We start from the raw sequence: 220,062 nt of genomic DNA on the forward strand, positions 1-220,062 counted from the left end.
GTTTTGTGCACCACATGCACCCATAGTGTCAAACGTCTCAACGAGGAAGCGGAATCTTTTTCTTTGTGCATCGCAGTGTGGACTCTGTATCATAAAAAATAAGGTTTTTTTTCTATAATTAAGGGAGTACACTCGAACAAATGTGTTAATAATGAACTCTGACAAGTCCTCGTGTTTAAGTGGAGGGCTAAATGTCACAAAATAATGAATGTCCTGTAACAATTGACTAATAGGATTAATGAATGATTAGTGCACCTGTAAACTGACTCTTTAAATACCTTCATAGCTGACGATATTTTAATTTTGTACTGTTATCAAACTGATTCTTTCACACGAAAATATTCACTTCATTTGCCAATTTTTGTAAACTGTTGAGATTTTAACAGGGTGGATTGTTCCTTTAACCAGGATGAAGATTATGAGCATGTAAACGCTGAGTGACGCAGTATTCAGTAGACTTTAGTACGAGCTATAACGATAGCACAAGCAGCTCCAGGCTTCTGTAGCAAATATATGCAACACTTTGTACGTTTCATTTTTCTCACTGCTTCTTTTCATCGTTGGATTTAATGAATGATCCACGTCAAGTCTTAGCTAAGAGGATTTTTGGAAACGTAATTGAAATGCTGAATTACACTGACTGACTGCCAATTCTTGCTCTGAGCATGTGCACAGCTGGAGCGCCAGTTTCTATATCACATCGATGTGTCTGCCATCTAAATTTTGCACTAATTATTCTGCCATTCACAAATCTGAGCAGGGCTTTCCCCCCAGAAGTAGCTTTACGTTTGTTTTAACATCCAGAGTGAGAATTATAATCATGGAAACGTTTTAGGTCTGTTTAGCTCAGGTTAGCTCGGTTTGGTTTGGATGTTTGCGGGTTAGAAACATGTGACCCTGAACATGCAAACGGGAAAGATAACGTAACGCTGGTGTCCAAATGTACCTTTGCACTAAATCGAGTACTTTTTAAACTGAAATTGAGCAATTGTAAGGTCAGAGAAGTCGGGCTGCAACATCATTATTGATTAATCTGACCATCGTGTCTGATTTGGGTGTTTGTATTAGGGATTATTTTCATTATCGATTAATCTGCCGAGTATTTTCTAGATTAATCTATTGTTTGGTCTATAAAATGTCATTCTTTTTAATTAATCTGTGAATTCATTGATTGACAGTCGTGTAGATTCACACGACTAATTCTGGAAACAGGAAATGTCTTGATTATAAAGATTATAAAGGAAGATTATTATCATTATTCTGTGTTTGTTATCGTCAACAAATCCCATGAAAAGACCAAAAACCAACAAACCACCTCTCAATACTTTAAAGAACGTTAACAGAATACTCTGAGCTCTTTGATTTCCCTTGTAGCATTTTTGTTTTCCAGCTTTTGTCTTCGGACACCAACAGTGACAAACATCTTAGTGCGAAACAAAACGACTTTAGGATTGTCAAAGCCATGTTTTTATTTTTTTTATTTTATTATTTCATGTGTTTTATGGAATAAATAATTGTTCACCCTGACTGCCTCTTTGCTCTTTTTAAGCTGGGTGATGAAATGTACTGCAGCAAAGAAGAAGACCCTCTGTATCACTACGGGGGGTGCAAAGTGGCCCTCTGGCAGTGAAGACACACTTTTTAGTCTGTTACATCTACTCCAGGGATGCCCCGTGAAATTCAAGTTGTTGTTTTTTTTTTCTTGCCCGGAGCATTCACATTCCCTCCTCCCCTCTGTTTCTCACACACACACACACACACAGAGGGTATTATTCATGCATGGATTATTACAATTATTTAAAATTCCATTTTGCTCGTTATTCTTTTTGTGATTTGATGTCATTTAATAAAGTCACTTCTAATATATATTAGGGCTGTCAAGCCGTTAAAATAATTAATCTAATTGATTACAAGCGTTGTGATTAATTAATCTAAAGCTGGCCGTGCCGGGAGAGGCTGTAGGTGGAGGTGCTCGCCAGACACGGCTGACATTCCTCTGCGGCAGCTGCTCCTCTTCCCAGATGGGTACATTTGTTTAAATAATTCTGTCACACTCTGCCACACTCTGTCACACTCTGCCACACTCTGTACACTCTGTCACACTCTGCCACACTCTGCCACACTCTGCCACACTCTGTACACTCTGTACACTCTGTCACACTCTGTACACTCTGCCACACTCTGTACACTCTGTCACACTCTGCCACACTCTGCCACACTCTGCCACACTCTGTACACTCTGTACACTCTGTCACACTCTGTACACTCTGCCACACTCTGTACACTCTGTACACTCTGTACACTCTGCCACACTCTGTCACACTCTGTACACTCTGTCACACTCTGTACACTCTGCCACACTCTGTCACACTCTGTCACACTCTGTACACTCTGTCACACTCTGTACACTCTGTCACACTCTGCCACACTCTGCCACACTCTGTACACTCTGCCACACTCTGTCACACTCTATACACTCTGTCACACTCTGTACACTCTGCCACACTCTGTACACTCTGTCACACTCTGTACACTCTGCCACACTCTGTACACTCTGTCACACTCTGTACACTCTGCCACTCTGTACACTCTGTCACACTCTACCACACTCTGCCACACTCTGCCACACTCTGTCACACTCTGTCACACTCTGTACACTCTGTCACACTCTGTCACACTCTGCCACACTCTGCCACACTCTGTCACACTCTGTCACACTCTGCCACACTCTGCCACACTCTGTACACTCTGTCACACTCTGTCACACTCTGTCACACTCTGCCACACTCTGTACACTCTGTCACACTCTGCCACACTCTGCCACACTCTGTACACTCTGTCACACTCTGTCACACTCTGCCACACTCTGCCACACTCTGTCACACTCTGCCACACTCTGCCACACTCTGTCACACTCTGTCACACTCTGTACACTCTGTCACACTCTGTACACTCTGCCACACTCTGTCACACTCTGCCACACTCTGTACACTCTGTCACACTCTGTCACACTCTGCCACACTCTGTACACTCTGTCACACTCTGTCACACTCTGCCACACTCTGCCACACTCTGCCACACTCTGTCACACTCTGTACACTGCCACACTCTGTCACACTCTGTACACTGCCACACTCTGTACACTCTGCCACACTCTGTACACTCTGTCACACTGTGTCACACTCTGCCACACTCTGTACACTCTGTCACACTCTGCCACACTCTGCCACACTCTGTCACACTCTGTACACTCTGTACACTCTGTCACACAGAAGTCACACAGAAGTCACACAGATACGATCGAAGGTGCACACCAGCTCGTCTGCAGTGATACACTGAAGAAGAATTCTCGCACACACTCAGAGACTGTGTGCGAGAATTCTTTTTATGACATCAGTTAACATTCTGGATCCATAGAATTCCATACAAGGCAATATACTTTAAAACTACTGTATATACTCCAGCTCTACACGCTTTGTAGTCATTGTGTGTCTCTTTGTGCTGTTTTGCTCCTTTTTTTGTTATTTTGTGTCTTTTTGCAGTTGCTCTGCGTGTCTTTGTAGTTGTTTTATATTTCTTTAGTCGTTTGTAAGTTACTTACTGACTTTGGTGAACCCATCAATTTACCCCTAGTGCCACCACGAGGTTCTTTGGGTTTTAATCAAATGTCGTGACAACTATTGGATGGATTGCTATGAAAATGAACACAGTGATCGGTCATGTAATCGATATATGGGTATCCCGTATACACTCTGGAGACCACCCCAGATGATGCCCACCATCAGAAGACACCAGGGTATTATGGTAGCCCATCCAAGTCCAGCAGCACCACCACGGACTCCCTACTCAGCCAAACTGTATCTGTATATAGTGCAGTGTTTCCCCTACCATTGTTTCACAGAGCCCCGCGCCCCCCCTGAAATCCCCCAGTCGGAGCTGGCGGATGTGGCCCGGAGAAGGGAAGTTTGGGGATCCTTACTGGAGCTGCTGCCCCCGCGACAGGACCCCGGATAAGCGGTAGACAATGGATGGATGGATACATCTGTAAACAGTAATAAATGTCAAATAAATCTAATGAAGTAAAAAGTACAATATTGATTTCTAAAATGTAGGAGTAAAAGTAGAAAGTAGCATAAAATGGAAGTACCTCAAAGTTGTAATTAAGTACAGTACTTTCCACCACTGTTAGTATCTAATAACTATGTAACTTCTATTTAAAAAAATATTAGGTTTTATGTCATGAGTATCTTTTAAAATGAAAACTCTAGTTTGTCTTGTTTCAAGATCAAATTGAAAGGTGAGGATTTCAAAAGGTTAAATGTACAAAATATTGACATTGAAAAACCATCAGGTTTTATAAAAGATCAAATGTTCAGCTCATTTACTGACGCAGACCTAAACACATGCATATTATCATACAATTGTCTGCACTTTGTCAAAAATACAAAAGTTCCCCCGATGATGGCATTAAATACAATATTACAATTGCACTCTCGCAGTGTGGTCATCATACCTGTCAACATTGGAATTTCAAAATAAGGGAAATATTCTGGCGGACTCCGCCCATAAATAAGGGAAGGTCTCCTCCCATTTGTCTAGTTACCTGCATAAAGCTTTAACTTGTTTGGCAGGTACAACTGCGTCTCCATCTGTCTCCCGTTCACTGTGACTCTCATCCATATGTTCTCGTCTTCTTCTTCTTCTTCTTCTTCTTCTTCTTCTTCTTCTTCTTCTGTGTGTTTACTGGCGGATAACGTTTTTCAGCTAAAGTTAAACATAATACTGCCACCTGCTCTACCGGAGGACACTTTACCACTGTACACTTTTAAAAAAAATGTTTATTTATTGTTGGAGTTTCACAGTATTTCACAGTGTTAATCATGTCAGAGTGAGACCAACTCTGCAGAGACGTAATTATGCTCTGACCCTGTATTTCACTGCTTTGGGTGGAGATGAGACCATGATGAATTGTCTCTCCTCATGCAGTTGACAGGGTAAGTACAATTAGATTAAACTCACTGAAACAATTATAAAGTGTTGCTATGAACTGCATTATTTACTGTGAAACATCTACAGGGAATGTATGCCTTGCGAAGCCTTGTTTAGCAGTCTGTGGTAGCTACCATAGCTAGCTAGCTAACATTTGGTGGTAGCTAGCTAACATTTGACGGTAGCTAGCTAACGTTTGGTGGTAGCTAGCTAACATTTGACGGTAGCTAGCTAACGTTTGGTGGTAGCTAGCTAACATTTGGCGGTAGCTACTAACATTTGGCGGTAGCTAGCTAACATTTGGCGGTAGCTACTAACATTTGGCGGTAGCTAGCTAACATTTGGCGGTAGCTAGCTAACATTTCCTTACTAAAACCATCTCTTGACAGTTAACATGAAAATTCATAGCTGCAATAAAATCCTCTTGGTCCTAAATGGTGTTTTTTTTACATTTAGGGCGGCTTAACATCAGCGAGACCCCAAACAACTTGTCTCAACATGCATACAGTGGCTCACTTGTCGAACTTGTCTAGTTGTCCGTAAGACTGGGCCTTCACTGTATTAAGTTATTTTGTGTTTTACTGTTCTATTTACATTTCATTTTCTTTTGTCAAACTTTCTTGCATGTTTCAGTAAAAATGTTGGTCCAGGTGAAGTACAGACAACAGCAGAAGTATGTGAAGTTGGATGCAGTTGAAGGACAGTTTGATTTTCTACAATTCAATGAAAAAGGTGTGTCATTCTACTTCAGCTTGGCTTACTGTCAGTGTGTGTGTGTCTGTGTCTGGAAAAGTAATTTGCTTTGTGGAAAGAAACTGCTTACTTCACAGCACATTCAGTCTGACCTGTCTTTTCCAGTCGTTGAGAGATTTTGCCATCTGATGCAAAAGTTGTACACAAGGATGCAACGAAGACAGAAGTTAATACAGAAATATTCAGAGACCTCATTGGACGAGGCGACGAGGTGCTGACAGTATAATCAAACACCTCACTGAACAGAATAACATGATCAATATCTCCGAATGGTCCTTTTCCCTCTGCTTCTGATAAGTCCGATTCAAGCTTCAGCTCGAGCGCATCACGAATGTCGATGAGGTTTCCGAGCAAGAGACAAAGAATGGAGGATACACTTGATGCAGCGTCTGCTAAACAGGTCATAACAAAGCTTGTTTCTCAGTAGTCTCTTAACACTCTCTCTAGGAAAGCTGTTTGTCATTATGTTTTGCGTTATCATGTTTTCTTTATTAGTTGATTGAAGCTGTGCTGAGGTGGTGAAGAAGTACTACAGGAATACCAAACAATAGAAACATTAAAAGATGCCACAAGAAGACAAATGGTTAACATACTGGTAGCTCGCATGACTGAAAATCACAAGTGTGTTTTTTATATTGTTTAATTTGTGCCAAATAACTGCATGCCCATTGTGCAACTTTTGATGAGGAATTTAAAATCTTCTCTCAGACACATCCACACTAAAGCTATAAGAGAAGAGTATGCTCTTGGGATAGTGACGCCGTTCCCTTCCCTCAAGGATCCACATACCAAGAAAGGCTCTGTAATATTCCTTATTATTGTTTGCATGAAAGTTGCATATCAAACGTGCATATTATGACACAACGGCGTTTGTATGACATTTGAGTTCTTTAAAGTATGACCAAAATCATCTTTAGTTTTATTTCAGGAACACTTCCATGATGCTGCAAGCAGCACAGGATACATTTCTTGGCGTCTGAAAGCAATCCAACGAAAGATTTGTCGAGGATCTGCACCATTACTTATTTAAAACGTATCAGAGCGTCTGGCCAACGGAGCTGGAAAAGTGCCATCTGGTTCACGTCATGCTGATGCTGGAGAACGGCTAACATGCTGAACGCTAGCTGTCCTGTAGAAACACGTTTAAGTTACTCCGTCGTCAGGCATAATGTTAACATAGGGTAGTCAGTCATGATGATTGGCAAGAGCTTTTGTCACATTCTATTCCTGAAACTAAAGACAGTGCAGACGAGTCTGCTGTGCATGCTCAGTTTAGTCAACTATTTTACTACGAGGGGTCCTCCAGCTGTTTGGTTAGTAAGAAATGTGCTCGAGTGAAGCAAAAGGTAGGTTCACAGATCAGAGTCCACACAGGTGTGAAACCATTTGGTTGTGATGTTTGAGGTAAAATATTTACACAACAGGGACATCTGAAGTTACAGATCAGAGTCCACACAGGTGAGAAACCATTTGGTTGTGATGTTTGTGGGAAAAGATTTAGATGTCACAGATGAGAGTCCACACAGGATAGCAATAGAAACAAAAAATAAACTAAAGACACCGTATGTATCAGCATGGACAATGAATGTCCTTAATCTGGCAGGAATGCTAACAGACTGTAAACTGGGAATACTGTACTGCACAGTTTTAACCAGACGAGGCCACTGTGCACCAGTGTTGCCTCCCAAAGTGTAACTGCTTCGGACATGACCGTTTCTCTGGATCAGTGCAAGGCACGTTTATTTATAGAGCACATTTCAACAAGGCATTTGAGACAAAGTGCAAAAGAAACTTATTATCTAACGACCTGATTTAAAACCGTCATTTAAGAGCCAAGAGAATAAATAATGAAAATAAGCTCAAACAGAATAAGACGGGTACAGTGTTTGATAACTAAGTTCATTAAACTAGTTTATCAAGTCACCGTTTGTTAATGATGTTATTCGTGTTGCCTATTTACATCAGTAACCAGTTGCATTGAGTGTTACTGTATCTCTCTATTTGTTCATCTTGGCTCATGTTAAACAGCAAAGGGCGTGGCTATTTATAGCGCTCATCATTTGTTGCTTTCTTCGCTGATGGACACAGTTGTCTCTTGTCGTGCCTTGATGAAACTGGAACCACCTGCTGTTCTCATGCAGTGCACAGGCATGTGTAGTGGAGCTCAGTCCACTCTGGGATAAGACAGCCATGGGACATGGGCATTGAAATGTGTTTTTGGTCCTCTGAGGCCACAATGATCTTCACTCCGAGCTCCAGAAGACTTGTATAAAGACTGAAATTGAACCCACTGGAGATGATGTGTTTTCTATCACAAACGTTGCACAACAGAATGGCAGAAACTTTATCCTAAGGAGGCGCATGTAACAGTTTAATTGGGATTCTCAGACTCTTCAGAGCACCTGTCTCTCCCTGTCAGTTATCTCACCCTCGACAAACTGTGTTTCCACTGATAACTCAAGACTTGGGAACGTAAGTGTTCAGCGTGGGAGCAATTACACTTTAATCCACACAGCGCTGAAGGCTGAAAGCCTTTAATAGCAAGAATGTTTTAATTACATTCCACAGTGGAGACATGGCCGGAGCAGTAAAGCTCATCTTGCACGTCGTTGTTCTTACTGAGGGTCTTTTTTTGGTGTTTGTCTCTACATGTATACAAATATCAATATTCCATAACTGCTATAACAATGATAAAGTGTTTTACAGATATAAAGAATGTGAATGTCGCTCTTATAGTTAAGTTTGTTGTAATGGCTCATTTTAGAAAATGTGACAGCTGTAACTTCCCGTCATTAAAATCCTCCCCAGCTCTGACGTACTTAAGAGATTGCATTATGCTTCGTTAATGGAACTTCTTAAACACCACCGTGGCTTTTAAACTATCATGATGGATTAGCAAGTTCCCCAATTTGCAGACCCTGTAGGGTCGACTTCGGCTAAAGGACTTCTATTGGTTAATTCAAGCGACAGTTCTGTAAAACTGACTTTCTCCACAAAGAATCCTGCAAAAGCAGCGCTTTAAATCGTGTTTCCCAGAGATGTGCTCACGCATTTCTTAGAAAAATAAGTCATGAAATAAGCAAAGAATGTGAAATATCTATTGAGTTGCAGTACATTGTTCTCTCTCTACATTTCTTCTTCCACATCTCTGGCTCTCGTCAGCGGCAGAGGCTCGGTAAGTAAAAGTATGGAGGTTATTGGTTCTTGATGATACTATGTGTTGCTTTGTGGGCCTGGAAAGCGTGCATGGCGTATGTGTGCGCATCTGTTGTATATCTGAAATAGTCTCTCATCTTGTCCTTACAAAGGAATGAGGAGGCGCTGTAGGGTCACCGTAGGGAGGTGGGGGGGGCTGAAGTTTGGTGAGGAGAAAATAGACTATTCCATCTGTCTCAAAATCCGCCCTGCTGCTGACCTACACTCGGGAGACTTTGGTCTGCTTAAGGTCACATGGTGAAGGCAAAGCCTTAAAAACCCCCCACGCTGCACGCCCGAGACCCCAGTCATCTCTTGCGTGCGAAACACCAACTGGTCTTGGTGTTCATCCTGCTTTCTCTTCCCTAGAAAGCCTCCAAGGTACCATCATGTCAGACACTGAGGAGATTGTGGAGGAGTACGAGCTGGAGGAAGAGGAGGAGGAGGAAGAAGAACAAGTTGAGAAGCAGGAGGATGATGAAGCAGAGAAGAAAGCAAAGCATGCACAGGAGACTGAGCACGAGGAGGACTCCAAATGGCGACCTAAGACAATTTATGTGCCAAATATTGCTCCTCCAAAGCTCCCTGACGGTGAGAAGGTGGATTTTGATGACCTGCACCGCAAGAGAGTAGAAAAGGACTTCAACGACCTCCAGACCCTGATCGAGTCGCACTTCTCCACCCGCCAGAAGGAGGAGGAAGAGCTGCTCACGCTGCGTAGCCGCATTGAAGATCGTCGGTCAGACAGAGCGGAACAGCAACGCGTCCGCACCGAGCAGGATCGCGAACGGCAAACGCGCCTGGCTGAGGAGAGGGCGCGGCGTGAGGTGGAGGCAGCCAAACTGCGCGCTGACGAGGAGGCAAAGAAGAAGAAGATCTTCACCAACAAGTCCTTTGGTGGCTACCTGCAGAAAGTGGACCAGAAGAAGGGCAAGAAGCTGACAGCGCGGGAGGAGAAGAAGAAGGCCCTGATGGAGCGCCGGAAGCCGCTCAACATCGACCACCTGAACCAGGAGAAGCTGGTGGAAAAGGCGCAGGACCTGTGGCAGTGGCTCCACCAGCTGCACGCAGAGAAGTTTGAGCTGGCTGAGAAGCTCAAGAGGCAGAAGTACGACATCCACGTGCTCCGAAACCGAGTCAGCGACCACCAGAGGGGCTCCAAAGCATCCAAGACCTCCCGCGGGGCAAAGGGCAAGTCTGGCTCGTGGAAGTAAAGGCCACGCCATCGCAACTGGACTGTTTCTGGACTATTTGTCTCCCGTGTCCCACTTGTATCACAAAAGCTTTTGTTTGTGTGGGTTTGAGGGGGAACTCAGACTGAAGTACATAAAGTTAAGCCAGCTTTGATGTATACATATCTGATGCAACGTGTGGTGCTGATGTCCCCGCTCCACTGCAGTTTACTGTGGTTGTTTATCTTCACCTGTGCAGTTGAGAAGGATTAATATTCAAATACATTAAAGCACATTTTAATCTTTGCATTGAATGTTATTTCCTAAAGTGTGAAATGATCCGTTCTAAAATAAATGTATTCTTACTCGACTCTAACTAAAACACACGAGGCAGAATTGTTAACTTTTTTGTTGTGCTACTTAATTGTGTGTGTGTGTGTGTTGTGTGTTTGTGTGTGCTAACAGGTGTTGCACAGCTGACTTTTTAAGGAGCTAATTTAGTCTGAGGCTCAGGACTCCCGGTGTAGTGCTGCATGTTTTGTTTTTTTTACAAAACCCAACTGTTGACTGACGGGTCAAGCACACGACCCCAAGAGAAGAAGAAGCTTCACAGAGGAATGTTTGATGTCGTAAAGGTATTTAACTTCATGTACACATTCTTTTTTTGTCTCTTTGCAATGAGAAATTTGAGAAATCTGGTTGATTTTAAGTCAGGTTAGTTCTGATCCGTGACCAACTTGACATCCGTGGGATAATTGTGACATAGAAACTAAATGCACTCGTCTGCAACACACATATTAAAAACAAATGTCCTACTTCTGTTTACTCTCTTGATTAAAAGCAGTCAGGATTCTGTAGCACCACAGATGCTTTAACACAATTATTTTGTTTTGATTTTGATTCTTTGTCCGTTTCTAGTCCTTAAAATACCTGCACTGACATGTTATTTCCACTAGGTGTCACTAGAGCACCAGACACTGGATATACTGGAAAACTTGCATTACACAACTAAATGTCATGAGGTTATAAAATAAGCTCAGGCAGCCAGGTTTCTATACATGTGTGCATGGAACTATTTGATTTTAAACTCATTTGAAAGCCTTTAATCCAGATTTATTGAAGCTGATGTAGATGATTAGTACAGATGTCTGAGTACACGCTGTTTGAGACGCTTTCAGTGTAAGAGCAGGAGAACATCAACAGTTACAGTGAACATGTCAGACCAAGGTATGGGGGACATTTCTCTCACCTGGGGTCTTTGTCACTCAGACTTGGACTGTAGATGCCTTACCGCAGCTTTCCTCTCAAGGCAGTGACAATCTATTAAAGCCTTCTGGGCACATCCCAGCAGTATGCCAACAGGTTACCATAGAGACTGGGAGAGGCCATGTATGTGATCAGATCTACACTAACACGCCTGCAGCCTCAACACGCTCGCCGTACTGATGATTATGAGAAAAATGCCTGATCTTCTTGACATAGCGGTGCATGAATCGAACAAGTTCCCAAAAACTCTGAAGTTAATTTGAACTGCTGCTGGATGTTGACTGATTTTATCTACATCTGCTGCTGTGATGGATCCCGTTTAGGTTTGAAGTACGCATTATGGCGATTCTCATGGAGTTAGAACATGTCCACCAAGAACAGCAGCTGCAGACTCACCAGGGGGGGGGCATGTCTGATCATTAGCACCCAGCAGAGACTAGAGGATAATGTAAGCACTGCAGGGCTTACTGTGTCCGGAACACACTTTCAACTCTTGCGTGACATTTGTACTTGTAGAATGATGCAGATAACAATAATGATGAGAATCATAACTTAATGTGTAAAGCACTTTCCTAAATATAACTACATGCAATAAAACCCAAAAGCGGCAACACAAATATTTAAATAATAATAGCAATGCATGAGGTAAACAGATACAACTACACCAAGTGCAGACACAATTATTAATAATAAAGTGTATTAGAGCCAGGTTAATAATACTTCTTCTGCTGTTCAACAGGTGGCTAAAGCATGGGAACATCAGCTGTGACCTTTCTCTGTCTAATTTCTTATTACAGAAGAAACAACCAATGATTTCTCACTTATTAGGTTTCTTTTTTAGTTCTTTTCTCACCCAATGGAGACATCATTTCAAAAAGGCTTCATGTAAATGACATATAAGACTCTAACCAGAATGTAAACATCTGCAAGTCACTGTAGCAACGGAGGAACAAACCAACGAACAGACTAATGTGTCTGTGTCCACACGATCCGGCTGAGATGTCGTCGCTCAGGGTTCCTAATATTTTCTTTAATGAGAATTAAATGACATTATGCCTGTTAAAGATTAAAAACACATTTCCACTCTGCTTTGTGATGCAGCAAACTGTGCGTCAGGGTTTTTCCACTTTTATTCGATTTCTAAACTTATGTTTTATGTTTTTTTTTGGTGCAGTTATTATGTTTTTAGGAACAACAATAGCACATTATCCCAGTTTGCATGTCAGGAATTCAGGCGGGCAGTGGATGGCACTTTTATTTTCAAATATAAATATAAAATGTCCAAAACATCATTTTGCTTTATGATCTGAATACATCTTCCTCCACTGGCTGGACTTACACATTAACCACTTAATATAGTACTTATTCTATTATTAATTAGGCGGAGAAGTCGGTACTCAAGTCATAATCATGATTTAACACAGGAGGTGAGTCACAAATCACACATTCCCAGAATTAAAACAATAAACCTCATATGTGAGGTGTTTTTATGTGTTCCCTTTCTGGCAGGTAGTTCAATGTCTTGTCTCTTATGAACACACACAAACAGAATAGTGTGTGTTCAGCTCTCTGGATGCCTTTAGCCTGTGGATAAATTATCCTGCCCTGGAGGCGGTGCCGTTTGAGCTTATCTCCAACCTTCTCCAAATTGAGGAGGGAGTTGGTGGCAGACAGAGGTATAAAGGAGATTTAGCCTTTCCGACAGGGCATTAATCTCCGCACCTCCTCGGCATCCTGCAAGTCGCGATCCCTCTGGCCGTATAAAGATTTGATGTCGCCGTGCATCCTATCAGCACTTCTTACCTCTAACTGCAGCACTTATTGAAATTAGAACGGCAAACATGCAGTTCATAAATGCATAACGTACAGTATGCACAAGCAGAACAACACAATTATAGTTCCATATTTCCTTCAGTGTATGTTCAACCTGAGCTTGTGGCTGGGGAGGGTCCCAGTTCTCTGGAAGACTTCATGTCTCATCCCTGTCCCCAAAAAGAAACCAGATGACTTCCGGCCGGTTGCACTGACATCACACATGATGAAGACCATGGAGCGGCTGTTGCTCCATCACCTCAGACCCCAGGTCCGCCAAGCACAAGATCCTCTGCAGTTCTCAAACCACAAGGACGAGGGGAGTGGCGCGGTGAGAATGATGTTCTTTGATTTCTCCAGCGCCTTTAACACCATCCAGCCCCCGCTCCTGAGAGATAAGCTGACAGAGATGAGGGTGGACTCACATCTGGTGAGATGGATCACGGACTACCTCACAGAGAGACCACAGTACGTCAGGCTGCACGTCCGACACTGTGGTCAGCAGCACTGGAGCGCCACAGGGCACGGTACTCTCCCCTGTCTTGTTCACCTCTCTACACCTCTGACTTCCAGCACGACTCTGAGCTCTGCCACGTGCAGAAATACTCAGATGACTCTGTGATCGTCGGCTGTGTCAGGAATGGACAAGAGGGGGAGTACAGGAGCCTGGTGGAGGACTTTGTGAGGTGGTCCAAGTCGAACCATCTGCAGCTGAACACCTCCAGGTGGTGGACTTCTGAAGGATCAGGCCACACCTGCAACCTGTGTCCATGGAGGGGGTCGACGTGGAGGTGGTCAATTGTTGTATGTCATCTCTACTGGATACCTGTATTTCCCTCGGGATAAATAAAGTGTCTGTCTGTCTGTCTGTATCTCTCTGTCTGTCTGTCTCTCTCTCTGTCTGTCTGTCTGTCTGTCTCTCTCTGTCTGTCTGTCTGTCTGTCTGTCTGTCTGTCTGTCTGTCTGTCTGTCTCTCTCTCTGTCTGTCTGTCTCTCTCTCTGTCTGTCTGTCTGTCTCTCTCTGTCTCTCTGTCTGTCTGTCTGTCTCTCTCTCTGTTTATCTCTCTCTGTCTCTCTGTCTGTCTGTCTGTCTGTCTCTCTCTCTGTCTGTCTGTCTGTCTCTCTGTCTCTCTGTCTGTCTGTCTATCTCTCTCTGTCTGTCTCTCTCTCTGTCTCTCTCTGTCTCTCTCTCTGTCTCTCTGTTTGTCTCTCTGTCTGTCTCTCTCTCTCTCTCTGTCTCTCTCTCTCTCTGTCTCTCTGTCTGTCTGTCTGTCTGTCTGTCTATCTCTCTCTCTCTGTCTGTCTGTCTGTCTGTCTCTCTGTCTGTCTGTCTGTCTCTCTCTCTGTCTCTCTCTCTCTCTGTCTCTCTCTCTCTCTCTGTCTCTCTCTCTCTCTGTCTCTCTCTCTCTCTGTCTCTCTGTCTCTCTGTCTGTCTGTCTGTCTCTCTCTGTCTGTCTCTCTGTCTCTCTCTCTGTCTCTCTCTCTGTCTGTCTGTCTATCTCTCTCTGTCTGTCTGTCTATCTCTCTCTGTCTCTCTCTGTCTGTCTCTCTCTCTGTCTGTCTGTCTCTAATAATCTGCAGATTAATCCATAATGAAAGTGCTCAGTAGTTGCAGCCATATTAATGTTTATTATTAGCACTCGTGCTCATTAAAAGTGTTGAATGCAGATGTATTGAACTCCTACAGAATACACAGGGCCTGTGAGTGAGTCATTCGAGTGTGTGTGTGTGTCTGTGTGTGACACACTATAAATACCAAGCCATGCACACACGGCTTCCTGTTGGCAGCACCCACGCACGCGTTGTAAGGACACAGGTCTGAACGGTGACTCACCACTGAGGTGTAGGAACTTTTCATTCATGCAAAAACATTTCAAGTACAAGGCTGACGTCACACACCTTCTAGCAGCTGTCAGCACAGACACGGATGTGAAGATGATAGTCTGCCAATTCTTTTCCAGATGAATCAATTAATCGTTTCTGTTTCTGTTGATGGACTAATCGATTTGTCGACTAACTGTGCAGCCACGTGCCGTTTCAAGCTCACGGCTGCGAGAGGACAAGAGGAAGGTGGTAGTCTGTGGAGGTCATACGGCTCTAACGTGTGACTGCGGAGCATTAGAATATAATGTTGATTTCTAACTTCTGATCATGCAACGTGGTTAATCTCTCATCACAGTGTGGGTGCAGCATTGCTCTATTGATAACACATGTCGGTCCGCTTGGATGAGCTGCAAACTTGATGTAACAATGACTTTTTAATACTATTATTCTACATTGTGAGGCTTCGTGAGTGAGGGAACATGTCTGCGATGTCTTTACAAGATGCTAAGCTTGCGGAATAGTACATGCACCTGAATGCAATACTTCTGTGTGTTTAGTTGTTTAGTTTAGTGCGGGGGTCTTCAACGTTTTTCAGGCCAAGGAGAAAGTGTCATACATCTTTGCTAATAATTAATGTCCCTTTCAGATGTTTTTGAATAACGATAATGCCCATTGTATCGATGGAAGCTGGTGTATCATGCAGTCTAATAGTTTGTCAGCGGAAGAGCTCTGACATCTGCATTCATGCGTCCAGCTGGCAAATGTTCCCCATTCTCTCCCAGCCCACCTGTTTCATTAGGACGTTGGATGTGTCTCCGGTTATGAGTCAGGTACTGCAGGATGAGTTATACCTGTGACGGCATCAGAGGCATCTGATAAACGGCTGCATTTAGATTCAAGCTCACATCTTCCGCGGTGTCCTCTCCCCGTCTCTCGGGTGATTCACGCCGACTCCTCCACCTCTGCTCAGCATCATGTAAATCAGCAGAGCAGCTGAAGTGTCCTGTTTGCACACACAGCCTGTTATCACCACGACTTCCCGCCACTGTGACAGCGCTCACACCTGCTGGATGAAGCCTCTTGTTTCCCATCTCGGCGACTCTCACAATGTCTTAATTACCAGCTCATTTTAAACCTGGGCTTAACAAGAGTCTGATTCAGAGGCAAACAGAGCAGCGGGGAGGATTTCACAGCAGAGAACATCTCCAAGAGGCCTTAGAAAGCTTTCGTCTTTATCTCTGGCAGTGTGAGGATGACACATTTGGATGGTGAAGCTGCTCTTCAACAGTAGCCTGTATGTGTAATGCTTTTAAAGGTCATATAAATGGAATATATTCTGCTGGTCCTCCCTATCTGTGAAGAAATAGCCTCTTAGGTCTCTGAGGTATATTTTCTTTGTTGACCCTCCCGCCTCCTGCAGTTAATAATGACAGTCTTTTTGAAGTGACAGTATTTTTTTTATCATCTCTGCCAGGTCTAAGGGGTGTTGTGTTGTGTCTGTCTGCAGCTCCCATACTACTGGATTTAAAACTGTATGCTCAAGGACCTCTCGTGGTTGCGGTGATTCACAGTAGCAAAAACAAGCCGTACCTGGTCTGCTGCAGGCCATATTCTGTCCGTTCTAATGGCTCGGAAACATCCAAAGGAAAGTGTGCTCTCACTTTGATCCACTGAAGTTACCCTTGCCGCAATCATGACTGTGAGGAGGGACGGTTGAGTGAGATTCAACTGCACGACTGCACTTTTCCCCTTTAGTGACTAATTAGCCTGTTATCACCAAAGCTAAGAACCAACACTAGCTAACGTCAGACATCTCCCGTCCCCTCTCACACTTCTTCCTCTATCAAGAAACAAAGACTACATTAGGTGACAATCTAAGACCTAAAACTTCTACTTGTATAGTAATTACAACGCTTGTGCTTCATTCTCAATGCCACAATTAAAACATCCACACTTTTAGCTTCTCCTGCTGATTGAATCCACGCCGTGGTTGTTAACGGACTGGACGCTTCTGTCAAGACAAATCAGTTGAAGGAGGATTCCTGTGCTCTTACCCATGGGGTGAAACGTCTATTTATAGTTCCTATCGATACGTCTTCTGCTTCATAAAGCAAGCTTCGCTGCTTCCCTCTCCTCTGCCAGTGATGGTGTTAGCAGCTTTTAGTTTTGCTCTCTTGATTTTGTTTTAACCGCTTCAACAGGTTATACTCACAACTATTTTAAGTTCCCATAAAATCAAAATGGGTGTTTAAGTTCTCCCATATGTACTGCTCTGGCGGTCACCTGTCCGCCAGCATCTATCCCAACAGTGACATTTAATTTAATATTAAACGGTATTTTAGAGTTTGTCATTTCCTGGAAAGCGATGAGCCTGCGTCTCGGCTCGTACATGCATAGCCTCAATCTAAAAAAGACTTCTTCACGGTCGTCTTCTTCTTCCATTTCATCCGACAAGTCCGTCCATAGCTTATTATTTCTACAGGAAACGTGTAAATATGCGAAATCAAATATCTCCCTGCTCTCTGTTTCATGGGAACTTTAAACAAGATGATTGCTCGGTGTTTTATTTTGAAAATTACAAATAATTGAATGAAGATGATATTACAGATTCATCTCTCTTGGGAATTTAATTCATAATTATATTATATATATTATAGTTTGTATTCAATGACTGCGATGGAACAATATCTAATAATGATTTATAATTAGCATACCTTTTAACTTGTTATCCAACTCCTACCAGATGCACTCTGATGCGCCTGAGAGCCATGATTCTTTTGTAATGGAGACATAAAAAACGGCTGTAATGGGTGGTGGCATCTGTCCATAACCTCCTTAACTGTAATAGGTCTTACAATAGAACCAGCCTTCGCTACCTCGGTAATAATGAGTTGACTTTCGACCCTCTGTATCCAACACGGCGTGGAAAATTAAGCTATAATAAAGCAGAGCTGTCTGTGAATACAGATATCTTTAGCTTTTGTCTGGGAAATACAAGCCTATACGACACGGATATGATAAAACGACTTTACATAAAGGTCCTATCATATTGGCATTACTGAGGCTCTTTGATAAAGCTGCCATTGTTCAAAACAAGACGTGTCTACAAAGAGTAGGATTTGAAAGAAGCTTTATTTTACATCCTCTGTGTTGACCATTTGAAACTAGGATGCACAATATACCCCCAAATTAAGAGCAATCCTGCATGTGCATCACGAGGTCGGTCCAATCTTGAGCCTTCGTGAAGCAGTTGTGTAAAATACCCGGCTCAAACAAGCATTCAGGAAATGACAAAGCTTTAATTACATGCATCACCACGTAAGGCTATTAGCCCTCGCTAACTAAAATACAACTCCATTCTAAATATAGGTTTAGTGTTTGGAGAGTGAGCCGCTTTCATTGCCAGGGAAACTAATGCAACAGAACCCTTTTGTCTGTTTCAGTCCAATATCAAGATCAAAAGAAGTTGTTCTGCACGTCGCTGCTGCACGAGGGCTCAAAATGTTCTCTTCATGTTCCCCCCATCAAACGGATGCAAGAAGACGGTACCATCTAATAATGACGAGCTTTTAAAAGCATTTCACAAACTCGGTTTCTCAAAGGAGTGGGGCACATTTCTTAATTGCTTTTTAACTTGAGTGTTAGCGGTGGTTGAAGGAGGCGGCACGCTGCCAGCCGACCACATACGTGATACCTGAGACCAGTGTTTGGAGAAAGAGCTGCTTTAATTACTACGAGTGCTGGAGAGCACACATTACACTTAATCTAAAGGCTTCTCTGGTTATCTCTTCTCATTGAGTTGGTTCATAAGGCACTACGTGGCCGTGCACCAGATTACCTCTCAGAAAGGCTTTTGGTTTATGAACTAAGAAGGCTCCTCTGATCTTCTCGTTTAGCTTTTCCACAGAGCAGAACAAAAACATCTGCCGACTTTCAGCCACTATGCTCCAAGCCGCTGGGACGGCCTGCCAGAGAATCTGAGAGGAGGAACGTTAAGTCCAGTGTTTTATAATTCTATGGTTAATGGTTACTTTCCTGTGAATTGCTTGTAAAGCACTTTGAAGTGAAACTAATCCGTTCGAAAGGTGTAATATAAATAAAGATTGATTGATAATTAGACATTATTCCACTTGTAAGTGCTGTAATGACTATAACTAGAAACACTCTGCATTTGTAGGACAAGATAACAAGATAAATTCTCTTTCTATTTTTTAATTTCACGCTCTGAAACTAGTCGAGCAATTTTGCCATTTCAAAAGCCAACACTCATTGCACTCCAGTGAAAGGGGAAAGATTATTGTAATTGTTGTATTGACAGCATGCTGAGAAGCCACTTACAATAGGCTGAATCATACAACATGAAGAGTAAAAAGGCACAATCAAACATGTGGGAACTGTAGTTAAACTGTATTTATCGACTTCAGTCCACTATTTAGGAGACGGGCGTGACGAGTTCAGGTGCCACATTGTTATCGCAGACTAAAAGCCTTATCGTTAAACACACTTCATTCAAAACCTGACAGAAACTCAAACCAGAGGAAGGATTAAAGGTAGTCTTGGTAGTCTTTCCACCGCTCCAACATTTACCAACTCTGGTTTGGTGGAAATAACCCTTTAATTCATCAAGTTAGATGTGAAAATATGACAACATTTAATAAAACACACCCCAGTAGTAGTTAAACCGGGATGACATTGGCAAACTCGTTAGGACACACCACTATCCAATCAACTGTGTAGAAAAGCATCACCTTGAACCCCTCCAGTCCTAATGTAACTATGACACAATGCTAATGGTGTGTTTTGCTCGTAGGGTTCATGTGATAAGATGTTTAAGTAAAGTTTGTCAATACGACAGATGAAGTTACCTAAAGTTAGAGAAGCTAAAGGAACAAACGTTAGCAGTGGTGTATGCTGTTACTAAAACATTAGTTCCTTCCCAGACAAAGAGACCCATGGTGTGTCTTCCATCTTTTTATTTATCTTGTTAAAATACATATGAAACAGATACAATAAATCATATTTAAAATGTTTACTTTGAAGTGTTACAAAAGTTATCACAAACTGTACACATCATGACAGCAGTTGCAGATGTTCTTGCTCAATATAGATTCAATATGCAAACAATTACAGCTCAAAGCTCTAAACTCCTAAACATGGAATAACTTGATAAGATGGAGTTGGCTTCACTGGGTCTCCAGTTGGACGTATTGTTCACAACTATTACAGAACATGTAGAAATGTCACTCAATTACAAGTCTGTGATGTTCAAATGATCACCAAACAATACAAATACATTGTGATGTCTATCTCCATGAGTTCACGACAACTTCTTGAATTTCACTTTTGAATATATACAAACAGTGCCATTGATATATACAAATGTAAACACAAAGTTTTGAATTTGAAATACTTATTTTCCCTCCAATAGGTGTGTTTTTAAAGAGGTGAGAGGCATGCTACAAGTAAAAATATTTATTTTTGATATTAATGGCAGCGCAGGGTCATTGTATGCATGTGCAAGTAAGCTAACAGTACATAGCCGTTTTCTATTTGCTATGTTGGTTTCTTATTACTCACATATAATGAGAAGCTGAGCTGTGTTTGATGCATTGAACTTAAATTCATATGGCTTAATGTAAAAAAACATACATAACATTTGCAAATGTTTGATGGATTATCATTCCCTGAATTCGTAACTGGTGAAGAAAAGTTGTGCAATAAAGTTTGGCTTCTTTTTCTTCCTAGTTTTTAAAATAGAAATTCGATTACTATGTATTTGGTGTTTGGCTAATTGAGTGTTTGCTGAGCCATTTCCACAGGGCTCATCGTGCAGTTTGTGAGGTCCTTTTTATTTCCACAGTTGTCAAAAGCAGCCTCGTTTCAGGCTGTTCCTGTCACTAGCAGATTTGATAAGCTAGCTAGCTAATTACGCTAACGTTAGCTTCACGAGTTTGTTGAAAAGGCTGGCTGCGGTCAGTGACCTCGACGAAAAAAGTCATGAGGTCAAGGGTATATGTGAAGATTAGTACATAAAGACAACAGCAGTGCTCAGAGAATCCCACTGCACTTACACTAGATGTTATTGACATGCGTCGCTTTAAATGTGACACGTCATTATCTGTCCTTTATGCTAAAGGAGGTAAGAAAAGAAGCGTTGAAGCACATCTCCTTTCTTAGAAATCGACCAGATCTTAGACGCTATGACCGCAGCCGCTGTTGACGTTGTCATGTGTCAAGCTGATTTGTTTCAAACCAAGAACCTGATGGTTACATACGGTAGGCTACTTGATATCATGCTAAAGGGCGGAGGCTAAAGAAGCACGTCCCAGGCAAAGTCAGCATCCACACCAGTTGATCCGTTTAAATCATATTGTTCTCGTATTTCATTGTAGAGCCAGCAAGTAAGAGTAGGAACAATGTAAGATCTAACATAACTATGTTTAGCTATTCAGCTCATATACCTGTAGGCTACTTGGATTAGCAAAACAGAGAAGTTGTTTTAGGATGAGGACTAACCAATGGTGCTCGATTACCTGAATCAAGACTCACTGGATTAATTGACTTTATTTTATCAAGCAAAGGTTTTCATGGCATTGAGCAGCGTAGCCCTTTGTGCCATTTTCAAAGCAAAATGCTAACTCGCTACAGAGCTCTAGGGGCAGAAAGAAAGGTTCTTGCAAAGGTTGATACAGCCTTGTGAATGACCGAGGACCTCTTGCAGTGAGGCCTACCATTCATGTGGTCTGTGTGAATGTTTGGCAAATAAAGCATTGATGAGAATTTCAAAGCAGGTGCATGAAAAACAATCTCTTGAATTTAATGACAGTGAGTGCTGTGCATAGCCAGCTCTGTAGAGCACGTTAAGGACCCGAGTTATGTTTCAATACTACTTTTTTTTTTTATATAAACATATAAGAAACGGAATGAATTGTCGTACAACATGCTCACAAGAGACTCATAGGCAACACAACTTCTCAGCAACTGTAAACAGACGCCTGCTTCCTCACAGGGCTGGTGTTCCCACTCTACCTGCGGTCATCAGGGCGTCTGCGGAGGTTTGGGGGAAGGACACGAACCTTGACTCTCAAAGCTTGCTGGTCTTCCAGGCCACTGCAAGGTAAAACATCACAAAACGCAACACATTATATACGCTTTGTCCTCGACGTGTGGTAACGGAATTGGTTATTTCTCTAGTCCTCAGGATGCACTGTGATCATATGCAAAGAGAGAAAGATTGTATTGACCCAGTTGGGTCAGGTCACAGATTGTGGTGAAAAAGCGATAGCATTTTAAATAAAAACTAGTCCATGTGTAATATATCTCCTTTACTCTTAAGTTTGGCATCTATTTGCATCCACATCGGTTGTTAACTTCACACTTGCAGTGTTGACAATGTCCTCTATTGTGCATTTGTGTATCTACTATTTATCTGATTTAGGAATTGTCAATGTACTTTGTTCTTATACGGAGGTATGCAGCAACTGTGCTGCACTTCAGTACAATTTTGACATACTTGTACTTTACTTGAGTATTTCCAATTTATGCAACTTTATACTCCAGCACATTTTACACTCAAATATTGTACTTTTTTTTTATTCCACTACATTTAACTGTCAGCTTTAGTTACTCATCAGATTAAGATTTTTGCATTTTGCCATTTTTCTGCAGAACGAGTACTTTTTGTACATTTTGCTGGTAATACTTCATCTATTTTGACATGAATGTATTCGTACTTTTCTTAAGTAAAGAACCTGAACGCTTCTTCCAACACTGGCAACAACTTTGACCTCAGCAGAGACAAGTTACAGTATTTTCTCGAATGTTGACAATGAGACAATTTGCGAAGGAAAGAGTTTTAATTGATTGAATTAAATGCCACCACAGAATATGTGGTCTTCAATTGTGATCCCACCCCCCTGTGTGTAAAAGACTTCTCAGAGCACTGTGGCTGTTTTGAGTTTGGATTCAAGGCATTCACGTATTTTGCACAGTGGGGGAGCAAAGATAAAGAAAGGACGAGACTGCATTGATCCACTAGTGAGATTTTCTGAGACATCTGTGAAACTACAGCAAAATCATCTTCTCTGTATGCTTGTTTTATAAGTTTCAAACACTTCTTTACATGTTTAGCTATTATAACATATAGCTAAACATACCGTTTCCATTTGAAGCCTTACAGAGTACCATATTGAGCAGGTGTTAAAGCCCCAATATATAAATAATGAATCTAAATTTACTTTAATCCCGTCTCCTTGTGAGTGTTTATTACAGAACAATGTTTTGAGCTACAGAGGAAATATGTTTTGCTTATGATCACAGTTTTTTTAAAGCTTATAAAGTAGATTTACCGCTGAAAACGGGTAATCACCTGTATTTTCCTATTCGTCAGTGGGTGTGGCAAAAGAGGAAAAGACATTGACAACATGTAAAATATGAAATTACATTTGAAGGGGGGCACAGTTAGTCTTCCTGTAACTGTTATAGTATTTACACATGCCACTGTTGTTCCAGAAAAAGCTCCATTTTGCTCGTTAAACCACTATATGTATATCTACCCTTCATTTCTACATGAGTGAAACACACACATGAGGCGTGTGAGTAAGACAGTTGGAAAGCACAGAGATTAAATTAATGTCTATTCGGTTAATAAATGAAAGTAGATTGGACTAAAATCATTTTAATCCAGGTTTTTGTATTTGTGGTCAAGAGATCAGCAAGGGGCCCTTAAAATGAAGAACTATTTAAAGAAAAACGAAATGTTACTGTGAACGAATGTTTGCACAGAAAATGGTATTTTTGCTATTTAATTTTCTGCTAAATCTTTGCATTGTTTATGTATCTTTTTTCTTGTTTTTAATATTACAAAGGAAAACCAAAGAAGAAGAAGAATATAATCTCCATAAAGGGAATGAAGAAGGATGCTCGACAAATCGACTACATCATCTGCTCTGGTCAGTGTCACATTCAGGAGCTTCTAGAAAGCTCTGTAAATATGAGTTCTTTGCTAAAAAGAAGTGTCTGTACCTCTCCCAGCGCGTGCCAGTGTGTGATGGGCTTCCGCGGGTAAGCCAACATTTCGTTCCAGTGATCTCGTCCAAGGCCTTCTGCGTCTGGCCCGGCGTGACACACACCAATCACCTCATTGTGTCCAACCCTGTTAGTAGTAAAACACACACATTAACACACATTTGGGTGCACATTGTAAAGCTTCTAGAGGTCCTGAAACGGACACAAGTTGGATGTAAGTGTTTACATTTGACATGTTATTGCTTGGATTGTTTTGTTTTCTGTGTTGACCTGTAGCTACGTTAGCATGTGGGTGACATACAGCGTCTAGTGACCGCTTGACTCACCGATCATAATCCATCACCATGATGGACAGGCTGACTTGCTCCACGTTCTCCGGGGGAATGTCGAAGATGATGGCCTCGTTGTACACTGGATTGAGCGTGCTTTTCTTTGTGGTGGTTTTTCGCTTCTTTAACCTCCGTCCATCACATATCAGGTAGACCTTCACATAAGGGTCTGGGAGACATGTTTACTGTCATATGATGATGATATCAAAAGCTAACAATACAAATGTGAAGGGAATTCATCTTCCATGCACCTTTCTTCGAACATGCAGGTGTTCAGAACATCTACAAAATACAAATCTATTCACCATTAAAAGAACAGCGATGACACGTATTGCCCTATTCTGACAGATTGTAATACTTTTCAATTATTAAACACTTTTCCTCATTTCAATTCTAAGTGGCCATCTGCGGTCTCGATTTAGCAAAGTTTGATTTATGTGTGTGCTTTTGATGCGAGGCACATCTTATTCGCTGTCTGGTTACCTGAAGAGCCTGTGATGTCCATGGCTTTGAGGTTTCTGCATTTGATGACTGTTAGGGTCATTCTCCCCGCTGTGGGGAGGTAGCACAGCGAGTACATGATCTCTCCCAGGTCAACACTCTCCTGGAGGACAAAAACAAAAAGACATTTTAAAGGCTTTGACCCCATTCTGTGAATCAACATGCCAAAGCAGAGCACACGGGTCAGGAAGGAGGTCGTATTTTGAGTGCTGGTACTTAACATTTCAGCTGCGTGGCACAGCAGGCCATGATATTTGTGTGCTGTTAAACACTAGTTTCTTTATAGTTGTAATGAATTATTTGGGTGTTAGCTATGCTAGCGGCAGGCTCCAGGGATGGCCATGTTGGCTGGCTCACTACTTTGGTCCAAACAGAAATATCTCAACAAATATTGGATGGTTTGCCATGAAGTTTTGTACGGACAGTCGCGGCCACAAGAGGATGAATCCTGAACTTTCCTCTAGCACCACAATGGATGCCATTTCTGTTGGGTCACCATGACATTTGGACCTCCTCGGGATGAATTGTAATCGTTTTCGTGATCTCCTGACTTTTCATTTAGCACCATTATCAGGTCAACATTTTAATCTGTGCAAAACCTTTGCTTTATGACCAAATACCTGCATTGTCATTGTTAGCATGTTAGCATGTAGCTCAAAGCAACACTGGGCCTGCCTCAGTCCAGCTTGTTTTAATAATAATTGTTAGATTAATGGATAATGAAAAGAATCGTTAGTTGCGGCCAAAGCATGTTTTTTTTTAATCGATTCAGATCAACATTATCCACTGTATATGCAGATAATATAGCATGCTAATGCTAACGCTATCAGCTAATGCTACAGCCCCCGCCATCATTTTGATGAATGTTTTATCGAAACAAAACCCATTTAGTTATTTTCGTTTTCACTAGCATACACGTCCATCAAATAAATAAATAAAAACTCTTATTTGTACAACACTAAGCATATTCTCGGATAACGGACGCTACATTTATATCATTTATATCATTTATAATATGAATAAACACTGTGAGGAAAAAAAGAATCATCTCATCACAATGAAAACATTCATAAATAAAGCAGAGGCTCTTGAGTAAACATGTTTATGTAGGAGTGAAATGCATTCTGGGCTAAATTACCAGCTCATATGAGGAGATACTATCTATAGTACGCTGTTTGTATAAATACTTTAAAGCTTGACAACATACTGCTGGAGTTCATATATCCTGTGATAATTTTACCCCCTGGTGCTATAATTATATCCGTGGAATACCCAGCATTTCTCTGAAAATGTGTGCGTGTGGGTGTTTGGCTGATAAAATGCATTTCCCAAAGCTTTTGAATTATGCAGTGTGTTCCACCTGCCACTTTAGTGGAACGTTGTTGATGAATTTGGGCTATTAGAAGTGAATCGGTGCCATATTTCATGTTTAGATGTTTCTAATACCGCTGTAAGTTTGCATTTACAATGTACGTGAAGGCCAACTCACCGTAGTTGCTGCATGAATATCCTTCCACACCACAGCCTCCCTGGAAAGATCAGAGAGTTCAAAGAGGTTGTCCACCACCACCTCGCCAATCATATCGTGGCTGGTGAAGCGGTCAAAGTCGTAGACGCTGAAGTGCAGCTTTCGGTTGCAAATCTCATCATAGACGACGGGGAAACAGAAGCTCTCGTCAAACATGGGGTTCAGGTTCTTGCGGTGGACGCGCGTCTGGAACTTCTTCTTCCTCTCCGGCAGCAGGTAGATCTTCACGTACGGGTCGGAGGTGCCCGTGAAGTCTTTGGCAGGCAGGTCCAAAGCCTTGAGGATTGTAACCACCAACGCTTGCTCCTCATAGTCGTAACGCAGCGAGAAGCTGAGCTTTCCGCAGGTCTCCACGGGCTCTTTGTTCCCATCCTCTGAGTCCACAGATTTCTGCTTGTAGAGTTCGGGTTTTATTCTTCCAATGCTCACTGTAGAAGACTGACGGAGAAGCACTGTGTCCATGCTGAAGTCCACGCTGGTGACATTCATCTGACGAGGCAGGTGGCGCCGGAATGAATTGTGCCTGTTGAAAAGGGTAAAGAGCATGTGGTAAATGTCTAAATTGCCGGTGTTACGCATGAGTGGCATTGTTATGATTGGTAATAATGGTTTGTCAGGAGAGAAGTACATCTGAAAAGCCTCATGCATAATAATGTGGTGCACACATTGGGAGAATCGCTAAAACAATGATTTTTGGTGAAAAAGTAGCTGAAAAGCATAAAATGAAACAACCACCTGATGTTCTGTAGTCCCAACACTTAGCAGTAAGGACTCTTTGAGGCATATCTTTCAATATGCTTAAAGCACATGGAGGTAATATCCTAAAATGCTCACCTAGCCAATCATATGATGTTCACATATTGTCCATGGACTATAAAGAGAACTGTGCACTGTTCCCTAAACTCTGCCTCCTTCCTCTCGGCTTATTGACATGAACGGAGGATGGAAAATAACTCTGGATTCGGCTATTAGAGCATTTTACAACTTTTAGGATTTAAATAAGAGCTTTTTCAAGTATTCAAAATAAATTTGCCCAATGTAAGTCAATGGGAAAAATGTGTTTTTGGGCCCCATGGCGTCACGTCATGGTTTGCGCTCATCCTGCGGGCTTGGTTTTGTCCCTTGAGTCTGCTAAGGTGTCGTAAATTTGACTACACCACCTTGATTTATTAGACACCCTAAGAACACTGTGACATACTTCAAAGTAAATGCAACATCCTCGCTCCATCTTGCTGAACACATTCAGGCCACAAGACAATAAAATCACTGGACAAACTGAAGGATGTTCTCCATCTTTGTTACTGACTTTGGGTTACTGACATCTCAAGCATTCAGATTTGAGCTTTTATACAAATTACCCATATGCTGCACATTTCTGTGAAAAACAAAACAAAACAAGGCTGTGTTTGACTCGCCAATCTTGTCACCTAGCAACTGGCCCTCCTCCTTTCAGTAAGACGATCACGCCGTTCTGACAGACCACGGCACAAATGGTACAGGAAGCACAGCGGACATTTTTATACTACATTCAAATAATGTTTAAGAACCAGTACAAACCTTGAGCTTAACATACAACCTACACGCACCACATACAGACTGGACCGTGCACAGCCGTGTGTTTTTGACATTTAAGTGACATTTCCTTTCTTTCTTCTCCTCATTAATACAATTCATAATTGCACGGATGCTCCTTGATCACACCCATCGTTCGGTGGATACGATTAAGAGCAGGTCACTTGTGCATTTCTTTTGATTTATGGATTATGCTACGATGCTCCCATCACGTCAGTCATGTCAATAAAAAGACAATTGTTTCTTTCAAACTGATTCCATGATGATTTCATTAAGCATCAGGGCTTCGAGGCGTTCCTCTTGAACTAAGATTGTCTCTAAACAGTATTTGGGATAAAGCTAAGAGCATATTGTAAGTGACTTTGTCATTCAAGAAGGAATTATGTTCAAAGTAGCTGGAAGGATTAAGACGGTAGCCGTTGCAATCTTTAACCTGACCTTTCTGCATCCCTGGTGGGTGTGTAACCCGTAAGCTCTCAATATAATTGAATCGAAAATGTTTATGACAAGCCGACGCAATTGTTAATAATGGCTTCCTCTGAGAAAGTGAGCGCAGCTGCCTGATGCGTCTCACCAGAAACCAACCTTTCCACCATGACAGCTCCCACCCCACAGCACAGCTAATTATGGGCGTTCTAGTTTAAACACAGTGCTGGAAAACAAAGAGAAGCAAGAGCTGGTTGTTTAATTACTGTGGTTGCTCCTCGCCTTCACCACATCAGCTTGACTCGCACACGCAGAGGAGATTATAGGGTTCGAACTGAAGCGAGGAGATATACCACGGAGTCCGGCTCATGAGCCTTTGGGAGGTTTTTTATCTTCCGGTGACACAGTGCATGAGACACACAATGCAACATGTGCCAGCGTTTCAAGGTCATTAGATAGCCCCTGCTGCTCTACATGACACGTGCCAAACCACCTCAAGGACAGAAGCTGCGCTGTCACGAACTGTCAGGGCAGTTTCTGCATTGTGCAGACATGAGTTCTGCGTGTACTGTTGTACAAGGCTAGAGGAAGCCAATGTGCTGTAATTGTAAGAACCAGATACATAAATAGCGTGTCATTGTTATATCCTCAATGCAGGGGCAGATGGGGAGGGGTTGTGACTGCAGGGGGTTCATGTAAGATACCTGGAGGAGGAGGTGGGCTCGGTGGTCTGCCTCTGGATCTTAGCCTGCTGGCTGAGCTTCTCCCTCAGGGCGGTCTGCACCTCGGCGGGGATGTCCGGAGACGTCTGGCTGATCTTCATGGCCGCCTCCAGGAGCTTCACCGTGCTCCGTCCATTCACCTTCACTTCCAGCGGGTACTTCTTCTCCTCCTCCACCGCTTTGCACTCGCTGACCGGCGGGGAGTTGGGTGGAGGTGCCTCGGGGAAACCAACATGGAGGCCATTTTCGGCGTGAGCTGACAGAGCCTTGCTCCTCCAAATGGGCCAGCACAGCTTCCAAAAGACAAAGAGAGAGACTACCAACAGGGCGAGGCCACAGAAACCCACGACCACAGCAAGGAGACTAATAGAGATGTCTACATGTAACCATGGAGAGACCCAAGGAGGAAGACAGAGACACATAAAAAGGAAAGGAGAAGCAAGCCAGGGACAAAATATGACGGACAAACATGCAAGGGAGAAAGAGAAAAAGAGAGAGAAAGCCAGCTGTAAGAAAGAGGGGGCAGCATATGCTCCTGTTTGATAAAGCATGACAATATAAAGTGATATAAAAGCTCAGTCAAGGAGCCACAGCATCAAGAGAATCACAGTTCAGGGACCAAAGTGGAGAACATCTCTCATCTGCTCCTGACATTTCCTGTGCTTATTTATATTTCAATGCAAAGTTTGCAGCCTAAACATGCAGCTTTTTTAAAAACGTGTTAATCAAAATGACACTGAGTAAACCCCCCCCCCCTCCCCCCCAGATTGCAAAGTGAAAGATTGAAAGAAAGACGGGAGAAAGGCAGATGACCACCTCAGTCTATTTCCCACCTGTTGCTATTACATCAGTCTGGACTGAGCTGCAGCAAGATGCGTAACAGGTAGAGAAACACTTTCGCAACAGTTCAAATATACACAGCTAATAAAGTTTTAACAAGTGAGAGCAGATGTTTGGTTTCTCCTTTGTTCCAAACGCTGCAACAACTCCATTTCTTTCTTAAAAAGAACAAACTAAAGTGATTAATTAAGGAAAAACAATGACTTTATTGCATTTACCTGCGTTTCCTTTACCTTGTATGTTGCTCTCCAGGGGAAATATATCCGAGCATTTCTCCCGGTCAACGTGTCCCGTGAGACAAAGTTCCGTAACGATTTGGAGAGCCCTTTGGCACAAGGTGATGCTGTCCTCCGTCCGGGCACTCATGTCTCTCCTGTTAAGCCATTGCACGCCGGAGGAGCCAGGAGGGGGGTGATTCATTTGGGCACCTTTTTATGCGCCGCAGAGTGCAGCCCGTCCGCGGGAGACAGCTGGGAGGCACACTGTGTCCTGATCCATATCCAGAGCTCAACGACGAGCAACTGGCCAGACGCGCTCCCTGCGTAACAGGCGGCGGGGTGCTGGAGTCCAACCCTGACTGCTGCGTCCAATAGCGATGCGCATCAGTTTGCTGTGAGTCCTGTTGGGTGGCGGTAACGGGATTACTTTTCTAGTAACAACTAGAGAGTTCTCCGCGAAGGACTGGCGACCTGTGTGTGTGTGTGTGTGTGTGTGTGTGTGTGTCTTTCGTCCAACACGTGCTGGTTTATAGACTCCAGCCCTCCCAACCCCCAACAGGTCTTTGTCCCCTGTGACCCTAAGACTGAACAGATGATAGACGAGGGAGAATATGGATGAAGTATAATGTTTGTAGACTAACACCTATAAAGAGGTTATAAACCCGTATTTTTCTAATTCCCTCCTGTTTCATCAATCGTCGGATCCAAAGTGTGTATTTATATTTATTTAGCTTAAATGTGTACATAAACTGATGTGTAGTTCAGTCTAGCAGCTAAAATGTTATGATGATAAACAATGTTGAGTAATAAAAATCCTGATAGAGCTGAAACCTTTTCTTAGTCGAAGACAAAGAAAACATCATTCTGGTGATTAATTGATCGTTTTATGAAGAAAAAATTCAAACATTTAATATATATATATATATATATATATATATTACATTGACCAATATTACATATATATATATATATTAATATATACCAATATTTTATATATTAAATATACATATATATATATATATATATATATATATATATATATATATATATATATATATATATATATATATATATATATATATATGTATATATATATATATATATAATATTTGTAAATGTAAATATACAAATGATTATATATATTATATGTACATATATTATATATATTTATTTATTTATATATATATATATTTATTTATTTATTTTTATTTATTTATTTATTTATTTATTTATATATATATATATATATATTATGTATAAATAAATATATATATATATATATATATATATATATATATATATATTTATATATATATATATATATCTGCAACATTGTTTATCATTATACATTTTTTGCTCCTAGACTGATTTGGAACTACACAGCAGCATATGTACACATTTAAAGTCGTCTTTCCTGTCCACTCTATCTTGTGACTGATTAGAGGTCATTAACATCCTTAATGTTAGAAATCGTTCCCACTCTCCCATATTAGCGATGTATCACTTTTTTTAGCATCACACATCACAAAGGTAAAACCAGAGAGCTGTTTGGCAGACCACCAGAATTGCTAATTAACCAACAGAAGGGAAAAATAATCAACTGCTGTACTGAATTGGAGCTGGCTAAGCAGACACAATTAAATATTGTGCAATTGATAGGAGCCACATGTGCTTACAGGCAGCAGTTTGGCAGCCTGGGCTGTGCGGACTATAATGTAATCATTTAATTGGACGGTTCTCTTTAGGACACAGATGGACTTTTAAAACATCTGATTGGAAGCCACCTGTGGCATTCTGCAGCCATGGATAACTCCATATCCACTAGACTTCATGGGATCAACCTTTTCAGCAAAAGTGATTTCTATGGTGTATTGTTCTCGAATCCTCCGACACGAGAGCTGTGAATAAAGAAAGGTCTGTCTCCTAGACAACACTACATACAGTGTATTGTCTCAGAGATCGGCTTTGTGTCTGAGTTAATGTCCTCTGTTTATATCCAGAGTGGCGTTGTGGAGAGAAATAAACCGCATGTGCGCTGCGGTGGAGCCTGCTGGGACATTAGAGTACTGGTGGAAATTCAACTCCACTTTAATGGCAGTTATAGGTTCGTTATTGGAATGCTGAAAGTAGGGAGGGCCGGATGATGAAAGGTTAGTGCGTGATCATGTTGATGCTAACTTGTGTGCTGCCCACACTGTCTGTCCTGAGAGAAGGAAGCAGAACATTTAGAGCTATGTCTTCAGGACAGATTTACATTATAATCCTGCGTTGTGTTGGGATGTAAATGATGGGAAAATGTTACCGTTAAGTCTTCATACATTTATACAGCTCATAGGGCAGCGACCGGGGAAGGGGGATGTCCGGTGCCTTGCTCAAGGGCACCACGGCAGGGCATGAGGTGAACTGTGACCTCTCCAAGTAGCAGTCACACTTTTTTTTAGGTCTGGTCGATGACTTGAACCAGCGACCCTACTGCTCACAGGCCAAGCCCCTACTGTTTGAGTCAGCGGGGCCATATATATATGTCCATATTCCATATTTGGCATTTACTAAGAGTTAGTTTTGGCAAATTACTGCAATCCGCAGATAACTGGCGAGACAAGGATTAGGAAACGAAACAGTGGAAGTTTAAGGCGGAACTAAAAATCACCCTAACCCTAAACACATTGCACAATATTTTCCCACAGTGATGTAAAACTGTGGAAGAAAAGGTTATACCTCTATTTCTAAACGTTGGTTGTGTTTCTCTGTTGGGTTGGACAGAGAATGTCAAATGTCATAGTAAATGTCAGGAGAGTTGGCCTCCGAGGTGGAAGTGTGACGGAGAGTACATAATGTGGTGCTATCTATCAATCAGGGGGGGTCAAACTCATTTGAGTTCAGGGGTCACATGCAGCACAATTTGATCTCAAGTAGGCCGGACCAGTAACATCACAGCATGATAACCTGTAAATAACAACAACTCCACATGTTTCCCTTCGTTTTAGTGCGAAAAAGTACAAATACATTCTGAAAATGTTCAAATTTAAAAAGAAAAGGTGTAATTTCAACAATATTAAGCCTCCGTTTATCATTTACACATGTGTATCTACAAAGGCCCAACACATTTTGTCTCAGGTATCTGGAACATTATTTTACTTTATGATCAAAACAACTAATGTTTACATTCCGCGGGCCGGATTGGACCCTCTGGCGGGCCGGTTTTTGGCCCCCGGGCCGCATGTTTGACACCCCTGATCTAGACTGTTGGAGATATCAGACGTAGAGATGTCTGCCTTCTCTTGAATATGATAAAAAAAACACTTTTATAAACTCAACAACAACTTGTCTTTCCAGAAACCCTGACCCGGTTACTGAAGGTAATCCACAGACCTTGTTGAGAGCAGTTCCATGTAGGAACTATTTTAATTTCTTTAACTAAATAAACCTCCAACTGTATCAGCACGCAGCTTTGAGTACAGTCTACTTCCATCATGTTTGACAAAAAGGCAGACAACGGTGGATATACTCAAAACCTCCCACAAAACAATGTAGATAATAAATAGTGCGACATGTAAGAGGAACAATACAAACCTCTGTAAGTATTATAACCTAAAAGAAAGCTGTTTGTCATTTTAGTGTTATGATGATGTTGTGATATTTCAGTGAAGGCAGGCAGCCGAGGAGCCTCGTGGCGACAGACATGCTTTAAGAACCTGGCCTGTCACGTTGGCTGACATTAAGTGAGCCTGCGAGTGTGAAATGATTTAATCATTAACATTCATGAGCGGGAACATGGGAGGCTTACAGCACGCTGTGCAGAACCCAGCCAGCGCAACACTGAAGCTGCAGCCTTAACTGATTATTTTGGATACAGCGTGAACATCAGCAGAAAGAGAGCCCGTCCTGTGTGAGTGTCACGCACACTGACGTGTAAAACAGAAAGACAACGTACACAGTGTTCTGTGTAGGTTTGAAGACTCTCGTGGCTGCTTGGATGATTGTTTGTTTTCAGTGTTTCTCGTCTCCCCGCCCCCCCCCCCCCCTCCCCCTGCATCAACCATGTAAGGCTGGATCAATTTGTTACTTAACAGTTTAATGGCTCTCTGGCTTCCCAAAAAACACTGTTTTGTGTTGATTTTCTCGAAACACTTGAAGCCGCTGAGGCTGCGGTTTGTTGGCGGTGAGTGCTGTTTGGCAGATTTAAAAGCCTCAGGAACACGACAGGGATTATTTCTCTTATTTACTCCAGAGAGTGGTGCCTCTGCGCTCAATATACTTTCTGAAATGAGAATACACTGAGCTTTTTAAATACAAAAACACCTGAAGAAATTAAGTTCTTAGTCTTGACCAGTAGTGGGAAGCATGAATAGCTTTTATGTCTTTAAATACTTCATTACTACGAGCAAACATTTTGAATCTGGTCTGCACCTGTTTATATTAAAACATACATGATGAATCAGCACACACATTATGTTGCAAAAGAGAATGAAAAGAAGCTTTAACCTGCGGTTAACCTGTTAAAGAGACCTTTTTCATTCCCCTCATGGAGCAGGTCTGATTTAATCACGGATTACCTAATGGCTCTTTGGTTTAATTAGGCCATTTAAAGGTTAACTGCCAGGTCTGCGCCCACATCCACAACGTTCAGACATCGTTCACCGCCGTGCTCCCTGTGCACCAATCCTATCAGCTCCACACGTGACCCTGGAAACAGATCAGGTGCCCGTATCCCCCCCTGTATAGTTTATACAAATAATGAGTTATTCATTCATTCACTGCCTTACAGATCTTACTGATGCGTTTGTCACAGCAGGTCTTTTTGTTTAGAGATGTTTGTTATCCCACTTTGTTGCACACACACTCCTTTATTATTCTTTATCTGATCATCCATTGTCTATATCTATAACATAGGAGAAAGCACTATTCTATGTGATGTTGTTATACTATGATCTCCTTTATGTTTCTCTCCTTTCTGTTTTTACATGTACTTCTGTTAACACAAGAATAGCACAATAGGTAAAGTGAGGAATGAGATGCCTACCACACTTGGTCAGAGTAACTGCAGGGGGGGGGGGGGGGTCGCCAAATTATAGTTTGATCATAATTTGAACGTTTTTCTTTTCAGAAATTTAAATATGTCTGAAAATACACATTTCCATAAGAGGAATCCAACATATTAGCAAAGATAAATTGTCCTATTTGTTAAAAAAACATTTAAATTACACAACTTTGACGATAGTCCGACTGTTTCCCATGAATCCTTGCACAATCACGTGAGCTAACCTCTGCTAAATCACTATACATAACGGCAAAAACAGTTAGCTACGGCTACATATTATTATTTTAACAGCTTAGTCATGTATGCACCCTAAAAAGGTATGTTTAGGCCCAGTTAAATATGCAACTAAATGTTTTACTTATGTAGTAGGGTCATTTTAGCATGCAAGCAGTTAGCATTTAGCTCAAAGCTGTGCCTGAGGAGCCGCTGGCATGACTGAAGACTGCAGTCTTGTTGACATCTGGCTGCTGGCATTTGATGACAATTGCATGTTCTTCCATTGATGCATGTGTGCTGAATGTTGCTGTGCTCCTTCGTACTGTATGTTTTATACAGTGTGTTAATGCTATTCTGTCAGGGAGCCTTCAAGCATCCTGCTAGCCTAATGGCTAACGCACATGCTGCAAGTTGTTTCCTGTCTCTCGACACCGTTGACTATTAGGGACATTGTAGGTAGTAATTTCTCTTCTTGGCTCATTTACTATAGATATAAGATATACTTGGTGATGTAAATTATGTTCAAACTTATAATACCCCAGTATAAATTCATCAGGTGTCAATCTTTCCCTCCCTTTATCTCCGTTTCACACTGGAGTGCACACAGTCAGGTTGCTCTCGGAGTAAGCGATGACTGATCACGCTGAGAGCGCCTCACTGGGATGTTCGGAACAATTACCTCTGCCTCGCTGGCACTCAGGACCCCTCAGGTGAAGTTATTATCTTAACCAGAGGCTGCTCACTACAGTCACAATTAATTCACATTAACAATGGAGCTCGGGCCACCAAGGCCATGTGTATGCATCGCTCCAATTATACTCATTACTGGACACGGCAAGGTCCTCGAAATAGGGACTTTGGTTTTTAGAAGCTATAAAGCAAAAAGGGGGGGCTGCTTTACAAAAGGAAAGGTAGCGGTTGGTGAAGAGGTAGGTGTACAGCTGGATCTTCTTATTCATTTGGCTTCATCTTGTACTTTAAAACATTTATAAACAGATTAGTTTCAGTATTTTCTTCCATACAATGCTGAGTAACCGCTGCACTAAGCCTGTACAACACAACTTCCAGATAAGCAGCTTAGAGGAGACCTTTTTTGTCTTGCATCAAGGACATATATTTTGTATCCCTGTGGTTCTGACACCAACCACTGACTTTATTCGACAACATAGTCATTCATTTTCTCTTGTTCAATAATTGAAAGGCAGCACAGGAGATTGGGCACTGATGGACGGTCCTTCTCTGTCCCTTTCACTGTCATCTAATTCTTTCAGCATGAAGACGAACCCTGAACAATGAACCCTGTGACAGTAAAGCAAGCGGTCTGATCCATTGGTGCCGCAACTGAAAGCACAAATCTGAAGAAATGTTCAAAATTGGTCAAATCATTTATTCTTTAGGCACATGGGACAAGTGTTTTTCCATTATATTTAATTATATTTGAGGAAAAAGACTAAATATAGTATGATAACTGTATCTCAGAAACTTGCACAACTGTATATTTGGTATGTATGCACTCATAACAAGTTGAATATCAAATATATGCCGGTTTTGCCTCAGGTCGCTGTAATCCTGATAATAATCTGCAGCTCTGATTAAAGGCTCTGCAGCGGGGATGGTATCCGCGATGCTCAGGGAAGTCTTCAAGTGCTTTTGATTTATTCTGATTGTTGAAACAAAGAGCTGTGTGTCCTCTGCAGCTTCCTGACTCTGACTTCTTGCACTTTAGCTTGTTGCATCACTATATTTACCATCTGAACACATGTAAAACTGTATCATGACAAGAGAATACATGTGAATGTGTGGTCATTTATAATTAAACCATACATGCGCTCCCTCCCACGCCAAGACAGAAGTGCTTTGCATCTAATGTATTCTCTCTTTCAAATGAACTAATCGATAACTGCGTGTCCATGCTTTCACTCCTCTCAGGAGATGGGAATGAAATATGGTCCCGCTGCTCTTTCACCCTCCTCTGGTCTTTTTAAATATCACTCATGAGAAAACAAGCGCTGCATTCATGAATTATTAATTTACAGTGTATAGTAAAAAGGTGCAAAAGTAGATATTGCAAGTATCTCCCTCTAGTGTTGTTCTTCTACTTGCACTTTTGTGTTTTCCGTTTTTATGGCGGAGGAAATCACCGTGGCTGATCATTTTCCTCTGTCCAGACATGAATCCAGCGCAGACATCCACAATCAGCAGTGTTGGTCTTTGTGTGTGTGTGTGTGTGTGTGTGTGTGTGTGTGTGTGTGTGTGCGTGTTGTCATGGTTACCAGGATGTTGGATAAATACCGGGATGGACCTGAGAGACTGTCCCCCCCCCCCCCCACCTATAGAGCTATAATTACAAACACTTTACAGCAGGACCACGGCGTTAATCTCTCTCTCTCTCTCTCGGTGGCGCAATTGTGGATATCGCAGGGATGTGGAGAGCAGACTCCACAAGCTCTCATTGTGATCCTCTGGAGAATAAACCGGTTGCATGCTAACCTGCATGATAACCTCACAGCAGCCAACACAGATGCATTAATCGTTCCCCCTTGTTCTTTTTTCTGTTTAGAGGAGAGTTCACGTTGAAATGCATTGTTTTTGTTAACGCATTAAAATGTGATTTTAAGAGGCACGGTGACACAAATTAGTTTTTCTTTTAATTATGATGTTCAACACATAGCAGATATTTCAGAAGATAAACGAGTTGATCAGATAATCCCCTCGCCCCGAAATGTCAATAACTTGTTCATTTATCCGATGTGCTCCTTCCCCGAATAGCTGGAAACAAATCTCCTGAGAGCAGACGAGACAGGAACACATAATCCCCGATAAAGTCATAAGGCTTCTGCGACTTTATTAGAATCCTGAGGTACATTAGACAGAAATCAACAGCGCAGACACCCAAACAAACATGGCTGCAGAGCTGCTTCACTGTCTATGTGCACTGCATGACCTGCTGTTAAACCCTCGCCCACGCTGCAACACAGAACTGTGAATGAAGCTTACTTTGAAACACTCTTCTTCAGCATCAAAGCAAATGTTTTTCATCTTCACCAAGGTTATGAAAGGAGACATTGGCTAAGATGCATCATGGCACTTACATAAGAGTTGATACAGGCTACCTTACATCAAGTGCAGCACCTGCATGATGTGAAAATCATACACACACACACACACACACACACACACACACACACACACACACACACACACACACACACACGCTCTTCATAATAAAGATACAAAAATACAAATGTTATCTAAACGTATTGCTGCTTGAAATTATTGTTTGTTTCTCATTTTTTTTAGAGTTAAATACTGAAAAAGTCTATTTGTCTGGTAAACTCCATATCACTTTCTTGTCTCAAACACACACAGAGTCTGGCAAAGGGCACACTTGATTAAACTAACACCATGTCTTTTCTCTGGCTCGGGCCTCCTGCAGGTAGGAGATGATCCTATCTGGCTGTCAGCACCCTCTGTATGGGTGAGCTGCAGAGATAGCGTGCCTATGGGGAGAAGCAGCTCATCAGCACATCACCTGGGACAAAAGGCCAACGCAGGAGGAAGGGATAACGCTGTTGTGTAATCACAGCTAACAGAGACACACTTCAGTCTTGGTTTATCAAACTGGATTATCAGACTCAGGGAAATGGTTTCGGGGGATGGACGGGGCAGGGGTGTGAAAAACCAACGATCTGGGTTGTCAGCTTCTTTATCTCACTCTCAGGCTTTTAGGGAGACAGAGGTTTGAGAGGTGGAGAGACAGAAATAACAAGGATAGAAAGGAAAAGTACCAATGCTGCAAGAAGTGAGTTCTTCATGGATGACATGCATGAACGTTCAGCTCACAAGCCTTCACGTGTCTCCCTGTAAGAGCTCCACTATCCTGTTCAGCTACTCTACCTGCTCATTAGTGTGAACAGTGGATTACCTCATCTCTAAACATGAGCAAATGTCCACCTGTGGGGAAGAAACACCCACTTTATTTCACTTTCTCACACTCTGAAATCAATTGGGTTCACCCCAAATGTACACACGTCACATATAGAGTCAGACTGTAGTTGTTAACAAACGCAGATCTGCAGCTCGTTTGCTAATACGTTCACGAGTTCAGTAGTAACACTTGTAAATGAAGAGAGGCTTCACAGACTGAAGGTGAGACCCGGGAGACTTTATTGGAACAGAATACATCACGAGAAACGCTGCACCCTGCAGTGGATGAAGTAAGGTAATAAAATGATTGTATTCAACGTCCTTGTTTAACTCCACATGGCCATGAATCACTCTGTAAACATATTTCTGCGTCCTTCAAACTCTTTCGTATGCCTTCTAAATTGTGTTTTAAGTTCAAGTCTCTCCTCCAAACCCTTCTGTCTGTCCGGGTCTGAATACAGCTGTCGCCCTGCGCCTCACACTGAACGCCTTCATTTGAATTTTGCCTCAATTCAGCAAAGTGCTCCTCGCTCCGAAACCTCGTACGCATTTCTGTGTGGTATTGACAAAATGATGCATTCAAAATGTCATTTGAAGCCGCGCCTGCACGTGCTGAGAGATCATGCCTTTGTGTCAGATAGGTATGCAGAGATATCAATTTAATATCTCATTAAATTTTAAATAAGGCCTGGAGCGGGGATCCACAGAGGATCAAGACATTTACTCTCCGCATTAACCATTCAAAATGACTCCATACGTAGAAATAACCACAGTCGTTTTAACCCAAGTGTTTTTGGCTTTGTTGGATAGTACAGATAAGATATAGACACGTGTTGCTGGACACATGTCTCGTAAGATATATTTTGACGTGTGCGTGCTCTGCGAGTGTTTTCGTGTCTTTGCCACATTTGTGTTGGCGTGCTTGTTGTGTTTATCACTTACACGCTGACATGATTGAGTAGCTTTCCCTCAATTGTTCTGGATTAATGTTTTCATTGTCAGTAGCTGCTGGTTGTAGTTTTGACAGCGTGGGTGCAAACACTCCTGCGTGTTCTTACAGAGGATGTCAGCTGTTTGTTTACTTGAATGAATCGATAGGTGTGCATCATTTCTTCTTCTTCTTCGAGACACATATATTACATATATATATATATACATATACATAATATACATATATTCCAATAATAAATACATCCAACAATATTAAGTGCACGGTACAATGTTCCCAAAGTACAGAAGAAAGTGCCAAGTCAAGCTGAATAAATCCATACATTGTGCCTGACAATAAATGCATTTAAATACATTTGCATGGATTCGTAAGTGATCCAGGGATACAGGTGTTGAATAGACAAGGCGATGATTGCAGGGTGAAAGTAATCAGTAACCTCTGCACCTTCCAGACCGCCCTGGTTGTGCGTGGAAGCAGTGGAAGCTCAGCCTTGTGCACTACCTTCTCATGACTTCTGTTACCTCGCTAAGATTCAATAATAAAAACAGTCGCTTTTTCAAGCAACTCCAAATTTATCTGTTAAAGAAATAGAAGAAATCCTACTCATTAAATACGTGGCCTTTGCTGTGTGATGTAGCATGACTGCTCCTCTTCCCTGAAGCTTAAAATGCCCACTTTCATAAACATCTAATAATTCCTTCTGACCTTAGTGCTCTATATTTTTAGGCAAAGCAGTAACATGTGAAATAAGCACTTTAGACTCTGTGCGCACAAGTATGAGCCAATTATTCTGTCTCTCAATAACTAACAGCAGCATGTGTCACATCGTGTTTCACACAAAAGAAAAAGAAAAACAAGATAGACACCCTAATACATAATTAAATCTGTTTACAAGAATATTTACAGAAATTGCATATGCAATGAATGCAAACACAGCTTTCATAAATCATTTATATAATCACACTACTTATCTTACGTATCTTGAGAGTGCCATAAGTAGTCGTAGTTTATGTTCCTAGATATCCCAACGCCACCCAACCCCCCCCTTCCACTCGTGCTTTATTACTCCACATTACTCCTAACCATAACCTTTTAAATACAGAAGCATTTGCTGCCCTCCATGCTAGCCGGGTGCTTCTCCCGCTGCCTTAAAGGTTAATATATTTCCCGCCTCTCTCGTGCACTGGAATGGTCATGTTGCATGTGCATCTGTGTCCAATTGAGACACACAGTGAAACGCACGTTTGCATATGTTTGGAATTCACTTGTTAGATTGACCTGTAAATGTTTCTTTAATCTTAATCTTTACTGGACTACACATGGACGCACAACATTTGATTTAAAGCCACGAGCACCATCTGCTTCTGTGATGTCTCTGCGCGCAATGTTTCACAAAGAATAAGCTTCAGACTGTGTGTTTCAGGTTGGTGAGCAGAGTGGTAGCCTCACTGATTAGTAACGAGGACGGGGACTCCCGCTGTTCACCCATACAGGCAGGAGAACACACGCCACAGAGAGAAGAAAGGAAGTGGAACCAGCTATCGGAAAGGGCAAGCCGAGAACCGACGGGGCACATTGATTTCTCTCAGGGAACGAGCAGCACTGATGATTGTGCATCGTATGTAATGTTACATAAACACTTCGTCACAGCTGAAGGGAAAGTAAACAGCAACATAATTATGAATACGAACAATTGGTAGTGACAGGGTCGGAGACACTGGGGCGGGGGGGGAAATTCTGCATGGGAAAGTCTCACCAGGAAATCCAGTCGTTCTCCGTGGTGTGTTTGTGTCACATCACCGAGGGCTTGTTAGCCGTGAGATGCAACATGACAGACAAACTCAACTTAAGTCCACAACACTGGCTGGGCTTTCAAGTGGTTTTAAGCGGTGACAGGTGTATTCAGGGGTGGTTTTCCTTTTAGGCATAGTGCAGACTGCTGTATGAAACACGAAGATGTGAGATGAAAAAACGAAGAGAGACGAGAGAAAAGTGCCTGAACATTACTTTAATATATATTTGATGAAACCGAGAGACAAGATGATGGAGATCGTGTCCTCGCTGAGCGGATTTTCATCATCAAACCAACTTAGTGCGACAGAAGGGACATTGCATCCTGACAGGATGAGAGAAACAATCACTGTAATGATGATGATTACTTTGCGTGCGAGTCATGTAATAACAACACTAACAAACCGCCGCCATTGTTATGAATGAGTCTGTTTTATAACACTGTGGTGCTTTGGGCTAAATTATATTTAGCAATTACAATGTTTACCATCTTAGTTTTAGCATGTCAGCATGCTAATACTGGCTAATTAGCACTAAAAACTAAGTACACCTGAGCTGGACGGGTTTGTCATTAGTATTTGCTCATAACATTTTGACCTGATGATGCAGCCAGATGAAAGTTATTACAGTTCATGCTGAGGGAGACATCAATGTTTGTACCAAATTTCATGTCAATCCATCCAACAGTTCTTTCAATCTGAACCAAAGTGGGTGACCAAACCTTTTGTTGAACATATACACATGCAGCAGCTTACATATTTCATTCATAGTGACAATTACCACCAAGGCCTACATTTCTTAAATGTATGAATGAAAGCTTGTTTGGAATATCTTTGTACTATTCACAGAAAAGTGCAAAGATCCAATCAGTTATTTGTACCATCATTTGTCGATCTTCAGCAGAATGAGCATCGAGTCATGTGACGCTGCTCTGATGGGAATAATGCGTTGTTCATTAGCAGTGGCTGATTCACTTTCTTAACGTCATGTTCATGTTGGCTACTGTTGGGACTGGAGGGCGATGCAGGTCGGTTTGGTCTGTTGGTATAGCGAACCAAGCTAAAGCACGATGGTGTCCTTATTCTACAGCCACTACATCGTGAAACCAACATATGCTTCATAATAATAAGTTAAAGCAAAGAAACTTGGCTATTTTCAGTCGTCTCACCTTATTCACCTCTCACTGGGGACACAAAATGAGCACAAACCAAAACATAAATCTTTACCAGCAGTTACACAATGTAACTATATGCTGTGCCGCAGGTAGTGCTGGTGCAAAAAAGAATTTGCTATTTAGTTTTGGGAGTTAATAACCACTGTACTGTAAGAGCTGCTAAAAGGCCGATCAATGAATGCCTTGGTTGCCAGTGAACCAGAAAAGCATGCAGCGCTCACCTGAACTGCCCTCAGCTGAAACCACCAGGAAACACGAGAAGTGCTGGACTTGATTCTCACTTGTGAACACTTTTTTAACCAAGTATGTTACATAATCTAAAGCCCACATGCCGCTTGTGATCACAGAAGAGGACTTATCATCATGTCAGGATCACAGGTTCAAAGCTGTCGCTGAGCGATGAGTTAAAAGCCCTCCATGCATTTTTTATTGAACACTGACTCATGCACTTTAATGTTCTTACTCTTGTGTCAGGAACATTAACGTCACTGCTGCTGGAGTGAATGAAGCGCATGTCTGAGACTTTTCTCTGCTCATAATCTAAATTGCTCACTGGCTAGACAAGTCCTCGTTGTACCCGTGTGCAGTGTTCTCTGCTTGATGTCTTTTTGTTTACCAGCATATTTCACCTTTTCTCATAGCAGCACGATCAACCCTTAAAAAAAGAAGTCATTATATTACACATATTCATCAATCACTTACTGAACATGAGTGTGTATGTCTGCCGATCACAGTGATGAGAACACCTGTCGTTGTCGTTGTTTTGGGACTAGTTGGGTCCCGTCTCTGGCTCCATCTCTGACCTTTAATGCCATTTTGAGGATTAGTGCAGCCTGGAACAACTTGTACAAAATGTAGACAAAACAAAAAGATTTATTTGGATTTGGAGCAACTAAGCCTGCGGGAGGGGGGTGGCCAACTCTCTTCTGTATAACATCATCATTCTTCTTCTTCTCCATCACTAAAACTGTCATACTTAACTATAGGTTTAAATGGTAGAAGTGAGACATGCTAACACTGTATGTCAAATCAAAGTGTAAAGGAAAAGATTTGATATTGAGGATATTGTTTCTTTGCTTGCTTGTTTGTGTCTTTCATAATCACTTGATGTCGTTGTGATGTGTAAAGAAAATGATTTGTAATTGTCTCCTGTCACAAACCTTCCTTCTAAAACAAAAGGTGCTGCATCCTCTGCTTTGTTGCCTCCTGCCAGCTGGACTAAAACAAATCACTGCTGCCGACAGGTCTGAGCACACCGTCGATACAATTACTGGATGTCTGCTCACTTCCCCTTTTTGTCCTTCCCAAAATCCGTCAAGGCCTCCACCGCACCAACCTTTCATCGGACCTGAGAGCACATTTTGATGGACACGAAGCAAGTTGTCAAGCTAATGCAGGAGTCTGTGAGGCACGCTGCTCTCAGTGTGGTGCTGAAGGCGTGAGCGGAAATAATGAGCCAGGATCCCGTCTGTGACCCACAGCTAACGCTGCCTTTGCAGCCCCTGCCCTTCTTCACAAGCATCAATGTCAGCAAACAAGAACTCTCTCTTCTCACACTTTCTCCTTTATGTGTTATTGCTAATGAAGTAGATTAGAAGATTACTAATCGCCCGGAAGCCATTACGTTATTGAGGTTAGGGGGTAATTACAAGCCCGCTAAAATATGACGGAGTACACGCAGAATCCCATTAAGGGAAGCGAGGTGTACATATTTGCGATGTGTAGCTGAGATATGAAGCTATATGTATGTCCTGCAGTTTGCTGCACGCACAAGCAAATTAAGGAAATGAATGCATAAGCAGTGGAGGAGAAGAAAAGGAGTCTTTGCTTTGAAAAGCCCCTAAATGACACACCTTTTAAAGATGAAACTGTGACTTATACTCACACATTTCAAATGTTATCATCTGCGTTGTCAGTGGAAATCATGACATTCAAACTGGATGTTATGCTGCACTATAAATAAAGGTTTTTTTTATTAGAATTAGAACATTTTAATAAGAATTTGTTGCCTTTTTTGCAGCATCTGTTTGTTAAAATGTACATTTTCCTAACAAGTGTTCTCTTGTGTTGTGACGGGTCGTGGTGGATTGTTGGGCCTATAATGTCTTCCATGGCGATGGCTTTAAACCATAATTGTGATCTTTCGCTGACCTTTACCAAAAATGTTTAAGATGACAGAACACTTTCACCACTAAGTACATGTTGCAGCTGTTCTGGACCTTTGGAGCGCATCGCATGATCTTCCTCAGCAGATGGAGTTTGCTCAGCGGTAGACTTCTTGTCCATGCTTGGGTTTAAAGACTGAGTGATTGAAAGGTTACTCTGACCTTGGATCCACAAGATTAATTTGGTATTTGCTCCGGAGCTCTCAGCAGTAGTTTTGCCTTGTTTTGATAATGTCAGTCGAGCTGCCGACAGGTAAAGCAGCAAGAGAGAGGGAACATGCTGTTCTGCCAACACGTGCTGACGGATCAGAAATTGCTTGTGTCGTTTTTTGGAAAGAAATAAAAAAACAATTGTGTCGTTTTGCTGCTTTGAACAGGCAGCTGTATACGACGTACTGAAACCAAGAGTGGCACAGCATGGGGGGGGGGGGGAAGTCTGCAGATTGAATCTGGCTGTACGAGGCCTTTCTTCACTTCAGTGTGTGTGAAACTTACTGACGTCAGATGTCCGTGTGTGTGTGTGTGTGTGTGTGTGTGTGTGTGTGTGTGTGTGTGTGTGTGTGTGTGTGTGTGTGTGTGTGTGTGTGTGTGTGTGTGTGTGTGTGTGTGTGTGTGTGTGTGTGTGTGTGTGTGTGTGTGTCAGACAAAAGGAAATGGCGTACGAGAGCTGAACTTCAAAGGTGTCAGCTGAGTGTCCCTGGATTCAAAGTACAGGGTGTTTCATTCACTATTCATACACACACACACACACACACACCAAGATAGAGACGGGATACATGACGATATAACAACATAACATTTCTCTTGACATGTAGGCAATGTCCTCCGTTTTTATGTGTCTGTAACATCATGCGCACCAAGCTTACAGTAAATGTCAAAGTTAAACTTTAAAAGACAAGAAGAATCCCATATTTTCTCATCAAAATCACTTCTGGAACTTCTGGATGAGATGGTACGGGTTAAAGATTCTTCAAAATACCGCATGAGATGTCTTTTTCATATGAATCTCACCTTTGTGTAACTGCTGTCTCAGGAATAAAGCTGCTATCAAGGGAAAAGCCAAAGGATACTTCAGCAGGCATTGACAGGCTGCCACTGAACTGACTCCACCAAGCCTTTAACGCCTTACAGAGTGAAAGTGTCGCCGGCCTCCGGTCTGTGTGTCAGATGCTGCTACTGCTACCAGCTCTTTATATATAAAGGGAGGACGAGATGAATCAGTGGCTCCGGCTTCATCAATCAATACCGCTGCGATCGCAATGCACTTTTCACAGGTTACACTTTCTTTTATTCTGGTTTCTGTGTTGGAATTAAGATTATTGTCAATATTTATTTGATCAAATGTTAAATACTAATCAAATATGTCATTGAATAAGGATATATGAGTAGCAAACACGCAGCATACAGAGGGTCGCTGGGATGAGACTCCCCAGAGACCTGTCACACTGAACCTGTGGCCAGTTGTTAGTATTATATTCCAGTTCTGCTCATAGATCCCTCTAAATACTACGCACTGGTCCTTTAAGTTTACCAGAGTCTTCGCAGTATGGTAACCTTTGCGACATGCGACTTCGATATATATATATTAAATAGAGATTGTAAAACATTTCTCCTCAATAATAAGAGGCAGTAGTGCGAACCCGACCCGGTTCAAGCCCGGTGGCATTTTAAGAAATGACGTCCCGATCCAATTTGGGGAGAGAATCAAACCTCTACAACCTTAAGAGCAATTTTAAGCTTGACAGGTGGCCATTCAATATCTTGAAGAATAGCACATTTCACTTTACAGTCCTGTTTAAAAGGAATGTTTCAAAGCTCGACAGGACAAAAAGAAACCCCTCTTTTGAAAGAGAAGGGCTGTTACCTTATAAAAACCACACAGGCGAACACGAAGGAGGAATCATGCAGCATTTCTCTCAGCGCAGCAGTCAGGAGCAGGAGCGAGCTGTCTAGACAACAGCTGACCTTTCTGCAGCGGCCAGTGTTTGGCTGAATTTCAAAGCTTTAGTGTTTGTTTGTACATAATGTATTCTCGACTGGTTATAAACCTTGACCTTTTTTCTAAAAACAAAACATGCATATCATCTTCTTGTGTCTTAAAACCTAATTAATAATGTATATAACTATTATAGAGATATCCCCTCCTCACACACACATTTCTAACCCTTTGATACAACCCACCATCACGGTTCAGCAGCCGGAGCAAACGTTCTGGACTTACTGCTTCAGTGCACGACCGAGTTCGTCCAGTTGGGACTTTCGTACGTTTGTTTGTCTTGTGGTGTCAAACACCTCCAGCGCTGCCATTTGAAAAGCGCACAGTTGGCTCCAATCCAGCGCCACCTGTCGAGTTATCCTGAGGAGTTCTCGTCCTGTCATTATCAACGCCAAAAAAACATTTCACAATTTGAAGAAACGGGCCCGTCACATTTTGATTAGTCCCAGTGAGGAAATCCCAGCGCTGCAGGATACAGCAGGAAGAAAAGGTGACAGAAGAGCAGATGAAGGGCAGAAAACAAGCCAAAGTACAAAAGAGGTGCTTTGGTGACACTTTTGCTGTATTACAGATTATACCTCTAAAGTTATAATCCATCTTTATAGTAAACCGCACTATTTATAAGGGGTTCTTCCTCTCTGCTGTTATATTGTTGGTGTTAGTGACTAACAGAGGAGTCTGTTTAAGCAGAAACACATTGTACACTGTCAAAGCTAATATTAGCTCTTTACCCCCCCCCCTAGAAATGATGTAGTATCATCATAATGGAAGGCAGAGGTGGTGTTTACATGGGTTTATCCCGCAGTCATGAGCTGAGCCTGCAGGAGATTTAGAACAGAATTACCAAAGCGGGGACTCAGAGGAGCGCCCACGCCCAACGAATTGTTTAAATCTGGGGATTTCATAGACAACTATCAGCACTTCATATTCAAACTGAGCTCTTTTAGGTCAGTTCGATGTGTTCTCTCACTTAAAATAAATTAATAATGCTCCCGAAAGAGCCCGAGTGGTGTTCGTCTGCCTTCCAGCTGGACGATGTGTAACGGCCGAGATACTGATGCCTCTTATTAATGCTGCAAATTCACAGTCAGGACATTTGTCATAGATGGAATTCACCCCATTAAAGCTGCATATAATGAATTGTTTGTTCACATGGGCACAGAAACCTCCACAACAAGCCGTACCTTGGATTTATTACCTATTTACACATCCAGTAGACACGGGGCGACATTAGCATTCATTTGAATTTGTGTTTCTAACCCTCATGAATGCAAGTCTCACATTAACTCTCATCGTGGATCTGTTGTGGTTCCTTCCAGACCGTGAAAGGAATATGTGGCTCGAGATGCAGCTCGTGTACGGTGGGTCTGCCGCAGCTCTAAAACCAAAACAATTCACTGAAAGAGGCTAAAAAGCGAGAAACAGGTGATTGTGCAGGTGTGTCACAATGAGAGAACTCTTTCATAGACTCATAGACATTTCATCGTTAAAATAAAAATGTTGATTCAAGAAACTTTAAGCTGTCATATGCACTATATATAAATATTAATTTCAACCGTCAGCCCTGAAGGTGCTTTCTAAACGTTGTATAAAGAATATAATAGTTGCCATCAGGTGTAATGGCACAGTCAGGGTGTGAGAGACTCATCGATTTCTCCATCACAAGATGTGTAAACGCGGCATTCACCTTCGAGTACCCGTCCAAAGCACCTACACACAAGATATGAAGGGTCTCTTGATTGAAGAAGGACAATTCTTCCAGGATGAGGCAGTAATGTGATCTCCTATAGTCAGACAGACAGCGGAGTGGAGGCTCAATATGGACATAATTACATTTATGACAGAATCTTGCCACATCTCATCAGTCAGCGGCGGAGAGAGAGGACTCGCTGATCCGTTTTGCTGTGCGTCCAGAGAGTGAAGTGGGGCTATCACTTCATCCACTTTGAGCATATTAGGCGACTTCTAATTGAATACATTGGATAAGGTTTAAACAACACCAGTCTGCTCTCCACATCGCCCACTCACAGGCTCATCTGTAATTACATCCTTCACACATTTCAAGATTTTATAATTAAAATTAAGTGTTTTGTACTCTTTGATCACATCTTCATTCGTTTAATATTCTCTATTTAATTCAACAATTCTGGGTATTTAGCAGTGGTGCATTCACTCCAGTACTGTAATGTGAGGTGCTTTACTACAGCTGGGAAATGCACCGTCACAACGCTGAAAAGCTTAGAGACACATGGATCTCACAGGACAGCGACGCTACAAACATGTAGAATATGATGCATTTCTTTAGATTAAACTACCCGACCGCGCTTAAAGGAGTTCAAACGAGCACAACATTAAACATCTGCAGCAGTGATATTAATCCAAGAACATCTAAACACTGAATGCTTCAGGACTACTTTCACTTTTGATACTTTAAGCACATTTAGCTAATAATACTTACATACTTTTACTTCTTCCATCACTGGTTTTTAGCTTATTACAAACTTGTTTAAAGAACCAGATGAACACACTACTGCGGGAAAATAGAAGCAAACTGCAGAATTAAATCAACATCGTCGTCGTGATGGTGGATGATTAATAACGGCTGATTGAGGCCGCGTATGTGATGACTGTTCATACTTTACTAAATCCCACACCCTTCTGGCACAGACACTGACAACATCCGACGTCTTCATTCCTGATTCTCGTCCAAATCCATTATTCACACCGTGTGATGTGGGTGTCGGTTTACTGGTGCTCTTATACTGAATGCAAATAAGCAGAAATAGAACAGCGTGTGGGAAACGGCGGTGAGCAAACACCACATCTTTTATAAGTCAGGTTAGGACTTTTCTTTGGAACACGGTGATATGGTTATTGTATTTTGTATTTACAGGATTCTTCTTTGTGTTTTCTTCTAACTGTTGGAAATAAACTCCAAAATAAAATCAATAAATCAGATTTACTGTACCTCTGGATTGTACAACAGGGATTTATTCTTCTCTTGCGAGATAAGATCATTTAGCGCTTTAAAAATAAGTTTTCTAAATGCAAAATAGAAACGACAGACAAATAATGATCAAGGTTTTAACTCTCACATAGTAAATACATGTGTTTTAAGTGTGTTAAGGACAGATTAAAGTGTAATCTGTGTATTATAATTGATATAATTGTTCTTGCAGTGAATAAAAAGGGTTTAGTGTCGACAACAGATTGGAAACATCCGGCCTACAAGTTGTACAATATGTGCATTTCAGTTCATGTGATCCTCTGCGCTGTGCACGCCAAGAAGCAACAACCAAAGCAGCATCTTTTATCTGTCTCCGTCCAGGTTATGTTTTCCAACAAGGGACGGAAGTGATAAAAGCTTCAAACCATAAACAAAGAAAATGGCTTTGGATGGCGCATAATTAGTTCAAGCACAAAAGAACACAGAATCGTTTGCTTGTGTGCTTTTCTACATAAAACACGGTTGGCTCTGCCAGGCGCCTCTAACCCGCACAGCGTCGTAGAAAATGTGGTCAATTTAGAAACATTTGCGTTGCCAGAATATGCTAATCAGGGTTGTTTTGTATTGAAATGAGCAACAGGGTGGAATGTGCTCAGGTCAATGTGGTGTGTAATGTGCTTCCCATGGCACTCTGTGTCCTGTCCACCCAACTGAGAGCTGCAAGTGATGCTCATGAGTGTGCTCACGTGTGTGTGTGTGTGTGTGTGAGTGAGTGTGTCTGTGCCTTGATAATCTGAGAGCGGCAGAGACGAGCTCGCTCTGCTGCAGCCTGTTGCTAGGTTTCCCTGCGCTCCACCTGGCAGGAGATAAACCGAGCAGATGCTTTTTATCTCAGGAAAATATCCAATTAGTGAGCGACTGTATCAGGTGCACACATACACATGCTCTGAACGATGTGTTCAGGTAAAGGAAGAAGAAAGCATATGTATATAGTGTACATTAATAACCCACCAGTCATCAGGCCATTCAATGAAACCATTTAAGAAGCCAATGGGCTTAATTCTGAGGACCTCCATCCCGCCACGTCAAAGCTGTCGAGTCAACGTCAAGTGAAAGGCATCGACACTCAACTCAGTTGGGGTCCATCTCTCTCTTAGCTCGCCGTGTTGCCGTGGCTTCTCTCCACATCTGAGTGCAACATTTCAATTGGCTCTCAACAGGGCAGCAGCGACTGTATTATTAGCCTCCTGACAATCAGCGTAATTACGGGATGTCACGAGGCTCTCACTGGCTAATGGACACATCTATTTGTGTTGTGTTACTTTCTTTGTTAGTACAACTTTGAATTTAAGAGGTAAAAAAGACGCCATCAGCGTGACACGCAGGGCTGACTGACTCTTTTCAGCACCCTAGGAATAGAAATGCAGAGCTCGGCGCCTGCAGTCAGTGGAAACGGTTGCTAGTGTCTTGTCACAGAATGTAAATCAGTTGTCACATGAGATTAGCGATGTAAATCTTGCGCGTTCTCTGTGTAACTCCATATATGCAACATGTAATGCTCGCTGGGTGAATGCTCAGAGTGCAAAGTCATAAATAATCATAAAACAAAATCACTCAGTCGTTGAATTTGATAAGATTCATTCTCACGACCTGTGAGAAAGTGAGCATGATGATCTGAAGCGCCGCGATGAATACCAAGCGGGCGTACATTAGGTCATGGATTTGAACCTGTCATGGAGGGGGGGGATTCATGACCCTCGGGGACCCTGACACCTGAGCTCCTCTCTCATTAATTATCACCCTGTCAGGTATGTTGCATAAGAAACAAAGGAATGTGATCTCCCGGCCCTCGTCGGCAGTGAGCGTCCTCTAATGAAGGGATCACTCATCCTTTCACGAGGGTTAGACAACGGGGAGAGTTTGAGTCTGGTCACTTCAGCTGCTCTCTGCTTTCAGCGGGCTCTCTTCACACTGAAAGAAGCTCTGTTGGGGGGAGAGTCGGAGTTTATTGCTCTTCAGTCAGCACTCAGCGAGGGAGGCACCATGTATATAGGAAATATTATATATATATATATATATATATATATATATATATATATATATATATATATATATTATAAATTATAATGCATTATTCCAAGAATGAAATTAAAGTTTATAAGTAATAAATATGAAGGCACATTGTTTTCATTGACGTGACAAGTGCAGCATCCACTTACTCCGATACACCTTTAAAGTTGGTTTGAGAAGAAGAAGGAGGAGGAGGAGGTGGAGGAGAAGAAGGAGAAGGAGGAGGAGGAGAGAGAAGAAGGAGAAGGAGGAGGAGGAGAAAGTAGGAGGAGGAGGAGAAGGAGGAAGAGGGAGGAGGAGGAGAGGAGGGAGGGAAGACGAGAAGGCGAAGGAGAAGAAGAGGAGGAGGAGGGAGGGGGGAGGGAGGAGAAGAAAAGAGATGAGATGAAGAGAGGAGGAGAGAAGAAGGAGGAGGAGGAGGAGAAGAGAAGGAGGAGGAAGGAAGAGAAAAGAAGGAGGAGGAGAAGAGAGGAGGAGGAGGGGAGAGGAGAAGAAGAAGAAGAAGATGAGGAGGAGGAGAAGGAGGAAAGGAGATGAAGATGAAGAGAAGGGGGAGGAGGAGGAGGGGAGGAGGAAGGAGAAGGAGGGGGGAGGAGAGAAGAAGGAGGAGGAGAGGAGGAGGAGAGGAGCGAAGGAGGAGAGGGAGAAGGAGGAGGAGGAGGAGGAGGAGGATAAGAAGAAGAAGAAGAAGATGGAGGAGGATAAGAAGAAGAAGAAGAAGAAGAAGAGGAGGAGGAGGAGGAGGAGGAGGAGGAGGAGAAGAAGAAGATGATGGAGAAGAAGGAGGAGGAGGAGGAGGAGGATGAGAAGAAGAAGAAGAAGAAGAAGGAGGAGGAGGAGGAGGAGGATGAGGAGAAGAAGATGATGGAGAAGAAGAAGGAGGAGGAGGATGAGGAGGATGAGAAGAAGAAGAAGGAGGATGAGGAGGAGGATGAGGAGAAGAAGATGATGGAGAAGAAGAGCTCTTTGTTTTTGTTGTGTTAACAATGGGGATGCCATTTAGATTTGCTTAGATGTGAATATCAAGTCATCTTTTCTCATCTTCGCCTTTCTTGCATAAAGAGCAGGTTATGAACTTCTTTTGAAAATGCAAAAAATTTGAAATGGTATGTTATCTTATCCGTGTCGGCCATGACATATCCAGCATCCCCACGCCCAGCTGCATACGTTACGTCAACAATTTAAATGGCTGATGGGGGCTTTAAAGTCATTCGTGTGAACAGTCATGAGCCATTCAGAATGAATCGCTGGCATTCAAAGCTTCAGATTTAAAGGGATTTTAAAGTGCTTGTTGTCTGCAACAATATTTGACATGGTACAGAGTTTATTTCCAAGTAAAGAGACAGCTTCTGCATTAGAAATCAAATGTCAGGCGTCACATAAAAGGAGCGACAGCTGCAGCAGTAGCCGGCAACAAAGAGGAAAAAGCGGCAATTATGAAAAGAGTAGAATCTGGATTTACAGGCTCAATGCAGCCTTTTCAGGCTTTTGTAGTGTTTAGACTTCACAGTCCTGCTGACAACAGCAGCAGAGTGTAGAGTCACATACGGACTGGCTCTACGCAGTCTTGCCGTGTTCTGGATATCCTCTGTGGATTTGACATTTATCCAACAATATGTCAGTTGAAAAACGGCCGGAATTAATGATTGTTTCCAGTATTTTGATTCGCTATTGATCGTAGGCTCTGTGGATATTTTCCTACAGCTTCGCAACAGAAAAAAGAGCCCACTGTGAGATCTACTTCCGACACACAACTCACCATGTAGAGGATTCAATGCAGCTTTCAGGGCTAGCAAGTGACTCTAATATGATTTATGATTTCTCGTTGCTCTGCTGGATATTTCTGAGTGCATCCACATCCATCTCTGTGCACCAACAGCAGCACTTGACCTCACCCTGGACCCTCCCGCTGTGGCTTTAACCAGAACAACTTGACATCAATTCAGCCATGTTAGTTTTGAGTACACCCCCTCACCACGCAAAGACATTACAGAATTGTTACAGGGTTGTATAGGTACTTCAAAGCAACAAGGTTGCCATGGCCACTATAATCATTGTGCCGTATGATAGGATGCTCTGGGACGTCGTTGTGCTGGGCAGGCAAAACATTGTTATGAAGCCAGAATGACAGCTGCAGAATCATTTAGTTTCAAATGATCGGAGGAATATGTCAGAATTGCAATCAACTGCAGCAGTGCTTCAGGATTTCATCAGCATCAAGTGCTGTGCTCAAAGAAATTATAAAAGACTGGAGGAGGTTGTAAAAAAAAGTACTAATTGCTTCTACTGCTATGATTGCTATATGATGAGGTGCGGACTGCTCAGAGGAATATATCTTTACGAGTCATTTGTGAGATCAGTTAACATATATGGCACCAGACATACTGAAGCCGCCATTAGAGGAGAATATAATGTGTATTCTATCCTGATTGACAGGTCGCCCGGGTAGCAGCTTGGCAATCACAAGGTAGTCACGCCCTAAAGCATACACTGCTTTATCGTCTATTTTACTCTAAACTAAACCATACTTTACAAACCGATCATCATGATGTATTGAAGGACACTTCAAACTAGAGATGAAGACCAAAAACTCATGAGGAAAATGTTTAATTAGGTAATAAATCAAGTGAGAAGTCGGGTCATTTTTTCATAGATTTCTATACAATCCAACTTATTTTTGCAGCCAGAGGAGTCGCCCCCTGCTGGCCATTAAAAATTAAAGGCTACTTCTACTTCTTTTAAACAGTCTGTGTCAATATTACTATAACTTTCCAGTATCTCTACATTATTACCATACGAGTCATGTTTCTATACATACAAATGATCCCAATGAGTTCCACACAGGGAGGTATAAAGACACATTTTTAAAAATAGAGAACATCCCAAACGGGAATCGATATTAGTGGATACTTTGAATAAATATATCTGCATCTGGAGGATCATTGCATCCCTAATTAATGTTTTTCAAGGCTCATGGTGTTTTGAAAAGCTGTCATCCACCGGACTAATCCCCAAATCATGGTTTTCATTATGACGCTGATCTTCAGCTAAAGAATAAAACTTAAGCTGATAGTCATTTCTGTTCAACCTATATCAGTATGCAACATACTGATCCTCCAATGCAGCCAAGGAACTGACACATGAAAGAGAATTACATTTTAAAATGGAGTAAAAACATTTGCAGAATGAGTGTCAGACGCCATATGGAAAAAGCTGAGATGACACAGAAGTCTGTGTTCTGCTATACCATTATCACTTTATTTCTCAAACACCATCATGCAGTGTTTTCTCCAGGCTGCAGTCAGGGAGACAACATCCCTTTAGTTATTCTGCTACAAGGACAGTCTGTATCATTAGTAAGTACATCCATTTGTTGTATCATGAGACAAAGTCAAGTTCCTCTGTACTCCAGAGAGCATGAGAACACCTCTAACTCCACCTGCTGGTTGGACTGCCTGTGTTTCTATCTCAACCCCCCACAGCAACCTCTTACTGAAGGAGAGACTGTGTGACAAAGAAATACTTCTCAGGAGACATACTGTGATATAATAACAGGTAGTTATTTTAAAAGGACTGAAAATGACTATGACCTTTCTCGCTAAGAATAGGACTTTTAATTTGCACACTGTCTGATGGGATTTGCTATCAATTTGCTCCCACACACCCACACACTGGCCACTTTATCAGTAGCAGCTGTTCCTGATACTATACAATGTTAGCTTATTATATGTAGTTTGGACGGTCAATCTGTTGAGTTTCACAGGTTTCATTCCTAAAATAAGATAAAATAAGACTTTATTGACCCCCAGGAGAGAAATTAGGTTTTACAACAGCAAAAGAAACGGATACAAAATGTATTGCTTGCTCACATGTTTGCTTAACACTGTTAAATAAGTACATTTTCAATATTTACATTAGTTTAGCCTACATTAAACCTTTTTTTTTTTTAATTAAACGCATGTTCAGTGTAAAGCTGGAAGGTGGAATAACAAATATGGTTTCCAGTAGGAACTTTCAAAATACTGCAGATTTTAATACCAAACTATTAAACCATATTCCATTAACAATATTAAAAGTGAAATAAATATTCCTCACTTTTGTCCATATACTGTTAGCCAATCCTCTCTCTTTCACACCAGTCCCTTCAAAATCAAACAAATAAGAAAGCAAACAAAAGAAATGTAAAATGTAAAACTGCTGATTCAGATTGTATAAATAATTCAGTTTACTTTATTTGACAGGTCAGTGGTTTACAACCTATTTTGGCTTGTGACCCCTTAAAATTAAGCAATTGTTGTTTGTTTACAGACCTGAAACACATTCAAAATATTCAGTATTTCACAGGGAAAAAGCACAAATTATCAGATTTTATTTTTTTTTGAGTAAAAGGTGTTTAGCGTGTTTCACTTCCTCCTTCATCTGCTTGTAACCCTTCCAATTTATCATGTGACCACTTACCAGCAATTGCGAAATTTGCGCTTTTATTTTGAAGGCCTCGTTAACCGGAAGTGCTGTCGCTGTATGTTTAGCTTGATGCCGCTCGTGATGGATCTTCAGTTTGGATGAAAACTTCAGTTCCCAGAGAATTTCAATGGGAAGGTGAACGCTAACCATGAAGCTCCTGTGAAAAGTGCCCAAAGTGTTTGGAGTAAAGCCGCCGGAGACTGCAGGATCCATTCTTTTACCTTTCTTGGTCAGAAACTGTAAGTTAAACCGAAGTTTAAATGAAGTTTCGGACCGGAGTTAGTTTTAGCCGTTTGTTTGCCGGAGTTTTGTGCGCTAGCTTAATTGTGTTAAAACTCGGTTCGTTTTAATTGAACGTAACGTAACGCAGCTAGCTTGATACAAAATGTTTGCGTTAGCTAACGTAGCGTAACTTAACGGGCGTTTAGTTTAGCTAATTTTCACTTGTTAGACATATTTTGAGTATCTTATATCTAATTTGTTCATATAAGTAACTTTTAACGTTACTTACGATATTTACAGTGACGTTATTTGTGACTTAAAGTGGGCGAGTGTATAATTGTTGTGGTTTATTATTTAATATTCTGACTTTTAGTAGTTTTGTTTTTGTTTATGGCAGAATCACAAAGACAAACAGCTCCATCACTAGTGCTTTAATATTTAAACATACACGTATACACTTACTTATTCGTATCCTATAACATCCACAGAGAAGATCAAAGAAAAGTAATGCATTATAGTTTATACCAGTAATTTAAATAATGCTATTTTTGTATGTGAATTTTTTTAATTTATTTAACCAAAGCTAATTTATGCATCACATGTCCATTAATCTACAAGCCAAATCACTGCGGTTAACCTCCAGTTTGGCTCCCACACAGATTCACTGTATAAAGAGGCCAGTAGTTTAAACTTCTGGTCCAGGGTCCTGGTCCTCAGACTCTTGCAGCCTTTGTTTGTGTATACCTCTGTATTAAAAGGGTTTTCAGGAAAAACCTCCATCCTGAGGCGCTGCATGACCTGCTGGCAGCCCTCCTCTCTGCGTATGTCTGATGATGTCTTGGCTTCCGAGCAGAGAAAAGCATAACAAAGGATTATATTTCCTTCTTTGACAATAACCATATTTGTATCCCGCCACACTCTCACGGCTAACGGTTGGCTGCTCAGAAAATCCATGCTGTTGCACAGTTGCTTGCACAGCCATATCTGATGTTACAGTGGGAGAGCTATCATAATAAAGCACATTTTTAAATGGCTCAGTGATTGTTTAATTAAGACACAATCTAATCTCCTGGCACCAAGCATAAGGCAACATTTGTTTGTTGCTCAGCCAGGTAAAGAGGTGTCCATTATCAGCCTTAGTTTTTGTTCGCAGCAAACCTGGCCTGCAGTAAAACCAACATTGCACAAACTCCTAAATTCCTAGTTTTTAGATTTTTATTTTTATTCAAGCCACGTGTCAAGAAAAGACTCGGGGGGGCCTTTCTATCTCAGGCACCTTTTTTCCTAACATTTGCATTCCTTGCATTCTTGTTACAGTACTCTTCTGGTGGTGTGTTTTGAAAGAAGGGAGGTGTCACTTTACAGTTATATGATATATTGGGGTGTTTACTTGCTTCTGAAATTAAATTAAAATCTTAACTTAATCTGAAGCAGTTGTCGCACATTAATGTAATTAAAGGGCCAGGTTTTATATACGAGCTGTACAAGTGGCTTTTGCAATATTTCAGCTTTTAGACATGTTGGTGCAGTCAGTTCTGGGAAATGGCCATTTCTGACTAAGAGGAAGACATTTCTCCAGTATGTGCCAGGAAATGCTTCCTGACAGGACTGAGTGACGGTCTTCCTGATTGTAGGGATGCCTCTGTGTTTATAGTTTCATACATTGTAGGCACTATTGTAGACCTCATTTGACGTTGCAGTATTTAACTTTATCTGAGGCATCATTTCACAGTTGATGCCCTAAATAAGAATTCACACTTAGAAAGAGCTGCTTCTGTGCTAAGACCTTGATAACAAAAGCAATGAAAGTTAGTTTTTCTTGGCTTGCTGCTTGCTCTCTTACTCAGTTCCTCCTGCCCCTTTCCACAATCCTCCGTTATTAGTTTTCCCCTCCAATGTGATTTCTCACTATGATGTAGTTGAGGGCCACATGGAAAAACTGCAACAACTTGGGATCAGTGTCGCAGTGGTATCATGTGAGTCTCTGAAGACAAAGAGTTGTTTGTGCAGGGTTTCAATGTGGCCACCGCTGCACTAGTTTAAACTCTGGCTGTTGTTTATGTCAAGCAGTCTGACCTCACAACAGCCCAAACTGAAAGTCCACTGAACCATCTCTCAGGGGGAAATGTAAACAAACGCAGGGTGTTTGACTGGTGGGTTGGATTTCACGCTTCATGCCCATGTAACCTCTTCAAGTACTACTCTAATTATTATTGTTATACTTCAACTAATTAAGGTTAGAGCTGAAACAATTAGTTAATTTATAAATCAACAACTATTTTTTGAAAAGTCTTCTCCCAATACCAGCATTTGCTGCTTTCTTTGCCTTATGATAGTAAAATCAATATCTTTGTGTTGTGGACTGTTGAATGGACAAACAAGACATTTGACATTACATAACACAGTGCACACTGACTGCCTCAAATACTTTTGCTAATACCACTGATAGGTATTTAATTAAGGTTTATGTATTCAGTAAGAAAAGAAGAGTAAAGTGTATGAGCGCTTGCAGAAAAGTAACTATGACGTTATCCAATGTCATTTTTATTGCCTGTAAATAGGACTTTAAATGGGATGGTCAGTATCTTGGCATGTCTGATAGCAAAGCTTTAGAAATCAAAACACAAGTGCACCCATGGCTTCTGGAGGCAGGAATAAAACCTGACACATTTCTCTTGATAATAAGTGTGATGGCTTTAGTGAGTAAAGAATCAAATATCACTTTAATCAAATGCTAATGGTTGGAAAATAGTGGCAACAACCCAAGCACACAGTATATTCCCATAACCCAGTAGGATAAGATACGGTGTTGTTTAAGGAGCGATGTTCTTGTTTTGAATGAGAAACGTCTCTGTAAGAATTCAAATTCAGTTTTTGTTGACATTCATTGTGAGTTTTGTAGGACAATCTGCTGATAAATAATCTGCTGTCTAAACTAAACAACATTGTCATTTTTCTTGGATTTCCTGATATTTCATTAGCTAAACTATTAATTGATTAAAGATTATTTTACTTTTCAGCCAACAATTAAGTTCAATTCTGAAATGCACATCTGTACCACAGCTGGAAGTCAGCTTTGGGAGTGTTGGAGGCACCAGCAGAGACGTGTGTCTGTCCCTCTGTCCGTCCGTCCGTCTGTCCCTCTGTCCCTCTCTCCGTCTGTCCCTCTCTCCGTCTGTCCGTCTGTCCCTCTGTCCGTCTGTCCCTCTGTCCCTCTCTCCGTCTGTCTGTCTGTCCCTCTGTCCCTCTCTCCGTCTGTCTGTCTGTCCCTCTGTCCCTCTCTCCGTCTGTCCCTCTGTCCCTCTGTCCCTCTGTCCCTCTCTCCGTCTGTCCCTCTCTCCGTCTGTCCGTCTGTCCCTCTGTCCCTCTGTCTGTCCGTCTGTCTGTCTGTCTGTGTGAATCGTCGGCACCAAGTCTCAAATAAAGTGCACTCAGTGCAGTTACAATATAATGTTGGACAATGCCCTAAAGCATATTACTGTGTGGCATTGAATGACCAAGTGAAATTTGCAAAATCCAAATATATATCTATATATATATATAGATATAGATATATAGATATAGATATAGATATATAGATATAGATATAGATATATATATATATATATATAGATATAGATATAGATATATATCTATAGATATAGAGATAGATAGATAGATAGAGATATATAGATATATATATATAGAGATAGATAGATTGATAGAGATATATATATATATATATATATATATATATCTATCTATCTATCTCTATATATATATCTATATCTATATCTATATATATATCTATATCTATATCTATATATATATATATATATATATATATATATATATATATATATATATATATATATATATATATATATCTATATATATATATATATCTATATCTATATATCTATACGGATTAATGCACATTTAGTGCTTTAATCCGTATAGATATATAGATATAGATATAGATATATATATATATAGATATAGATATATATATATAGAGATAGATAGAGATATATATATATATATATATATATATATCTATCTATCTATCTATCTATCTATCTATCTATCTATCTATCTATCTATCTATCTATCTATCTATCTATCTATCTATCTATCTATCTATCTATCTATCTATCTATCTATCTATCTATCTATCTATCTATCTATCTATCTATCTATCTATCTATCTATCTATCTATCTATCTATCTATCTATCTATCTATCTACTATCTATCTATCTATCTATCTATCTATCTATCTATCTATCTATCTATCTATCTATCTATCTATCTATCTATCTATCTATCTATCTATCTATCTATCTATCTATCTATCTATCTATCTATCTATCTATCTATCTATCTATCTATCTATCTATCTATCTATCTATCTATCTATCTATCTATCTATCTATCTATCTATCTATCTATCTATCTATCTATCTATCTATCTATCTATCTATCTATCTATCTATCTATCTATATATAGATATCTATATCTATTATCTATTATCTATATTATATCTATCTAGATACTATATCTATCTAATATAATATATCTATATCTAGATCTATATCTATATCTTTATCTATCTATCTATATCTATATATCTATACGGATTAATGCACATTTAGTTCTTTCGACTGCTAATTGCATCAGTCTGGCTCATAATGCTGTTTTAATAGTTTTTGCGACAACAATGAAGCTTTATAGAACAGAATAATAGGATGTATCAGGCTCTGGCTGCAGAGACGATACTTGGTAAAAGACTCATTGTTGGTTTATAGTCTTTTCAGGGTATTAATTGACAAACAGGAAAATCCCACAAGCCTGAATTAGTTTTTGACTGAATAAGGTCCTCTGGGTTTTGGCAGCATATGGATGGAGGGAGGGAGGTCACAGAGGTCAGTGGGGATGTCAGTACCAGGCAGTGTTTGGTTTTCGGGGTAAGTAACCTGCTCAGGAATGTGTGTAGTGCTCACTCCTACACTGGCGTTATCAATCATCATTACAGACTCTTCTTCACATGGCTGGAGAGATGGACCCCCTTCTGTGGGCTTTTCTCTTGAGGCTTTGGTCAGACGATTCTTCATGGGTGACCTGCTCATCATTGATGCGAACAGAAGTGGAAAATGTCTCCGTCTGGCATTTTAAAGGGCTTGGTTTTATGAGTCTGAAGAATGGACAGACGAGTTAACGGGGCAGGTTTCAATGACATTTACTGTTGCATGACCAGCACAAGAGCACATGTATTTCCTGGTTTGATTCTTCCCCTAGGTTTTCCACTAAATTGGATTTTTATGAAACTCGTAATACTAGTTTTGATGTGGCTTTTATCACAAGACTGCAGAGACTGCAGGAGAGCAGCCTCAATTATGGTAATGCATTGTGATTTGTTTTATCTTGCTAATTGTTTTCATCCTACGTTTCTCTGCACCCGTGGTTGCACCATGACCAGAGAACTACAAGATGAGTTGAGTAGAGCATAAGATAGCACACACTGGTGTTTTCTCTCTTCGTGCTATTTGTTGTTTTCGGCATTCACTCGACAAAAAACAACGGGAACAAGCTTTAGGTTTCTCCCATGGGGGGGGAAGCAAGCAGCTGACTAAATACAGCTTCCACCCTGATGTGAGGGATGGTTTTCCATCAAGCTCTGGAAACCTGTGGAGAAAAAAGTATTAGTAGTAAGACTTGTATCTGTGAAATCCAATTTGAAAGTTGTTTTATTTTGAAATCTGAGGGATTTTCTGGCATGCTTATTGACCAGAAGTCCTGTTTTGTCCTCTTTTAAATGAGGCTTTATACAATGGTTCATGTGTGCGTCTAGTCGTCTACATCGCAAGAATTCTCACATCAGTGTTCATGAGTTTACCATTGGTTTAATTATGCTCTTAATGCCCATATTTTACCCTGCTGGGTGTGACACTGTGACCCCTAAGAGGGAGGAAATGAAGTCAAACCTGCAGCCCCTGCCCCCTCTACCATGAGACTTCTGAACAAGGAGAGCCACTGTTTTTATGTCAGTTCTGGGCTTTAGCTGCTCTCTCCACATACTGTTTACCATCTCGACCCTGTTAAATCAGATTTAGTTTGAAGTGGTGATAAGCGTTTGACTTCATGTGGATGCTGTTCAACTTTGTTATGGAAGTTTGAGATGCCAAGCATGCCAATGCTACGAGGCCCCTGGGAGAATAGTGTCATTATTCCGGATAGGGGCTTGCCCATAATCACCCGTGACTGCCTGACCGCCGGAAATAAAGCCCTGGCGATCACTTTGTTTTTTGTCTCTTGGGGAGCCTGTTTTTTGTGGCACAGACTACAGGGTTAATTAGATGCAGACGTCATTTGAAAAGGAAAAATGAGAGCTTGTCTCATAACAGGATTAGTGATAACACTCGTGTTGGAAATGTAAAGACATGCAGGCAGGCTTTGTAGTTTAAAACTGATGCTTGTGTGGGAGAACAGCAAAAATGATAGGGATTAGGGTTGCAATTAACAATTATGGTAATTATTGATTCATCTTCTCAATATCTTCTTGATGAATCAGTTAATTTTCCATGTTTGAGTCTTAAAAGTTCTTGTTTTGACTGATCAATACCAGAATATTTACATTTTAAATACACTTTGCTTCACATATATTACATAAAAAGGTATTTCCCACCAAGTTCCGGTCTTCTTACCGCAGCACCGGTCTGAAAATGACCTGACTTGTTAAAGGATAGTCATTCTTTGCAGCTGAATATCAAGCTGATCACTTCTATGCCGACTGCTACTTTTATATATAGCGTAGATGTCATAACATCTCTGGATTGTGGCTTGACGAAGTCTGAAGAGGCTTTTCACTGTGGTGTTTTCTTTAGTGAGCTGTTGTGGTCTTTGGTTTTGTTTAATTTAATTGAGATAATCTCATCACAAGGTCCTTTTTTAGTGGTTGTTATGGAGCTTTTAAACCAATCACACAATCTTTTTGGAGTTTGCCCAGCAGTCATGAAAATGTTCTGTAGATGATCACATTTTCCATTTGTCTAAGCACTTTAAATATACTTGTACCTCATCCTCTAATTTACAATACTCCAACCTTTTAGAAGATGACCTCTTTTACGATCGTGAGGCCTTTTTAATACTTTGAACACTTTCACTTAGCACTCTTCTTCTTCTCTCTTTCAGATTCATTGAGCTCAAGATGATGTCCGACGCCAGCGACATGCTGGCAGCCGCCTTGGAGCAAATGGATGGTATCATAGCAGGTAACCACATTGTACACTTGGACTTTAAGACCATAGCACATTTTGTAAGTGGGCATGGCATACTATAGGGTCTAGCCACATCTGGAAACCATTGAATTGCAAGCTGGGAATTCTACGTCCAGTGGAAGGTAACACAATGTGCCCTTCTCCTTCCACTTCTACCTGCAGTTTAATGTAATCCCCCTGAATGTACATAAAGGTTTGGAATAATGCTGAAATCGTGCCGTGGATCACTGGTCCTTTCTGCCTCCACTGCATTCCTCCACCATGAGAAATCAAAGAAAGTTTCCATTGTCCCCGCAATGACGGAAACTAATGATTATTCAAGCTCTGTGAGTTTGTAACTTTTGGCCACTCTGTGCTTGTGCGGCTGCAGATGAGCAGAGCAGGCTTCACTTTCACAGTCCTCACTTTTCCGCTGATGTGTGTAATTATAGCGCTGACCTTTCCAATGGGAGCAAGGCAGCTGATCACATGACACCCCCAGTCCCCACTTTTTTCTGCAGAAACCACAGCCGTCATCGAGACATCGCTACTGTGGGGAAGCCATGATTGTTTGGATATTTAGCTCCCTTTTTGTTACCGTTGGACATCTTCGTTATGGCGGACATTTAAGACAAAAGACAGATGGTGCAGTAGACTGCAGCCCACTGCAGGGAACATCACGCATCTGAGTTCAGTCGACACGCTGCTCTTTGCTTCCAAGAAAAATCAGAACATGTAATTTCCGCAGATACGGGAGAAGATTTTATTGGCATTAACTGGTTATACTGTGTCACATGATGTTTAATAGAAGACATATAAACATTTGTTTGCTTGTTATTTTGCTAAAAGTAGTAAGTAAAAATTAGTCCTCGGTGTAAAAAAAATCACTTAAACTGAATGTTCTCAGGGGAAATGAAGTTTGAAGATACAAATCTTTAAATTAAAATACTTAATTGAATAAATGGCTGCAATGCCCTGAGCAGTTTACCTAATGAAGTTTTCATGCAACATTATTTGTTTGTTTTGTTCATACATTTGACAAAGAGAATGCATATGTATATTTCTGTCTTTGTTTCTTTAATGGCCCCCACACCAGACGTAGAACTTTAGTAGCATGTGGCGACACTCGCTACAAAAAAATAATTAAACCGACAGTTACACAAACACTCAAATGTACAGCTTTGAGTCGTCATCACACCCACAGAACTGCATCAAATGTCCCTTTGGCTGTAAATCCTTCCTGCCACTTTGACATGTGGAACACAGAATAGCATGCCAGCCCTACAAGCTATTTCACAACTTCACTTTATGATTTGTGTGAAATGATGTCATCTCTTCCTTTCCATCTCCCCAGGCTCCAAGGCCATGGACTACACCAACGGTCTGTTTGACTGCCAGTCGCCCAATTCACCTTTCTTGGGTGGCCTCCGAGTGCTGCACCTGCTGGAGGACCTGCGGGGAGTGCTGGAGCTCATGGACAACGAGGAAAAGGACAACCTGCGATGTCAGATTCCTGATTCCACTGCAGAGGGGCTGGCAGAGTGGCTGCAGGGACGATTGGTAAGAAGTGTTATTTAGCCTTCCACGTGGGGTCTTTGTTGTATGTGTTTGAAACAAAAGATCAGATAATTGCATTTCTATAAACCTATGATAGGAGCATTTCGCTCTCTCGGCGGCGCCAGATGAGATTTAATGCGGCACAAAATGGGGGGGCGTTATAGCATTTACATAAAGGTTATTTGATACCAGACAGCTATCCAATCATCCCAAGATGCATACAGTCACTATGTGTAAATGGGTTTCTTATTCCTTTTGCAGCACATGTCTGTGGATGATAATATCAGCGTCTATGCACGGCCCTTTTTATTTTTTTTAGAGATCGCCTGTTATGAATTATGCTCTGATCTGCTTTGCATCTCTTGATCTTGCTCCATTGCCCATACTGGGACTGTGTTTATTGTAAAAGTGCTGTTATGACGTGCTTCGTGAATGATGGAGTTTCTATAGGAGTCCTGTTGCAAATACTTTCCATCTTCCAAACTCACGTTGACGCAGGCTTGAGGCTCTTGTTTGTCTTCCCTCAAGGCCTCATCTCTCCATGTGTGACTTGAGAGAGTGTGCGTTTGATTCAATTTTCAAATCCCTTTCATGTGAGAACACTATTGACCCGAACATGTTCATCTGGAAACTCAAGTAAAAAAACCTTGTGAGTTCATTGTCGGGGAGGTTATTTCGTTAAACACTTAAGTGGTATGCACCCATTAGAACATCTATGTGGCTCAAGGCTGGTGTGGACTCCTCAGCCAGACCCGTACGTCAACATGACAGCTAAAGGCCGGCCCCCTCCTTTTTTTTTTTACGAGCTCTCTCAAATCAAAAGAAACAACAGTTGAAAACATTTATTTAAGTGATGCAACAATAGCAGCAGTTTGTTCAGATGACCCAAATCAACACGTATTGTTTCTCATTTCAGATTAACGGCCACGGCTCAGAAGCACTGTACCAAGAACGTCTGTCGCGACTAGAGAGTGACAAAGAGTGTCTTATTCTTCAGGTTTGTGAGCACAACTCTCCATTGTACATACAACTGCTCTTGAATAGGCAATTAAGTCGTTTGGTATGTGGCTGCTTTTGAGTAATTACCGTGCTCTCAGTGCTTTTTTTGGTTTGTACTGTAAGTCTCTCTTTTAGTTTGGTAGAAAGATTGGTTTTCAAGGCAGATCTTGAGACCTGTTATTACCATATGGCCTTTCTTTTTTGCTTTAACCATGGATTCCTGGATGTCTTAGTTCAAAACAAATGAACGATCGCATTCTGATCAGACTTTCTCAAAGTTTTAGTTTCTTTTGTGGCAATTTAAAGATAAAACTAGAGGTTGAGGCTAGCATTACTCCGTTTGTCCCTTGTTTATGTCATCAAGTCTCAGCCCCACTGCCGTCCATTCATTCTGAAGATGTTCATCTCAAAGCAGAGGTCACAGCTTTATATTTCTAAAAGGATGAATAACTTCCTTTAAACAGGACGGGAGCTGTAGTTCTTATCAAACGTTACTCGTGCAGAAATTCATTTTATAGCAGACTCTGTCACCCAGTGCAATAGTGTGCCTCTTCGATGTGTTTTTTAATAGTTTAGACACCAATGGAGCTCTATCATACAGAGGAATAAGATGTATCGGGCTTTGGCTACGCAGATGATATGTTTTAGTAGAATTAACTGTTGATTTGATTAAAAATAAAGAATATCAGTTATTTCGTGGCTCATTGTGAAATTTGAGTGAAAAGAAAAGATGGCTGCCGTTCTACAGGATTGTCTTTCGGTATGTATATCTAGGTCTGATTGTTTCCTTGGAGCTACAGCAGTGATACTCAGATTACATTCACAATGTAAATAAGTAAATAAAGCTTCAACATGGAGCTTGTTTATCAAAAGAAAAGTGCCATGGGAGGATCCCTAAAATAAGCCCGGAGTGTCCTCAATTAACCGGCGCTTGGCCTCCTTTCATTTAGCAAAATCCCTCAGCCACAGAGTGTGTGATTAATACTGCCTTACTATTGTCCAGGTAAGTGTTTTAACAGATCAGGTGGAGGTGCAAGGTGAGAAGATACGGGATCTAGACACCTGCCTGGATCATCATCGGGAGAAACTAAATGCTACTGAAGACCTGCTGCAACATGTAAGTTACCTCTGGACTCTTTCAAAGCTGTGATCTCTCCATTTAATCCTTTATATTATTTGCCAATTGTTTCACCTTTCTCCACAGGAGCTGTTGAAACGGTCAACACTGGAGACCCAGAAGCTGGAGCTGATGAGCGAGGTGTCCAGTCTGAAGCTGAAGCTGACTGCTGTGGAGAGAGATCACAGGGACAATGAGGTACAACCCCCCCCCTCCCCCGCCCTTTTATTTTTTATGTGATGTGTGACTCTGAATCTTGGAAGCCACCCAGTCATTGTTTTTAAAGTCACAGGTCTGTCTCATTCGACTGGAGGACTCTGAGATCTGCCATGTGGTGCAGGGTGAACTTCTCTAAGGGTTACAGAAGAGGCTTAAACACCCCTTGTGCTCTAGCAGCTGTTTCCTGCCAGAGGCCCCCCCCCCCTGAGGGGCTAAAAGTCTGTGGGAGTTATAGTTTCCATACACTCTGTCCACTAGCTGGGACATATATTTGGGGAATATATTGTGTTTCCAGACAGCACAAGTCTAAAGAGAGTGCATGTATTTATTTGTGTTTCTCTTTAGCCTCCATTAAGCTTTAAATCAAACCTCAAGGAAAACATCATGTCAGCCTCATTTCATTGGCTGTGATCTTATCAAATCGCAGTTTATTGTTTTTCCATTAAAGAGTAAAGTGTGTGTGTGTGTGTGTGTGTGTGTGTGTGTGTGTGTGTGTGTGTGTGTGTACACGCTAAATGATGGCATTTCTAAATAGCGCCGTGTATCCTGAAAAGTGCAACATATTACTAAACTAAAGGAAATGAGAGTTTTAAAGGAATGAGTAGGGAGTTATGTGAAAGTACTCGATACACATTACATTTAATGACGGAGGCGCAGGGCTCCGGCTCTGCTGCTGATTGGGATGCGAGCAGTTTCCCTGTAATTGACCGTGACGTGTCCCTTTAGTCCACGATTTGTCTCGATGTGTGAACTGCGCTTCTCAAATTCCCTCCAGTGGGACATCTGAAAATAATGTTTGGTGCTTTTGGCAGAAATTCTCCCACTGTTAAAAAACTCTCCCACACAGCCTCCTTTAACCCCCCCCCCCCCCCAGTGAAGGTTTTTGCTCTGAGTTTAATGGGTAATGGGAGTTCTCTCTCTCCTCCCCAGGGCTTGCACCAGGAAGTAACGGACCTGCGGTTCAGGGTGACTGACATAGAGAATGAAAGACTGCAGTGTGAGAAGAAACTCAAAGCTACCAAAGTGAGTGAACACTTTTACATTTGACTATGTAATCATTTTATCCTTGAAGAATGCGCCATTAAATGTTTTCCCCATGACCTCGATACTCTGCTCCCTTTCTTTACCCCTTGTTTCTTCACCATAAACTCCTCCTCCTCCCTTTTTTCTACTGTGATTTTAACATCTTTCTGCAACATGCTAACCTTTCAAGCGTCCAAAGCGGGACAGTGAGCGGTTCACTGGAGATGAGGTGAACAAGGTTTAATCTCCTGCCTGTACTCTGCTCCTTTCTGGCCCTTAAGATCCTCTAAACCTGCTTCTTCTCCACTGCTGCACACTGCTTTCCTGACTTTCACCACACTCGCTGTAAGTGCTTTCACCTGTACCCCATTCAGGATTTGTACCTGGTTCACTTCCTCTTTTTAAAAGCTTTTATTGTCTTAACTTCTGCATACTGGAATGTCATATTATTGGAAGCGTACCGTTTGATCAGGTCACTCAAAGAACATACAGTAAGCATGTAATTCATCCTTTATACACCTACACCTCTTGTTAACTTCAAGTAGTTTGAACAGGAACCAGCTTTTGATGAGATTTGTGTGTCCACGTGAATAGCATAAGCTCGCACTGAATGGTTCATGGTTTAAGTCATTGATTAATCAAACCTGGCAACATGTTTGGAGCGTCTGCACGTCTGCACATTCATTACATGGACTCAGAACTTGTGGTTTTCATTTTTGACTATTTTCTGATGCTTCATACGCTAAACAATTAATTTGACAATCAACAATAGTTGTTGTTGTTGTTGTCATGAGTTTGGACGTCTTGTAATGTTTCTCATGATGTGCTGTGTTATATTCATTAGTCATCCCTTTTTCCTGTTTGTCTTTTTGATTTCTATTTCCGTGGGTTAACATTTTCTGTGCTCAGCGACGTGTCGGTGCACCAAAAGCTTGTGAGACGATTTAAAAAAAAAAAAACTCACTTGATTGCATTCATTCACAAATAAAGTGAGATTTGCAGAATCATGACTTTACATCCTCTCTTTATTCTTATTATTATTCTTATTCTTCTTATTACAGGAGGAGCTGCAGCTTCTGCAGACGCAGCTGGAGGAGCGAGAGGTGGCTCTGAGGAGGCTGAAGGACGAGAGCAGACTGAGGGTGGAGAGCCACGACGGAGGAGAGAGAGGTGGGAGACGTTTCAATAATTGTCTGGGAGCGTCTTGTACCGTTTCACAGAGTCTAATATTACAAAAGGATTTATGAGGATTAGACGAATTGAAATTTCACATTCCAACTCCACCAGATCCCCCTCCAGCATCCTTCCTGCTTTTTGGATATCCTCATTAATTACTTTACAAGCTCACTTTTCACAGACGGTCTGAACTCTAATGAGCCGGTTTGAGACCCTTGTTTTTACTTCACTCCTCTCTGTCTATAGGCTCCGTACCAAACGTATGTTCTCCTCCCTCTGCTCAGCTTATCTTATCCTCTGACGCTCCAGGAATGCCATTTATTTAAAAGGGAGTCGGCCTGTAAACACGTGCAGGAGAGCACAATCTGATTCACCTCAGTGACTTGAAGTACCTGTTTTTGTTGCGCTCAGTTCTTATTTCGTTGTTTTTGAATGCGAGTTTATTGGTTTTATTACCACCTGGGGGGGGGTCGAGGATAAAGCTGTAAACACAACACTATATACAAACGTACTGGCACCCCAAAGAGAACTCTAGAGTTGGATGATCCATTTTCATTTTAGCCGCATTGATTCGTGCAGCTTTTAAAGTTGTTGACATTAGAATCAAAACAGATTTGATAAAGATTGATTTTAAATGTTAACAAACGCCAACTCTACCGCACACACGTCAGAGTTCCCCCGAGGTGTTCCCTGTAGATAACAGGGTGTGCATTGGATCACTAAGTGGTTGGCACATGTTTGATTGTGTAGCCTTTGTAGGTAAACTCACAGAAAGTCCCTGTTTTTGATTATTGTGGTGACGATGGGCTCTAGAGTTCAAGAGAGCTGACTGACCAGCACTCTGAGTACGTTCGTTATTTCTGGTGTCTGCTGGCTCGTTTCGGAGCCAGAGGGAGTTTAAAGTGTCTGGGTTTCTTCCAGATACAGAAGTGTTGAAGATGAAGAGGGTGTTGGAGTCGCTGGCGTCGGCCAACGATGTGAAGGTACAGTGTGACGTGTGAGGTCATAAGCTTTGACTTACTTAAAGGAATACTTCAAAAATGATCATTTGTATATTAAGTACACGTATTCCTTTTTAAAGCGGCTGTAACTGGAACATCGTGTGTTTATCTACAGGAACGAAGGATAAAGGAGCTGGAGGAGTCTCTCACTAAGTGCAAGAAAGTGCAGGAGCTGGTCAGAGGTCAGACTGTGTTTGAAGGTCAAACACAATAATGTTTCTCTTTGCGTTCCTGTCACACAACAATTGAATCAAAGTTTTGGCTTCAAAATCTCAAAAAAGCGCTAAAAACACGCGTTTTCTTTCTTCATTCAAGACACCAAACCTTATTTTAATTGATTTAAAATGCAGTAAGCTAGATCCCCATGAGTTGCTCCCAGGGTACCACAGCGCCACCTGACTGTCTGTCCTAACTGTCGTCTCTCAGAGAAGTTGAGGGAAGACGACTACGACGATATCACAGATGATCCCTCGGTTTCAGTTTCCATGGAGGCGGATCAGGTCGTCCTGGCGTTGGAAGGAGAGGCAGGAAGAAGCTCCGGCGAGGTAAACACAACCTCCTGTCAAAACAATTTTCACACAGGATGAACCCCAGACTGTGGACTTCCTTTAGAAAAGCTCCATGTCGGCCTCCCACTCTCAAATTCTCTCAGGAATTCTGATCGGGTTATTAATTTCTCGTGTTTATCTCTTGTCTCAGTTTGTCCCATGCATAGCTGTGCTCTCTGAAATGAATGATCTGGACAGAGAACGACAGTTACAAGCAGCCCACAGGTACAACCGTCATCTCTAATTGTTGTTCTGGCGTGTTGTTATCATACATTCTTTATTGTGGCGGATCCTCTGCCCTTGACCATCGTCAAAGTTGCAGGACTACCTCCGTACTTGATGCTGAGGATGTTTCAGGACTCTGTTTTTTTTTTTTACTGAAGCTTAAATGCTTGAATACTCGTTTTTTTTCAGTTCCTTAGACGTCCCACAGCCGGGCAGCTCAGCCGCCATCACTGACCAGGTAAGAGCAGGTCACCATAACATGAAGCGAACATAATCATGTGACTCAAACACTCAAAATGATCTTTGCATGTGAATCCACGCCAGTAGGTTCTCTTGGTTTTGAATGAAGTGGTCACATCATGTGGTCACAGGACACACTGGATGAGATGGTCACACTCTGACACCTAGTGGTGAAAGAGTGCAACTACAGCTTTATTTCCATCTTTGGCCATAACTTGACTTTTTAAGTTAGTTTAGTTTAATTTGGTCGTTTTCAACTTGTACAACTCAAATACACACATTAAATCGTTACTACTGATATAATAAAGCTGGTTTATACTGACTGTAAATGTGTTTATCACAGTTTATAAATAATATGTTTGTTTGTTTGTGACGATAACAAATTACTTTTCTACGCTCCTGTTTTTTCTCATAGGCCAAAAACATAGCTGTACCTGGCGCCTCAGCTCCTTCCAGAGCAGACCCCACATGTGATGAGAGTTTTGGTAACAAGAAAGCTCGCTCGTCTTTCGGCCGTGGCTTCTTCAAGCTGCGCGGAGGCAAGCAGACAACCAGCTCTCCAAACCTGGGTAATGCTGAGCTCCTAATCGCGACGCCGTCCTGGAATTCATCACATTTTTCACTATTTTGAGATGTTGTTCCGGTTTGTTTACTGATGCTCGTGTTTCTTTCGCTGCTCTGTGAATTGTGAAGATCGCACCCGGAGTGCCAGTGCACCTGCGTTAGGTACAGTAGAGCAAAGTGGCCTCATTGGCCTGCAGTATGGCTGCTCTGGATTATACAGCTGGATGTGAAACAAAGACAGCAGTGACACTGCAACCGTTTAACTTACTGTAGGTGAACTTGAAGATCACATTCTGTGTACATATGTTGAACCCTTTCACAGTTTGCATGTTTATAACATGTGAGCAGTTCAATCAAATGATGATTTTCTAGAGATGCACTGATTGCAATTAGTTTTTAAGCTCTATAATTGACGGCATAAACGAACCATTTCGTAACTTTTCTTTCATAGACTATTATAGAACTTAGACGACCTGCCGCTCAGGTTCAAATCGTTTAATTTGAATGATTTTTAAGGGCTTGAAGAGTTAAAACTACACTCTTTCACAACAAGAGTTGGGAATAACTGCTCTAAATCATTGTTTTTCCCCAGAGTTTCTTGTATGTTGCTCTGGTGCCGCTTCTGTCCATGATCTCACTAAATCTTCCAGCTGTCCCTTATCCATGACTTTCAACCATCTGCAATGAAGCCGTTTTAATGGGACTTGCCAGTTAAGTCAATTAGAAAATCAGTAGCGTTGTGTCTTAGTAGTTTACTAATCTCGTGCATGTGTGGGATGGGTTGTAATGCTCAGCTTTTAATCCCTTAGTTTTTAGTTGGGTCGTAGTGGTGCGTCCGTGGAGCTCTGATCTGTTCTGCTTCTTGTTGAAGTATGTCACGTCAATGTGATTCATCTTTTACAGCTGAGGCAGAACGTAAAGGCACAGAGCATCTGGACTTGGCCGGCGTTCCTCCGCGGAAATCTCACGATGCGGCTCCTCTGCCGTCGTCACCTGAAACCAAAAAGAAGTCCAAAGGCTTCATGAAATTCTTCGGCAGGTAACGCTCAGGAGAGCGACGTTTTAAAGTGAAATGAGATGATTCTTTCTTTGCTCATTTATAATGTGATACTCCTGCAGACTAAAGAGGAGTCACTCCACCTCCTTCAACCTCGATGATTCAGCAGACATGGAGTTCAGGAGGGGAGGAGTCAGAGCCACAGCCGGCCCGCGACTCGGCTGGTCACGCGAGTCGAAACACAAGTAGGTGTCGATGTTCATTGTAACTTATAATACAGTGCATTATTGTTTGGTCAAGGTTGCACCAGTTGATTAACGTTCCTTCTCTGTCCCCGGCAGTGCTGTTGATGTTCCTTTCTCGCGGTGGAATAAAGAGGAGGTTTGTGCGTGGCTGCACGAGCAGGGCCTCGGCTTATATGTTGCCCAGGGTCAGACCTGGATCAAATCGGGACAGACTTTACTGCGGGCTTCACAACACGATCTGGAGAAGGTAGGTGTTTACGTTTTTAGGTAGAGCTGCAACTACCCGTCTTCTAGATTTGGTCCATCCCAGCTTCTCAAAGTCTTCACATGTTTTGTTTCCTGCACATGATGTTGTGTTCCTCTGCTTTCCTGACCAGGAGCTGTGCATCAAGCAGCCTCTCCACAGGAAGAAGCTGCAGCTGGCTCTGCAGGCTCTCGGGTCAGAGGAAGACTATCTCAAGTGCAGGCTGGACCACAACTGGGTGACGAGTGAGTGTGACATCATTGTACTGTAAGAACGACTGTACCGCAGCTTTCCCTTTACATTAAATGCACTTGTGTTTATTCATTCTAGGGTGGCTGGATGACATCGGCCTCCCGCAGTACAAAAGTCACTTTGACGAGGCTCGTGTTGATGGATGCATGCTGCACTACATGACAGTGGTGAGACGTGTTAATGTACAGCGGGGGCTGTTCAGCTTCATTAGCAAGTGGGCCCAATAGGAACATCACTGGGGGTTTGTGGGCCACACAATACTTTGACTTAAAACAGTATTCACCACTTTACCAGTAAGTAGCCCCGTTTATAATATCCTCAACTCTTCCAAGCATAAACGTAAATAAAACAAGAAGATTAAACTCTGGTCACGTAATTCTTTTATATTCTGACTGAAGTTTCCCACTGAATAAACCATGATGCCTCTGTTTCCCAGGAGGACTTGCTGTCTCTGAAGGTGGGCAGTGTTCTCCATCACCTCAGCATCAAGAGGGCCATTCAGGTCCTCCGTCTCAACTGCTACGAGCCCAACTGTCTCAGGCGACGGCCCTCTGATGAGGTACGCAGGAAGTCACAACCCATACTCTTTTTTTCTTTTTGTATCAAAGCAGCGTTGGATGTATCTGCTGATGACATCTGGATTCTTTTATTCCCCCACCAGAACAACATGACACCAGCAGAGATCTCCCAGTGGACCAACCACAGAGTGATGGAGTGGCTGCGCTCTGCGGACCTGGCAGAATACGCACCAAACCTGAGGGGCAGCGGTGTTCATGGAGGACTGATGGTGAGAGGGGGTCGGGGCGGGAACAGATGACCCATTTGTGTGACTTAGTTTAAGATAAAAATATCAATAAAGTTTTAGTGAAATTATAAAAACATTAAAATATTTACATTCTGATAGGGATCGTGTGTGTGTGTGTGTGATGTATTTAATTGATACACATTGTACAGGTTAAGCTTTAAGTGCTAGTGCATTTCTTTGTTAAGATTTCCCCCGGTGCCGCTCTGCATCAGACTTTGTTCTGTTCTGACCTCTCACCGGGATGTTTTCTCAAATGTCTGCACGCTCTGAAGGTGTTGGAGCCGCGCTTCAACGTGGAGGCGCTCGCCCTTCTGCTCAACATTCCCTCCAACAAAACCCTGCTGAGACGCCACCTGGCAACGCATTTCCACCTGCTCATCGGCTCCGAGGCGCAGCGGCTGAAACAGGACTGTCTGGAAAACCCAGACTACAGCGTCCTCACCGCCACCGCCAAGGTCAAGGTAACACAACGGATCTCTGGGGATATGAGCTTCAGTTCAGTAACTGGCTTTTCTGTTGTCCTCCTGCAGCTTTCTTTATGGGACATTTCCCACAATGCACTAATCGTGGGTCACATCAGGAGCTGCTGTATGTAAAGCTTTAATGCTTAACTGTTGTGTTTTATCTGCTTAAAGTAATGTTTGGAAATACAGCTCTGTCCTAAGGTTAACATAATATCTTGTTTAGTTTTTGTACTAAAAACATGTATTCCAACAGAGCAGGCTAGCTGTTTCTCAGTCTTTATGCTAAGCTAAGCTAATGGACCTCCAGATCTAATCTTCTAATTTATCGAGACAGTTTTAAACCAAGGTGTCATCTTCCAAATGTAATCTACTCTGAGACCGAAGAATGCAGCAAATGATTTGATTGTTTCAGCGCTGCTTGAAAATACAGAACATAAATGCATGTTGGCCAACTGCTAATCGTCTCCATTTTCCTCCTCCAGCCTCGACGCCTGTCATTCGGAAGTTTTGGCACTTTGAGGAAGAAGCGTCAAGACGATGGCGAGGAGTTAGTCTGCCCCCTGAATGTGGAAATGCCCAAGAGCAGCAGCTTCCAGCAGGGCGTCCAGCTCTACGAGGAACACCTCCTGGAACAGGTACGGACAGATTTCAACATGAATAGATCCTTTGGCTTTGTGATGGGAGCGTTTTGAATGAGACCGTGTGTGTGTGTGTGTGTGTTTCGGCAGATGGAAGACTCTGAAGGGACCGTGAGACAGATCGGAGCTTTTTCTGACGAGATGAACAATCTAACGGTGAGACACTGACCTGCTGCTGCATCACTACACGGTACAGAACGCCTGACAAGGTCCACTGTTGGTGAAGTACAAACCATTACTGAAAAGTTAACTTCATTCCCTCTGACCCCGCTGTGTTTCAGAGCATGCTGAAGGAAGATGAGTTTTTTCATGAGATCTCCGACGACGCGGCAGAAACTGATCACGTCGCTGGAGTTTGAGAAGCTTGTGTGACGACCACCTCCCTTTGTAGAACATGTGAGACCTCCACAGTATTCAGAAGTACAGCCATAGCTTTCATGACCATTTATATATATTTATTGAACCTGTCATAATGCATGAACTGAAAATGCACCTCTTATTATTCAAGCATGTGTGTTTTCAGTAATCAGGGAGGTAAAGTTGCTTTATGTTATCTTTAAGATCAGTTCATCGGCATTACAGCAAAACATTTCATTTACTTCTAGTCGATGCCGCACGCTGTAGATTTGTCTCCACTCCAAGAATGTGAAGGTGACTGGGAGTTGTGGTGCTGATAAAGTGTCCTTCTTACTGTTGAGATTTTTAAATGCTGCGAGCGCCACACATGTAATTTATTCACCTGCATATTAGAGGATGATATCTCAAAACTATCTGCATGGACACTAGAGGAAGTAAAACAGAACAGGCTTTCTTTCCAAGAATGTAGCTACATTTCAGGTGATTAGAGTTTAGCTTATCATAAACTGTCTCTAAAGCTCAACATGCATCTCTTTAATCCATATGCTATTTATAGTATGTAACTCCCTAAAGCCACGTGTTAGTGAGCTTTAGACGTGCTGAAGCTTTCTTCCTCTGTCTTATTGCTAAGCTAATAAACTCCTGGTTTAGCTCTATACTTAAGTGCTATTGATCCTCTTTTCTAAGAAACATGATTGAAAGTAAAGTCAGTTTTTAAATTTTTGGTAATAATAAAAAGGGGAAAAATGCATTTTCTTTGTCTTCATTTCAGGACGATTTTAAAAAAAAACTCAAAACGTCAATAGATGTTTTTTTTTATGTTGCATATCAAACACAAGTAGCCACTGTTGCAACAAAGACATATCAGCAACAACACTTTCAACAAGTCACTGAACATGTTTTAGCAAAAATATTGACATCTTTGTGACCATAGAGCAGGTATCACACTAACATCTTTGCAATAATGGAATAATTAAATTCTGTATAAATGAAGCAAGTGATTGAGACTCTTAAACGGAGCATAAAAAAAGCTTTGCAAGTGTTAAGGCACTCGATCATCCCGTACACCGCAACTGTTTGCAGCACATTTGGAATCACATCATTTCCACACTTTCCATCCCCTCTACTTTTCAATCCAAATATTTACCTCCCGTGACACTTACGATAACATTAATTGGTCCGTGATGTGATTCTGTTGCGTGGTGAATATCATGGCATAAATATAGTATACATAGTGCAATAACCACGGCAGCTGTACGAGTGCGTTCATGTTTTCAGGGTAGAGAATAGAACAACTTGATGCCCTTAGAAGGTGAACCTGCGGCTGCTGGCGTGGCCCACTTTGTCCAGGCTGGGGTTGCAGGCGAACTGGATCATAGGCGGAGGTCCACACATCAGGATGAGAGTGTCGTCACTCGGAGGCGGCAGGTGGTCCTTAATCATGTCTTCATTGATGAAGCCTTGGCTGTACTCCCAGTCTGAAACACAGACCAGGTCCCAAAGTTTAAATACGACTCGATGGAACCCTGTTAACTTCTATTAGTGATGGGGTGTGAAATGATGACTGAATGCCTTTACTTGTGCCTTACATGTAAACTATGTGTGTTTAATGTCTCGTGCTCAGTCTATCTGAATGTTGGGTTGTGCGTGTGGCAATGTGGAAGTCAGATTTCTATCTTTGACTGGTGTACTTTCCAAACGCATGTGATGTAATCTCTCTCTCGTCACATGAAGACAACCTGCCTCTCCCCACAGCAACAGGCTCACGTGAGAGAGAGAAGTACAGTTAAAGGACCTTACTAATTACTTTTACAATCATAATAAATTACGGATCATATGAAAACATGACTTTACCTTCAGGTGCTCTATCCAGGGTGAACCACAGCTTGAACCGGTCTGGGTTGTTGACCTGGATCTCTTCCAACTCCGGTCGCAGCAGAATGTCTTTCTCAGTCTGACCCGATAAAGAACAAACTTTCAGCACTCTATGAACCACCCCTTCCCAATTATACAGGAAAACAAATAACTCAATACTTCATCATGTGATCCTGGCTGGTGAAACTGACCTGGTTGGCAAACAGCAGGTGGCACACCGTCTGGTCCTTTGGATCCTTCATCACAGCAGTGATGAGCTGCAGCATGGGAGTGATCCCTGGAAGAAAGTAGAACAGAGGAAGGTCATATTTTTGGCTTCAGACGTGGAAATACTTTAAACAAACAATGAGGACATCTGTGTATTCCAATGAAGCTGAAAACTTGGCTTCAAATCTTATTCTTAGTACTTTTCTATATCACATATTTGTATTATAGTATAGCATGTCAAAATAAAGTCATAGTATAGCATGTCAAAAATAAAAGCATAAAAAAAAGTTATTAAAATGTCATGGTTTAATATGTCAAAATAAAGTCATTAAAAAAGTCATAGTATAGCATGTCAAAATAAAAGCATAAAAAAGTCATAGTATACCATGTCAAAATAAAGTTATTAAAATGTCATAGTATAGCATGTCAAAATAAAGTTATTAAAATGTCATGGTTTAATATGTCAAAATAAAGTAATTAAAAAAGTCATAGTATAGCATGTCAAAATAAAAGCATAAAAATGTCATAGTATAGCATGTCAAAATAAAAGCATAAAAAAGTCATAGTATACCATGTCAAAATAAAGTTATTAAAATGTCATAGTATAGCATGTCAAAATAAAGTTATTAAAATGTCATGGTTTAATATGTCAAAATAAAGTTATTAAAAAAGTCATAGTATAGCATGTCAAAAGTTATTAAAATGTCATGGTTTAATATGTCAAAATAAAAGCATAAAAATGTCATAGTATAGCATGTCAAAATAAAGTCATAAAAATGTCATAGTATAGCATGTCAAAATAAAGTCATAAAAAAAGTCATAGTATAGCATGTCAAAAATAAAAGCATAAAAAAAAGTTATTAAAATGTCATGGTTTAATATGTCAAAATAAAGTCATTAAAAAAGTCATAGTATACCATGTCAAAATAAAGTTATTAAAATGTCATAGTATAGCATGTCAAAATAAAGTTATTAAAATGTCATGGTTTAATATGTCAAAATAAAGTTATTAAAAAAGTCATAGTATAGCATGTCAAAATAAAAGCATAAAAAAGTCATAGTATAGCATGTCAAAATAAAGTCATAAAAAAAGTCATAGTATAGCATGTCAAAAATAAAAGCATAAAAAAAAGTTATTAAAATGTCATGGTTTAATATGTCAAAATAAAGTCATTAAAAAAGTCATAGTATAGCATGTCAAAATAAAAGCATAAAAATGTCATAGTATAGCATGTCAAAATAAAAGCATAAAAAAGTCATAGTATACCATGTCAAAATAAAGTTATTAAAATGTCATAGTATAGCATGTCAAAATAAAGTTATTAAAATGTCATAGTATAGCATGTCAAAATAAAGTTATTAAAATGTCATGGTTTAATATGTCAAAATAAAGTTATTAAAAAAGTCATAGTATAGCATGTCAAAATAAAAGCATAAAAATGTCATAGTATAGCATGTCAAAATAAAGTTATTAAAAAAGTCATAGTATAGCATGTCAAAAGTTATTAAAATGTCATGGTTTAATATGTCAAAATAAAAGCATAAAAATATCATAGTATAGCATGTCAAAATAAAGTCATAAAAATGTCATAGTATAGCATGTCAAAATAAAAGCATAAAAAAAGTCATAGTATAGCATGTCAAAATAAAAGCATAAAAATGTCATAGTATAGCATGTCAAAATAAAGTCATAGTATAGCATGTCAAAAATAAAAGCATAAAAAAAAGTTATTAAAATGTCATGGTTTAATATGTCAAAATAAAGTCATTAAAAAAGTCATAGTATAGCATGTCAAAATAAAGTTATTAAAATGTCATAGTATAGCATGTCAAAATAAAGTTATTAAAATGTCATGGTTTAATATGTCAAAATAAAGTTATTAAAAAAGTCATAGTATAGCATGTCAAAATAAAGTCATAAAAAAAAGTCATAGTATAGCATGTCAAAATAAAAGCATAAAAAAGTCATAGTATAGCATGTCAAAAATAAAAGCATAAAAAAAAGTTATTAAAATGTCATGGTTTAATATGTCAAAATAAAGTCATTAAAAAAGTCATAGTATAGCATGTCAAAATAAAAGCATAAAAAAGTCATAGTATAGCATGTCAAAATAAAAGCATAAAAAAGTCATAGTATAGCATGTCAAAATAAAGTCATAAAAAAGTCATAGTATAGCATGTCAAAATAAAAGCATAAAAAAAGTCATAGTATAGCATGTCAAAATAAAGTTATTAAAATGTCATAGTATAGCATGTCAAAATAAAGTTATTAAAATGTCATGGTTTAATATGTCAAAATAAAGTTATTAAAAAAGTCATAGTATAGCATGTCAAAATAAAAGCATAAAAAAGTCATAGTATAGCATGTCAAAATAAAGTCATAAAAAAAGTCATAGTATAGCATGTCAAAAATAAAAGCATAAAAAAAAGTTATTAAAATGTCATGGTTTAATATGTCAAAATAAAGTCATTAAAAAAGTCATAGTATAGCATGTCAAAATAAAAGCATAAAAATGTCATAGTATAGCATGTCAAAATAAAAGCATAAAAATGTCATAGTATAGCATGTCAAAATAAAGTCATAAAAATGTCATAGTATAGCATGTCAAAATAAAAGCATAAAAAAAGTCATAGTATAGCATGTCAAAATAAAGTTATTAAAATGTCATGGTTTAATATGTCAAAACAAAGTAATTAAAAAGGTCATAGTATAGCATGTCAAAAGTAATTAAAATGTCATAGTATAGCATGTCAAAATAAAAGCATAAAAATGTCATAGTATAGCATGTCAAAATAAAAGCATAAAAAAGTCATAGTATAGCATGTCAAAATAAAGTTATTAAAAAAGTCATAGTATAGCATGTCAAAAGTTATTAAAATGTCATGGTTTAATATGTCAAAATAAAAGCATAAAAAAAGTCATAGTATATCATGTCAAAATAAAAGCATAAAAAAGTCATAGTATAGCATGGCAAAATAAAGTCATAAAAAGTCATAGTATAGCATGTCAAAATAAAGTCATTAAAAATGTCATAGTATAGCATGTCAAAATAAAAGCATAAAAAAGTCATAGTATAGCATGTCAAAATAAAAGCATAAAAGTCATAGTATAGCATGTCAAAATAAAAGCATAAAAAAGTCATAGTATAACATGTCAAAATAAAAGCATAAAAAAGTCATAGTATAGCATGTCAAAATAAAGTTATTAAAAAGTCATAGTATAGCATGTCAAAATAAAGTTCTTAAAAAGGTCATAGTATAGCATGTCAAATAAAGTCATTAAAAAGTCATAGTATAGCATGTCAAATAAGTCATAAAAATGTCATAGTATAGCATGTCAAAATAAAGTTATTAAAAAGTCATGGTTAGTATGTAGAAAAAAAGTAAATAGAATATCCATCATCACTAATTATCTTGATCATGAGATGACACAATATGGTTAAGAATGTCTTTGGTTAGTTTTGTTTTATAGACGAGTGTAGAAGTTTGCCTTACCTGTCCCTCCAGCGATCATGCCGACATGTTTAGCAGTCTTGGTGTCAGCTGGGGACTTCTTATCTGACTGAATGGCAAAAACACCTGTGGAGGGAACATTTTATTATCAGAACAGGCAGCTGAAGTCACATTTGTACCCACTGTATCAGAACATCAGGTGATAGCGCTCACCTTTGGCTTTGTAAACGAGAAGACCACTGGGTCCTCTGAAGTCAATAGTGTCGTTGACCCGGAGGCTCTCCAAGTACTGACTCAGCTTCCCACCTTCGGGGAATTTTGGATTAACATCTTTAAAGTAAATCTGTCAAAAAAGGGACAAGATTAAAAACCGGTTTAGGGAAATAAAACGACACCTATAAACATATACAGTAAACAACTTCTCTTGAAGGTTATACCTTCACCACCAAGTCCACAAAGCCTTTGTCATCATCACTGGACACTGGTGTGTACGGACGCACCACCAGCTTCCCGTCGACCTTTGCAGACAAATAGATGTGCTGCCCTGGAGAGGAAAACATAGAACAATGAGTACATCAGCTTGCTTTTGAAGTCAGCAGCTTCATATCGGAGAAGTCTGATACTACTCAGAGCACTCTTTGTTTATTTTTAACAATATGATGTATGATGTAATATGAGTTATATTTACTATTATTCAGCAACAATGTTGTCATTTTTTAGTCTCTGGTTCAGACTTCTCATCTTTGCATTTTTTTACATATAACCCCAACACATAATATAAAATATTTAATGATATACACATTCCAAATCTTTATTGAAGTTGCAAAATAAGAATGCATGTACACGTTTCTTATATTTCTATCCCCCTCCGCTCATACAGAAGATATTAATGTATGCTCTACCTTACTGTACACTTATTTGTGTAATGATATCATTCAATGTTCCTATACATGTTACTGTATTTCAAGTTTTCAATAAAGTTACATTTAGAAAAAAAGAAATCATTCTCTAATAACAGAGAGGAGTGTTTGAAGTTAAATATTGACATTGTATGGGTGCATATGAGTCGACTAACCGATAGGGAGCCCCAGGATGTGTTCAGGGGAAGGAAGGGCAAAACGAAACTTTCGTGTGTCATGGCTGACAATCTGCACAAGGAACAAACACGGAGAACATTGGAAAAAGTCTGTCAATGCCAAAGACAGATCAGATTATTGGACACGCCTGTTGCGTTTGCAAACAGTTATTTCGTGCAGCATTTCTTTTGCACATAAGTTAAGGTTTTATTATTCAAGACTTGGTTACCTGTTTGTCCAACAGCCGCAGTGCATACTTAATGTTGGGGTCCTCTAATGTGAGGGCTGGTCTCCTCTTTGAGAAGAGGAGTCTGAAGATCAAGTTGACGAGGCTGTCAAAGCCTCCTCGGATCAGCTGTGATGAAGGTTAACAACAAACAAACAAACAAAAACAGGACAATGACTCAGACCACCAACAGCTAGCATTAGCTACCTACTGTTTGATATCTCGGTGGGGCGTTGTCTAACTTTAGAAAAGCCATTTTTGTTTAATCCATAACTGGAGAAATGAGTCATAGACATTCCTGTGGGCAGGCCAGACGAAGCTCTCAGCTGAACTTAGTCAGAACTAAATGTTAGCTCATGCTAGCTTGAGCTAATACAACCAAATTAGCTCAAATAAAAATAAACCTGGCTACTTCTCGTTAAAGTATACTTACATCGATGATGTAGGACAGCATTTTGAAGCGGTTTTGGTAACTGCAAGGTTGTGTTTGCAGAAGGCAGCACCAGATGAGTTTACTGCAACTGTCACGGTAGTGCGAGCTGTCAGGTATCAAGTTAGCTCGCGCCAATATATACTTCCGGTCTCAGTCTTTCTGAAAACAAAAGCATCGTTTCGGAAAAATAATACTCGGGTTTTTTTTTAATTTAAATAACACCCAGCAATTCGTTTCTAGCAATACATATATTTAATGACGAATAAGATTCTTTATTCACCCTGAAACAATACATTATTGATGTTTTTTTAACTGACAAAACAGAACTTCCGGTATGATAACGGCTAATGTAAGCTAACTTGACTTCCACATGATAGGGCTGGATTTTCAGAATAAAACGCTTCAATAAATAAAATATGACGTCTGGACTTATCAGAATAAAAGTCTACAACATGCCAAAATGTAGTTTCCATCCATTTATGTATGTCATACGTCTTGTTCTTCTTTTTTGTCATGCTTTTGAGCACGAGTATATAAAATAACACATATACATAGCAAAATAGTTGTTTTATTTTGGTAATTTTGGTTTAAGATATTGATATTTATTTCCAGAATGTTGGCACATCTTACATGTTAATGATGTGACACCAATGAGACCAAAATTAATTAAAATGACTCTCCTCTCTCCACACTGGCAGGAGAGTCGGTATGAACCCATGCTGTGCAGCCACATTTAGTTCAAACCTGCAGAACCTTATATAAATAATATCTGAGGTTACATTTTGGGGAAACGTGTATAAAGAACAAACATATGAAATTGTCAGATATAGTGGAATAGGATGTTTTTTAAATACAAATTAAAGGAAACTGGACATTAAAGGGTTTAATGATTATTTACTGATGAATCATTTTTCCTTTAACAGCTAAATGAGCTTCATTTCATAGCAGCACGCTAAAATCTATAAATCTACAACCTCAGGGTGCTCCCATCAGATTCACTCTCAGCTGAAATTCACATCGATGTGGCATCATGCATTGGTGGGAGGACAAACTCTTGTCCCCGTTCTCTGCTGCAGCAGACATCAGTGAATATTCACTAATGGAAATTGATCTGTGCTCAGAGCAAAATGGAAAACAATCTGTTTTTCTTTTTCATTATTGTGCTCTGACACTGTGGTATGCCCCTTTACGTCCTTTAGATGGCAGTAGCGACCTTGTTAACCGGCTGGTCTGGATGATTCAAAGCCAAGTCAAAGTGTTTAGAAGCAAACATCATTAAAAGTGAATTTGTCACGCAGACACTTTTATTTTGATGTGACGGGAGTTTCGTGCAGGAGCAGTGAGTCACACTTCTTCTGCCAATCAATACTAACACGGTGGAGAGAGTAATAAAGGTTGATTTTGTTATTAAAGCTACTTATTAGAGGCAATCACAGTATCTCATGCTACTCAAATAAATGCTTTGGTGACACGTAACTGAAAATATGACATGATAAGCTTCTGTATCAACAGGAAATAAAACATTTTTATTGATCATTTGTGTATATGAAGTTATATAACAACAGTCAGAAAACTCCACAGAGTGAATCACTACACAAAGTGAAACAAAACTGTAAAACACCTCGTCAAAAATGAAGGTATACACAGCAAATATAACCGTCACCGCGAGCGATATGGCTGGAAAAAAACACCCCAAACAGTTCTACAAGATCACAGAGATAATTTCCACACACAAAATACTCAAGCAGGCAGTTGATATACACAAAGGCAACTAGGATCTTTCTACAGCATCAGATTCTAATACTTTACACAGCTTTGTTTTTGAAAGGTCAGCGTGGCTTTTCGTCAGTGCCACTGGAGAGGATCTTGAGTTCCTTGTCACACAGAGAGCTTGGATAATGTTACAAGAGAATTTAGCGTTTGAATTAAGCATGCATACTTTGGTAGGAAATCACAATAAGAGGAGCATTGCGTCGCGGTGCAGGTAATGGCTTTGTTGTTTTTCCACACACCTCGAAAATCTGATGGGTTCGGCGATGCTGCCTGTTACTGAATTCCCTGATATGTTTATTTCTGTTATAATTCAGATAAACCAGATGGCCTTTACTTTGTACTGTAATCCATTTTTTTTTTTGCATTTAAATCTGAAGCTGTACTGGAATTCATGAATCTACATATGAACTAAATAATCCCTCGGTGGAAGAGGGATTGCAGCTGTATTAAAGTGTATTCAATGATTTTGGAATGACAGGGGAGATTTTACCCAAAAAGGGTTATGAAATAAACTCCTAATAGATTAAAAAATATAAATAAAGGGACTTTTCTTTTTTTAACAACAAAAAGTGCAAAGTACATCTAATCTCACGGTTAAAGTAATCTACACCAACACAGTCCACACTGTACATTCAGAGTTTATCTCAAATATAAAAGGGTTTTTTGAGTCAACAGGGCAGTTACCAAAATAAAAGAAATAAAAATCCATAATAATGAAATAATGAAAGATATAGAATATGTGTGATTGATGGATTAAATCATATTTGCGGCTGAATAATCATATTCACGTCACGTTATATTGATTCTAGATATACAATTTTGACATGATTATGTAAATATATACATGGTATTTTAAGGGGATATTTAAATGTAGAATCTCGTTTGGTATTTTAACTAATACTCCCTGAAACTTCTGATGCTGGAACTGTGTGCAAGAAGAGAAAACAAACCTGCGGAAAGGGAGGGAACCCTAAACAGCGGTCGACAGGTGTCAAACTCCGACCTGTAAGCTGAATGTGCTGTGTCCTAAACCATTTCACTGGAAAGGAGAAACATCTCTCTGGACTGGAATCATCCTCAAGGGTTAGAATCTTTTTTTTTCTCGGGCAACGCCACTCACGTTAACACTATGGGATGAACATACAAGTATTGCACAGTGCTCAACAAAATGCTGTATGAAAGCGACCTGCTCGCGCTCAGATAAAATGTCTTTCCGCCTTTTATTTGCCGCGTGCAGCCGGGCGACGCCACACGCACTCTCTTTCTCTAGAAGGGAAAATGGCATTAAACACTACGACGTCACTACAGAACAAACTGGTTTCGCTACCTACTGATAAGTCTACATCTCTAAGCACACACGGCAGTCACAGTGATACACAAAGCAGTCCTCAGAGACTCCTATGGAATGACAAGTAGCTTTTTCATTATAGTGCTATCAACTACACAATAACATTGAAAACATTTAGAAAGTCCTCCTGAAGCTAGCATCGAGTATATGCAAGAGGTTCCTCCAAGATAAGAGACTTCATGGGTTTCATGGAGTAAAACTTATTCCTTTGCTAATTGGACCCGAGTAAAGGACATGATGGACTAATAGTCTACGCAGACCATTAACTTTACGGTTATTTCGCATTCTCCTGGTGTAGTCCGGTCCAACAAGAACAACTTCGGTAACTGCTGTTGGCTAAAACGTGATTTGTCATCATTGATTTTTTACGTTAAGCCGATCGAGCAGGCGGATTTATGCCTCCCCCCTGCAGGTGTCCTGAAATAACTCAACAATTGTCCAAAAATGGTTTCTAAAAGTAGTCAACAAGCTCAAAGACATCCAGTGCAAAACACCAGCCACATAAAAGTTCAAATTGGCAGTAAAACATGGCTAGCTCTATTGTCACTGTGAGAAGGCAACGCAAAGCAAAGACTGCGATTCAGGGCACCATTGCAGCCAGAAGAAGAAGACATTGTTCCCGATAAACCAAAGCTACAACCACTAGCAAGTGGGAGTGTGCATGAAGAGAGGGTCTTTACATAAGTCCCCTCTGAAAATGGCAGTGTTTAGAAACTCGCTTCGCCTCCGTCAATATATTCGTATACATTGACCCAACGTTTAGACTTTGCTCTGGATTTTTCTTTCCTCTCCTCTGATTGAAGGCAAGGGGATCGTATCAGAAGAGACAGCCCCTGGTGTCAGTAGATCTCCCCCCCCCCCCTCCGTCCCAGCCTTTAGTAAAGATTGTAAAAAAAATCATGCAGTTTACGAAAAATAGTCAAGACGTTGAATTGCTCTAAAAAATAGTCAGAGACACAACTCTTTTCCCTTACTCCCTCTCGAAGGTCGGACCCCAGCCCGAATGCGATACACGTCTAACAACTACAGGCTGTTCAAAGTAAACAGTTAACAACATATTGTTAAACGAGTTTAAGGACACAATGGCTACAGCTTGGTGCTTTTTTCACATGGGGTCTTTTTAAGGGTTGAGAAATTAGTATTATTTGGAGGCAATGTTTTCCATTTTTGGAAAAGAAAACCAGTTTAAGTGAACAATGGCCTTTAAAACGAGGACCTATTTCACTTCAACGGCTTATATGGAGGAAAGAAATGCTAACTGGTTTACGTTAACTATTGTTTCTGGTAACAGTGTGCATCAAGCTAAACATATAGGTCCTCCGATTGAGAAATAAGTACAAAAAGTCGTAAGAAATCATGTGCTTGTATCAATCCAGCAGCATCATTTCCCCCCTCAGAACCATAGTAGTTAATGGCCTTGTATTTTGTTTTGTGTTTATATTCATTTGTCTTTTCTGTGATGATCCTTTGCTGAACTTAAAGCCAGACATCGTCCTTTACAACGTGAATATATTTCCACTAGTGTCTTGTAGGTTGGAATTCTTTTTTTTTCTGGAATGCAATAAGGTAATAAGGTAGAATTTTTAAATCCTGGGATATATAATATTGGCTTTCCTCTATATCTGCATTTACATAATTTAAAATAGAACATCTTATTAAAAACATCAAGATATACACAGATTAGGAAATGGGTAACAACATACAAACACATAAACTAGAAATCATTGTTGTCTGCATACTTATATATACAACTGTGGTACAATAAATTCTTTCAGTCATGCGCTATCTATACAGATCATATTGCTTAAAAGAAGGGGGCATTTGGTCGGGGCAGAAAAGGGCATGGACATGGAAAACAAAATCTGCTGAATCAGAGAGAAAAACAAAAGAGAAAGCAAGAAAAGTAGGGAACCTGATAGAAAAAAAGCAGAGGGTGAGATGTCGCAGGACGTTTGAACAATTAGGATTGTTTGTGATATAAGAAGCGGTAAAGCTGAGAGGCGGAGTAAAGTGGGGAGTTACATGGATGGACCCATATATCACTGAGGTATTTACACATACTGGCTAAAGAGTACTACAAGGCAGGTGCTGAAAGGGCCCTGCCTATTTCTTGGTGGAGAGCTGAGAGTCCACCTCTTCTTCCGGCTTCAGCACGTGCCACTGGGCGATGGGTCTCCTGGGGTTGGCCAGCATGTCGGACCAGTGGCGCAGCTCCGTCCCTGAGCTGTTGAGGCCCACAAAGACCTTGCCGATGGCATCGTTCTTGCCGATCTTGTCATAGTCCAGAACAGTTATAACAACTTGCACTTTCTGTAGAAAGAGAAGAGCGGGAGAGATGAGAGAATATAAACCTAAATCGGGGTGTCGTCGGCATGTGGACGGATAATGCTCATCTCTAAACAGCCATGTTCGCTTTAGTCAAACTTTTGTTATGTCCGTTTCTGCTGAGGAAGATTGTGTGACAAGTAGACAGCTTCTACATGGACCTTCTCGTGAGATTACTCACCATTTTATTATATTGGCCATGATTTTATTGCCTTATTTTCAAAAATGTTACCTAGTTGTAACGGCTGTTTGTATTTTCTCTAGTTATTCTCTTATTTCTCTTTTTATGATGTAAACCACTAAGTAACCTTTGTTTAGAAAAGTATAAATAAGGTTTTTGAAACAATTCCTGGTTTAATAGCAGTAATGCAGAGAATCAGGTGCTCCTTCAGACACTAATGTTGATTAACAGTAGTTGACACTTCAGACCAGGCGTCGGTTATTTGCAGAGCCAAACACAGCAGAATGTTTGATTACCCAGAGGTCTAAGACTCAGCCTCGGCATGTGTTTATTCACAGGGACACTACAAAGAGGAGTGACCTGGGCATCCATCTCTGGCAGGGAATATGAATTAGTGCACAAAGAGCCCTGATTAAGTTTCGATCCACTGCCACACTGAAAGGGATACTGCCACCTGCATGAGCTCAGAGCCACTGTTGTGAAAGAGCTGAATAAGATTACTGAATAAGATTCCCAGATGGCTGGTTGGGGTTAGTTGGTCCTTAAAAGGGGCAGTTCACCTTCAAATTGCTAACTGAGTCATAGCTTTTGTTTGATTGACAATTAGCAGGCTCTTTTGTTAATCCTTGCTGTGATCGATTTACCAATAATAATCTCATTATGAACAAACATTACATTTACAAACAGCTCAACATTATAACATTAGCTTTCTTTCCCAGAGGGAAATGATCAGATTGACATCAATTAGTTAGTTAACTATCCATCTCCTTGTATCTACAGTTTGCCAGTCAATGCACACAAGATAGTAAACAGTAAGTTCCTCACAAGTTTTATAATACAAAACCTGGAAGCCAACTGCAATGACAAGACTCTACACTCTGCAAATGAGATACATGCTTGTAATTGTCTTTGGACAGAGCCATGCTAGCTGTTTGCCCCTGTTTCTAGTCTTTATGCTAAGCTAGGCTCACCAAGTCATGACCCCAGCTCTGTATGTAACGCAGATATCAATCTTAGAACTATTCTTTAAATCTTCACATTGACAGAACTGGCTTGATGTACATTGATACGTGTTTTGATTCTGTGATTTGGCTTAATAAATGTGCAATATATATTAACTGGCCTTGTGCTGCAAAGCAGATTGTGTGCGTGCTAAGGAGTGAAACTGCCTACAGTCACTAACAAACCTTCTGTTAGTGAAATAGAGCAACTAATAGAACTGTTTGTAATTCCCACACACGCTCTGGGACAATTAAAAATATTTAGTTTAATTACACAAATAGTTCCAGGGTCAAGTTTAACTCTAATTCCACATTTACGCCCCTGCAGTTAATTTACAGCTTTATATAAGCAGCCTGTTTAATCTGTTTTACAGAACTGTATTTAGTTTCACATCAGACAGAGGTAATATTGTGGGAGTAAGTCTGTAATTAAGTGTCTTTATTTAAAATCAGATGAAATGCAGCCAGAGGCTAAATGTCCATTACTTTAACATTTACTACAACTTCTTTAAGGAGTTGGTGTTTGACTGATCTGGTCACAGTCAAAGCAGGTCAATACACCTAATCAATGACAAGTTCAATCAGTGGCACTAATATATATTTAATGATCAACCTGGCTCTTAATGATGAGATAAGAAATGTAAGTCTACATACCTGTATCTCTAGCACTAAATGGGGGTTGATTGGGATCAAGACAGTTTAAATGGAATCTGTGGCTCATGGACCCAAACCTGTGATTTGTGAGCTGTGACAGACTCAATTACAATCTTGTTTAAAGAGATGATGTTGTTTGTTTGTGTTTTATTTATCCTTTCCTTCATAATGTTCTGGAGAAAGATTCATGCTTTACTTCTACCTTAGACATACTGCAGTTGTTGTTGTATATCATGATGCGCATGGTAATCATTGTAAGACATGCAACACATAGCACTGAATCACATGCAACAGGCATTAAAGAGCAGAGAATAACATCCAGCGTGTTAATCTGTCAAAGGCTGCTTTAAACTCAGGTGCCTTTGATTAAACTGTAACGATGAAAAGCCTCTAGACTGATGATTCGGTAAATGAGCTTCCACTTATCAATTGTATCAATGAAACAACATGTTTACTGGACACATTAGCCTTTTAGAAATGTCAGAATCAAAGTATTATAAAGTCTGTAACTGGATGAAAAAGTACCTGGATTTGTTCAAATGGGACTTCGAAGCTAAAGGACTCATTGTAGTAAGGGTTGAGGGTGTTCTTCTTGATTGTCGTCTTCTTCTTCTTCAGCCTCTTGCCGTTTTGCATCAGGTGGATCTTCACGTATGGATCTGCAGAGACAAAGTTAAGGATAAGATTGTACACGTCGTTTTACTTCTTTGACAACAATGTAACGCTTTGATATGGTGAACTTGTTAGCAAACAGTTGCCTATTTACACAGCCAGCAGACAAACAAGTCGTGATTCTGGCCACCTGATGCACGTAAATCTAATATGTACTCTCTTTTAGCTCTGTTTTGGGTCTCCACCAACTCATCTGACTCTTCAGCTGCTAAATGCTCCACTATGTTCACTAGTTGTCTGCCATTTGGTGCTGAGCAGGTAGGTACAGTGGGTTTCTCAGAGCTTTGAGCCGCCTGCTGTGTCAGAAAACAACTCTGATGAGCTGAGGGGAACTTCTCTGTGAGGTCACCACTTCGAGCGTCATTTCCATATCCATTGCTAATATAAACATATCGATTACAAACTTTCAAACCTCCAGTACGAACGTCTTTGATGGATTAAACCTCTAAAACAAGCAATGGGAAGTGCTTTTAAATAAGGCTTGGCCATGATGAGAGTCGAGTTTAGTCAGTTAACCTTCCCAATTCAAGAGCCCCATTTTCATCTGTCCGAATGCCAAATTAAGTGGCACCCAAGTGGTCCGCTTCATCCACGTCCTCATCCACTCTCTGGCAATCAGGTGGAGTGTGTGTAGGAAAACAGCAGATCGCCCATCGCTTTCGTTTCTCACGTCACGCTACTCCTCCTGATTTGTTTACATCCTCGAAATTGCCATCAAAAGTGAATTGGAGAAGAGGAGGATTAGCGTCGTTGTTTGGGCACGGAGGGAAAACAGACGAGAGTGCAGGCAGGAATCACCTTTTTCAAATTGTTTAAGAAATAACCTGGGTTTTTTTTGGCTTTAATTGGGCCATTGAAGACGAGGTGAGGCTGTTAAATGTGCACAAAGAGATTCTAAGCGTTCTAAAAAATATCTGCGGTCAAAGAATGTAACAAGTCCCGCTCATTCAAAAAGAAGAATTACTGCGGTTCAATCTTCCTATTCATTCACAATATTTCATTATATTATTCACAATTACATCCTGAGCATCTATTTGGTGTATTGTTTGCCGATTGACAATCATAAGGTGATATGTCACAACTCAACGCTAAAGCTGGTCAACTTGACCTGATTGGTTAGGGCCAGAAGAAACGCACTGCAAACGTCTTCCTGTTACTCAGAATGCATGAACTAGGTTACAGATTTCTTCATGAAGCATGGCCGATCTCTTGGACATGCATTTGGGTAAATCAGGTTTAAAATCGGGTTTTTTTAAACGTACGCATGTGCATTACAAAGAGTAACAAGGTTACAGTGCCGGTGTAAACTGGTTTCTTGGGCTGGTTCCTACAGTGATATAATTCATCCAAATGAAGGGGATAAAGACCTGAGTTCAGACTGGCAGGCTGGTCCAGGGCATCAGACATGAATATAGAGAGAAAGCCACATAAACAGAGTACGAGGGAGAGAAGCAGGGAGAATAAATGGATGAAAGAGACATGAGTGACAAGGAAACAGGCTCCTATGAGAGTGGGTGTCCATTATTACTCTCCTGCTGAGGAGAGCTGGAGTGCTGGGATGAGAAAAACAGTGAGTGAGGGTTGTGTGCGTGTCATAATGTATCAGACAGTCTCTAAATGAGGAACGGTCTCCTCAACTAGTATGTTTCCAGCAGCAGTACGAGCCCTTCACACCGGACTTTGTACCTTTTGGAATTCTGTTCTGTTTCTGCACAAACCAGACGCCAGTGCTGTCACGTTGACCCTCATTGCATCATCTGCATGTAACTGTAATTGTGCAATCGCTCCTCTAGGGAGGGTGTGAGCGGACCGTATGTACTGCAGGCTACAATATGTTCCGTACATGTCAAGGATCCCTCATATTGGTAACTGTGCCTGAGAAAGACACAATACAACAGCTGAATGGGATTATGCAAGATAACCCTTTCTCAGATTGAAAAACACACCTGTGGCGCCACATCACTGCTCCTTATCTTTCTGGCCGGCAGATGAGAATTTGGCATTATTGAGTATTTTGGAGGCTCGCCGTTCCTCATATCCGGCCCATTTTTTACCGTCTTATCCCAGACGGATGTAATCTGTCCCATTTCATGGATGAATGGCAGCGCTCCTGATGCGACAGCGCTGCCTCACATATGTGTACAGCAGAGAGGCTCGACTTCGCCGTCCTGAGGGTTACTCATCTGAGTGCTGGATCTCGGCCATGGTTTTATGAGGCGATGCTCTATCAGCGGTCCATACATTTCCCCCAGGAGGCTCCAAGCAGGTTTCTGGATAAGTGATGAGTGAACTTTTATTAGCACTGCAGTATCAATTTCAAACAAGGCCAAATAGACTTTCACTACTTCTTAATGCTAATCTGCTCGTATTTATGTCTGGTATGTTTTGTTTTTATGTCATTTGCAGTCTTTATGGGTTGTTATGTTGTTTGCGAGCCTCTAATCTTGGACAATTTTCTATCATTAAGTGATAAAAAATATGTTTTTTTTAAATCTGAATCCACATTTTAAAGTGGTTACTTACAGGTTGTGTTTCATAATTGCCAGCTGTCACTCATTTGGATTATTCTGTCGAAGCTTCGCTATATATTATGTGCCCGAACGTACCACAGCAAACAAAGAGTTAGATTCTTCCTCAAATATTTCCGTGTTCATCGAGCGTGGCCACCGCGGGAGCTGGCAAGAGTTCTGGCAAATGAACACCAATGCAAGCAGGGTTAAATATAGCCTGGCTGTCATCTTAGCTTTCCTCCCATCATTTTGGATTTGCCACGGTGGGTGAATCCAGGGGTAACTGTCAGTCTAGTTTTACACACTCAAATCAGCGCCGAACAGCACACGAACACAATTTTACACTGGAACTCTTCTCTTTGTGTCGTCGTCTCGTTTGTACAATGACGATCTTAATTACCTGAAGGCAGAGAAGTCCTCCTGTAACTCATCTGCTTCTCATTATCTACATCTGAGCGTGCACAAAGCTCTGGAACAAATAGACATTGACAAAATACCTTTTGAGTTCCCTAATCACTTTCAAATCGCTTCCTTCTCCCGTCCCGTTCATCACCTTAACGATCCCTCTGGCCTGTTGCTTTACACCGGCGCCTGTGTGCTTTGATAACCTCCCCCCCCCCCACTGTGGGCCCTGGTTATGTGCCGCCTCACAGCCCTCTGGGAAGTCTTCAGGGGTACAAAGAGGATGGTCCCTCTATAAACCCGCATGTCGCGTACAGACACTTAGCCCTTGTGCCCGACACAGTTTTGAGTCTGACTCACCTTTAATGGCGCCCCATGCCAGGGACACACTACAGGAGCTTGGAACACATTTTAAAAAGACAATAAGTGAAATAGTTTCTGCAGCGTAGATCAAAAGAACACAATACATCAGTGGGCGGTTGAAACGCACGTTGATGACTTGTTAAGTGCACCGCCCACTGGAGTTTAAGATTCTTTGAAATGTGATTGCCTCCGACTCAACATAATGGATATGTACTGTAATGCTGTGGTGGAGACAGGAAATCCTCGTGTCTGCAATGAGACCGGGATTATTTTTAGACGACAGCTTAACAGCACGGTGCATCAGCGCACCAAAACCAAAACTCAAACTAATATGAACAAAGTCTGATTTTGTGAGAGATGCAGCACGGAGGTAGATTTGGAGGGATGTTTCATGAGGAGCCAATCAAAAGAATTATTTCTGATTATACATTGGTTAATGATAATACCCACATCTTCCTCTGCGAGCCATAATTAGGCATGGTAAACAGGATAACAATAGAGGAGAAGGCTGGTCCCAGGCCATCAATTACTTGTCCTCCTCCTTAAGACGCCCCGTGGATGGAGGCTAATTATTGTTATTACAGACCTGCCCATTATTTCATCCATCTGCTTCACTTTTAAGTCCATTCTCAGAGCAGAAAAGCAGTAGCAGCTAACGAAAATCAAAACACAAACTGTAATTTAGAGTATAAACTGGATGTGTGTAATTAGAAACATACACTTTATGCTAATGATTCACCCTGAAACCCACAGACCAGTGCACACGGGTATAAAATGCTCCAATTAAATGTGACATACAGTATGTGTCAAAGTGTCTGGCTTCTCTGCTGTTCCTCTCCTCTGTAAGAGAGGCCTTCAAAGTGAACAGATTAAAACCTTTCTAGTCCATGCACATGAGCACAGGTGAGTGCTAATGCCAGTAGCGTAAAATGGCAGCTGGGGAAGGTTTCTTTGTGCCGAATGGCTGCTTGCGCTGGTTTGGTAGATGAAAGGGAGCTGTGAGCTCTTAATGTGCACCATGTTACTGTACTGCTGAAGGTTTAGGCTGTAGATGGACTGAAAGAATATGATACTGACTGGGCTGTCAGGCAGAAAGCTACTGGACCCAGGTGTATGGTAATAGCATCAGAAAGAGTCGAGGCAGGAGGGATGTGCACACCGGGGAATTTAAAATGAAACCACTGAAGAAAGTCAAAGGAGAGGCGGGAGGGAGGGAAAGAGGGCAGCTTATTGTGTTCCAGAGTGTGTGCATGTCAGGCACTGTGTGTCTGTGTGTGCACCTGAGTGTGTGCATGTAGAGCTCTGTGTGTGCACCTGAGTGTGTGCATGTAGAGCTCTGTGTGCACCTGAGTGTGTGCATGTAGAGCTCTGTGTGTCTGTGTGTGCACCTGAGTGTGTGCATGTAGAGCTCTGTGTGTCTGTGTGTGCATCTGAGTGTGTGCATGTAGAGCTCTGTGTGTTTGTGTGTGCACCTGAGTGTGTGCATGTAGAGCTCTGTGTGCACCTGAGTGTGTGCATGTAGAGCTCTGTGTGTCTGTGTGTGCACCTGAGTGTGTGCATGTAGAGCTCTGTGTGCACCTGAGTGTGTGCATGTAGAGCTCTGTGTGTGCACCTGAGTGTGTGCATGTAGAGCTCTGTGTGTTTGTGTGTGCACCTGAGTGTGTGCATGTAGAGCTCTGTGTGTGTACCTGAGTATGTGCATGTAGAGCTCTGTGTGTGCACCTGAGTGTGTGCATGTAGAGCTCTGTGTGTCTGTGTGTGCACCTGAGTGTGTGCATGTAGAGCTCTGTGTGTGTACCTGAGTATGTGCATGTAGAGCTCTGTGTGTCTGTGTGTGCACCTGAGTGTGTGCATGTAGAGCTCTGTGTGTGCACCTGAGTGTGTGCATGTCAGGCTCTGTGTGTGCACCTGAGTGTGTGCATGTAGAGCTCTGTGTGTCTGTGTGTGCACCCGAGTGTGTCTGAAATGACTGGCAAGTCAATGCAGAAGGATTTGTTGTTAATCACGTTTTGTAAAGTCAAATCAATTTACTTTGAAACACCGATAACACTTTCTATGACGCGTCTATAATACGTCACTCTACTTAAAATGAAGCTCGTAATGCATTAAATCTGCCTATACCTCAGGAATCTAAAGTCACTTATAATCCCATTATAATGCATCAGAACAGTGATTATAATCATTACAAAAGAAAATTATAATTATTATTATTACACTATGATACTTGCGAAACAAAGTCAGTGAGTGACATTTATGAGGAATTAAGATACCTGACTTTATGACTCATTATGAAAAGCTTTATGTATGTCTATAATACAATAACAGAGTCTAAGTGCCATTGCAGAGAGAATTTCAATCAAATGAAATGATTAGATAATTGTGTAACGGATCAATATTCCACATGAACCTCATTGTGATAATGTTGGATGTTTGTGGGGATGTTATTTAAGGCACCTACAGACGGCGTAATAACACAAATATTACATGTCACTGTGTGACCACAATCTAGACAAAAATCTGATACATTTAATATGACATAAGAAAAACCAGAAGCCGGCGAGGCTTTCACACCCCGACAGGAACACATTTCTTATTATATTGGGTCAAAATATAGCTTTCAGCAGGTTTCCAAAGTGCCGTGTAAGACTTACCGTGAGCCTTTGTGTGCTTGTCTTATAATAGAGCAGAACATAAAGCTGTAAAATATAAATTCTTCACTGTACGACATTCAAACCTTTACGGGGGAAACAAAGAAAAAGACTTGGTGACCGTCCTGGGACAGACACGGGGACGTCCACCAAGCCGGTTTGTCTCTTTGTCTGATGGAAACTGACTCCGTGCTGTTTGTGTTTGGTCCAGTCACGACTCTGTTTGGATGCACGAGGATCTCCACCCCTGTTCGGCCCTCACATGTGGCACATTCCGTTACCATGACATCAGACTTACTATTCAGACTTGACTGTATTGTGATAAATGTCATCGATTGATCCTGATGCAGCGATGTGTCTCTGACTGCTTGTTCTGTCTTTTCTTAATGCATTGTCTTCATTAGTGCTGCAGGGGGGGGGGGGGGGGGGGGGGACTGAAGTACAGAACTTTACAAGAAGAGTACATGTACTTAGTTACATTGCACCACTGGTGCGTGTGTGATCGTGAGCGGTGATGTGTTTGGGTGGTTGTTAAAACCCCACCACGGAGGGTTGTGGAAGTGTGCGCTGCGGTGCATGTATAATTACAGACAAAAGGCCTGTCACACACACACTACACACACACACACACACACACACACACACACACACACACACACACACACACACACACACTCATTGTTCTCACCTGACAAGCCTCCCACATCCATTTTCTTCAGGTTTTTGGCCTCCAGGACGACCACGGTCAACTTGCCGGCGGTGGGGACGTAGCGCAGAGAGAAGCAGATATCGCCGAGCTTCTCTTGCTGTTGGACAGGCGGAGACATCGCAGAGGTGAGAATTCAAACAACTGCTACTAAATCCAAACGCACCGCATCGCACGCTCACAGCAGATGCTCACTGAGAGGCTCATAAATTCCCCTCAAAAGCACGTTAGAGATTGTTTAGTCAACCAAATCTGAAGCTCTGTTCGACGTGTTGATGGTGTTCATGTACTTCTGCTCTGCACACACACACACACGGGAGAACTTTTAATGATGACAGTGCGTCTATGGGAAAGTGTCAAAGGTTAAAGTATGTCGACACTGGCTCACAGAGTTGTTTACGGTAATTACAGTGTTTGGAGGAACGGTGCATGTATGCAAACAATTTACATACGATAGATTTTTGTAATTGCTTTTGCGTGTAGAATATGCACAGAAAGATCAACATACATAATTCAGTGGTTGATGGTGAAATGTCTCTCGCTTATAGAGAAACTGTGGCAGAAGAAATGTTTTACTGGGCGGGAAACATTTGCATTATTGATTTGAAATGAAAATAAGGAACATTGAACACAATATCTTAGTGCAAGTCTAATATACACAGTAATTATATATTTATAGCAACTGTCTTGAACATAATGCAGATCACAATGAAAATGAAAAAGATGAACAGACACAATGTTTTGCAAATAAGCATACACAATATTCCCTAATATACTTAATATTCCAAACGGTCTGCAGGACAAGCTGTTTACAAGGTTCGTCATCATCATGCGAGCCAGCTGTCTTATAATGAACAATACAGCACAGACAACGAACACGCTGTCACCTTACTGCCTTTATTCTCACCTGTAGCACGTTTATAATCTCAAATGATGTATTGTATGGCAACTTCCAGAGTTAAGTTGAATAACAGGTGACCTGGGAGTTCAACAGCAAGTCTATATATACTGCCCGGCAGCGCGCCAGTGTCTCGAGCCTTGCGTAAACGTGTCAGGTGCCAAACGCTAAGAAGTGGAGTAATGCCCTTCAACTCCAACGACACCTCCAGACACCCGACACCTCCATAATTAACCTTTAAATCTAACCACCGTAATGCTAAAAACGAGGTTCCCCTGGCAACATGTGCTGTACGCCATGACATTTACCATGAAAATTGAATCTCCTGAACTGCTGCCTGGAAAGTCACACTTCTATTAATTGAAGGGGAAGTGTGGACATCTGATTAAGTGACATTTCCAGGAGAGATGAATTACTTCAGCCGCGGCATCACATTTGTGGTTCCAGCACAATTGGCTTGCTCAACAAAGCAAAAGTAATCATGTGATATCACTTACGCTTAAGCACCAATAACACAGAAGTCTTATTATTGAAACGGCAGCTGCCACATGTACAAATGTGAGCCGGGTGTCACATAATGATTTCAGACCTACTCACTTCCTCTGCAGTGATTGCACTCTCGCCCAGGTCTTCTAGGTCTTACCTCCTCCTTCTCAGCGCTCAGCAGATCCCGCCACTCCTCTGTCACGTGGCTGAAGTCCACCTTGTTCATGGGCACCTTGATGTCGCCGATGGCATCGTGTTTGGAGAAGCGGTCAAAATCGTACACCGTCATTATCAGTGTCTTTCCACCGAGCTCCACGTAGGGGACCTGCGGAGGACGAGAGCAGGCGTTACAGTATTCACTACACCTCAGGCCGGCGTGGACGGCTCACCAAATATCACCCATTTCAACAATGGCAGAAGTTTCTAGAGACAGTTAGAGCTTGTCCAACGACAGATATGTTGTGATTAAAGGTTGGCTGAGCATGGTTGCTGTATCGTTGTACTGTATTAGATCAAAATGATGAGTTTCAAAGGTTTTGCCAAGTGTGTGTGTGTGTGTGTGTGTCAATCCCTCCTCCTCCAGCCCCCGCCCTGACAGACTGCGTCATCAGCCCAACCTGGTGAACCACAGGTGCGCACCTTTTGAACCTTGATTGCCTTTCATTGTTACAACACAAGTAAAGAGAGCGAGGGTAAGATGACTCCCTGCTCGTCTTTGACATGTTGACACTTCTTATAATGTTTTTTACTCCCACAGATTTGGATTGAGGTATTTTGGAAACCACACTCTAAAATAAACCTTGTATTAAAAAGGATATCACATCACATTGTGCTTAACTAAACACCAAACACCTGCGCTTCTCACTGTCGGATGAATAACACAACTTTCCCAACTGCTGAGCGGCAGCCATGCATCTATTATGGCCGAGGCGAGGCCAGGGTGTAGCGGTGCGTCTGCCTGTGCTAATCCCAATCACATTGAGCCTCAGTGTGTGTGTGTGTGTGTGTGTAACTGTGTGTCAGAAGCTTGGTAATGTGCCAGCTGGTTAGTGTCTCCACACCTTCCCAGTGTTCATGGATGAATGCAAATCAGTTTGTCAGTGGAACCAAAAGACCTCCAGCTACAAAACAAAAGTGTTTTGAAATGAGCAAATGCTTTTGAGCAAGTGAAGTGTCCTGTGAGGTGAAGTGTCCTGTGAGGTGAAGTGTCCTGTGAGGTGAAGTGTCCTAAGTGTCCTGTGAGGTGAAGTGTCCTGTGAGGTGAAGTGTCCTGTGAGGTGAAGTGTCCTGTGAGGTGAGGTGTCCTGTGAGGTGAAGTGTCCTGTGAGGTGAAGTGTCCTGTGAGGTGAAGTGTCCTGTGAGGTGAAGTGTCCTGTGAGGTGAAGTGTCCTGTGAGGTGAAGTGTCCTGCGAGGTGAAGTGTCCTGTGAGGTGAAGTGTCCTGTGAGGTGAAGTGTCCTGTGAGGTGTACCTTGAAAGTGAACTGCTCATTGAAGACAGGATTGAGGGTCTTCCTGTGGACTTTGGTCTCAAACTTCTTCTTCTTGTCCGGCAGAAGGTAAACCTTGACGTATGGGTCAGATGTGCCCCCCATGTCCATAGCAGGCAGCTCTGCGGCCTGGATGATCCCCACCATGAGCTAAAAGAGGAACACGAAGGGTGAACAAGTGAGGGACGTCCAAGTCATTATAACTTGCACCTTCATCACACCAACATCCTTACAGACACACCACATATTGGTTAAAGAGAAGTGAATCTCTTGATCTCAAAGAGCCGAAGGAACATTGGATCTTTCTTGTGTTTTGATATCGCTAGCAATCAACTGTTCATAAAAGAGCATTCAGTGTCATTTTTATGGGATGTGGCAGCGATATTAGAAGGTTATGTGTGCAGAGCCTGACAGCGCCTGAAGAGTTCGTAAAGGTCAGGATGTGTCAGTAGGAATGAGAGCACTGTTTCTCTTCACATAAGGTGGATAATTGATACCCACAATAGGGGGCCGGGAGGCTGATTGACCTGCCTGTCAGAATCTCTATTCAAAGGCCTCTCAGGAGGCCCAGCTAGTCAGTCAATCAACTTCCTATCAGGCGGCCATCAAGCAGCAATCTGGAGGCTGAGCAGGGCGCTCGGCCATGGGGTTCTACAGCTGCATCAGTTCACTGTGTGGTACCAGTAACACAGTGGTAGATAAAAACAGTAGGAAACAGTTGGTAATCACAATAAGGCAAATAGTTTGTTGGCAAATAATCAAGGTAAATACACCTGTAATAGATCAGTAGTTTGACTAAACAATGCAAACTCCTTCTGCCGATAAAGGTCATGAGATGCATCTGAGAGTTCTGTAGAAAGCTTCTCAGTGGACCTTGAGTTCTGATCGTTTAGTCAACATTTGATCTCACAAAGGTCACAGGCTACTGGGTTAGACAGCCTGGCAGACCTTCCAGCATGAACAAAGCTAGAAAGCTAAACTAGTAAACGAGCCTGCGGAGCTTCTCGGACCAGAGTTCGTCAATCGTCATTAAAGTTTCTATTTTAAATCAGTTCTAACTTCCATCTAACGCTTCAGCTTTAAGAACGCTGGCTATTTGGTTCCACACATTAATGTTTAATTTCACTAATGAGATTATTTCTACCGACTACCCCAGTGTCTTTAACATGGAGCAGGTTAAATACACTGTCTTTATACACCATCTGTCTGCCACGGCATGGACAGATCTGCATTGGATGGTGGTGAGATTCCAGTAGGGAAAGGTCTTCATGACATGGACACACACATGTACACTCACAAACATCGCACGTGACCAAGTATGGAGTATGCTCGAGTAATTAAATGCTCCCCAGGTTATGCACAACATTTTCTGCAAACACTGAAATGAGATTATGAGTTCAATGGAGCCCCTTTGACATAAATAGAACTTCTACGACTGCGAGTATCACGATCACTACTTACACACCTCAGAGGGTAAATAACAGACGTACAATTATTCTAGCTGCCATTTACCTGAACTTAAATGTAATGCTGTGAAGAGGCACTTGGATTTTGAGTGTAGCAATTAATCCTTGCATGCTGTCCTTCTGATTTCCACCCATCAATCAGCAAAAGTCCGCGGCAGACAGCATGTCACACTATCTTTACTGGTGCTTGAGGAGAGATAAGAGCAGGACGTGGTTGCCGCTTCAGCTAATTGTATCTTTCCACAGCTGACGTTATCAACAGCAACACAAGACAAGGTTTTCCCAGAATACCGTTGCTCAAAATCAAACCAAGCAGACAGCGCTTCAAGTAAATTTATGCATAACCCAGATCTTTTTTTTCCTCAAATTTCATTTAGTCCCCAACTGTGAGTCTCGGGAGCTTTTCTCTAATTCACTTATTCATCCTAATTCTCTCAGAATTGGGTTAAGTGAAAGACTTTTTGGAAAGCCGCCTTCAGTTACAATAAGCGAGTAATATGGTGTTACATGGTCCAGCTGCGACCATTCCATTGTTCATTCCTTGTATGTGTGTATTTTAATCACATTATTACATTTGTACATCATTTATACAAAAATAAATGCCACAAGAATCGTGAAAAACATTAAACCCACATCCTGTTTATCAGGAAAACACTTCATTTCCTGCGTTTTTACGCACCAATTTAACACCAAACACCAAAATTCAGACGGCATGAGATTATGAAAAATGGAATATAATGGAGTAAGCTCTGAGGCATCCTCTCAGCGGCTGGGGACTCGTGTCAAAAGCAGCACATTTCCTGTGTCACACACTCAGAGGCTTCCCCCTACATCTGTCATGATGAGTCCAAGAGTGGTTACGCCTCGTGTGGATGGTGCACACAGCGTCTCCTCTCAGAGGCATTTATTGTTTTCTGTAATCATGTTGCCGTGTATAGTTCTAACAATCCAATAACTTACTATTTCAGCACTAACTCCTGACCATCACACCTTTGAGAGTCAAACTAAAGTAAACACCTGCTGGCTGTGTGTTTGCACATCTGTGTGTGTGTTTGTGTTTAACTAAGGACTCATGAAAGCAGAAGGCTGCTGGTACAAACCCCTCTCTGCTTGTGTGTTACTCTTCAGTCCAGTGAGCAGCACGCGGAGCAGAATGGGTGCAGGATGGTGATTCAGCCCTTGGCAGCTTATCTTGGACGGCTTTGTCCCGAATGCATCATGGCTCTGCTGTGACCGCTTCACTTACACATACACACTTCCAAAGAAGACCAATAGTCCTTTTCCTGACTAATATTTACTGAGGAAGCTTTGTATGTTTCCTAAATGAAAAGAAATACTCTGACTGGACACAATACAACAGGCCTGGTCTTAGAGCAATGGATATGGTAATGAGGTTGAAAGTAGGAATGACATACTTCCCTTCCCGCTGTGCTGAGGCGGCTCTTTGTGGTTCATTTGCTGTGTATTTGCCTGATGTAGCCGCATCGCCGCTCCCTGAGTGATTTGGATCTTTTACAAAACCGTTTGTCTCATTAGTGTATAAAGCTGGAGTCATCAACACCAGGGGAAGCAGCCATTTGTGGTGGTTAACAGACAGAAACAAAGCTGAGAGTCTTTGCCACGAGGACCTGACATTAATCTGCACGTCTCTTCACACTCCACACCGACACATCTGATAGGCCATCGACGGAAAGTCTCTTTTCTAATCCCTATAATGCAGAATTTAATAGTGCTCAAGGCCAGATCTTAAATGAGGCACATTTTCTGAGAGCTTAATGTGAAACAGATGCTACAATTAAACAGAGACAAATTGGTGTAAATACATGTGTGTAGCTCATTGGTGACAGTAGGTTTAAGTTCCAGACGTTCACGAGCATCTTTACTCAAACAGGCTCCTTCCCCTTTGACATATCATATCTAAAGAACCAGCTGGATACAAATCTGATTAAAACCCTAAATCTAAAGATACTAAATATAATTTCCCAACCCTATCCCCAGACAGAACACTTATATTGGATGATGGTGGCCAAAAAAAGCATTCAATGAGAACATATTTGACTGTTACCTGTCAATATCTCGTCTCTTCGTCCATATCAAAGGTGGCAATAGATAACCCTCCCCTCGAGCATTGACCATTACTGCTACTGGGGATAACGGCAAAGAGCTTACGTTGATAGGTAACTGGTGATACCGATAGACGGATACACCTGTGTTAGTTCTCTTCAAGCTGTTCTGTGCTGCTCACATTGATTTGCACGAGCCTCAAAGCCTAAAAACGTTTCCTTTAAACGTGTCCGTGACTGAAAGTGGGTCGGATGAGCGGCTGCTTCTTTAACTTCAAGAAGGCAGCCACAGTGGCAATGAGCCAAGCTCGGCTTCTCCCGGGTCCCTGTCACAAAGTGTGAAAACTGTCATCCTTTCATTACACTTTGGCTCCACAGTGGAGCTTATTACCAGCGTAATCAAGAACCTCAAATACCTCATAGAGAGACCTGTCGGTGCCTCCCACCACATGACGGATCTCTGTGAAATGTAATAGTGTCCGCATAATATCCCTTTTTATGAAATGACTCAATACTTCTCTAAAAGAAATAAGGGCCTGGATGACTGAACACTACTGGTGTTGAATGTTATTAGCGTCTGTGAGTCTACAGTCTGAGCATCGGTGAATATTGCACAGGTTAAGTCTGAAACAGATTGATTTCTGGAGGGAACTGAATTGGAACATTTTTGTGCGATCAAAGTGTTTTTTATTGTGTAGATAAGGGAGATGTTCTTATCCCAGTGTGTGACTGTGTGTGTGTGTATAGGGGCAGTGTTGCTGTCTAATCTCTAGCTGTCAGTTCTGTTTATAATGGGGAGTTAGCTAGCCCAGTGAGGGACAGCACTGTGTTCACGCACCGTGTCTATTATCTGTCACACAACATCTGCCGCCAGGAAGTTGATGTGCTTCCTCATTCTGCTTTTTTTTTTTTTTTTTTAAACTCAGCCGCTGGAACAAATAAAGCAGATGGGTATCTGCAGGGTCTGTTTTCAATCATGTAGAAAGAAGAAAACAAAATCAGAGGCAAACTAACTCCCAATAGTGCACTGTATCTTTTACAAGGCTCAGCAGCGAATGCACAAACTCCACCACCATGACATCCCTGTGCTCTCAAGCTTCAGTGGCCAAACCGTGTTCACAGCAGTGGTAACGCAAACATAAGGTTGAATGTTGTGCAAAACCTGGGTTGGGTCCTGTTTAATCTCTGGAGAGATGAAAAGTTGGACCCCCTCAGAAGTTGGGTGTGACCATACTTACGAAGGAGGACCGTTCGCAACAACGACACACACAGGGAGATTCGGAGAACAGATCCTTACCGTGTTCTCTGTGAAATTGTAATCCAGGGAGTATTGTAATTTGCCCAGTTTCTGGTCCTCCTTGGGCTCTTCCTCTTTCTCCGTTTCAGTCAGCCCTGTCTCTGCATCCTCCTCATCCTTCAAGGCCTGAAGGAGACACCCACCAAGAGTCAGTGTCGCCCGTTTGTCGCTGGTGCTAGCAACCAGCCAGCCGTTCCCCGCCCAGGTCCTGCCAGTGGACCTACTCCTGTAAAAGCTGCCACTTGTTTTATGGTGTGTAAGGAGGAAAACGGGGGTGGGGGGGGGGGGGGGGAAGCAAGCACTAAAACAACATAGCAGTTAACACCAGGACATGCTCTGTGATGCACTAAAGCCCCGGACCTGGTCCCCAGATGATGCTTTTCTATCAATCTCTGGGTATGTCTGTCTGAAGGGAAGAAAGGGTCGCCAGAGATGAGAGCAACGGGCAGGCATTAGAGGAAGAGGGAAAGTAGGGTAGAGAGACATAGAGAGAGGACAGAAAGAAGGAGAGAGAAGATGCTTCCGGAAAAGATCACAGTAAGACAATTCCCTTGATGTTATTTCAGGCAGATCAAGTCTCTGGCAAAAACACATGTCAACTGGGAAGAGTCTGAAGTGGCAGAGAGAGAGAAGTGAAGTTGCTCTTTCGCTAGCCTGGCACTGAGGTAAGGGTAGCAGGGGGTGGCATTGGGGGGGTGGGGGTAGAGGAGGGGTTTGTTTTAAGACCAACATGCGATTGAAGAGGCAAAGACTAGCTCTCAAGGTCATTCATTCAGCGTCAAAAGTTGCCTTCCAAGATGTCTCTTTCGTTAGGCATGCAGAGCATTCTCTGTTCAAACCAGTGCTCTCGCGTTCCCCATTCTCCAAATCTGGTTACGCCCTCAAGACACAGTCGCATTGTCATCATAACCCCTAAAGCTTTCATGTTATCCCCTACGCCGATGGTAGCTAGAAGCATCATGCCAGCGGTGGGTGGGTAGGTGTTGGTAAAAGGGGTTGTAATGTACATCAGGCCCTGCTCCTATTAGTTTGTCAAGTAGCTCATGTGAAAGCAAAAGGCTGAACAACACTGATTGGTTTTTTAATTTTCCGCTGAGCCGCTTTGGTCTCTGCCTTTTGGGAGCAAATCCGAATCGAGTGGTTTTCAGGTTTTCTTTGACACGTGAAAAATGAAGCCGGTAAAATGATTGAGGAAGTAAAATCGTGTAATTCATATGGTTTTATAAGGTTAATCCCATTTGTCCGCATCTGTGCTCCAGGAAGTGCACGATCTGTTCTGTTGACAGATGCGAATGGAAATCCCGCCGTACGTCAAAAGAACATTTACCCGTAGAGCCTCTCAATCATTCTACGTTTGCTCGCTGCCTCGTTTGAAATGTAAATTCAAGATTCAAAAGGCAGAGAGACTTTAGCTTGGCACACAAATCAGCATGGTTCAACCTTGTCAATGCATTGCACCCAGTGTTTCTTTCATACATATATATGTGCATATGCAGGTCGTACACACATATATACAGTAGATATACATGTACTGTATGCATAGTTACATATATTTGGTTCTATGGGAGTAAGTTGTTGTCAAGAGGCTTTAAAAAAATAAACATCAGAGCAGCAGGCTTAAGAAGATCCAACAGCAATTGGGAACCTACCGCCAGTGACCATCCCGAACAGTCATCAGACACAACACAGATAAGGAGGACATAGAAGGAAGAAACACAAATTAAAACAACCACACACAGGAGTTAACACACCAGAGTCTGGGCACACCAGGAGAAATGACCGCTCGCAAATGGTAGATTCACCGATCTCAGAGATGAGGTTTTAGGGCGACCGATACGATTCGTTCTTGATTGATGACTATTTGAAGATAAAGAAGGAACCAGAATGTTAGAAATGAATGAGAAGTCTCCTCTAGCAAGCACACGCTGTTAAAGCTCTGCTACATAATAAAATAACGTTGAACTTATGCTTTCTTCTACAAAACGTAATGAAGTATGACAACAGTGTCTACATTTTGAATCCACCTCTGATAGCAGACGGGGGTTTCACCTGAGGACGGCGGTGTAATGATTCTGTGTGCAAACTCCAATTTGAAGTGTCGGCGTTTCATTGCTTCCCGTTCGGTACCGTTACATTGCGTCGCGTTTGTTTATGGTTTGGTGGTGTCATTTCTCTGGGTGGATACCACTTCATTACACGGCAAACGTTACTCACACTCTTCAACATGTGAGCAGGTCCTCATATGACAAAAAGAAACATTCACAGGAACGAAAAGTAGGAGGAAAAAAAAAAGAGAGATTGGAAAACTCTCTTCAATCTGAAGCCATTTAAATGTCTTCCATTAACTCTCCTGTAGTTAGACTGAGTTCTTGTTTTAATTTAAGATATCACAGTAAGTAACACTGTATGAATCTCTTAGGCAACAATTAATACATTAGACATACAGAATAAATAAGTACAGTAGCAGACATTTCGTTAAAAAGGTCTACGATCGTCCTATTTGCAGTGAAATGACGCAGCATTAGAAGCACTAAAGTTACAGCAGAAAATCTAAAAACACTCAACAAATAATCCTTAACTGCTAGTGTAATGTCATGCACAGAGGATCCAGCGAAAACAAACGTTTGGGCAGTAAGTCTGCATTAAACTAGCTTGTAGGAGGGAATATGTTTCTGAATTCTAAGCAACACAAGTTCAAAGTCTTTACCTCGGTTTTGGCTCCATCTTTGACGTCCATCATGTTGATGGCATTCTTGCCCTTGTCTTTGCCCTTCTTTTTGTTTTTCTTCTTGAATATCCATTTTTTGCAGACGCAGAAGCAGCACGCTAACACCAGAATGATCGCCACGAAGGCAATGGAGACAATGGCCCATGATGGCACTAGGGGGGAAAGAGCAAACGTGGAAGAGTTTGCATTAAACGTCTGGGAGAAATAAAACGTTGCTGCACCTTGCAGGGGAAGAAAACAACTTTGATTATACCAACTGACTGAGGGGAGATAAAAGCAGGAACACGCCTGTGCCTGCACAGTTGGCTCACACCGGATCAGCACCTAAGCAAACGCCCGGCTCCATCAAGAAGTGGCAGACTCCTCACGATCGGTCCTGACTAGCAGGACAAGACTCGATTGAACAGCTTCGGCCAATTTAGGGGAAGTAACAGATGTTGGCATTTTCCACTTGCCATTTAGACAAAAGATTCTCAGGCGGCTGACATTTCACGGCAATCACCGGCAACACAGAACTTGCCGGGACAGAGAGCGGTGGTAATTTTGCAGGGTGGGCTTAAGAGCCATTAACAGTGAAGCGACCATGACAAGCCAATAATGCAGTTAAATCAAACAGATTCACAGGGTTTGACACACATTGTTCACCTGCCCTCTACTCCTACATTACCTTTAACAAACAGTATGAAAAGAGTCTTTTGTGTTGAGATTTAAGGCTTAGAATTCTTTACAGACAGTTTTAAATGAAATCCTTTCTCAGAAGGCAGAAGAAGAAAAAAAAGCCCAATCTCAGTGGTTAAATTAAACCTGGACATTTAGAGTTCAATCCAGTGGAAGTTTAAGAACAGACGTAACAAGAGTCTCTTTAATTTACAATTATCTGATCCTGCAGTCATATAATCAATTCTCCAGTAATCATGTTCTCGTCAAAACAGAGTGTGTGAAAAGAGCTGAGCGTGCCCGACCAATCACTTTGTGTCATAAAGAGTCTTGAAACAACTTCTTTTACTTTGTGACAACGCCACTTTATTGTGGTGTGTTTATGCCAAGAGCCAACTCCTCCCTGATGGTGCATTCAGTTGCCTGCGGGAAAGTGGGAGAGATTTAATCATTAATCCAGTGGTTCCCAAAGTGGCCTGCTAGCATAACATGGGCAAGTTTGTGACAGGGCTCCCAGGGGGGAAATATATATATATATAATCTATAAAATAATGTCTGTTGATATCTAATAGAGGTCTTCATACCTCTCCTGCACGATGTTCAAACTTTTTCTTCAAATCTTTCAGTATACGTGTATATTTGCAAATAAATAAACACAAAATATTTAAGACGCCACGGACACCAAGTGGATCAATGTCAATTATCAGTTTTACATTTAAATTTGAGGAAACTAAATGCAATTATGTTACGCTGCTCAGTTATATTTCTATGATTAAAAGAGGCATATAATAGTTGTTTTCCTCCAACATATGTTGCTGCTCTGCTGTTTGGAGCCGACTGGAGAAATTGGACAACCAGCAATCAACTCGGTCACCTACAGACCGTCAGATACTCCACAACACAGCGACGGCTCTAACAGCCTGCTGCCAACACACACACACACACACACACACACACACACACACACACACACACACACACACACACACACACACACACACACACACACACACACACACACACACACACACACACACCGATCTCAACTAGAGCAGACAGATAATGCTCCCTGGTGCATGTGCACAGCTACAGTATACACCACACACACAATCATCGAAGGAGGAGGGGAGGGGTAGCTGAGAAACAACATAAAGTGTATGTGGACTGAAAATAATGACACCTCGCAACAGACTTCTCCCTTCAGCAGTCATAATCGTGGCTCCTTCATTTCACTCAGCAGACACCAAACACCTGGCAGCCCTCCCCTCATTTTAATGGAGAGGAATAACAGATAAATGAGGCAATTTTAGGAGCATGTTTTTTTTGTATTATCTGTGATTTCTACTCTGAAAAGCAAAATGGAATCCTTCTGACTGAGGCCATTTGGACCGCCACATCTGAAAAATATGCAATACTGAAGAAACAAATAGGAAAGAATCCGTCTTCTTCTCTAGAAAACAGTGTTCACGTCAAGGGTCATTTTCTTTTTTAGCAAGAAACCTAATGGTGGTCATAAATCCAACCAGCCAGCAGATGAAATAAGCCCGGTTCTTTGAAGACTTCATTTGGAAAACTCTAAAAAAGACCCATCAAAACAGAAAAGTACATTTCATATTTCACTCTGGGGTTTTTGCTCACCAGCATTCAGCTGTGGTTCCTTCGCCACGGTCCGAGGTGAGAGAGAGAGGGAGGGAGAGGGAGAGAAAAATCGATGCTCTGTTGACAAAATCAATAAGCACTCTCCTCCAAGGAAAAACAGTGAGTGATGCTCTAAAATAACTTTAGGATCTACAGCTCTGGCCTCGCCCCCGGAGCGTGACACTGGATGGGACCAGTTTACAAAGAGCCATCCAGAAGTGACTGTGGGTCAGGTAGTCTGTCGGACAGCTTGGATACAAAGAGACTCAAAGTTTCTATATATAAAATATAACCCCAGTGACCTCTAACCTCGGACAAAGTAGGAGCATTGCTTTCTTATTCCTCAGAGTACACTGAGGCACATTTCAGCTTTTACCCCCCACATACAAATGCAAACACGCGGTAAAGTCACTTTAAAGTGCTTATGTCACTCTATTCTCTATGATGGACTGCCATTCAGCCAGTTACAGTAGAGTTCCACGCATGAAGCCAGCCCTTATCTTAGCCCTCACGCGTGCGTCTTCCAGTGAAAGGCACTTCTGTGTTCCTTAATTAAAGATACCTGAGTCCCAGAGAGCAATAAAAGCATCCCCTAATTAACTACATTGTGTGAGTCTCTCTCTCTCTCTAGAGACACAGGACTGGAGTGAGAACGTGAAAGAGAGAGCGAGAGGGATTATTGGTAGCATGCAGACTGCACTTCAACTCCCAGCACTTATCTCTTGTTCCGCCGAGCTACATGGCATGGAAAATGGAGGTGGGCTGCGCATGATGAAATCAATGTTTGCTGTTCCTCAAGGCTGAAATCACTTCGCAGCACTGCCATTGAAATAGTATGGCACCAGAGCACTGAGAGGCATTCAAAGTACGTTAGACGCCGAGTGACATTTACTGTACTGGACTTTATTGTAGACCTTCCGTGTGTGGAACAAAGCACAGAAAATAACCCTACAAAGTTGATTTAGTAGCTCAACCTCGTGTCGAAGCCACAATCCCTTCGGATTCTTGAACTCATATTACTTATTAGAACACAGGATGTGTTCCTGGCATGCCATCAGATAACAATGGCATCATAGAGTGTTGCATGACTCTATTCAGCGGGAGAACAGGGAATATAATTTGCCACAAAACCTCAGAGCCCAACTGATCAGAGCTCTGATGCACCACAGCGCTGGCTTCCCTCAGAAGGGCTTATCCCATCTTATTGTTGAGCTGGTCAAAGCGCAGCGACCTTAGCAAAAAGATAAGTTTCCCTTGCTGACGTCTTGCATCCTTTAAAGATACTGTCGGTGTTCTAAGGTCATTGCATAGACAGTAAGAGAAGAGATTCACATGTAGGTCTACGAGTCATTCCTCCAAGTAAAGATCATCCAATATACATCAACTTCACAGAGAACACATGTCATCCACAGGGCAGGGCCACGTGTTATACACTCTGAGAATAAGACCCAAGTTGTAATAAACTTGCCACTTACATTGATGGATACTTCAAAATGTATGTCATAAAGATGGAAGCCAGTCGTGTTAACATCTGTTCTGACTCAACAAAAGAGAAGTTCTGTTGCACTTGTCCTCCTCTACATCCCTGGTAATAAATAGCACTTTACATTTGACAGAAAGCTTTTATGAACGGGATAGAATTTGATGGATACATTTAAATGTGTGTGTGTGTGTGTGTGTGTGTGTGTGTGTGTGTGTGATACTGCATCTGGGTTATATCCACTTCCTGCAGCCCACACTAATCTAATGTGACAGGACCCTGTTGGTCAATTAACCTTGACATTATATCTTGTTATGCTTATGAGAGCAACGCTCTGTCCGCGCCCTTTCCCTGCTATGGCTTATTTAAGCAAACAATCTGCCTGCAGCGTGGAGCATCTTACACCTCTCTGCAACAATGACCGGCTACACAGAAAAAGGATGATAATGAAAACTGTATTCAAAAGCTCCCTTTGTTTCTCCTCTGGTACCAAAAGAAAAAGGACTGGTCTATTATTATTATTATTATTATCATCAGAAAGACCAATGGGCACAATGTATTTACTGGAAATGCGGCGGCGCTGCACTAACATGCATTAGGAGGATTTACAACAGATCTAATAATGACACGAGATGGAAGAGCACTGATTATAATTTCGAGGCACAAAGAACCCCCTTCGAGTACACAAGCTTTTCATTTCCAATGTATATTTGACTGTTTTCAGCCACAGTGAACTGACATGTCTCACTAACTACTGGATGGATGGATTGATTTGGAACAGGGGCCATTTATTAAAAGGGGGCAGTCTTTTCAGCTCTCTATAAGAAAGGTTGTTAATATCCAGCAGCCAGACAGTATAAGTATTATCAAATGAAATAAAAAAAAACTGACTGTTGCTCATATTCAGCTATTTTTGAGTGTTTGTAGGCGGAGAGTTATGACAAACAGCACGCATAAGTCATCATGTTTACAAAAGCTCCAGCGCAGAGACTCATAACATATATTTGAACCTCCAATTCTGACAAAATCACCGAGAAGACGGGCGATCTGTTTCCCATCTGTTGACTGAAGACTATTGTGCTGGTTGAGACTGCTCCGGCCTCTAATGGTGTCTCATGGCAGGAAAACGTTTGCAAAGCTGGGGCCCACTGATAAAAAAACCCAAACAAGAAGCACATTTATGTATTTTACTGAAATGTCAATGGCTTGTCTGTCATCTGGAGTGATGGCCGGTGGAGGCTGCAGTCGTGGATCAAACAGCTTCTGCGCTCAGAGGTTAATTGTTATCGGGAAGTGAAGCCGCGTTTAGAAAACTTATAAGGAAATTCAATACTACTGGTTTCCTTGGAGGCAACCGTTCCGTGAACGTCTTTTCTTGAGTTTTGTACTGTTGGGTCAGACAAAGAAAGCAATTTGAAGGCGTCACCTCGAGCTCTGGGAACTTGTGATGGACATTTATACAGCAATTCTATAGACTAGCAATTAACAGATTAATTAAGAAATGCTCAACAGAATAATTGTTAGTTGCTGCCCTACAGCGCGTAACAAAACAGTCTCTTTACGAGGAAACCTGAGGTGAGATCGCTACTTTGTGCAAAAATGGAAAAAAAAGCACAGTGAATGCAGAGAGACTGAAAGTCTGCTGGCTTTTGGATGCTTTGCGCCATGAGCCAACAGACGGGGCTGAGGCAATCTCCCCTGCTCAGAGATGTGTCCTGCAGATCCTGATGGACAGAAATTCAGCAAAAAAGTTAGGCTAGTCTGACAGCCCCATGCGACCAGCCTCAAAGCCTGCAGGGCTTATACTGGATTATAAACCCAACAGAAAACCTTGTGCAGAGCTTCTCCTCTTGCATATTTCTTGTCAAATCTGCCGCCTGACTCTCTCCACACAGTATCGATATTCCACTCGGGGCATTCATCGTCATCTTGGCAGCACTGGGGAGCAAACACTGCTTTTGATTGAGGGGATGAGGTGAGAAAACAGTCATTTAAGACCCTGCGTAACACACAGGCATGCTTTGGGGGAAGCGCTCAGCTCTCAGCCTCGCGTAGACAAAAGAACTCAACATTTATTAATTTTTTTCTCCAGGTTACAAAGTCAAAACTAAAGATGATGTGAGGAAGTGGTCAGGATTGGGCTACATGTGGTAGGAATAGCAATAATATCAACCTCTCTATGTTTAGATTTCTGCTGAATGCTGATCCCCTTGGATCTCCAGGCAGGGCTTTATCCTGGATGACAATAACATTCTCTTAATACTTATTACTGCAAACTTCTCCAGGTAAAAACATGCAGTTGTGAAAGTATTTGGTTGGAAGGTTTGGTGATGAAAGAGCAGGATGTGCTTTGTTATGTGGGAATTAGGAGACGGTTTTGTCTAAAAGGCACAAGTAAGACAGAAAAACCTAAGAATCTAACGGCGAATGATAAAGCCAGCTATGCATAATTTAGCATTTTATCATGTCATGTCATTTGTTGTTGACTCGAGCAACAAAATGAAAGACGCAGTACATTCATTTGTTCACCTGATTCACTGGAAGTCTTTTATGAAAAGCCAAAGGTAACACTGGTGTTGGCTTGTATGTCATCGACAGAAGTTCACTTGCACATGAATCATTTTTTTGTCATGGAAACAGTAAAATCACACTGAGTGGTTTGAGTGGTTTGAGTGGTTTGAATCACAGGGAGTGTAATTATAGACGCGACACGTGTAGTTGCAAGGCTACTGAAAAACTGCAAAAGGAGTGCAAACTAGTGTATTTAAACAAAGATATTTTTCAAATATTCAGTGCATTAATGTCTTTCTGTCGTTCTCGTTGAGTTGTCGTTGTTAGACACACCTGTGATCTCAGAGTCTTTTGGCAAGGCCCTGTCACACATGTCCGTATGGAAGAAACGTAAAACGTAAAGTCCAAATACGTCATTTAAAGTGAACGTATACAGATACGCATGTCTAACCTATTGATATTGTATCACTTACTAATACAAAATGTATCAGACGAATACCCAACGAATGCATAACGTATAGGAAAATATGGCGTATACAAAATATCGGCAACACGCTGGTGTACGTGGATATAAGGTAAGGTATAAGTAGTATTCGTTAAGAGCAGGCGGTGTTACGCTGGGGTGCGTTGTTGAACGCTGATGTTTTGACATTAGCATGTTCAAAATGACCGGACGTACCCGACGTGTGCTTCATAAGATATGCAGACGTTACGTTACGTTAGACATACGTCAATACGGAATACGTAGGTGAATATTTACCTACATAAATATAGTACGTAAATACTTACCTACGTAAATATAGTACGTGAATACTTATCTACGTAAATATAGTACGTAAATACTAACCTACGTAAATATAGTACGTAAATAGTAACCTACGTAAATATAGTACGTAAATACTTACCTACGTAAATGTAGTACGTAAATAGTAACCTACGTAAATATAGTACGTAAATACTAACCTACGTAAATATAGTACGTAAATAGTAACCTACGCAAATATAGTACGTAAATACTTACCTATTTAAATATAGTACGTAAATACTTACTTACGTAAATATAGTACGTGAATACTTACCTACGTAAATATAGTACGTAAATACTTACTTACGTAAATATAGTATGTGAATACTTACCTACGTAAATATAGTACGTAAATACCTACGTGACTACGTTAGAGGAACGTTAGATATAGGCTACGTCGGCTGACGGTGAATCTACAGCCAATTTATTGATAACGAGTGGATAACCTATTCCTACCCTACGTTAAGATGATGCCTGACGACGGAGTAACTTATTAAACGTGTTTCTACGTACAGCTAGCGTTCAGCATGTTAGCCGCTCTCCAGCATCAGCATGACGTGAACCAGATGGCACTTTTCCAGCTCCGTTGTCCAGACGCTCTGATACGTTTTAAATAAGTAAGTGATACGCTATCAATGTTTGACATACGTATAATAATTTGTTATGTGTTCGTTATGTATACGTCAGCTACAACACCGCTGTGGAGAAGTTGGACGTATTTGGACTACTTTTCATATACGCCGGCATGTTTCTGCCATACGGAGCTGTGTGACAGGGCCGTGTGTTCTGCCGTATCGTCTGAGTCCTTCGAACGATCACAACTTACCCTTAATTTATATCAACCTATTGCCGATATTTCGTATGCGGCGGCATACGTTTCTGCCATACGGAGCTGTGTGACAGGGCCTTTACATACAGTGCATGTGTGTGATAACCATATAAAACACTTCATCAACTTGTTTTATATTATAGGATTCCTTATTCATCACCACATCTATCTTAGTAAGAAATGAATAATGTCAGTCACAAATACTTGAGTCATGCGGTTGTTGAATACCAGTTAATTTTTGGCATTTATAATTTAAGAAATTACAAAAAGTATTCGTGGATGATGGACGTAGTTGCTGCGTAACTTCTCGCCTGTTATTCTGCAGAAGGGAGACACACTCACATGGGATTTTGTTCAGCTCGTTCATGAACTTGTCCTTCAGCTTGGAAAAGGCCTCGTCCTTCTCGCCGGTGCCGGCCATGTTGGTGGTGTTGGAGCCGGCTGTGTAGGAGGAGGCGGTGGTGGGCTCGGGCGCCGCCGCAGCCAGTGCTTCCCTCCGACTCTCATTCATTGCGGCGATGCTGGGCAGCCAGGCAGATACTGGAGAGTGGAGAAAGAGAAAGACGAAACAGAGTGGGTTTATCTTTCTTTTTTGCCGCTGTGACAGATGCATGTCAGAAGCAGCTCGCTCCCCTTGTCAGATGACTGAGTTGACGCAGACCGTGTGAGCAGCTGCTGGCTCAGGCTGGGTAAACATCAGCTGGGGTCCAGAATGAATTGGCCAGCACGCTGAATTCAGAACAAAGCTACTCACTCATTGCTTAAACTCCAGATTAGCATCACAGAGCAGAGATAAAAATGATTATTTATGACTGTCATACAACACAGGCACTAAATCTCTGGCTACTGGCTTAATTGAAATTCTGGGCTCTTAGAAGTCAAGCGAAAGTACAGTAAATAATGTAGTGCAGGAGATTAATCGTCCACTATCTTATCACACCGAGCAGGTGTATTTACTTTGTGAGGGGGACGAAGGAAAGCTTGTATCACTTACATTAACCAGTGCTTTGTGTCACTGTGTGTGTGTGTGTGTGTGTGTGTGTGTGTGTGTGTGTGTGTGTGTATCTCGCAGCCTGAACATGTTAGTCATCACCTCACAAAGAACATGAACTTTCCACATGATTTCCATACGGCCTCAGGACAACACAAGTACTTACTCACAATATATTACTATGACACTAAAGACTCTTTGGCTTTATGGTGTCTTAAGTACTCATTATATACTGATATATATAGTTTAAAGTGTGTTAAACTCATCATCACAATGTCTTGATTTCTCTGAGAAGCCGTCCAGAACGTAAAGAGATTCCAATCATCTAATCGATTCCTCAACATACATACTTGATCCAGCTCTAAAGGCAAACTGTGTAACCACGTATGTAGTGGGGGATACATAATTAGTAAGCAGAGGCATCTTTCCTTGATCTTCTGTGTACTTGTGCACTACTTAGTATCTTGACACAAGACTGTCGGTGAAGCTGCTGCTCCGTGACAAATGCACTGCAGACAGGAACTATTTATTGTCCACTCTTTCTGTGCAGGTTGTAATTTGGCTCCGTCACCATAGCAATCTAAGAGGATAATGGCACACTAAAGTGTTAGAGTTGTTCCACTAGTACACAGTGAAGGTTGATGGCCTAATCATCCTCCCTTGCCACAGTACAGTACTCATTAAACTCACATTTTCCCCACGTATAGTTGTGTTTCATAAAGGGCATTGCGCCGGGGCCCGACAGAAAGGTAATTGAAAAATCTAAATGTTACCGTCAAAACGTCCTTTAATGATATTCGTCTTTTAACCCTTGAAGAGCCGAGCACAAAATGTGCAGCCTAACATAACCCTAAAACACACGAGGGGAAAAGGAAGCTTCGGAGCTTCTAATACAAAGGCAGCGAGACGATTTCAACTGAATCACAGCGGAGGGAGGGAAGATCATTTCTCATTCTCTGTACTTTCCCAGAATTCCCGGCCGATCTGGGGGATTCAGTCTGGCAGCCAGCCACGACCCCGTTTCTATACAATCTAGGTTATTACTGCGGAGACTGGTGCCAGCAACAACAAAGCACACTCATCTGTGCAAACGTGAAGGATTGTTTTTGGGAAATTATTTATTATTTTATGACATGGTAGTTGGATCCAAGGGGCAATGCGGAAAAAAGGCAAAGCCAAAAAACTGTCAAAAAGGGTACATCTGGAGTTACAAGAGGATGTAAACTATGTTTAGGTTTGATGCTACATTGATATCAAACTGAGCATACAGTGAATATGGACTGTGGACTGGGAAAGGGACATTTACAGAGTTTGAAAGGTTCTTTGGGGGGGGGGGGGGGTGTGTGTGCATGGATGACATTAATGGACACTAATGCACACTGCAATTTTCTCTATCAGTAAATCCTGCATATCTATCAAAGAGCAGAAAGACTCGGGGATGATTGATGTGTCCATCAAACAAACATACTGCAAAAAGCCGTATTAGTTATCGATGACGTCTAATATGTATTTGTAAAGTTCCACTATATGTAGAATCGTCAGCAAATTAAATCTAAAAAACAGAGCATCAAAGAACCAGAGGCAATACGATTATTCAAATTCAAATTCAAACACCGGCTGGAGGAGACGAATAGTGACGTAATCCCTAAAAACACTGCGTGAAGCCTCGGCAGAAGATGCGGTACATTATTTCTGATGTTGGTGTGTGAATACAGACATACAGCTGAATCAACTGTACGGTGACTCATGATATGTTCTTGGTTTTCTTAGAGGAAAAGTTCATATAACTGTAAGACTTGCTTATTTGGCCCCAATTATAAGAAAACCAGGGTTTGTAAACAGAAGTCACACAGACTAACAAGTAGCTCTTTAATTAGACCCGTCATTCCTTCAGGTTACTGGCAGCCAAACAAATCGGATTATCTGCTTCAAGGCTTAAAAAATCCACTTAGTTTATTTCCAGTTACCTGTACGCTCTAGAATACCCAAGGATTGGTGGAAAAATGACAATATGATGTGATAACTTCATTGAAGGAAGCTACACGGCTGAGTTTACATGTATCAGAGGCAGAATGCTGCTGAGGTTCTGCCAGCAGGCGAGCAGCGAGCACGGCCCTGTAGAGGCCATTTAGGCTGGCCGACAGCGGCACAACTGCTAGCTGGGACAATTAGCCACCAGAAAAGGGTACAAAAGGCAACCGTTGCCAACACAAACAACTGACTGTAATATACAATATATGTGGCAGCGTTTATATCTTGGTAACAGTAGCTAGACAGCAAAGCTAATGGCTGGTTGGTGACGAAGGTTCACGGTTTTGCTTGCGCCTTCGCAACACTTGATCATTAACTGTTCAGCTGTCACGTGTTGAAAGAGAACATGTAATGTCAGCTGTATTTGCACATGATAAGGATGTTATAGGCTAACAACCAGGTAAACATCCTCACTGCCTGAAAAGGGCGAGTTGAGGGTTTGCCTTGATGATCCTCACTTGTAGATATTGTGGTTTTAGTTTTAATTGGCAGTACTTTCATGCAATTAGCGCCAACATGTTCCTGTAAGCTAAACATAATGACTGGTTGTCCTATTTCATCTCCTCTGATGTTCAGTCCAGCTCGTACAGACATATTAATATCCGACAGCCTTGTTTATTATCCTGCATGTAAGTAATGGCTGATAATTAGCAATCATTATCTTACACAGTTCTCCTGTACTTGAATTTTCCGTTGCGAACATTTGTTGCCACTGCTTTTAGTTTGTCTTACAGAAGAATTACTAAATCGTGGACATTCAAGGCTTTTTACAAGTGTAGAAATGTCCCATCAGCACAACAACGCCGCAGTTCAGATCCCTTGTGTTGGTGCTGAACTCTGCGAGAAAGGCGGATTCACAACCGCTTCATGTTAACAACATCTTGGCATGACATGTCATGTAGCTAACTGCTGCAAGAAATACAGTAACTACTTTAGAAAAACAAAACCTTTAACATAAGCAAGAAAAACACGACTCAGTAAAGAGAATTTAACTTTATGTAAAGAGTGGCAATGAACCTTCTCCTGCCGTGAACAAAGCTGCCATGGGTTACCTCGCCCCTCTCAACCTCCCCCTTTGTTGCACGGACGCCTACGCATGTCCATGTTCACTCAGCCTCTCTTTGGTCTCCCTTTGAAATGCTGCAAGGTTAGTGTGGGCGCTGAGGCATTGAGAGGCACGCTTGGCAATGACAGATACTTGAACACAGGCGAGGACTTTCGGGGAGCACAATGATGCTCTGCAGAGTGCACGTGGACGGTCTCCTCTATAGACAAATAATTGATCGGGCCCGGAGGGGGGGGGGGGGCACATGGGCTTATCGCTTAATATTTCCAAGTGAGCTCATGTGACGTGAGGGAAATGCAAACGTGATAGCTTACCATTCCAATTGTAAATGACACCATTCCAGTGAATTACAGACCTTTCGTGCATCTGAATGAAATAATGTTCTTTGCTTTTAAATAACATCATTTTCCTCAGGGTCGAATAAAATGTCAAATGGAAGACCAAACCAAATGTGAGCGGTGTGTGTGTGTGTGTGTGTGTGTGTGTGTGTGTGTGTGTGTGTGTGTGTGTGTGTGTGTTGGACCACCCATGGAGTTATGCTTGCTGGCAAAAATGAAACATTACAATTCAGCTCATATTTGCGCCTTAATGGCTACTTTCACCCTTCAAGCACAAGAAGACAACTTTCATATTATCTTCATTTGCTTTCTGTAGTTCACCACAGGCAGTCCACTTAAAGAGCAAGTGGAAGACTTTATGTATCTTTATGGACACCCTGACAGCCTTGTTGACCTTTCCCCACCTCAACAAGAGCAGTCATCCCTGTGTAATCACACGGTCCATCCACTGCAACACAGATGTTCATATCTGCCCTGTCACTACTACGACCTACTTGCGAGACGAGCTTTAAAAGCAGCAAAGACGGCTGCAATTCAATCTTCCCACACTGCCACCTGTGGGCGATACACGCTAATTTGAGAAAAAGGATTAATATACATTTTGGAGACACTAGGGTATGAATTGATCTAACCTCACAGTCGCTCCCACCTTCACGACGCTGTGGGAGGAAATGCACTGCTTCTTCCCTCTTTCTTTCTTTGCTACAACCTTCTCTTTGGAGGTGTGTCGCTCAGGTGCAAAACCCCAACCCAATTACAGAGCCGCCAGATGGCCCAGCAGGTCCCCAACCACAGTGGGGAAGCTGGCTCACAGCTCCCTCTTATCACCGCTCTCTCTCTTGCTCTTGTGCTCTCTCTCCCTCTCTAACTGGGTCAGCTACCTCCCTCTATCCTTCCTGCCATCTCCATCATCTTTTCATGTTGCTTTTTTTCCTCCTCCACCAATGGATTCTTCTCTCCCCTACCTGGGCAGTACCATTAATAACCATTTCCACAGAGTAAGAAGACAATGGATAAATTAGGAGCTAACATGGAGATGTAAAAGATGCTACCCCCCCTTTTTCTTGACTTCAGATTTGGACGGCAGGTTTGGTAACGTGTGCATTGCTGTCATCCTCACTGGTTCCAGTTTTGGCCATCTTTCTCAGTGTGCCAGGTGTTATATCTCATGCTGTCTGAGGAAGTGACAAAGCTGCCAAAAATCAGCCCAGCCCAGGACTAATGACGCCCATTTCGTCATCAAATTCAATATATTTCCCAAATCACAGCTCGACCGTGCGGTACAGTAAGGAGAGCAAGACACACAGGCGGCCGTTTGCCAATATCCCTTCCCTCGCCATTTTATTGGGTTTCATGAGTTAATCACCCAGTAAATCACCAATTAAACCCATTTTATCAAGAATTATCTGCTAATTCTCACAAAATAATCTGGCAGTTGTTATATGTCAACCTAATTCAAACCAAATTGAATACATGTATGCACAGACACCACAGTGCAAAGGGAAGGAGACAGCATTACACATAGATGGGATTGGAATAAATAAATACCATCAAAAATAATTCAGCTTGGCGTCAAATGTAATAATTTAAAATTGCATCTGGGACATTTAGAGACAGCAAGTAATTCAAACGGGACTTTTTAAACAGGAGGAGACTAATAGTTGCGTCAAAGACTAATCAAAAGCAGCGAGGGACTCACAAACGCCGCCATCGTGCATGGATCAATAGTCTGGATCAATAGAGAAGCGCTTTGACTGAAGGAGCAAACGCAAATGAAGACTCTGCTCAGGAGTCTTCGGCAAATACAGGAGCCAGAAATAAGTGCACACGTATGATTATAATCCAGAATCAGTGGTTCATATCCCCTTATGCTAATAAAATCATATTATGTGCTTTCCACTTACACGTAACAGTCTTTATTACTTTGCGGTGAACAGTTGCTAAGAGATGTTAAAGCATTTGTAGGTTTGCTTAAAGCTCAAAGAATGAAAAGTTGAAAGTAATCCTCAGGAAGACACTAAGTGATTGCTTAGCAGATCTGAATAAACTAATAATCATAGCCAGGACACTTTTTTTGATCCAAAGGGAGCTCTGACAGTGTAATTACAAATAATGACACAAAATAGACGAAGCTAATTAAGACTTGTGTTTGCATACACAATAGAGCGCTGCATCAAACAATTATATTGAACTGGGGAGATATATAGCAGGTTAATTAGAATTAGTTTAGAGTAATAATGCTTTATAGACCGTTTCATTATCCAGTAGTTATGACTGGTAGAACAACAAGTGCCACCTCTGTGGTTCAAGCGAACTTGGTGAGAGCTGTATTTTACATTCTGCGCAAATGTACACTTTTACAGTAATATGGGCACATTTGAACAAAATAACGTCACTTCACTTTTGGAATAGCCATTATTTTCACCGAGTGGAAGTAAACTACAAATGATAAGGGGTTGAGTCTCCTCATAGCATCAGCAGATGGACTGGGCAGTATTTGGCAAGCGGTTTCTTAACGGCAACGAAGCAGTTGAGGGAAAAAGACCCAAACCAAAGTATGAGCTCGATTACTTTGTGTATCTAAACGTAACTAATGAGTCTGTTGGATCATCCTAGCAGAAAACGCTCTCAAGCGTAAAGCCTCAACCTGGGTTTATGAAGTCAACTGGCAGCAACACATGTTAAATATCAAACAATTTCAACTCAATAAACTGACACGAACATCCAAGAACAAAACTCCAAAACACTGTTGAATGGATGCAGGAGGAGGAACAGTGCAGCTAAAGTTTGGTTAGTGAACTGGCACATTCATTACTGGCTGTCAGTCAAGTATCCAGCACCATCTGCCGTACAGTCATTTGAGGATTTCCAGACACTGTGGTTCACACACACATACACACATTGGGCTCTTTTATGTATATAATAAGTCACGAAAATGATTGACAGGTGTGCTGCCTGCCGAGAACAGAGATAAGAGGAAGCTGAGGAGGCCCCGTGGCCACTTCCCCTTGTCCAATGCAGCCTCTTTACTCACCTGAAGCCAATCTCAGGGGGGGTAATGGAACTGGAAAAAAGTTATTAACCCCGCTTTGCAGCAAGGGCAGGACAGCTCTATTAAGCCAGTGCACAAAGATTCCCTCATTTTCAATTACTGCTTCGGAAACGCTGAGGAAAGTTAGAAAAAGTAGCTTTGTTGCTTGCCAGAGAGAAGGCCCCAGATCTCAGCAGCTCTTATCATCTACTAGTGTTACTCATACAGCGCAGGTCTGACACTCCGCCTGAGTTGTTGGTTCAGTCTATTTATCGGCACACCCACTGGAAAATGAGTCTGTCAGCCCGGGGCTCAATGAGAGGCTGGGGAGTAGAGAGGAGCGTAAAGTGTAGATGTCTTACATTTAGATGCTGAATCTGGCAATACATTGTGTTTCTATGATTCCTATCAAGACTGAATCACTAAAACAATTCTAAAAGAGCTTTCTGTAGGCAGCCCAGGTGCAAATACACCTTTCACGATTCCGCTTTAAGAGTCAAATTTGAAAATGTTTGCCTTTATGCTGATGACATCTGCATAATGAGCGATGACAGGGAAGTTAATTTCTTCATGCAAAGTGTCTTTTCTTCTGTCCTTGTTGTTGCTTTTCTAGGAGTATCATACATGTTTTGTTGTGTGTTTTGGGCGGCCACGTATAATTGCCCTCAAGGGGATGAATATTTATTTTTAATGACGGGTAAAAAGACACAGGAAGAGGCCACTATTCCAATTATTATTCCAATTATTTCACGTTTCCTTTTGGTGAACTAACACAATCATGCCTTCTCAAACCGCCGGCGCATCTCTGTGAGTCCGATCCATAGAAAGTGTCGGACTTGAGTAGCTCATAGCACACGCACTTACACTCCTTGATTTCCAATTTAAAAAGCAAAGCCTGCAGCAATGAAGAAAAAGTATTGTAAGGATTACTCTAACTGTTTGAGCATTTAGCTTTGGTTAGCCATCAAAGGGTCCATTACTCACAAATGACTCACACTAACTGCCGGGGATCTGTAACGGTCCACTGTTTCTTAGACGAACAACGGGGCTCAACCTCTGCAGTTGTCTGACTTGTTCTGTTTACTATGACTTTGACACATACAGTTTGAAGGAGCTTAAAAACCCACATTTAGCGACCGATAGCCCTGGTTGCGTGCTTAGTTGGCAGCGAGGCTGGAAGGGGCAGCGGGGAGTAGGTTGAGGGTCAGGGCTAATATAGCAGTGCCTGGGGAGTCGTGTCTGTTGGAATCAGTCTGATGTAGGAGGCGAGGCCAGGGGCCATGCTGCGTCTAGGTAGGTGAGTCATACAGATAAAGGGAGGCTATTTGCTCAACCACTTTCTGCCTCCAGGGTCACCCTTCAGAGAAATCTGCCCGGCGACCACTGGCTCTGTGAAGAGGCAGAACGTGAGTGACAGGGGTTTAACGGTCAAGGACTGACCCTTAGAGCAGGGTAACAGAGAGTTCTTCATTCTGTCCAGTAGAATGCGATTTAGGACTGTGCTGGTAACCCAAAATAAAAGGTTTTTTGATGTTCCATTTTCTCATTTGTACACCTAATTATGATAAGAAAGATATGAATGTTGTGGAGTGCTGTAGCTCAGGAACAACATCAATTAAATGCCTTCCACCCTCCAGCTGCTTCTTCTTCCCGCCCACTCCTACACGCCTCCCCCCGCACCACCCTGCCTCCCGCAGGGCTCATCCTCAGATAATCAGGAACTATTCTGTGAAGTTGGTACTTTACCAAAAGGCAGCAACTAAGTTCATAACAACAAAAGGTGTAAATACTAATAAAGACATGGTTGCCGTAAATGTTTGGAGGTCTGAGAAATGTCCATGAAGAGGAAGTGGGCTGTTCTCTTCCTGTTCCTTGTTTGTCGTAGCTGCGGTTGCAGTTGACGTAGCAGATGGAACTGCTGCAGTCCCACATTTCTTGTCGTAGCCTTTCGTCATTTTCTATGGCGTCCATGTAAAAAAGACATGTCCCCAGAGCCGCTCGTGTTCTCAAACAGACGGCCCTTCAAGTGCTCTTTCCAGACACTTGGCAGCTGACCTTTTAATTCTGTTTAGAGTGTGTGCAGTTTACTGATGATGTTGCCTTGGATTGGCTCATACAAGAAAAGGAGAGGCACCCGGTGACTAAGTCAATGAATATGCACTCTCATCTGATCTGTCACTTGAAATAGTGATTCAAAATGCAAAGAAGAAGCATTTCCGCTAAGTTATGCGTTTACGAAGAAGCAACACTTGCCGTCGCCTGCTCAGCAGTAACAAATGTTTAACTTGCGCTGGCATTTACAGAACATGCTCGGCCTTATGTGATCTGGCACTTGACAAAGATGGATGGACTGTGTGAATTTGAAGAGTGTATGCTGAGGGGCTAAATCCCACAGCATCAGAACTCATTTGAGGTGGTGTGAATTTGAGGTCAACAAACATCAGCATTCGGCTGATGCTGATGCTTCACCACAAACACCCACTTCTTGAATCTAATCGACACTTGCAACAGATTGTTGGTCTGATTTCACATCACTGTACTTTTTTTAATACACACACACACACACACAAAGCTGACAGGTTGCTAATCCCATAAAAGGTGTCAGTGATGCGAGAGTGTGATTAGAAGGTGACAAATAATTCAGCTTTAGAACTAACAGTCCAAGTGTCACCGATCTGCCATTTCAAACAGATGTGAATAGATCACGGCAGCACAATGGGGGAGAATGAGATGATTAGGAAATTACGATTCAAATGCTCGCTTTCACATCGGCATCCTGACTTTACCCACAAGTCAATCTCCTCATGGTGTGCGTTTGCTCACACACTTTGATGTTTTCCCTTTCCCTCTGTAAAAAGCATTTCCCCCACTGGGCATCCTTTCATACGCCTACAGCCTCTCAACATTTCCTCCCACAATGTCACACACGATGTCCAACAAGCTCAGTAATTGTCACAGAATTATAATTTAGCTTTGTTCTTTTTATCAGCAGCACAAAGTAAAAAAAAAAAAAAGGACCTGATGAATATGCAGGGAATAGGAATGTGACCTTTTGAAGAGGCAGCAAAATAAAAGATGCTATCATTTTTCATCATAGAACCTGAGAGAGCTGTCAGATTGGATCTCACTGGCACTATCATTTAACACAACAGCCTCTCTAAATCATACTCTCAGTGGCAGGGTGGCTTGAGGAGTGAGACTGAGCTCGTGGACAGTGGTGGCAGTTTGATAGATAACATTGTGAGGGTGACATTGAGGAAATAAAACAGGCTTTGTGACCAACAATCTTTCAGCTTATCGTTTGCAATCAGGCGTCTCTGACACTGCATGAGCTTTGATTTTCTCATTTGGGAGGAACTCCCTCATTTGCATGGAGCCGTTATCGCCGTGACCCCCAGGTTGTGACGAGCTCCGGCGGTACAGAGAGACAGAGCAGGAAGACGAGAGAAAGAAGAGACCGATGTGTCGTACATTTAATTTCTAGCGCTCCGATATAGCTCAGATGCAGCATTCGTGTTCCTGGGTTTTAGCTACAGAAACCTTATGGAACACACTTGACAGGCAAACTTGATACCATCAAAGAGATTTCTATTCCTGCGAGCATCAAGTCTGTAGATTGGGATCAGATGCAGCCATATCGAGACAGCCCACGAAATTGGGTTGAAATTGCTCTTGAATAATACAGTCTGCAGCCATGATAGTGCGATATGGAGATGGAGCACTAAGATGGATGTCTGGCGATAAACAGAGGGGAAAAATTGGACAATATTCTCACTGCCTCCATGCGTACAGAGGTATCTCCTGCAGTTGTTGGCAGACAGGACAAGACAAGGACGGCTGTAACCAATTATTATTGTTTGCTCTATAAAGTTTGATGTCTTTAAATTACTTGTTTTGTACGACCAAACCAATTCACAGTGATATAATACACATGAAAGCACCAAATCCGGACATTTGAGAAGCTCAAACAGCTTCAAACTTTGAGATTTTCACTTACAAAACAACATTTAAACCATTTATTAAGCGACTAATACAATTGCTGTTGATCAATAAGTCGATTAATTGCCTCATCCTTTTAGCATTACCTCTGACTTTACAAGCAAGAGCCTTTTGTGTAACCTTTCTCTCGCCTCGTCTGCAGACACGAGGGAGACGTTACTGGCTAGCCGACAATAAAAAACACATTTCAAAGTAATGTATCGCTGCACCGCTTCAGACAACTGACCTCTAACCCCCACAACAACTTACTGGTCTTGACACTTGGAGACATAATCATGTTGATCCCAGTGTTAGCAGACAGGGCAAAGCAAAACATCTGTTGTAATAGTTCCTCCAGGCAACAACAGAGAAGCCTCCCCCACCTCCCCCAGCCCACATGATAATTATCACTGCTGGCTGAGGCCAAGACGTCCATGCTGCCATGTCCACTCAACGCCTCACTGACTTCTGGGTCCTGTGATTAAAATACATGAGGTCTGTGGGGTTGTATGTTATCTGATATCAACACTGCCTCTTATTCATTTGGTAAACCTGTTTCCATTGAGTAAATTGAATGTTTTAATATATAATATGATCACTAAAGACTTGTATTCGTTCTGTACTGGGAGCTGTCCGTGGTGCTGAAGAGGCAAATAGTCCTTGTGATAATCTGTGGTGGAATTAAAACATACTTGATGAAACTAAATGATCTTAAAGCCATGTAGTTTTCAGTTGGAGCCTTAGACAACATTAAAAAACAACAACTAATGAGCGCACATTAGAAACAAGGGGGAAAATACTATACACATTTCTTCCTGGCCTTCCAAGAACGTTTCAGCTGCCATTTTCTACAAAGATGTGATTTTGTTTGGCTCTGCCAGCTCAGTTACACAACACTTGGGATTATTCCTGCCTCCAGAGAAGCTCTGTCACGGGATTTACAAGTAAGTAAACTCTGATCTGCGTAACTTTGCACAGCACTGCATCTAACACACCACCCTGTCAGAGTGGATCAGGCACAGAACCCCCATACACATCCCATTTCACTGCACGTCTTATTTAAAAGTGGGCTTTTGTAATTCTCCCCCTGCGCCCGCAGCAGTAGAAAACCTCTCTGTCAGGGCCTCTCATGAGTCACCGAGCCTTCTGACTTCAACCGATCCCCAGTTTATAGCTGCTCAATCAACACTTCATTGAAAACAAAGAAGATTCGACATGGATTCAAATGAGATGTTTGCTCAAAAGCTTCCACAGATGAGATGACAGATGCAAACACTTAAGCCTTTTGGTCTACAGACGATCCTGCACACTGTTAATGCATTAATGGGGCAATAAGTAAAAGACTACAATATGTAGAGTTTTACGGTTGTATCTCCAAGTGGTGAACTTTTCAAACGGTATCTTCCTTCCCACTTATTAGCCATAAATCACAAGATATTTAGCCCGAATAAAAACAGCCTGAAAAGATATATCACCATTACTGAGCACTGCATAATGCCTGACTGATGCAGGGTTACATGGTGTAGTGTTTCTGTGGGATTTCAGCTCTAATGAGCGGGGAAGATGAAAATATATGTCCTATTAAAAGTCATATCAGTGATTGTTTAATGTACTTTGAAGATTAAAGAGAGCGAATGTGTGGGAAAGCCGAAGACAGCATCACGAAGGTGTGTCTCCAGTGAGGCAGTAGAAATGTAATTCCTATTGATCAGAGTCTGATTTAACAGCTCACTGATGGGGGTGTTTGGCTGGAGAAGAGAGTGCCCCCTGAGGGAGATAAACAGAGCTGCAGACAGAGTGACAGGGCTGGTGGAAGCAGGAAGTCTTCAGGTCACATCACACAGGGCAGACACTGGACTTGTCTGAGGCTGAAGGCAGGCCTGGGAACCGGCTCGGTCGGAGGAACATGCCTCTGAGAGCAATTAGGAGGCCAATTACTTTCTTCTTAGGGGGGATAGCATGTCAGGGCTTTCCAGCTCCAGTGTGCAATCCTTCCTGACATCCGTCCCCAGCAACAACCTATACTGATGCTTTTCATTTCCCCTACTCTGGGTACAAAGCGCTGCAGCTGGCCAGCTGGAAAAACTCTCAATACCATCACAAAGAGGAAGTCCAGAGGGATTGCAAATCCACAACCTCGCTTGTTTGGCAGTTCACTATGATGCACTGAATAGATCTATAATGAGCAAATGAAGCGTAAGCAAAAGCAGTCAATTGTCTTTAGCTGTTTACCACCCTGTCAGTTTTGCCCTGATTTCTCTAAATGTCTTATTAAAATCAAGATACTTGGAAATTTTAATTTAATTAGCTAAGCATGAGCGCCATTTGATAATTCAAATTATGAGACGTGACAATGTGAGGCAGGATGTGCTGCTGGGATAATTCTTATTTTTGGTAAACAGCAGGAGATTTGGTAGGTGGAGCTGAATTGGAGGGATATTTTCCCAGTGAGACGTCTCAGCAGAGAGCCAGTTTGGCACAAGCTTAATGCCAGTCAGCCTCCGCTGGGCACCGGCAAACAGTTGTGTCATTCAATTGCGGCCCAATACGATCAGACAGAGAAGAGGCCCGCGGACCGGTGCCACACAGAGCCAAACTCAAGGGCCCAGCGGAGGTCAACGCACGCAGCAGCACGCTGTCCAACATCTTAATGCTGTGCCCCAACTGACAGGACCCGTGTGGCTCCAGCACGGACCTGGAAGCGGCTTTTCAAGAACGTCTAATGGATTCACTCTTCACTGAAGTCAAAGTCAATTACTGAAGACAGTGAGGCGTTCTTAATTATCACATAGTTCCATAAGTCCCCAGAGTCTATTTTATTGTCCCCAGAGTTTATTCTTAACTTAGAAAAACTGTCTTTTCATATTAAACACCCTCATCTCAGAATAATCCACAAGGCAGACTTCATTTGGGAAAACCGCCACAGGCATTCAAACAGTGCATTAAACACACATTTCAGTGACTGTATTCCTTTATTTGAAACAAGCCGAGATATACTTTCCTTCACGTTATTCAGCTCTGGTTTTATTGTCCTCGTTGCAATCTGACTGTATGTGTTCTCGTGTTAGCTATTTAGCGCTGCCATTTCGGCCAGGTCTCTACAAATAATGTGTCTCAAGAGAGTCCGTGGTTAAATAACGATCAAATAAATGAACAAATTCTCACTCACAATACCGCCGCTGCTGGTTGTGCAACTGCTTCTACCTGTGGGATGCTGCTGCACTGGCTGTGTCAATCAATTTGCACCACACCAGCATCTCCTGCTCTCGTTTCCTTCTTACCTATAGTGTCTCCTGCCTTGTTTTTCTACCTACAGTCCTTTGGGGATTATTGTGCTGCATACTAAAAACTCCCACCGCTGCCTGGTTTTACTGGGGAGCAACACCAGGAGCAGAACCTATTCTGCAAAATACAAACGTATAACCAATTATGAAAAATAACAGATCCTCTCGGGTACATTTCTCTGACATAATGAACATGCAGTTTAGGTAATAGCTGCATGGCCGTTTAACACTGACAGTGTGTGACCTCATGCATTACTTCCATTTCTTTAATGCATCTTTGCAGCAACTTGGCAGTGAGCTTTTCTATTAAGCACGGACAACCTCTCAACTCTCCATGTGTGCAGGCGGACGGAGCAGTGCTTATTAGCTCAGATCTCACTGTGACCTGAACCTGCTCCACCAGGGGGACCCAAATACTGTAAGCTTGGGTCTGGCCTCTCCAACTAAGCCCCTGTGACCTTGGAGTGAGGTGCAGCGTTCCTGGGAACTCGCAGAACGAACAATATGAGGCGAGGAGGGAGCCGGGCACACAAACAGTCCATTACCATCCATTATGCGGGGCTCTCTGCTGCGCCTATCCAGAAAGCTTGCAGCTCTACCATCTTCTTTCATTTTATCCTGCCAGGGAGAGGGAATTTCTCTCCCTGTGTCTGTGCAATCTGGCCAAAGAGGAAGAGAGCCGAGCACATGAATAAAGGGACTGGTTTGCTCCAGGCACAGCTGAAATTGGTCTATTACGGGGCTCCATTTGAGATCAGTGTGGGAGGGAGTGGCGAGGCCAAGCACTGAGGGTTTTCCCTTCTTTCTTCTGCCTCTTCCCTTTGTACCCTGGGTAGTTTGCGTCACCAGGCGTGAAGTAAAAGTTAGGTTTCACGAGGCAGGCGCTACGCTTCATTATGTGGCAATACTGTAAGCATTAAATCTAATCTTGCATTTATTCACACGCTAACATCCAACATCAAAACACGAGATGAAGTCTGCCACAAATCTTTCATTTCATATCACAAAACACTAAATATCTCAAGTGTATTTCTTTCTACGCCGAAACTTGGAACGCTTGTATTCAGCCGTGTGACCTTCTACTATGTCGTACTTATAATTAGCCTCCTTTAGGACTCATAAAGATTTTCACATTCTACCATGTAGGACAATACCACTTTAATCAGTTCCATCCGTATTCACTTCAATACGTTAAGTAGAAAATAGGAATGGAACGAGTATGATTAGCTTAAATTGAATATATGAGATAGTGCATTCAGCTCTGACTGGCCGTGATTACGGAGATGGATCACCTCTTATGTCGAGCAAAACATTATTTTATTACCGCACTTTAAGCTTTGCAGCTGCTGCATGAAAGCACAGTTCATCCAGCTTGTTCTTTACTTTCTTTTACACTCACTCAACTACAACGGAGAAAGCTCCACAATGCCTAATCAGAGGCGTCAACAACAACTAAATCCTGCAAGATGCAGCCGGACGAGGATATAAGAGTAAATGAGGTTTTATCAGAAGGCTTTGAGGTATTATCTACGAACAAAAGAGTTTCAACTGATGTGAAGTAAGCCCGCGGCGGTTGCAAGCTATCTGCGGTACCGCTGAGGACCATACAATCAGGCAGCATTGTAGTTGGAGTGGGACCCTCTCCTCCATGATCATTAAGCAAATGGAGATGCAGCGTCTGAGAGCTTGCCGTGTTAGTTACTCTGATTTTTCTTCGTTCCACAGATCTAGAGAAAAGAAACGACACGCTGCATTATCTTTGCTGATGCGTAATCAACTTTGAGATGACGAGAGTGTTGCTCTCCCTTGAAGGACGACCCGCACGTGTAACGTTCGCACGTGGAAACCAGTCGGTGCTGCAGTGTGTTAAACACGAAACGTGTGAAACCAGGAACCTTCAGAGAGAGAAAGGCAGAGGCAAGGCCGAGGTCAACTTCTCAACTTACGAGACTGTCGTCTGTTAGAATTATAGAGGCCGTTGTGTATAATGACTGCACCGAGGTAAACAGAATTAATCAAGATTAGCGGACAGGATAGCTTGAAGGTGGCTCACTGCAGAGAGAGAGTAGCTTACACTCAGCGTTAGTTTAGTGCAGCTCAGGTAAATAGGTGATTTATAGGAGCCATTAATAGTGAGCCCACACATCTCATTACGCAGGTTACATTGTTTATAGTTGGTCAAAAGTCATTCCATCATCTTTATGTGGAAACTGATGCAAACTATGAAAACCTAAAGCGGATGATTTGGACAGAAAAGAAGGAATTATTGCAAAAAGGGCAACATAGCATCGTACTATGACATGCTGCCTCAAAATACCCACCCCCATGTTTGATCATGTTTATTGTCTTCAGCCATCTGCAGCTGATAACCCTTGACTGAACAAGCTGTTAGTTATCCCATGAGGGAGTGCAGAGAAATGTCTTTCCTGTGCGAAGGCAGTACTGCGGGCGATCCACAGAGCACTTCTGAAGGAAGCAAGAGGTTGACAAAAAAATCCACCAGGAAGTGTCAGAAACGATGATTTCTTTAGATTAGACGCAGAAGCAGCGTGTGAGGCTCGGTGACTCACTGCTGGGGGACTTCAGACTTTGCCACGAGGAGAAGCGGCAAACACAGTGACAAAAGGAAAACAACAGTAAACTTGTGCAACTGAATCTCATCATGTGGGGGGGAAATATACAGAAGCCGAGCCAAGCGATGGATCTTAAAAAAAAGGGGAATGGAGGGAAACGGCTTCAGCAGGTCCGACACTGTTGCTTCCATTCAGCACCAGCTCAATGTGTTCATGTGACATTTAAGGGAATTAGGTGGTGTTAGGAAAAATGACAACCGCTTTGTCTCTGTTAAAGAGCTTAGCCAAGACGTGGAGGACAATTTTGTGTAGCTTTCACACCAGCTTGGAAAGCATATTGCAGTCAACATGTCAAAGTGTACACGGGCAAGATACTGAACCCCACATTGCTCATGATGAGCATGTGGCACTTCGTATGGTAGCCTCCGCCGCGCTGGGACCGGGTGAAAAAGCTTCGAGCGATCACAAAGATCTTAGCTTATCTGGAGGCACTAGAGTGTCAGGTTTTCATACACAGGCACATGTGGCTTTGAGGTATTGTTTTGAAATGGCAAAACATATATACACACACTGTATATATAATATATATATATATATATATATATACCAGTCTTTCTCAAAGACGTGCGACCCCTAGTGGTCCGCGAGTATATTGGTAAAATTACACGTTTTAAATGAATTAATTATAAGTTCAAAGTGTTTCTCAAACTGTTTAAAAATGACTAGTATATAGAGTGTCGCATAGATGTAGCCTAGTTACGCAGCTATGTGTAAAACGAACCTACGCAGCTGCGTAGCCACGTAGGTTCGTTTTACGTTCTTACGTCATAAACGATCTGCGCGGTCAATTTGAGCGGTCAACTGACGAGATGGATCGATGGCTAAAAACAGGGTCAGTTAAAAGAACATTAAATGAACAATCTGACGCGACAGTGAAGGGGCATCGTCCTGATGCAGGTGCTTCAGCCGCAGCAACAAACTGCGAAGGCTACAGCGGCTCCCTCCTCATCTAACAGGTACACCTCATTCGATAGCTGAGAATTGAGTCAAACCAGCTGCCAAGATCATGACTAATTTATTGTTTGGGGAGAAAGCAAGCGACGACATTAACAGGGTCCCCCCTCTCCAATGATCTGTCCAGCGGCGAATGACAGTCATGGCTGAAAATGTGAAAGATCAGCTGATCAAGCCAGATTCTCACACTGCAACTGGACGAGTCGACTGGAATGAGTCTAATCTGCTGTGTTTTACGTACATTTATGCTACATTTAATAATTCACTTGTGTTTATTGTTAAATCCCTGTTAAGCTTGGACCTGCCACCATAGTGTTTTTATTTTAGAAAATCCACAGTGGAAGTTTGTGTCGTACTAAACGTGGTGCATTTTGTGTATCTTGCTGAGAGTAAGTTCACTCTGACACTATTTATATATATACATATATATACAGCTGCTAAATTCTAAACAAACTGTCTCGCTGCTCACAACATCCTCCAGCTCCCTCCAGATGTCTGCCTCCATAAATCTCCTAAATTAGCCTTCAACGTGAATGAGTGTGTGTGTGTGTGTGTGTGTGTGTGTGTGTGTGTGAGGCTGCCCTGTTCCGACCTTCAGCTGTGGGCCAACAGTCCAGACTGATCAGGCAAAGAGAAACCAACTGCCAGCACTACTTCGTCTACTGTCAGGTGTTGACATCCTGCATAAACATCGAGGGAGAAGCGCGGCTCACCTGAGGGGTGAAGCCCGGCATGAATAATCTGGAGAGTCACTCAGATGAGAACAAGTTTGACTGGGAGAAATCTGTGATATGAAAAGTGAAGGACGTTTACATCCTGGAGGTTTACTCCCCGTGCGTTGTGCTGTGAGCAAAGACTGAAGTTTACAATCTCAAATCCATTTTGTGATTAAATTTGATAAAATTCCTGTATTTTTCCCCCTTTTTTACTTAAACTAACGATGTCAAGTTGATTTCTCTTTAAAGAAATGTTCCTGAACAACTTGAACTGATCCGGTGTGCAACAATAGAGTAACATTTACACAAATCAATTGAATCCTCTGCAGAGAGCGAGCCTATTTTGGATGACTGACACAAATATGATTGGTCTATTATCAGTCCTGCTGTTAAGGTCTGCCACGTCGCCATTACCATCAGGCTTGATGGTTTGTGATTGGACCCTAAAGCATATTGGGCTCATTAGCTCCTCCAGTTCTCAGCGGATCTGTCCACATCCAAATCAATGAGCTCCACGTTGTAAAAAGGACTACAACAGCTGTGACCTTTGAGGTCAACGTGATGCCAACCTCCCCTTAAATAGCTTCAGACTAGATTGTTAACAGAACCAGGCGGCGGCTTCAGCTGGTATCAAACCGCTTGGATCCTCGCGCTGCTTCACAGCATCAAACATTCTCGCTCACACACCGCTGCAAACATGAATTATTTAACAAGGCAAGTTAAAGTGATGTGAAGATAATGTAGAGGGCCTCGGGTCTTTATGTACACGGCCGGGGACAATGAATCCTGAGCATCCCATCTTATCCAGTATTTATGCATGCGGACACTAATTTCCCACAAGGGAGAACATCGTGTGCCCGGGCGAGCTCGGTGGCACCCGTAGTGCTATGACAATAAAGGGGGAGAAGCCCATACACACTGTAAAGTCCAGATATATCTCCGTCACTACACAGAAAATGGTCCTTATGGTGATACAAATGTGTCCTCGGCAGCATAAAAGGTGCTCTCTTATAAACATCTGGATATAGAAATGTGTTTTTGATGGTTCCCCTGAGAAACAGCGGTCTGTATCTTCTCACAAGCCGTTTGCCACGCCTGACATGATCCTATTTTGAATGGTCCTCTGCGGTAATAAGGTCATTTGTCTTGTGGAAAGGAGAGGGGATCTATAGTTGTCATACTCTGAGCTGGAGATAAATGTATGCAGTCAAGCCTTTCCTCTCTCAGCTACAGTGTGGGGGGGCGGGGGGGGGGGGGAAACAATAACAACCTCAGCGTCTGGAAACAAAAAGGATGCATTTAAAACCGCAGTTATTCAGCTTATTGTTTGTTTTCTGGATAACAATGTTCATCTTGTTTCACGTTTGCAGAATTAGAATCAAATACATTTCCTCCAGCCTCCACTGGTGGGGGTGTGAAAGCTGTCAATCAAGCTCGGGTGTGGATTAAACAGCCAGACAAAGTCTGACTGACTAAAGCTGAAACGATTAGTCGAAAATGTTTATTGTTTATTTGAATATCTCGCATTTTTCAAGAAGAAATAGAGAAACAATTCCAATATTCTCTGATTCCAGCATTTCCTTGTTTTTCTTAAATATCTTTGTGTTTTTGGACTTTTGGCTGAACAAAACAAGACATTTGAAAAGACATGACGGGTGAACAACAAATGCCTCCTGTGCTCCTCATCACATGTCTTAATGCTCTTCCTCCACACAAATGGCTTGGTCAGCCACTGCTGCTAATACGTCTTCATCACTCTTGTTCAGTAAATGGCTCAGAGCCTCTGCCATACTGTATGTTCTGCGTGGACAACGCCGCTGCTGGAGTTATGAATAGACTCACCGGGGTCCGACCCTGCAGGCGGGCTCAGCCGCGAAGCATTTCTTCACTCGGCTGTTTATCGTCTTCCTCATTGAGGTTTCATGTTATAATTTCCTTGGATCGGGCAGGAATGAGTGTTTTCACAGCTATAGTGGGAATCCGATTATCATACAGGGATCACAGTCGTCATGGAAACCAAGGATGGTGCATGGTGTTAAGCCACCCCTTACACATCCTAGAACATTGGGAATTAGTGTGAAAATTCAGCTCCCTTAAAATAAAGATGTGACAATTTCAGACTTTCATATTAGGCACATTCTCAAGTATCTGACCATATTTGGTTTTTATAGGCAGCGTGTTCGGTAGAAACCTGTCGCATACCGTCTCATAATATATGCATATCTTCACACAAAGCATCAAATATTTCATATTTAGAGGAGCGGGAGCTGCTGATGCACGCGGAGGATCTATACTCTAATGGTGTGGACCAACACATAATGTTCTGATATTTACAGATTGTTTAAGTTGTAATTATTAATGAACTGTCACAGCTGTGGCAGCGAGGACATACTGTAGCTCCACACACATTCATGTTCAAAGGAACCTTTGTCAAGCAATTTACGCCACATGTTTCTTAATAAAACAGAACAAATCTGCTTACAATTGAGCAGATTTGGGCCAAATTAGAGTAAATATCAACAGCTGCAAACACAGCATGGCTACGACAACACATTACACACCAACAATAGGAGATTTCTATCTGGTGTTGCCTCATCAAGGAGCACTAATGACTTCTGGATGTAGAAGCTGTAAGAGGTGGTTGATACTTTTACTTTTAGTCAGTGATAGTAAATGTAATAACCTTGGAGTTTTGGACTGACTGGCATCATGTTCAAAGGGCTGGGAAGTCTGAGGGGACTCTCTCCTCTTTCTTTGGAGAGTCATCCAGAAAACAACGGCGTGAAGAGAAGCTGAATGAAGCCGCAGCAGGAGAGGACGGCCATCTGCGAGCTTGTGCTGCAGAAAGCTTCTCAAAGCCAATCATGAAGAGAGGAAAGTTTGTTTCACACCTCTCCGTCTCTCTCTGTCTTCTGTCATGCGTCATCTGCTCGTCTGCATTTCCCTGACAAAACAGGTGTAATATTAACTACATTAAAGTCTGTCGTGGCTCCAAATGATATCAGTGGATGAATCCTGGTCATTACCCGGTTCATGGACGATGGATAACTAGAATTACCTTCTCGAGGTCGCGTGCCTCCGCCAAGTGGTCGAGCTGCAGTTTCAATCCATGTGTATTTGGGAGGTCACAGTGACCTTGGACCACCGAGATCTAATCACCTTTAAGAGAATCTGATGGACGCTCCATGGAGATTTCCACAATGTCTCGTCAAATTAATTTCTAATTATCACCTGTGTTAAAAACACATCAGTTATGGACGCAGCCATCCATTACTGTCCAGTCGTTGTCCGGAGCAGCGAGCGGAGGCAGACGATAGCAACATGATGCATTGCATCATCAGAGGGACGGTGAGTGTCCAGGTCGGTCACTCAGTGCAAGAGCGACACTGTGTGTGGAAATGCAACTGAGGCTCGACCCTGAACCCTGGACCCCACCCGCCTGCACAGCGCAGCCTCGAGGCCACAGACCGCTACCGACTCACTCCGCTAAACACGACTACGCACAGTGTGCCCGTGCGCACAACAAAAGACATGACTGCGAGCGCTGTCACCACTCATCACGCTGACACAAAAGAGGACACGGCTCGGATACTGTGCGAGCGGTTTAATAACGTGCACACAGACATGATAGGATTTCTCCTGGATGCTCGGGGACAAACAGATAGGCACCGGTTGAATGGGATCAATAACAGGGGTGCCTGGTGAGCGTTAACCGAATGACGTGACAAGGAAGGTCCTCGACCAGCAGAAGTGACCGGCCTGGTGAAGGAGCCGGAGCTGTTCAAAGAGAAAACTCTCTGAGAATCACAGCGCGGCCATCATCATCATCATCATCGTCATCATCATCAGTGAGCTTTTTCTTTGTAGCGACACATCAAAGAAACAGAAATGTATGGATTTACATGTATATGAACCGGGTGGCACCACACAAAGTAAGACCCCCTCCTTAGTGCCAGTCAAGATTACTAGAGCGGGATGCAGGCGGGGTTGATTGATGGACTTAAAAGGGAAAAGGCAGGTGGTGTAAGAGACGTGAGAGAAGCTGAGGTTAGACACTGTCACTGATCGGACTGGTGCATTCAGGGGTAGGGGTGGGGGGGGGGGGTTGTGCCTCAAGGGCATATTTCAGCCCACTTGGAGGAAACAAGGAAAGAATAACATGACTGACATCACATTTTGTTTCCAATTACAGCGCCGTTGTAAACACTGACCTCCTCCACCTTTTCTTTTTTTTTTCTTGTATTCATTTTTTGTCACTTATGATTCGTGCACATTTTCAGTGATTGTTTGCAAAACAATTTTGCAGAACGCAATGACACGTAAATCATAAATCATCATCGTAAAGCATGCTACATCCTTGTAGCAATTTCTACTGGACCGACACCTTTTGGACATATGACTGAATGAAAGACAATTAATAATCTAGTTAACCCTTCACCGCCCAGAGAAGGATATCTAGAGGAGAAGGTGTGTGTGTGTGTGTGTGGGATCCGTATGAGCTATGGTGTCCATGTACATCCTGATGAAGGACAATGTCCCCCGGTAATCATTCAGTCTATCAAATGCTCGTCACTATTTCCCAGAACTCAAGGTGACACCTTCACATATTAGTTTTTTTCACAAGCAAGAATCCAAAACCCAAAGATATTACATTTTACATTTTCAGCTTCAGATACATTTTGTTTCGGCACTAAATGAACTGGGTGAGACTACATGAGAAGAACAATGTAAATATCAGGATCTTTGTATTAAAATAGAATATAGAAAGGAGGCAACAACAGGTTACTTGTAAATGCTGCAGTTTAATGCAACAAAATACAGATTATTAGTGAGATTTATTCTCTAAAAGCAGTGAAACATTTCATCTTGGCCCCTGCTCTCCCTCCCTAGAGATGTTAGTCCCAAACAGTGACTATTGGTGGAAACTATAAATTAGCAGTGTATCCAGTGAATGTCAAACTAAAGCCACTAATCCAGCAGCTCGTTCTCTCTGTGAACGTCTGTCTGTCTCTCTGTATCTGTCTCTCTCTCTCTCTCTCTCTCTCTGTCTCTCTCTCTCTCTCTCTCTGTATCTCTCTCTCTCTGTATCTCTCTCTCTCTCTGTCTCTCTCTCTGTATCTGTCTCTCTCTCTCTCTCTCTGTATCTCTCTCTCTCTCTTTGTATCTGTATCTCTCTCTCTCTCTCTGTATCTGTCTCTCTCTCTGTATCTGTATCTGTCTCTCTCTCTGTATCTGTCTGTCTCTCTCTGTATCTCTCTCTCTCTGTATCTCTCTGTATCTGTCTTTCTCTCTGTATCTGTATCTCTCTCTCTCTCTCTCTCCCTCTCTCTCTCTGTCTCTCTCTCTGTATCTGTATCTCTCTCTCTGTATCTGTCTCTCTCTGTATCTGTATCTCTCTCTCTCTCTGTATCTGTCTCTCTCTCTGTATCTCTCTCTGTATCTGTATCTCTCTCTGTATCTGTATCTCTCTCTCTCTGTATCTCTGTATCTGTCTCTCTCTGTATCTGTCTCTCTCTCTGTATCTCTCTCTGTATCTGTATCTCTCTCTGTATCTGTATCTCTCTCTCTCTGTATCTCTGTATCTGTCTCTCTGTATCTGTCTCTCTCTGTATCTGTCTCTCTCTCTGTATCTCTCTGTATCTGTATCTCTCTCTCTCTGTATCTGTCTTTCTCTCTGTATCTGTATCTCTCTCTGTATCTGTATCTCTCTCTGTATCTGTATCTCTCTCTGTATCTGTATCTCTCTCTCTCTCTCTCTCTCTGTATCTGTCTCTCTCTGTATCTATATCTCTCTGTATCTGTATCTCTCTCTCTCCCTCTCTCTCTCTGTATCTGTACCTCTCTCTCTCTCTCTGTACCTCTCTCTCTCTCTCTGTACCTCTCTCTCTCTCTCTGTCTCTCTCTCTCTCTCTCTCTCTCTCTCTCTCTCTCTCTCTCTGTATCTGTCTCTCTCTCTCCCTCTCTGTATCTGTATCTCTCTCTCTCTCTCTCTGTATCTGTACCTCTCTCTCTGTATCTCTCTCTCTGTCTCTCTCTCTCCTCTCTCTCTCTCTCTCTCTCTGTATCTGTCTCTCTCTCTGTATCTGTATCTCTCTGTATCTGTATCTCTCTCTGTATCTCTCTCTCTCTCTGTATCTCTCTCTGTATCTGTACCTCTCTCTCTCTCTGTGCATCCTGGGTCTCTCTCTCTCTCTCTCTCTCTCTCTCTCTCCCTCTCTCCCTCTCTCTCTCCCTCTCTCCCTCTCTCTCTCCCTCTCTCCCTCTCTCCCTGCATCCTGGGTCATTTCTCTCTCCTGGGGGTTTATCATATCAGGAGCCAGAGAGGTTATTTATACTGACAGTTATGGCACAGAAAGGGAACGAGAGAGAATGGGCTGTGTTTGGTGAAAAGAGACAGAGGAAGAGAGTGATTTACACCAAGTGAAAGATATAAAGTAATATAAAAATGATCGCCTGGTTAATACAGCCTCCCTCAACTGCCGAAACACTTCCTGGGATCCTAACTTTTTCACAAACGTGCAACCTTGCGAGACATGATACGAGTCTGTTTAACACGATACGTCGCTGGATTTCACACCAAGTTGGTCTCAAACGTGGAAGAGTGGATTTTGTTCGTACGGCTTGAAATTTCCAGGAACAAGTCGTTGTTCCCCCCCCCCAGACACAATTCCGTCACGACTTTTGGCAGTGGGTGAAGGTGACGACGGATGAATAATGCATGAGCTGCCGTTAATCACAGTCATCTCACACGTTGCCTGTATCTCCGCACAAACACACACCTCCACCTTTCTCCCCTGATCTGATCTGAGAGAAGGTGATGTGAAATTGGATGGAGACGTTGAAGAGCAAGAGATAAAGAAATGGAGTAAGTAATACTGTACTGCCTTAACATTTCACTTTCATTTCGGTGCCACTTCCTCACAATGTGCGTATGTTATGGGGATAGGGGGAGGAGGAGGAGGGGGGGGGGCGGGGGGGGGGGGGGGGGGGGCTTTCAAAGGAAATGCAAAAGGCTCTGATTGCATTTTACTAGGCTTTTCAAACCTGGCTTTTGTGTAAGTCCTCACCAAACAAATGCAGGGAAAGGCTCACACAGAAGCACTTTGCATGACCCACTTGCCTCTCGGTACTTCTTCTCTGCACTCAGCAGGAATTGGAAGAAACTTGAAAAGCTCTGAATGTATCCGCGGCGTCTTTCTCCCTCCGCCTCAATCAAGACGACAGAAATCACAATTTTGCCCATGAATGCAGCGCTCATTTGGATGGGTGTGCATTAACTGTATTAACTGTAAGCCCCGTTAGACACATCTGTAATGGGATCTGTTTCACCCATAGTGGACCTCCTCGATGGGCCGTCTGATAATATACTCCCAAGTGGACATCTAAGATCAGTGATTACCCTCCATTTACCGCAGCCTGCTCTCCTTCAGGGCATGTCGATGCACCAAAGGACAGAGTTTGGAGATAACCTCCTGGCTTTTCCTTCCTGTGAAAGCCTTTTAACATGATAGATCCTTTAATTCCAGGGTTGACTGGAAGGTTACAAAGCGATGGTGACACCACTGACCCTGGTAAACACACAAAGTCTGTGTTTTGTCCTTGTTGTTTCAGTGAAAATCAAAGACTTTGATCAACAGCAGGCAAGAGGAGGTGGCAAACGTCTAAAATTGGTTTTCGTTCGGCCAAAAACGAAGGTCAGTTAAAAGACACGTCGTGTACAGAGTAACAGGCGCCTGGTGGGAGAGGGTCAGCGCTCTCCACATACTTTTATATAAAAGGTATATTTCTTTGTGTGCCTGGTCATTCAGTACGTTATGCCTTGTCATAACTTTGCTTAGTGTTCAGATTCATATAACAAAAGACACAGAATTATGCAAATGAACTATAAAAGGTCTATACAGTGCTTGCTAATGGGATCCCCATGCAAACACTTTCTTTTAAGATGAACCTCATTATGAATTCATCCTCGCATGCTTTTCTTGTCTTATAATAATCTAAATTTGCACTTTTCTCTGATTATATCAAAATTCAGGATCTTTTCCGATGATCATCCGTCTGATCCAGGAAGTGATGGCACCGTGTTCATTTAAGCTTCGATAGAATTGAAGGCTAAAACTTTTTTATCACTGATTTTGAAGCCGACGAACATCAATCCAGATTTATGATCCGAGACAGGATACAGCTACATTTTATAATAATAGTTATATTCTCTTATCCTTATTTTTCCCCCTTTCCATTACCTTAATTTCACATTCTGTCAAACACTAAACAAGGCTTTGCTTGGAGACCAGTAAGTTGTTGCTATGCAACAATTTAGTATGTTTGAGGTGTGCTATTCTTAAGTTTCCTTTTACCTTCCAGTAAGCTGTGCCCTGAGTGCTGTGAAGAATTTGCACTTTCTTGGGGCTGTCAGCTTTGCCCCCTACCTTCTCTGTAAATAGAGGTCTCTGGTGAATATGCAGCCTTCTGCGGAGTCACAGATGTAGTGACAAAAAGCAGCTCAGGTCGCAGCACACAACACACTGATTTACACATCGCAGTGACAAGGACGACAGCCGCAGCGCACCCAGATAGAAAATATATCCTCGCTCCATCCCCAGCGCCACCATTCTTCCTTCTTCCTTCACTTTAAGCACAATTCACATCGACTCTCTTCGTGTGCCACACCTCCTGCCATCAGAGCTCCGACATCAGGGCTCCTCTGCTAGAAACAGGGTTTAGTTGGAGTGAGGAGTTGAAGAGGAGCCGACTGCCTTCCAGTCAGCTCAGAAGGGGAAAAGCACACGTGTGAACTCTCACCAGCACTGTCTGTTTGACACAAAAACAATTACCTTGCAGTGGCTGGCAGTCCGAAAGCTGTCTAACGTAACACGTACGCCTGTTTTCACGCTGGGACAGTGCCCAGTTCATTAGCTCTGGGCAGCACACAGCCAAGGACATCTCTGATGAGAAGAAATGACCACACCTTAGTTTCATGGCTCTGACAGTTGACAAGGGAAAAGAAGAGCAGCGGGGCAAAGAGGACTGAACAGATGGATGACTCCCAATTCATGACATCACAAGCCGAACAAAAAGACCATGTTATTAACACACCAGTGAAAAACACTTAGCTCATGCCTATTCAATTATGCTAATGCATACATATACAAATTACCCTGCTTAGTTATTAGCTTTCTCAATTAGGGGCATGTGTATTGGAGAGAAAGGAGTGACAGGTGGTTTGCTGTCCACTGGTGATAACAGACGCCTCAGGGCGAGACTTGTGCAGCTCTTATTGTTTCTGTGGGTGTGCGGGGAGGAGGGGGCTGGAGATCCTCTGTACATGGAGGACATGCAGCGAGGCACAAAATCAATGTCATGCTGAGCCCGTGTTTGCATATGTGTGTGGACGTGTGTGCGCGCGAGGGAAAATGCATGAACTGAAGCAGCTATTTATCTTTCCAGTTTCCTCTTAGTGTAACGCAGTGGCTACATCCAACATTTCCTGTGAACTCCAGCACCAGTGACCAGACTACAGTGAGCTTTCATCTAACAGCCCTTACACAAGTAACACGCTTTCACATTGGACTTCGCACACTCTTACTGTGTTAACCGTTATCAGACACGAGATGAAAGATGCGTCTAATTCATTGATCAAACAATTGGCGACTTGCAACCAGCTGCAGAACACACAGCTCTAGATATTTTCAAAATGTTTTACTGTGTCAACAAATGCAATTATACAATTAATCTGAATCCTGGGGGCTCTGGTTTTAAAATGCTTTGCACGCATGTACATGCATTAATATCAATAAAATGGATTGTCAAAGCCATAACAGACTCATACATCCCATTACAGCCAAAGCAATTTAATCACAATGATTTGTAGTGTGAAATTAAGCATGTTGCTATGAGAGTGTGTGTATGATGCACTAATGCTGAGCAGGACAAAGCTTTGAAGGTAAAGCTGAGAACAACTGCAGAATCTAGAATGGGAGAGCACAAAGGGGTGTTTCTTTTCCCATTGAGTAGTGGTTCCAATGTTACAGAAATATAGCCATTTTCTAATGATACATCACAAATCTAGTCTTGAACAAAACATGAAATGAAGTCCAGGACGTTATCTTTCCAGCACTGGGAAAGTCTCATTTTTTTAAAGAGAATGTCGTCAAACAAAAGTAAAAATAATAAATAATGTTTAGTTTGTTTCCTAACATGTGTACAGAGTATTAAAAGGGCATAACACTGTATGTGAAAGTGCATCACGAGTATCCCTGACTGCAAGGGATAAACAGCATGCACTGTGACAGGGAAGCACACATCCTGTTGGTAAGCTCGACCTTACTTGGCAATTGATGTAATTATTTCGCCGAGCTACCTGGTTAAGTACCAAGCACTGTTGCCCGTGGACTCAACTGACAGTCAGTGTTGGTTCGTAAACACAAACAGATTAAAGCTAATACATATTCAAACACTGCTGTGCCTGCTCCTCAGCTACAGTGCCTTCTGCAACCAAAATGTGAAACCTGTCAGTCCGCACGCTGTATTATCTAATCACCATATGAATAATCTTTACAAAACTGATCCTCGACTTAATGGACTAATGGTGCTGTCCACCAGAGGTGGTGCTGAAATCTGCCCCTCCTCTGCTCAGGTCCACCTCTCTCCCTCTGAACAGGAGCGCTGTCCATGGTTCTGAATCAGTGCGGCATGGCCTGAGCACAGAGGCTTAGCCCACTGAGTTAAAAAATATGATTTATTTGCTGGCTGGGTGGAGCAGCCGGGTCTGTCTGTAAGAGGCAAACAAGCAAGAGTCTCAGCAGGGAGGGAGCTCCACGCCCTGTTTGCTTCAGAGCTGTCACATGTGACAGCGTGATCTACGAAAGGGATGGGGGGGGGGCTGGATGGAGGCCTGAATACATCACTTAGATGGATATAAAACATGACTGTGGTTGGAGCTAGATGGAATATCGCCCGTCTCGAGGAGAATGATCTCAGTAATCCTTTTTTTGTTGTCCAACTGTGTGAGTGTCTCAGGCAGCCGGTTGCGTTTGTGACACAAAAGAGACGTGCTGCCTTTCAGCGATCAAAAGCATTCCCTGTCCTCTCTGCCCTAACTTCATGGCTGATCCCTGCTCATGAGAGGCCAACCGCTCTCTGTCCTGTCTTTCCCCGGAGTAGAAACGCCAGCCAATCAGAGTCAATGAGTCACGGAGAGAGCGGACTGCATCCAGTGGACCGTGAGGAGCTGCCTGCCGCTCTGGGCAGGAAAACTGTAACGTCCGTGGATGGAGTGATCCGGTCAGAACTCTCACGCTCGCCAACACGCAGGAAAGACATTTATTCTTTGGCAAACATAAAACAAATTTAATGTCAAAAGTATAATTTCCCGCTCCTCCGTCACACTTTAATGTGTCACTTTCTCTTCTATAAGACGTACGAGACATGTCATGACTCTCAAATGTCGCCACCCCTTAATAACTAACCAAACCCCCACTGTAACCCCGCAAGGTTGTGTGAAGGTCAACGTATTGCCTGGATCCAAATCCAACTCAGGCTGTGTTTAAGTGTTATAATAGTACGGTACAGTGCGGCACAGTGCGGCACAGTAAGGTAAAGCACGGTAAATTATAGTACAGTACGGTACACTGCGTGTCACTCAAGGCTTTACAGCCGTTAGATAGACAACAACACTGTGTCAATGGGCCGTGTCAATCAGTGCTGGAGAGGCTCATTAACTATTTATGCAATGGGAGATCTCACAGCTGGATACACATCACACACCATGGATGCACACACACACACACACACACACACACACACACACACACACACACACACACACACACACAGTAGTGGTTGAATCACATGACGATGCCAGTGGGCGCAACATTTTAGAAGAAAAGGGATTTGTCCTCAAAGACAAATGAATGAAATGTGCTTCCATAGACGACTCCAGAGTTTACACCTACATCTAATGGCAACAATGTGAAAGGTGAGCAGCTTGTTCAGGTCAACTATGGGATGTACAAAATCCATTTTCCCTCAAGCAAAAGGTGCAGTGGGTGTGAAAAGGGTTTAATGGACCTTGTAGGAGAATAAAAGATTTGGAAGGTGGTGGGAAAATGAAGTCAAAAGGGAACTGAAATCCAACTGAATTAGTTTTGCGTTTGAAAAGATTGAGTCGCGTGTTGTCTTTCATGGCTTTCAAGACAATGGAATCAAATAGACAGGGGCTTTTTGAAGCCCCACAATCTACCAACGTTCACCTCTTTCATGTTTCTAAATGAGAGAAGAAGAACAAATCAAAGTGCAAATGTTATTAGGAACAGAGAAGCGTTTGTTCAGCCCGGGGTCCGTCCTGGTTTAGTAGTCGTACTGTACGTCAGCGTGCATGAATGGAGGGAAGGATTGGAAAGAAGAGAGATGGTCTAGTTCATTTCAGTTGAATCTGGGATAATGAGAGTAGAGAGATAAGGAATGACAAAGAGGAAATGACAAACAGCAGTGCAGTGATTCAATTACAGTGGAACTTCTCATTAAATGGCAAAGAAAGCCTTTTGGTTGGGAAGCAACGCTATTGTACTCTTTATACAGCGGCTGGCTACACTGCTGCCACGCTGAGCCCGAGGAGCAGCCGTTGATCTGGAGCTCTAACCCTCCGTGGGAGTCTGCTTATCCCAGCCTGACACTGATGCCACGGATCCCATCAGCTGTAGCCAGGTGCCACTCACAAATGTAGACACACACACACATTGGATTGCTCACGAAACAATATTGAGACCGGTTTACTATAAAACGTGTGACTTTATTGTCAAATCCGCCACAAACTGTTGCAAAACAACAACAGAAGAGTCTTTCCTCTCTGTCCTGTTTCTCAAAATTGAATGTGATCTTGGAAATGTGTTTTTTCCTTCTCAGTAATCCCTGTCATTGTAAATGTGACATGCCCCGACATCTGCCATGCTGGATGAACTGCAGTCAAAAACACACTACGCCTCCTCCTCCTCCTCATCATCGTCCACCTCCTGCTCCATGATGACTCCTCCAGTCACAATTACATTTCAGTGTCCTACGAGCCGTGGATGCTGACATGCTCACACACACACACACACACATGTGCACACATCAAAAACCAGCGTGTGCTCTCCATTTCAACCCAGACATGACATTTCAAAGCAGCGACACAAACAGCCATTTCAATGTATAACCACGTTAGCACAAAACTACACTGCGATCCTCTTGTGTGTGTGTGTGTGTGTGTGTTTGTCTCTTACCTGGCAGCACGCTGTCTTCCCTGGGTCCTCTTAACAATCCCCGGAAGGGGTTCAGTCAAGTTCTGCTTTCGCTGAGGGAGCTCGATGTGGCACTTTAAGAAGAAAGAAAAACAAAAAGGCTCAAAATGTCCCTTCTTTTTTTTTCTTCACACAACGGCTCAAGAAGCACTCACGATCACACACTCGAACACCCAGTCAACAGCTCCGGCAAGCGAGCAGCTCACTATTCTTTCCCTCTCTCTCTCTCTCTCTGTCCGTGACACTCGCCTTCTCTCTTCCCGCCCACCTACTCCAGCCCCCTCCCCCAACTTCTCTCCTCCTCTCCCTCCCTGTCAGACACAATGCACACCTCCCCTTATCTCTCAGCTCACTATTTTCTGACGTTTTCCCCACCCACCTACTCCGTGGAAACAAATACCCATTGAAGGTACTATTAGACGAGCATTTCCACACACAACAAACAACAAATCAACAAACTTGTGGAGCATTTCAGGCAATATCTTCTCTCTCATCTTCTCTTGGAATAAGACAAAGCTCATCATGATGCATTATGGTAATGAGGCATTGATACTGTATATGAATAAAGTTCTGACTCCTTCTTTATTCTCTCCTCTCCATCCTCTCCCCCCATCTTTCTGTCTCACTCCACCTATTCCCTGTCTCTCCTCAGTAAATGTGATGCTGCTCACGTCTCATTCTTCAGACGGATAGTCAAGGGCATTCCCAGAGTAAGTGTATGCTAATGCTCTGCCTCAAGGAGCTGCCTGGCGTCCCCTCAGACTCTCAGCCCGACCAGATGTGGCACACGGATCTCCCAGGGAGGGGGCAGCAGATGCAAAGGCAAAGGTGTACGGGCAAACAGTCGAGTCTCATTTGACCACTCGAATGGACACTTGACTTGATGGCGGTGAAGATGATTCATGGCGCTTTATGGGATGCAGAAGCACTTTGGTCTACTGCCATTGGCCAGAAGCCATGCTCCAAACTTATCCATTAAAAGGATAGTTTGGTTGTTTTCGAAGTGGGATGGTGTGACGTACATGCGTTTGTTAAGTACACCTATGTATGTATTTGTAATAGCACACTTTGAGCTTGTGTCCTTTTGGTAGTGTAGACCAGGTGTGTATCTATAATGCCTGCAGTAAATCATTATTGATTGGATAAGTGAGGAGGCAGATTTACTCAAGAACATGTCCGACATGATACTTGGCTGGTGGTGGGATGATGAAACCTGAGATGAATGCGGCCTGCAATATTAAACTTGACCATTTTTATGTGTTTGAATTAGAATTTATGAGTAAGAGTTCTGCAACACCCTGCTGGTGTGTTTGTCCTCGCTGTGCTTCCTGTCTGCCCGTCCAGCCACAAAACTCATTTCCTTGCGGAGTCACCTCACATCAAATCAGTCGTCTCCTCAGAAAAACCTTGAATTTACCTTTGAAGTGTTTGCTTGTTTTGTCTACGGCTTAATTCTAGACTCATTTGTGAGCTGCGAGAGCTTCAGGACGTCTGCAGCAACTGTCAGATATGTGGCCGTGAAGCGTGAACAGATGTTAAACGTGTGTGTGTGTACTGTATGTGCACATGTGTCTGTCTATGGAGAGAGCCAGCGTGTAAATAAAGTGCACAGGATTATAAAGCGCGGTGAGACACAAGGCACTGTTGACAACACACACACACACACACACACACACACACACACACACACACACAGCCGGGACAGAGGCAAAGCAAACAGGGAGTCTGTGTTAATGATTACCAACTAACACCCTGCCTGGACTCTGCACAGCTTGCTCCTCTGCACATAAGCCTGGGTTCACTGGCTGTGTGTGTGTGTGTGTGTGTGTGTCTTGTGCTGTGTGGCCGCGGGGGTATCGATCACAGGGTTAGGTGATGTGGCCGGTGCAGATTCGTGGCCCAGCAGTGTTATAGTTCAACCCTAATGAGCACGGAAATAAGTGCAACCACGCTGAGCGGAGCAGGCCAGTCTGCCGTGGAGAATATCTGTTGTGTATCCCAACAAAGTTTCCCAAACACACATCGCAGCACTGCACAGGCCATCCGCTATCACAGCTAGAGGCTGAAAATTGCACAGCTCCAACACCTCTCAGCTTATCTCCCTTGCAAATGTAAACGGGCTGGAAGATGGATAATAGTTGTGCCCGAACAACTTCTCTGAGAAAGAGAGTAAACACCAGAGGAAGTCTGTGGACGTCACTGAGCTCTGAAGGTGCAGCACTTATCTGTGTGTGTTAAAACAGCTACATTAAAAGACAGAGAGAAGAAGACTTATACTTTCTAGAACCTTCTGCTGGAGAGAATATTTCCACCTTGAGAGTGATGGCGCATATTGTGTTCAGAATCCATTCAACTCTGACTTTATATTGTACCTCTGGTTATCTCGGAGAATACGTGCGAGATACCACTGGGGTTGACAGTTTAAAAAGAAGAACCGGAAGGTTTGCTTTATAAACGTTGAAGAAAAGAAAGGGGTCAGCGTTTGAGTGACGCATGACTTCTGTGAGAAATGTAAAGCAGATAAGCTTCAACGTCAAGACCAACAATACGAGTCGCCATTGATGGAGAAGCAAACGATGAAACTGAACATAATGACCAGAAAGCAGTTTTAAAACGGTGCTCCAGCCCTTAAAGCTTTTAAAGCCTTTTTTCATCTTAAGAAAAGTCAACCCCTTCTGAGTACAGTATCTGCTGTTGCGCCCACGGAAGAAGAAACTCCATTATGCCCCTGCTCGCAACAACAACTTTCAAAAGAAATGGACGAGGCACAAGAACAGAAAAGCTAACAAAAGCAAATCTTTGGAAGGCGGAGCCCCGTCGGTGGTGAAGATGGAACAAGAAAGGAGACGGGAAGAAGAGGGTTCAACGGGGTGAAGGAGGAAGAAAAGGGTGAAATGGCATTTAGAGGAAATAAAAGGAGCTGGGCGAACAAGAAGGACAATTTCCAAATGTCAGGAGCATTTGAATGGTCACCTTTGGACACTGAAAATAACTGTACTCATACAAGCACAAGAGAGAGGAAGTGAAGCCGACTCTTAACTTTGCTTATTATTCTACACGTGGACAACGATGTCAATCAGAAACATTTACGTCTTTTGTCTTTGTGCTCATGGACTGCCTCTGACGTGTCCTTTATGTTGCATCTTTATGTTAGTTGTATATTGCGTCTGTGTGCAAAGGGACAGAGGGTATTCTGCTGACCGTGCGTGCACCTGCAGCGTGCATGGAAAGCAAGGTTTACTTCTCTTGTTTATTCTCTGATACAACGTCGCTGCATGAGGCCCATTGAGTGCATTTAAACACTAAATGGTAAATTAAGCATGTAGATTTCAGCCTGAGGCAAAAGATGGGAACACCCGCTGATACTGTATGACGAGAGATTCTTTCATGTCGATCCTTTTTCACGTGTCGCTCTGGTACACTGGCTGCGAAAACACTGAAAATACTGTCACCACTGTTGATATGTTGCTGCCTCTTTGTGGTATCTTACTTTTTGCTCCTTTATTCCATTCAAGTTGTATTACTTTGGCCCACCGAGCATATCCCCTGCTAATTATTTCAGACAGATAAATGCACTTTCTAAATGTAGGATAGTAGCCCAATCTCTCTCTCTCCCTCTCTCTCTCTTTGTCTCTCTCCCTCTCTCTCTCTCCCTCTCTCCCTCTTCTCTCTCCTGCAGGCAGGAAGCTGTCACGAATCACTTACAGCTTTATCGGTGGTGAAGTGGCTGTTCAAATATGGAGCTATTCAAAGAACTCTTTTCAATACACACAGGTGCTCCTTTCACCACCGCACGGTTTCTCTCGCTCACATGCATGCTGCAAATACTGTACACACACACTCCCACGCACACACACACACACACACACACACACACACCTGCTCGGGTCTCTAACACTTGCCAATGCCACTGGTGTCACACAGATGTTTGGCCGGCATCTGAGGTTACGAGCGGGGCAGAGGAAGACAGAGCAGCGGCTTGTTTACCCCAGACTTTTACATTTTTAAACTGCTAATAACTCCAGTGGGTTATAATGTAACTTAAATTGTGGTTTTGAAGCCAGTACGCCACAATTAGCATATCTTCAGATAGTGCTTTTGATTGATTTCCAAACTTCCAGACGGCTATTGTTCTCCAATCACTTTCATTCATATTTGAATTACTTTTATTATCATTATCTTGTCAAGTGAAATGATCATGTTGTGCATCTGATGCCAGGAACATCTCGCTGGTGTGCTAAATGACACTCTGACAACTGACATTTAGAGCAACTGTTAAAAGAAATCACTGCGTCTTGATATCGGAAAATCATTGTCAACTCAATAATTTGCTTATTTCTTGCAGGAAAAAGGATTTGAAAGACGTTTTGAGCATATTTAAAAAATCACAACAAGTATCGTTTCGGAATAACCTGCAACCTTTGCGAAACATGAATCTGACAAACAAAAAAAAGGGCAAACCAATCATTGATATAGAGACGGGGAACATGTCAGCAAACAGTTGCTTCCAGCCGTATCCATAAGAGAACTTATTTATCTGTTTGTTTCATCTGAACATAAACCGAGCACAGGGTGTGTGGGTAACTCTGTTAGCAAGCTTTTATCTCCTCTGCTTCTCTTCTAGCTCCAGTCGCCGGGCGCTGCTGCTCACAGAGGTCACGTCTGATTCATCGTAGCAGAGATAATTACGACATTCTTATGGAGAGACGAGTGGACCTTTTTGACCTGAGAGTCTCCTCGACTCAGACACATGATGAGGAAAGAGCAACGTGAAAGGAATTCATTGGGACTGATGGACTGGAGCCCTTTGCACTGAAAGAGACGCCGAGGCACACGCCGTATGGAGAGTACACATCCTAACGCCAATCGAGCCACCGATGAGCACCTTTGTGCTGACAGGAACAGTGTGTGTGTTGTTTTTTTATGGAGGGCCCCTGTCTGGGACGGGATCAAGGAGTCAGCGCTGCCTGTTAGAGCGCCCCGGGCCGAGTCTGTGTAGGCGACTCAGAAGGGGGATTAGTGGGGATTTAGAGAGCAGTAATTACCCTTGCCCGTGGAGGGTCTGGTAATTAAATTACCTTTGCAACCCCGTTACTGCCCAGCCACACAGAGCCTCAAAGGTTAGCGAGAGGGAAATATCAGAATTAGTTTAGTCCTCGGTAAGCACCACCTTGTGTGCGGCTATCATCGGTTGCAGCATATGCATTGAAGACCTGAGAGGGCAGCACATGCTTTATGTTCAATATAAAAATGGGATATTTCTGTATGATGCAGGTGATTCTTACCACACACATGTAAAACCACCTGTGTGACTGGAGTTAGCATAGCAGCAGAGAACACTACAGTGTGCGCTTTATGGTTGAACGCGTTACAGAAATGAGCTTTTCTGAAGTGGAACTTCCACGAGGGATCAATCACACGGCTAACTTGCACAATCTTTTTATGGAGGGGAAGTTGTGCCTCGGAGTAGACTTGTGGTTAAGTGAGAAATGAACCGAGGTTAAAGACCGGTGGATTTGGAGAAAGAGAGACAGAGAGAGAGAGAGAGATGCGTGGGCGTAGCAGCAGCTCCCACACAGGCAGGAAAGTCACGATCCACCATTGGACAGCACTTCTCTTCTGCTCAAACTGACATATAAACACGCCAACAACGACTCACACGCAGAACTGTCACCTCTTATTCCCTGCACATGTAAAGTCTAAACTATGATCAAGAACAAGCAACGACCAGCATGGTAGTTAAATACCAACCATGCATTCAAATACCCGTACAGCTCTGCACTATATGCATCTTGATGCCACTACAGCTTGGGGGGGGTTTTGTTACTTTAAATGCATTCATTTCTAAAACTGTGCAGTGGGACAGTCACCCAACATTAAGCTGCATCAGTTCGATACGTCCATGAGCTGCAGCAGGAAGATAAACCTAACCTGCGTTCTGCACAAGCATCCGTGCAAACACAAATGCACGGTGACATGTGGCTGTGGACTCTTCTACACACCACATACGAACCACATCATGCTCTAACACAGACCTACATTCTCAGCCAGGTATGGCAGCCTCACTGAAATACATTATTAACTACTAGTGTGATTAATTCCCTGCCATTTCTCTACAATTAAAGGATATTCATTAACGTCATTCTCTTTAAATTCTGCCATTCTTCCTCTTTTCATTTCCTTTGAATCATTCAGGCTCTATAATGAAGGCAACGTCCCCCTTATCTGAACACCCACAGTTGAGTTGCTCTACCAAAGTAATGATCCCACTCCCCAACACATCTTAGTGTCGGAAGTAATTCAGTAATTCAGGCAAAAACCTTTGTGGTAGTTCCTCCTGCTTCATTTTTGAATGGCAGCCAGCCGTATGTGGAGGATGATCGCTGCCCTTATTGTACATCAGGTGTTAAAAACCCCCGGACACCTAGGGATGGTCGCTTTTCTACTTTCTGCAATTCCTGGAGGGAAGCGGGTGGACTGGCAGCTCTCCAGAAGCCAGTCGATCAACATACATGTATCGCATAACCTAACCATTACCTTCCACCTGCGGCCCACTGGAACGTGTAGAGGACACGACGAGCCGCTGCCAGATACCCGACAGGTGCGATGCTATCGACTTGGCAGAATTAGGCCGCCTCGCAGAGAAATAATTACGACAAGAGATCTTAATCTCAACCGTGACAATGAAAGCAGCAGAAGAAGGGCAGGGGGTGGGGGGTAAATCTCTGTCTCGTGAAGGTTTCCCAGTCACGTACGCTCTCTGAAGTCCCACCCATCCTTTCTAAGGATCCCACCCGCAGAAGTCACCTTGACAGTGCCCTTCACGGCCCTCCATCACACGACAGATCTCGCAGTCACTTCAGACTCACGGCAGAAGCACTCGTTAGTGATTGGAATTAAAACACTTGATTCATGAGGACACACAAACACTTGTTGACTAGTATTGTACAGGGACCTCGCACAAATCATGATTTCCCCGCAAGTAATCGCAGCGAAAACTAAATCTACAACACAAATCGATATCAACTATATTATTAAGTTTGTGATTCATATGTGAAAACGACAGATGGTTTCAACAGATAAGACAAGTCGCTGGACATCCCCAGGAAAACTCAGCTCTCAATAGAAACTTGTAGACGCTATGGTGGAAGATGGGGGTAACATCTTTATTTAGTCAGTGTCATGGAGTAAGTCAGACACTAACACACTCTGTCTTCTCTGTTTGCGAGCTTCAAACCTGCGTTTATTCTCTGGCTAAAGTAACAAGCCTGAAGGCGGAGTAAGGCACTCTTAGTTTAACCTCGTCTGCACTGGTGAACGCTGGACAATTGCATTGTTTAAGCAAAGAAAATTGGGGCCCTGGCCGGGACTACAGAAGAAGGAAGTAGAGATGCACTCCTCCCGGTCCATCTGAGCCGCATGCTTCTCACTTTTTTCTCCCTCTCTCTCCCTTCCTCTGTCTCTCCGTGGACGGCACTCGCCCACTTTGGATATGTCACGGGCAATAAGGATGAAAGATTGGACTGCTCCCCAGTCGGCATGCCGGCTTCGTCCTCCACCTTCACAGGCCTGGAGGAGGCTGAGCTCCACACTCACAAAACAAAATAGGATTTAACAAGGCCAGAATCACTCACAACGCCTCAGTGCAGAGCCACTGAACCCTGCCTGAACCAGCACTGGCGGATGAATGCAGACTTTAACATGGAATGAAATGAAACAACCAGGTGATATCAAAACCCATATGCCAAAGTCAGCATGAATAAAGCCTACGCTCTGCCACGCTGGAAGTTGAACCCATGTGTGCACTCATGTGGACTCGTGTCTCGTTTTGTCAGATCAACAAAGATTCACACCTGAGAAGTCACAACAGACATTTTTGTGCATTGTCGCTTTAGAAAATAAAATAAAAAAGGCAATACATCGGTTTAATACGTTGCCGATTTATCTTCTGGCCATAGAATAATCAATAATTTGCGTATTATTTCAGCTTTATTTTGGATAATCACTGCTCCCATAGCTTTGATGTGATAGGATACGCATAGTAGATGCTATTTAAGACCGATAGGATGGCAAACTAACCTTTATCCCACATTTCAAATCTCTAATTTGACATAGTAGTCTATGATTGTAGGTCTTTTCTATAATTCTGTGCTGTATGACTTATGAAAAATGTGTCCAATGATGAGAAAGTTTGTGATTTACATTTTCTTTTTACTATTACTTAAAAATCCCTCATTAATACAACCAATTGGCCATTAAAGCAGAAGATGAAGAGGACAAGTACACACTGCACATGTGACTTCCAACACATTTCCATATCAATATTAATGAGTCATGTGCTGTTTGGAAACAACAAAGCCCCAAGTCTTCCTCCGTACTTAGTATTCAGCATGAGAAGCAGTTGCCATCAAAATCCCAGTCGACAAGTGATTCATCTGTTTTTGCTTCTTCTCCTGATAACACGGCTCGTACGATGACAGGTGGATGTATTGCGCAATCAGCTTGCGATTCTATTTCCCTCTGAGATAAGGTAAAAATCAATAAGATGTTATGAAACGTATTGGACCCGTCGAGAGTAATCTGCATAGCTGACAGCTCGCCGGTTTTGCCGTACGCAGCGTTTAAAACAGTGGGCATCTCTAAACGAGTCCACCGAGCAGCGGCGGTATTGTCCTCAAGGGTTAAAGCAGACTTTTCTATTCATATATTCACAGTGTCAGCCTCTTTGTGAGTTTACAGGACACTTTGGCTTTGTGTTCCAGTCAAAGAAGCTTTCATCAAACCAGCAAAAATGTGCAATTAAGCAGAACACATGCTGTTTTATTTTCATCCAAAGTGGATTGTGTAGAGACGTTGCCATCGTAGACATAAAGAATTCCATTAAAAAATAGAGGCTTTGTGTTTCGACTGGTAAAAAAGGAGCAGAGGCTCACCTGTAGCTCGACGACGCCTGCTGCAGTGTCTCTCTAAATGCTTCCTCCGCACTCACCGGCAAGTCACGCCGATGTGGAGGAGACGGACATATAGAGAAAGGCCATGTTTGCACAGTAATCTAGTTCTCACAGTAAGCTCCAGGTGTCCCTGAGATACTTCCAGGGGTTCCTCAGAAGAAACATCTTCCTCTTTGTTTTGTCTTACCAATAGTCGTCACCTCATGGGACTTTCTTCTTTGCTGAATATCGTGAAAATGTCTGTTTGAAAACTAAGCTTAAAGGAATAAACTGCAGGTACAGACAAAGAAAACACGTCTCTGAGTAATCACAGTGTTGCGGCGGATTTAATAAGTGTTTGTTTCATTATGGGATATAATCAAATGTGTTCTGTAATAGGTTTTATTAGTACATAATTGTAGTAGGTTTTACTAAGTATAATGGTTTGTATTATGAATATATATATATATATATATATATATATATATATATATATATATATATATATATATGAATGTGTAATATAAATCAATTTAAGTGGGAAAGGACAGCCTTAGCAAACATTTGGGAAAAGGTTGAATAACAGCGTTTAAGAGGTGAGAGTGTAAAGAGAGTCTCCCAGTTCATGCTCGTAAAGAAGGATGAGTCCCTTTATATATGTTACGGATGAGATTAACAGGCCCGGCCGGCGCCTGCCACACTGACGGCTAGAATCAACTGAAAAAGGAGATTCAGAGACACATATAGGGGACAGAACTTCTGACTAAGTATTACGTTAAAGAGAGACTGAGTTATACTAGATTTGCAGTACTTTAAATAAGTCAAAGTAAAGATTAGTGGTAGGAGTCCAGTCTTCTTTGTATCCACAACCACAGGGCACAATGGGCTCAAACTGCTGTATCCAGAGACAGATGAAGAAGCCTACATCTCGTGCCCATGTTGTTCCATCAGCTCAGTAATCTGTGCATGTCAGTGGTGGGGTGGCAGATATCCATTATCGATGGACTGTTTTCACAAACAATTGGCCATATTCAGAGAGCTGCCAGTGGAGAGCAGCCATGTGATGGAAACCCAGGACAGAGAGCAGCTGGGGATCTCCTCCCAACAGATGCTGCCTGCTGTGGAGGGGTGGGAAGATTTCCAGTACAGCCTGGTGGTGGAACGTGGGGGTCCGGGTGCTATCTCACTGTCTCTGCTTCACATTTCTTTTACAAGGCCGATAATACGCAATAAAGTGTTTTAAACGGGGTTAAGCTCGACTGATTTAGGCTGGAATTAATTCAATTAATCAGTTATTTGTTTGCAAGTTTTCGGTTTTATGGCTTTGAAAAAACAATATCTTTGGGATTTGAAATGTCAGGTGGTATAGCTTGAGCACAATTCAACTGTCAGGGACAATAACATGGATCATGGAAGTGAAGTAAGTCTGATATTGGTGTAAGAAAGGTCAGAAGGTCACCAAAATCATGACTCATCCTCTGTAGACTATGGAAATGTGGGCGTTTGCTTTCAAGATACCTATTAACGGCCACGACTGTCAGGTGTTGGTGAACTATGACCCGATGCCAGGACAAAACGAAGGCTCAGATAGATGCCAAAACCAGAATGGATCATCATCTTGGGACTATGAATAACCACAGCAAATATAACCTTGTTGTTGGTCGGTGTGCTAGGGTTCAGTAAGTTCCCTAAATCAGAGGCGTTCACAGGGGCTCCAAACTGTTTACAATATTACGTTTAGGTATCAAGAGTTCAGAGAAGCAGGAGTTGGGGGGGAATTCTACAGTTTTTTCCACATTCCCAGAGTCAGAAACTAATAAATACCAAAGGACAGCATTATTTGATGTACTTGCTGCAGTCTGAAGTTATGTCAAACAGTCCGAATCATCCTCTGGGGACCATGGATATCCATGTTGAACCAAAATCAATCAGCATCCCTCGACTACTAATGAATCTGCCAGCACAGGAGGAGATGAGACTATAAACACCGCTCTGAAGTTCAGTGAATGTTGAAAGACTGTTGAAGAGTGCCCTTCGGTCTCCGCCTCATACTGTGAAAAGTGTATTCACCTGCCAACTGATGCACAGATGAATGGCTGCTCCCTCTACTTGGCAGGATCATAAAGGAAAAGTATTTGCAGACAGCGCACTCATTCATATTTCAATGCACCTGTCGTGCCTCATCAGAATGTAAAAATTAGGATGGAAAGTGAAAAGGTAAATAAAAATAGCACTAGACACATTCAAATGTGAAATGCATTGTGGGAGTGTGTGATTTGATTGCCCATAGACATTTGCCTTAAAATATACGTTAAAATTATACCCAGCATTATGATATAGAAGTAGTTTAGGCTATATTTCTATGCCACTTTTACATAATAAAACTCAGCTAAGTGCAGCGTTTTTTTTAATGTGTACTTGAATTTTAGTTTCAAACCACAGGAACATGCTGTGCTTGATTATATGTGCCGGCCATTTCCATGTTTCCTAATAACGCAATACATTAGTTGTATATTGGCTTCTATTGGGCTGCTTTCACACTTTCCAGCTGTTCTCACATGTGAATCCCACACAGAGTGCAGGCTGTCTTGACAGCAAGTCCCAATACAATCTTGTGCACAAATCGATGATGCGTCACCATTTGAAATGAGCTGCTAAATATGCATGCATAACAAATAGCATGATCGGCACACAATGAGCATGTCATCCTGATATCAGTCGCTAGCAACTCAGTCTTTGCCTTTGTGGCTCTCAGCAGCCATCTGCACAAGTTCTTTTGTGAGGCTTCATAGAACACAGTTCCCGTTTCCTGCTGTGTTTTTTTCACATTTTCTCCTCCAATCCTTCTGCTCATCACTTTTTTACCACTTTTTGCCACACAAAACTGGGACTCATAATAACAATATCTCTCCGTCTGAAGGTATTTATCCACCTCTTGGTCACTCTGTTGCATCTCCCTGGATGCATAGGACTATAGCCCTCAATCATCCACGCGTGAAGCCGACACTCCTTCAGTAGATTTACTTTTATTCCAACCAGTTTCTATTGTTTACTGATTTTAAACACAGATTATTTGAATGGGATCTACTTGCAAACCTTGTGAAGAATTGGACCCCAGTTGCATGTTTGCACATTTACCACCTTCCCACCCCCCTTGCCGACCCACTGATATCGGGAGCAGGAATGATTTTTCTCCCAGATATGGCAAATGAAACGTACAGCCCAATCTCCATGCTCAAAAACCTGTGCAGTAGCTTGTGTAACGACATGATGAGGAGTGAAGGACACAATCTTTAAATCTGAGTGTAGACTGAGAAGCAGTCGAGGGGGGATGGCAGACACTCGACAGAAGAGATATTACCACAGTAATCTACCCTGAGAGGGTGAGCTGTAGAGCAAGCTGACCTTGAAGAGTTTAACCTGCCAATTAAAAGAGTGTTTCTCCTCTGACAGGCAGCGAGGCAGAAAGCAAAGCCCAGATATGTCAGACGGATCCGGATGTATAAATGATGTGGACAACACGTGCACCACTTTCCACACTGAGCGTGATGTGATTTAAAACACCAGAATTTGCTTCGTACCATGTGTGCTTTACACCAGCCTTTAGTTTGATGGCTGAGGCTGCGATGCTTAAACTGAGCAGATAAAATAGTGTGATAAATTCCCAGAGTTGTAAAATCCTGTCAGCCGTAACAGACTTTGGGGAGCGACTTATAATGAGCTACCAGCCGCAGAAGAAACTCATCTGAACCTTTATTAAAGCTAAGACATATTTCATAAGTGTGTATTGCTCAATTATTTTATGTATTTTTTTAGTATGCTTTGTGTCTTTACATAGCATTCATGTGTTTACTAAAGTGCTTAGCAACCGTTTCCCCAGCATGCCTAACGACGGCCGTGCTCCACTGTACATCGACATCCTCTCTATGTGCATAGGTCTCCACCAGGCTCACCATCTGCTCCGAGACGCTTCCACTGGTCAAACTGTGAAGATATTTAAAGCTCAAACTACACTGCCTGTGTACAGTATGTCTCCACGCATCATAACAAGCTAAATGTAACGGCTATTTCGCCGCGTCTTCCTACCCCTTACACTTGAAATTGTAACAAAAAAACCCAGTGAAAAACTGAAGTTAAGCAGGCGGTGAGGAATATAATGTTGTGAAATAAGACGTCTGACACCAAGACTCTGTATCCTGTTGATATGTTTCTCCTCATTCCTTGAGATCTTCCTCCCGTTCACCCTTTGCTGACACCCAGAAGTGTCGTTCTTCCCCCACCAGCACAACACGCCGCGCGCCGTTCTTCGCCCTACAGAGTGTGCATCAAGTCTTGGGCAGAGACATGCTGCACCTGGGTAAAAATGCACAGTCTGTGGCAGCTGCATTGGTGGAGGAGTTATTCCGTTGTGACACAAAGGCAATCCTCTCCTTCTGCTTTTGATGGCTGCTCACTGGGAGAGTAATTATGAACCCCAGAGATCACTTTGAAAGCTAAGCTCCCCACATGTGGAGGCTCGTTTCAAATGACAACAGACAGGGGGTAGTTTTAACAAAAGTGTAAGTAATTGGAGAAATGCGCACACACTGTGTATAATCGTATATTCCAGCTAAAGGCTATTTTACATCTTAACAACAGAGCTATCAGATCCTGTGTATATGTTGTTCTTCCACGTATGCAGTGTTACTTGTGCCTCCCACAGTTTCTGTGCAGCTTCGCGGGTTACCCTTCCTCTCCAGTGACGTCACGCACATTTGTGTGCACACATGCCCAGTTGCAAGGCCGTCTCCTATAAAAGGCATGAAAACAGGGATCACAATATCTCCAGCGCGGGGCTTTATTCCTGTGGCAGCGTGCTGCTGTCCTGCACAAGACTTTGCCCTCTGAGCAAACAAGATTACCCTGACGAACAGAGGCAGGCTTGTTTACTCCCTGTGTCAAGGTGCTTTGGGGGTGACTCGCTGTCAGTGAGGAGAGTAACTTTGGAGATGAGATGCAGCTCATTTAGTTTCTGTAAATGACTACAGCTCTTCAGGCCAATCGAGTTCTTATAAAGCGTCTTATTCACGTGTATTACGTTTGGTCCGAAAACAACCTGCCACCAAGAGCTACACTTCCACTCAGCCGCATTATGTTTGCACACAACACATTTCACATTGTAAACACCTTTTGTAAGAAATGCAATCACAAGCATAACTGAGAACATTGATTGCCGACTATGGATTAATATACATTTGGTGCTTGAAAGATGTTGTCAGTGGATGATACATACATCCTCGTCTTGATTTAAATGAGTTGCAGTTTGAGAATCCACGGCAATAGAAGCCTAATGGTTTCTTTCAAATCGTTTTTTGCAACAAACTATTGCATCAATTTCTCAGTAAACATTCCCGTGTGGTGCGTACGTGCTGACATACAGGCCGAGGCTCGCTCCAACAATGTTTATAGTGTCACTACATGTGTACTACTCACTCTATATAATCATTGTTCATGGAGTAGACCAGTTTAGGTCACATAAGATCATGATGGATGTCGACATGTGTCTGGTCTGCTGTGCAACTGCCGGAGCAAGAGAGATAACTGTGCGCTTGGTTGGCAGACCGCCATTTGAGAGTGGGCTCCATCTTGACTAAGGATGGCTGATTCCCATCTCATTCTCTGTCGTTTCCCCACAATGGTTCACCCATCCACTCATACAGCCGCCTGAAGTAACATGATTGTTATTCATACACGTCTGAAGCATCACGCGGGGCCAAAAAAACTCATGAAGAGCCATTCAGTGCCGCACAAACTGATGGTAGAATTCTGTCATTTCGAGGGTTTCAAAAAATCTGTAATCGTGGTTTAATAAATGTATAATGTTCGTACCAATCTACCGATCTTCTTCCACATTTTGGAGATAAAGTAATGGAGCTTATGAACCTATTATTCTAACGTGACCATAAAACTGAATGAAATAAATAATAGAATAAAAACAATTCTTCTTTATTTATTAATTTCTATTTTCTATAATGTAAAGCCTTCTTCATTGCAGTTGCATTAAAATGCGCTCGATAAATAAAGCTTTACTGACCTTCATGTACATCATATGTCTGAATAACCTTGTGGTACGAGATCTTTCGCCCACTAGGCGATAAGTAGATATTATCATGACTACGTGATGTCTGAAGAGATCATGTATTCTGCCCTGCTCAGGTTTATCGCAGCAGAATGTAAATCATAATGTGTGAGCAGGTGTGTGTGCTCTCTGCGCAGCACTGTATGAACTGCACTCATGTTGATGTGCTTGGAAGGGCAGGCTAACTAAACTAGGCCAGAGGGGGGTCGTTTCCATGGTGACAGCAATAGAGCCGGATGCACCTGTGTAATGCCAGCGACTTGTAGTGGAATAATATGAGAGCAGAAGTGGTTAAATCCATTGTTGTCCTGTTTATTTCTGATGTGTCCGTATTTAAAACTGAATGTTATTATCAGCACATACTGTGTGTTAGCTGCATTATCATAACCTAACACAAACTACAATGACCTTCTTCACACTATAAGTGGAAATGGTCCCAGAGACTGGTCTCCGTAAGAAGTATTTTAGTTCAGGAACTAAAGATCTCAAGTGTTTGGCTTCTTATCACAAAGCTCATATTTCATACAGTGCAGGGACTCGAGCAGCGCTGCATGATATGAGGAGCACTTGTTGAATATTGCATCGGATAAGCTGAGGAATCTTGCCAAAATAAGTAACATTTTACGATAATTAAAGAGAGATTAATTCAAATGAAATGTCTGTTGCTTTCAGTATACTGCTAAAATACAACAAAGTGCAAAAACAAAAAGGAAATTAATTCAAACTTTTTTTTATTGAACAAATAAGCTGCATTTTAGAGCGCAGCTTTCAACTAAATCCCTGAGTGCAATACCAGCTCCTCTCTCTTCCCTTTGAGGGCCCAACTGGACTTTCATTTGCTCGCGCTGCCTCACTGCTATTACCAAGAGTAGATGCCCTGCTGCTTTTTCACCTTTAAGTGCAAAGGGCTATGGTGTGCTTAGAAACTGCGACAAAAAATAAATCTGTAAACGCAGTCATTTTCTTTTCATTTTTCAAAATGATTAGTTAGGTGGGTTAAAAAAGGAAAGAAAGAACGCTCGGTGATCTGCAGAAAGGAGAAGACTGCCGTGTCAAGTTGACCCCCCGCTGAGACAATTACTCCAGCGGGACACAGTGGGCTTTGGTGCTTTTATGCTCTTGAGGTAAAAAGGCACTCAGGAATTTGTTTGGACTCTACCTACGGCGCTCACATCACACGCGTCATTCACGTCACTCTGTGCAACAATTACGGTGCATGTGTCATTTTGTTTTTTTCCAACAGAAGTGATACTGCTTTTCCACTGCTCCATTTGTGCAGCTTCATTTCCATTAATCATCTGACATCTACAGTGGATTTTCTAGACAGACATTCTTTAGCATGTTTTAGGATTTACAAAAGTTCTTCTGCTAAACAAATGAGATATGATGAAATGTTAGCTTTATTTTGGCAAGATTCCTCAGCTCATCAGTCTCACAAAGCGGCTTGTGAGCACAGCGTTTATTCTTGGAGGAGTGAAAAACCTGACGTAGTTTTCAGAAATAACAGCAGAGTCTTAGGAGGCGTTGTGTTACCTAGCAACTCGACTGCAAACCTACTTTGACGCAGTGCTAATGGTGAAGGTACACATTAACTAAATAGAGTTTGTAGCACGGTCCCGACAGACACAGCACAGAGGACAGCACCATATGAAAAAACGTAACCTGCCTCATCCTCTATGGGAACAATTGCGTCAGCCACAGGAGGGAGGAATTAAAAATCCTCTCTGAAGGTGGGGAGCGTTTGATGAAGCCACACAGGCAGAAGGTTCACCGGTGTTTGAACACAACAAACAGACACCTAGAATTATACTTCCATGTTCAATTTACAGCCCACTGTGCGCCAGCGCAGCATTAAACAAGCATCTGGGTGTTTTGGCTCGGGCTGCCGGCAGCGAGGCGGAGACATCTCTTTTCCTTTTCCGATGCTCAGCGCAGAGACGCAACGACGTCAAACACATAAACTTCCCTGTTTCTGTGTTGGTTACAACTTCATTAGCTCTATCAATGTTGCTCAATGGTGCTGTAATAGTTTCCAATCATTAAAATGTTTGTTGTGGAACTTTAAAGAAACATACAGTACTATACTTGCAGGTCAGGACCTTCCCACAGTCGCAAAATAAATCTCAAACTAACTTTGTTTCTATCTTTGCTTTTTGCTTGTTAGTTCCTAAGGATTTACACATTTCCTTCCTGCTACTCGTTATACTAAAAACAATACAGTTATATATAATATTTTAGCTAGTTCTGTTGAGTGTAACAGAACTAGCTAAAATATTATATATAACTTTATTGTTTTGCAGACATTAGCGAGTCAAGCTGGCTCAATATCTTCAAAAGTAAGCTAAAAACATCTTTTTACTTTAGCCTTTTAATAGTGATATTTTATATCTCTTTACTTTAGCCTTTTAATAGTGATATTTTATATCTCTTTACTTTAGCCTTTTAATAGTGATATTTTATATCTCTTTACTTTAGCCTTTTAATAGTGATATTTTATATCTCTTTACTTTAGCCTTTTAATAGTGATATTTTATATCTCTTTACTTTAGCCTTTTAATGGTGATATTTTATATCTCTTTACTTTAGCCTTTTAATGGTGATATTTTATATCTTTTTATCTTAGGGTGCCACTTTAAACTAATTTAAATGATTTCATACATTTAAACCATGCCTGGTTTAACATTGAATGTGTAAAGGTAACTGAGATGAATTTCAGAGAGATCAAATAGACTGTTTTACCACGGGAACAAGAAGAAGTTTCTCTGATAAATGTGTATTGGACAAAAACTGTCTCTAACTGAAGGGAGTAAACCAGTTGAAGGGCAACAGGGGACCATTGTTGATCTCATGCTTTCAAAATATGGCTGACAGTTTAAAAGATTGACAAGAATGGTGTGATGAATGTGATTTCCCGGCAGTAGGGTCGTTAAGTACGGCACAGATAGGGAAACTAGGCATGAATTCCAATGTTATTTTATATTATTTTAATTCTGCTATTTTATCTGCTATTTTAATTCAGCTATTTTTATACTATTTTAATTCTGCTATTTTATCTGCTATTTATACTATTTTAATTTGGCTATTTTTATAATGGTACCTCAGACTCATTTACATATACACTGTTATTATTGTACTGTAAATGCTCTTATTCTGTCCTTGTACTAATTGTTATGTTTTTGATGTGAAGCACTTTGGGCTGCAATTCTTGTATGAAAGGTGCTATACAAATAAAGCTTATTATTATATTATTATAATATATGCTGAATTTCACACCTGTAGATGTAAATGTTCCACTGACCTTTTTGTGCCACAACTAAAAGACTCAAGGTTGTGCTGATTTAGCAATTCATTGTAATAAAATAAATGTCTCCAGTTCACTCATTAGTGCCAATGTGCATGTTTCTTTCCTGGAAACTTCCTAGAAAACTCTTCCCTTATCCTCATAGGATGCAAACACCTGGGCGACGAGAGAAAAACAGCCAAATCAGAAAATCCATTTCTGAGACTGATAATGATTTTCACTAGTCTTACTAATCCATCTGACAGAGCTCTCATATGCGAAGTCACGAGCTGAACAGCATCATCAGCGTGATTGAGTTCACCCCTGTGGTCTGTTCAAATATTACCCTGCCAGATTAAGTTTGCTAAACACACAATTCAGCGCAATTACGTTAGCCTCTGCGTCTGTCATTATATCGCTGAGGAAGAGAGATGGGACCGCAGTGACGATGAGCCAAATTGCTCCAGAGTTAGCCTATCAATCAATTAGTAGTCAAATTCAAAGCCGCATGCAGGCAGAAGAAGGCCAAAAGTCTGCAGAAACAGATAATTGAAACCACTGAAATGTATCTTCGGCCCTTTTTCAGAGCTGGCATTAACATGCGTCTCAGGGGATCCAATCACAAGCTCTAAGTATGTCAGTTCACACATGGCATTAGAATGTGTCTCCACATGCATCTTGAGTGACCACTTGTGATTGGAACTCCTTCCCCGCTCTATATGCAAATAAACACATACATCATTTCTGTTTGCAGAGACAAGCAGCCTACGGATTTTAATGAAAAATCGTTTTTGTGTGTAATTGGTCCAGATTTTATATATAAGGTTATTATATATATCGACGGTCTCCGGGGACCTCCGCACCGCCGGCTGCATAGGGTCGGCGATAAGAGCAGGCGAGTGGGTGTCACATCTGCACTGGAACAAAAATACAACACATCACCAACAGTATGATGATAACAGCCAAAACGCAAGATTCACTCTCGGTGGTTTCTGTGGCACTTTAGAAAATATCAACGTTTTCTAAGTGATTGGATCTCACTGCCAGGTCTTAACAGGGTCAAAAAACAATATCCATTTGTCTTCCGACTGTTTAGCCTGTATTAGGGAAGAAGAGTTTAGCTCACACTCTAATCTGAGAGGATAAAAATAAGCTTCCAATTTAATTAGGTGAAGAAGAAAATACATTTAAAACACATTGTAGCTCAAAGTAGAAGAAGAATGCGCAGATATCCAGGTCTGTTTGCGTCAGAGTGGCGTTCTTCGAGTCTTTGAATATTTACCAAGCCATAGCTTAACCCCCCAAGAGGACAACAACGGCCAAACTCCCCGAGGAGTGGAAATACGGATTAGACCCACAGTCTTTACCTCGCACCTACACACAACCATACAGTATTGCATTTCCCAAATCTCAGATGTTTTAGCCTGCCCGTGGTGTTCCGCTAAACAAATGATGCTTAGTATTGACATTGACTCGGTCTGAAAGTGCCTTGGGCTCAGGCATCGCGATGAGTCGCCAGAAGCTGATCTAAGAGCAGTTTCAGAAGTTCATCTGCGCCAGATATTTTGCATAGTCGAGGAACAGATAAGAAAGCAGCAGCTTTGATCCTGTTAATAGGACGCCTTCCATCTTTTCTGCCATCTTTTGGTGTACGAGTTGATTTGCCTCTTCGTGCCAGAAATCAGCAGAGCGGGTTTGGACTGTGCATCTTATTTTCTTTCCAGCAGTTCTCTGGCTCTACATCAAAAAGTAATAATGTTGTACTCGGAGTTATGTTTGCAGAGGATGCATTGCAGTTTAACAGTTTACTTAGTTTGCTTAATTTAAAGCAAATGAGGGTTTGTAAAGAGATTGTACAATCACTTGCACAATGCTAGTTGATTGGAAAGACTTGTGATATCCCCACCATGTTTGATTTCGCTGGTGTCAGTTCAGAAAACATCCTGGAGTGCGGACTTCTACACTGTTGCCTGGACATGGAGTTTCAGGTCCGTCTCCTCCCTCATGTTCTCTGCACGTCGGGGGAACAAACTCCGCTCTGCTTTTTTTTGTTTTTCTGTTTTTCTAAAAACAAACTTTTCCTCTAGTGGATGGAAGGATGTCTGCTGTCATTTTGATAGTTGAGATTATGTGAGGGAGAAACACTGTGTTGTGACCACTTGGGCACACTGGTATAATATGATGACATGCTGCTGTAACAACAGAGACTCTCAGATTGTTGTAAAGAGGTTGGAGCCTCAGGGTGGACCTGAGGCTGAGACATCTCTCACAAGTCTTATTTTAAGGTTGACCGTTGAGTAATTGAATCCAAATGTCACACATGTGAATGACCTTTTAAATTCATTTAGCCTGCTGTTCAGCGCAGCAGCTATTACATTGATTCTCACATGTATTGTTTCACTCTTCATCATTATCAAAGCTGCACTAAATACAGGAAATTCATAGTTTTTAACCATCTACGTTTGCTAACTTTGTGAAACTGAACTTGAATTTAACACCCTCTAAAGAAACCACAAGTGTTTTTGACAGCTAAGCTCATACGATATCAATGAGCTACTCAATCCTCTCTCACGGGACAGAAGCAAACAGGGTCTGTCTTTTCTCTTTGTCATATCTCCTCCAGCCCATGGTGACCGCAATGTGTCTCAGACGCTTTGGCTCACAAAGGACAGATCGACACCAAGGAGCGAGGGGAATAGGAGCATTGTGGGAAATGGCTTCCCTGTGGTCATTTTGAACACGCCAGGCCATCTTCCCACATGCGTTGTCTGCTCTGAAGCCGACCCAGAGGGGACTTTTTCATCTCACCACATAAGGATCATAGAGCTGCATTGACAGAGACGAGCGTCTTCGTCTGATGGTTACTAAACACTGCGTGGCGGCCTCGAGCTCACGCCAGAGTCAATGAGGAACTGTTCTGCACACAAATATATTATGCTGTTTGTGGTCTGTTGTAATAATGCATGCAATGCTTTATATACAGCTGTGTGCATTTTATACTCTATTGTACATGCATTAAAAGTAACACTGTACTGCTCCATAGCACGCAACCATACTTTAGTGTGTTTGCACGGGTGTTTTTCTTCTTCTACGACAAATTACAGGTTTTTTTTTACGACTTGTTTTTCATTTTTGTTGCTCCATTCGTTGGTTCTATCCATTAAGATAACACTGAATACTTATGTCATGTTATACTAATGTTAAGGCAAAAGGGGGAAATCTGTAACGCTCTGAATATATAATGATTTTCTCCGTATGGCAGGGCAACGTTTTCATCTGCAAGTCACTTCCTGAAGAACGTTGCCCTCTCCCTTTGTGTCCTGAGTAGCTTTGTTTGCCTGGTAGTGCACACACACACACACACACACACACACACACACACACCCTTTTAATGATTGTTAAGATTTTTGATAATGTGGATTATAAAACAGGTCTGTCAGAAATGTCAGCTTTAATAAAAAACCTGCTGTCAAAACACTAACAAATGACTAAATGAAGCATAAGGTTTTTTAAAAAATGTCCCCATAATTATGTTCACTTTAAGGGATGGAAAAATAAATCAGTTTTGCAAAACAACAAAATTGTGATGTTAGGAGCACTTTGGATTGTGTTTCATTCACACGGATAATCTGGCCTTCTTTTGTTTTGTATTTTGGAGCACAGGGAACCCAGGGGGGCTACAGGAGGAGGCCACTCTTCTGGGGTTTGGCAGCGATTGCTGAACATGAAGCCGGTGTAAATGAAGTATAAAGGCTCTTTCCTCGGGCAAAATGTGGAACCATAGTAGAGTGAGATTTTAACCCGATCACATGGCATGAAGGATGATTAATATGCCTGCTAATAACAGGAGGCTGAGACATCTCTGGATGTGAGATCAGGTATGGGGCGTAAACAGCACTGAACACTGGCAAGTGAAGGTGGGAAGTGCACAGTGCATCAATCACTGGTGACAGCTGGGACAGACGCAGGGAGCTTCATCATCGAGAGAGGAGTGGGTGCTCCACTACGTCAAACCACACAGTGCTAATTAAACATTTCTGAAAATCTATGCCTCTTACCAGGAACCAAGCGAAACTCAAAACAAGATACGAGAGATCGATGATACAACTTAACGGCTAAAGTGTTAATTGGTGTTCATCAATCCCCATATATGAAGTTTATTTAGGTGCTGAACTAATACAATTCAAAAGACAGACTAAGGCTAAAAGCTCTCTATTTATTTGTGTTGTGAAAATGTCCCTCTGCAACATTTCTATTTGCTATTTCTATGCCTTTATATTCATTTGTTGCCAAACCCGTGTTGGTTTTTAAGATTGTTTCAGCCCCAAAGCACTTCCTCTCAAAGTCCAGTCCAGTCTACTGAATAAAGAACGAACGCAAATGTGGACTATTAGTACATCATGTATAGAAAAGGCCTAATGCATCTCATCCTTTTGACTGAATGACCACTCACTGATCACAGCTGACTTAACTCCATTGAATTAGCTCACAGGGCTACGGGCTCGGGGGCCATGTTGGAGCCTCAGTGGTGAATATTAGATTGCACGCCTCCAGATCCCATTAAAGGAAGCAACAGGACAATGTTGCATCTCAAATGAGACCAGAGGACCATCAGGCATCCTGACTCCCTGTTGGACCGACTGATTTGATTGATAGTGTGCGTCTGCTGCTTTTACAAATTACACAATTGGGGGGGGGGGGGGGGATTTGGAACTTAGGATTGTGTAGCATGCTGTAAATGGGTTACATAATAGATTCAATGAGCACTTACAATATCTTCAGTTGAGTGGGGGGGGGGGGGGGGGGTTCTTCCTTTCTTGTCTTCTTCTCCAAATGGCAGTTCACTGTAAATAAACAACATGGCGTCAGCGTCCAGAAGCATGAAAACATCTGCCTTCAGTGCATTAATTGAACCAAGAATAAACATCATATAACATACAGTCCAGGCGGTTCAACCAGTATACTCCAGACATCAGATGAGTCCATGAGGACTCCCTGAGAGTGAAATAAGTGAGGCAATGTCCAGTATAAGCCTCAAATTATAATCTAAAGATTTAAATAAAAGCTACTTGGGTCTGAAGGACAGGCAGCACTTTTACAGTAGTTAACTAGTAGCCATTAATTAATAGTTTGGTTTCCTAATAGCCACTATTAAGTGAAAACAAGTAGGCTGATACTCCAGAGAGGTGGCACGAGAGCCAAAACTATTCACTTTGAAATATATCTTATATATTAAAAAGAAATCACCCGCCTTCATCTCAATCCTCGTGTTCTCATCACATTGATATTATTAATGGACATTATAACAGGTGTTATACTCGCACACAATGTAAATTGAGGTTGGGAAAGCTCGAGTTAATAAAGCCAAAGTCTCTGTTCTCTTTTATCTAACTCACTTCTTTCTAGAAATTATCCTTTTCAAGCCAAGGTGATCCCATCAATCAAGACATACCAGCATAATCTCATTCATAATAGACAGATGGGACACTTTGCAAATGACTATGAGCGTGCTTCTTCTTTCAATATTTCACTTTTTAAATTCAATTATACAACACAAATGCCTCACAAAAACATTCTTCTTTTGGCCTCAAGTACCGTAGGAGCACAGTTGGGAGTGAAATCAGGCAGAAATAATTAAGTTTACAACCATTTACTTTGAGTTTCAACCAGTTAGGTTTCTATTATGAGAAATTGGCTTCAACCCAAACTCCATAGTCTATTTCAAAATGGTAATAAGTCTTATAATAATTGGTCACAGAAGTCTCATTCGCACGCTGCAGATGGCGCCCCACGTAAACATACAGTATGTTGGACCGCTTTGATGGATTCAAAGAACAAACATGCTGTATGAGCCAGAAGAAGGTCATGACCTCTGCCTACATATGCACAAATGAGAGCCTAACTACACTGTGACCATGTGATGAGATTACATGTTCAATACAGAAGATTTCTGGAAACCAGCAATGCAACATGTCAAAAAATGGGAAAACTTGAGATTGTAAGAAGATAATTGCAATTCTTCCACAACCACTTGATTAAAATGGATAAATGGACAAAGGTCATGAATCTTAACGCGTCCAACTCCAACATGGCCAAAGCTGCACTCCACCGGCTTCATAGTGTTTCTAAATTGGCCCGTGCTGTTAAGAGAAATCAGGACTGGATGTATTATAATTATTGGATGTAAGGAAGTCAGCCCTTCAGAGAGGTGAGGTGTTACCCTCCTAAATTAGATGTAAGTGCGGTGACCAATATCACACCATGTTAGGGGGGCTGAATTTGCACGGCACCAGCAGATCTGAATCAAACTTTAGTCATAGGCCCAAAAGTTCCTTTTCATGCGTTGATGCATTCACACACGCACATTACCTCGCAAAACGATTGACCTCCACGCCGAATTACAGCCTCCGAGGATGAAATCTGTGGCCGCCAAAGGGTGGGGAACATTGGGTCGCAGCTAAAAAAACACACACAATTTCTTCTGCCAACATGTGGATGAAAGCAACCCGATATTTACCGATCACCCCCTCGGTAGAAACATACAAATGGAGAGAGCGAGAGCGACAGAGAGAGAGGAAACACAGAGGAAGCTTTGTCCATTGATTGCTAATAGCAGGCCAGCTCTGGTACTGATTTTCTGCCGTCTTCCAAAAGATGATGCTGTGAAAGATATAAACAGCAACTAATTAGAGGCTGATATTTAGCAGTGGACGGCAGGGGGGCTTTGAAAGCAAACGCTGTGCTTTTACTGAAAAGGTGTTTTGATGAATGTGTAACAGTGGAAAAACAAACACCTTGAGATATGTTTGTCCAAAAATAGGCTTCAAATGCCAGGGGATTATTGACACCCAATAAGCTCGGTGAAGAGAGCCTAAAGACACGTCTCTATTTACAGTGGAGGAGTCGAGACTAGAACCTTTAGGAGTGAGGGCCCTTTAGCTATATTTCACTGTACGAGGCGTGAAAATCACATGTCATTGCAGGGAATGCCCTGAAATCTACCAAAATATATGTTTTGTTGCCATTTTTACACTTCATGCCTAACAGAGAGAGAGAGAACAATGTAATTAATTATAATGATGGTAAATGTCATTATCCTAATCCTGAGGAGGAAAAGCTTCCAAAAATATGATCAGTCTGTGTGTTTAATAGCTTGGTAGCCCGTAGTTCTTCTCTGCTCTCTTATTTAAAAGAACAGTCTTGTGCTGCCCTGCCTTCACAGTAATATCCCCGGCAAACATTCCTCCAGGGAGTTCGCTGGAGGCGAGCTCAAACATTATTATCGTGGCGGTTTCATTGCTCGTCTGGTGAACGAAGCCATCAGTCTCATCCGCTGCAGAGGGACCAGCCTGGACTGGAGTGGCATCGTCTCCTCATGTTACTGAGGTCAGGCCTTTCTGGTGCATCAACGGTGACCAACATTACAGTAGGAATTGGGTAAAACCAAATTAAGATCTGTATTTGGTAGATTGTTTAATGTACTATAGATCTGTTGATTATGTTTTTTTGATATGATATAAATATAATATATAATATATGAATATAAAAAGGGTGTTGGGCAAATCACGATGGACGCTGGTGGTGCTTATTATCCAGTTGGGTGCCATTAAAGCATTGTAGAAGTAGACATGATTACAAAAGTGCCTGTCAAACCTGAGACAATTAAAAGGCTCTATTTTACAAACATGTACTACTACAGCCGGTCTAGCACTAATGAATCTTTTTGCATTTGGTCACCATAACCAATGGTCCGAGATAAACAACTGACCAGCCCACTTCCCCTTTGTCTCGCTACAACGCATCAAATATTCTGATGTGTGCACAAACACTGCAAAGCTCATTGTAAAAAGTGTCATGGAAAACACAACATTAAGCTTGGCCTCATATTGGTGTTTAGATCTTAAAATCTATTTAATAAGAAGCTGAGGGGACCAATGTTTAAGGAACAATAGTGGCCGCTCTGTTTAGCAGCAGGGACACAAAGCAAATATCCGGTTTAGAGATATTACCGCTGGGAAGGAAGAGCCTTCATCATTCTGTGCGGATGGAACGACTTCCATTGTCTTCCTGATGCCGGTTGCTTCTTTCCCACCAGACAGGCAGCCTTGACAACAGCCATGTGTGAGGCCCACTTGAATCTGGCTAAAATAATTTGGCAGAAGGATACCAACCAGGCTGTTAGCAAACAGCCAAAAGATGAATGCACCTCTATTCTGCCAAACCTTTGCACAAGGGCACTTGTGTTTTTGTGGGAGGCAATGAGACTGCCGTATGAGACCGTCTGGTATCCCCCCCCCCCCCTGTTTCTGAGCTGTTTACATGTCATACAGCGCTGATGGCTTGTTATTTTTATGTAGAGTGTGTTTGGTTGTCAAAGATGATGACAGCTTTATCTTCTTACAAGGTGCACGGAGAAAGGAACCTAATGACGGCTACAACCGAAAGAAACACAAAATTTGTGGGAGTTTTGACCCATGAGTAACTGTCAGTTATTAAATGTATTTGTTTTTTACCTTTTTTACATTAAGTACAGCAACTGAAAGCTGCTCCTGCACTTGAGGCACATTTAATGAGTCAGGTGTTTATATTTCATGCAGAATCCTCCCTTTTGAAACGCAAAATAAAGGCATCACATTAATGAACAAATGTAGCTTCAGGGTTTTATTCTCATGTTCTGGTCTCACTGTACTGCAACAGTATACCTGGAGAGTTACAGTATGCAGTGTTTCCCCTACCACTGTCTTGGAGGGGCGCTGCACCCCGCCAATGGAGCCCCGCGCCCCGCCTGAAATTCAAGGTGTTTGTTTTCTTTCCTCAAAATATTAAAAAAAATATTTTTTGCTTTACTTTTCACATTGACAGGTCTCTTTTATTAAATACACTCAACTCTTATGCTATTGATCTAATTTATGTGCACGTTTCAGTGTGTACTGTCTACTTTGAGCATTCTCTCCTTCGCTCCGTTTTGCGAAGGGCGGGGCTTCGCAGCTGACACACACACACGTGCGCACATACATACAGAGCGGGAAAAAAGGAGAGGGGGAGAGCTAAAGAGAAACAGCGCCACGTACGCACACATGCGTCCCCTGTCGCACGGACCTCATCCAGCCCCTCTTTACTAAAAAGAGACGTTATTGATTCCATCACATACTATTTGTAATGACAATCTGAAAGTGCTCACAACTCAACCAGAGAAGTCTATCCAGGACGTGTACTCCAGCCTTGAGAAACAACAGAGGGACAGCCTCAAACTTCCCAATTATAAACAAGCTGTGGTCAATGAAGGTCAAGCTTTTTTTTTTTTCGCTATTCAGCAGACCATCTGGACAAAGCAGGCAGGTAGCCTTTGATATTTGTACTCGCACATCCGGGCCAGAACCTCAGAACTGGCATCTAACTACAACCGATATTTAAAATGTACTTCGGCAGAGAGAGAGACAAGACGTCTGAATCCCACCCAGGCAACATGAAAGTTAGTGTAAAACCAGCAGACGGCAGACCGGGTCTCCTAGAGCCTATAACGAGGGTTTACGCAGGTTTAATGACTAACAAGACAAGCTCCCCATGAACATTTATAGATTCAGGATTAAAAACTGAAACATATTTTTCTCTGCTCCACAGAAAAGACACTTGAAGAGTCACTATTATGGTAGACATAGAATAGAATAAGTCATTTTGGATTTTCATTATAAATAACCCCTCGTCAAAGAACCTTATCGTTAATTTAGTGGGGTATTAGTCCTCAAACTCCATCAACAGTGAAACCACATAACAAAGGCCCAGACAAACTGATTTCTACACATTCATTCTGCTTTGCCTCGGTCCGTTGAGGCTGGAAGAATAATTAAATGTTTTGTTTGCTTTGTGTTTGGTGCAAAGGAGAAATGATGGGTCTCTGCTGTCAGTTACTGTATGATCTGTTGCTCTAGTTAGGCCGGGCCTGTCACTCAACATTTCTCTCTCTTGACATCAAAACATTTGATAATCACGCCGCTACAGATGCTGAAGAAAGGGGGAAAAAGAAGAGAAGCGCTGTGCCTACTAATTATGCTGCCTGACATGTCTCTGGACTAGACTGCATGACATTTAACAATAAATTGCATTTTTGCCAATTTACTTAGCTGAACATGCAAGAGTAACAATCAAAGCTGAATGCGTGCAAATAAAAATGTTATATATATATATATATATATATATATATATGTGACAGGAATCAGTGAAACAGGCGTAGTCATTGTGGCGCATCCATGGCTTTGGTTTGATTGTTTAGAAGGAAAATATAAGCTGACTTGTCACTTTGATTATGGAGATACGTTTCTTTGGCAAACATATGTTTGATTCTCAAACCACTAAAGGCTCCGCGAGCGCACTGCTATGGGTGCAGGTGGAACACAGGCGATAAACAAAACAAATGTGACCCTCAGAAAACCTTATTTTAATCTGGAGTGTGTGTGTGTGTGTTTTCCTGTAGAGGCTCTTTTGATTGGCCAGATTTAATTAGCAGAACTAAGGTAGACTCTTTATACTGATGCGATAACCTTGGAGCCTCCACGGCTAAAGCCCAGTTGAATGGAGCGTATTTGAGCATTCGGCATTAAGTAAATGAAGTAAACCTATTAAGGTTTAATTAAATAAAAGGATGTGTTTTTTCGTGTATGAATGATTTATTGTTAGGATCGAGCGAAGAACGCCAGAAACCGTCCGGTAGAGTAGAATGCCCTTGAAGCTGGCACTCAACTCGACGGCATAATAACATTCAGATGGTCTCCCCGCATGATGATGACACAGCATTGGCAAGCCCTGCCTCTCCGGTGCTTTGCCCTTGAATGATAAAGCCTTTACCGTATGCATGTACAGTTAGTTTGACATCCACCAGCAGGCCTTTCCGTTTGGTATCTGCAGAAAAGGAAACTGATTTTTCCCTTGCGTCCATTGTTGCTACCTGAGACACGCGACTCCCTCTTAATGCGGGAGTTGAAAGGTACGCAGACTTTGCATAACGTGAAGCCTCACACTGTTTATTAGAGGAGACAACCGTGACCATATGCGGCGTACTGCCAGGCTCACCGGTCACCTCCCCCGCTCAGGATGACCCACTTTGAGCTGAACATCGATCAAACACTGTTTAATTTGAAATAGAGCATCTTAAGTCTAAGCCAGTCTGGGTAAGCTGTTTAAGGCAATGCTCTTAGGGTTAGATCCATAACACAATACGTTGTTTAAGTGACACACCACTGTACCTGCTGGACTGAAAGATAGCAGAAAACCCTGCATGCTGATATGAAGATATTTTATAGATTCACAGAATATGAAATGTAGAAAGTGGATGAGGTACTCTTTGAACTCTCCCTCCTCTCTGCTTAGGTTTGATCAGGACTCAATCCTCTCATGTAACACAATCAAACTGAATGACAGCACTCAGAGTCTGCACTCCAGATAATCATGCAATCAAATTGCATTATTTGGCTTCCACAGGTGCAAAGCGAATGTGGAGCATCTGCCGTCGAGGCCAATTTCAGACGTATTTTGCTCATTCGCCTCGACAGATCTCTGCGGAAATCATTGTTCACGTGATGAGAGGTTTCCTTCGTGTTTGAATGTTTGATAATGGGATGTTACAGACGACAATTCCAGTGATAACAATTGTGTGAAGGACTTCAGTCACGTGGTATTGTCCATTTATAAACATATACAGACTGTCCAGCACTCATAATAACCTGGCGTGATTGCGTAGACAGAAGAGTTTTTATTTCACGCAGGATATACTTCAATGTATTATTTTAGGCACACAAATGAGACAGGGGGTGAACTGCATTCAGATATCCTTCATCTACTTATCCATAGCCTAATTTACCTGCTTCACATGTATCTTGATTTCTCCAAATCACCCATGTTAATGCATTAAAGCTAGAGCTTCAAGACGGTCGCTTATTAAAAATGCAACACAATTATTGCGCAGGCGGAACAAGGCAACCTCTCTCATGTCAATGTGAAAACGGGCAGTTGCTGGCATGCAGATGGCACATGAATAGCAAGTTGAGAAGAAAAGAAAAAGATCTCGCTGAGCAGGAGTCTTTTTGCCAAACGCTGACTTTACCAGCCCTGTTTTAACGGTCGCTAGGCAACACTCATTAGTATGCTCCACTGATTGAGTCAGAGAGATGGGATGGATGAACCCAAAGTTAGACCTGCGCTCAGAGGCAATTGGATCTCTTTAGGGACAGTTTGGGACACCTGACGCACTGCTGTAGTTAAGCTGAAATGTAAAGTGTATGTAGTTGTTTGCTAGGACAGCATAAACCTGGAGTTTTACTGCTGAGGCTTCAGATTGCACATTTCCTGCCATCAAACTGCATTATTTCTTTAAATAATGGGACATTTTTAAACATAAATGGACCCAGGGCAGCGTAAATAAGATAAAGCTAAAGTAAGATTTTTGTTTACCCATGGAATTAGGTTGCTCAAAAATTGCTTTACTGTTAAATAAACTTGTGCTTTTGCATTTAGATAACGACACAGTCAGTTCATTACTGACTGAAATGCTTATTCGCTTTTTATTTATTGCCTCTGATGTGAAAGTAGCTTAAAAAAAAAACATAAGAAGAAAATATAAAGCTGTACAACTGAAGCGTTATTGTTAGAAAATCCACAGTTGTTAGTGTTTGAAATGAGCAACTGTGACCTTGTGATAAACATAAATCAGCAGACATACATGCACACACACTAGACTGTATTTAAATATACTCCCCAATGATGCTTAGTTATTCTTTTCATTTCAAGGTTGGACAGGAGAAAATAACCAATAAACCTTCAAGGGTGGTTTGCCCTTGTTACTATGGGTGCACATATATCTCTACCACATAGGTGTGGATCACATCCAGATCCAGTTCATTAGTTTCAGATTGAGTGCTGGCTCATTTTGCCGTTGAGAGTATAGAAAATCCAATTTTGCGCTCATCCTACTCGCCAATTCTTTCTTTGGGAATCTTTTCGGGTGGCCTGGCTAATGAGCTCCCATGAAATTTGGTTTTCACACCAGACACTATAGCTCATTGTGTCCAGGCCAGCATTTACTCCCCCCCCCCCCCCCCCCCCCACCCCCTCCACTCTTTAGTGCTTGCACACACACTACACAAATGAGACTATTTGAATTTGAGGATGCTGCCAAGTGGAAGTTTTCAGTCATTACTTTACAGCCACTTTATGACCATTATTCAGATGAGCAGAATCGTCTTTCAGTGACACAATTTAATCGTAAGTTAAGTGTTTTACACTATGAAGGTCAGTCATACAGAAGGGACTTTAATTAAACAATACTTATACTGCTGTATGTATGTTTGAGGAGTTATTGATCACTGTATTCTTCTCCATGAACCTTTGTAGCAAGACTTACTATAAGAAATGTATGGAGCTTTTTTACTCTATTTGTGCTTAGATTTGCCTCTCCTCAAACTTCATATAAAGCAAACGCACCCACAACGAGGTAGGGGTCATTTCATTGGTCAACGCTACACCTGACGTTCTACTTGGTTGGGGGGAATTTTGGACCAAAGAGCAGAGGAGAAATCAGAGAGCAGATGTTTCACGTGTGCACAGAAGCAGCCTGAGTGTGAGGAGAAGGGCTGAAGCTGGAGCGCAGGAAATCTGTGCAAGCAACAATATATTTGAGTGCAAGCATGTTGTTTGAGGAGAGGCAGAGCAAATAAAGATGGGAGAAAAACTACAGTTTTGCACTTTATACATATAAATATAAAATGACAGTACATAAAGCTTTCAAAATACTGTAATGAAGTTTTAGGCATGATCATATTCAAGGTCCAATATTATCACCAGGCAATCCTGTAAAACCTTGGATTGCATTCGTTTTTCAAACATGTTCAAATTATTGCTTTCTACTAATTCTGCACTTATAATTAAGGACAAATACCCTATTGTTAAGGTTGGTATATATATATATATATAGGGCTAGGCGACTAAATCAGTTAGTTAGAGTTAGGGAAATATCATTATGAAGTTTAATAAAAGGATAAATTAATTACAGATCTGTGACAAGATGACAAGATCTTCCTCTTTCCTCCACAAAAAGTACGTCAGCTGACGAGGTGGGAGTATAGTGCACAATGAGACAGACTTTGTTTGCCTTTCATACTGAGAAGCAACACGTTTTGCAAGTTACAAATGACAAGGGTATGTGGCGGTCTGTGGCCCTGAGTGCACTACATGCTTATTTCTGTCCCGCTGTCCGTATTTAAATGGTTAAATGAAGGTCCTCTTGTACGTCAGGACATAAACACACACTAACACACACACACACACACAAACAAACTGCATCATCTAGCAGCCGCATAGATTAGTCCGTTTTAATCAAGTTTGTTTGATGAGAGCATGGTTTGACTGGGACAGCTGGCAGCAAAGGACAGAAGAATTGAATTAGTCCTGGCGCAGACAGTACAGTAAACCTCTGAGGAAATGTGCTCCTAAGATTGAGGACTGACCATTTTACATAGTACTAAAAAAATATATCCTAACCATTGCAGATGACAATTGGAAGAATTGTCATGGGTTTTATTTTTTGAGAAATGAAACCCCCCAAAACAATAAGCCCTACGTGTAGTTCATGGCCTCATGACTACATTAAAAACATACAGATTTCACAAAAAGGCTTGTGCAAGACTGGAAGGATTATGTTCTTATAATAACTACAATGTGAGAGGTGTTTTCACAGCAGGGACATTGGAACTGTGAAAGAGGCAAACGCTCACCTTGATGTCATTATATTCTCAAGTCTTTACGGTATGTGTTTGAGTCCAGCAGGGTCGAGTCTATTTCCATCCGGCATTCTACGACAGCGGTGAAGCCAGCAGAGTGCACACTGGATGCAGTCAGTAAGGCATATTCAGTATTCCACGAGTCAAGCTATTTGAACCCTTTTATGACCTTTATGTTTCATTAAGAAGTCATGGCACAATGTCCAGCGTGTCAAACTGAACAAAAATGGCCAAGGTCCCTGAAAGCTTCAACCAGGGTTTGTCAAACATCTACTTCTTTTGAGAACAATAGAGCTTTGACATAAAGAAGCAGGGGGTAACTGCAGTTATAGGTTAATGGGACGCAATCAAAGTTAGAATAGTCTCTATGAATGTGCTCTGATGTATGAAAAGGTCAAATTCTGTGAGCCTGCAAGCCACCGTCCAGACAGAGAATAAAAAGTTAAAAGTATGTTGAAGTCTGATCCACGGGAGTTGTGATGCAAGAAGAAAAGCCCCGTCAGTCTGATTGGTGACCGAACCGTCACAGTCTCTTTGTGACGCAGCTTGCTCCGTCTAATCAGTTGTTTTTGTTCTGGCAGAAAGGCACTATCATCGCAGCTCACGTCCATTATCCTTAATTAACAGAGCAGAGGGCTGCAGATGAGACAGAGATGCGCAGTGTGGAGACACAAGTGTGGGTTGCATCCTCTGTCGTGGTTTGAGCATCTTTCAGTTTCCTTTAAACAGCAACACTAACGACAAAGTTTGTGAATAATGAGCGTCATGCTGCTTTTTTGCAGAAAATGACATGCTAATTTGACCTATTGATTTTCTTTTTACCAGGAATTTGTCATCACATCACCGCGCATCATTGAATGCAAGCGACTCAGGACTTCACAAAACAATTATATTAAAGCATAGTGAAGTGCAGCCTCCGACCTAATCAGCGGTGCAAAGTAACGTTAAGGAGCACTTATTGTCTAGACTCCCTGGTTCCTAAAGTTCCAGAAGAAAAAGATTACAAACTTTGTTGATTCAGTACATTTATAATAGAGGGCTTCCAGAGTGGATCGCTAAGATGCTCTGTGTAGCACAGCCATTTTTGGTCAAGAAAAAAGATCAACGTCTGCTAGTTAAAACACGTAAAAGATAGGCTAGCTCTAGCTAAAGTGCTGCGAGACCATTCCAGAGAAGTGATAGAAAGCAGCATAGTGCTCTCTGCTGTAGATGAGGTTTACTTGCCGTGTTTAATAGAGCCTATATGTGAGGGAAATGAACAGTTTGCTGTAGATTTAGCCAAAATATGCACGATGACAACAGATAACGTGCATTAACAGATCTTAGGGATTAGTATGCAAAACTGTTCAATTTTGATTATCATGGCTCGTATATTAGGACGCTAATTTAGAAGTGGGATATTGAATTGGTTCAGCTTTGGCATTATATTGTGCATATAATCAATGTCAGTCAATCCTTTCAGGATACTCAATTTCCCCTTTTAATTGGAACGTAATGTCCATAGGAAATGCCAAAACGAGGACTGTAATTTCCCAGTGCCACACTACATTCATTATCAAGGCTCGGTAAACAAAGGCTTCCATTGGTGCCATGCTCTGTCAGTCTGCAACGTCAGAACTCGTCCTATTCCATTTACAATTCAGCATATTATAAGAAGCAATTACCAGTGCTATAGCAAAGCCCGCTCGAGGAAAATCATATATTGATTACCAATTAGTGCCTAATACAAATGTAACCATTGCTTGGAAAGCGAAATTACTCTTCCGATTATGCTTTCTGCACATGTATAAAGACAATCTTATGTTTAAAAAGGTGATGAGCTCTCAGGGAGTGGGCGGAGGGAGTCCTATGATTGGCTTGAGTGGTTTTCTGCTCCATTTCCAGCAGAGCTTTGTGTTACATAAGATGGCCTATTGTGTCATGTGAACTAGTCTGTGCTGGACGGAGCTGCTGCTGCTGCTGCGGCATGTGTGTGCATGTATGTTACACAAATGGCATGGCATGATACAATTTGCAATGGTTGTGTAAAATATAACGGTGTTTTCCTGATGTTGACGTGCATAAGGAAGTGTCTCAACAATGGAATTACACTTAAGATCTTATGTTTGTAAAAAAATATATCAATGTACTTGAGGCTTTTTCTGATAGCCATCAATGTAACATTAAAAACACTAGATTGTAAAACCTAGCGGAGTGTAAATGTGTCCGGTTTAAGTCCAAACCACGAGAAAATAACAGTAAGAGAAACCTCCGTCAGTCCTCCTGAGGACAAACAACAATTATTTTGAAGAGAGGAAAAGAGAAGCGTGCAATCAAGAGCCCCTCTTCTCACTTGTTATTCCTGCATACTGTAGCAACTTCTACTAAACCACACGTTCCCCTCAAATCACATGCAAATGTAATTTGTGTTCCCAAGTTGGAGACACCAACTGCCCACCCACCTCCCGGGATATTTGCATGTGAAGATTGCACTGCTTAAACCATTGAGAAGGTGGAGGGATGAGGGGACTGTGGAGGAGCGGTCTGTACCCGAAAGAAATTCATATTCATCAGTTTGTTACGGAAAACTTGCGGGACACCACAAGTGCAGAATACATCAGCCCGTGGACGTCAGCGTGACGAATACCACAGCATAGTTCTTATCCTAAATAATGCCTGTGGCTACATGCACTCACACAGACCCCACCATTTCTTATTAACACTCAAATGTAGGTGTGATTTTGTACATTTCTTCAACCGCTCATGGTCACTGTAGACGTAGCTATACCTGACTCACAGCTGATGGCAGTTCTTGCACAATCCGTACTGGTACATTCAGAATTCTCCTTTTTACACTCCCCTGCTTTACAGCGGCTGCTCATCGAATGGATTGAGACACGGTGCACGACAACAGTTTGACCCAAGACGCATCGATTGGATGCAAAGAAATTAAAGGGCAAGTCCCACCAAGCACAAAATTGGCCTTAGAAAAGAAGCCCCTTCATCATGTACCACGTAACGACCGAGACAGGAGGACATCTGGTCCTCCTCGATGTTCATCTTTGCAAATCTAAAAAACAATTGAGGGTTTTAATTATCATCTAATATCCAAGACAACGCAGAAGCAACACACAGTTGAGGCAAACAACCATAAGACATTAAATTCAGAAGTATTGTATGTGGTGATCAGGTTCTAATTAAACATGCAGCCAGATCTTTTTATTAAACTAAACTTTTCCAGGTTGTCACGCTGGTGGTCAGCACTCTATTGTAGCCTGAAGGCCGTCTGGCTTAAGCAGCTAGATAATGTTCTCTAGTGTCCCTTGATCTGCAGCCTGCAATGTTGGCTGGAAATTTAAAGTGACAGAGAGCACTTTAAAGGTTTTGTTCCTTCAGGCGGCTGGCTTTCAGTGTCCAGCTTGGAAACAACCAGACCTCACCCTCAAAGGCCGCGCAATGTGACCATGAGCTTTAACAAAAAAAGTCTGTTTTTCATTGTGTTGTCAGGGAGATTCTGACAAATGGTATCAACAGTGATGATCTGACTTCAACCAATCCTGAAACGGTGAAATAGAAACAAACAAAAAGTAATAAAACTAAAACGGATTCTCCATTTACCTTCTTTTCACTGTGTGAGGTAGAGAGAAGGGATGTGATGCAATGAAGTGTGATGAATGGAGGTGATCAAACATCCAAGGTTGAAACGATGACTAATGAGGCATTGTTGGTGGAGTTGAGATGATCGATATGGTGACAAAGCTGGCAGTCAGACCAACAGAGACTGGCATGAGGGTGAAACTGGGTGGCTCTCAGGGTGCCAGTCACACCCATCAGTACTGGACATAAAGTATGGTGTGTAAAAACCTCCAGGGTGTATAAGAATCATTATCACAGCAAACGGCAAGAGCTGTAATTAATATAATGTTCTTGTATAAAAACAAACAACCATCTGATTGCACGGTTTAGAAGTAGTGCAAAATTGTGTTGAAAAAGCCAAAAGAGTAGGAATAAAGTGCAGAGGTTGGGTGAGATGCTGGATGGAGCGGCGTGGGCATCACAGACTGTATAGCCTACTTTTACACCAACTCCTGTCTGAGGGCACAGACGCACCGAGTTCAAGACACCCAGGAGACAGAGAGACAGAACAGAGGGAGAAAGAGAGAGAGAGGCGATGGGCCAGAGCCAAGTCTCATCCTGCCTCTGCAGACACCAGACGAGCACCCACCTGATCACCACCCCAGGGGGGTAACAAAGCAGCACACAACAGCTGACAGTGGCACATTCATTACCTATAGATTATTCCCAAGCAACAGCAATTATCAGTCTTCCACCGACAGGCAGGAGCACACTGTAAAGCTTTGGGTGCGTCTCTCGGCAGAAGGAAGTAATACTACCCTGATGATGGGGGGGGGGAAAGAGCCGTCAGGCTTAGTAAAGAACCACTGAAGGTACGCCGCCATCTTGAGTGAGTGCAAGTGCCATCGCTGGCTGTGAGTCATGTTTATATTTAGATTGGGGAGGAAGAGGAGCAACCAGGCGAATAATGCACATCACCTTCCTCAGTTGGCTGTGTGTGAGAGAGAAAGAGAATATTTGTCTGTGTGTGAGTATGTGTGTGTGTGTGTGTGTGTGTGTGTGTGTGTGTGTGTGTGGATGATTGTGATCCACTGTCTGACCTAGAAAAGCAGTTGCACCAATCAGAAGATTGGTGGCAGTTGGGCAACACACTCCACAGTATAAATAACTTGCTGTGTGCCAGTTGCATGCATAATTACAGAGCAGAGAAGCAGAAGCATGTAGCCTAAAAATAATAATAAGCCATGATGTGTTCCCTCGCGCTCCAGGCTGTGTGTCTTAAACAATGGCTTGGACATTGTATGTTCCTGTACAGCAGGTGGGGCTACAGTATCTCGGTCATCTTTCAATACATATTGTGCTTGTATTGTATTTCTTCCCATTTACATACAGTGAAGGGAACCTTTGCATCATTACTGTACAACACAAACAGTATCTCCAAATGTAGCCATTTTGAATCTTTGGAATAGGTGTTCCTTTATGGAAAGAAAAGACTCAGACGTGGAGTCGCAGTGACCTTGACCTTTGACCACCAACTACTCAGTTTCTCCTCGAGGCAAAGTGGACTTTTGTGCCGAATTTAAAGAGCCACGGCTGTTGCCGGCGCAGAGGCATACAAATCAATGTAGAGTGTAGCTGTTTAAAGGTAGTGATCAACAGACAGTTTAAATATCATTTTCCGCCGGGTTCAGCCGAGCGGGAGGGAATCTGACTGGAGGTCAATGGGGCATCCTGGCTAGCAGAAAGAGCAAATAACACGGCAGGCAGCAGAGGATGCTTTGACCTTTTACTGCTGCTTTTAGAGCCAAAAGAAGAGCAGGGGGCTGGGTGGAGGAAACTCTTGCCTGTGGTGAACTGGAAGTACCTCAGATCTCTGAAATCACTGCCCCCTCAACCTCCCCCTCCTTCTCCCAGGAGTCGAACAGACGTCACGAAGGACTGTAAGGGTTATAGATGCTGACAGGTCTGGGCAGCTGTCATAAGAATTACAAGACACCAGTCACGTGTTTGACCACTCTTTCTACAGGAAAGCATTGCCCGGCCTTCATTTCTTCCACTGATACGATTCTTTCATCCTTCAGAAATCAACGATCAACCGCAAAAAAAGAAGTTTAAATTGCGTTTTAAAACAAAAAATGGAAAACATAAACGTTAACCAATTGAAAGACGTTTTCTTCTTCTCTACAGGCGGTGACAACAACATAATCTAGCACTTGACGACGCATCTAGACGGGCCATTATGTTTGCATTGAAGCCTGTGCCCTTTTCAATTATTAATAGTGTGGTTATCCATGAGTTTGTCAACAGCATGTTGTCTGATGAATATTATATAATGTCTATTATATTATGTGTGAAGGGGTTCTGTTATAGCACAATAAACAAACCATAAAAGCAGCTTTTGCTGATTAGATTGGAAAATGAGTTGCGCTCAACATGAAATCCCATCACTTAGGACTTTGAGGGTGGGCTCATACTACATGCTAACCTAGAACTACACATGTGCTGGTGTTCTACCTCAGGAAAATGGAAAGTGGGTTAAACAAAAGGAAACATGGCTCACTTTGGGGCTCTTTAAGGTTGGTAGAACATTCATCAAACAGACTTGAAAAGTCGAAAAATCATATTTTCTGCTAAAAGGTTGAGTTAAGAGAGTGCATCGCTTTCTTATCAAGCTTTTTCAAACACATTCAAATCAATCAGCTTGGTACTGACAATTGAACAGCCTTATTTTAATGCAATCCGATACTTCTGGGAAGCTTTCAACATAATGAAAAAGAAGTTATTTTAAAAGTGAAAAGCTGCAGATTCTCCTTCAACAGCATCTTTTATGTGTAAAGGACAGAAACCAAAAAGCAATGTGTTATACATCACTCTTTAAAATGAATTGAAGGAGAGATAAAATATAAGTGCAAGCCTAACTAAAAACATCATTTGCATATAAATGCGAGGCTGTGATGTGGAGTTGTTGGGAGATCTAGTAGCTTAGATGCTAGTTATTAACGTCAGCTGGCCAAACATTGTCAACTGCAGTACACTAGTCTGAATGCACCATAGTGGGCATCTTTGGAAGGAGAAAAAGTGAATGCGCGAGCTGGACCAAAAGCCCTTTGGAGAAAGAAGTTAGCTAATGCCAATGCAATGTCTGAAATGTAATTTCTTTTCAAGTGAGATTTACCATTCCAATCTGTACTGGCCAATATGGACTTTCAGCAGTACCATGTGTAGAGAGCCTCGTGAGCTCAGTGGTGATTTTGAACAAACTCAGAAAACCAATCTTTTATCCAATTCAGAAGCAGGTTTTTCACTGGTTTGACCATATATCAGGCAGACAGGCACACGACTCCAACGGCGCTCAAGTTCATCTATGGAGGACGAAGCCACAGGCATTGTCAGCATGACTGAAAACCACAATAAGGGCATGATAGACATGGCCGATTTGAACACAAACCAACTGTAACAAGGGTGTCCAAATTCACTGCTTCAATAATTGCCAGTGTAGAGCTTTTGCTTAATCACGCCCATAGGCCACGCACTCTGGGGAGGATTCTGGAGTTGCTGCCAACGTAGCTGTAGTAAACACTTACACAGTTCCAATGCCTCTCAGCAATCCTTGTTGTCCAAAATGAAATTGCATTTGTTGGTTGGAGAAGTACTTGAAATGATGGTCACCACATAACATGTCAGAAGGCTTATTTTTCAAATAAAGAAAAAGGATTTAAAGAGTAGAACGAGAGGACTATGAACTACACACGATCACAGAATCGGACTTGTTCTGAGGTTTGATAACCCCTCACGTGCGTGTAAATAGTATCAATCCATGTCCACTTTACTGGCATATGAGGTTTGGGGTCACATCCCATAAATCTATGAGGAGTTTGCACATTGACTTTCATGAAGGCCGATCAGCCCAACAGTTTCAAACGCTCTGGATGCACCGATTCCCATTTTGGAAATACTAGGCTTTATTAGGCATGGTTATTGAGCTCTGGCTTCTGTTTGGAGCACGCATGCTTGTTGCTCAATACAAGGTATTAGCTCTAAGTGAAGGAAATGGATGTTGACAGACTGCACACACACAGGGTGGAGTGTGGTTCTGCCATATTGCACGACATTACAAAGTCACAGTGTTGTGATTTTAGCTCTTTAGAGTTACACAAACATATCAACTAATGCACAAATATTTGGTCCTCACCAGCTGAAACAACAGCTTCCACTTTCCAACCGGAACGTATTCATAATACACAGCTACCAACAAATGTATTTGGTAAAATGATCTATGTGTGCAAGATCTATGACATAAATCTTTGGGGAGTTTCTCCTGAGGGAACACAACAATAAGAAGGTACAACAGGTGGTGAAACCTCAAATATATATATATATATATATATATATATATATATATATATATATATATAGTCATTTATGTTCGTCCTTTAACGTTGACTGCGTGTAAGATTAAGATTCATTTATTTTTATATTCTCGTCATTCATATGTGATTATCTTTGACTTATTTCTGGCACACTGTAAACCAGCTTTAGGTGTTCCAAGACGTTGCTTTGTTGACAGTATATCTGTATGTCACACATGTATACTCTAACTTGCTTTAACAGATTGTTTCTCAAGGTGACCTTGAACCTTGAAGAAAATCTATGGCGAAGTTTGAGTGCTTCCCCTACATGGCAGCAAAGATAACACATGTACATGGTGGGACTAAATGCACAAGATCAACACTGTTCTCGCGCATCGATTTTGGGATTATTACATCACAAACGTGCATCACTAAAGACACTCCCGTGCCCTCTTCAGGTCAGCAAACTGGAATTAGCGAAGGAAACATTGGGACAAATGTTCCTGCTGTGTTCACATTTTGCGGTTTTAAAGCTTACTTGAAATAACTAAGACAATCGAGTCTACCATGGAGGACAAGGGTTATTAAATGCCTGCTAACAGGTTAGCCTTTGCTGCTAAACTTTCTGTAGGCACACTGCACTGGAGCCAAGTATGCACCGTCCCAAATAAACAACACCATGTCAGCTCTCAGCAGCCCATCAATCCCCCCAGAGTCCCGTGAGCAGATAAAAAGCTAATCAAACCCTCCGCCATGTAATTCATCATCTGCTGCTCATGGACACTCTGTCTTCCATCCCTTCCCTTTGTCCATTTTGGCTGGACCTCCATTTCTCTGACGACTGAGGCGTAATGGTGCTGACACGCTAACAAATCAAATGTATCTGCATAAAGTCATTCATGGTTCTATAAGCATTCTTGATTTTATTTGCGTTCATGTACATAAAGTAAGTAAGAACATTGTCGTACTGTTCGGGTTTCTGTGTCACTATTCTGTTCTGAGCGCCATCTTTGGGCCCAAACTCACGTTCCTCCAGTGAGTGAGGAAGAGGACAAAGTCTCTCACTTCTTCATCAGCTGCTGTCCCACTTCAGACAGCCTCACAAAATCTTCTTTTACCTACTGCACTGCACATTTTACAGTCGAAATATACACCGATAATTAAATTAAATGTACATGTTAAGAGTACCTGAGGATGAGTTCTCCCCCCATTCCTTTTATTAAATGAATTGTGCAACAGAAGCCCATTTAAAATGCAGCATTGCATCATCCTCGACTCTATTTGGATGCACCTCACACAGCACATAATGTAATATTCAGGAATATTCAAGGCAAGAGTACAAAGAAGATTTCCGGTTGGTTAAAAAGGTAGACTTCATCAATGTGAGGAGAAAACGGCACGGCCTGGATATAGAATCTCCACGCATGATGAAAGAGCAATCATTAGCATTGAAGTAGGTGCACGGCATGCTGGAGATGAAAGGGGGCCTCAGTCCATTATTGGAGTTGCAGTTATTGAAGGTTGCCAACACAACAGTGGTGCAATCCCATTACTGCAACAGAATGAATTACTGATATGCCGTGCATTAAAATTGACAGGGTATAAGGTGACCGGTACCAGTGAATCGCTCTGATTTTGTATTTATGCCTAATGAATATTTGCGGAACCACGGCTGCTAACCTCAGTGGAGACTCTACAAAAGGGGGGGGGGGGAGGAAAATCATTTTATGGTGAATTAAAGGAAGACGGGACACTTTCTGTTTTGGCCATTGCAGAGCGCTCGCCTGATTCGATGACATTTCATGGCGAGTTGTCTTTGCTCAATTTTCAAATCCTCCCGACGCTTTCAAAAGAACTCATCTTCAGTACAGCAAAAACTGTTCATCTACTTTTTTTGTGTCCCTCCCCTGGATTTTAAGACCTTTGGACTTGTTATGGAGTTTATCCACCACAATTACTCTAAAGGGAAAAGAGCAATTTCACTAATCGGCTCTCTCTTTTGTCTCTTCGCTGCATTCTGTTTCGTAAATGTAATTCATTTTCGCACAGAGGGGTGTCATCTTATTGCAAGGCGTGATTCATCTTTTTGTTGTTAAAGCGGCTCACATTAATCTATTGCAACCGTGTATTCATGGAGTACCCTGAAGAGGCACATATATGCTTACAATGTCCATACAGAGGAAGTACACACACTTAAATGCACACTCAATTATAAACACTTAATTTAGGAAACAATGGCAAATCGAGCAATTCTTAAAAATGTTGGTCATGCTGGAGATTTCCACCTGAGTACTTATAGTCTTTCTTTGTTCACTGGCTTCTCTTCACTCTGCTGATATCGTCACAAAGTGAAAAAAGGAAATGAAAGATAGCGTGAAGGCCATCTTCTCTCTGTGGGGGATGCACTTCAAACACACGGCCCTTAAATTCTCCCAGTGTCTGCCTCTCTGTTGTGTGTGACAACATGGAAATTTTGACATTTCTCTGGCTTTAGAATTCAGCATCGGGCCTTGAGGCTGGTCCTCTATGGAAGAGAAGGGGTCTGCAATTTATTTTGACCATATATCTATAAAGCACGTCAGCAGTTTTATCATAGTGACTGCAGGGACCGGCCACTGTAAATTGAATACGACTGTGTGGCCCGTCCGGTGTCTGCTACAGGCAGAAACTGAATCTTAAAGCCGACATGAATACAATTGTTTGTTCATTAAAGAACAATTGATGCCAACACTGATCAAATCGTGATCACTGGAAGCTGAGACTTTATCATCGGATCATATGTCAGTAATTATGCAATATGTTTTCATCAGACGTGAAGTAGCCCTTGTTTTCTACACACTGCAGAGATTACATCTTGTTTTCAGTTACAACACGTCGTCCACACGTCCCCAACATCACAAACAAAGCGGTCCTTCTTTGGAATAAGCTTAGCACCACACACAGACCACGAAGCAACCATCAATTGAAAACCATTCTGTTCCGCCATTTAAACTACAGCACGGCTTTGATCTTGGAGCAATTTCCCCCCCCCCAGTCGAAAACTTTCCGGTCCTTTCATCTGAACAGCGGCTGAACGAGGAACTCTCTCTGGAAACAGGTGTTCTGGTTGTTTGATGTTAGCCTGCGGTGGTCCGGCAGGTTTGGAAACATGAAGCAAGTGTGACCCCATTCTAGGGACCCACGACACACACACACACACACACACACACACACACACACACACACACACACACACACACACACACACACACACACACACACACACACACACACACACACACACACACACACCCCTCGGTCCTTTCAGATGAGGCAGCCAGGTGCCAAAAATACACGCAGCTGTGTTGAATAAAACATCTGACACACTGACTGATGGTGGGACAGAAGGAGCCACCCCGGGGAGGAAGTGGGATCTGGGGCTCGCTGCAGCCAAACACTCATTACACAACTTAGTGAAAGTTTGTGTTGGGTCGGCCGCTGCCACGACTCAGCCTGGACTATGAGGCAGGGAGCTGTCCAGTAGGCTGTGGTGCTGAATCTGACTCTGCTCATACCTCTGTGGTTATTCACGCTTTTAGCCTCTGCTCTGCTACGGAGTGGCTTGCACTGGGTGAGCAGGGAATGCTCTTGTTTGCTCAAGGGCACATGGGTCACACATGCTTAAGCTACTCGGACATACAGTATTGGTTAGTTAGCTTCAGGGTTTTTTGGCATGGATCATCCGAGTCTCTGGAACTGCACTGAATGGAGAACTACCATCTTTCTAAAAGACATTTCCCCATTTGGTGTTTTAATGATGGTGGGGGAGAGCACTGTCCAACACATCTGGCAAAGATCTCCCATCACTTTCATACTCAAACCATTAAGTGAAGCCTTGTAGAGACGCATCTACGTTCATTATGTCTCGCTCATTAATTCAGCCTTTTTTGTGACCCATCTATACGCATATATTACATTAATGTTCAGCATTACATCATCACCAGCCTTCAGTCACAGATAATAAATGCGTGTTTGGTGGGGTTAGCATTTTGAAGCAGCCAGGGCTATTTATCCCCGGTAACATCATCCCACCATGTCATTAGCACACTTCCTCTTCGTGACAGACGGCATCTCCAGGCCTGTGGAGGTCGGCCTCATGGGGAGTGAGAAAGTAGTGCAGTTCCTACAAGGTTGAAATAGAAGTAAACACAGCTATACCCGGAAAAACTGAGCATCAAGTTATTTTTATCAACAGGAAAGGAGTCATTTTGATCCACATGCTGGCACACCACCAAGACCCAAGACCCAGCGTATTTAGCAACAAATCAATGTAACATTTAAAAGACTGGTTCAATGGCTGTATCAGATTACGGAAACCACTGCCTCTGTAAGCCTTTGAACCACACCAAATCCTTGAGAGAGAGAGAGAGAGAGAGAGAGAGAGAGAGAGAGAGAGAGAGAGAGAGAGAGAGAGAGAGAGAGAGGAGAGAGACAGAGAGACAGACAGAGAGAGAGAGAGAGAGAGAGAGAGAGAGAGAGAGAGAGAGAGAGAGAGAGAGAGAGAGAGAGAGAGAGAGAGACAGAGAGACAGAGAGACAGACAGAGAGAGACAGAGAGAGAGAAAGAGAGAGAGACAGACAGAGAGACAGACAGAGAGAGAGAGAGAGAGACAGAGAGAGACAGAGACAGAGAGACAGAGAGAGAGGAGAGAGAGAGAGAGAGAGAGAGAGAGAGAGAGAGAGAGAGAGAGAGAGAGAGAGAGAGAGAGAGAGAGAGAGAGAGAGAGAGAGAGACAGAGAGAGAGACAGACAGACAGAGACAGAGAGAGAGAGAGAGAGAGACAGAGAGAGAGAGAGAGAGAGACAGAGAGAGAGAGACTGGTGGACAGAGTGAGACGGGGAGAGATATCAAAGGAGCGCAGGAGATAGGAGGTAGACTGAGGGTAAACAGAGAGCCAGTTAGTATGTAGTGACCCCAAAGCTTGGGATAGAGTCATGAGTCACTGACTGTTTACTGTACACAGAGAAGAGACGGCGCGACAACACAGAGGGACAACATCATTTACTGGCAAACCTCTGAGATACGGGGGCAATCAGCAACTGGTGACTTTCAGTAAGAAAAAGAGGGTGTTCTGCCCAGAGGATATATTTTCCTTGGAGCCGAGCAAACAGCTCACAATTACAGACACTACAAATATCAATATTGGGCTTCTGAGAGGAACGAATGGTGTGCAGAAAACTAAGCCAAGCGCTAACTTAAAAACAGCCTGACGGGACACATTTCGGGGATTTTGAGCACCTCCAAAAACAAGATTCCCAACATATCCAATTTAATTGTTCACTGCTTGACGGGTCAGGAGTGAATCGCTGATCAAAGCGCAGTATTTTAACTTAGCTTTTTCCCAAATGATAGCGTCATTTATGTTAGCGAAAAGGAAATTTGTGGTACCAACGTGGAACTGAGGCCAATTAAGATGTTAGCAGATCTTCAGAGATGTGTCAGCAGTGCTGCCGTATTTGACGCTCAGCGGCTTCACAAGTTATTTAAAAACTCAATTGTGAGACTTTACTTTAATTAGTGCTGATAATCTAAAACGTCAACTTTTTTCTTTCTTTCAAAACACAGTAAGAATTAAACAGGTTGGGGCTGAAGTTGTGTTTCATCTGTGGATTCTCACTCGGCTGCTCTGGTTAGTCTGATTCTTAGGTATTTACAGATGAACAGATGAAGGTGTTGTAACGCAACACTTGGCTCTCGATGGCCGCCAAACGTCATGTCTGATTCTCCGGAGGGAAAGCCAGATTTCAGGTGGCAGCAGAATCTAGTGGCTGCGATGCCTCATTGCACCTGCTCCTCCCCATCTGCATAGTTGATCACAATGAGCTCCAGCCCGTCACCAACTTTGCGTTTATGGTTTCATACAAGTTTTCTATTGATTTCAAACAACACGTGTCAGTAACGGGTATGTGCAGGATATTTGTCTGTTTGTGTCTGGTGCTCAGGCCCCACGAGGGCTCTTAGCGGGTTGGCCAGCCAGAGTGGGAGGATGGCTGGAGTTATTGATTGAAGCTTCTCATGATCTGTGAGCAGGGCCGGAGGTGCTGCGTGGCTGAGCGTGGCGAGTATGTTTGTGTGTGGACAAAGAAGTTGCCCTTCCTGCTGCCAGTAAACAGGTTCAGCACCTTTTCTGGAGAGCCAAGAGGTCTTGTGCTCCGGCCACAAAATGGCTCATTATGTTGCAAAGGGGGAAAAAGACTGAAATTCTCATGTTTCTACAACAAAGACACACATGTGGAACAAACAAAGTGCGTCATTGATTTTAGACAGCAGTGTAAATAGTCTTGCTGGCTGAATGAGTCCAATTGTAGAGATTGGTAAAAAATAAATAATCAATTGGTTGTGTTGCCTCCTGGAGAAGCTTGGATGTTGCCTTCTCAGTGCCAACATGTTGTCAGCTTGCTGAGCTTGTTAGAGGATATCTGTACCTCCCAACTGATCACATGGCTTCTAAATCCTCATTTTCCTTCAGCTGCCTTTGTTGCTGCTCCCCTGTAACTGCTTCTGTTGTTGTTGTTGTACTCTGTGGTTTTTCTGGGTTGTAGTTACCTTTTTAATCTTCACGCACCCCCACTGGCATAGAGTATAAATAACCAAAAGATTTCCAGCAGCATCTATGGTCACCCGTCACTCTTTGTGGTCCAGAGCGGCAGGAGCCACAGAGGAGGGAAAAAACAGATCCATGGAGACTTCATCACAAACCAAATGATATTTTCTCCCTTACCCCCAACTGGCAACTAACTTGGTCTAATACAATGACGGTAAATGCCAGTTTGTTTGTGGTGCTATTTGCACATTAACACATCTCGTCCCAGTTACTCTGGATAATCAACAGATCTTGATGTGACCATTCATTTAATCTCTTTTGTGATTTGGCAACATTAAGTTTGAATAATATTCAGCCTGGGTTCCTCTTTTAATTGGAATACTTGTCATTAATGGCGGCAGACTTGCAGAGTTTGTTTCCCAATGCACAGTGCATGCATAATCCATATTTGTAAGTGGCTGCCTCTTCATTACCAACGTTTAAGAAATGAACGTGAGGAAATCCATCATTATCGCAACTCGCAATCACCAAACTCTACAGCGGGTGCAAACTCATAATCTTGTGCAATTTGCATATGCAATTAGTGTAAGCTTCAAGGAAAGGATGTGATTGACAAGACTGAAATGTTTTGCCAAGTTGGTCTGATTGAACCCAATTTCGAGAGGAACCATGGTCGAGTTTATGGGAAGTGTTTTGCACATTGGATCCCTCAAGCCATTTTCAGATACTACGTCAGATAAAAGAATGACAATGCTAATTGACAATTTGACCTCCGGGCCCCTAGTGCAGAAAATATGTCCAAGAGACAGAATTTGCTCAATAATTTTCACTTCCACTTGTATTTGTTTTGCAAATGACTTAAATAAGCTTTATAGTTCGGATAGGATTTTGTTGAAATGTCTAAATGACAAAGATGAAAAGACAAATTAAATACTTGATTATTGTGAAATACAAAACACAGAAGGGCAATGAGGCTCCTCCTCCACTATGATTGGACGGCTGGGTAAAAGGTTACCCGAAGTTTAACATTTTTCAGCTCTCGGCGACCAAAAATAAACTCCTAACATGCAAGAGTCTCGACACGCTGCTGGACGGAAAAAAGAAGAACAAGAACATAGTGGTTGTGGCGGATGCCTGCCATCCCCTGCGGTTAGCTTGTCAATAGCGCGGTATTGCAATATTGTGACAGCCCTATGGCACCCGGCCTACTTTTCAGGATAGCTTTCATGATTCTGTTGCCAAGCTAAGAAAAGAAAAAAATTCTTACTTCCAGTTTGATAGAATTTCATTTCAGGGGAGACAGACAGACAGACAGACAGACAGACAGACAGACAGACAGACAGACAGACAGACAGACAGACAGACAGACAGACATACAGACAGACAGACAGACAGACAGACAGACAGACACAGACACAGACAGACAGAGAGACAGACATCGGAGACGTTCTATTTTTGCCCCAGTTCTTGTCTTTTTTTCACCCCCCTCCTCAAGGTTATTCATCTGGCTGCGGAGCCAAAATCAATGGCAAGAACACGGCCGAGAGTTAAAGGCTAGCGCTGAATCTCTCGCCGTGTATATGGGACGCGAGGGGACAGCCATGTTTCATTAGGAATTCAAGGCCAATCTGTTCCCAGGAAGGGAAAGCAGGATGTCAAGGTAATGAGTTAATTTAGGAGATAAGGAACAGCAAATGTAATCTCGGGAAATTTCACCAGCAGCAAAATGGCTCCTCAAGCCTCACGACCAACCTATCAAACAGAGAGGGAAAAAGGTCACTCATTATCATGATGGTCTTAGCTCTCGGCTCTCTACTGAGCAGTAAATATGGATAATATGGAGAAGTTTACGCAGAGCCTGCATTGTAAAGATCCTGTCAAACCCTCTGGTGTAAATAACGTAGCGGGGTTGCTTCAAATGTTGTAGCTTAAGCAACAAAGTGCAGGAGTCAAACAGCTTAAAACGACCACAATAATTCCCGCTCTATCGCAGACCCCAGACTATCTAGTACGCCATTATATCAAATTTAAGCAGATGCCTAGTTATTATCCCCGGGTTGGCCCGTGGCACTGTGGTAATGAGTGTTTTGTCGTCTGACTGGGTGGACATGTTTTGGAAGAAAGGCCTCTGTCTGGCCCCCCGCCGCCGCCGCCCAAAAGAAGCTTGGCTTTGAGAATTACTCTGCACAGCACAAACCTATCTGACTCCACATTTGCATCATTCTTCATGGGAGCCCCTAACGTGTCAGGCTGCTCCATCTTCCAAGGATGAATTGGTTTGTAGAGTATACAAGGGGAGTGGAAATTGAGCCCCCTTGCTGTTACATCTCTCTGTCTTTTAAACTGTGGGCTTTTGCCGGTGGTGCTATTATTCCAGCGATTGACTCTGGCTGTGCCGGTTGGCAGTTCTCTCAAGTGAAAACATTCCTGTAGTTGAGGGTGGCACACTGTGCAAAATATTTGAATAGCCTGCTTTAAAAGAAAAAAGGGGGGGACCACCTCAAGAAAAGGAGCAGGGAAAACAGCGCGACGTCATAAGAGCAGCTCATGGAGAAGCAAGTACAGCGCTGGCACGTGTCATCTACAGTACAGCGCTAATGGGTGAGGGAGAGCATGGGGGAGGCGGCTGGCATGACAACCTACAGCAGGCAGGAGACACGGTTGCCATGGCGACAAACAAGGATGTTTGCATCAGAGGCAAATCTCAGCGGTCTGCAGCGGAGGGCACACATGTCATTCGACTAGCAGTAATGGAGAATTGTCGGGGCCAGGAGATGAGAAAAGGGGTTAAAAGGGAGGAATGCCTTTTGCCTTATCACTCGGCGATCCCTCGCAATCTCTTTTCCACAGAAGGGTTGAGCTACACTGTAGGAGGGAGGTTCCTGTCCAACAGGGAAACAAGGACTTACTGGTTCAACAGCTAATGACCCCTCTTGCCTTGCTGAATTAAAAAAGAATACAAACATCTTCACAGTAGGGTCATTGGAGAATATTATGGCTGTAATGCTGTACCTGTACATTTACTCTGTGTAATCCATCCACAGTGAATTTAATAAGCATGCAATGACCTTGATTGGTGGCAAAAGTATACAGCGATCACTTGAAAAATCTCTGCTCAGTTCAATGTGCACTCAGTTTTCAGGGAAATGGACAATGAAAGAGGCAATAAGTTGCATATCTGTGACAACGAGTTTTAAATCCACCAAGGTCATTTGTGTCACGGAGAGGGCGGTGCAAAATGACACTGATTTTAATTGCTTTTTTTTTTTTTTCGATCCTATCGTGCCACTGTATCTTGAACAAACTGTTGGGTGTCACGTTGCTTCATGATTCATGCATCCTTCAAGGACACCCAGGAGCAGCGAGTGAACTGTAGCAGAGCCGAGAGGCAACCTACTTGGACGTAGCTTTTTTTCGGGTTTCCCCTCGTTGCGCTGACATATTCTGGGGACCCCGACGGAGTTACGAATGTGGTCGTTTTGCTGAAATTGATGCATTCGCCTTCGTGATACTCGGTCCATATTACCCAATTACCACCAAAATGACAGCCGTTTTACTCTTACGAACTCATGAATGGGAGATAAACTGAAGAATGGACACGAGTCATTTGGATTCCAGGCTCATCTCCATGCTGACACTAACACTGCCAATACAGAGTGGCTAAATCAACAGGGGACCATAGTGGAGCACATCTAATCTAATCATATTAGACAAAAAAAAAAAACTGAACAATGTGAGCCAAAAAGACAATTACACAAAGAACAGCAGTTGGTTAGGTTATGACTGACATTACCCTGGAGTTGATGTGGCACTTGCTCCTCTATTTTCTTTTCACTAAGTCACTGCTTTGATATCAGCACGTGGAGCAGGTGCATCATGGGATGCCCCCGTGTGTCTTTAGGGCTGGGTTGATGTGCATGAGCGTTTCAGGTAAGCGCTGGAAGAGAAGATTGGCCTTTTTTTTTTTTTTTTAACGCCTCATTACATTCATGAAACACTGAAAATGTCCTCCAGGGCATTTTTTTTATGCTGCATGCCCTTCAGTAATAATTAATCTACTCTTTCATCAGGCAAAGGGGATGTTTCGCCCACTATGTAGAGGCGAGGCTGGGGGCTCAGGAGGACAGACATGGAGCATACGGGGCAAGGCTCGTGTCCCTCAGCAGTCCCACACACCCAGATGGTATTAATCTCTAATAACTTCCACACAAAGCACCTTCAGGCAGCAGCTGGATAAATGCTACGGGTAGATGATGCGTTCTACCAGCCCTAAGTATGAATCAGGATATTAAAAAATTGTAGGAGGGCAAAAGCAATTTCCCCCCAAAGGGGATTTTAAAATTACAGCTCTCCGACTGGAAGTTGTGCCATAACATCATTTTCTCGTCCTTACCCATCACAATGAAACTCCTCGCCTCTGCCACCATCGCTATACGTGTACACCCGAGATAACTTCTGCAAATGAAAATCTCTCTGACGGACAGTCATGACAAAAGCCATGAAATAAAAACCTCCTTAAATACACTTTGTAAAGTCTCGTCTGTTACGACAGGCAGTCGACGGTTAATAAAAGACTTCCTTTGGGAAGACTGACCTAAATGAAGTCTTTGCAACATTCATTTACTCTGTATTTAAGTAAGCAGACCTGAGGCAGATGTATACCCAACACAGACTTGTTTTCTGACAGGCTTCATTAGACATTGTTTCACGCTGTGGCGCTGATCCTTTCCGACTCACTGAGACTTAAACGGCAACTGTTTTTGGCCGAGTTTCAGCTGATAAATATGAATTTAAATGCAGCCGCGTACAGCTGGAAGAATGGGCTTTTGTCGCTAACAATGCTTTTGGTTCTTCTGCACAAATGAAAAACATCCTTATAAGCTCTGTTGTATTGTGAGGAAATGTCCCACTCATGCTCTGTTAAATCCAGCAGCTTTACACCATGTGATGTTTCACTGCCAAATAAACTGCGTGATGGAGTTAGCTGTAAAAACTTCATCTGTCATTAGTGTGAAGGTTTTGGTGACATCTTTGCTGCCGAATGATTGTTGCTGTGGTGTTTGTGTACTGCACACCCCGATGATCAAACAATACACGAGTCAGTGGAGTTTTTCTCCTGGAATTGTATCACTTTTATAAAAGTTGGCAGATGGCCTTCTGTTCTTGTTGTTCCTGCACGCTCAGAAGTGCGAAACGACGAAGACCAGCGACTTTAATGGTATTATTTCTTGTGAGAATGTGCACGTCTCTGTTTAGCTGCGTCAATAGAATGTGTGTATTTGTGAGATCACGTGGATTGATCATGTAATCTGAGTCTTATCTCGGTGGGTCTGCAGAGATCAAGCAGTCCTGAGTTCTATACACCCCTGTCAAACACTAAAACCCACAAATCAGGACTTAGACCAAGATAATGAGCTTATCAGTGTCAGGCCTCTAAAACAGCTTTTATAGCGAGGCAATAAAAGCTGTGTGGAAGGCCTTTTCCAATTAGTGCCCTGTTACGTTACACATGCTGGAACTAGGGTGGTCTTCGTAAAAGGTTTTCCAGAAGCAAAATGGCGAATTCAAGGTGCCGATGTTAAAGTCAAACTGAAGTGGCTAACTCAAGACATTTTAGGGTCTACTTTTGGGGTTTTGGATTTGTTTCCAACAGGTTGATTTTCGACAAAAAGTGCCAAAAGAAAGAAAGGAAGTCTAAATTCTCCCTTCGAGAAGCTTTGTCATGATGCACATAATGAGATTTGGGGCAGAAATGATCAGTGCGATTGAATTGTCTGGGTTTAAGGATGGACGTAATATCCTGTTGTCAGGAAAATCAATTCAGCTAAATTATTTTTGCTTTCTTTGATTAGGTTTATTTAATTGAGTTCGACCGATGAGTCCGAGTGTGAACTATTCACAACAACCTCCGCCCCTTTCGACCCTGGATGTACAAACTCAAACACTCAACACTTTAAGCCTTCAATGGAAAAAGACGGGATACAAGCAGCAGATTAGGAGACAAGCTGGAGAAAAGCTTTATATTAAGTTAATATCTAATGTACACGTCTTATTTCACGCTGAATGATTCCCAAGAAACTCCGTTTTACAAACAACTCTTCGATTGATCAACCCTAAAGGACACAAAGACGACTTGGACTTGGAGAACAAGCCTAGCAAGAAGAGCCATACAACTAGTCCAGAGGCATCCATCTCCCCCAGCATGAGTCAGTCTCTGTGGTGACAGTGTCACTGATCCGGGCACGTCCCTCCTCACAGGTGCCCACTACCAAATGGCCACACAAGGTCAACTCATCAAGAGAGATGCTATTTATATCCTCCATTTTGTATTTCTATCCAAAGCAAGCTGTCCTGTTGCTTCTGTAAGACTTCCCATCATCTCCCTCCGTCTACAAGTATTAAACTGATCACGAGTGAGAGAACTCCTGGCGGATGGCCTTTGGCTTTTTGAAAAGTTCAAAAGGTTAGCGTTGCTCGAACGTCAGGCTGGGGACTTTGGGCGTGTACTTGTCATTAATAGCTCTTTAACAAGCCTGATGAAAACAAGATGACACCTCCGGCGACAGCTGACTGACCACTTGATTAATTTGGGAGTCAACATTTGCCCCCGACCTCTCAATCTTAGTGTAAATAACATGTGTTGAGCTTTTATAGCCAGAAAAACAACAATTCATCATTTCTCTGGAGCTTCTTCGCGTCCCAAACTAGTATCACACATTTTGAAAACAGTCCTGGGCGATGATTACACTCAGTCAGGGCTCCCTGAAACCCAAGGACATGAAATATACCCTCTACTGCCAGCCAACAGTCCACGGTACATCCATCAGTGCAGGCACAGCCTCAGCCTGTCTGATTCAGTTAGTGCTTATGAAATGGAGCATCTGCAGAAGCTCCCAGAGAGTATGTAAACATAAGCTCTGCCTTGGGAAATGAGCTGAGGGGTCATTTAGATTTGGGTGGGGGAAGCATGGAGCACTGCCTCGCTCTCACTCGCTCCGTCACCTAGTAACAGTTTGACACACGGGAGCTTCATGGCTAATGTATTCAGAGCACTAGGCTAAACAGTAACACCTGAGCAACCCCGAACCCACTCCCTTTCCCTTTTTCTCCCGTTGCATTGGCTCATCCTGCCTCCTGAGATATTAGGTAATCCTGGAGCAGGTGAGAGGTGATAGGCCGCCCCGTCTTTTACGATTCCTTATTTGTCAGCGAAGCTGCGCTACAATCACCACGGATGTGCTCGACATGTGTGCCGAGAGCCAGTAGCCATCCGTTCCACGTGCACTGTGCAGTAGCCATTTATCAGGGAACCTGTGGGAGGTGATAAGCCTCCTTCTCAGCATAAGGGTTACCACCAATCACAAAAATAGAGATATTGGGTATGCAACTCAAGTGGCTTTTCAATTGTATCTGCTCACTGTATAGATTCCTACGCTTGAAAGATTGTGACTACGAGCAGGAATTCATTTTCGCTGGTGAGTTTGTATAATAGAGTATCAGCATAAGGTACAGAAAGGAACAAAAGTCACAGACAGAGAGGGATGTCTTGTTCCCCTTTCAAATGGCATTACAGCTCATTTCCGAATCAATAGCTTGCCTCTTTCCTCCCTGCTCAAGATAAACTCATCACAATTGAAGGATGGAGAGAGAGAGAGAGAGAGAGAGAGAGAGAGAGAGAGAGAGAGAGAGAGAGAGGGAGAGAAAAAAGGACAGGGCACCAGAGCCACAGCCGGCCCATTTTATCTGATGGAGAGAGGTGAACAAACGGAGGGATTAGCTTCCATGGGATGAAAGCAGCTGCTCGTCTTCTGTCTCCTTTCCCCACCCCTCCCTCTCCTTGTCTCTCCAGCCGCCCGCCCATCCACACCGTGGTCTCCCCTCGCAACCAGAGACATGCTCTATATGTTGCCACTGATCTGTTATCGCCAGCTGCGCTTCACCCTGTCCCTACAGCAGTTTCCAAACAAGCAAGCCAAAACAAAAAGCCTCATGGCGATAGACGGCACGGCGAAAACGGGCGCCAAACATTTCTGGCACAGAGAGGGGTTGGGAGTTGTAGCAAAAGGTGTACTTCCCCAGTGGCACCCCTCAAAACCCCCACTCTTCATCATTATGTCACCGATACATCGACACACATCCACCCTGCCACCAAAACACACCCACAAACTAACAAGGAACACCCCGTTTCTTTGTAACTTCTGGGGTTACCCAAAGAGGAAATGTGTGCTCTTACCTGGCGACAACAGCACACCTTCAGTTCCAAATCTGCTCGCCCTGACCAGGAGGCACGCTCATCTGGAGCAGAAGAAAGGAGTCTTGAAGAGAGAGAGTATGTGTGTGTGTGTGTGTGTGTGTGTGTGTGTGTGTGTGTGTGTGTGTGTGTGTGTGCGTGTGTGTGTGTGTGTGTGTTTGACTGCGAGGCTGGGAGAGAAAGAGAGGGAAAGTGAGAGGTGGAGCTTGGTTTGGAGGAGAGAGGTAGGAGAGAAAGAGGGCTGGATGAGGACTCTGTCTGCCGTCTATATAGCCAGTCTTTTGGGAGCGGCGTGGATGGCGCTAGATCACCTTCTGTTCAAACACAAGCGGCGGGTGCACCTCGTGAAAGTCTGGGAGAATGAAACCCGGGGGCAGAGAACGGGAGGAGGAGGAGGAGGAGGAGGAGGTGTGAAAGAGACAAGAGAGACTCTGGGCTGTTTAAGCCAGCATCGTCACGCAGCAGTTCCAAGGAATCCCTCCAGTAAGAGGGGCACTGCATCACTGAGTCCTTGGCTGTGATTGGCCGGGCAGTGGGGAGACGCCAAGGATGTTGGGCAATAGTGTGTAACCTAAGTTGACCCTTTCTACACATATTACCATGCACTGTTTGTGTTTCTCAGCCCCTCTCGGTACCCGTCACCTTCAAGGACAAAACAAAATAAATCCCCTCCGCTAAAATCAGTGTGTGTGTGTGTGTGTGTGTGTGTGTGTGAGAGAGAGAGAGAGAGAGTTCATACTAAGCCATGACGTGCCCTTGCAAATGAACAAACACGCACAGGAGAAGTTGAAGGGAGGATGATTTCCCCGGAGAAAAGCCACACAAACACCTGCAAGGACAATCTTTCATTAGAGTGATTGAGTATGTTGCCACACTGACCTCAAAACCAATGAAGAGGTTATATAGTGAGCATAGACTAAATCAAATCCAATCTGTAATGTAACACTGCTGATGTTGTATGATTCAGCTGTGCATGTGGGTTGATTCATTATGTATAATATCATTGAAATTGTTTTTGTAGAAACATAGAAGAGTCTTGAAAGCGGGAGATAGAGAGGGTACGACATGCAGCGATGAGTCGTGGGTTGGATTCGAACCCGCTGCAGTAAGTACTCAGCGTTGGAACGTGGCTGTGAATTAACCGCTTGAGACTTGCCAGCAAAGTAATCAGGTGGCCCAGGATTCATGAATATGGAAAATGGCTGATGATGCCATTTTTAGCTGCATCAGGTAGCAAACGAGGTTTTCTATTGGCTGCACGAGAGAACTGAATAAAGGTAGCACCCAGCTGCACTCAGAGGTCAGAGACCTGCAGGCTGCAGAATGAATAGAGCCCTCCGTCTTGTGTTTCCCAATGAAATCACAGGTGAGGTGAGGCGTGGAGCTTCTTTTGATAGTTACCAAAAAAAAGTAAAGTAAACCTCTCGTCCTTGCGTGTCCCCCAGCCAAGGCTCTGGCCGTGGGTTGTACGGTGATTACTGGCTTTAATGACCGTTTGTCTTGATATGAAAGGGCTCATTCGCTGACACTGTCAACAACAAGAACACCAGCTGCATCCTCCCTGGTCCTTTTTAGAAATAGCTTGGCCCCAGTCGTGGCCCTGGCTCTGTCCCAGCCAGCAGCACCCACCAGGCAGGCAGCAGGACCGACTCCACAAGCCTGGCTCAGAGTCCTCCCGTCCTGGAGGACAGAGGTGACTCTGAGGCCCAGGACACGACGGGGCAGCAGATATCCCCGACCCCTCGCTGTACACGCAGCGTCCTCTGTCACAGAGTCTCTCATCTAATGGGCTCAGAACAAAATCAAAGTGACAATATTAATCATGTGGTGGGGAAAATAATTAGAGGGGCAATAAAGGACTGAATCCCTTCCCCCATCTTCCAACATACAGCAGATAACTGATTACTGCTTGGCTCATAGAGTGACGAAAGGATGCCGGGATGGTTTTGAATGTGGCCATCAGTAGCCAATTACTACGCAGACACCCGAGGTCTGGCAGCAGTTCCAGCATAGCTGCCCATCAATAAAATCCATCTAGTGTCATCACTTCAACATCAACAACAAGGCTTCACAATGAGCAAAGTACCTGGGCTCGTATCCACAGGGTATTGTCTTAATTATTTAGTCCAACAAGCCAATCAGACTGCTCTTTTCAAGGTGTTGAAGCGGAAAAACTCCTGTTGTCAGACACTCCCAGTTCAAGTTATTCACTCATTAGAACTATGTCACAAAGGCCGTTGAATGTTTGCATTCTTCCAACACGGTGGGTCCCTTATAAGCAATATTCTTCAGAGGCATTCATCATCCACACCTGGCTGTGTGGATTAAAACCCTGCTTTGGTCAAATCCGCACTCTGCCAGTGTTTGATTCATAGAGAGAGGTTTGCCCCGCCCCAACCGTCTGCACGCATGGTGCCCCGGGAAGCCTGGTGTTCCTCTCTCTTGTTTACAGATCGACAGCATCTCTGGGAGAAGCTGGGCGACGGCCTGTGACAGGCTGATGGATGATGTGACACTCATGCGCCACTGTGTCATCCATGCGTCCCTCTCCCCCATTCTCCCCTCGCCCCCGTCGTACTCGTGGGTGAAGATGGAGGAGTGCGTGTGGTTATGCATGAAGAAAACGTTGCACCTTTCTTCCAAATCATGCATGTGTAAGTAGAGAAAAAGCCTGATGGGGAAATGCTGGGCGGCTGTCAGCTCGCCTGATTGTTAACGGCCAGATGACAAGGCTAGACCCGCCGCAGATGATAATGATGATGATGATGATGCTGAAGAGTGGCAAAGAGCAGACGAGATGGGTGACAAATAGAGGTGACAGGACGCCGGGTGAATCTGCATAGAACAGAGGAAGCTCCCCGCTAAAAAATGACACATCTCAAAAGACGTCATTGCAAAGACATCAGGGCTGGATGAAAAACTACTGCCGCGGTCAGCTAATGGACACCGGCTGTCAGATCACAGACTGTAGTCGTACTCTGGAGGAAATGTCATGCATAACTACGGGTCATCGACTCGTCAATGCTGCTGCATATTAAGTCACATCGACAATCAGCAGGACGCCTCGCAACGGAAGTGCTCCTCAAAAAATAATGAAAATAAGAATATGTGTATAAACAAACCTAAACGATATTTCTCCATGTAACAGTCGATTCGCTTTTGCGATTAAGCGTTATGGATAAAACTGGACATAATCAATGGACAGGCAGTCTGGGTAATAGGCCTGTTGAAATTCAAATTAGACATTCTCAGACATTTCTGCCAATTTCCCAGATCTGTAAAGCGAGTAAACAGCCCTAAGTAATGTTTTGTATGCTGTTGGGTGGACTAATCTTCCTATATTGATTATACCTGCCCTGCCGTCACTTAAACTCTCCAACCACATATCCACGCAAAAGATTGCAATTAGAGGCCCATAGGGCTCAGACGCAAAATCGAGTCACAAAGATTTCTCATGCAACGTCTTCAAATCACACCTTTTGTGATTCATAACAGCAAAGCAGATCAACGACGTTCTTCCACATGATGATGATGTGGAACCTGATCAGTATTATTTGCATTCATTTACAGAGACAAATGTGTACAAACTGCAGCTGAAGTCACAATTTGAAAGGCGAAAACTCAAATCAACAGGAGGTGCTACTTACTGTCTTTGCCACTGTTCATTTCCTCCCTTGTGAGTTATTACGCTTAGAGGTCATCAGTTACATATTTCCCAGTAAATTAGGATCCGCGTTTGAAGGCAACCAGATGTGGCTTGGCAGTAGCCCCAGTGGAATTTGTCATTTTCTCTCTGCTTCACAGTCAAAGTGGCCTCTCGTAAGCAGTAGGTCAATACGGCTGCAGTGCACTGTGGCTTCATTGATTTGCTAATCCACCTCTTTACTAGTCGTCGTCGTCCCCCCACCCACACCCCATCTCTGTCTGCATTGCATCCTCAGAGGTTATGTAATGTTAAGACAACAGTTCTGGCACTTAACTAATCCAAGAATCCAGAGGGGGGGAAGAAACCCTGTAATGCTTTGCCACCACTGAGTCTGCTAATGGTTTCTACTGTTATGGCAAAAATGGAGTTCTGGAGATGAGTTTAAATGGTGAGGTGATTCTGTGAAGACACTATAAGTAATAATATTCAGACTCACGTACACACAGAAGAGCAGGTGTAGGTGCAGGTCGTGCATGCGTGGGTCTTGAGGATGAATCGACTTGGAGGTGATGTCTGCGAATCAAATCCTCCACTTACAAAAATAAATGTTAGACCGAAATCAGTTATGAATAAATGTCCTTCACGTCATCCTTCGCCGGAGCAACCCTGATCCTCTCAGGGGTCATTCAAGTAGAAGGTGAGCCACTTCCTCTTATCAGTGCATCCAGACCTCCAACAAGCCTTATCGCCCGACTAACCCTGGAGATGTTTGGGCCAGCCATGCACCGACGCCGCCACACCAACACATGATAACACCTATGATCATACATCGACCCGTCTGTCAGCCCAGTCATTTTCAGGTGCTTGATAAATGGGGCTAGCATGTTTGCCTGAGAGCACATCGTCTACTTATTGGAGCCAAGATGGCTGCCTCCCAGTGACAGGGCAGCAAACTCCTCACGAAGTGCCTTAAAGGTAATATATAGCCTGCCTGTTGGATACACTGATATGCTGCACTGTGGATCAATCCCATTTCAAATGACCCTTGATACAGGAGATCTTTTCTCTGCACATCCACGGGCGACAAATCACTCGCGTACATGTAATAAATCAATGAGAGCAGTGTCGATATCACAATGACACTTTCTTTTAGAAGAAGAATTGTGGTCCTTAAGTCTTAAAGATGCAATCTCATATATCATGCAATGTTATCGTCAATAAATAAAGAGAACACAGTCCATTATCTTTGTCTGGGTCTCTTTAATTCACCTGCTGAGGAGATCTCGTTTGTGATGGACACGAAGATACATGTGTGCAAATGAAAGTTGTGTTGCACACGTGAAAATGCCAAGAATCGCTGTGTGAGCCGCCTCAGTTTACCAAGCCATGGTTACAGCTAGATTCATTTCCTCCCCATCATTCCTCAAGTCAATTAGCAGCAAGCATACCTGACAGATACCGAGCAAGAGCTATGCTGCGCAAATGATTCTGTCACAGGCTTTGCTGATATCATATTGTTTCAAGACCAAACGACTAAACCCTCTCTCTGTTGCACTGCAGCCGCCGTTCACTGATGATTTACTATCATGCCGTTTCCCTCCAGTGGGCCTATTCTTAGTCCGGGTATCATCCTCATCATGTGTTGGAGAGGGGGTTATTTTTAGTCAGGCTGTCACGTGATGTCAGTGCAAGTGGAGTCTCACAGCTGTAGGCTTGTGGTACAGCATGTTGCACATCCACAGATCCTGTGGATCTCAGGATATATTGGGAAACATCTCCTCAATAATTCAGACATAATTATTTCATTAACCAACTGATGGAAACAAATGATCATTTATTCTTTTTAATTCCGACAGATATCGGCGGCGTTCTGTGAAAACACAACCGTGTTTGATAAATGCACTCAAACATTGGATCATTTAGTCACGCTGTCGTCCAACGCAGGTCCTTCTGCAAGTGTGATTGCACCGTCAGAATTTACTAATACAAAGATTTGATTTCATTGTTTGCCTTAAAACGGTTCAATGTCCACTGACTTTGTCCTGCTGTGCAATTTATCATGTGTGAAGAACCCACACGCTTAATTGAGTCAATCAGAAACAATGACAAAGTTAAAAAAAAGGTTAATATAATTACTAATTCTCCAAGGATAGAGGAATTCTTCTGGTTCAGAAGCATTCGCCCTTCTATAAATGATGTATTAGAACAACGTGCTGCTTGAAGGTGGATCACTTGAGGGCGTTAATTGACGCATTACGCTGTTCTCACTCTTCTATTACTTTGAAAGTTGAAGTTAACGTAACAAAGAAACACTATTTAATGCACATTTTGAGGCACTACAAGTCCAAAGGAGGGGGTGTAATTATAGTTTTGATTACCACCTGTGTTCTAAATACACCGGACCAAAAACAATAAAGTTCTCCCGAAGAATGAAAGAGCTTTTATTGCAAAGCAGATCCATCCAGTCCTGTGGGGAGCCGTTATCAAGGCCAGAAATATGAATCAAAGGATGGGTTAGGTAGAGACGACAGGAGCGACTGACAGCCTGTAATTTTCCTGCCCAGTATTATATATAATTAAGCTCATTACATAACACACAGAGGCTTCCATCATTACTGAAATGTGCTCATTTAGGTACTCCCCCCCCCCCCCCCCCCACACACTTTCTAAAGAAGGGAAGGTTTTGTCAGACCATCTTGCTTCATACAGCTGGTGGTTCTGCATTGTAATTTTCATCTCAGATCATCCAAGGTAATCAGTCACGGTCAACAGACCCGCTCGCCCACACAATATTTTTGTCTCGATGGTTTTCAAAAAGCGGAGGAAAAAACGAAAAAAGGGAGGTGGACCCGCTGAGAAAAGTTAAACTAAGAGGAAGAGCAATCACTCTGTTGAAAGGCTGCAATCTAAAACTTTCTTTTCCTTAAAGTTTGTTGACAGAGTGAAAAAACAGCAAGAGTTGGGATGTCAAGCCATCATTCTGATAAATACTATTTTTACTGAATCTGAAATATTATTTCATCCTGAAGAGCAGCTCTGAGATTCTTTCAGATAGCTGGACTGAAATGATGGTCTTGTTGAATACAGTGGGCTGTGTAACTACAGCGGACATCTTGACGAATATAGCTGTGATTGGAGAGTTGGTCTGTTACTTCCAGTAGGTGATATCTGCATAAATATATTACATGTTGAAGGCTGTGGTTTTTGACTGTATTAGACTGTAAGGTCCACTTCCTGTACAGTATGTGTCCCATTGAATGTGCTGCCTACAGTGAGTACAGTGCCCCATTCATACTAAGTATATATAACACTAAACTCTCCTTATGCTTCAGATTACAGGGGACATTACCACAGAATTGTACTTTGTACATTATGTCCGTTATTCCGGCTATTAGGAAAACATCGGTCTCAGCTCTGGAAGTCATTTACTACTGAAGTAACAGGCATGCCTCATTTTAAACCAGCAACATAATTACAGTGATACAAAACGCAAATGAAAATGTTGTACGGCCCAAAGGTGAACGAGAAACTGCTGTAGAAGGAACACCGAAGCTCTGAGGTTTTGACATGTCTTTAGCAGTTTGGTGAGGTAGCCTATGGAAACAAGGCCAAGGATGCGGCGCAGCAAAACTTCTCATATTTAGCTTTAAGCCCAGGCTGACTATTCCTGCGCCATAACTCACCAATCATTGCCACAGCATGGACCAGGCAGAGAACTTGGGCTGATTGCAGCTCATCAGCCTGTCAGCTGGAAGTGTGTACTGAATTGAGTCCATGGTCGAGTGACTTTCCCTGCTGCCACATTTTCCTCACTTGACTTCAAATCAAACGGCTGTTGTTTTAGTCTTAAGATCAGTCAAGTTGTAGAAAAGATGAAAAGAGGTCGCTTACTCTGCAAGTCTCTGCCTGTTTAGAGCCTCCGTTCACACGTGGCAAGAGGCTGAGAGAGGCTTATCGTTTGAAAAGTAGATGAGGACGTGCAGAGAGAAATGCAATGTGTGTGGCACATCACGTGGCCAGCTGCACTCACTATCCTGTGCCTGCAGCTAGGTGCCATTGTACAACAGCCGAGTCTCTATCTCCAAGCTGAGCTCATCCTACAGATTTCACTTCTGTGCAGTCCTTGGATCCTATAGCATGCACTGCAATCCTCTGGCTACTTAACACGATTAAAAGTAAATGGATCTGCAGCCTGCTCTAAACTGTTTGAGAGTGAAGCGCTCGACTCCATCTATTTGTCCAACCCAACACTTTTGCGGTATGAGCAAAACGCTGCTTCCTGCTGAAACACTTTTCTCATGAGAAAGAGAACGATGTAGGCTGCACCCGCTGCAAAACATAGACATTACATGGGGAGCACATTGAGAGAACTACCAAACCCTGAAAACATCCATTAGTGGTATTTAACAGCTCTGAAATAAAATGCTACTCGTTGTACTAAGCATATTTAAAAAGGTTATAAGACTGCTCATGTCCGAAGGCCAGGGGTGGTTTTCTAATTTTGGTAATGTGCCATATAGTATTAACTGTTCTACATTTCCAACAACTGGCAAAAACCAATTCTCTTTTATATTCAGGGCTCCCAAGGCAGTTCACTAAGAGCCACAATGTGATTGTCACACATCAATTGCTCCAGTTGCAAATAAAGCAGCAAATATCACATTATGCCTCTCAATTACAGACTTTTTAATTGGGCACAGTAAATGTGTTTTGAGTATGCACATCAATTCCAAATGCTTATTTCCATTCGCTTTTCCTCAATGGCTAAAGAAATGGCAGCTCATGCGGCAGACGACCTCCCACCAGAGTGCATAATTAAGTCCTAAAACCAACGTTTTGAAATGTGTTTTTGAAAAGCAGCGAATTTGAAAAAGGTTGGAGAGATTTACTTTGGAGAGAATAAGACCGAAGAAAAGAAAGTGAAAGTACACAGAAGATGGGAGGTCCTCTGTGTTTGTCAAAAGAAGGATGATGTACTGCAAGAAAGAAAGAAAACCACTGTGTGGAATCAATATGTTCGTCTCTGTGGTCTAACATAATCACTGCAGCAATTCAAACTCAGACGGTTTCAAATGAACAAACAAACTAACAGCTACCATTTATGGAGGAGCAGATTATTCTATGTGAACACAGAAAACGTAGAGTTGATATTGAGTGTTAAGGCTCTGCAGCACAGCATATATGTAGAAGTGTGATCATCAACTCAGGAGAGTTACAGGTGGATTCTGGAGGTAGAGATAGGACTTATATAATCCTACATGATCTGTGAAATGGGTGGAAGAGTTTCAAGAGTGAGCAGAGCAGACTTTGACGTCAGCCATGCAGCAGATAAATATATAATACTCAAAAAGGTATGCTTTGAACAGATGTTCAATGTTATGTGGGTTGATGAGGGGATGACCTTCAGTCTGCATGTATGCAGCAGTACTGTAGAGCAAAAAGCTCAGCAGGTAAAATTTACACAAAAATCCATTACTTGACAACACATCTCTCTTACAATAACTGCAAACAGTCTTAAGAGTATGACGATTGCTTACATAAATGCTGTATGTAGTATAAATAAAGGCATATCTAGTTTGTCTAAAATAAACCAATAAAAAAACACCTAAAACATGAGAACCACCTGCATCAAAAACCCTAAAAACGTACAGCAAAACAACAATATAGAAGACAAATTTAAACCAATGCATTTGTTGATGGAGGCCAGATAATCCCACAACACTCGGTCAGTAAAGGCCCTGTCACACATATCTGTATGGCAGAAACATACGTATACATAACGAACACATAACAAATTATTATACGTATGTCAAACCTATTGATAGCGTATCACTTACTTATTTAAAACGTATCAGAGCGTCTGGACAACGGAGCTGGAAAAGTGCCATCTGGTTCACGTCATGCTGATGCTGGAGAACAGAATGTACTCTTGTCCTCTCAGCATCCTCCATGCTCTGTGACGATGTATTCATCAAGACGTGCTGTGAAGAAGTGAGGATGAGCTCCTCACAGGGACCCTACATACTATATTCAAACCCCAATAAGCTCCCGAAACGCTAGCTGAACGCTAGCTGTACTGTAGAAACACGTTTAATAAGTTAGTCCATCAGGCATAAGCTTAACATCAGGTAGGAATAGGTTATCCACTCGTTATCAATAAGTTAGCTGTAGGGTTCATCCGTCAGCCGACGTAGCCTCTATCTAACGTTCCTCTAACGTACTCACGTACTGTATTCATGTAGGTATTCACGTATTGTATTCACATACGTATTCAGTATTCACGTATGTCTAACGTAACGTAACTTATGTGTAACGGCTGCATAACTTATGAAGCACACGTTGGGTAAGTAAGTGATACGCTATCAATAGGTTAGACATGCGTATCTGTATACGTCACTTTTCCAATTTTTTTGTATACGTTTCCGCCATACGATATGTGTGACAGGGCCTTAAAGTACATATAATAAACATCATGAAAGCATCACATTATGAGCCACATGCAACAAGCAAAAAGAGTAAGAACTCAGCCACTACAAATAAGTAGGTCATCAATGTAAATACGGTATTTACTGTATGTAGATAGCATTTAAGCTAACGTTAGCTGGCAAACAAAACCTCCTGATGGTGAAAGGGTGTAAAACAGGCATGTGATCTTTGATATAGTGTAATTTGCACCAGTAAATTCTTGAGAATAACTGTAAACAATGATTTTTTTCTCCATGTAATCCATTTATATCAATGTATAACATGACTGTATAATAAATGTGTAAATCTATTATTTGAGCAATACTTGCGTTATAATATAATGATAGTGATATTATTATGATATAATGAATGGCAGCAGGGTTAGATCAGTTAGATACATCACTACATATTCTTACCTTGGTGTTGAGAAGCAGTTGGCATCTTAATACATATTTTGGGAAGACGATAACAGCATCTGGCTTCAAGTGGCGCCATTGACAGTTGACGTAAATTAGCTTGTTAGCTAGCCAACTCTACGTCAACTGACGAGTGTAGCACATACCTGTCAACCCTCCCGTTTTTCCCGCGATTATCCCGTTTAAATATGTTCCCGTAATTATCCCGTATTTTTAACCTTTCAAAAATAAAATAGGCCTAATTAAAAAAGAAAGTGTACAGTGGTAAAGTGTCCTCCGGTACAGCAGGGGGCAGTATTATGTTTAACTTTAGCTGAAAAACGTTATCCGCCAGTAAACACGCAGAAGAAGAAAACAGGAACAATAACACAGAAGAAGAAGAAGAAGAAGAAGAAGAAGAAGAAGACGAGAACATATGATGGGAGTCACAGTGAACGGGAGATAGATGGAGACGCAGTTGTACCTGCCAAACAAGTTAAACAAGTTAAAACAAATGTGAGGAGACCTTCCCTTATTTATTAAAAGCAGAGTCGGGCAAAACTCGTGCTTTTGTGTATGTGTATGTATATACAAGCGCCATGTATATGTGTATATGTATATACGTACATATATATATATATATATATATATATGTATATATATATATATATATATATATATATATATATATATATGTATATATATGTATATATATATATGTATATATATATATATGTATATATATATATGTATATGTATATATATATATATGTATATGTATATATATATATATGTATATATATATATATATATATATATGTATATATGTATATGTATATATATATATATGTATATATATATATATATGATATATATATATATAATATATATATATATATATATATATATATATATATATATATATATATATATATATATATATATATATATATATATATATATATATATATATATATATATATATATATATATATTGTATATATATATATATATATATATATACATACATAATATATATACATACATATATTTATATCTACGTATATATATAATATGTATGTGTATATATATATAATATATATACAATCAGCCGTTGCGTCGCTCATTGCTCAGTTACAGCTAAACACGTTTGACCAATCAAAGATGCACAATGCTTTTTAGCAAGTGATTTTGTTATGTTTTTGAATTAATCTTTAAACATCTTGTCTTTGGCTTCAAACCTCATAGACCACATATACAGTGGGTCATACAATGATGCTTAGGTAGCAAGTTTCTATGTGGATACAAGTGCTTAAATAGTTTGTGGTGGTCAACAATGAAATGCTTTAAACATATTGTCGTACCTAGAGTGAGAAAAAGTGACACAACCATGTTCATTATTTTAAGTAACAACAGTAACACATTCCAGTTTTGTTTCCTGCAGGAATAATGTCACCAAACAGTAATTATTTCAAACATGGAAATACTTCAATGAGTTAAGTGTAGAAGTCGTTAGAAGTCAAACCATACAAGGAGTTCCATTGTGGGTTGTCTTGGAGACATTTGTAATGCAGATCAAACATATTTTTTCCACGAAGGATCACTTTGGGATCTTCCTCACTGTATACTGTTTGAGAATCATTCCTCTCAATCAAACACTACTAAGACTACGGCCTTGGGTCAATCCTGCTCTTCTGACGCCCCAACAGCGAGGAGGTACGGCTGCCGACCCTGCTGGTTGCGGAGATGCTCCTCCAAACTGCAGCATGACTAGGGCTGAGATAAAGAAACCTAACATTACACACAAGAATAATGTGCAGCCACAGAGAAAACTACATCATAGAAGTGATCAGTTATTCAAACATCTTCTTAACCCTAGTGCAAGATGGGAACGCTTGTGAAGACTTCATTTCAATTTCATTCACTTTTTAGCAACACGTGGCTAAGAATCACTTATATAATTATAATCACCTTAATAATATAATTACCTGATGAAAGACTAAGTCTTTTTGGAGATATGGCAAGTGCTTTAAACAAGCTAAACAAATACAACTCACTTCCTGTGGGACTCTCAGCAACAAGCGACGCAACTCTGGGTGTTGAAGTGAGCCGCTTTGCCTCTTTTATGACATTTGGACTGAAGAATCCCATTTCTGAAGGAGCCTGGAGGATGTTTCAGTGATCAAACAGGAGGGGGAAGTCTTGATGCACCTTTACTAAAGAAGATATTACTGTTACTACTACAGGAAATGAAGCCATTGTAAACATTTAATTCCAAACTTACCAATCCTTTGGTATCCAGGAATCTTGGGAGGGTGGAGAGGATATCAACACCTCTGCTTGGGTCATTAACACGCGTCTGACGGTGCTGAAAGGTTTCTCTCATCTTCTGAAGGATCAGGGAATTGTCTGTGGTATGGCTGAGCAAAGACATGTCCTCTTGGCAAGCATCCAGCTGCCTTTCTACATTAACAGCTCGTTGGACATTTGGGAGAAGTGTCCATAGGGCTATAATGTCATAATATGCACGTTTGATATGCAACTTTCATGCAAACAATAATAAGGAATATTACAGAGCCTTTCTTGGTATGTGGATCCTTGAGGGAAGGGAACGGCGTCACTATCCCAAGAGCATACTCTTCTCTTCAGACTTTTAGCAGTCCTTATTATATGCAATATATTCAAAATAAACAACTCAAATCCAGAAACAAAAACATGGCGGAAGAAATAACCCAGCTGCTAAAAACGCCTCATCAGTAGGAAATGGGTGCGTTAGATTTATTCAAATCCACTACTTTTTATTGTAGCAGGTGGGTGATGGGCAGTTTGTGACCATTTCGGCTACTCTTTGTACTATTTTGGCGACATAATGTATTATGTATTATATGTTATTGGACTATAATTATTGAAACATTTAAAGTTGTAGCTGGTAAAGGGGGGGGCTCATTTGAATGACTTTACCGCTACTGCTGGGTAGCTTGTCAATGTATGATTTACTTTCTATTTATATGTTGTGTTATTAATCTCAATCAGCAAAGTAATTACAGTTATTACATTAAAGTAGTAGAGTAAAACTGTAGAATTGAGGCTCAACACACAGTGACTGATACATGTAATATAGTTATTTATTTATTCACATTACTATTTACATCTGCTTCTATAAGTGAGGACTGTAATTACTTGTTGTCATTCAAATCTGGCAACATACCAAGTCCCCAAACTAGCTCTGGCAACACACCATTAAACACCCTTATATTATTCAAGTTCCTATTTCTCACCAATCACCAGTGATGAAAGCAGACAGGTGCATCTGCATGAGGTGGAGTGGCCATACAGTGCCGGTACGAGTAAATTAATGTCCACAGAAACGGCCGTGCGAGGCTCTCGCTCTTTCATCTGGCTGAGGTGAGAGATAAAGAGAGAGAGAGAACATGCAAGAGAGCATCATTACAAGTCCATCTGCACTCTTTATCTAATCACTAATGGCTTTGGAGAGGAGTTTCAAAACCATCAACACTGCTGTTTCACAACCCTTTCCCCCCTTACAGCCGGCCATTATGTAAACACCGAGTATAAAGATATGCTGCTCCGGTCCATCCTTGCTCCCTCTCTGTCTCCTGCTTTCCATATGCCACATTCAAGATGACCTTTGTCAGGGTGATGGATGCCAAAGTTACTGAGGTCTCTCGTGGACTGGCAGCGATTTTACCATCTGATGTGACAGCCAGATATTTTAGAATACATCAAGATCCTGTCACGGTCCGATAAAAACAATCTTAACGTGCAGGCTGTCGTACGATAAGACAGACAATACAAGGATGTTGGTGGGAGCTCACTGTCTTGCTTTTCTTTGTGCTGAAGGTCAATCTTTCACATATCTTCCTGAATGCCACTTCATCCCAGCCAGATAGGGCTTTTCCTGGATCTATACAGTACCATCATGCACCCAGTGGAAGATTCCTGTTATTATGGGATCATGGGTAGCACCACGTGGAGAACGACCTTTTCAGCCATGTGTCACCTGCCCGTGATGCTCCTGCAGGCCCCTCTCAGCATAGCGTGTCTGAATGTGTGTGTCGTATATGCTCCAGTGAAGCAACTCAAAAGATAGAAAAAGGGAAAGAGGATCACAGCGAAGTATTGGACACACACACACACACACACACACACACACACACACACACA

General features: G+C 42.2%; 5 protein-coding genes across 12 annotated transcripts; 2 read left to right on the forward strand and 3 right to left on the reverse strand.

Annotated features, from left to right (window-relative positions):
- Window positions 1-4,619: 4,619 nt before the first annotated feature.
- tnnt2c (troponin T2c, cardiac) lies at window positions 4,620-10,493 on the forward strand. Of its 3 annotated transcripts, XM_029462059.1 has the most exons (4): window positions 4,814-4,994; window positions 5,446-5,528; window positions 5,623-5,721; window positions 9,307-10,493. In XM_029462059.1, the coding sequence occupies exons 3-4, from the start codon at window positions 5,628-5,630 to the stop codon at window positions 10,149-10,151; spliced, it is 939 nt and encodes a 312-aa protein (XP_029317919.1). In that variant the 5' UTR covers window positions 4,814-4,994; window positions 5,446-5,528; window positions 5,623-5,627; the 3' UTR covers window positions 10,152-10,493. The 3 variants fall into 3 exon arrangements, with proteins under 3 accessions (XP_029317920.1, XP_029317919.1, XP_029317918.1); XM_029462060.1 differs by lacking the exons at window positions 4,814-4,994; window positions 5,446-5,528 and adding an exon at window positions 4,620-4,631; XM_029462058.1 differs by lacking the exon at window positions 5,446-5,528.
- A 9,482-nt stretch (window positions 10,494-19,975) lies between these two features.
- On the reverse strand, window positions 19,976-30,632 carry syt10 (synaptotagmin X). 2 transcript variants are annotated; one of them, XM_029462454.1, is made up of 7 exons: window positions 30,190-30,632; window positions 29,099-29,492; window positions 26,358-26,919; window positions 24,851-24,971; window positions 24,365-24,536; window positions 24,036-24,165; window positions 19,976-22,121 (listed from the first exon to the last, which is right to left on the reverse strand). In XM_029462454.1, the coding sequence occupies exons 1-7, from the start codon at window positions 30,374-30,376 to the stop codon at window positions 22,050-22,052; spliced, it is 1,638 nt and encodes a 545-aa protein (XP_029318314.1). In that variant the 5' UTR covers window positions 30,377-30,632; the 3' UTR covers window positions 19,976-22,049. The 2 variants fall into 2 exon arrangements, with proteins under 2 accessions (XP_029318314.1, XP_029318313.1); XM_029462453.1 differs by having other exon boundaries at window positions 30,175-30,632.
- A 26,338-nt stretch (window positions 30,633-56,970) lies between these two features.
- ppfibp1a (PPFIA binding protein 1a) lies at window positions 56,971-77,792 on the forward strand. 2 transcript variants are annotated; one of them, XM_029461972.1, is made up of 25 exons: window positions 56,971-57,153; window positions 64,307-64,386; window positions 65,726-65,931; window positions 66,845-66,925; window positions 67,931-68,044; window positions 68,132-68,242; window positions 69,194-69,286; window positions 70,348-70,456; window positions 71,384-71,445; window positions 71,579-71,645; window positions 71,890-72,008; window positions 72,163-72,236; window positions 72,426-72,474; window positions 72,892-73,045; window positions 73,944-74,079; window positions 74,160-74,282; window positions 74,379-74,529; window positions 74,660-74,771; window positions 74,857-74,945; window positions 75,215-75,337; window positions 75,440-75,565; window positions 75,856-76,044; window positions 76,530-76,682; window positions 76,776-76,875; window positions 76,967-77,792. In XM_029461972.1, exons 2-24 carry the CDS (start codon window positions 64,323-64,325, stop codon window positions 76,851-76,853), a joined length of 2,583 nt encoding a protein of 860 aa, XP_029317832.1. In that variant the 5' UTR covers window positions 56,971-57,153; window positions 64,307-64,322; the 3' UTR covers window positions 76,854-76,875; window positions 76,967-77,792. The 2 variants fall into 2 exon arrangements, with proteins under 2 accessions (XP_029317832.1, XP_029317831.1); XM_029461971.1 differs by having other exon boundaries at window positions 56,972-57,153; window positions 76,776-76,841.
- A 49-nt stretch (window positions 77,793-77,841) lies between these two features.
- Window positions 77,842-84,472, reverse strand: LOC115028292 (NADH-cytochrome b5 reductase 3). Its single transcript, XM_029461974.1, has 9 exons — window positions 84,313-84,472; window positions 83,883-84,008; window positions 83,653-83,725; window positions 83,015-83,121; window positions 82,791-82,920; window positions 82,620-82,703; window positions 79,109-79,194; window positions 78,897-78,996; window positions 77,842-78,520 (listed from the first exon to the last, which is right to left on the reverse strand). The coding sequence occupies exons 1-9, from the start codon at window positions 84,331-84,333 to the stop codon at window positions 78,348-78,350; spliced, it is 900 nt and encodes a 299-aa protein (XP_029317834.1). The 5' UTR covers window positions 84,334-84,472; the 3' UTR covers window positions 77,842-78,347.
- Window positions 84,473-85,817: 1,345 nt separating this feature from the next.
- syt1a (synaptotagmin Ia) lies at window positions 85,818-205,708 on the reverse strand. 4 transcript variants are annotated; one of them, XM_029461593.1, is made up of 10 exons: window positions 205,354-205,708; window positions 149,520-149,611; window positions 117,584-117,781; window positions 109,301-109,473; window positions 106,594-106,719; window positions 101,750-101,917; window positions 100,437-100,604; window positions 98,878-98,995; window positions 92,120-92,253; window positions 89,537-89,743 (listed from the first exon to the last, which is right to left on the reverse strand). In XM_029461593.1, the coding sequence occupies exons 3-10, from the start codon at window positions 117,750-117,752 to the stop codon at window positions 89,537-89,539; spliced, it is 1,263 nt and encodes a 420-aa protein (XP_029317453.1). In that variant the 5' UTR covers window positions 117,753-117,781; window positions 149,520-149,611; window positions 205,354-205,708. The 4 variants fall into 4 exon arrangements, with proteins under 4 accessions (XP_029317454.1, XP_029317453.1, XP_029317452.1 ...); XM_029461592.1 differs by lacking the exon at window positions 205,354-205,708 and adding an exon at window positions 172,637-172,683; XM_029461595.1 differs by lacking the exon at window positions 205,354-205,708 and having other exon boundaries at window positions 106,594-106,710; window positions 149,520-149,792.
- Window positions 205,709-220,062: the final 14,354 nt, after the last annotated feature.

The sequence above is a fragment of the Cottoperca gobio genome, chromosome 23 (genome assembly GCF_900634415.1).
Source record: "Cottoperca gobio chromosome 23, fCotGob3.1, whole genome shotgun sequence".
NCBI classification, from domain to species: Eukaryota; Metazoa; Chordata; class Actinopteri; order Perciformes; family Bovichtidae; genus Cottoperca; species Cottoperca gobio.

Bases quoted from the DNA above. Each gene is read 5' to 3' on its own strand.
- tnnt2c (XM_029462060.1), top strand. From the start codon at position 5,628: ATGTTGGTCCAGGTGAAGTACAGACAACAGCAGAAGTATGTGAAGTTG. The intron at 5,722-9,306 runs GTGTGTCATTCT...TCTCTTCCCTAG, and splicing joins TCTACAATTCAATGAAAAAG to AAAGCCTCCAAGGTACCATC.
- syt10 (XM_029462453.1), bottom strand. From the start codon at position 30,376: ATGAATCACCCCCCTCCTGGCTCCTCCGGCGTGCAATGGCTTAACAGG. The intron at 29,493-30,174 runs GTAAATGCAATA...GGTTACATGTAG, and splicing joins ACAAGGTAAAGGAAACGCAG to ACATCTCTATTAGTCTCCTT. The intron at 22,122-24,035 runs GTACAGACACTT...TTTACCTTGCAG, and splicing joins ACTGGCACGCGCTGGGAGAG to TGGCCTGGAAGACCAGCAAG.
- ppfibp1a (XM_029461971.1), top strand. From the start codon at position 64,323: ATGATGTCCGACGCCAGCGACATGCTGGCAGCCGCCTTGGAGCAAATG. The intron at 68,045-68,131 runs GTAAGTTACCTC...CTTTCTCCACAG, and splicing joins CTGAAGACCTGCTGCAACAT to GAGCTGTTGAAACGGTCAAC. The intron at 73,046-73,943 runs GTAATGCTGAGC...CATCTTTTACAG, and splicing joins AACCAGCTCTCCAAACCTGG to CTGAGGCAGAACGTAAAGGC.
- LOC115028292 (XM_029461974.1), bottom strand. From the start codon at position 84,333: ATGCTGTCCTACATCATCGAT. The intron at 83,122-83,652 runs GTTAGTCGACTC...TTTCCTCTCCAG, and splicing joins CATCCTGGGGCTCCCTATCG to GGCAGCACATCTATTTGTCT. The intron at 78,521-78,896 runs GTAAAGTCATGT...TCTGTGTTTCAG, and splicing joins CCTGGATAGAGCACCTGAAG to ACTGGGAGTACAGCCAAGGC.
- syt1a (XM_029461594.1), bottom strand. From the start codon at position 117,752: ATGAATGAGAGTCGGAGGGAAGCACTGGCTGCGGCGGCGCCCGAGCCC. The intron at 109,474-117,583 runs GTGAGTGTGTCT...TTTCCCCCCTAG, and splicing joins CGAGCTGAACAAAATCCCAT to TGCCATCATGGGCCATTGTC. The intron at 98,996-100,436 runs GTAAGACCTAGA...CCTGTCCAACAG, and splicing joins TGAGCGCTGAGAAGGAGGAG to CAAGAGAAGCTCGGCGATAT.